The sequence below is a fragment of the Neofelis nebulosa genome, chromosome 11 (assembly GCF_028018385.1).
Source record: "Neofelis nebulosa isolate mNeoNeb1 chromosome 11, mNeoNeb1.pri, whole genome shotgun sequence".
Lineage (NCBI taxonomy): Eukaryota > Metazoa > Chordata > Mammalia > Carnivora > Felidae > Neofelis > Neofelis nebulosa.
In genome coordinates this window covers 73,137,623-73,391,363 of record NC_080792.1, presented here as the reverse complement: position 1 = coordinate 73,391,363, position 253,741 = coordinate 73,137,623, and the positions used below count along the sequence as shown (strand labels likewise).

General features: G+C 46.6%; 5 protein-coding genes, 2 long non-coding RNA genes and 1 other non-coding gene across 14 annotated transcripts in view; 3 read left to right on the top strand and 5 right to left on the bottom strand.

Moving 5' to 3' along the window:
• Positions 1-15,840: 15,840 nt before the first annotated feature.
• Positions 15,841-194,149, bottom strand: OSBP2 (oxysterol binding protein 2). 5 transcript variants are annotated; one of them, XM_058690831.1, is made up of 14 exons: positions 193,458-194,149; positions 159,414-159,622; positions 47,410-47,666; positions 34,312-34,504; positions 33,569-33,686; positions 31,272-31,323; positions 30,872-31,018; positions 29,525-29,770; positions 26,645-26,765; positions 26,256-26,359; positions 26,088-26,183; positions 25,822-26,006; positions 16,285-16,511; positions 15,841-16,061 (listed from the first exon to the last, which is right to left on the bottom strand). In XM_058690831.1, exons 1-14 carry the CDS (start codon positions 194,132-194,134, stop codon positions 15,919-15,921), a joined length of 2,775 nt encoding a protein of 924 aa, XP_058546814.1. In that variant the 5' UTR covers positions 194,135-194,149; the 3' UTR covers positions 15,841-15,918. The 5 variants fall into 5 exon arrangements, with proteins under 5 accessions (XP_058546814.1, XP_058546817.1, XP_058546816.1 ...); XM_058690834.1 differs by lacking the exons at positions 159,414-159,622; positions 193,458-194,149 and adding exons at positions 97,029-97,125; positions 103,608-103,954; XM_058690833.1 differs by lacking the exons at positions 159,414-159,622; positions 193,458-194,149 and adding an exon at positions 102,673-102,748.
• Positions 193,167-201,845, top strand: LOC131489084 (uncharacterized). 2 transcript variants are annotated; one of them, XR_009250391.1, is made up of 3 exons: positions 193,167-193,516; positions 199,980-200,063; positions 201,714-201,845. It is a non-coding gene; the product is annotated as an uncharacterized LOC131489084 (long non-coding RNA). The 2 variants fall into 2 exon arrangements; XR_009250390.1 differs by lacking the exon at positions 193,167-193,516 and adding an exon at positions 194,284-194,579.
• A 7,889-nt stretch (positions 201,846-209,734) lies between these two features.
• C11H5orf52 (chromosome 11 C5orf52 homolog) lies at positions 209,735-216,002 on the bottom strand. The gene is made up of 3 exons (XM_058690841.1): positions 215,618-216,002; positions 213,372-213,480; positions 209,735-210,054 (listed from the first exon to the last, which is right to left on the bottom strand). The coding sequence occupies exons 1-3, from the start codon at positions 215,881-215,883 to the stop codon at positions 209,857-209,859; spliced, it is 573 nt and encodes a 190-aa protein (XP_058546824.1). The 5' UTR covers positions 215,884-216,002; the 3' UTR covers positions 209,735-209,856.
• Positions 216,003-216,084: 82 nt separating this feature from the next.
• On the top strand, positions 216,085-221,887 carry DUSP18 (dual specificity phosphatase 18). The gene is made up of 2 exons (XM_058690842.1): positions 216,085-216,410; positions 219,095-221,887. Exon 2 carries the CDS (start codon positions 219,164-219,166, stop codon positions 219,728-219,730), a length of 567 nt encoding a protein of 188 aa, XP_058546825.1. The 5' UTR covers positions 216,085-216,410; positions 219,095-219,163; the 3' UTR covers positions 219,731-221,887.
• Positions 220,730-230,127, bottom strand: LOC131489085 (uncharacterized). Its single transcript, XR_009250392.1, has 2 exons — positions 229,589-230,127; positions 220,730-220,806 (listed from the first exon to the last, which is right to left on the bottom strand). It is a non-coding gene; the product is annotated as an uncharacterized LOC131489085 (long non-coding RNA).
• A 4,280-nt stretch (positions 230,128-234,407) lies between these two features.
• Positions 234,408-241,356, bottom strand: SLC35E4 (solute carrier family 35 member E4). Its single transcript, XM_058690840.1, has 2 exons — positions 239,582-241,356; positions 234,408-235,367 (listed from the first exon to the last, which is right to left on the bottom strand). The coding sequence occupies exons 1-2, from the start codon at positions 240,198-240,200 to the stop codon at positions 234,934-234,936; spliced, it is 1,053 nt and encodes a 350-aa protein (XP_058546823.1). The 5' UTR covers positions 240,201-241,356; the 3' UTR covers positions 234,408-234,933.
• Positions 241,357-245,434: 4,078 nt separating this feature from the next.
• TCN2 (transcobalamin 2) overlaps positions 245,435-253,741 on the bottom strand; it is a 15,830-nt gene continuing 7,523 nt past the window's right edge. For both annotated transcript variants that reach the window (XM_058690838.1, XM_058690839.1), the window contains exons 6-11: positions 252,872-253,033; positions 251,628-251,800; positions 251,304-251,490; positions 250,276-250,441; positions 248,400-248,515; positions 245,435-246,021 (exon numbers count right to left, since the gene is read on the bottom strand). In XM_058690838.1, the coding sequence (XP_058546821.1) occupies positions 245,960-246,021; positions 248,400-248,515; positions 250,276-250,441; positions 251,304-251,490; positions 251,628-251,800; positions 252,872-253,033 (866 nt within the window). In that variant the 3' untranslated portion in view covers positions 245,435-245,959. The remainder of the gene's footprint in view (positions 246,022-248,399; positions 248,516-250,275; positions 250,442-251,303; positions 251,491-251,627; positions 251,801-252,871; positions 253,034-253,741) is intronic.
• On the top strand, positions 247,590-247,662 carry TRNAK-CUU (transfer RNA lysine (anticodon CUU)). Its single transcript has one exon. It is a non-coding gene; the product is annotated as a tRNA-Lys (tRNA).

Genomic DNA, 253,741 nt, shown 5'->3' with positions numbered 1-253,741 from the left:
GCATTGTCCAGACAGCTTGGGGAAGAAAGAGCCTCCCATTCACCCTCCCCATCTACCACTCAAGTTCTCCCTGTGGCAGTGATTTCTTCAGTGAGCTGTGGACAGTGACATATTCCACTGCAAAAATTTGAGTCCAGGTTGAGTAGTAGACAGATCTGACTCTGGTGGGTTGCACACTGAATGAACGTTTGAATTCCAAAGGATTCTTTTTGAGAAAGCCCCTTGTGACAGAACCCCTGGTGCTGATTTGGTGGTGACCTCCATCTGTGGGTTTGGCAGAGTCCGGAGAAAGCATGCTGCCTTAGATGGTGCTGGCTAATCTGGAGAACCTGCTGCTGCTGCTTTTACTGTTTTTCCCTGTACCTGGCCCCACCAGTCCCTGCTCTGGGCCAGACAGGAGAGGGGGTCACTGAGGCACAGGGACTCCAGAGGCAGCTCTTCAGGAAACACACCATGCCTTCCCTCCCTTCTAGTCAGGGCCTCACACAGCTATGTCCCTCAGGCAACTTCTCAGGGTCAAAGACAAAGGCAAGAGTTGCTGAGTTTCTCTTTAGTGGTCATTGGAAAAATTTTGGTATGATTTCCTCCAACTCTCTTCTGTCCTCTCTTTATCTGGGGACTTTGTGTTTTCTAGAGGCACGAGAACTATGACTTGGTACCACTGGTCTGTGATTCAAACCTTTCTTGGTGTGTTTCTGGCATCTACCTATCCCAAGTCAACAGTGGCCCACATGCCGCTCTGTGGAGTCTGCAGAAAACTGGGAGGCACTGGTGAGGGAAGTCTTTACCCATTTGTGTGTGGGTCCAGAAGCACCTGCAACTTGTGGGTTTGAGGCTTCCCCAAACCACATCCCTGGGGGGAGGGTTATTTAGGGAAATACCACTCAGAACCTGGCCTCTTCTTCTGGAAGATTCTCTGAGTCTTAGGGTTTGTTCAGCTGGTGATTCCTCTCCCATCCAGTTCTCTCTCATCATCCCAGGCAGCATGTGGTTCATTTTTGTCCCCAAACCTACTGTTTTAATCTAAAAGGAAGTTGGTTCTGCATTTTTACCATAGGATAATAGATAATACCCAAGTTTTTTTATTTATACACCTGTAATCAAAATGCAATACTATAAAACTTGGTGAGACTCCTGAACTCAGTCTGTTTTCTTCTCTTAGTAAAGTTCAGCACCTTATTTCCTCTTCATTCTTTCTGCTACTATGGCTTTAAACTGTCTTCACATTCTTCCTCATCACCATCTTCCTTTTTCTGTCTTCACCCTCCTTAACATCCACAGAAACAGAAATGCTGAATTTTTTAAACATTTTAGCATGAAATTCTTGATGTATGCACTTTGCTTTTTTTTTTTTTTTTTTTTTTAATTTTAGTACAAGCAGGGGAGAGGGGCAGAGGGAAAGTGAGAAAGGATCAAGCAGACACAGGACTCGATCCCATGACCCTGTGATCGTGACCTGAGCCAAAATCTAGAGTTGGATACGCAAGCTGCTCGACTGACTAAGCCACCCAGGCACACCCCACCCCCTCCACATCCACTTTGGTGTTTATATCCAATCACAGCTGTACTGAATGCAGCCTGTTTCCCAGACGGAGCTCCTGTCATTCTGGGTGGGAAGATAAAATGCAGTGTCTCTCCCCTTTTCTGTCATGGGACCTGCTTGGGATTGTCTGAGGACTTGGGAGGAGGGTGTGGTCTGGATGGTCTGTGGCAGGAAAAGTCCATAGCACACAGCTGCAAAAAGGTGAATGTACAGCATCACTGTTTTTAAGGAATGGGAGCAATGGGGACTTTGTTTTTTTAAGTGACACATGCATACAGTAAAACTTCAAATAGTACAAAAATTTCAAACAGTACAAAATGCTACACTATGAAAAGCAAGGCTCCCTTTCACTCTTGATCCCTGAAAAGAATATTCATGCTGAGCATACAAATATACATCCACTCTGTTCTGTTTCTGCATGTTTCCCACTCAGTGTATCTTGGAACCTGTTTCAGAATAGCCATATGGGTCTTTTTTCTTTAGAACAACCTCATAGCACTTCATTGTCTTGGATGTACTGTCATTTAAGAGTCTTCTACTTACAAACATTTGGGTTAACATTTATGGAAAATGCTATGATGTGTGTGTGTTCATTAATTCAGATCTGTATGTATGCATGGTAAATTCCAAAGAGAAGTGGCTGTGTCAAATGGTAGATATTAATATTAAAAATATTAAGGTACAGTCCAGAAAAACTCCCAGTTTTAACTCCTACCAACAGTGTATTCCCCACCCACCCTGCCTATACTTATCAGTATGCAGTCTCTTGCATCCTGTACTAATGTGAAAGGTGAAAAGTGAGGTATTTTTGAATTGATTTGAACTAATTTAAGGTTGAGCATCTTCATTGGTCAGTTGAGTCTCTGATGCAGGGCTGTAGTTCTGAATCTGGGTTAGGGACTCTACAAAAGAGCTTACAAAAAAAGATGAAAAACCAAGGAGTGAAGTCCTCAGGAAAAGGTTCACCTTGTATGATCCCTTCACACCCTAAGTATCCCATGGATTTAGGATTAAAACCCCCCACTTTAGGATCAATACCATATTACCTACTAACAGTATATTACTAGGTCAGGACAAGGGTTTGATATGTTTGTTTACTCAAGGAAGGCATGAGTTAATAGCTTGAGAAAAACTGTTTTATATCTGAGTAATATTTTTTGGCTGTTCTTGTTGGGTCCAGTTCCCCATGTCTACATGACCACTTTTCAGATGTGGTTCAAGCAGTGGTAGCCAAGAGTTCATAGCTCTAAGGGTCAATTAGTGATAAGACTGATAAAGCTCAAATTTCTTTGCCATTTACACACTCTATGTACTCTTGTATTCTGCAAGTCTTGACTGGAGTGGGCAGTGCTTCTTCAGTACTTGTCCCTGTTGGAAGGTGGTTCTCTAGCTGGGCCAGACTGTAAGAGACCTGTTGCTGGGTGGTCACCAAGGTGCCTGAAACATCCCTCACAATTCCACTGGAGGGTTCTGGCCTTTTTTGGAGATGGAAGCTTTCTTTGGATGATCACATTGCTTTTGTTTCCCTGAATGGGTCAATGGCCAGCTTGGTTATGAGAGGCAAGAGCTCCAAGGAACATGCTTTCTCTGCTGCCCTGTTTGAGGCTGCAGACTATTCTCTGCCTGTTCTCAGCACAAATAGGGTCACCTTCCAGTGAGCAAGAAAAAGACTGGGCAGAGGAAGGGCCTGGCAAGGCACATCTCACTCAGCAATGAGCCAAAATACTGGTCAGTCTGTGGCCTTTTTCATCTGGAAAGTTGGCAATGTGCCAGGCCTAATTAGGGCTCCTGGTGGAACATGTAGAAATTCTACCAGCTCACAAGGCCTGAGACAAACCACTGCCCATCCTGGCTTATTTAGCCTCAAGGCTAGTTCTCTACCTGAAAGTTATTCAGAGGCACATTATACATAGCCACTTATCTGGTGCTGGTCTGACAAGTTAGAATAGGGGTCCAAAGCCCTTGTTGCCCTGACCCCGAGTTTTTGTGTCCAAGATTCACTGGTCCCTACCTGCTACCTACCTCTAGGCATTCCACTGCTTACTCAGTGCCCCTAACCCATAGCTATTCTCATGGCCTAAACCATTTGGCCTGTTTCAGTATATCCTAATGGTGAGGAGGGGCAGGGCTTCCATCCAGCCTCCTTTGGGCCTGCCCTTCAGGTTTCGTATGGTATGTTCTGGCGCTCTGATATTCTGGGTAGCTGCCAGCCAAGGCCTCACACCACTGGGGCAAACTTAGACCACTTGATAGATGGGTCTGACAGACCTATCCTTTCCCCTTTGCTCTTTGGACTCGGCTGAGATGCTTCCATGAGACTTGGTGGGTCCACCTCCTTTCCAAGAAAGCTGTGACCAGCTCTAATCCACCACTTTAAATTTACTTTCCTTCCCTTTACATTTATGTTTTCCTGTAGTGAAGCTCTGGGCTCTCACTCCCCTCCCTAATGCCCCCATTTAAGACAGTCTGCCACTAACCGGGTTTGGGGCCCTGCGGTGGGAAGAGAACCCCTATTTGTTAGAAGGGAAAGCGTTTTTTCCTCTAAATCCTCTATCACAATACAACATGGGCTGGAGAGCAGGCTGCAGAACTGGCTGCAAATTCTTAACCTTGTCCAGAAGACGCGGCCGGGACCCAGCCGCAGTCCCAAACAAGCGCCGGCCTTCCAACCCGCCAACGATTGTGGTCCGTTGAGGGCGCCCCTACGCCTGTTCTCCAGACCCTCGAGGCTGGCACATAACAGCGCCTGCGTGATGCAGCTGTCCAGCACGTGCGGCTGCCCCCCCCCCCCCCCCCCCCCCCCCCCCCCGTGCACCCGTCTGAGACAAAAGGAGCCTGCCTATGGGTTGGAGCCCGGAGGCGCTCGGTGGGGGGCGGGGGGCGTGGAGGAAGCGTTGTGACCTTACGCAGATGTTCGAGGCTGGTCTCAGGGTCGAGATGTGGGGACCTCGCGGCACCACCGCAAGTATCCAAACTGGGGGCAAACAGGGTGGGAGGTATCGTTCGCAGGGGTTTCATATCCTAGGGCATGGGGGAAAGGCCTTGGGGATCCAATGGCCTGCCCACAACCCAAGAAGAAAAGTGGTTATTTAATTTATTTTTTTAAATTCTGGCACCTGCATATTAAGCCCGAGAGTAGATAAAAAAATTTTCCCTGGTTGTTTCTTTAACTTTTTAAAGCCACTGCAGAAAGCATTTTTTGCATAGATGACTTTGTGGTGTGGTGGTTTTATATCTGCAAGACGGAGGACCTGGAAAGGAAGCTGCATGTTTTACGTCTTAAAATAGCCATTTCCAGGTAATTTTCCTTGAAGGTCCAGCCTACTTGCCAGCCTGTTGGCCTCTCCGAGGACCTGAGACTTCTTGCACTTCACAACCTTGGCCCATTTTCTACTGGTTTGTCTTAGCTTGGTAGAAGACTGTTACTTGGAAGGTAAACATTTTTAGGTTTTGGGGTTTCCTATCATGCTTAGGAAAACCTTTCCTCTTCCCTCCATCGCCATCCCTCAAACGTTCTCTTACTCTTTGTTGAAATACTAAAAAAATTTTTTTTGTCAATGGATACATTTTAGTTTAAGCAGTAAGGCAAGAGTCAAGCTTTGCTTCTTTTTCCAAATGGAAATTCACTATGCTCGCCCCATTAAGTGAACCATCTTGGTCATTATTTATATTCCACTACTAGATGGGCTTGAGATGCCCCTTAGACATGTCAGTGAAGACATCCTGTTGGACAGGTGGTTCTGGTGTGAGAGGTGAGGTCCTAGCTGAAACTAGAATTTTGAGCATCATCAACATCTAGATGGATCAGTCTCCCCCCACCCCCCAACCTTTTAAAAAGACTTTTTTCCGGCTATTCTTAGAATTCATTCTGTTAAGTGAAATTTAAAATCATGTTACCCAATTTTTCCCATCCTTGCCAAAGAAAAAGTTCCATTGGGATTTAAATTATAACTTTATTAAATTTAGATGTAAGTTACGAGAAGGTTGACATTTTTATGACCTTAATTAAATATCCCCAGAGGATAAAAACTGGTTTTTCATTTGTTTGACTCTTTAAATTTTTTTTAACGTTTATTTATTTTTGAGACAGAGAGAGAGCATGAACAGGGGAGGAGCAGAGAGAGAGGGAGACACAGAATCAGAAGCAGGCTCCAGGCTCTGGGCCATCAGCCCAGAGCCCGACGCGGGGCTCGAACTCACGGACCATGAGATCGTGACCTGAGCTGAAGTCGGACGCTTAAACGACTGAGCCACCCAGGCGCCCCTGTTTGACTCTTTAGATCCTACGATAAGATTTTATAATTTCTTCATACAAGTTCTGTAACTTTCTCATTTTTCTAAGCATTTTATAACTGTATTTATCAGTATTGTGAATGGGTTATTTTTTCCATCTCTATTCCTGAGTATTAATATAGAGAAGACCAAACAACTTATTTTCTATGTTATGAACTCTGGCAGTTTTAAAAATAAACTGTGTGCGTTTTTTTTCTTTTTAATAGATGTAAGGTGCAAATTTGCCAGTGTGTCTGTCAGTTTAATTGCCATTTTGCTTTGGCTAGAACCTCTGACGCAATGAAACAGTGTTGAATAATTATCTGGGTCTTGTTTCTGATGGGATGGAAATCTACATTAGGGTTGAACAGAATATATATTGGCTGTTGGTTTTGGTGAATGGCCTTTAAAATGTGGAAAGAATTTCCATCTTGTTTTAACTTGGGGCTTCAGTGGTGGAGCCGTGGCTGCCAGTCTTACCTGAGTGGAGCACCAGGGGGCACTAGTTACATAGACTGCAATGTGGGTTAGGAGCACACAACTGTCAGGCACACAACCTGGACTGTATGTTTTTTGTGTCTCTCCCCCCCCCCCCCTTTAAGCTGCTATTTTAATAATTATTTTTATTAGACACTGAGTAGCTACAAAAGAATATTGTATTTATAAAATGTTTATATGGTAAGAATATGCAGTGTACACCTATCATCTTGTTTTTTAAAAAATACTTTTTTAATGTTTATTTTTTATTTTATTTTTTTTTTTTTAATTTTTTTTTTTAATGTTTTTTATTTATTTTTGGGACAGACAGAGACAGAGCATGAGCGGGGGAGGGGCAGAGAGAGAGGGAGACACAGAATCGGAAACAGGCTCCAGGCTCCGAGCCATCAGCCCAGAGCCCGACGCGGGGCTCGAACTCACGGACCGCGAGATCGTGACCTGGCTGAAGTCGGACGCTTAACCGACTGCGCCACCCAGGCGCCCCTTTAATGTTTATTTTTGAGAGACAGAGTGTGAGTGGGGATGGGCAGAGAGAGAGAGGGGGGAGACACAGAATCTGAATAAGTCTTCAGGCTCTGAGCTGTCAGCACAGAGCCTCATGCAGGGTTTGAATCTATGAACTGTGAGATCATGACCTGAGCTAAAGTCAGACCCTTAACCAACTGAGCCACCCAGGTACCCCTCTGTCTAACTTATTTTAATAAATCCTTCCCTAGAGGCACCTTGGTGGTTCAGTTGGTTAAGTGTCTGACTCTTGATTTTGGCTCAGGTCATGATCTCACACTGATAGCACAGAGCCTGCTTGGGATTTTCTCTCTCCCTCCCTCTCTGCCTCTCCCCTGGTCATGATCTCTCTCAAAATAAATAAATAAACATTGAGAAAAAAAAATCTTGAAGTCATGAAGATACTATTTTATATTATAGAGGCTTTATAGTTTTGTCTTTCACATAGAGATCTTTAATCCACCTGGAATTGATTTTTGTTTTTGTTTTGTTTTAATTTTTTTTTTTAACATTTATTCATTTTTGAGAGACAGAGAGAGACAGAGTGTGAGCGGGGTAGGGGGAGAGAGAGAGGGAGACACAGAATCCGAATCGGGCGCCAGGCTCTGAGCTGTCAGCACAGGGCCTGATGCGGGGCTCAAACTCATGAGCTGTGAGATCATGACCTGAGCCGAAGTCAGATACCCAACCGACTGAGCCACCCAGGCGCCCCTGGAATTGATTTTTGTATATGGTCTGAGGTAGAGCTCTAATTCCTTCCTTCTTCCTGATTGTCCCTACATCCTTTAATGAAAAGTCTTATCTTTCTCCATTAAACTGCAGTGCTACCTCTCTTATATATCAAATGTTTAGATATGTATAAATCTGTTTCTGGATTTTTATTGTTACATTTGTCTCTTGTTTTTTCTATGCCAGTACCACACTGATTTAATTATTATCATTTTACAGTAAGTTTTTATATTTAGTATAGCCAGTTCTACCACTTTTTATGCTTCAAGAGTGTCTTGACTATTCTTGGCCCTTTGTATTTCCATATAAATTTTAGAATTACTTAGTTAAACTCCATTAGAAAACCTGTAGGGGTTTCATTGGAATTGATTGTATGTGATCAGTTTGAGAAAAATTGATATCTTTTTAAGTCTTCCAAACCATGAAGATGGCATTGGTGTCCATTAATTTAGATCCTCCTTTCTTTATATCTCTCAAGAAAGTATTATAATTTTCCCTTTAAAAGGTCTTATATTTCCTTGATTAGATATATCCTAGATATCTGTTGGGTTTTGATGCTACTGTAAATGATATTTTTAAAACTTCATTTGCTGATGGTTTGTTGCTAGCATATAAAAATGTAACTTATTTTCATGTTATTCTAATTTATCTTTAGATTCTTTTGAGTTTTCTATTACATATCATCTGTGAGCAATGATAATTTTGTCAATTCTCACATTTCATATATTTTTCTTGCCTTATTGCATTGGCTAGGGCTGCCAGTACAATGTTGAATGTAAAGGGTAAAAGCAGGTATTTTTTTGTTCTCTATCTCACAGGCAAAGCTGTTTTTTTGTTTTTGTTTTTGTTTTGTTAGATACCATTCATCAGATTAAGGAAGTTTCCCTCTATTTCTATTTTAAAGTTTTTTTTTTCCTTTTAAATATCATGGATGTATGTTGGATTCTATAAAGTGTTTTCTGCATCTATTGAGATGACCATGTCGTGTTCTCCTTTACTTTGTTAATGTGGTGAATTATATTTATTACTTTTTCATAGGGTAAACTAACCTTGCATTTCTGGAATAATGATTGTAAGTTTTCTATATTTCTAGACTTGTATATTGTTTTGAATTATAGATCATGTGACACTAGTTTGTAATTTTCCTCTATCCTACTGTCCTTGTTAGGTTTTGGTGACCAGATTATGCTAGTCTCAAGAAATGAGTTGGGGACTATTTCCTCTACTTTTGGGATAGTTTCTGTAAAGCTGGTTATTCCTAGGTCAGCTGTGTGTGGAGAATTTTGTGTATATATGTGAGAGGAGCTTTTTTTTTTTTAACTGATTTAACTTTTTTTTAATGATTGTAATACTACTCAGGTTTTTCTAATTTTTGAGTCATTTTTAAGTTGTATTTTTCTAGAACCTTATCTCAGTTTTTAAAGTTACTGTTATTTGTAGCATATTTATGTATTCTTTTTATTTCAAATATTGTTTTTTGGGGTTCATCCATTTCCTCTCTCCTTCCTTCCCTTTCTCTGTCTTCCTTATCAGTAAAGTCTTGTCCATTTTAGTTTTTCAAAGAATCAACCTTAGCTTAAATGGTCCTCTCTGTTTGTTTTTTCTTTAATTTCTGATATTTATTTCCTTTGAGTTTGTCTTAATGTTCATTTTCTTAGATTGGATGGTTAGCTCATCATTTTTAGTCTTCTTTTACAACATGAGCTTTTAATGCTCTAAGTTTTTCTCTAAGTACTGCTTTACCTCTATCCTAAGTTTTGATATGTGGCATTTTAATGTTTAACTATTTTGTAATTTCTATTGTTTTCTTCTTTGGTCCACCAGTTATTTAAAAGTGTATTTCTTTTTTTTTTTTTTAATTTTTTTAAATGTTTATTTTTGAGACATAGAGAGACAGAGCATGAACGGGGGAGGGTCAGAGAGAGAGAGGGAGACACAGAATCTGAAACAGGCTCCAGGCTCTGAGCCATCAGCACAGAGCCTGACGCGGGGCCCGAACTCACGAACCGTGAGATCATGACCTGAGCCAAAGTCGGACGCTTAACCAACTGAGCCACCCAGGTGCCCCTAAAAGTGTATTTCTTAATGCTCAAGAGTTTGGTCTGAGAATGTGGTCTGTATATTAGTCTTTTGAAATTTGCTGAGGCATTATGACTGGCCCAAATATGTGGTTAATATTAATAAATGTTCCATGTGCACTTTAAAACTATATATTCTGCTGTTATGTGTAATACCCCATGTGTGCCCATTACACCAAGTTTGTGAATTGTGTTGTTGGAAACCTTGCTGATATGCTATGTCTGTCTGAGCTCTCACTACGTGGAGAGATATGTTAAAAAATCTTCCATTATGATTGTGGATTTATCTATTTCTCCTTGTGATTGTGTCCATTTATCTTGAGATGTTATTAGGTGTATAGGAGTTTTAGAACTTTATGAATTCTACCTTTTATCATTATAAAGTGACCTTTTTATTTCTAGGAGTTGACATACAGAAATACATTTTTGCCTTAAAGCCTATCTTGTCTGTATATTTATGTTTTTAGTGTATTCTTGTAAATAGCATATGGCCAGATTTTTAAATTCCAGATATTTTTGTTCTTACTTGAAGATTTAATTTACTTAAATTTTGTGTATTATTGTTGCATTGATAATTGACTTATGTTTGTCTTATTTTTAAATTTTTATTCCACCTTATCTTCATTCCTTTTTCTTCTTTCTTCTTGCCTTTAGATTGAAAAAATTTCCCCCCACATACAATGTTCTCCTTTGTTTCATAAATGTTATTCTTCCTTTAGCCATTACTTTGTATATTTCACATAATAGTTAACTCATCAAAGTCTACTCAAGACTCTCAGTATTGTTTTAATAAGTTTTTATTAAAAGATTTATTTTCCTTTGGTTCCTGAAAGATATTTTCACTGGGAATACTGACATTATCCCCTCTACTTTGGAGATCTCACTTTGTCTTCTTTTTTTGTTTTTTAGAGTTTATTTATTTTGAGAGAGTGCGTGTAAGTGGGGGAAGGGCAGAGAGAGGAAGAGAGAGAATCCCAAACCACACTGACAGTGCAGAGCCCAATGTGGGGCTCAAACTCATGAACCGTGAGACTGTGACCTGAGCCTAAGTCAGATGCTTAACTGACTGAGCCACCGAGGTGCCCCACTTTGTCTTCTTAACTAGGAAGTCAGCTCTACGTCTGATTGGTGATCCTTGAAGGTAATTACCACTGCCCACCCCAAATCTGGCTGCTTTTAAGATTTTGTTAAGAGTCTTGCAATTTCACTATATTATACTTAGCTGTGAATGTTTTTTTATTTACCTGACTAGGATGTGTTGAGATTAACTCTGTATGTTGGTGTTTCTCATGATTTCTTGGAAATTTTTTAGGCATTCACTCTTTAAAGATCGCTTCTGCTCCATTTTGATTAGCGACATATGGGACCTTCTCACTTTATTCTCCATGTCTCTTTTATATTTTTCACTTCTTTGTGTCTTTACGTTGCATTCTGAATACTTTTTTAAAAAAATATTTGGGAGAGAGCACGCATGTGGAAGTGGGGAGGGGGCAGAGAGAGAATACCAAGCAGGCTCTGTGCTGTCAGCTCAGAGTTGGATGCAGGGCTCCAACTCACGAACAGTGAGATCATGACCTGAGCTGCAATCAAGAGTTGGGCGCTCAACCGACTGAGCCACCCAGGCACCCCAGCATTCTGAATACTTTCTTTAGGTCTTACTTCCATGTCAGTAATATGCTCTTCAGTAGTGTAATCTGTTATAAAATTATTTTCAGTGAATTTTTTTCAATTTCTGGAAATTCCTTAGTTTATTTTTAAAAAACTTGAAATGTTTATTCATTTTTTGAGAGAGAGAGAGAGGCTGAGCGTGAGTGGGGGAGGGGCAGAGAAAGAGGGAAACAGAATCCGAAGCAGGCTCCAGGCTCTGAGCTGTCAGCACAGAGCCCGACGTGGGGCTCTAACTCACTAACCTCAAGATCATGACCTAAGCTGAAGTCAGATGCTTAACCAACTGAGGCCACCACAGGTGCCCCTGTAAGTTCCTTTTTTTAAAAAATACCCTTCATTTTTAGGAATGAGAATTCTAGAAACCTATTTCTAGAAATATATTACACATGCTTATTTTATATTGTGTCTGATAATTTCACTACATGGAGGAGTTTTATGTCTTAGTCTGCTGTTATTTCTGCTGTCCTGTGCTCACATGCCCACTTGTGTGCTGTTTCCTTGTGTCTTTAGAGATGTCACATTGTTAGCTATTCATTTTCCTTGCAACTTCCCATGTGAGATTCCATAAGGTCTGGAATGAAGGGGAGAGCCTCCAGAGAGGCTTTCTTTGCTTCTCTTGTGGGACTGGGGACATTGCCATTTTGAGACCATGTTATATTCTCTGCTAGATGTTTTATTTGACCATCTGGGTAGTATATATTTGGGCTATAAAACCAAACCAAGTGAGGCCGTGCTCCTGATTACAAATTCTTAGGGGATTCTTTTCTGCTCTGCGTAGGACTGATCTTGTATTTGATTTTCCTGTATTTGATTTTGGATTCATCATTATATTGAAGGTATAGACCTTTGGGAGTCCAGCTTTACAGCAGACACCTCCTATTAGATACCCTACCTTGGAAGGGGCATTTGAGGCAGTGAAAACTTAGGCTCACTGGGTACCGTACGTGGCTCTGAGGGAAAAACAGACTTCAGAGTTCTTTCCATGTTTCTACAGTCACTTAATATTTGGCCCAAGTATTCCTTATATTCTTTCCAACTCATGGATGCTTTTAGGGTATTTTAAAGTGTTATCTAGCATGCCTAGTTTTACATAAGGGAAGGTTATCCAGGTACCTAGTCTACCATATTGGCAGAAAGATAAGTCCTCCTTGAACTGGTTGATGTAATGAGTGATTTACAATGAGACGCTTCCAACACTGACCCATTCTTGCATTTCTGTGGTAAACCTAACTTGGGCATGGGATTACCAACTGAGGTATCAGTCTTTTGTATGTGGCTGGATTCTATTTGCTCTTTGGGCTTTTGAAAATTCTATTCTTAAAGTGAGATTGAAATATATATTCTATTTTCAAAAATATTTATTTCAAGATAGAGCATGAGTTGGGGAGGGGCAGAGAGAGGGAGATAGAGAATCCCAAGCAGGCTCCATGCTCAGCGCGGAGCCCAATGCAGGGCTTGCATGACTGTGCTGAGCCCCAGCCCAGGGGATAAGGGAACCTCAGGCCTCCTCCCCCACAGTCTGTCAGGAGCAAAGATTTGGACTCTGGAGTTTGTGGGAGGAGTTTCCTGGGACCTGAGGTTCAACTCTTCCCCGTTGCATCTCTGAGGGCCCCTTACAATTTGACACTGCAGTCACACTTCCCAGTGGCCCCAGGGAGTGTCCCCCTGAGCCTTTGCTCTGGTTGGGGCTTCTGGCCTGGAATTAATTCGACACTTATTTACTGAGCATCTCCTATATGCCAGGCACAGGGGATGCTACAGTGTATAAGACATGATTCCTACTCTCGTGAAGCTCACAGTCCACTGGGGGTGGGGGGTGGGGGAGAGAGTCAACAAATGAGTAAAATACATGGTATTACACATGGTGCCAGAATGCAGTGGAGAAAAATGCAATTCTTTTGGTAGCTTTCTAGCATGTTTGGGTATCTGCAGGTCAAGTCCACATCCCCTACCTTCTTCTTAAGAATTGCTCTACTATTTTTTGTTCAATTACTCTCTCATGCAAATTTCACAATCCACTTGTCAAGTGTCTGAAAAATATTGGTAGGATTTTGATTTGGATCATGTTGGATTTGTAGATTTGGAAGAACCCACATAACTGAGTTGGCCACCTATGAAGATGGTGTTTTTTCCCTTTAACTCAGGTCTTATTACTCAGTAAAAATTTAAAGTTGTATCTATAAAGGTCTTTTGTATCTTTTTGTCAGATGTATTATGAGGCCCCTTATGGCCTTTGTTGCAGAATCTTTTCTATGACATTTTCAACTCAGTGATGGCTAGTGGATAGACTACTGAGTGTAGGCAGAACTTGTGTGATCTGGTCAGAGCAGTTTCTAGAACATCAACCTGATGTCACTCCTTGTTCAGAGCTCTGTCTGGCTTCACTCTAGGCTCTTCCTTTACTTTGCCTAAGTGGACTGGCTTCTGTCACCTCTGGGCCTTGCCCATGCAGCCTATCTTCTCCCCTGGCAGACCTGCTTCCACTGCCCTCCCCCATCTCGGGGTTCAGGTTCACACTGGGGTTGTCTCACCGCCTTGCATCTTCTAGCCAGTGAGAGCTGCAGGACTCACCAGTGCCTGCCTCCTCACAGATGGGAAAGCAAGGCTTGGGTAAGGAAGGAGTTGTGCAGGGCCAGCCTTGGATCCCACAGTGCTGGGGTTTCAGGGCAGGCAGTTGGAGCCTGGCTCTGATGCCCCTGTGGTGCCCTGCCCCACCACATTCTCTCACCTGGAAGCACTGGCAGTGGGAGGCCCCCACCACAGTGGGCCAGACCAAGCCGTTCTTGGCCAGTCCTGGGAGCTAGTAATCCGAGTTGCTTGGCAACCTGGGACAACAGAAGCAGTCCAGGTCATGGTTGTCCAGTAACCTTAGAATTCACCAAGGTGGGTGTTACCTCAAAGAGAAGAGTGTGGCAGGTGCCATGGCTTGGCTCTAGACAGTCCCAGGCAAAGCTGTGACCCCTCTCCTAGGTGCTGTCTCAGCCCTCCGCAGCTTACCTGGCCCTGACCCTACCAGGTCTTCCACCCCCTTCTCACCCCCACCCCCTCATTTAGACTAGCTTCCCATTGCTGGGCTCAGTGCTGAGCAGAATAAAGCCTGGGGGCTCCTCCCCCATGCTGCCATACAGGTGGTCACCTGTTCTGTGCATCAGCCCCAATCCACCCAGTCACAGACTCAGGGACAAGGCCTTGGAAGACTCCAAATCCAAGGTTTTTATTACCGGTCAGAAGGTGCTCCCTCACAAACAGTGTGGAGAAGAGGTACATTGCACAGCTCTGCTGTGGGCGTGGTGGGGCCACCCTGCCCGCCCTGCCTCTTGAGTGGGTACCCTAAGGCATTTCACATGTTGGTGTTTTCACTTTTTTTATTTTATAAAAACAAATGCAGTCCTGGAATATACAGAAAAAACCCTGTGATGAATTTTCAGGACCAAACTGAAGTGGGAGGGTTTGGAATGGGGGTTCTGAGGGGCTGGATAATGGCCACTGTGGCCCAGTACCCCCCTACCATTGGCAGGAGCCCTTGGAAGGGGGTCTGAGGAGAGGGTAGGACACAGCTGACAGGAGAGCCAAACTCAGACAGGGGTGCCCTGTCTTCATCATTTTTTAACTTCCACATACCATAGAAATTTAAGCAAAATAGCTATTTTTTATATATTCATATATCATATATATATAAATCAGGCAAATAAAGAGTTCAGGGGGTGCGGAGATGGGCACCCCGGAGGTGCCTGAGGCTGAGGCAGGACACTGGGCCTCTGGTGCCTGGGGGCACCAGCCCAGGCTGAGCCAAGTGTTTGTTCTTATTGCTGATTTGGGGCCTGGTTCTGGGGTGGGGAGCACCTGCAGGCCCTGCCCCCAGCCCTTCCTGACCTCTCTGGGGCTGGGGAGCAGCCCCCGCATGGCCAAAGCTAGGCAAGGGGCTGTTACCCTCAAATCTATCTGGGGACCCTTGGGCATCCCCTCCCCCACAGTGGGTGCTGCTGTAGCTCTGGAGACAACTGACTTGTGCTCTCCTGGGCCAGGTGGCCCTTCCAGTTCCCTTCTCTCTGGAGTCCTGTGCTCCTGGTGACCCTGCTATGTTGAGCTACAAAATGCTCCCTGCTCAAAGGGGTCTAGCTTCCTGATGTCTTAAAAAGAAGGGGCTCTTGCCAGGACACATTTGTGGCAAGAAAGCACACTTAGAAAGTTGTCTGCTAAGTGCTGTACTAAAAATATTTACTAAACATCTTGGCTGGAAAGAAAATGGAGATCGTTTTTTCTAAAAAAGTCAAAAGTGGCTCCCCAGTGGGGGACAGTGCCTCCCTTGGTGGGGCTGGTGACTGGGGCAGCCCAGGGCCCAGGCCAGCCTGCCTGAGTTGTGGTAACTGGGAGCTGGGGTCCCAGTGGGACCCAAGTCCAAAATGATGGGGCTTGGGTGACCCAGGGCACCTTGGGGCTGGAGAGAATGCAGATCAGCACTTGCTCCTTCCAAGGTGGAAGCCCCAAAAAAGTGTTAAAAAAAAAAAAAAAAAAAGGAAAGGGAAAAGGTGTAAGGGGGAGGGCCACTGAGTACTAAATTGAGTGTATTAAAGAAAAGGTGGACCAGGCTGTACAGGCGCCTGTATTTGCAGGAGGGGATGGAGCTCAGAAGATGTTGGGACACATGTGCCAGTCCTGCCTCTCCTTGGCCTCCCAGTAGCCGCCCTTGTACATGCAGGCCGTCTCCCCGGTCAGTGGATCCAGCCTCTTCTCGAACCACAGCGGCACGTACACATCGGCTTCCTTCTCTGCTGGGCAGGCACAGTGGGCGTGCGGGTGGGCGGTGGTGTACTCCCAGGCTCTCTCCCACCCTTCCCCCCACGCCATCTCCCCCGCCCCTAGGACCCTGCTGCCTTCCACCCTGTCCCTGCGGTACCCCTTCCCTCCCTCCCCCACCCCATCCCTTTCTTGTGGGAACCCGCTCCCCATACCCAGGGTACCTTCTCTCCCCGCCTCCCCGCCCAGCCTCACCTTCCTCCGTGCCACAGCCCCGTGAGCAGGCCTCCAGCCGCCGGCGCCGCGACACGCGCTGCTTCTCCTCCAGCCGCTGCTTCTCCGTGTTGGCCTCGTCCCAGTGCCCCTTCTCCATCAGCCGCTGGTCTGGCCGCAGGCGGCTGTCCGTGGGCGCCACGCCCTCCTCGTGCTCGTTGAGGGTCAGGGCCAGCTCCGAGAAGTAGTACATGTTCTCCGCGTTCTCCCTGCGGCGGCACGGCATGGCTGTGTGAGGGCTCCGCACGGCCTCTCCCACCCCGCTGCCCCCAGGGTCCCCGTGTCCACCACCAAGAGGAGATGTCTTTCCTCCTCACACCTTGTGTACTGGCTCCACCGACCCGCATCAGTTTTGCTACCTTCTGCTTCTCTGGGCATTTGCCTATTTCTATCAGTTTTTCAAGTAGATCAGCGTGACGTTGTTTCACCATCCCCTCATTTACTACTGCTTTAATATCTGTGACATGGCGACGTCCTCTTTTGCATTTGTGATGTGGGTTATATATGCCTTCCCTCCATTCCAAACAGTCATGGCAGAGGTTTGTCCGTTCCCTTACTTCATTGGTTGAAGATGAAACTGTTGATTCTATTTTAGGTTTTTCTGCTTTACTGAGTTTGCTTTTATCCTCTCCTGCTTTGTTGGGGTTTATTTTGCTGTTCTTTTTCTAACTTCATGAGATCGTTGCTTATTAGCTCATGATTTTTCAGCTGTTCTTTTTGAGTATACACATTTTAGGTTACGCATTGCACTCCAAGTACTGCATTAGATGAATCTCATGGTTTTTATATGTATTACTTTATCATGCAGTTATATTTTCTAGTATCTAATATCAGTGTATGTTCTTTGATTTGTGGATTAGTTTGGAAGCATATTTCTTGAATTTATAAACATCTGGGTTTTTTTTTAGTCATCTTTATTTCTAGTATAATTGCCATGGAGTCAGACAGTATGCCCGTATAATCTCAGTTCTTTAAAATTTGCTGAAAGGCCCAGTAAATGGCCAGTTTTTGCAGATGCTCCAGGTGTGCCTGAAGAGAATGTGTTTCCTGCAGCTGTTCAGTGTGTTCTACAACTGTCCAGTACATTCTATGGTTCAAACTCTTTTTTTTTTTTTATTTCTAGCCATTACTAAGAGAGGTATATTAAAATGTCATCTCTTGTAGTTAATCCATTGTAAATCAATCCATTTCTCCTTATAGTTCTACCAGCTTTTGCTGTAAATATTTTGAGGCTCTGTTTTTAAGTACAGGATACATTCAAACTTAAAACTCATCTTCCTAGTGAATTGAACCTTTATCATTATGTCCCTTACCTCTTGTCTTACCTTTTGTTTTAAAATCTGTTTTTGTGACATTAATCTAGCTACAGTAGCTTTTGTTTGTTGTATCTATGGACATCTCTTTTTGTATTCTGTTATTCCAGTCTTTCTTTATTTTCTTACTTAGATGTATCTCTTGTAAATCACATATATTTGGATTTTTAAAACTTATCTGAAATCTTACACTCATAATGGGAGTACTTAATGTAATTACTGATATGTTGGATTTAAATGTGTCTTTTTTTTTTTTCTCCTTTTTTGGACCTCAAGTGCACAGCTTTGGATTAAACATGATCCTTGCTACATGACACCCTCTTTTTATTGGTCCTTGCATGGTCTGCTTGTATTAATGCAACTCTGCCACCAGAAAACCCTCTAGACAAAAGGTAGAATCCTGACAAAACCTACATATAATCATATGGAAAACTCATCAATCCATCTCCTTCTCAGGTAGCCATCCACAAGACTCCTGGGTTCATCAGTCCCTTGCCTACCATTGAATGTAATTTTATTGCATCTTTAAATAGTCTTAATTGGGCATGTATGTGTGTACGTGTGTGTTCATTTACATATATGTACATACATACTTGTTTTTAACTGTATAAAAAGAATTCCATGATATATGTAACCTTGTGGGACTTTTTTCCCCTTAATATTACATTGCTAAAATTTATATTGTTGCATGTTTCTGTTGTTTGTTAATTTCAACTACTATGTAATATTCCCTCCTGTGACTAATACCCCAGTTATTCATTCAATAAATCTGGGTTGTTTAAAGTTTTTGCTTTGGAGTAATCTTATGCATGTTTCCTATTGTACATTTGCAGGAATTTCTCTTGTGTATATACCTAGAAGTGGAATTGCTGGGCTATAGAGTCGGTGATGTTCTTCTTTAGGAGGTAAGGCCAACCTGCTTTCCAACATGGTGGCACCAATTCACATTCCCACTAGTGATGCATAAGAAATATTGTGGATCTGTATCATCTTCAACACTTGATACTGTCAGATTTTTTCTTTTTTTTTTTTTTCTAATCAAATGAAGGTAAAATGGTCTCACTGTGGTTTTGATTTGAATTTCCCTAATTACCAACAACGTTGATAACCAGTCCTATGATGACTGGTCATACGTGTTTCTTCTCGAGTGAAATTCTTGCTTGTGACTCGCACTTTTTCTGCTGGATGTTTTTGTCTTATTCATGGGTTAGGTGTTCTTGATTTTTTTAATTATTGTTTTTAATTGTGGTCAAATACTCTTTATGTATTCTCCATACTGATCTTTTGTTGGGTGTTAAGTATTGTGATTCTCTTCTGCAAGTTTATATATTCACTTAAAAAATTTTTTTTAATGTTTATTTATTTTTGAGAGAGAGAGACAGACTGTGAGTGGGAGAGAGGCAAAGAGAGAAGGAGACACAGAATCTGAAGCAGGCTCCAGGCTCTGAGCTGTCAGAACAGAGCCTGACGCAGGGCTTGAACTCATGAGTTGTGAGATCATGGCCTGAGCTGAAGTCAGGATGCCTGACTGAGCCACCCAGGCGGCCCATATATATTCACTTCCTTTAGACTGTCTTTTAACAAGCAAAGTTTCTTTTTTTTTAATTATTTATTTTATTATTTATTTTTAAAAAATTTATATCCAAGTTAGTTAGCATATAGTGCAATGATTTCAGGAGTAGAATCCTGGGATTCATCCCCTACATATAACACCCAGTGCTCACCCCAACAAGTGTCTTCCTTAATGCCTCTTGCCCATTTAGCCCATCCCCCCACCAACAACCCCTCCAGCAACCCTCAGTTTGTTCTCTGTATTTAAGAGTCTCTTATGGTTTGTCCCCCTCCCTGTTTTTATATTATTTTTGCTTCCCTTCCCTTATGTTTATCTATTTTGTATCTTAAATTCCACATATGAGTGAAGTCATATGATATTTGTCTTTTCTCTGACTAATTTCACTTAGCATAATACACTTTAGTTCCATCCACGTTGTTGAAGCAAAATTTAATGAAAAAAATATTTTAATATAGTTGAATGCATAAGTACTGTTCTGTGTCTTAAGATGTATTTCCTTAAGGTCTAAAAGATATTCATCTATATTTTCCCTTAGAGTTTAACCTCTTGCTTAACAGCAAGTTAAGCTTAATACTTTTTGTAAGACCTTTGCCTTGAGTCAATTTGTTATAATGTAAGGGAGAGATTCAGTTAATCTTTTTACATAAGGGTAACCATCTCCCCAACCCCCTTCAGTGAACAGTGCCATCTTTCCACATGATGCCATGTTACTTTTGTTATACACCAAAGATACATACATCCATGGGTCCGTTTCCAGGCTCACTGTTCTATTCCAGTTTCAAAATAAGCCTTGATGTCTAGTAGGGCTAGTCCTTATTTCTCTGTTGTTCTTGTTTAGAAATGTTCTGGCCCTTTATTCTTAAGTATAAATTTAAAAATGATAATATCAAGCAGTGAAAAATCACCATTGCGATTTTGTTTGATCTACTCTTTAGATACTGATGTCTTTGTAATACTAAGTCTTTCTATTTATGAACACTGTATCTTTATCCATTGATTTAGCTCTTTTTTGATATCTCAGTAAAGTTTTATAATTTTCCCTATAGAGATCTTGAATATAAGATTCATTACAAGGTCCTTGATGTTCTCTGATATAATTATATTCTCTTTTTTAAAAAAAATTTTTAATGTTTATTTTTGAGAGAGAGAGAGAGAGAGAGAGAGAGAGCACAAGCAAGGGAGGGGCAGAGAGAGAGGGAGACACAGAATCCAAAGCAGGCTGTAGGCTCTGAGCTGTCATTACAGACCCCGACACGTGGCTCGAACTCACAAACTGTGAGATCATGACCCAAGCTGAAGTTGGATACCCAACCAACTGAGCCACCCAGGTGCCCCTATAATTGTCTTCTCTTAAATTGTATTTTCTAGTTGTTTTCTTTTAGTGTATAGAAATGTAATTGACTTTTGCATATTAACCTTATACTAAGATACCTAAAATGCTTTTTCTGAATCTACTGAGATTGGTTTTTTGTTTTTTGTTTTTTTTTTTGAGAGAGAGAGAGAGAGAGAGAGAGAAAGAGAGAATGAGAATGAGCCCAGGGAGGGGCAGAGGAAGAGGGATAGAGAATATATATATATATATATTTTTTTTCAACGTTTATTTATTTTTGGGACAGAGAGAGACAGAGCATGAACGGGGGAGGGACAGAGAGAGAGGGAGACACAGAATTGGAAACAGGCTCCAGGCTCCGAGCCATCAGCCCAGAGCCCGACGCGGGGCTCGAACTCACGGACCGCGAGATCGTGACCTGGCTGAAGTCGGACGCTTAACCGACTGCGCCACCCAGGCGCCCCAAGAATATATATTTTTTTAATTTTACTTTTCAATGTTTATTTTTGAGAAAGAGAAACACAAAGTGTGAGTGGGGGAGGGGCAGAGAGAGAGGGAGACAGAATCTGAAGCAGGCTCTAGGCTCTGAGCTGTCAGAACAGAGCCTGACATAAAGCATGAACTCATGAACCATTAGATCATGACCTGCCAAAGTCAGACACTTAACCATCTGAGCCACCCAGGCGCCCAAAGAGAGAGAGAGAATCTTAAGCAGGCTCCACACTCAGTGTGGAGGCCGATGTGGGGGTTGATCTCATGACTGTGAGATCATGACCTGAGCCAAAATCAAGAGTCGGACATCTGACCAACTGAGCCACACAGGTGCCCCTTTTTAAAATAAAAAAAACATTTTTTTCTTAATGAGATTTGTTAATGTGATGAATTAATTTATAGATTTTCTAATATAAAATCATCCTTGCATGCCTAGGATTAACCCAACAGGTCTGATTAGTGTTTTCTTTTTTATACACTGTTGGATTGGATTTTTTTTGATGTCTTGTTTTGGAATTTTGCTGATAAATTCATGAGTGAAATAGGGCAGAACTTTAATTTTCTTACTACTCTTCTTGCTTAGTTCAACATCAGTGTTATCCTGGCCTCACAGTATAAGAAAGGGGGAACATTTCTTCTTTTCCTTTGATCTGGAAGACTTTTATACAATACTAGGATAATATAGTTCTGGAAAACTTGGTAGAATTCACCTCCAGAATTATCTGGGCTTTGTGTTTTCCTTGTGGGGATTTTTAAATTACTGCTTCAGTTTCTTTAATTATTATAGGACTACTCATGGCTTTTTATTTCTTCTAGACTCAGTTCTTATTTTTCTAATTTGTGCTTCTGAATTTTAATGATCTCTTTGTACGTTATATGTCTTATTAAAGTCTTTTTTAATATTTATTTCTAGGAGCATCTGGGTGGCTCAGTAGGTTAAGTGTCCAATTTCAACTCAGGTCATGATCGCACAGTTCATGAATTTGAGCTCTGCATCAGGCTCTAGCACTGCGGAGCCCACTTCAGATCCTCTCTCCCCCTCTCTCTCTGCCCCTCCCCTGCTCATGTTCTCTTTCTCAAAAATAAATAAACATTAAAAAATAATATTTCTATACTCTCTCTTGATCAGTCTTGCCAGTAGTTTTCTGTCAGTTTTTCCCCCCAAAGAATCAAATTTTGGCTTTTTAAACTCTATTTTATTTTTTCTATTTCATTAATCTCTGCTCTTATTTAAAAAAAAGTTTAATGTTTATTTTTGAGAGAGAGAGACAGAGTGTGAACAGGGGAGGGTGAGAGAGAGAGGGAGACACAGAATCTGAAGCAGGCTTCAGGCTCTGAGTTGTCAGCACAGAGCCCAACGTGGGGCTCGAACTCGCGAACCGTGAGATCATGACCTGAGCTGAAGTCAGATGCTTAACTGACTGAGCCACCCAGGCACCCCTCTGCTCTTATTTTTAAAGTCTGTTTTCTTCTTTCTTTGGGTTTGTATGTTGAACTTTCTTTAATTTCTTCAATTAGAAACTCAGAAAAGAAAGTCTCAAAATTAATGCACTTACATGCCTATCTAAGGCAATCCATTTCCTTTGAAGCGTTGCCTTTGTTACATCCAGCCAGTTTTGATATCTCTTCATTCTCAATTATAGGTATTTTAGAATTCCCATTCTAATTTATTATTTTACCCACGCATTATTTAGCAGCGTAACAAGTTTTTCCAAACATGTGGAGAGTTTTTCCAAACACTGTGGGGCTTTTTGTCACCTTGTTCATAACTTCTGACTTACCGTCTTATCATAGATGTGGTCTGTACACTACCTATGATTTTGTTGAGTCTTTCTTTAGGGTTCAGTACATGATTGACTTTTGCCTACACTCCATGTCTACTAGGGTAAAAAGTATGTTCTCTGATTGTTGCACCTGCAAGTATGTTGGCATCCTGTGTTGTTTTGATCTCCTGCAGATCCCTGTTGGCTCCCCCACTGCCGACCGATCAACAAATGAGAGGGGTGTATTGAAATCTCTCTGTCTCCCACCACAGTGATGGATTTATCAATTTCTCCCTTTACTATCAATTCATGCTTGTATATTTTTGAAGCTGTTTCATTGCCTGCATAATGGAACTCTTAGATCTTCTTGAAGAACTCAGACTTTTATCATGCAGCAACTCTTCCATCCCTAATAATGTCTTTTTCTTATTAAAGTCTATTTTGTCTGATTTGAAGATAGTTATTGTAGCTTTTTTGGTGAGTGTTTCCATGATATGTCAATCTTTTACTTTCAACCTTTGCACATTTTTGTCTTTGACATCTCTTAGAAGATGCATGTATCTGGATTTTAAAAATCCACTCAATCAGTATTTTGCTTTTTGACTGGTGAGTGTCATCTATTTATATTTGTTATGCTTGGGCCTATTCCCACTGTGTTGATTTACTGTTCTTATTTGTACTTTTTCTTTTTAGTCTTTTCTTACTATTTGAAACATCTTATATTTGTCTCTTCCTTCCAATAAGAACTCAGCATTCCTTCATATCCCTCAGCCTCCTTTTCAACTCTCCTCAAACCCTGTCATGTCAACATTATCTACATCTTAAGTTCTGGATTATTATGGGAATATTTTCTCTTTTTCTTTGGTCTTAGTAATTGTTAAAAAAAAAACCCACAGCTTTTACTTCATGTGTCTCTTGCGGCAACGTCTGGACTTTTTTCTCCCCCTTTTAAAGTACTATGTCTAATACCTTTTTTATTGTGGGTTTTGTGTGGCAAACCTTCTGAGGCTGTTTGCTTGATGACTTTTTTTTTTATGTCGTCATATTTAAGTGATAGCTTGGTTGGTTAAAAATCCTAACTTTTTAATTTTTTCATCTTCATTACCTTGAAAATACTACTCCAAATATTGGTTATTGAAAGATCTGATGTCAGGGCTCCCAGGTGCTCAGTTGGAGAACAGGGTCTAACTATTTCTCTCTCCTTTCCATTTTTCTTTCATTCTTTTCCTTCTGGGATTCCAATTAGACACTATTTTAGTGGTTATTGCAGGAATTACAAATGTAGGAAGTACTTCACATGTGTACTTCACAGAAAGTAATACATGTCTGACTTCAGCTCAGGTCATGATCTCACAGTTTGTGGGTTTGAGTCCCATGTCGAGCTCTGTGCTGACAGCTCAGAGCCTGGAGCCTGTTTTGGATTCTGTGTCTCTCTCTCTCCGCCCTTCCCCTGCTCATGCTCTGTCTCTCTCAAAAAATATTAAAAACATTTTTTTAAAGAAAGATCTGATGTCAGTCTGATTCTTCATCCTTGACTGCAATCTTCTTGTACTCCTCTCTGGGAGCTATGAGAATTTTCTCCTTGGTATTCTTAAATTTCACTATAGTGTGGTCGAGGTGAAAGTTTTTCTTTCTCTCTTCTCTCTGAAACTCTACTAACTCTTCAACCCAAGGTCTCCCATCTCTTTGTTTTTATTCTGGGAAATTTATCTCCACTATTTTACTATTTCTCTCTCCTTTCCATTTTTCTTTCATTCTTTTCCTTCTGGATTCCAAGTAAACATTATTTTAGTGGTTATTGTAGGAATTACAATATACGTACTTCACACAGCCAAAAGTTCACGTGCATCTTGCCCTCCTTGGGTAACACAAAGGCCTTTGAGAAGTTTCCCTCTTCCTACTTATGCGATCACACAGTTGTATTTTTTTGTTTAGATTCTAAACCCCACAAGACATCGCTGTTCTTATTTACTGTTGACTTAGGGTCACATAGTTTTTGTTCTTCATTCATACATCTCAGATCTTCCCTCGGGGATCACTTTCCTTCTGCAGGAGGCATATCCTTTAATACAGGCCTGCTGGTGGCGAAAGGAGTTTCAGTCATAGTCTGAAAGTGCCTATTTCAGTTTCATTTTGTAAAGGTGTTCTTGCTGGGTGTAGGATTCTAGGCTGGCAGGGAGTCTTCCTGCACGTGGAAGATGTTGTTTGACTGTCTTCAAGCTTCCACTATTGCTGAGGAGGACAGAGCTGTCTGTCTGCCCCTCAGAAAGTAATACATGTCTTCTTCAAATCTGGCTGCTTAATATTTCCTCTTTGATTTAGTGTCAACAGTTCCACTGTGTGGATTTGGTGTGGAAAATTCTCTGATGTTTGCTCTTCAGATATGGTCCCTTTCCTTCCAGACTCTAACTAGAAGGCTGTTAGACCCTGCTCTCCAATGTGACAGGCATACAGCTGCCCTGGGGATCTTCCTGACACTCTGCACTCTTACGGGCTCCTGGGCTGCTGGTGATGCTGCTCCAGGGACTCACTCCAGGTCACGAGGTGGTAAGCTTTCTCCGTTAGCTTCTTGTCTTTGCCAGATTGTCTGTCTGAAGTGTTTATTTCTTCTGACCTGGGTTCAGTTGATGGATTCTGTTAAGCCTTCCCAATGGAGTTCTGAAATTCAGTTACTTAATTTTTCCTTTGTAGATTTTCTGTTATGTGCTCTTTGGAATCTGCTGTGCCGCTTTTTATAGTTTTCTATTTCTTGTACTTATTTTCACATTTGGTTTTCATTCCTTGGAGTGTGGGGACTCTGTGCTTATCAGTCTGCTTAAGGTCTCTGCATAGGACTCGCTACCACCCGAGACTGTCACGCTTACTTACAGTTGGGTGTCTGGCTCCCACCCTGGGATGCCAGGCACACAACAAGGTCTCTGCCTCCATGTGGACAGAATCTTTCCAACCCCAGGGCCCGCCGCTCACTTCTTGTCTGGCTGAGCAGGGTCCCCTGCCTCCGTCTCCCCCTCCCTCTCTGCTCTTCGCCAGCCCTGCAGCCCCACTCACGGCAGCGGGTACTTCTTCCACAGCAGCTTGGCCGGCAGTGTCTGGTACACTGTCTTCTGCTTTCCATCCGAGCCGGGGCTGCTGGGGCTGCTTTGCACGATCTTGGCGCACTCCATCTGTTCGTCCCACGAACCTGACAGCACGTAGTGGGCTTTGCCTTGGCTGTCACTCACCACTCCTGTTACCTGTGGACATTGGCACTCTGGCATAGGCCTGCACTTCCCCTGCTCCAGACCCCTGGGACCCTGAGAGGCAGCCTTGCTTACCTTCCGGGCGACCTCTTTGGAGAAGTAGCTGTAGGGCAAGAACTTCAGCTGGCACCGGTCCTTGGTCTTATGGTTCACAATCTCGATATCCCCTGTCTGGTGAGTGAGGGTAGTGGTCAGTGGCCCAACTCCGGGCCACACACCCCCTCCCTGAGGGCACCCCCTGACCTGGTCGATCCAGAGCTTGCCCACGATGATGTTATGCACAGTCGAGGTGCTCTTCCTCCACACGTAGTGATTCCCACTGGCCTGGAATTCTAAGTGGATGGCACCTGGAGGCCAGATACAGGGTCAGAGGTCAGGGCTTGTCATGCTAGGCCCCAGCCAGCCTGCCTGCCCACAGTCCCAGGGTCCTGACAAGTGGAAGCAGTATTCATGTAGACTGGGGACAGGACATAGGCCAGGGAGGCATCCAGGAAGCTTGGGGAGGTGGGGAGCAGACTTGCAGAGAGACTAATGTCACTCCTAGAGGCCCGAGATGACTTCTGGGTTGGCAAAACCCTCCCCCTTATCCAGAATGTCTTTCTGTCCTGGGAGAGCACAGGGCTCTAGCTCACCTAGCGGCATGATGGAGAGGTATTTTCCCCGGAACTTGCTGGAGATGGTGATCTCCTGCCAGAGGCTCCAGCCATGCTTGGAGAACACGTAGTGGGCGGCTGATGGTGGGTGGTGGCTCACCTGAGACCAGACCCACAGGACATGAGTGTCTGCTGGACATGGGCCCAGGCCTGCCCCCCAACCAGCCGGCAGGGACAGCCTGCCCTGTGCTCGGCATGAACGGCTCCATGGCCCTGGGAGCAGGCCTGGCTGCTCCTCTACGGGCCACAAACCCATAGCAGCCGCTGGGAAGGACGGTGCTCTGAGTGGAAAAGCAAGGGTGTGGCAGTGGGACCAGCGTGGGTGGCTGTCCTGGCCTTGCTGTGGTCGAGAGAAGAGGGCTGAGGCATCTCTATGCTGGACTCGGGCTATGAAATGGGGTGATGACAAAGCCTGGCCTCAAGGACGCACCTGTGACAGGCTGTGCCAAGGGCTAGGAAGTGAAGTATGATGCTCTCCCGAAGGCTTCTGTGCCCACTTTCTAGTTAGCCTCCCCACTTGCCTGCAAAGGGGAGCCTCTACCAGTGTGCCATGTTACACAGGAGGCCCAGGCTGGGGAAGCCATTTCAACTGAGGGGCAGAGTTGGACCCAGGCTCCCTCCTGGCCAGCATGCTCCGTCATGGGAGTCCATGTCCGTGTCCTGCCCCGGGGCTGGAGGGCAGTGCAGCCAGCTGTGCACACCCACATGGGGCCCCCAGAACCTCCACCTTCCTCTCACAGACACAAGGGTGCCCCTGATGGCTGTCCCACCTGCCAGGACACCCCCATCAACTTCCCCTTGTTTGTTTTTCCTCATTTCTGTGGCTCCTTTGGTCGCAGGCTGCTTGGGCTCAGCCTCTCCCAGGCTTCTCACTTCCTAGGGCACCTTGTCACTGTATCATGGCCTCAGGCTCCTGCCTCGCAGCTCGGCTGCCCGCTGGACACCTCCACTCAGGTGGCTGTTTGGACTGACCAGAGCTCCTGACATGCCCGCCTGCATCTCTCATCGTCTCCTGTCACTGTAAGTGGCACTCACTTCCTTTCTAGTCTCAGAAGCACAGGCCAAACCTGCCAACCACTCCTTGTTGCCTATAGTTAGGGCCCCACATGCCCTAAAGCCTACCCCACTGGCAAACTCAGGGACGTGACCCCCAAGGGGCTGGCCCTGGAACTCTGTGTCATGGCTTCCTGCAGGCCAATGATAGAGTCTTTTTTTTTTTAATTTAATGTTTATTTTTGAGAGAGAGAGACAGAGAGAGAGAGAGAGAGAGAGAGAGAGAATTAGCAGGGGAGGGGCAGAGAGAGAGGGAGACACAATCTGAAGCAGGCTCCAGGCTCTGAGCTGTCAGCACAGAGCCCGACGTGGGACTTGAACTCACAAACTGCGAGATCATGACCTGAGCCAAAGTCGGGCGCTTAACCAACTGAGCCACCCAGGCACCCCACAATGATCTAGTCTTAACAGCTGCTCACACCAAATTCTCTGGAGTCCTCCCTGGCCCTCTTTCTTGTGTTCCTCCTCTAATTCTTAGCAAATGCATCTAGAATCCATCCCTCCCCCTCACCAGGCCACAGTGGGTGGCACAAAGCCTCTTCGGGCTTCACTCTCTGCTGTACCCAGGGGGACCCCATAAAACAAGTCAGGTGTCATGATTCCTCCACCTGCCACATGGAGTGGAACCAGAGACCTCTGGCTGCCCCCCTGCTTCCTCTCTGACCTGTGTGCCTTTCTCCCTCTGTGCCTCAGCTGGCTTTCTAAAGGAGCCAGAACCATCTGATGTACACAGTCCTATCCCTCCCTCCCCTGTCATGAGAACAGGTGCCCCATCTGCTCACTTCCCAGCAGCCTATATAGCGCCTGGTACACTGTGGGCACTTCGTCAACTCTACTGAGTGAAGAAATGTGTTCACTTAGTAGTTCAGGCCAAGAAAGCTGGGGTCATCCTTGCTGCCTTCCCTTGCCTCCCTCCCTCCCATGCCCTGTCTCCCCACATCCAAAGCATGGGCCAGTCTCCAGGCTCTACTTTCTAAGCATGCCTGTGCTCTGCCTTCCAGCTTCCCCCTGGTGCGGCCACCACAACCGCCTCCCGTAGGGCTACACTGCAGCCAGAATGCGCATTTTGAACTAGCCACCAGACCGTAATCCCAGAACAGTGCTTGGCACACCACTAACATTCAGCAACCCAAGCAGGAAGCTCTATTTTGGGTGCCTTTACACAGCACTTGCCTGTGTCCTCCCAGCACCAGGGAGGGACCAAGAGAACCACCCCATCTTCAGACAAGGGTGCCAAAGGCTGAGGTGCTACTGCTGAGGCTCCCAGACTGCAGGGCCCGGTTTTGGCTCTGCTCTGTGGGGAGAATACACATCTCTGCGGGGAAGGCTTGGAGAAGGGATGGAAGCGAGCTGACCTCTGTCCGCCCCCCCCCCACGCCCAGGACAGGACCCCTGCACCCCAGAAGCTCCTCACACCCCAGACCTGCACCGTCCCTGACCAGGGACCCCACAGGGTGAAGGCTTCTCTCTGCTTGCCACCTTCCCCACTCTAGCCCACCGGGACTCCCTAAGAGCACCCTCGCACATGTCCCTCGACGGCTGCCACATGGCTCCTGGCTGGGAGGGGGAACGTCCTCTTTCCGGCACACCAGCTCTGACTCTGTCCTTACCAAGGTGTCTCTGGGAGGCCTGTTGGGATGGCACGTTCCTGGGCCTGCCCCTGTTGCAGGAGGCCTGCCTTCTGCCTGGACCTTGGTTTGGCCCCGTGGGCACCGGCACATTGGGGTCAGAAGCCGGTCCCATTCGTCTTGCCCTGCCCCCCAGGCCTGGCAGGAGCAGCTCGGGTGGAGTGTGAGTGGGCCTCACCTGCTCGCAGAGGGAGCGCAGGCCCATATCATCGAGGCGGTCCAGCTCAAAAGTCTCCCCCAGCATGGGGTTGAAGGGCTTGGCGATACGGTGCACCGTGGTGGAGTAGGAGGACACGGAGAAGGCGGCCACCAGGCACATCTGCTCCACCGAGCTGGTGCAGTGCACCGCCTTGTCCAGCAGGTGGTGGTACTCCAGGTCCTCTGTCAGCCGCTGGAGCATAGACAGGGGCTCATTAAAGTTGACCTGCGGGCGGGCGGGCGGGCGGGCGGTCAGGCCACTGCTTCCGGCACAGACCTGAGGTGGGCACAGCACCCTTGCCTTCCTCAGATGTTCGCAGACTGCTGCTCAGATGGCACCTTCACAGTGAGGTTCCTCTGATGACCCTGTCTACAGCAGCGGCTCCATGCACTCACCTCCCCAGTGCCTCCTGCCTCGGTTTCCTCCACAGCCTCACCACTTTCTGACCTGCTGTACCTCGTACCCTTCATGATGGTTACTGTCACTCTCCCGTCCTAGAATGTAAACGCCATAAAGGCCAGGGTTTCTGACTTGTTGAGCACTGAGTCATAGAATCAGGTAGTGAGTGAGTGAGTGAATGAATGAACGAATGAACAGATTGTGGGTTTTCCCTCTTATTCTGAGCTATTATGCAAGTGTTCTGTTGAAAGCTCCTGTGGATGCCCCTGCCCTCCAACCTGGCCTCAGACATGGCAGGGTTGCTCACTCCTTGTGATGCTGGGCTGCGACCTTTGGCCAGCCATTGGGCACAGCCAGTCTTCCCTGTGTTCTCTCCTTTCATCCTCCCAAACACTGTTACGTGGGTGCTGTTATTCTCCCCACTTTGCAGATGTGGACACAGAGGCCGGAGATGTAAGGGGTTTGTCCCGGCGCACACAGTGAAACCAAGTCTGGCCCAGAACCCCCAAACTCTTCCTCCTGGAGATGCCATCACAGCCCGGTGGCACGAGGATGGTGTAGGTGCTGGGGACAGATCCCAGCACAGAGGGGGGACTACCCGTCCATACACATGGCCCAATCCTGCCACCCCCTTGTTTATGAGGTCAGGACAGCCAGGACATCGTGAGGCTCTGTCAGGTGCAGAGGCACTCTGGAGGTCCCCACATCACTCCTTAGCTCCTTCCCTCAGAGCCTGAGACCTCTGCTGTTGGGGGATTTTGGCAATGTCCTTGAACACAATTTGATAATTTGTTACATGCTCCTTGGGTATCATCAAGAAAATGACACCCAGCGCCTCTTGCCCTTCACATAGGCCATTACTTTCCATCCACGCAGAGAAGAGAGCCTACCAGGACCCACTGAGGCTGCCCTGCCCCAGCCCCCTACCGGCATGGGGATCTTGGAGAGCTCCCGGCCAATGCAGTTCTTCATGATGCTCCAGAGATTAAGGCTGTAGTTGGGTTTGTCAGGGATGCGGACACGTCTCTTGACTTTGGGGGGGCCCTTGGGCACAAGTGAGGCACCATCTAGCACCTGCCAGAGAGGCAGAATGTGCCTGTCAGTGGAGGCCAGCATGCCCCTTCAGCCCTCCCGCCCTGGCCCTCACTTCTACCCAGTGCGGTTAGAGGACGGAGCTGGCCACTGGCATATGGTTGGCAAAGGGCCAGGCTGGCTCCACCTGAAGCAGGGGGAAGGCAGCCAGGGCACCGAGCCTGCCCCAATGGCCCTGAGCCCAAAGTGCCAGCCTGCCCTCCAGCCACCCTTGGGGTCTCTCCCTCTCACTCACATTGTCTGATGACGTCCAGTCCACTGAGCCTGTGGTTCCACCCTCGGCTTTTCTGCAGGGAACACAAAAGGGGAGGCAAGTTATTTATAAATCCTGAGGCCTCCTGGGGACATGGCCACCTTCTGTGCAGACACCTCCAGTGAGGTGCCAGGGGCAGCCACCCCAAGGCTGCTTCTCCAGTGGGGCATCTCCAGTTTGGGACATTCAGCTGGGCTGAGGGGCCCAGGGCAGCAATTTGGAGGGGCTCCCACCCACTGATGCCCTGTGGAAGCAGCTGCTCAAGCAAAGTCCCGTGAGGTCCCTGTACACAACCCCCTCCTGGAACTGGCTGACCCAGGACCCAGATGACGCTGGGGATGGCTATATCCTCTGGCAGAGCCTCCTAGGGCCCTGTGGGCGCTCTCTGTCACAGACAAGACCCCACTGTGTCCTCACTCTCTGCTGGTCTGATTCCTGCACTAGACTGGGATTCCAGAAGGGCAGGACGTAGATCAGATGCATCCCTGTGTCTGAGTGCTTGTGGAGGGATGGTTGGCCAGAGCAGCAGGGGGCGCTATGGCCAAGGGGCCCAGGCTCTGAGGGAGCCCCAAGGAGGGGTGACCTGGGCCAACTGGGACAGGGGACAGGCACTTGGCAGTCAGGGCCTCAGGGAATGGGAAGGATTTATTGGTCACTGGGGGAAGGGGAAGGGGACCAGGGGCCACCTTGGCAGAGGACCTGCCTGATGCCCAGAGTCCTCTGCCTGATGTCCAGAGTAGCTGCACCACCAGGGAAGGGGCTGGTTTGGGCCTCGGGGCCATGTCGGGAACCTCGGGAGCCAATGAAGAGTGTTGAGTATAGGGGTCACCCTGTTGGTCGAGTGGCAGCAGAGGGGCCTGGGGCTGTTGGCTGAGGTGTGGCAGGTGGCCGGGATGGGGGCAGGAAGGAGGAGGCTGAGCCGAGGCCCCTGGGGACTGCAGGTATGGGAGGGGTGGGTGGGGACCTGGAGGGATCCAAGAGGGTGACATGCTAGGTTATAAAGTGAAAGGAAATTCAGAAAGGCTAAGCCAAGCTAATTTTGAGAGCAAATTTTAAAATACTACTGGAAAATGGAACGTGACTGAGTTGGAAATACAATGTTGATAGGACCAGAAACTCCGGAAGGGGTTAGAGAGATCCGAACAGCTCTTCCCCTGGAAGAAACCAGGACAGGGAGGTGGTGACACATGTTGGTCCACAGATGCAAAAAAAGAAGCAGCCAGGGGTTTTTACCAGCCTCTGTGACCCCTGGACTGGGCTTCAGGGAGTCCATCCATGGAAGGCAGTGTGGGACGTGGCAGGCAGCAGAACAGATTTGGGGAGTAAGGTTGCTAGAAAGCCTGCACTTCCTCATCCACAAGGAGCTGAGTACCCTGCCTGAGGGCACCCTGTGAGTGAGCCCAGGAGACTCCGTGATTCTGATGTGCCCCATGGGGGAAGGTGGCAGTGAGCAGCACAGGCTGTGGTCAGTTAGGTCACCGTTCCAGGACTTGGAGCAGCAGCTCCTCCCCAGGCCATGGGGGTTGGGGGCAGACACTGGTGGGGCTCAGTGGCCTCCTCTCTGGCCCCCAATGCTGCCAGACTCACGAGCCTTCTATTGTTAGGGCCTGAAGCAATGTAATGAGAATAAAAGATCCTAATGAGGGAACTCCTAATTAGAGCAATATCTACGTTCAAGCCCCAGGGTGCTGCCCTTTGACTCGGCCTGCCCACCCACATCTCTGCTTGTCTGGCACCAGCACGATCTGACCCATGGGCACTTCCTGAGGACCCCAGAGTCTGACAACAGCATCCCAGTTACTACTGTGCTCTACTGGGTATTCAGAAACATCCTGAATGAGCAGGTTTTTATGAAAAAATGAAACCAAGGCTTGGAAATAGAAAATAAATGGGACTTCCTGCATCTCTGGTCTGTTCTGGAATGCTGATGTACTGGAGGGAGTGGCTGGGACTGTGTGTAGCTCCAGAGGCAAGAATGAGCAGCCACTGCCTTCTAGGCCCCGGCCCTTGGGTCACAGCCTCAACCCCCACCTCCTCCGGCTGGAACTAGATCCAGCCACTGCCTTGTTCTCCGGCTCCACTTAAAATTAAACCCTGATTCAAACTCTATTTGGGCATTTTGGATCAAAGGAAGAACAGAACAAATCTAACCAAAATATAATTTGGAGCAAGGCTCGAAAGAAAGCCCCGAGTACAGAGGGTAGGAAGAACAAGGCAGGGAAGGCTAACCCTGGGAGAGGCTCCTTCCAGGGACAGCCAGCCCTGCCTGGAGAACCCACCTGTCCTCCTTGGCCTCGGTGATCACGGTGATGAAAGATGTAGAGTCTTCCATGGCATCGAAGTACTCGGTATCTTCATCTTCCTCACTGTCCTCTCCTTTGGGAGTTAAGAGGCTTCCTAGAGACACATGTAAAACCACCGCCTCAGTCTGCAACTCTGGAAACTCAACTGCCTGAGGAAGCCCAGAGCCCAAAGGGTAACTTTCACTTTGGACCCTGCTCCTTGACCCCTCGCCTTGCCCCCTCCCCACTCTGGTCACCTGGTCCCCATTAACCTGGCTGTGGCTGCCCTCCCTCCCCTTCCTGGAATGAGTTTCCCTCTCGGTGCTCTGGCTCAGAGGCCTCCCTACTTCTGGAAGCCTCCCCTGATCTCTCAACATGCCATTCAGTCTGTCTAGGGCCAAGCTTCCCTTTGAAGGACCCCCTTCCTGGGGTACCTGTCACCCCCAGGCCAACCCCAGGGCAGCCCTGCCACAGAGGGCCAGTTGGGCTCACTGGACTCTTATGAGAACTGGAACTTAAACACAGGGAGATAATTGCCCTTTGAGGGTGGCTGTGGGACATACAAAGTCACATAGGCACATCCAAATGTGGGCATGTCAAGGGCTATGTGTATTAGTGGCCTGTGTAAGCAGAGCCGGCTGGCAGAGACGGGAGTAGGCGAAGCACCAGTTGGATGGACAGAGGCTGAGCAGCCTCGGAGCAAGGGACCTAGCCAGGCTGGGTGGCCCTCACCCACTCACCTTCGCTGAAGCTCTTGGTGGGGTTGGTGGCCCGGCCAGGGGCACTGCGGAAGGCCCGTTCAAGACTATTGTGCTGCTTGGCTAGCTGCTCAATGGTCTCTTCCAGGTGGATGCGCTGTTCTTGCTCATACTGTAATGCACGCTGCCATTTCCGGCTGTGTGTCTCTGCTAGTTCCAAGAAGTCCTTGCAGGCCTTGGGAGGGAGGAGTGGCGGTGAGCACAGGGCCTGGGGCAGCGGGCCTGTCCACCCCCACACCCCACCTGCCAGCTGTGGGTCAGCGAGGAAGGCCCTGGGGTGCTCTCACCCCTCCCCCTCCCTTAGTTGGGGTGCTCAGAAACACCTTTGCTGCCCCTTTTAGCTGCCATGGGGACATGGGGACCCTGGCTTTCTCAGAGCCAGCCGGGGGACTGGCATCTGCCCTGGCTGGCGTCCCACAGTCAGGATGCCATCTGAGAACACCAAAGCCGGGTGTGACTGGCGGATGCTGCTGCACCAGCAGCAGCTGGGGAGGCTGGGTTTCCATATGGTTGGGGCCCAAGTTCAGCTGCCACATCCTCACTGTGTGCTGGACCTGAGGTCTGTCACAACCTCTGTCCCCACTAGAGCCCAAGACCTGTGGTGCTCAGGCCAGTCCCCGCCTTTGGCACAGAAGGAAGGAAAGCCACATTCTGCTGTACTTCCTGGTTTGGAGAGGTGAAGACTTGTCTGGCAGAGGAGCTGAGACTGGACCTTTCCCCAAGGTTGCCTTCAAGTCTGTACCACATAACTCTGCTTTTAAGTGAGGTTCCCCCTTCAAACTTGTGGCCTACATTCACATCCAGATTCTTTTCAGCTTCCAAGATTCATAGTGGTTCTACCACACTCTTATGAAGCAGGGGTTGGGCATTCTGCCCCTCTCATCCCAGCAGAGAGGAGGGCGCTGGGCTCAGTTGTCCCTGGAGGGCATTGAGGTCCGAGCCAGCAGCCTCTGGATTTGTCCCTTCTGGACTCCTTCAATGCAGTAGGAAGGGACATATATCCTCAGCCCAACCTGCATCACTGGTCTCTGGCCACCACTCCCCAGTTCTCCCTTCCCACTCTTGTTGCACCAGCCACAGGGCTCCACACACATTACATGCTGTCTGACCCTGAGGGTTAGAGTCACGCTTTTCCGGAGGGACAGAGGTACACAGCCCCTCGTCTGTGACACAGGGACAACGTGGCACTATCTTGAGGGCAGTCGGGAGAAACCATGGAGGTCCCGTGCAGTGACTGGCCAAGTAGCACGCCACAGACACTCTCTCGGGGACACCACAGGCATCAGCACCTGCCTACCGGCTACCCAACTGCTGCTCAGACCTCTCTCACGTCTCCCCCAGGAAAGGCTCCTGTGCCAGCTCAGTCAGGTTCCCCCAGACACTCCTACTCCCACCCCCCAATCTCACGTCTGCAAATTAGCTTCTCTAGTGACTGTGCTGGTTTCTCTTGGTCCCGCAGAACCCCCAAACTCAGCAGCGGCTCCGCACATTTGCTGGGTGAGGGAACACCCTCCTAGGGATGGGTGTCGGGGCCTCTCAGGAGAATGGGGAGGGACAGCGCTTCACCAGAGGGGGCAAGCTCCTGTGGGGAAGGGTCCCAGCCTGGGACCCAGAGGGCTGGCCGCCCAGCAGGCCCCAGCAGGCATCTCACTCCTCAAGCCCACCCCCTTGTGCCTTCCCGTCTCTCATCTCCCCTCCCAGCACCCATGTGGAGTGGGCTGGGCCAGGCTTCCTCCCCATACCCCCTCATCCCCACACACCATTCTAAAGATGTGATGGGGGCCCAAGGGAACCAGCAAAGTATAATGAAAAAGGCTTGTTATCAGGAGTGGGAAGGCCTGGGTTCCTGCACAAGCCACTCTGCTCCTCTGAGCCCGTGTCCTGTGATGCAGAACAGTAATATCGGATAGATCCTGTGCTCTCAGGTTCCCTGTCCAGCTTTGCCCAGGAAAATCCTTGAGGTAGGAGGAGTGGGATCATCCCCAATTAACAAATGAGGAAACTGAGGCTCAGTTTCCAGCAGCTGCCCTGCAAGGCTCTGGGGAGGAGGTGTATTCAGTCCACCTCAGATTCAGGGGCTTCCCCACCCTCCCCAGAATGTTCCCGCCTGGCCATACCTAAGCCACTGTAACCGGCTTCTCCAGAAGGGGCAGGGATTTATACTGGCAGGTGACCTGGCACAGGGTGGGGCGGGAGTTAAATCCTTACAAATTTAACAGGCTCTGGAGACAGTAGAGGCCGCACCCAGGGCAGCCGCAGATCCGGGGCTATTTTGAGTTTGCAAATTAAGGATCTATGAGGTTCCCCCACTGGTGTGGAGCTGCATTCATGGTCTGTCATGCAATTTGGGGATGAGGCCACGCCTGACTGGCCTGCGACTTGGAGCCAAGCTTTCACCACCCAGGGTCCCACAAGGCTTCAGTCCTTGTCCTGGGTCCCTGCTCCTCCCTCACCACTGCAGGCCACATGGCTACCCATGGCTACCCATTCCAAAGGCCAAAGTAGAAGGCACCTCTTTGCTGGGTCTGCACCAGTGAGTATAAGAAGTAGTGGTAGAGGGTGGGGGGCGGAGTATCCCCTGGAGTCCTATGAAATGGGTGGGTAGGGACCCCCCCCACCCCATTCCAAAGATGGTGAAACCGAGGCTCCGAGGTCCCACAGCAGGAGGTAGCAGACCGAGACCCAGAACTCAGGTCCTCACCCCAGAGTTCAGTCCACCCTGAGCCGTTACTCCCTTGAGACTCCTGTCCCACATCCTCCTTGTCTCCCCACAGCCCTAAGCTCAGCCACGGTGCCCAGTCAAGCTAGTCTCAGTTCCTGCCACCTGTTTGCTGATCAAGTAAGGAGTCCTAACACTGCAGGGGTGCCGGCCGACTCTGCCGCTGGCCCTGGCAGCTTGCTAGGCCCTGGCAGCTTGTTAGGCCCTGCTGAGCCGGGTGCACCGTGCATGTCAGAAGGAGGCCCAGTGCTGCTGAAGGAGGAGCACCCTTGTTTCCCTGGGTGGGCATAGGCATGGGGCACACCGCTCCAGGAAAGCCCCTTGCCGGGTCTCCTGTCCCGAGACTGAGGCCCAGGGAGAAGGGGCTGCCCAAGGGACAGGCATGATGGGCCCCAGAGCCATGCTTCCCCCATAGAGCCAGGCCTGCATGTCTTGGGGTGAGGGTACAGAGGCCCAGGCTGTGCCGTACACACGGCCTTTTTATGGGCAAGACACACAATGGGTGCCTCAAGGTTTTCTGGGTTCTTCTCGGTCTGTGGGTGCTCTGCCCCGTGGCATGTTGCCTGTCCCCCTTCCCCAGATTGGCCTGGCAGTGGCACCACGCCCCTTACCTCCACCCTTGCCCTCCACCGGCACCACTCCTTCATACCTGCCACCATCACTCCCCAGTAGCCCTCTACAGTTCCTGTCGCCATCTCTCTGTCACTGGGCTTTGACACTGATGGGCACTTTGATATCATGTAACTGATGGCATTTAAAACAAGCCTGGTAAAAGAGCCACAAACCACAGTATAAAACAGTAGCCAGAGGTCATGGTAACTACCTCCCACAAATCCACGTCGGAGGACTCTATGTGGCCTTTGGGCTTTCTGGCTACAAAAGCAAAGAGGGAGAGATGATCATAGTGCAGAGATGAATTAGACTCCCTAACTCCCACCCCTGATGTTCTGATGTTCACGCACTCGAAATGCTTTAGAAGCTACCATCTTTTCTTCCAAGAGAAAATGGAATGTTTGGTGTATTTTGTGCAATAGCTGACAGCCTCTTACAGACCTGGCCTCCAATCCTCTCCAGACTCACCCCCCGGAGCCCCATCCTTCCCCACTCACATGTGGCCCATCAGACTCCTAGCTCATCTGCAATAAATGAAATGCCCCAGTCACTGTATGGGCTGTGGGGAGTTCATCCACCCCTTCCACCCTGATGTGCCTACCTGGTGTCCATCCTCAACTCCCAAGGTTTCCTCTGCCGCTGCCCACCTTCTCCAGGCCCCATCCCAGCCACGCTGTGGAGGGAGGCAGGGGCTGGCCTGGCCCAGCTGCCCTGGAATGCTGAGCTGGTCTGTGCACTGTGCATTCACTAAGCTGGATTAGGCCTGGGGCCTGCTGGGGGGCCGGCTGGGGGCAGCTTCCAGGGCCCAGGGAGGGGCCTGGCTCACCCACACCCCGAACATGGTCATATTTCCTCTCTGCCACACGACTCTCAGAGAGCTGGGGCCCAGCCTTAAGAGCGGTGCCCTAGGCCACCACGAAGCCCCTTCCCACACTGTACATGCTCTTAAATGATGCAAGAGATGAGGAATGGACAGAACAAGGAGGCTGGCCTCTTGGGCCGTGGTGTCCTCATGGGAAAAATAGAGGGCTGAACCCCAAGACTCCTACAGAGTCCCTGATTCCATGGCCCATTGGGTAATTGCCCTCTGGGTGGAAACAAGGTTCCAGTCTCCAAGCCCTGCCCCTTCCTCCTACCCTCAGGGCTATCGAGAGGGTGCCCAAGATGAAGAGGTGCGGGGTCCTGCAGGCAATGCAGTTCTATCTCTGTGTGGAGGGTGGGGAGCCTGCTGAGCTGCCCCAAAGCAGAGTGAGAACCAAAAAGCCCAGGACAGAAAAGGCAGCCTCCCAAACTGGGGCTAGCTCTGCTCAGCAACAGGCTGGGGAGCCGGTAGACCATTCCTTCCCACGAGGGGCTCTCCCTTCTCAGAAGCCTCGCCTTGGTGAAGGGGGCTGTGAGGCCTGCCCACCTGAGCCGTGTGATCTCCAAGGGGAGCTGCTGCTGGTCCTCCTGACAGGGATCTGGGGGGATGGACGCCGGGTCTCTGAGCTAGAAACCTTTGTCCAGCTGTGGCCAGGAGGAAGGAGGACAAACTCTAATCGCTTTTGTTGTCCCTAATCCTAATCCTGACAACGATCTCACTGCTCCCCAAATATGGGCGGGTGAGCAGGGTGTGGGGTCAGCCAGCCTGGGCCCCATGCCTGTCCTGCCTGTGGCCCCAGGCAGCCCCTCAAGCTCTCAGAAGGGTCTGCAGAGCCGAGACCCTGCTTAAGCCTGGCCCCTGTGCAGTCACTGCCGTCCTAGATATGGGCTTGAGGAAGGAGCCAGGGGACTGCTGGACGCTGGGGCAGGTGGCCCTTGGGCTCATGGAGGAGGTGGGGAGATGGGACAAATGCCCAGAAGTTCTAGGCTGAGTGGGTTCCCTGGGTTGACAGGGGCCAGCTTGGTGACTGGCTCTGTATCTAGCCACCAGCGCACAGCAAATTCTGGTAACCATGGATGCAGGGAGGACAGGAGAAAGGGCCGCATTTCCACCTGCAGCCAGCCAGGACCCGCCAGATGTCTGACTTCCATGTCTGGCCTGCAGGCACCCTCAGGCTTTGGGGCTCCCAGGTATCTGCCCCCCATGCTGCTGGGGCTGAGGCTGCCCACCCACCATCTACCCCACCATACTGGTCCTCACATGGCCAGCATGACTGTAGTCTTGCCTCTAACTGGCCTGTCATCATAAAAGTAGCAAACAGGAGGAAGTCGTGCAGACTCACAGTCTCTCTGAGCCACTCTGCATGTCCAGAAGCTCACACCTGGGGACACACTGAGGTCAACAACATCCCCCCTCCACCCCCGGCCCCCCACCAAGAAGTAGTAGGCTGTCCTCAGTACGCACATCCTAAAGGCAGGTAGGGGAAATGTCGAGGTTCACGCTAGTCCTGCACGGCTCAGAGGCTACTATAGCAGGAGACACACAGCCATCTCAGGCCTCCAAGACCAAGAGTGGGGACCTCTGGAGCCAGGACAGTAGTGTTGGGCTAACCTGGGGCTTGGGGGTAGAGTCCCCCTGGGTCAGGACCAGCCAAAATGCCATGCTGGGTGTTCAGCACTGTCCTGGCCCCTGGAAACCAAGCCTCTCAGCAGGGGCTGGGCCAGCCACCTGCCTGTTCCCGCTCCTCATGCAGCACTCAGAATAGACTGCGCGACTCACACAGGGCCGAGCCCTTCCCAGACACCGAGGGGACGGTTATGGCTTCTCCTTGATGTGGCTCACTCATGGCATTGGGGAGGCAGCTTTTCACTTCAATTCAAACTTTAAAATAGTCCTTTCCACATTCAAAATAGTTTACCCCTTGCACACAGGAACCAGCACCATCTGGCCGCCAGTTTGCCAACCGATTTTAAACAGTTATGGAATCTATTTTTATTCATCTCCCCAGGCCTCAAATGAGCAAGCTGTCAGGAGCAGAATAGTGGTCAGCTGGACAGGAACCTGCCCACGGGCCCCAGAAGGACAAGGGAAGGCAGCTCCCCTCACCGCTGCTCTGTTTGGGTGGGTGCAAGGACCCCTCTGTGGTCTCCAAACAAGGCTGAGAGAAGCCTCAGAGCATTTCCAGCACAAATAGTTCCGATCTGGGACTTTATTTCTGTGGTGCCCCAAATCTGAGTGCTCTGAGTTGCTGCATCTATATCTGCATACATCTCCCACCTGGCCCTACTTGCCCACCTGTCCCCGTCTGCCCCCACCTGTCCCTGCCTGCCCTGCAGTTTGCTCTTACAGCTCCCTTCAACTGGAGTTGGAGGCCCACTCCCTCCCAGTCTGAATGTGCTGAGTGCCTCCCTCCACAGGCTCTCCTGCGTCCCTGCCGTCAGGATCCGCACCGTCATCCTGCTCAGCCAGCTCTCCGGCAGGCAGCAAAGGGTGTCCCTCGTGAGCCTCTTCCTTCCTCAGTAAACTGAGAGCCCCAGAGTGTGCTGTCTCGTCAGGCCCTTTGAGGTAGGCCTGATGGGTAACCATCTTCTGTTGGTCAGTACCACTTCCTGTCCCCATTGGGCACTTTTGGTCTTTGGTCTCCCGTGGGGCTCACCCACTGCCCGGCTCTGCTCACTCACTGGCCGCACAAAACTTGTTTCTGGGAAAGGCCCTCCTGCATCCTACCTGAATCCATGGGACTGACCACTGAGTCCATGTCTAGCATTGTGAGGGTGGAGGTGGGGGTCAGACAGCAAGGGCCACCCATTCCTCTAGTGGCCCATGCTCACACCTTGCAGTTCCCTGAGAGCCCTGATCTCTCCCTTCACATCTGATCTGCTGGCCCTACCGTCAACACACAAAGCAGCCGGGCTAGCCACGCTAGCTCCTCGCTGCCCCCTCCAGTCTAAGCCACCACCCCACCACAGGGGACAACAGGGCCTGCTAAAGGGGCTCTAAGCACCTGCCCCTGCCTTGCCTGTAGCTCATTCTCCAAGCAGCAGGGGGCTCTTGCTAAAACGTGAGTCAGATCATAGTCCTTGGCTGTGGGCTCATTCAGAGTGGAAAGCACAGTGTTCTCCATGAGCGCACAAAGTCTCCTGTGAGTGGCTCTGTCTCCCCAGGCCTCCCCTCCATGATGGCCAGCACTCACCCCGGCCTCCCATTGCTCCAGGACTGCCTGAAAACCCAGAACTGGCTCTTTCCCCACCTCCTTCCAGGTTCCGCTCGGCTCCCCTCCCCTCCAGCCAGTCAGTGCCTGGGACCTCCCACCCCACCCCACCCGCCCATTCTGTTTCCTCTGAAGATCTTTTCGCCTCGGACATGCCCTATCACCTGCATGGTTACATCTCCCCAAGGGGATACAGGTTCTATGAGGCTGGGCTTTGTTTCCTGTGTGCCCAGGGCCTAGACCAGGGCCTGACTGGATCACGGAGGGATCACGGAGGGCCTCTTGTGCCTCAGTGTCCACCAGCAGCTGCACATCGCCCTGTTGCAAAGTGCTCAGTGGGTGCGAGTCAGGCTGACCTGAACTCAGCTCCTAAGGGCCATAGGGTGGTCACGTGGTTGGAGGAGCCAAGTCCTGGGCCCCAACACGAGTCACGAACTCTGAGGAGCTTCTCACAACTCAAGGGTGGGGGCTGTGTCAGGAGCAGTCTGCCTTGCTTGGGGGCAGCTTCCGCACTGCGAGGGCCCGGAGGAGCAGCCAGTAGGGAACAGAGGCTGCCAGCCCACCGAGGGGGCTCAGCACTGGAGGAAGTTGACACCGGCACCTGCCACACAGCCCTCAGTGCCTTCTAATTGGACTGTGGCTGCCACGGCCCAGAAGAGGAGCTGTGAGCTGGTGGCATGAGAAGGTTCCCAGGGCTCAATGGCAGGGAAGTGGGCCGCATGCAAGTCACAGAAGCACCACTTCCCCAGCCAGGCTCTATCGTCTGGGACCTGCAGATAGAGCCTGCTTCCACAGGCCGGGGGAGGGGAAACTGGCACTCGCATCACTCCAGGCTGGCCCCCTGGAGGGTCTCTTCTGCCGGGGGCAGGGGCCATGAGGCTGGAACGCAGGGCTCAAGGGCGACCCATGGGAAGCCCAGGTCACCCAGGAAAGCCCAGGTATGCTGGGCCTGGAGACAGGTGATGCACTTCAGCCCTTGCGCACAGACCCCACAGCCAGCACTGGGGACTGCCCAGGGGCCAATGGCTGTGACTCCAAGTGTTCGTGTAATAGCCAGGCCTGCCACTCTTGGGCAAAATGACTGTTCTGGGCCTTAGGGTGGCACCTGAATAGTACAAATGACGCTGACGACAAGGAAGCCATGATGACACCAACCTCAGTGGCCACTGTGAGGAGCAAAGTACCGGGAAGAAACTGGGGCAGGCTGCCACCTTCCTGGAGACCCGCCCTACAAGCCAGGACACTCTGCTTTACAGCAAAGATAAATTTACAGGAAAAGAGAATGAAACTGGAGTTTATTCTTTTCACTTTATGGAAACTAACACCCAAAGCATGAGCTACTAATATGTATTAATTCAATCATTTTCCACCTTAAACCGTGTGACCAGCTCAATGCTAGTACACCAGGCACATCTTGGTTCCCAAGAGGGATGCTGTACAACAGGTGCACTGAGGTTCAAGACTCCTCCATCTAAGAACCAAAGTCATTTAACAGTGCTGTGAGGCTCCTCTGATGGCAGGCTAATCCAGTTACCCAAACAGTAATCCATGCAGGGGGCTGCTGAGCTGCCTTTGATCAGACTCACAAAATCCCCCACCAGGGAGTTCTGCCAGGAAGACGCCATGCCACCGCGGCTCCTGCATTCTCACTACCTGCTTGCTCTCAGTCATTCGCTGAGGCTCCTGGACTCCGGGCACTGTGCTGGATGGGGAAGGTCCGGGGCTTCTGACAGGGTGCCCAGCCCAGCAGGAGGATGGGCAAGACGCTGCAGCACGAAAGTCCGTCAGATGCTGTGGCCCCACAGACAGATGTGGCCACTATTCACACTTCCCTTCCCTGCCTGTGAGTGACTTTCCTCACATGTACAGGCCCCACTCTGTGGCCACTACATTTGCAGGATGTGCCCTGGCACCCAGGATGTATAATTAGCACCCAAGGGTCACTCTCTTGGTGGGCTGTGGTCAGCTGGGCTTGAGCTCACCTTCCGGCCGACCGTGAACCTCCCCAGCCCTTCGCCAGGCCTTCTACACACTTGGCCTCCAAAAGTGGGCACGTGAGCTGCTATCCCTGCAGCTCCTTGAGAAGGCTGCACCCACATGTGACAGGGTGTCACTATGTGAGTCCTCTGGACTGTGAGCTCTGGGGGTAGGGCGGAGTCCCTGCCTGGTCCAAGCCCTGGGAAGGCTCAGTGGGAAGCTGCTCAGGTCTGGGTTCAATTCCCAACAGGCAGGACTTTCCTAACTGCATGAACCATGTGGTCACGGCTTCACTAGGTGATAAGAAGAGTGGGAGGGGTTGCCCTGAGTTCACTGCTGTGCTGCGGGCCAATCTCTGAGTCCTAGCAACCAAACCACAAGTAGAGGGAGGGAGGCTGGGGCTAAGTATAGCCCTCCTGTGAAAAACACAGTTAGTTATGAATTAATTTCATAAAGCACTGTTCCTATTTCTCTGTGACCAGGCTGGGTCATTTCTCTGCAAGGTGGAGTGACAACGGTGGCATGGGGCAGTGACACATGGTTCTGCCTGCCAAGGGCTGGGTACAGGGCCTACTTTCTGACTGACCTTGTTCAAGTGGGGAAATGGAACAAGAATGGCTTTGTAAATGGTGAACAGCAGGCAAACATGAGATGTTGCTACTTAGAATTTCTTTTCTGACATGACACCCCCTTTGGTTGGAACATCACATATTCGGTGTTCCCACTGGGCTACTGTTGGGGACACAGGTGACTTGAGATCTGGGGGCACAGGGATGCCTGGGTGGCTCAGTCGGTTAAGTGTCCGACTTGGGCTCAGGTCATGATCTCCTGATCTGTGGGTTTGAGCCACACGTCAGGCTCTGGGCTGACAGCTCAGAGCTTGCAGCCTGCTATGGATCCTGTGTCTCCCTCTCTTTCTGCTCCTCCCCCACTCACATTCTGTCTCTATCTCTCTCAAAAATAAACATTAAAAAAAAAAAAAGATCTGGGGGCACAAAGCCTGGTGAGGGGGAGATGTAGAATAACAGGGGAAACTCTGCACAGTGGGCTCAGTGAGGCACAGCAGTGCCCCTAGGTTCCAGGGGGTTCAAGCCAGAGGAATGGCTTTCCTGACAGGAAGCTTGGAAAGTCTTCTGGCCATGGTAACATCCATGTGGGGTTCTGAAGGATGAAAAGGGATCTACCAGGCATCTAAAGGGTGGAGAAATTTCTAGAAGGTACAGCATAGGCAAAGGCACAAAGAGGTGGAACACTGTGATACTGTTCAACCTTCCTGATCCAGAAACTTCCTCTGCATGTCCTGTTCCCTCAAACACTTACAGAAAGGGCCATGCTTGACTCGAGGTGAGTCTCACTGCGCCTGGGAGCAACGGCACAGGAATGGGCTGTGTCACTAACCACAGTTCTTGGGGTCTTAGAAATTGTCCAGGGAGTGCTCTCTCCACCCTGCTAGGAGCTATGCTTGTGATATCAGTACACTTTCCCAAATTTGAAAGAGATTTAATTGTCCCTCTGACTTTTCTCCTGAAGGCTGAACAACTCCAGATTCCTGGCCACTTTGGGGAAAAGTGAAGGCAACACAGCTGATCCCTCTCTATGTGGGAAGGGAATTTAGACATTTGGTGTCTGACAACCGTGTAAACTGCGCTCCCAGAGCTGACTCGGTTCCTGCCAGGTGAGGCAGGAAGCATCAGGAAGGGTCCCCAGTAGAAACACGGGCCTCTGTACGAGCCTGGGCTATTAGCACAGCCTGTTGGGGCCAACGCCACACTTCTGTGTGCACCCCCCACAATGGAGGTAGATGGGAGAGGTCCTCACATCAGCTTCATGCTAGCAGGTGGGCAGAGCCCAGCCAGGAGTATGGCTCTTGGTCACTTGGATCGACTTTCCTGGTGCCAGAACTGCAGTCTTCTGTAATCAACCCTAGGGGCTTGCTTCCCATCAAACAATTCATTATGCACTTATATGGCAAACTTTTTATGGCTTCCTAAATACAGACAAGTCTCTGATGCCTGATAAAAGATTGCTATTAAAGACGCCAGTTGAGAAGTTCATTATCTGGGAAAAGCCAAAACTGCTTGCTCAAGACAAAGCGGCTTCAGTCTCAGGAGGCGGAGAGGCAGAGCCAGGGAAGCCTCACGTGAGGATGGCTTCTAGGATGGACGGGAAATACAAATGTACCATCGTGTCATTAAATGCTTAATATCTGTGCCTGTCACTGGAAGAAGTGCGGTGACCCAGACCCGTAGAGTCTGGGGGCTGTAAGGAGGCCAGCTGGCCGAGAGGGTTAACACAGGAAGATGACAGTATGACCAATGATGGGATTAACCCACAGGGCGGCCTCACGGCTGTGACCCAGCAGCCTCTCAGCAGGCAAGCACCAAATACCCCTGAGTGCTGTGGACAAAGGTCTGCACTTGCTGAGCTCAGGGAGCCAAGCACTGTGGATGCTGTGCCTGGGAAGAGGGGCGCACGTCCTCAGCCCCAGGCCCCAGGGTACAGATTCCTAAGGCTTCCTCCTGCACCAGGGGTGGCTCCAGTGGCAGGGTGGGTGTGGGTGGTGGATGTGGTCTACTCGCCCCGAATGGACTGCCCATTGTCCCAGTGAATCAGGCTCGGGGCAAGTCTCTGATGCCCCAGGGTCTCTTTTGCCCAGGGGTCTTGGCCTGCAGTGGGCTCCAGCCTCCACCTTCCCACCCTGCCCTGGATGTACAGCCTAGTCCCAACTCCTGACCCTGCTCTGGTATGAACCCCTTGACTTGGAGGCTGGATCCCCCATCTGGCGCTTGCTGGGCACCAGTACAGTCCATTGTCTGTGGCCAGCCTGATGGTCTGCCTGAACCACCTTCTCTGGACATGGGCCGCCTTCTCTGAGGTGGCCTCCATTTCTCCACATCTCCCCTTTCTGGTCCCTTTGCCAACATGCCACCCTGGTCCTGATGTGTTCCTCCTGGGGGCCGTCCCTGGGAGGAGGCTATTGCAGTGAGACCTGTGTCTGCATGGGAGAGGCCTAGAAGAGCATACACATCTCAGGGAAAAACTTACCAGGCAGAAGGGAGAAGGTCCCAGAAGCACAGTTAAGCATTATATTCTCTGCCACTATGAAAAGACCCTCCCAGCTCCCAGTCACAGCAATGTGATTTCTAGAAACCCATGGAAAGCAATGACCCCCAAGGCTGTGCCTCTTAATTTACAGACCGTGGCTACTCATTTGGCTACTATCAGGTTGGTATGACCCATGATGGCAGGTTCATCTTTAAGCTCTTCTGGCTAAAGGAACCCCCAATGCCCATCTTCTACCCGCGTACATGCCCCTGTGGTTAGTGGGTCCTGATCCTGTTACATCTGAGTGGTGAACTAGGGGAAAGAGCAGTAGCAGTTGTTGTGGGTCAACGTGGCAGCTGTGTCCCTAATGTGTGGGCAGAGCCACCTGCTCAACTCGGGCCCTGGGCTTCCTCAGCTAGGCCCGAATCACCTGCAAGCCTCGAGATTCCAACCCCCACTCTGGTTTCCATCAGACGATCACAAAGAACACAGGAGGGAGCCAGCTTTGGGAAATGACCTGAAGCCACCAAGAAACGGAGTCCTGGTTTGTCAAGCACCCTGGCCGCCCATTCAGGGACTGTGGTGCTGGTGTCGGGGAGCCGCTTCCCTTCTGGGGAGCCCTGGGCCAAGGCAGTGATGCAAGTGGGCACTTACATTGATCATAGCATTTGAGGTGATGCGGAAGAGGGTGGCCCGTTCGTTCACAACCTTCAGCTTCTCACTGCTCTCGTATGGGATTTTGAGGCTGTCCAGCTCACTCAGCGAGCGCTGGAGGGCGGCACCGTGCTTGGCGATGAGGTCATTGCACGTGCTGAGGTCGTCCAACTTCAAGGAGAGGCTCTTGATGGTGCTGTGTAGCTCGCTCTTGTCAGCTGGAGAGGCAGTCTCGTCGTCTTCGTCCCCAGAGTCATCTGTGGAAGGAAAACGAGTCGCCATGGTTATTAACCAACCAGCACAGCACCAAGGGGCCTACATGGCCTGGGCCCAGGAGGAAGGAGCAGATAGAGCCACTCAAAAGAGTGCACTGGATGGTGCCAGCTCCTGCTCCTGGCCAGCCTTCCAGGGTAGGCACAGGCCCTCCTGAGTCAGGCGGAGGGGATGCAAGGGGAGACCAGCTTGATGGACAAGGCCCGGCCTGCACTTTGGGGGAGAAGGCCTGCAGGCACCCGCCTGCATATGGGGCACCAGTCCCCTAAGCTGCACCTTACAGGCCAGGGTGGACTGTGCTGGGTGGAGAGGTGGGGGCTGTTGTGAGGAGCAGCTCTCGTTGCAGACCAGGGACCCCGGATGAAGGCAGGCTCCTTTCCCTACATCACAGGCTCAGCCTAAACTGACCCACACTTTCCTGCCGGCCTCACTTTGCTCTCTGCCCATGCCCAGCCATGCCCAGCTGCCCCCTGTTGCCTGCGACACTTGAGTGCTCATGCTTGGGGCCTGTGTCTTTACAGCCTGAAACCTCCTCACACCTCCCCTACCTTCTCAGAGGTCTCACCCCTACCCAGCCCCAGCCCAATGCCACCCTATCTTCAAAGCCTGCCTGAAGACCCCCCAGGCCGTACTCCCCTGCCCTGTTTCTGCCCCATGTCATCTTCCCACAGGCCCCACCCAACTCCCCTGCAGTAGCCGGGCCCCTCTCATTTATCAAATGTCTTTCTGTCCAGACGCTGGCTGTAGCATCTCCATGGCCTTGTCAGGCGAGGGACTATACCACCCCCCAGGGACAGACAGGTAGCTGAGGACCAGAGAGGTGAAGTCATGCCCCAGGCCACCCAGCTAGTCTGTCTGCCTTTACAGCTACTTTCTTCATGCCAGGCTGCTGGGGCCTCTGTGAGTGGGCCAGGCTGGTGCCCACTCTCCTCTGTGCCAACCCCTCTCACCTCTCACAAAGCTGCCCAGGTGCCCTTCCTGGGAGTTCGGGGTGCCTTGGAGCCCAGCCCACTGCCAGCCCTGGCTGTGTCCAAAGGGAGGCGGGGCTATGGGGACCCCGAGGGGGTGCACTGCAGTGGGTGGGGTAGGTGGGCAGCTCGCCTGGCCCCCGCTGCTGCTTTAATAGACGGCACAGGACAATAAAGAACCCAGAACCTGTAACTCCCAGGAGTTTCTGAAATGTCTTTCTTCAGAAATAATCAGCACAAAACTTTTTTTTTTTTTGTAAAGGAAATCTGTAACCCAAGATACAAAATTAAAAAAAAAAAAGGAGTATACTGTGACAGAATAGAGTTCTTCCCACGGCAGGCAGGGTGCGTGGGGGTGGCCACGGCTGAGTTACTGCTCTTAGCATGCCCTGAGCTGGTGGCAGTGCCAGGACAGCCAGCAGCGTGGGGCCTGGGTGGGTTGGAGGCTGGGGGTACAGTGTCCACTGCAACCCTGTCCCCACTGGTCATGGGGGCTAGCGGCCAGCATCCAGGCTTGGGGCAGAGAGGGCTCTCCCTCTGCCCACCACAGCCAGCCCAACTACAGCGCAGAAATGACCCAGTGTCAGGAGACCACACGTGCTGGGTCAGTGTCTGGGCCCCTCGCTTGATCAGTGTGAATGCTGAGCCTCATGGTGGTCAGCAGACAGTGAGAAATGAGAAAACGCAGGTTCTGAGACACCAAGCCACCAGTTTAGGGCCCTGCTGTCAAGGGGGCAGAGCTGTTTCTGAATCCAGGTCTGTCTGGCTTAGAGCCTGGTCTCTCAGTTACAATGCAATCTCCTGTCACCTTTCCAGGTTCAACATGTCCAACAACCAGATTGGTCAGCCACCGACCTGTCAGAACAGCTGCAGTTGTACGCTGGGAGGGGTGTGTGGGGACACGCTGGCTGCGGGTCAGCCTGAACGGGACCCTCTGTGCTCTAAGCAAGAACTGATGAGAGGCATGACTAGGCTACCTCTGAGCATCTGTCTGTGTGGTGGGGAGAGGTGGGTAACCACACCTCTACTTAACTCGTTGTTATGCAGTACACCTTAGTAAGCAGCTCTTAGGGTCCAAGTTCAGGTCCAGTGGCCGGGGACATGAGGATGTACTTGTTCTGCTCCCAAGCTGTGAGCTGTGTTGTTCGGGCAGGGATGGGAAGATTCTTGGGTCAGCGGTTACTGACCAGCACAGTGTATTCTATGGGGATGGGCAAGGAGAGTCTCTCCCAGAGGGACAGTGAGATCAGGAGAATGAGGGAGGGAGGGCGGGTGTGTGGGCAGGGCAAGAGGGAGGGAGGGAGTGGGTGAGTGATGGAATGAATGATCTTGGGCTTTTCACGAGGCCCATCCACGATTCTCAGTGGCATGCATGGAGGTAGCAGGTCACGCACACCAGTATAGTGTCTGGAGAGAGGCATGAGCAGCAGGAGTGAGGCACCGAGGAATTGACTGGAGAGGGGGGATGGTAAAGGACCTCTGGCACAGCTAAGGAGCCTGGGCCTTCATCCCTTGGCAAGAGGGAGAGTGTGGGCATTTAAATAGAGGTCCCTGGGAAAGATGAGATGGGTGGTAAGTGGCAGGATGAGCAGACTGAAGGGCCAGAGTAGCCACAGGAGGCCAGGGGTTGGAAAGAACAGGACCCTTGAGCCCAGCCCAGATGTGCTGATGGCAGCACCCACCCAGCACCCACCGAGCCCCAAGGCCATGACCATCTAGTGATGGCCGCACTCCCAGGCAGTGCCCGTCCCCAGCCAGTCCTCTAAGAGGAGCGGGTAGATGTCACTCAGAAGCTGATGTGCGGCCCAGCCTCTCGCTTTCCCACAGGGTCATGGCTGTTCAGACACATTCCTGAGCATAGTGCTGTGAACCCCCACCCAAGCCTGGGTGGAAGCAGAGCTGAACCAGGAAAGGGACTCTGCCTCTAAAATGATGAACCCTGGGGCACCTGGGTGGCTCAGTCGGTTAGGCGTTTGACTTCGGCTCAGGTCATGATCTCACAGTTCATGGGTTTGAGCCCCTACGAGGGGGCTTTGTGCTGATAGCTCAGATTCTGCTTCTTCTTCTGTCTCCCTCTCTCTCTGTCCCTCTCTGTTTGAATTCTGTCCCTTTCTCTCTCAAAAATAAACATTAAAAGAAAATTTTTTTAAATGATGAACCCTGACCATGCTGAGTCCCCAGGTCTCAGTTTGGGGTCAGGGGTCCTTGCAATGAGCAGACTCACACTGGAAAGAGAGATGAAACTCATTATTAGAGATGTAAATAAAACTAATGTGATACTAGTCAAGTTAGAAAAAAGAATGAATGGTGCTGGATTAGCTTAGGCTTTCTGAAGGATAAACTGGCAGATACCCGTCAAGAGTTCTGAAAATGGCTCTTCAGGGGCGCCTGGGTGGCTCAGTCGGTTAAGCGGCCGACTTCAGCTCAGGTCATAATCTCGCGGTCCGTGAGTTCGAGCCCCGCGTCAGGCTCTGGGCTGACAGCTCAGAGCCTGGGGCCTGTTTCAGATTCTGTGTCTCCCTCTCTCTGACCCTCCCCTGTTTATGCTCTGTCTCTGTCTCAAAAAAATAAATAAACATTAAAAAAAAATTTTTGAAAATGGCTCTTCAGCTTCTCCCTTTCAAGTTTTTTTTTTTTTTTTGAGAGACAGAAACAGCAGAGGAGAGACAGGAGGCAGAGAGAGAGAGAGAGAGAAAGAGAGAGAGAGAGAGAGAGAGAGAGAGAGAGAGAGAGAGAGAGAGAAAATCCCAAGCAGCCTCCATGCTGTCAGTGCAGAGTTGGACATGGGGCTTAATTCCATGAACCATGGAAATCATGACCTGAGCTGAGATCAAGGGTTGGACACTTAACCGACTGAGCCACCCAGATGCCCCCCGCTTCTTCCTTTGATAGGGGGACTCTATTGGTGGGGAATTTGGTCCAAAGGAAGGCAAACACTTGTATGCACAAAGTTGTTCAGCCCTATGGCTCTCAAGTTTATGGTCTTGGACTCTCACGCTTTTTATGACCCCACGTATCCCCTCTGTTCAGTCCCCATCTCCACAAAACAGCAAACACGAAACCATCCACAAATGTAAAATCCTATAGAAATTTTGCAGTTTTGTATATTAATACAAGAACAGCAGGAACTGAAATCTAGGGCCAAGTCAAAGCCATGCTCCTGGGCACAGAGGGCCCCCTTGCCTGCCTCAAAGCCCATGTGAAGGCCAGGATTTAGTACGCTGAGCAGTTCTTGGGGGTGGGGGCTGCCAGGTTGTCCTGGGGTGGTATAAAAATGAGGTGGTCAGAGTGAACAGGCATGAATGCTGCTTTGTGTGGCTGTCTTCCTTCTCTGAGCCTTGGGATCCTCGGGTGGACAGCAAAGACACCAACACCCACCTCACAGGTCTGGGATGCAACTGAGTGTCAGGTGGGCCACATCAGGTGGGATTATCCCCAGCAACAGCAGCAGCCACACCGAGGGGATTTCTGTGCATCTGGCCTGGGAAACAAGATGCAACGTTCAGAGAAGCACACCCTGGTTTTCATGTGGTGGCTGAACCCAATGCCCCTCCATGACCTTCTAGAAAATGCTGGTCCTTTAAATGGAGGTCTACCTGAGCACTGGGAGGGTGAAATGTTTTATCAGCCAGGACCCGGTGCCGACCTGGGCTCGGCCCCAGCCGAGTTTCAGTGGAGACTGGGAAGGAGCCAGTGGATCCCTAGCAGGTGGTGTCTCTGCATAAGGCCCAGGGGTTAAGCCAGGAGTGGGGGATTGGGGGTGGGAGAGCTGCACTGCTGAAGTGCTGAGGCAGGGAGGGAGGCCAGCGGGCAAGGATGTGGCCCCAGGCTCAGCTGTGGTGGCACCTTCTAGGGCTTCTCAGGGCCACTGTGGAGAGCATCAGAAAATGTCCTACTTTTCTGGGCCCCTCCTCAGCTGCTGCTTTGTCTCCATTCAGAACAACTGGTAGAGCTTCTGGGGAGGCAGACTCTGGCCCTCAGATAAAGGACAAGTGTCTAACGGTGAGGGTGGCTCAACAGGACAAGAGGAGGTGATGGAGGAGCATGGCTCCCAGCCCTCACTGTCTCCTCCACTCACTTCTCCCGTTTTCTTCACAGTTGCTGTCAGCTGATACAAGCATGGCAAGAGCATTCTGGCAGCCTCTTAGGCTGTCGGATGACACAGGATGGTTGTGGCATGGCCAGGATAAACCCAAGAAGGCAGACTGGTCCACAAACTCCCTCCAGAGCATGGATGCTTTTCCGTTGTGCCCATTGCCTCCAGGCCCATGCCTTTGCTTTCAGATGGGAAAACTGAGGCCCAGAAGGAGAGAGGTGCTTGGTCAAGGTCAGACGCTGGAGCAGCAGCAATGGCAGCTGTAATTTGCTTTGACTGAGCCCCCAGTCTGTCAGATATGGCCTAGACCTTGGGCAGGCTCTTTCCAAGTGGCTAAGGTGCATTTGTTGAGGGCTCAGAGCCTGGGTTTTTGGGCAGATGATCCAGATACCTCTCCCAGGAGGGGAGTACCTGGGGAGCACTGCTGCTATCAGAGCCTCCTCCCCAGGCGGTGGGAGGCTGGCCTCTGATCACATGTCACGCACAAGCTGCTGATATCAGGAGCCCACAGCGCTGAGCGCGGGCACTCAGGTCTGCTGGGGCAGAGTGCTGGGGCTCACTTTTTCTCTCAGCACAGCCTGAGGGTGGGGGAAGATAGGAGAGGACGGGGACTGCCTTTACTGGGCAGCAGGTACGAGCAAAAGGGCCAGTGAAAGGACCCCAAAGTGCACATGGCACCTGCCCTTAGCTTGGTGAGGATCCTTCTGCCCATCCTTCCTGTCAAATCTCTATCCCTTCACGGGGCTCATCTTTCCCCTTCTCTCCGGGACATGCACTGTCATGCTGGCCCTGCAGTGCCCCTCACTGGCTGCCTCCGCCAAGCTCCCTGCAGTCAGTTGCTCTGTTTCACTCATTTGGCTTCTGGCTGGCTCTGCGCCTCGCTGGTGCCCTCCGGAAATGCTGCATGAGTTGCACTCAGACCCAGCTTGGGTCTCAGCAGCTCAGGAAGCAAGGTCTGGAAGAGGCAGCTTCCCGCAGCGATGAAGCAGCTGGATGAGATGGCAGCATCCTATCCTTGCACCCTTAGCACCCTCATTTTACAGGTGAGGAAACTGAGGCTCAGAGCAGGATGGATCCTATGTGAGTGGCAGAGTTGGGGTGTCACGTCCCCCCTGCCCTGTCATGATGGCCATTTTCCACCCCTCAGTGCTGGCCACACTGCGGGGATCTCTGTGCATCTGGCCTGGGAGATAAGCAGTAAGGCCAGGAGAGACACCCTGGCTTCTGGGAGACCATGCACTATCCTCTAGTCCCGGAGCGAGTGCCCACCCTCACCCTGCACAGTGATTTCTCTTTATTGCAGGACTAATGCATCTCATCTTGCCCTGCTGTTCCCAGCCGAGGTCATCTCATGCCCCCTCCGAAACTGTCAGGTTTGCCAGGAGGAGGACAGAGCCAGAGTGTCTGCACTGGGGGGGCCTGAGGACCCTGCCACCCTGTGCCCTCATCTCTGCGAGATGGCTGAGGCTCAGGGCAGGTGGTGTCTGGGCCAAGGCCACCAGAGTCAGGGCAGGAGCCCACATCCCCACACTGCTGGCCTCCAAGGACACAGCTCACAGAGGACAATGACCCCAGGGAACCTAACTTGAGGGGCAGTGATAGGGAGTACAGGAGAGCTGAAGGGGGCAAGATGAGGGCCTCTGGCAGGATGCAGGCAGCATGGGACTTCTGCACGGGCAATGCTCATGCCCCACTTTGCAAAGGACCGGCTTCTCCCCTTCTGTGCCTCCCAGCAGGGCTGCCAGGGCCATCTTGCTGAACTCCCACCTCGCTTCCCCAGGCCTTTGCTCTGTCTGTGTACGGCTGATCCCAGCACGCTAACACTCAGATCAAACCTTCACAGAAAAGCGACTAAGCAGGAATCCTGGTGAGTTGCATTGCCATCTAGAAATATCTAGAGATGTTTCAGAAGTCTGTGGCTTCTGAAACAAGGACGATGGACATGGAAGATGGAGAAGCCGACTCTGCTCTTCATCTTCCCCAGAGAGGGCGCTGGGCCAAAGAGGACCTGCACCTTCTAGCAAAAACAACTTCTCAGTAACTGCTGAGGAGCTTGGCCTGACATTCCTTGGCCAGTGGCACTCCCAAGCCTCCTTCACTAAAGCAACAGAAGCAAATAGCAGCTCCAGACTATGAAACATGAAAGAACAACTGATCTGGCCTCCAAGGCAGACTCAGGACAAGGCACAGGCAGCTCTTGAGACAGCGAGGCCATATAAAACAAATGTTCCAGCCTATTCTCAGACACCACCATTTCCAGAAAAGTACGGATTCCTAAAATACCCATCAGCTTTCACCAGCTACACACCAGAATGAACTTTTTGTTAGAAGAGAATAAATCCACAAAACTCAGGTTACCAGTGTTATAAAGGCAGCAGTCACAACTTCTCTGTCCAACATGGCCAGGCCAGCAGAGTGTGGCAGTGGCCTCCCATCCACAGCAAGCTCTCTGAGTGTATGAGTTTCCAACACTTAGTTGCTATACTAGCTTGGCTAGTGTTCCCTGACCCCCACCCCAAAATTCATGTCCTTCCTGGAACTTCAGAATGTAAAGTTACATTCCAGTTACAGAGGTAATTGGTTAAGATGAGGTCATACTGGAATAGGGTGGGTCCTTAATCTATGACTGATGTCCTTATAAGAGGAGGAGAAAAGACACAGAAATATACATGATAACAGAGACAGAGACCTAGGGGAAGGATGTATTCACAAGCCAAAGATCTATGCCAACTGTTGTCGGCAACACCAGAAGCTGAGAAAAGCCTGGAACAGGTTCTCAGGCCTTTGGAGAGCACGGCTGTGCCAACACCTTGATTTCAGACTTCTGGCATCCAGAATTGTGCAAGAATAAACTTCTGTGGTTTTACGCCACCAGTTTGTGGTGATTTGTGATGGCGACCCTAGGACATGAAAAAGACAGCTTAAAACAACGCTTATTCATTACCTTACAGTTGTTGAGGTCATAAGTTGTAAAATCAAGGTGTTTTAGGGCCCTGATATCAGCCCTAAAATCAGGGCTGAATTCCTCTGGAGGCTCCAGGGGAGACTCTGTTCCTGTGGCTTTTCTGGCTTGTAGAGGCTGCCCCTGTTCCTCGGCCTGTGGCCCCTGCCTCCATCCTCAAAGCCAAGAGAGTAGCATCTCTGCGACTCTCAGACTCCTTCCTCCCTCCTATAAGGATGCTTGTGATTCTACTGGGCCAGGTGGATAATCCAGGAGAGTCTCCCTATCTCAACATTCCTAAATACATCTGCAAAGCCCCTCTGCCATGCACAGGTTCTGGAAACCAGGCCTTGGACATCTTTAGGGGCCACACCAAGTAGCTGTGGCTGAGCTGCACAGCAGGCCACATTCTCACCTGTCCTGCATCATCATGTTTGATTTGCTGCCCTGGGGTGTGGTTCCTGGATGCTCTCTCATTAAATGTGGAGACCTCTACCTGGGCACAGAGGCCTCACAAATTCCTCTGTACCCCCTCAAAGCCCGGCACATATATGGGGCGCCTGGGTGGCGCAGTCGGTTAAGCGTCCGACTTCAGCCAGGTCACGATCTCGTGGTCCATGAGTTCGAGCCCCGCGTCAGGCTCTGGGCTGATGGCTCGGAGCCTGGAGCCTGTTTCCGATTCTGTGTCTCCCTCTCTGTCTGCCCCTCCCCCGTTCATGCTCTGTCTCTCTCTGTCCCAAAAATAAATAAAAAACGTTGAAAAAAAAAAAAAAAAAAAGCCCGGCACATATATCTTCCTAACCCAGGGAGGAGCTGGGTTCTGGGCCAGGCAGTCCTGCTTTGACCCCACGTGCTCTGGGTTAAGTGCGCTCATCCATATGCTTGGGGATATCAATATCTGCTCTGGAAAAGGATTTAAGCAGCCAGTGTGCAACCAGGGCAGAACTGGGAGTTACTGGTCTGTGGCCCACCAAAATCCCTGTCACCCTTATCAGTATAGCTCACTTTTGCACAGAACCAGTCTTGAGTTTACTTCAAATCGTAGAGGCTGGGAGCTACAGGGAGAGAGTCCCTGTATATTGGCTGTGCCCTGGCCCCTGCTCCCCACTCGGGCTCTCCTCAATGCCTTTAATATCCAGCTCTGGCTGAGGAGCCCGCTGGGGACCCGCACCAGGGCTGGGACCCTCATTCACCCTCTATCACTGGGGGGCCTCCTGGGAAGGAATGGGTTGCTATGGAAATAGTGCAGTGGAGCCAGGTAGGCTATTTTTAGAAGTAGAGCTTTTTTTTTTCATCTTTGGAGGAAAATGGATCAGGTTTCTGGGTGGGGAAGCCCTGTCAGGGGCAGCAAACACAAGCTTGGAACTAACAAAAGGCTGTGAAGGCTGGTTTGGAGAGGGCAGGGAGACACGGTGGGGATGCGGGAGTCACAGGCCCTGGGGCCACCCCATATTGTACTACCTCTTGCTTGTTTCTCTGGGAAGCCTGGCTTTGCCCTCACCTGCCCATGAACTCCTTGGGATCAAGGCACGAGATGGCCAGGGGACCCCCCCCCCCTCCCCTCACATGCTATGCTGGAGATATGCTGGAGATGAGGCCCTGGCTGCGAAGGGACCTCAGGACAGGCAAGGCCAAGGCCAGAGGGAGCCAAGCACACACCCCTCCCCCTCTGCACCTGCACCCAGCACTAGACTGGATGAGTTTTATGAGGAGGTGGTGCAGCGATGGGTCCTGACCACATGGAAAGAGGACAGGTCTATGGGGGTGGAGGGACAAGCACAGAGGCCCCAGCAGGGTCCTGGGCAGGGAGGAACATTGAGGAACATTCAGAAGGCTCATCCATCTCTGGGTGCCAAAAAGGCAGGAACTCCCCGGCCCCCATGCTCAGGCCCCAGCTTGGAGCAGCACCTGCCATTGCCCCTCTTTGCTTCTCCTTCCCGGCTCTTCAGCTCACCCTGTACCTCAGGTGGAGACCTCACAGCCTCGGTGTTTTTCCACTTTGGCCCCATTGCCTGGATTTCTTTCCTCCTCTACTCTGTCTGGCAGATGGCTACTTCCCCGAGGCCTAGGACCCACGTTGTCTCAGTGTCTGTGTGTCCTTGCTCGCCCCAGGCTGGCCCCACTGGCCCTGTCCTGGCCTTCCACAGGGAGAGAGACCCTGCCCCTGCCACATGGCTGGAGCCTGCATTAGTGCAGATGGGCCCCACTGCGCCTGGGGGCTGAGACCCAACTTCCCAGCGGCAGCTGCCGGGCACTTACATCACCAGCAGGACTAACCCTGACCCAGTGGTGCCCCCTTGAGCCAGCAACACGGTTAATGGGGACAGGCACTGCTCCCTTTCCTCCCTCAGTGGCCACATCTCCCTGGGGTTCCCAGATGCCCCACCGGGAGGACTTTCATCCCCATCCTGAGCCAGAAGGACTCTGCGCAGGGAGCGCATCCTCGTAGTTTGCAGTCTGGCTGTGCAAAGAGACACCCCACTGCAGGGCCTCTGAGGAGACACAAACAAAGCAGGTATCACTTTCAAGTGAGAACCGCGGGGGCACTGCACTCTTGGCAGAAAACAGCCATTTCCAAGCTGCAATGTTAGCGCCCTGAAAATTCAATTACAGCAGTTTTGGTGGCTTTTCTTTAGATTTCGGGAGGTTTGTTAAGCTGCCGGAATTTGATCGCAGAATCTAATCAGCTGGCTGCTGAGAACAGAAACAGGCCTTGAGGCAGGTCTGCGGGATGTCAAGTGACTTCAGTGGGTCTGAGAATGAACGGCCTGGTTGCTCAGTGACTGCCTGCCCTGAGCTTCCATACGTTGTGTCGCTCCCACATCCAACACAGTACTCGGCAAGAATCACACCCAAAGAGGAAAGGATGGCGTGGAAAGCTAAGGATCATGCCCAAGACCCCAAGGTTCCCAAGAAGTGGAGCTGGAATTGGCAGCATGTACAGAGAGCCTGATGGCACCTCCCACTCCATATCCCTGGAGACGGGGGTCCTGCAGCAGCTTGCCTGCACCCAGCCCTGAGATGAGGCCCATGCCTGCCCTGGAGTGGGCAGGCAGGGAGGCGAGACTTACTGGGGGGGGGGGGGGGGGGGGAGGGGTGGCGCTGTGCCTCTGGTCCCCTGCCCTGGAGGAGACACACCAGCACTCTGCCCCACTCAAGCAAGGGGGGAGAGGGAGGCTAAGAGGTATTTGGGTGCTCCTGAGTGCACAGGGAGCCTCGGACCTCTGACAGAGAAGGGGCTCAGGAGCCCCGGGGTGAGAGTGTTGGGGAGGGGACTTCAGGCTGGGGTAGGGCCCCGAGAGGCCTTTAGGAGGAGGTGGCTGCCTTACAGATGCATATACTATAGAGGGGTGATGCTACAGCGAGAGGAAGGAGCGGGAGCACCAGGCCGGAGCACTGAGTATGAGCACTCCTGACATGCAGTGCATGAGGCAGGTCGGAGGCCTCGGTCCTGGACAGTGAAGCACATGGACCAGGTCACATGTGACAGGGAGCCACCGAGGGCTCATGGGCATGGGAGTGGCTGCCAAGGCACTGCCAGTCCTTCCTGACTGGGGAAGGTCTGCTTTCCCCTAAGTAGGTCCTGTGGGGCATTGGTCCTGTAGGGAGTTCTGCAAAAAAAGGAATCGATGATAGAAAACAAAAAACTTTGGAAAATAGGATGAATGACATCCCTCCCCAAAGGGGGGCAAGTGTGACTCAATGCTTGGAGAAGCTCGGCCTTTAGGGCACTAGAAGGTGGTCAGGATCTGATTGGACGGAAAAATCAGATAATAATAAATAATAAATTGTGAGATCCTAGCAGGCAGATGGAAAACACAAGCCAGAGTACCATCGTCGTCTTGGCCTTTGGTCTGTGACTCATCTCCCCTCCTCTTTCACTGGTGACCAGCACAGGGTGTGTTGAGGGCATCGGGGTCCCAGTGAGACATCTGGGCTCTCTGGCAACTTCCTCTGGAGTGGGGTACAGGGGTGGAACCCTAACTAGGGACAGCTATCAACAAGGCCAAGGGATGGGGGCTGAGGGATGGGCACCCTAGGCTGACATAGAAACTGGGCTTTCCTTCCATTCTGCTGGAGCTGCAAAGAGGCAGAACCCTCATCCCACAAACACATCTGTGGCAGCCAAATCTCTGATCTTCCCAGGAAAAAACACTCACTGGGACCCCTTGGCAGGCTACAGACTCCAGCAAACAGAAGGCTGGCAAAAATCCCCAAGGGCAAAGAAACCCATCTCTTTTCCTCTCACTTGGAGGGGGCTGGGGCACAGGGTCAAAGCCAGGAGCCACAGTGAAGGGTGAAAAATAAGTACACACGACTGACAGGATGCCCACAGAACCTGGTGCCTCCCCTACTCAGCAGAAGGCTGTGATCAGGAGCCACACACACAGTATTCTGAGGATACTGAACAGCTCTGGAAGCAGGGCCCACCTCCTCCAGGGAAATGAATACTGGCACAGAGATGGAACATAAAAATAGAGGTGCATGCTCCAATTATGGCAGCTGCTGTGATGCTGAGGCCAACCTGCCACCCACGGCCTCCTCCGTCCGGCAGAGTGCCTAGCCTACCTTGAGCTTCCACTTCTAGGGGGTGTCCTTGAAGGAATAGGGGTGCTGTTCAGGCTCTAGCACTGCAGGGAGCTGACCCCCCTCCCAGGGCTTCTGGTTCACTTGCCTGCCTTGTCTTGCTTGGTTTGAGTCTCGCCCCAGGGTCCCAAGGTGCAGAAGTGGGTTGCTCCCCGGCCAGCTGGAGGCAGTTGCATGGGGGCTGGGCCCCATGCTACTGCAGCCCCCTCCCCCAGTGTAAGCTTACTGGGGCAAGAAGCTGCAGCTTTCACCTGAACCCTTGGTTAATGGGCATGGGACCAGGGAGAATGATCCTTTAATGGACCACAAGGAACCCCATCTGGGGGTTTTGCTCAGCGCAGACATCTGTCTCAAGGCCAAAGCAAGGGGAACTAAACTCTAAAGCAAGGTCTGGCAACCTACACGTGAGAGAGAACCCACTGATCTGTCCCAGACGGCGCCAGTGCTGTTGAGCAGGTCACTGGAAACTACTAGTTTACATTTTCCTGGCCTGTAGACAGCCACGGCTGCTTATCCTTGGAAACCATCTAATGCCCATGTAACCACACTAAAGAACTTTCCACATGCAGCTGCCTCTAGGCGTCAATGACAAGGAGTGAGCTGAGGCAGGGGGCCCCAGGGTGGGGAGAAGGGTCCCATCACTAGGAGCCATGTCTTCCTGGTTGATCCTCACACACTCAAGCCAGGCACGGAGGAAATGCTAACTAGGAACCCGCTGAATGAATGGATGACACCAGAGACAACGGGTAGAAAAGTGTTTTGCGAGCTGCAGCAGCATGCAGGCATGAGTGGTGGGGAGGATTATGGTGCTCTGGGATTAGGAGAAAGGTCCAGGTTCAGGGTCTTCCTTTATGCTGCCCCTGGCTCTTGAGTTACGGCAGGAATCCAAAGTGAAGTGAATCACAACCCAGGTGAACCTGGAGAAAGGTCCAGGTTCAGGGTCTTCCTTTATGCTGCCCCTGGCTCTTGAGTTACGGCAGGAATCCAAAGTGAAGTGAATCACAACCCAGGTGCCCTGTGACTCACCCTCTTGGCCAGGCCTCACTACACAGTCCTTGCAAAGATCCTCTTTCCCACCCTGCAGACCTTCTCCAGGCACCCTACCCCCTCTTCTGGCTGCAGGGGGGCAGGTGGGGCCCCTGGCCCTGGCGGAACTCTGCAGGGAGGGCGAGGAAGAGACCCAGGGTCCCTGTCAAGGTAGAGTCTCATACCATGTTCCACTTTTTGGCAGAGAGGCAAATCCGTGTCTTAAACGAACAAGGGGATACAGTAGCCCCTCTCATTTAATTGCCTAAGAGATGTTCTCCCCTTTCATGAGTCTAGCAGACCTGGAATTTATTACCACTGTGACCTTGTACAGCTATTTAATATCTTAACCTTCAGTTCTTCATCTGTAAAATGGGTTAATGCCTATAAAGTGGTCAACACAGTGCCACAAATAGCGGCCCTAATTACCTGGCCATAAAAATGATTCACATTTATGGTAGAAAAGCTGAAAAGCTCTGTAGAGAAAAGCATAAAGTAGCAAAGAAACAATCCCCGGCAATTCTTAAGATAACCTCATCTGTCTGTTTGATGCCCGTTGTAACTCCTCCCTGCCTCACTCAAACGTGCTGTGCAGAACAGGGGGCTGCCTCCCTCGTTTCAATTCCATGCCTGCCAAGTGACCAAGAACACCCAAATAAGAGACCTTTCTGGGGCCAGGAGAGCAGGTGGGAACTCTCATCACTTGAAAGGCATGTGTCCCGGGGGCCTGGAACCAGGTTAACATCGTTACCAGCTCCCCACCAGTCTGCGTCCCTGGAGGCAGACCCTGAGCCCCGGCCAGCCAGGCATGCAGAGACTGAGCGAACAGACGTGCCTGCAGAGCTGAGGACCGGGCTGGCAGAGGTGCCACCTAGGGAAGGCCTGTCTCTGATGGCAACACCAGAAAAGTACCCTTGGCAGGATATGTTTAAAGTAAACGGGCTCAGAGTGAGGCTGAGAGAAAGGGGTGGGGGTGGGGATTACTTTTGTGGAGGCTATTTTGGCTCCTCCAAAGCTCCTTTTATTCCTCTCCTAGTTCTGGGTCACTGTCCGTGCAACTGGGAGCCTGGCATGTGCTCTGTATTTGCCAGCATCTGAACATTCTTCCTGAAGGACACCAAGGACAGTGGACAGCCCTCCCTTGTGGGGGCTTTGGGGAAGCCAAAGGTGCCCTTGGGCTGCTAAGCGGGTGTGAGCCCTGACCCAGAACTGATGGGGAGAGGCCGATGTGAGGGTCAGTGAGGCCAAGAAAAGACCTAGAAGACTTTAAGGCCTTTCCAATTGCCAATGTAGTCCTTTGTTTTCTGTTTTCTATGTTCCTATATCATTAGGGAGGGTGCTGGGTGGGCACGTCCTTAGTTTAAGAGTTGGTTTGGACACCAAAAGACTGTGTGACTTTGAGCCAGTCCCTTTCCTTCCCTGGGCCTCAGTGTTTGCTCCTGTAAGAGGAAGGCCCTCTACTGGGCAGACCCCCTCACCTCTGCAGAGATGCCCTGTCAGCTGTGGTTAGATTCACACAGGCGTGCCTTCAACCCTGGGTCAGGGCCAGGGACCCCTCAGCCAGTTGCACTCTGAGGACGATATGACCATGTACACAACGGCTTCCTCTGGACTTGACGATTCAGCAGAATTGCTCATTTATGAAGAAGCCTTGTGAGCCAGGCCAGAGGGCAGGATCCATGGGCACCCCCACCACTGTGAGATGGAGCAGAAAGCTGACTGAGGATACCTGCATCCAGCCAGGCAGGCTGAGCCCAGATCTACCAGCTGGGGATTCTGATCTGGGGCTCAAATCCAGAGTGGGGAGAAGGCGGAAGAGCTGAGGAAAGGTCTGCAGCAAGAAAGACTCGAGGGAATCATTCATCAGCACCCTCTCCCCTCTGCTCTGTGCCTTCCTCCATCAGTCAGTGTGGAAGCAGCTCCCAGGGAGGCTGTGTCCCTGCCCAGGTCCACCATCGCCTCCCTGCCCTGTCCTGTACCCGCACCTGCTGTACTGAGAGTGGGTGGTCACCGCCCACAGTTGAGGGACCCTACCAGCAGGACCAGCACAAACACCACTGCAGGAAGGTGGCTTCCAAGACTTGGCTTGGGGGGAAGCTATCCAAGTTGCTGCTAAAGAGGAAAATCAATCTGAAAATAATGAGGTCTCAGAAAAGTCCACATTCAGGAAGAAAGCTGCTTAACAGGAGCTTGGCCAGAGACAAACCACATGGGATTTAGCCGGCCTTTTCCTCGAGAGGCTGAGAGTGAAGGCCATGAACCCAGGCTCCCCACAGCCCTGACCACCTGCTTGCCCAGCCTCCTTCAGAGAACTGAAGGAGAACTGATTTCTACTGGGCCAGCGAGCTTCATTCTCAGGTTCTTGGCAGTTACATTTCTTGCTGTAAAGTAATAAATTGGTTTTTTATTTACTAAAAGAAATGGAAATTAGAAATTCCTACATGTGTGATCGTATTGGTCAAGAAACTAAAGGTGACTATTCTTAAAAACTAAAGGGAGCTATTTCTAACTGCCAAGTCCTGGTGACTAGGAGGTGGTTCCTAGGCAGGAAATACCACCTCAGGAAACCTTGACGGGGCGGGGGGGGGGGGGGGGATGTTACACAGTGGAAGTGAGAGCTACTGTGGGGCCAGGGGAGGGAAAAATCTGCTGAAGGAGGTAGGAGTGATAGCCTGCTGAGGTAGAGGTGGGGGTGGTGAGAATGGGAGAGGAAAAACCTCATCTCAGAGCACAGCCTGAGAGGAGGGCCACTTGCCCACACTCCAGTTCTGGGGCCCCCACTACTCAGCAGCTGCTCTGAGTCAGCAGGGGGGCTCCTCACAGCCTAAGCAACATCAGGTCCCCAGAGCTTGGTTGGGACCTTCCCCTCAACTGTGGAGCCACTTTGTGCCTAGGCTCTTCTCACATAGGCTGTGGGGCTGAGAGAGAAACACGGACACGCCCAGAGATGCACACACCACGCAGTCTGCGAGGTGTCAGAATATGATCCGGCAAAATCCAAAACCCCACAGCCAGGTGCACTTGAATTACAACCATTCTGCAGAGAGCCAACATCTTCGGGCCAAGTTTCCACACAAGACCCATTTCAGATAGGTTCCATGCTGGCCTAGTGGTGTTCCCCTTACACAGGTCATTCTGTGGCTAAGAATTTTCTGGTGTCCTTGCCCTAGGGCTACCCATGCTAGAAGGGGGAAAGAATGATGGAGCGTGTAGTGGGGGGCCATGAGGCCTTTGGAGGGCTGTGCTGAGGAATATCCAAGGCCATTTAGGACCAGAGGGCCTCGGGGCCTTAGAATGGCCAAGTCCTAAAAAGCCCCTTTTCTGGAGCAGGTGAGCCTGAAGCAGAGGTCCCGGCAACAACGGCAGGGGCCACTGCTTGCTGACAACACAAGTTACTTTATAGTTCCTTAAGCACTCTGCTAGACAGTTTCCCCTGGGCTCACCACACTGCCGTGCTGTGGGCTCCACTTCCGGCCCCCTTAAATGTCAGGAGTGCTGAGAGGTACCATGAGGTAAGGTTCCTGTCCACAGTCATCTGTGAGCAGTTGTGACTCTGAGCCTTAGCTACTGGGGTCCGAAGAAGGGATGTGCCAGGGCAGTGGGCACATAAGCCAGAAGACAAAGAAGAAACAACTTCTTCACAGTTTGAAAGAAGAAAAGACCCTAGAATTATATAGCTCACAAAAACGTCTTTCAAACGTAAAGGCGAAAGAAAGTTAAATAAAATCTGAGAATTTGTGGCTAGTTGACCTGCACTGTAAGAAATGTTAAAGCAAGTTCTTCAAGCTGAGAGAAAATGATACCAAATGGAAACTCAGATCCAGACAAAGGAATGAGGAGTGCTAAAAAGGATAAGTATGTGAGTAAATATAAAAGATTCTGGTTTTATCACTTTTAAGTTTCACTTAGAGATAACTGATTGCACAGAGCAAGAAAAAAGTATATTGTGGGATTTACATCATCTTCAAAAGTAAAACAGGATATAGCAGAGAGGACTGGGGCAATGGAAAAGCATTGTTTTAAGGTTCTTATAGCCGAAACAGTGTATGACCTGAAAGAAGGCTGTGCTACATTAAAGATGTGTGATGTAAACCCTAGAGCAACCTACCAAGGAGAGAGATGTATAGTTATGGGTTAATAAAGGGGGAAAAAATGGAATGCTAAAAATCATACCACAGATGGTAGGCAAAGAGGAAAAAAAAGTGCTTGAAAATAGACGAGACCAAAACATATAGTAAAATGGTAGATTTAAACCCAACCATATCAGTAATTACACTAAATTAAAATGGTCTCAACACTCTAATTAAAAGGTAGAAACTTTATTGGACTGTATAAAAAAACAAAACTCATGATATGCTATCTATAATAAAATCCCTTTAAATTTAAAAGCATAGATAAAATAATCAACCATACGCTTTCTACAAGAAACACACTTTAAATATAAAGATACCAATGGTTTAAAAGAAAAGACTGGAAAAAGAAACACCAGGAAAACAGCAATTATTATAAGACCAACATCCAAAAGAGGCTTGAGGACAGAGATAAAGAGGAAAATTTCATAATGACAACAGATATCAATTCCTCAAGATGATACAAATTCCTGAATCTGCATGCATCTTAGGGCAGAGTTTGAAAGTACGTGAAACAAAACCAGAAATGAACGGAGAAAGGGACAAACCTACAACTACAGTTAGAGATTTCAGTACTACTTTGGTAGGAATTAATAGAAGTACAGAAAGTGAATGAGGATTTAGAGGACATGAATCTTCAAGTATCCTTTATTGGCCAACTTGACCTAATGGATATTTTTAGAACACTATACCTTACAATGGCAGGATACACATTCTTTTCAACAATTCACGAAACATTTCCCAAGTCAGTGCATATGCTGGGCCACAAATCAAATCTTAAATTTAAATTATAGGATGCATGTTCTCTGGTTGCTACAGAATTAGAAAGCAGTAACAAAAAGTATCTGGAAAATACCCAAATACGTGGAAATTAAATCACACATGTCTAAATAACTGATGGGTCAAACAAATAACCACACAGAAAATCAGAAAATATTCTGAAATGACTGATGAAGAAAATGCAACACATTGAATCTGCAGGATGCAGTAAAAGCAGTGCTTGGAGGGAAATGCACAGTTTTAAATGCTTATTGTAGAAAAGAAGAAAGGTTTAAAAGATATATTTATGATAATCTAAGATGATAATAGATCTGTAAGATCTATTTATGATGATCTATTTATGGATGATCTAAGCTTCTACCCTGAGAAACTAGAAAACGAAAAGCAAAATACACTCAAAATTAAGTAGAAGGAATAAAATGGATAACAGCAAAAATCAATGAAATAGAAAACAGAATAACAATGGAAAAATTAAATTAAAAACTTTGAAAAGATTTTCTTTGACATGATCAAGAAATTGAGGGGCGCCTGGGTGGCGCAGTCGGTTAAGCGTCCGACTTCAGCCAGGTCACGATCTCGCGGTCCGTGAGTTCGAGCCCCGCGTCAGGCTCTGGGCCGATGGCTCGGAGCCTGGAGCCTGTTTCCGATTCTGTGTCTCCCTCTCTCTCTGCCCCTCCCCCGTTCATGCTCTGTCTCTCTCTGTCCCAAAAATAAATAAAAAACGTTGAAAAAAGATTTTTTTTTAAAAAAAAGAAATTGATACTCCTCTAGCTAGAACAATCAAGAAAGAAGGAACATGCAAATTACCAATAACAGAAATGAAAGAAGAAACATCACTATAGCTCCTATTGACATTAAAGGGGTATTAAAAGAATATGATGTAAAACGTTATGCCAATAAGTTTGACACCTTTGATGAAACGGAATATTTCTTGAAAGAACAAATTACCAGAAATGACACGAGAAAAAAAAAAAAAAGCCCTTTAGGAAGAAACTGAATTCAAAAACAAAAACCTTTCCTTTAAAGAAAACTCAGGTACAAATGGCCACACTGGTGAATTCTACCAAATATTTAGGGAAGAAATAGTACAATTAGTATACAAACTTTGTCAAAAAATAGAAGAGGGAGAAATAATTCTCATTGATTCTCTCAATGATCTTACGAGGCACTATTACCTCATCTTATGAGGTACCAGTAATATACATACCAAAAGTAGACAAAGACATTATAAGAAAAGAAAACTATAGCCCAAGATCCCTTATGAATATAGAAGCAAAATTCCTTGACAAAATATTAGCTGATAAAATTTGGCTAAAAAGGATAAAACATCATGAACAAGTGGGGTTTATCTTAGGAATGCAAAGTTTAACATTTGAAATTAATACAATTCGTATTAACAGTATAAAGAAAGTATAAAGAATCAACAGAATCAACTCAATAAATATTTTAAAAGTATCTGACAAGGGGCACCTGGGTGGCTCAGTCCGACTTTGGCTCAGGTCATGATCTCACGGTTTGTGAGTTCGAGCCCTGTGTCGGGCTCTGTGCTGACAGCTCGGAGCCTGGAGCCTGCTTTGGATTCTGTGTCTTCTTCTCTCTCTGCCCCTCCCCCACTTGTGCTCTGTCTCTCTCTATCAAAAATAAATAAATGTAATAAAAAAAATTTTTTAAAGTACCTGACAAAACTCAACACCCATTTAAGACAAAAACTCAGAAAAAAAAGGGAGACCTTCTCACCATTACATAAGACATCTATAAAAATCCTACAGTTGTCTTCATACTTAATGATGAAAAGTTGAACTTTTTCCCCTAAGAACAGGAACAAGGCAAATCTGCTCTCACTACTTCTATTCAATATTACACTGGAGGCCCCAGCCAGTACAATAAGGAAATTAAAAAAAAAAATTAAATGCATATAAGTTAGAAAGGAAGAGGTAAAAAGTCTTTTAGGTACAGACAACATGATTACATATACAGGAAATCCTGAGGAACCTAAGAAAAGCCACTAGAACTAACAGGTGAATTTAGCACAGGATAGCAGAATAAAAGGTTACATACAACAATTGTATTTCTATAACACTAGCAACAAACAGCTGGAAAATAAAAATTTAAAAATACTATTTATAGGGGTGCCTGCATCGTTCAGTTGGTTGAGAGTCTGACTCTTGATTTTGGCTCAGCTCATGATCTCAGGGTCATGGGATCAAGCCCCACAACGGGTTCCACGCTGGACTTGTTCTCTCTCCCTCTCCCCTCTCCCCCAGTCTCGTGCGCTTGCTCTCTCTCTAAAATAAAGTTAAAAAAAAAAAACTATAAGAGCATCAAAACCAGGTAAATTTAACAAAATATCTGCAAGAAAACACATAGCTTAGAGAAATTAAAGAAAAATAAACAAATAACATATTCATGAATTAGAAACTTCAATCAGTTCTCCACAAATTGATCTATAGATTGAATACAAACCCAATCAACATCCTAGCAGACTTTTTTGTAGGAACTGACATGCAAATTCTAAAATTTATAGAGAAACACAAGAAAGAACAAGAAATAGCCAAAACCATTTGGGAAAAGAGCAAACCTAGAGGACTGACACTACACGATATCATGAATTACTCTACAGCTATAGTCATCAAGACAGTATAGTATTGGCATCAGTATAGATTTATAATGGAACACAACAGAGTTCAGAAACAGACTTATAAATGTGTGATCAACTGATTTTCAAGTAAAGTGTCAAGGTCAGTCAATGAGAGAAATGCTTTATTAGAAAAAAATGGTGCTTGGGGCGCCTGGGTGGCTCAGTCGGTTAAGCGTCCGACTTCAGCTCAGGTCACGATCTCACGGTCCGTGAGTTCGAGCCCCGCGTCGGGCTCTGGGCTGATGGCTCAGAGCCTGGAGCCTGCTTCCGATTCTGTGTCTCCCTCTCTCTCTGCCCCTCCCCCGTTCATGCTCTGTCTCTGTCTCAAAAATAAAAAACGTTAAAAAAATTAAAAAAAAAAATGGTGCTTGAATAACTGGACATTCACCTGGAGAAAAAAACCAAAACTACTTCACACCATACACAAAATTAACTGAAAGTGGATCTTACACCTAAATGTAAAAGCTAAAACTACAAAACGTGTAGAAGGAAACAAGACTATCTTGAGGAGTCAAAAAATTCTTAGAACACGAAAAGCATTAATCATAAAAGAACTGACAGATCTAGTCAAAATTAAAACCCTGTGCTCCCAGAAAGATATCATTAAAAATGAAAAGGTAAACCCAGAGATTAGAAGAACTTTTTCTAAGTACATATTCCTAAAAAAGAACTTGTATTCAGAATATATAAAGAACTCTTGAAACTTAATAATAAAGCAAACAGCCCCCCTCCCCCACCGCCAACAGATTGCTAAAATATTCAAAAAGGCACTTTATGAAAAAATATATACAAATGACTAATAAGTATGTGAAAAGATGCTCAACATCATTAGTAATTCATGAAAAATAAATTAAACCTATAATGAGGGTGCCTGGGTGGCTCAGTCAGTCGAGCATCCGACTCTTGGTTTTGGCTCAGGTCATGATCCCAGAGTGTGGGATAGAACCCTGCGTTGGGCTCCACAGTGAGCATGGAGCCTGCTTAAGATTTTCTCTCTCTCTCTCTCTCTCTCTCTCTCTCTCTCTCTCTCTCTCTCTCTCCCTCTGCCCCCTTCCCCCACTCATACCATCCCTCTTAAAAAAAACTACAATGAGAAACCACTAAAACCACTAAATGCTCTTAAAAAGACTAACAATAGCGAGTATTGGCATGATGTAGGGTAACTCACATACATTGCTGGTTGATGTAATGTGGTACAAGCATTTGGGAAAATAGACAGTTACTTACAAAGATAAACATACAATATGACCCATAATTCTTCTTGTAGGTATACCCAAGGGAAATAAAAATTTATATCCACAAAATACATGCATTTTAAATGCTCATAGCAGCTTTCTGGCTCATAGCAGCCCCAAAGTGAAAACAACCCAAATGTCCATTAACAGGTGAATACGGGTAATTGTAGTATATTCACACTATGAAAAACCACTCAGCAATAAAAAGGAACAAATTATGTATTCACACAAGAATGAACCCTGAAAACATCATGCTGAATGAAAGAAACCACACATACTATTATTCGATTCCATTATATAAAACTCTAGAACAAATAAAAAGTGATCAGTGTTTGTATGGGGCTAGGTATGAAAGGCACTGACTGCAAAAGGACATGAGGAAACTTTTGGGGATGATAAAAATGTTCTGTATCTTTTTTTTTTTTTTTCTTTTTTGAGTAGGCTCCATGCCAGCACAAAGCCCAGTGCAGGGCTTGACCTCATGACCCTGAGATTAAGACCTGAGTTGAGATCAAGAGTCAGACGCTTGGGGCGCCTGGGTGGCGCAGTCGGTTAAGCGTCCGACTTCAGCCAGGTCACGATCTCGCGGTCCGTGAGTTCGAGCCCCGCGTCAGGCTCTGGGCTGATGGCTCGGAGCCTGGAGCCTGTTTCCGATTCTGTGTCTCCCTCTCTCTCTGCCCCTCCCCCGTTCATGCTCTGTCTCTCTCTGTCCCAAAAATAAATTAAAAAAATGTTGAAAAAAAAAAATTAAAAAAAAAGAGTCAGACGCTCAACCAACTGAGCCACCCAAGTGCCCCCAAAATGTTCTATATCTTATTTGGAGTGGTGGCTATACAGCTGTATACATTTTTTAAAACTTGCAGAATGGTTCAAATCAGTTCATTTGATTGTACTTAATACATCAATAAAGTTGATTTAAAAAGAAAAAAGAGAATAATCACCTACTGATCCAGTTGTAGTAATATATCATACAGATATGCAGTTACATGTGCAGATATGTGACCAAAGACTGATGTATAATAAATGTACATTTCAGCATTGTTTGCAGTAGTAATGAGTCTATAAACATCTTAGATGCCTTTCAGAAGGGATTGGTTATTAAACTATGATACATGCATATAAAAGCATATTGTACAGATGTTAAAGAGAATCTATGAGCTTCTGTGTGATGTGAAAAAATGTTGAAGACATAGTCAATGAAAAAGATCAAGGGGCAGAACAGTATAGTATGATTCAGTTTACTTTTTAAAAGGATATCTATAATACATACATTTTTAAAGAGCACATAAGAAAAACAGTAGATAATACCAATGAAACCAAAATCTAATTCTTTGAAAATATCAATAAAATCTATATACTTCTAGCCAGATTGAGGAAGAATAAAAAAAGTATAACCTATTACTAATACCAGCAATGAAAGAGGGAACATCACTACAGACTTTAAAAGATAATAAGGAAGTACTGTGAATGAGTCTGTGCCCACAGATTCAACAACTTAGATGAAATAAACAAATCCTTGAAATACAAAAATACAGCAAGTTACTCAGTTAAAAAAAACAAACAAACACACGAGCAGTCTATTAAAAAAATTGATTTTATAGTTAAACATCTTTAAGGAAACTCAGGGCTCAGAAGGATCTGCTGATAAATTCTACCAAACACTTAAAGAAATGGTATCAATTCTATACAGAGTCTCAGAAAATTAAAGAGGAGGGAATATCAACCGATTCATTTTATAAGGCCAGAATTACCTGATACCAAAACCAGGCAAGGACATTACAAAGCAAACCTGAAAAACCCTATAGGCCAATATTCCTCATGAACAAAGACACAAAGGTCCTCAAAAAAGTATTAAACAAATATAATCTAGCAATATATAAAAAGGGTAATACATCATGGGATGCTTGGGTGGCTCAGTTGGTTAAGCATCGGACTCTTGATTTCATTCAGGTCACGATCTCATGGTTCGTGAATTTGAGCCTTTGCACTGACAGTGCAGAGCCTGCTTGGGATTCTCTCTTTCCTTCTCTCTCTACCCCTACCTCACTCTCTCTCAAAATAAAGAAATACACTTTTAAAAAAGGGTAATTCATCTTGATTAACTGAAGTTTATCCCAGAAATGCAAACTTGGTTTAACATTCAAATAACAATCAGTGAAAGACAATCTAATTAAAAAATGGGATTTGAAAATAATAAATAAAAAAATAAGTAAGTAAATAAATAAATGGATCTGAACAGCCATATCTCCAAAGAAGATATACAGATAGCCAATAAGTACATGAAAAAAATGCTCGGTGTCAGTCATCAAAAGAAGAAAATAATAAGCGTTGATAAGGATGCAGAAAAACTGGAACTTTCATCCTAATGGGAATATAAAATAGTACAGCTGCTTTAGAAAACAGTTTTTTGGTAGTTATTACACGACTCAGCAATCCTATCTTAGGTATACACCCAAGAAAAACGAAAACATGTGTCTACACGAAAACTTGCACATGAGAATGTTTATTGTACAGTAGTGTTAGTCATAATGTCCAAAAAGTGAAAACAACCAAAATGTCCATCAGCTGATAAGGACTACAGAGAAAGGAACCAGGACAGTGTCGGCACCAAGGTTTAGCTCCAGTGACCCCATTGATCAGATTGCTTCCGTCATTCCTTGAGCTTCACTCCCAACCTGAGTCTGCAAAGAACCACATCACAACCTCAGCCTCTGGCTGACAGCAATGTGAGTGAGCAGCTGGCGCGCAAAGTCTGGCCACAAGCTACGCCTATAAACCAGCACACAGCTGGGTGGCATGGCCCACCTCCTTCAAACAGGGGTGTGGGAGGAACTCCCCTACAAGAGAGGTTTTGGTAGTTTCCTTGCTTTTGCATCACTGCAGGAGCACAAAACCACATCCCTAGCCCCCACCCCCCAACATGAAACAGATAAGGAAGCCAAGGTCCTCTGGAGCTAAGGACAAACTATATACATTGGGACTGGGGTGAAAACTCTGTCTCTTGATCCCCAGCACACTGCACCACTCAAAAATACTGACTGATGACAGCTTGGGAACACAGTAATTCAATTTAGGATCTTTAATCTGTTGAATTGGTTCCTTAATCACATTACTCACTTAACATGTGTTGACTGTTGTGTGCCAGCTACCATGTGGGGTGCTGGGGACACAAGCAGCAGTCCCTAAGGATCACTAAGTCCCCAAGCCTCATTCTCCAGCCAACATCAACCTACTTCTTGGGGTGTCTGGTTCTCTCCTGTCCCAACTGCCCGCTCTGTCTGCTAACCCCAGGTCATCTGTCCTGCTGAATCTTACCTGCTCTAAGGCAGCTCTTCTCTTGACCACAACTGCATCTCTGCCTAGAAAACTGCCCCAAAATATCAAACTGGTGGTAAATATCTTTGGAAAACTTTCCCTGAAATATCTCAAGAAGGAAAGCAGGAGATGATTAAACCTCAAATGAACCAGATCTTGTTACATTTAAATTTTACTTACTTTCCCTTTGCCAGGCAAAGAAGCAGAAAGGGGAAAAGTCTTAAACTTTCAACTGGTAGAGCAACTGTGATTTGTATGTGATTGTTGTTCAGCGATGCAGAGTTCAGAGGCTAAGAGAGTGAGCTGTGATCCTAACTGCCTGAGTCCAAACAAGCCTGGCTCTGTCAGGGATGTAACCTCTCTAGACTCAGTTTTCTCATATGTAAAATGGGAATAAATATAAAATCACCCTGATATGCTACAGGACTTGATCTACAAGATATCAAAATGTATTATAAAGTGCTTAAGACAGCATGGTACTAGTAAAAGGGAAAAGCTGTCCTATGAAGTGAGAGAAGAGTCCCAAAGAGATCCAAGCATATGTGGAACTCTGATAGTTGCCAGAGGTAATCGAGCAGATCAGTGGGGGGAAAAAGAACTGTTCAATAAACAGTACCAGGCCAAGTAATTGACCACATGGGGAAATATGAAATTAACTACACATTTCACATCTTATCCAGAAATCAATTCTGGATGTATTAAGGACTTCATTGTGAAACTTTAAAACTTACAAGGAGAAAATATAGAAAAATATGTTATCTTTAGGTAGAAACCTAAGACTGAATATATCATTAGACTGATAAATTCAACTAAATTAAAATTAAGAGTGTCTCTTGACAGTGTGGTAATGGCATGAGGATATACATATAGATCAATGGGACAGAACTGAGAATCTAGAAACAAATCCTTACATTTATGGCCAATTGATTTTCTTAAAAAAATTTTTTTTAATGTTTATTTATTTTTGAAAGAGAGATTGACAGAATGTGAGTAGGAGAGGGGCAGAGAGAGAGGGAGACACAGAATCTGAAGCAGGCTCCAGGCTCCGAGCTGTTAGCACAGAGCCTGATGAGGGGCTCGAACTCACTAACTGGGAGATCATGACCTGAGCCAAAGTCAGAAGCTCAACCTACTAAGCCACACAGGTGCCCCTATAGCCAATTGATTTTCAATAAGGACGCTAAGACAATTAAGTACAGAAAAAGTAATCTTTTTTAAAAATGCTGGAAAACACCAAAAGAATGAAGTTGGACCCCTACCTCACACCACAGACAAAAACTAACTCAAAATGGATCATCCCCCTAAATGTTAAGGGCTAAAAGTATAAAATACTTTGAAGAAACACAGAAGTTAATCTTCATGAGTTTGGATTAGGCAGTGGATACCTAGATATGACACCAAAAGCACACATGACAAAAGAAAAAAAAATAGATCAATCAGACACTAACAAAATTAAAACTTTTGTGCTACAAATGATACCATCAAGAGAGTGAGAAGACATGAGAGGAAACATCTGCAAATGATACAGCTGATAAAAGACATCCAGAAAATATAAAGAACTCATATAATAAAACTCAAACAGTAGTGCCTGGGTGGCTCAGTCAGTTAAGTATCTGAGTCTTGATTTCAGCTCAGATTATGATCTCATGGTTCATGGGATCAAGCCCCACATTGGGCTATGAGCTGACAGTGAGGAGCCTGCTTGGGATTCTCTCTCTCTACTTCTGCCCCTCTCCCCATGCTCTTGCACTCAAAATAAGTAAATAAACATTAAAAAAAAGTAACTCAAATAAAACATGGACAAAGGTTAGAATAGACATTTCTCCAAAGAAGATATATGAATGACCAACAAGTACATGAAAAAATGCCCAACATTCTTAGTCATTAGGAAAATGAATATCAAAACCACAATGAGATAGCATTTCACACCCACTAGGATGGCAATAATGATAATAATCATAAAATAACAAGTGTTGGCAAAGAAATGGAGAAATTGCAACTCTAATACACTGCTGCCCGTGGTAATGTGAAATGGTACAGTCGTGGTAATGTGAAATGGTACAGTCGCGGCAAAAAACAGTTTGGCAGTGCCTTTAAAAAGTTAAACTGTATAACCCAGCAATACGATAGTATGACCCAGCAATCCCACTCGTGGGCATCTACCCAAGAGAAATGAAGGCACACATCCACACGGAAACTTATACACCAATGTTCACAGCAGCATTACTCATAATGGCCAAAAAGGAGAAATAGTACAAATGCGTATCAACTGATGAATAGATAAAATGAAATGTTGTATAACCGCACAATGAGTCATTACATGGTGACAAAAAGCAGAGAAGTACTGATACATGCTACGACATGGATAAACCTTGAAAACATTATGCTAAATGAAAGAAACCAGACATAAAAATATATGACATTTATATGAAATATCTAGAATAGGCAAACCTATAGAGACAAAAAGTAGGTCAGTGGTTGCTTGGGGTTGGTAGAGGAGGGATGTGGAATGACTGCTATGGTTTCCTTTAGGAGGGACAAAAATATTCTATAATTTAGATTATGGTTGTACACCCTGTGAATACAATAAAAAACACTGAATTATATACTTTATATTAGTGAGTTTGTGGTATATGAATATTCCAATGAAGCTATTTAAACATTAGTGTGTTTAGGGGCGCCTGGGTGGCTCAGTCAGTTAAGCATCAGACTTTTGGTTTCAGCTCAGGTCATGATCTCATGGTTTCGCGAGTTTGAGAGCCCCGCACCAGGCTTTGCGCAGTCGGTACAGAGCCTGCTTGGGATTCTTTCTCTCCCTCTCTCTCTCTCACCCTCCCCTGCTCACACTGTTTCTGTCTCTCTCAAAATAAATAAATAAAAATTAAAATAAAATTAAAAAAATAAGTATGTTTATCAGAAGACATCATAAATAAAATGATACAAAAATACAAACTAAGGGTGCCTTGGTGGCTCAGTAGGTTGAGTGCCCGACTCTTGGCCTCAGCTCAGGTCATGATTTCATGGTTCATGGGATTAAGCCCCACACTGGGCTCTGTTCCTATGGCATGGAGCCTGCTTGAGATTTTTCTCTCTTTTTGTCTCTCTGCTCCTCCCCTGTTCACACATGCTCTCTATATCAAAATGAATGGATAAACATTAAAAAAAATTTTTAAACAAATTAAAAAAAAAACAAACTAAAAGCTTATCGCTGACAAATGGTAGGTATCAAGATCATATAAAGAGCTCCTACAAAAACATAAAAAAAGACGAACTACCAACAGAAAAGTGCATTTCACATAAGATATATATACTCACCAATAAAATGCTTACACTATTCTGATATGAAGGAAATGCCAATTAAGATTATATAGAAATACCATTTAAGGGCCATCAGATTTGCAAGAATACATGTCACAAAACCAAGTGTTAAAGAGAATGGCAATCAAAGGGAACTCACCCATATTTACCCAATGAGAAAGTAAATCAGTACAACCGTTATGAAAAACAATCTGGTATTATTTTTCAAAACTCATCCTTTGTATATCCCATGACTGGAAATGGCTTACCCAGGTAACCCCTTGGCAAACTTTTGTACTTGGAGATGTGTACAGTAATGTTCATAGCAGCAAAGCTCATTACTGCCAAGTATCAGAAACATATCTCATGTCCATCAACAGAGAAAGGGTACATGAATTGTGATATAGTCACACAAAAGAATATTAGAAGCTGTGGAAATGAACAATAGCCACACCCAACAATGTAGATTAATCTTAAAAGCATAATGGTGAAAGAGAAAAAAACAAGTCCTAAAAGATGCATAGAGTCTGATTTTTATTTGAGCTAAAATAAAAAAATAAACAGTATACCTTCCAAACAAAATGATGTTAGAAATAAGACTATATTTTTTAAAAAAAACAATCACATGATAAATACAAAATTTAGGATAGTGGTTCACTGCAGGAAGAAGAAGGAAGGTACAGGGGATAGGGTAAGAGGTAAATGGATATACGCAGGTAAGTGGTAATATCCTAGCTAATTCTTGGGCTAAATTCATTCACAGAATTATTCTATGCTTTGCAGGTGACATTCGTTAAATGCACATCATCTCTCTTTTGAATGTGTCCTCTCATGATGAGCCTAGTGTATACTTTTCTACATTCAGTACCATCCCATGGTATTTTTCCTGTTCAGTCAAGTACTTCTCTAAAAATTTACCAATATTTTAAGCTTCAAAACACATGTCAAACTCAAACGCATCTTCCCACGTTAGGGTTTAACAAAATTAAAATTATTTGTGGTTATCTCTGTGCAATAGAATTACAGGTGCTTTTTCTTTTCTTCTAAGTGCTTTTTCTTTACTAAATTTTCTACACTGAGCATGAATTATCTTTGTAATCTGGAAAAAAAAGTCAAAAATCATTTAAATAGCCAAATGGCAATGATTTGGGACTGCGTCCACTGATCTCACCTAGCAGTGGATGGCTGGCTCCGTGGATTCCCAACTGTGCCAACTGTGTGTTTCCAGGCCTCAGTTTCCTTGTCTGTACCATTAGCGCTAGGTGAATCACCTACAAGATCCCTCTAACTGTGATAGTCATGGATTCTGTGGCTACATGATTTTCCTTCGTATGGGTAACTGAACCCTTCTCAACTTAATGTGTAATTCACATCGATACCTTCCTGATTCAAACTTTGAAAAATATAAAACATGGAAAACAAACAAACGAACAAAATCCACGACTGTAAGGACACATTTCTCATGACAGTAAGAGCTAAATCAAGTCAAGGACCATTTAAGAAAGCTCCAAATTCTATGTAATTCATGGGGAGAATGCAGGAGGCACATTCCAGGAACTGTCCTCCAGGTCCCCTGCAGAATGCCACTACTGAGAACACACACCAGGGTTCACATACTCTCCTTCTTTGGAAACCCATTTGTTCCATTCAGAATGCCACCATGTTTTGGAGCCCCCTCTGAAGTTAACATTCCCCACCTCCACCCCCAGAACCCTGCTGTTTGCAGGGGGAACATGGGGACTGGGATCAGGGAGACAGCTTGGCATTTCCAATTAAGAGCAAGTGCAACTAGCTACTGATTATCAGCAGCTATCTGCAGCCACTTGGATTAGCAACTTGTCTCTACAGAAGCAACAACTCCTCCTAGCCCTGGGCTGGCAAGAAGAGGCTCAGGAGGGGGAAGGCAAGATGGAAGTGGGAAAGGCAAAGGTGAAAGTGCACACAGGAAAAACAGCACAGGATGTTATTAAATATTCAGGGCAGTGAGGTACTTCTTGTTCTGCTTGGCAAAGGTAGGTGAAGATGAGCAGGAGGGACAGCTCTCTATCAGAAAGAGCCACTAGGGGTCAGGGTGAGGTGTAAGTGGGCACAGAAATGGCCACTGAGAAAAAGTCCAGGGCGGGGGAGACCTGGGAGGGTAAACAGCCAATGTCAGTCAAGAGCAGCAGGAGCAGGGCCTCATGTCAGAAGGCCATCCATATCTGGATCTGGAATCTCTGCATCTCAACTAGGCCTTAGGAAAGCTGAAGGGTGGATTCGGTACAGTCAGGCAAACCACTTCCAAACTCTCTCCACTGCCAATTAGATGACTCCAAGGAGTGGACGAATGGGGGCCACCACAGGCATGTGACCTGCACAGTCACACAGGGCCCAAAGTCAGAAGGTCCTCATGCTTGGTTTAATGTTCAGCTGCCTCCCTCTTGAAACTTTTTTTTTTTTTAATGTTTATTTATTTTTGAAAGAGAGAGAGAGACAGAGCATGAGTGGGGGAGGGGCAGAGAGAGACACAGAATCCAAAGCAGGCTCCAGGCTCTGAGCTGTCAGCACAGAGCCCTACGCAGGGCTGGAACCCACAAACCAGGAGATCATGACCTGAGCCCAAGTCGGACGCTTAACTGACTATGCCACCCAGGTGCCCCTCCCTCTTGAAACTCTTAATAATTTTCAAACAAGGGGCCTCACAAGTTAGGCAGAGGATCCTGCTAGGGGATGACAGTTCCAAGGACCATTTCTCAGAACCTCACCCACCAAGCAAAGTGGAGCAGTGCCAGGGTCCCAGGCAGTTCTGTCTGGCTTGGGTTCAAGCCATGTCCAATGTAAACCAACAACACTCATAATGCTACCCTTTGGGTTTCCACACAGGGCAGGAAAAGATGTAGCTGATGAGCCACGGAAGGGTAACCACAAATAATAATGAAATTCGTGGGTAGGAGGAAATTCATCCTTTCTAGTTAGTTAAATGCAAGTTAAAACACTAATAAGGCACAATCTTATGCTTGGCTAAAAAATACTCTCTCAGAATGATGGAAGGCTAGTGCAGGGCAGGGGAAGAGGACAAGATGTCCACACCCAGCCCCGAGAGCATGATGGACCAGAACACTTTGGGCCCAGGGCCATGGAGTTGCCAGAGGGAAGCAATCACTCTCTTTGACTCAGCAACAGTACTCTTGGGAATTTGTCCGGAAAGAGACACCAAAGAAAAATCTTATGTGCCAAAGATGCTCAGGCAGCAGTTTGGCTCTGGTGACAATCTGGGAAGAAATGAAATGTCTAACAGAAGGAAAAGATGTTCCACAGCCATTCAACAGATACTTCTTAAGCCTGTGATAACGTGGGAAAGTGCTTATGATGTACAAGCCATGAGAAAATGGTATTTTTTTTTTTTTGGTATCTCAATGATGTAAAAAGGATGTTTGCATAAAGGAAAAACACTGACTAAAAATAGAGACCTAAAAATAGCGATGTGAGTTATGGAAACACCAGGATCTTGAACATCTGGAATTGTTGCTTTAATGGTAAACAACCCTTAAAAATAATGAATGTGCAGGATGCAGAAGATTGGCCCAGATGAACCCCAGTTTGGCTAAGAATAAAGTCTGTGTGTGTGTCTGTTGGGGGAGGTGAAGAGTGGGTATGGGGGGGGGGATTTCATCACACAGAAAAGCAGCTTCTAAATGGTTAATGAGCCAAGAGTCATGCTCTAGGGGCCCCTCCAAACAAACTGCGCTGCTTCGGATGCAGGCAGAGGGTGGGACCCAGGGGGCTTTGCTGGCTGTCAGTTCTAGCCTCTCAGGGAAAACATCTGTCCATGAACCAGCTCCCACCGATAGCCACAAGGACACTGGGACCACCAGGCCAGGACGCAGAGCGCTGCCCACGTGGGGATCCCCCTTCCTTGAGTCCGTGGCCTCCTTTGACCTACCACACCATCCAACCTGAGTAGCTACTATTTCTGAAGATGTGCGTCAGGTGTCATTATTCAACACACACATCAGAGGAAAACAGGACATAAAAGGAAATTTATCTCTGGCAGCCTGAAGCCCATAACCTCATCTTTATTCATATTGTTCATCTATTTGATCAGATGCTGCTGCTGGTCTGTGCTGACTGGCACTTTACAGGAAAACCAGGCAGCCAGGGAACGACTTGTTTCTGCAGAGGGCAGTGCTGCACGCTGTAGGACACTCACTCATGAGGTCAGAGGAATAAGTACCTACTGCAAACCTCTCAGTCCCCATGAAGACTGACTCAGGCTGCCTCTTTCTCCCGTGGCTTGGAGGCCTCTCTCTCTATTTTGCCGGCTTCCCTGAGGCCTCTGCACATAGCTTCACATGGCATCTCTGAGTCCTTCTCCCACTTTGGCCTATGCCAGGCTCCCTGCAGTCATCTCTCTTGGCATGGCACCTGGACAGCCCTCTCTCTCTTTGCCTAGAGACAACAGAGGTCGTTGTGTAATCCTTGGGGCCAAACACTGCTCTTAGGAAGTGTTGATATTAACAGGGCTGTTGCTTATGGTTGAGCTGGTTGCCCACTGCACAACCATAGGGGGCACCTTTCACAACAGACACTGTAGATTTGTTTTTATTACAACAGCAAATGAAGAAAAAAAGAGCACTGCTCTAACAAAATTAGTATACTACAACAGTTTCAGGTTAAGTGGAAGTAAAAGATCTTGAAGGAGGGGTGCCCTTTTCTAAAGATGGGCACCAAGTGGGCTCACTGCAGCCCTGCACACCAACCTGTGAACAATCAGTGAACCAGCTCCCCAGAGAACACATCACACTCTCCAGGCTCCTTGTAGCCACCAATGGCAACAGAACCCTGGCTGGGGCAGCCCAGGGCCCATTACAGTCTTGTCACCTCCATGCTGCCAGTACCCTCCTCACTGGCATGCTGTTGCTCAAGGGCACAGCCATGAATGCACAAGCAGCTTCTATTCTCTACTGTCCTCCAAGTAGAGGCCACTTCTGTTCATGACCCTCTTTTCCCTCTCAGCCCTCAAATCCAGCACAGCGGTCCACTTGCCACCTAGGGGCTCAGAGTTTACACAGGAAGCCTATTTGCAGACAGGGGCTTCTGCACAGCCAGTCCAGAGCACTGGGGGAAGCCCACTCTGCCCACCTTTCTCCACTCTCCCCCCCTGCCATTAGCTCTCTGTTCTCCCTACCCGAAGGCCTCCCCCTTACACATGGTGATACCCACATGCTCTCCCACGTGCAGCCCTCCTCAGTATCCCCAACATGTCGTTCTCTCTACCTGCGATGCCCCTGCATGCAGCCCATCCAACCCACCCACCTACTTAGCTGCCTGCCCACAGTGGGCCCTCCATGCTGGGCTCCCTGCCTACCTACCTTTCTCATCACTGCCCCCTGGCAGAGCTCATGGACTCCTGAGAGCTTCATGCTGTGTGAATAGGCTCAAATCTTCTCCACAGGGCATGAACTCCTGGGTTCTGAATTTGGCCAGCCAGGGCCATGCTCATCATCCATTCCTTCCCAGGGGAAAAGGGGTGGCAGGAGAGGAACCCATGTAGTGGCTCGGAAGGATGTGGGCAGGGCTCCAGCATGCCCAGCCCCTTTGGGCTAGATTCCTGTCACCTGGCTGTGGATGCTGTGTGTTCCATACAGCTACTGGGACAGTTCTTAGCATAGAGTGAATGACTAACCAGATTTCCTGCTAAAATAGAAAAAGAAAAATTCTACTGTCTTTTCTTACCATTAAAGCTCTTCACTCTGACCCAAAAGCATTGAAACATTTAAAACTTCCCCCTGGCATTTAGCGTTTTCAATAAGGAATCCCCCCCCCCAAATCACCACACTTAGCACTTCCCATGTTCTGCCCCAGAAATTGAGGCCCAGGCCTCACCAATGTGGCCTCTAGCTAGGCCAGGCTTGTTCAGAGTCCAGCAGATTCTTGGTCTATACCATTCCCTTGCTGGCCTTCCCCTGCCCCTTGACCACCCATTCTACTGACACACGATAAATGCTGGCAGAGCATGCAGGCTCTGGGTCCCACTTAAGCCTGTGATCTTGGGAAAGTCTTTTAGCTTCAGTTTCCCCATCCACAGAACGATACAGTACAATGATACAATAATCATCATATTTGCCACTACTGATTAAGCCCCCTTATGTGTGCCAAGGGCTTCACATTCCCTTTCATTTCAAGCTCCACAAAGTAATAGTAATAAGGATGAGCAGCTACCATGTGCCGGGAAGGTGGGGGGAGGGGCCTCTCATACATATTGATCCCCACCTCCCTCCTACAGGTATGCAGACAGAGGCTCCCACCAGGCAACATGCTTGTGAGAGAATGTCCTCCTTCCATGCATCACACCAAGTAATGGTGACCACTCGTGAGGTCAGATGTCCTTCCCAGGGCGGACATAAATGGGGTCAATGCTACTCTAAAGCCTCCTTTAAGCCATACACCACCTGCAGAGCCAGCAGAGCTCACATCCTTTCCTGCCTACCTGTCCTTTTGGATCCAACCCACCAGTGAGGCTCTGCTTTGCCTCTTGCGTGTCAAGGGCCCTGACAGCTCGCTCAAGCCTAACTGAGCACCTGCCTATCCCCACCCCCTACTTGCCCACTCATCCTCATCCTCCAACACGCATCTGGGCACCACCTCCTCCAGGAAGTTCCTTATGATCTCCTACATTTACCTAAGAGCCCCCCTTCCTCACACCTCTGAGCTTCCCTGGTTGTTCCAGGGGAGCCACTTACCATGGTAGGATGAGAAGAGGCAAAGCAGGACAGATTCCACCCCTTGCTCCAATATTTAAACTTATTTGTATTTTCTTTTAGAGAGTGTTTGTGTGTGTGTGTGTGTGTGTGTGTGTGTGTGTGTGTGCAGGGGACAGGGGCAGAGGGAGAGAGAGAAAAGAGAGAGAGAGAGAATCTTAAGCAGGTTCCATGTTCAACACAGAGCCTGATATGAGGCTCAAACCACAACACTGGGATCATGACCTGAGCTGAAATTGAGTTGGATGCCTAACCAATGAGACACCCAGGAGCCTCTATTCCTTCAATCTTGAGTCAGGAGAGTTCCAGTGAACCAGGAGAAACCTGTTTCCCAGAGGGAAAACAGGAGGCTGAGAACCCCGGCTTCAAGGGGAAGACACCAGCCAAGAATGCTCCTGACCACTCAGCCTCAGATGGCCCTTCCCTCCATTCACTTCCATGCTGGTGGGTTGGTTATGGATTAGCAATTTGCAAAGGGCCAAGTACCAGGAGTAGGGGGCACATCACAGACACAGGTGGGAGACACCTTTGGGAGCTTACAGCCTCTGAGGGGGACATGGCTTGTAGTCAAACAACCCGGGTCTGCTACAGGAGGCAGGCCCAGGAGAGGCCTGAGGGGAGAGGTAACCTTTGAGGGGTTTGGGGAAGCTTTAGGAAGAACTAGGATGGGCACAGGGCCTCCAAGGAAGAATCTGATTAACATGTGAGGGATGAGCAAAGGCATTCGGCTGAGTGGGCAGAGCAGAGTGAGGCTGGACTGGGTGGGCTGTGAGGCCAGGCCCAGTGAGGTCAGAGTTGCTAATCTCCAGGCACTGCACTAGGGGGCCATTCAGTACACACACAGAAAATGATTAGCACAGAGAGCTAGTCTTTCACTTTGTGCCTCAGTCCTTCTTCCCAAGGACCTCAGCAGACACCTGGGAGCACAATGCAGGGAAACACAAGATCAGTTGGCAAGCCCCAAAATGAACACAAAAGAACCCCACCTATGACTTTTTGAAGGACACCATACCCAACAGCAATTCTCAGCTGATGTTCCATGGGAAGCATTCTCTGAGAATGGTACCTGTTCTAGGCCTCAAAGATGCAAAAACAAACAACCTTCATCAAAACAACAGGCCCTCAGAACAGTCAAGTACCTGGCACTATATCATACCTACACTCTAGAAGCTGGAGCATGCTTGCCACTGACTCTGTTGGGAGCCTGTGCAAAGATACCTGACTTGCCTGACCCCATAAACTTGCCCTTGATGATGGCTCATGTTGCTACCATTGCCCTGATCCCCTCCTGTTTCCGTGACACATCACCCAGTCTTCGCCAAGCTCAGTTCAGCCTCTCTCCACTGTGCAAGTGCACCCAATCAGAGCTGGGCTCAGAAGATGGAGGCTGGCTCATGGGTACACAGGGGCTCTTTGAGGCCACAAATGGGAAAGTGGCAACCTCAGCAGAGCTGCAGACGGTCCAAGGTCACCTGGCTCTGACCTCTGGTGAGTATTCATGACCAGGGCAAGGGATCCCTATTTTCTGCTCTTTCAGAACTTCAGTTAAGCATCCAACTCTTGGTTTCAGCTCAGGTCATGATCTCACTGTTCTCAGAGTTCACTGCTGGTGGGGAGTTTGCTTAGGATTCTCTCTCTCTGCTCCTCCCCTTCTCTCTCTCTCTCAAAATAAATAAGGTTTTTTTTTTTTAAAAAAGAGAACTTTACATTCCAAAAAGATGCAGAAGTTCTATATACAACTGTCCACATGTGCACACACAAACAAATAAGTGAACGGCCAATGGCTGAATTCAGAGCTTACGAGAGACCCTGAATGGGCATTTCCCCATCTGTGGTTCCTGGCTCTGTTTGAAACACAGGGACACACAGATTGATTGATTGACTAATTAGTAGGTGTGGATATATATTATCTTATTTCAACTTCCCAGCAATCTTGCCAGGTAAGTAGGTTTAATGCCATCTTTTAGACAAGAAAATTGCAGATCAGAAAGGTCAAGAAGCTAGCTGAAGGTCAGGCAAGCACTGGAGGTGTGGTTTGAATAGCCCATTGCCCACTGAGGAGCAGCCTCCCATCAACAGACCCCCCAGGGCTCCTTTTCACAAGCCCAGGTCTGAGGGCAGGACAGACACTAGGCCTTCTCAACCCACTCCTCTCTGTCATTTACAGAGGCAGGAGCATCCCCCCTCCACAGAGGGACAGGGACTTGCCCATGGTCACACAGCCCAGCAGCAGTCAGGAGAAGTACTCAGGCCCCCTGACACCCTGGATCCATGGTGGGAACCCACCCCCACGCAGAGTAATAGCCCATGTGATGAACCTCTACAGGCCCAGATGCCACCCTGCCACCTAAATGATCACTACCTGGATCTCAGCCCCTAGTGCCTAGGGCAGGCTGCTAGCCCAGCTCTCTCTTCAACCTGCACAATTTCACCGGGACCCTTCTCTGAGGGTAGAGGTGTCTGGAATGGCCTCTCATTGCAATACCCTTCAATGTCTCTGAAAGGAGAAGGCCAGTCTCACCTCATTTGCAAGCTGGGGATGAGGGCCCCACCTGTGCCTGTTACACCCACACTTGAGGGGCCAAGAGGCTCCCACCTCCCAGAGCTGACCGCTAACCAGGCCCCCCGCAGGGTCCATCTCTACGCTTCTCATTCCGCTCTTTCTAGCTGGCCAGGTTTGCAAGCATTATCCTGCCTACAGAAATGTTCTGTTTGGTCTTACAGAATGTTTACTCACAGGGCACCAGAGGGACACACTCTGCAGTCTGCCCCCAGGGCATCTGACATTGAGGCTGAATCCTGGCTGCTCTTGACTCACTGGCTCCTGGGGCTCCTCCCACAGCCGAGCAAGCTCCCTTCCAGGTCCTGTTCTAAGCACCATGCCCACCCAACTACAACTTCCACAGCTCCTCATCCTCAGACCTACTGTGGAGAGTGGGACACAAGAGAGGTAAGAAGGAAGGTCTGGCCTGGAGGGGTCTAGCAGTCAAAGAGGTTACTCTTGGGGCGTGTGGGTGGCTCAGTTGGTTAAGTATCCAACTCCTGATTTCAGTTCAGGTCATGATCTCACAGTTTTTGAGTTCAAGCCCCGCATCAGGCTCTGCGCTGACAGTGCGGAGCCTGCTTGGAATTCTCTCTCTCTCCCTCTGCCCCTCCCCCACTCATGCCGTGTGTGTGTGTGTGTGTGTGTGTGTGTGTGTGTGTGTGTACAAAACAAAAGAAGTTACTGTCATCAGTCCTGAGGTACAGCTGCTTTTTAGCTTTCAGACAAAGATGAGCATCCTCACAACCAAGCAGAAAGCAAGTGGATATGAGGCCCAATGCTCCCTGTCAGCAGCCAAATGTTCAAGAGAATGGTGACCAAGAAAATCATCAGCAGGACAATAGAAGAAAAACAGCTTAATACCTAACTGTATATTCTCTTCTTTTTTAAAAAATTAACTCCAAAATTCACCTTCAGAATAAATTCATCCAAAGTGATAACAGGAACATCATTTAAACTTTTCATTAAGAACATAACTGCATTAGAAATGACACTATATCCAAAATAAAAGTTGGAAATCAAAACCAATCTAAAACCAGAAGACATACTTTAGACAAAATTCACTTGGAAGTTTCTGTAAAGGATTCTCAAGATGGAGCCACAGCATCAGCTCCCAGTAAAATAAATTTCAAATGTTTGTAATTACAAACACTCCATGACTTCAGATGGTGTTTTCAGAAGACTCTGCATGATTAAACCTGACTCCAGGGCTGAGGCTTGGAGTCTACAACTTCAAGGATGTCTGCCCTAACCAGGGCTTTATAAAGCTATTAGTGTGACCAGTCAGCAAAATTACAAGGCTCATTACAGATCAGAGGGAGTTAATTTCTAAAAGGAGCTCTTTCTAATAAATTCATGTTAAGTGAATTTAACTGCCTCTGTGTCTTCTAGATCTAGAGAGTCAAAGAACCCTATTTTTTCTTAGAGTTTGAAATTATAACAAACAATACGGTAAATACAGCAAGTTTCACTCGTGCAAAATCTCCAAAAATGCAAGTTTCAAGCATCAGGAACCGCAAGCAGGAGCTTCACCAGTTTGCAAGGCTTTAACCTTAACAACAGCTAATGTCGTCCCCCCCCCCCCCCCCCACCGCAACACTGACAAAGGGCTCCCTGGCTAGCACGCCTGCACACCCCTGGGCTGTTGTTCAAGACACCCCTGGGCTGTCGTTCAAGACCACAAGACCACATTGCCTGCGGGCGGCATCCTCAAAGCTGGTCCTAGCTTAAACCCAGGTGGCCACTTACACGGACTCTCCTGATCTGTCACAGCTTGCTCAAAGGGCAAAGAGAAGTTGGTTGGATCATGCACTGAGCACAGCTGACACCACGGTTAGCCCCAGGACCCCAAGACAAGGCCCTTGGGGGCAAAGCAGCAATTCTACCAGCGCTCCAGGGGCACGCGGGCCCCAAGCCTACTCTGGGGAACTAAGGGTGGGGGGGGTTACACAGGGACCGCCTCTTCCTTATTTCCAGAAAGCTCTGTATTATACTTTGTTTCTTTTGCAGCTGTTAATCAGTCGGACGTGTCTAGAGCCACAACCCTCTCTCCAAAATGCCCCGCGCTTGAAGCAAGTCCGGAGCGCACGCTGGCTAGGTACCGGGACAGGGGTTTCCCGAGGCTCTCCGTGCTCCCCACGCAGCGAGGGAGTGACATCAGAGACTCGAGTGGACTGATCATGGAGCCCGCCCGGCGCCAGGCGGGCGGGCGTGCGCAGGGATCCGAGCCTTTAGGCGGAAGCCGGACAGCACTAACCCTTCTTAAATTTATTCAGGCAGCCGGAGCTGCAGAAGGAGCGCACGGAGGCCGACTCCCAGCAGCCGCGTCCCTTCATCCCCGTGGCGGGGCAGCCTCCGAGTAGCCGGGCGCTACATGGCGCCGGCCCGAGTGCCCCCACAGACGCGCGCACAGCTTGGCGGGCCTCCCGGCGGAGGTGGCGAGTGCTCTCGGTCCCGGCGCCGCGTTACCACAATGCACCACTGCTGCCCGCCCGCCGCCCGGTGCACGAGCCCGTTAACCCCGTCGAGCGGAGTTAGCGGAGTCGAGCGGAGCTTGAGCTGCGGCCTCCCGGTCTCTTCTCCCTGGAGCGGGGGCCCGGCCCGCCCGCCGCCAGGTACCCCGTGCGACCCCGAGGGCATCCAGGTCGGACTCAGGTGTCCGGCGGGCTCCTCAATTAAACGTCACATTTTAATGAGAAAATCCGGCCGAAGGTGCCGCCTCCTGTAGCAGCAGGATTGGCGTTGCTTTATTTCAAAGGGAAAGGTGCCCTTGAGAGCTAAGGGCACATGGGAAATGAGGATGGCCCAGGGCCTGACGGTGATTCCAAGAAATCGGGGTCACCTCTGAGACCTGGTCACCCTCTGATTCCCCTGTGGCGCCCGGTGAGCCTGGTGCACCTGTTTCTGACCACCTGCAGACACCTGTCCACCGTCCTAGAGGAAGGCAACAGGCGGGGCCCAGGGAGCCGGCTACCTTGGCACTGCTACCGCAGGGCTGCAGGCACCTGGGAACAAGAGTCTCTCTTCTCTCCTCAGACCTCTCTGAACACAATTCTCCTGTCCAGCTGCCGACACGAGTTCTCCGTGGGATGTCTGATGGACAACCCAAACCTAACTGTCCAAGTCTGAGCTCCCAATGGCACCCCCAACCTGTGACCTCATCCTTCCCGCAGTCCTCCCCACCTCACCTAGGACACTGCCATTCTTCCAGTTGCTCAGGACGGAAACCTGGAAGTCATCCTTGACTCCTATGTCTCTTAGACCCACCTCCAGTTGGTCAGCACATCCTGACAAGCCATAGTCTTAGAATACAGCCAGGATCTCATCCCTTCTCACCACCCCCACTACTGCCATCCAGGCCAGACACACCATCATCTTCCCTGCGGATTCTTACAGAGCCTCCCAGCAGGTCTCCTGCTTCCACTTTGGTCCCTCACAGCCTACACTGAATACAACAGCCAAAAGAATCTGTTCCAATGTATCTCAGACTCTTGTCACCCTTCCACTCAGTGGTCTCTACATCCCCACAAACATACCTATCCTGTCTCCCTCCCTCTCTCAGCTTTAGCTACACTGACACCTTGGCTTGAACACTCACTGGAAGGCAGTCTAAGCCCAGGCTGGCCGTACTTATTGGCCCTGGCTCCCACCTTACTCTGCCCTGTTTGGATCTTGTTTCCCCCACTGGCCTACAGATTCTGGGCCCTGGGACTGGGTTTCAGCCCTTGTTCCACCCCTGACAAAGCCCTCCTCAACACCACCTCTTCACAGGAGTTCAGTCAAGGGAATTTACCAAATGTAATCTAATGCAACTGAGTCAAGTTTCATCAATTTAAAGGTTTTCAAATATTCAATGAAGCTCCTGTTATAATAAACTCAGGGTAAGCGGTGCCGGGTCAATAATTCCCTTCTGTGCCTTTGAAGCAACTGAGTATTTCTTCCACATAGAGGATCAATCTAGAGCAATTGTGTTAGATTCGCTGGCCCAGGGGATATAAGGCATTTAGCCACTCTGGGCCTTGAATTTTTGGCTACGAAATGAAGAGCATGAGAATAATGCAAATGGCCGCCAGTGGAGGAGTGCTGACTGAATGCCACATGCTGGGCTTCAAGCTTTACCTACATTTCCTGCAGTGCCTCATGGTAATAGCCTTTGGTACAGTCCACCAACATCTTCTTTTACAGATGAGGAAACTAAGACTCTGAGGTAAAGTGACTTGCCTGGGGTCACCAGGCTTGGACCCAACCTGTTCTGGCTGACCTGGGAGGCACACTCTGAACCACATTCTGTGGGGTCCGTTAAGCAGAATATTGCTCCCCAGGCTCCCAGATGCCTCACAAGGAAAAGTGGGGTGAGACTGGAACAGTGCTCTGAGTGCTTTGGGAACCTTTCATGAACACACCAGCTATTTTTAAAAGATTTGCATGTAGAAGAACAATCCAACCCAGGATATTTAACCAGATACTCTGAGTTTCATGGACTCTGGAAGCTGGAAGAATCTTTCAAACTCAGAGCTGTGCCCTCCATCTCAGAGCTGAGGAAGGGGAAGGCACAGGGGCTGAGTACCTGGTGCCTATCCTCACAGTGAGTGGATGCTGGGGTCACCGACCCTGTTTCCTTTGTCCATTTCCCCTTACTTAGAGCTGTATAATGGAGAAGACAGGGAACAAAACACACCCAGGGAGGAAACTAAAACAGCAAAGAGAAATATGAAAGAAAATCATGCAGTCCTACTAAGGCAAACACATATCTTCTCCTTGCTACATAATTGTCTTCTGCTATAAGTGATGTCAAACAATTCTGCTCATGTGAAATACTTTAAAAATCTGCAACCTAGCTTCGCAGGCAGCCAGAACAGCATCTATTTGTCCTTAAAGGAGAAGATACACTAGCCGAAATGTCTTAGTTGACCCAGCAGCGAGAAATCCAAGAGACAGAGCAGGAGATGATGGATGGGTAATTCAGGCCCTGAGGCCTGTCAAAGTTTCCCTCCTGTCCATGTGTGGGTCAGGCTGAACCCCAGTCTGCTCCTGCCCCTCATCTTCATGCGTGCATAGAGGGCAGCTCCTGAACAGCTCCAGGTGGACAGCCACCAACATCTTAAACATGATGTCCTAAAATCAAGTGCACTAACTCTGTAACCTTCCTGAGATCCACTCACCCCAAATACCCTGCACTGACAATCCTGGAGGCAACTTCAACCCTGTCTCTAGGCTGTAATTGACCCTACATCAAGACCAGTTGATTTGGTCACGTCAGAGTTTTTGGCTTCCCCTCATGTCTATGGTGACCACTCCTTTGTCACAGCTCCTCTGGGCTGCTGCTGCTGCAACAGCCCCCCTACAGGCTGACCTCCTCACTTCTACTTGCTACCAGGACATTGTTACACAGGCTCTGTTTCCAATATGTTTCCTCCTTTGCTCAGTAATATGGCAGACACACCCACTCAGCCAAAATTCACACATACATATCTGTGTGTGTTTGTGTGCACATGCATATGTGGGGAAGATAGGTATACTTGTTGTCCATCCCAGTACTGGGGGTAACAGAGAAACTGGTCCCAGGCCTCAAGAGGGGTGGGGGAACATGTGGTAGCACACTGTAAGAACCACGGACACACATCCACACCCTCCAGCCCAGAATAATTAATCCCCTGGGATTCATCACAAGTGAACAGTGGGAAAGGAGCACAAAGTTCTGCATCCAATGCCATTTGTTGCAAAAACCTAGAAGCAACCTAACAATATAACAGCAGGCAAATGTTTATTTCATCAACTTCGCGGAATATCACGGAGCCATTTAGACTTATGTATGTGATGACTCTGCAGAAATAAGAAACTGTGCTTAAAAAGCAAATGCTAAGAGGAAAAAGGCAAATCATGCAATATATTTATAATTGTGTGAAAACTATCCATACATGGAATGTTAATATAGTAGGATCATAGGTGAATCTCCCCCAGCCTGGGCTCCCAGAATGCCCCAAGGTTCTTTCTTTCCCAGGACCTAACTCGTCCTACTGTGGGGGTTCCTACTTACTTGTGTATCTCCCACACCAGGCTGCAAACTCCTTAAGGGCAGAGACTGTGGTCTTTTCTTACTGCTCCCAGCCTCTAGCATGGCCCAGCACATGGTAGGCACACACTGAATGAATGAACACAGGAATAAACAAATAAATCAATTCATTGATAAATCAATCAATGAAAGCAACTTTATCAGGAGCCCTATTTGGCCCAGCCTACACACTCACACACTACCTTCTTGCCTTCCCAAGCTTTCTGTCACCGTCCTTCCCCTCCCAGCAGGTGGCCCCTCATAGATGGCATTTCTGGTGCACACCATCAGGCAGCCCCTTCCCCTCTGCACTTCTGCCCTTGACTGGACCTTGACTAGACCATGCAAAGGTGAGCACAGGCTGAGGAGGTCCCCAAGGGCAGGATCCAATGGCGGCTTCCTGACCTGAGTTGGTCACAGCCCTCCACTGCTGTGGGACTTAGGGACCTTTGGTTCCCCCTCTGGGCCTCAAACTCATCACTAATGAAGGGCTCAGGCCCTCAGGAGAGAGGCGTTGACCTCTGTGTTGTCTGGAGAATCAACCTCTCCAAGGGCCTGCCTAGCATACATGTTCCTTGTGGACGTATCTTAAGAATGAAGTCCTTTAAAACAGCAGTGTTCTAAGAATAGCTGCTCATAGATGCTGACTGCTGTCCTCATTAATAAATGATTCTGCACCAAAGCCAAATAATTAATTTCAGAGCAATTTATGATAATGTGTTGCTAGGCAATTAAAATAAACTTCCAAGGGGGAAAAACTTCAATTTGTTGTTGATTATTTTAGATCAGAAAGATGGAATAGAGGAGAGTGCACTTGGTCAAACTAGCTTAAAAAACGGCAAACACAAGATAGAGTTCACTAGGGACAGTGCCTTAGGCCTGACTCTGCCTGCATGTCCCTTCTACTGCTAGTAACAGCCCCAGAGACCACTTCTCTGGGAGCTGAGTCTAGTGGGCTTTGCTCTGGAGTGAGCCAGGGGCTACTGTATCCCTGCACATGTGTTTGGAAGAAGTGGCCTGCCTGAAGACCAGGTCGCCTAGAGGACCCCGTGGAGAATGAGGGTCAGGTCCCACCAGGCAGTTCTGAGGATGCTTGGCCTCTTTTCAGCCCTTTTTGTTCACAGAAGTGGCTGGCCCCCAGCTGGCCCATTCGATTGCTTATACCACTTATTGACCAAAAGGCCTTTTGCTTGTTGAGGTCTAAATAACACTTTGACCAACAAATCCCTCAAGACATCCAAAGGGCTGGGATTCCCAGGTGATTAGTATCCATTTGTCTAGTCTTCAATTATTTCTTTTTCAAAAAACTTATTTTAAAAAAAAGCAACAACAAAAATGATTGAAAATACAAGTCTATTGCAGAATGTTCCTCCTTCATGGAAAAAAAAAAGTACAAATTAAAGCAGCTCTGAGGTAGGTAGCTTTTTAAGTATATTAAAATGGCCCAAAATGTATTGAATTATTAACACCAAATGCAAATGAGATGGCAGTGAAGCTGGCATGCTCATTCATTGCTGGTGGCATGGAACAACAGTATGCTCATTCCAGAAAGAGATATTACAGCTCATCAAGGTGCTGTGATGATGTTGCCTTTCTCAACTCAGTAATCCGACTCCCGGGAATTTTCCCTCAGGAAATAATTCAAGAGAAGCAAAGAGCATTCAGTACAAAGACATTCATTGCATCATTATCTATAATAGCATAAATGGGGAAACTCAAATGCATAAAAATCAGACGGTAATTCAAAACATTAGAGTACATCAACTCAGTGGAATATTACACAGCCATTAAAATGATCATTATAAAGACAGACTGTTAGTTATAATGTGGGGTGAAAAAGGCAGAGCATAAAGGCCATATTTAATACGATGCCAATGATGTGAAATACAAGGGTATGTGCAGAGTGGGGAAGAGAAGGTAATGTGCAAAAGTCAAAAACAGTTTTGTGAGGGCGTGAGATTACTGGGGAGTTACTCATATTCCAAATATTCTTTATCTTACTGTGGAATCTTTGTCCACAACAACAACAACAATTGAGCAAGCTACATTCAGTCAAATGAATTATTTGAAACCCTTTTCCAAGGGGCCAAAGGAGGTACAGAAGAGTCAGCCAGCCGGGAATAGGTGCCCTACCCTGCTTAGGGAGCATGGAGTATGAGGCAATAGGATGGCAGGGAAACAGGATGGGTGGGACCAATGAACAGGAAGTCATGGCAGTGGAACCAAAGCAGTCCCAGCATCACTCAGGCTGCCCCGGGGAGGCCTGCACTTAGGGTTCAGATGCATGGGTCTGAGCACAGAATTGCAACCTGCTCACCAGGTGACATGAACCAAGTGCAGGAGCCTCTCTGAGCCTCACTTTCCTGATTCTCATCCAGATACAGTGCTCGCTCCCTATTATCGGCTGAATTGTGTCCACCCAACCCAAATTCATATGTGGAAGTTCAAACCCACAGTGCCTCAGAATGTGACTGTATTTGGAGAAAGAGCCTTTAGAGAGGTGACTAAGGTAAAATGAGGTCATATAGGTGGGCCCCTATTCCATATGACTGGTGTTTTTATGCGAAGAGATCAAAGGGCACCTGGGGGGCTTAGTCGGTTAAGCATCTGATTCTTTTTTTTTTTTTTTTGATGTTTATTTATGTTTGAGAGAGACAGAGGGAGAGAGCTTGCTCCGCAAGGAAGCGGAGGAGGGGCAGAGAGAGAAGGAGACACAGAATCCGAAGCAGGCTCCAGGCTCTAAGTTGTCAGCACCGAGCTCAACGTGGGCTCGAGCTCATGGAGCGTGAGATCATGACCTGATCCAAAGATGGATGCTCAACCGACTGAGCCACCCATGTGCCCTAAGCATCTGACTCTTGCTCTTGGCTCAAGTCATGATCTTTCAGTTTGTGAGATTGAGCCCTGAGTTGGGCTCTGCACTGACAGCACAGAGCCTCCTCGAGATTCTCTCTCTCCAACCCCCCCGCCCCTCCCTCACTTACTCTCTCTCTCTCAAAAATAAATAAATAAACTTAAAAAGAAAAGAAAGAAAGAAAATTAAAAAGAAAAAAAAGAAGAGGAGATCAGGACACACACAGACATGTGCAGACCGAGGGATGACCATGTGAGGAGACAACTAGAAAGCAACAACATATAAACCAAGGAGAGAGGCCTCAGAAGAAACCAAACCTGCTGACACCTTGATCTCGGACTTCTACCCTCCAGAGCTGTAAGGAAATACATTTTTGTTGCTTAAGCCAGCCAGTATGTGGTATTTCATGGCAACCGGAACAAAGGAATACACCTCCCTTTGCAGAGCCACAAGGATGACATCACCAGCACGGGGCAGGAACTCAAAAGACATTTGGGAAAAGTGAACCAGGTCTGAGGCAGGGTCTTGGCACCCCGAAAACCACTGCCTCAGACAAGGCCTGTGCTGAAAGACTGGGCCTCAATGTCTATCGGTGAGTTAGTTTAACTGTGAAGTTTAGAATGGCTATGGAGTTCTGCAAGACAGCTTCTGTGATCCTCATGGCAACTGGGATGAGGTTGGGCAGGAGAGACAACACTGTACATAGCTGACAAACTGAAAGTTTAATAAAGTTAAGGGGTTTTATTCAAAGCCAAAGAGCAAAAACAGACCAGAGAAGGGTCACTAATGCAACATCTTAAACCTCCAAGCTCCACTTTTCCACACTACTAAAAAATAAGGCTCTGACTGATTGATCTTACAACACGAAAGCTTAGAAATTCCATAGCACCAAAGCCACCATAAATCAAGTTAAAAGATAAGCAACACAGAAAATACTTGCAAAATACATAATTGACAAAGGAGAAAGAACCATAACTCAGAATGAGCTCCTACAAATCAGCATAAAACCACAAATATCTAAACAGCAAAGTGGCAATAAATATAAATATACAAGTCACAAAATGTGCATGATTGGTCAATAAACAGATAAAAGTAGACTCAATCTCTATCAGTAATAAGAGAAATGCAATGACAACCCACACTGTTGGGACATATAAATTTATGCCCTCTTTTTGGCTGACAATTTGATAGTGTCTGTTGGTATCCATCATGGGTATCCACTGGATATAAATTGGCAATCCTACTGCTAGCAATCCATGCTTTGGAAAAACTTACACACATGCACAAATTTGCATGCACAAGAAGGTCTACTACAGCATTACAGTGAAACTAATAAAATGTAAAGAACCTACTGCCCATCAAGAGAGAGACAATTAGGGGCGCCTGGGTGGCTCAGTCAGTTGAGCATCTGACTTCGGCTCAGGTCATGATCTCACGGTTTATGAGTTCGAGCCCCACATCGGGCTCTGTGCTGACAGCCCAGAGCCTGGAGCCTGCTTCAGATTCGGTGTCTCCTCCTCTCTCTGTCTCTCCCTTCCATGCTCATGCTCTCTGTCTCTCAATAATAAATGTTTAAAAAAGAATTTTTTTTAAAGAGGGAGATGATTAAATACATTATGACACACTTTAGAATTCCATGCAGTTATTTTAAAAATGAGATCGGTCTATATGTACTGACACATAAGGATCTCCAAAATATATCAGTAAGGGAAAAAGCAAGCTGCTTATCAATATGCAAAATACGATCTCATTTATATATATATATAACTATGTGTGTGTGGGTGTGTGTGTGCTTACATGGCTTTGTAAAAGCATGGGAAAAATCTGGAAAAGTATCACTGGTAACCAATGCATGTGTATATTCCTTGGGAAGGAGGTACTGAAAGATGACTACGTTGTATGTTATTTATTCTAGAGTCATTTAAATATTTTACAATTTTGTATTTCCTAATGAATGTTATCGCTCAACAAATTAAAATTGGCAAGAATCAACTCCTGCCTGTGTTGAATTCTGAGACCCTACAAAAGACTCTCTAATGGTGGAAGGTCAGGCATGAAGGGAGGTTCATAATGAGTGAGTTTTGGGAGCAGGAGGGTCCAGAAATCACATCAGAGAAGCCACCACATCAGTGCACACAGACCAACCTGGAAGGCAGCAATCAGAGAGGGGCTGGATCATTTGACGCACCCGTGGCACAATCCCCATGAGGCGGAGGAACAGAGCCGCCCATGGTGACGGGCCCTGCAAAGAACGGACACAGATGCAACCAAGTGTGGGAGGCAAAAGGCTCAGGCACCTGTCATTTGGCCAGGTTGCAGGCCTCACCCTACCCTCAGCCACCAGGCTGTTGGTAGGTGCTCTTGCCTACAGACACCAGTGACCTTGAGAGTAGTGGCTATGGCTCAGGGATGAGGCTCAGGAGGGGCCGCCATGTTGATGTCCAGGCATCCACCTGTGCTCACTTCACCAGGGCTGCTCTGGGTTGCATAGTCCAGAGAGGTGTTAGGAAAAATGTCAGAAAAGGAGAGAGGACGTCGTAGGCAAGTAGAGACTGCAGATACAGGGAAGAAGTGACAGATAAGCTGCTGCTCAAAAGAGTCACCCCTGAATGCAGCAGCCCCATGTGATGCCCTCTCTAGTGCCATTACTGTGGCAGGCATGAGTCACACCAGTGGCCCCTTTTTGAAACACCCTGCTTCCTGCTCCTGTGGCCACACACCCATTGTCCTCCACCCTCCTCTCTCCCTGCTCCCAGGCAAGATTCAGTCCTCACTCCCATGTTCTTCCCACTTCATGCTGGGTGGGGCCCAAATGATGGTGTCCATGCCCACGACTCATTGTCCTGTCTCCCTGTTCATGTTTCCCCATCTGTACCATCACTATGGTCCTCCCCTTCAAGCCCCAGATATCCATGGCTACCTGGATGACACCCACACTCAACCTGTCCCCACTGAGCCCAGTATCTTGCCTCTGCTCCCTCAGGACAACCTTTCCCTCTCCAGAGAATTCTTTCTGCCCCCAGGTACCAGGCTGGAGACTTGAGGGTCAGCTCCTATGTTCTCTCCCTCATCTTGGGCCCCTACATGCAATGCATCCCAAGTCCTGAGGACGTTAACTTCAAAATAGCTTCCAAATTCATACCCTCTTCTCCCCCTCGGGTGAGTAAGCCACCCCCAGCTCACTTTCAAGGTCTCAGATTCTACATTTACCCCTTCTGATCCATCTTTCAAGCTGCCATGGAGACAATTTACTGAAAATACACCATCCACTCTGTCACTTCCCTTCCATGGGTCCTCGATACCCACAGAAGCAAGTTCAAGTTCAAACTCCTTGGCAAACCACAGCCAAACAGGAGGTAAGCCTTGTGGGCCTCAGCACTCCTTACTCCTTAGCTTCACCCCTGCTCCTCCCTCCCTTGCCTTTACTCACCTGGCTGAGATGCCCTGCCTTTCCCTCCCTTGGCTGGCTCCTGTCATCTCTGGATACTGAGTGTGGGCCCCTCCCTAAGGAGCCTTACTTGACAGCTGCCACCCCAGAGAGGGATGGAAAGCTATCTGGAGAGGGTCCTTCCTCAGGGTTCTCCTCACACCTTTGCTCATCACAAGCTGTACTCATCACACTGACTCATAAGGATCTTGTCTGTCCCCCTGCAAATAAATAGTGCCTTGAGGTCCGGGAAGGGGGCATACTCTCTGTATTAGCTTCCTAGGGCCACCACATACTAGGTGGCTTCAAACAGCAGAAATTTAGTCTCTCACAATTCTGGAGGCTAGAAGTCCACCATCAAGGTATTGGTAGGGTCATGCTCCCTCTGAAGGTTGTAGGGAAGGATCTCTCCTTGCCTCTTTTAGTTTCTGGTGGCCTGGGGTGTTCTTTGGCCTGTGGAGGCATAAATCCAATCTCTGCTTCCATCTTCACATGGACTTCCCCTCTGTGTATGTGTCTGAGTCCAAATTTCCCTCTTTTTAGAAGGACATCAGTCATATTGGATTCAGGACCATACTCGTGACCTCATCTTAACTTGATTACATCTGTGAAGACCCTATTTCCAGTCACATTCACAGGTACTGAAGGGGTAGGTCTTCAATATATCTTTGGGGAGGGGGACACACTATAATCCATAGCCCTTACTTTGGTATCACTATTGCCAAGAACTGTTAATGGATGGCTGAGCCAGTGTGCTCTGGGTCTAGACAGGGGAGGAACAGTCAGATGAAGAAGGCATCTTGAAGTTGGACTTGGAGGAGATGGGAGGGAAGAAGCATGTCCAGGTGGAAGGAGGAAAACTGCATGGGAGAGGAGGGAGAGCTGGGCTGCATGAGAAGCCTTGGCTCTGTGCTTTGTTGTGCAGGGAGCTGGGCCAGTCTGCAGAAAGGCTTTCAGGCTGGGCTGAAGCATCTGCCCTGGTACTGTGGAAGCAGTAGGCAGCCATCAGGAAAGCAGTGACAAGAGCAGAATAAGTGTTCCTGAAAGATTAATCTTCCTGAGGCATAGAGGGGCAAGTCTAAAAGGAGCCCTCCCAATGCAGGGAGTTACCAATAATGAGGAACTAAACCAGGGCAGTGGCAGCGGGGCAAGGAGAGAATCCAGAGAAAATTGGTTGGGAGAATGGACAGGGCATGACCTCAGGCAGCAAGGAGAGGAAGAGGCTGAAGCTTGAAGGGGTTCAGTGGCCAGTGACTGAAAACAGCAGCCCAGGGAGAGCACTGTGCCTGCAGAAGCAGCAATCAGTTTAGCCTCATGAAATACCATTCAATTTAAAAAGCAAGCTCATGGGTACACTCATTAAGTAATCACTGAAGCAGGGCATGTGTGCAAAACAGCTGTTAAGAGTCCACACACTTTGTAAATAACTCAAGTTTATGGGAAACAAACACGTCTTTTTATATCAATGCCTGGTACCCTGGCTGTTAGCAGCATGCATTTTGGAAGAAAGGTCTCAAGCCAAGGGAACTAGAAATTCAACTGAATAACCTTTAAATTACCTCATCACCTTGGGCAATGGAAATCAATGCAGTCTGCAAAGGGCTACCATGTGCCAGCAGAGGCCAGATGGAGCTGGTTCTCAGGCAGGGGATCCAGGGGCAGAGGGAGCTGTCCACCATGGGGGCATCTCTGGGATCAGCAGAGGTCCTGGGACTTCGGAGGCCCTTTCTGAGAGAGCTACCAGCAACACCCCGGACTTACCAGAGAGGCATTGCTGAGGCACAGCATTAGGAGAGGCTCTTGCCTTGGGGAATAGAATAAAGACCCTTCTCTCCACTCCCCCCACCTTCATGGATGATTCATTCCCTCTCTGGGCCTCAGGCACTTCATATCACCGGAGGATAGCCTCATTGATTTGCAAGGGCTCTTCTACCTTCCAGCTCTGCTTACGGCTGTGGCTACCACCCCTGTTGCCTGATCACAAGCCTCATCCCAGGTGGGGATGAGAAGATCTGGCAAACCTGAAAGGGAAGGACTCAGACACTAACTCCTCCAAGTTGTGATTCTGTACCGCTGATCCTAACCCCTGCTTTTTCTTCTTCCTCTGGCCACCCAGCGATGGGTGCTATCACCTCAGTGTGAGAAGGATGTACTGTGAGCCTGGAGATCAAGGCGACTCTGGGTGTGTTGCTCCCCTTTTCTGTGCCACCAGCTCATCTGTGAGGCCCTCTCCTCATGCTGGAGAGGTGGGTGCCACGGTCAGACCTTGGGCACCTATGATCTAACATCTGAGAATGTCTCCTCATTCACATGATAGGGATGGTAATAGTTTTATTTCACAGGGTTGTTATGAGGATTGAGTTACTATAGAAAAGTCTGGCCAGTGTTTGCTGCTAGTACCACAGGGTCTGGGGGACATAAGCAGGACGAGAAGACATGCATTATTGGAGGAACAGCAGCAGCCTCTCCCCACAAGAAAGCATCCCCTGCCACAAGTCCTTTCCTGGAAGGGGTTTCTCTGAACAGAGACCCCTCATGGCCTTTGACATTTAGGCTCCCTTCTTCCTGGAGGGAACCCTCCCCTTGTCTCCTTTTGCCCAAGCTCCACTGCTGGTCAGCCAAGGTCCCTGGATGACAGCAGACCCAAGTACAGTCCCCACCTTGGGAACACTACCTCCAGCAGGACCAGGCTACCCCAAAGCAAACTACTGAGTCCTTTAATGGCCCTCACAGTTTCAGTATAAACATCAATGTGTGGGGATTTTTGTCTCAATATGCTCAGATTCTTCTAATAAGTGGTGATGGTAGGCCATGGCAAGAGATTTCAAGGATAACATTGAGCCCCTACAATCCTGTGCTGTTTACATACTAGGCAGCTGTTACTTTCTCTATTTTTCATATGATAAAACCGAGGCTCAGAGAGGCTCAACCACAGGATGTAGTTAGTAAGAGGTAAAATGGGAATTTTGAGGTCGCTCAATCTACAAAGCGAGGCCTTTTTTCACCTCCTTTACACAACACAGCTGTGACCACCATCTCAAACAACAAGATGAACTGTACTCACCAAAATGAAATTTGTTCAATTGCCATATATTCATTACTATATCATGTTCTGTTGCTGTATATATCTTTATTTCCTGCCTTGGCCTTGAGAAATCCAGTCAGAAAAGTTCTGTTCATGTTTTCCATGCACATTTTATAATTTTACATAGATGCTGGCTTGCATGTGATAAAACCAAGTGCAGGACTTCTGAACAGAGACTGTGAGCTGGATCCAGGACTGTGTAGCATCTAGACAACCGTCAAATGTTATCTTCCTCAGTTACAGAGGAGAACTTGAGCCCACCTTAATTATTGAGGAGGTTTTAAGTTGCTCAGATTGTGAATAAAAATAGGTAGCCTGATGGCATTACAGGCAGAGAGCATGCTAAATATATGCATACACACCCCAACTTGATCTAGTTACAGAAAACTTTGGGCCTATAAATGTATTTTCAAAATAAACAACATGCAAAGCTCAAATATATTGTTTTCCCAAAGCAAAAGCAATGGCTTGCTGCTTGGCCAGCCTGCCATTATGCATTTTGGACTTGATATTTTTATGAACGAAGTCAGCAAGGATCTCAAAGTACACTTATGAGTCAGTCATCCTTCCTGACAACTATTCTCTAAAGAGGTTTACTCATCTGGCCAAAATACAAAGTGTTGACATGGTAGGTAAAAACTTAACTACTGTAAACAAAAATGCTTTTGGGTGGGAAAAAAGTGGTGAAGAATAATGTAAATCAAGTACATGATAGACATGCAGTTATTATACTTTCTCCGGTATGACTTTTCCTCTCTTCAGAACACTGGCCAGAGATAAATGGTACCCGGTACCGAATGGTACCCAGTAATGCTACCACGTCCTTGGCATACATTTCCATCAGCACTGCAGCACCATTGCAGCTCACACTGACCCTAAAACCAGCACATCACCTCATACATCTTCTCTACCTCTCCTTCATTTCATTAGCACCATCATCAGGCATCCGATGATCCAAGGAAGTTGCCCACCAGAGTCATTTCTGATGCACATAGCTTAGGCTAGACAGTCAAAACAAAACAAAGACCCCAGCCCTCCAGCATGAGCCTGTTGAGATTCAGAGGCTTCATTTACAGCCACCTGGTTACAATAAGCACTTTACAAGGCTTGGCATCTAGACTTCTTCAGGGCCCTGGAGGACAGTCCCTCCAACTCCACCCCTCCTTCCTTCCACCCCTTCACCTCCCCAACACACCAAAAGTCCTTTGTCGAGGCAGTAGAGCCCCCCAACAGCCCACCCATCAGGTTCTAGGAGTCAAGAGGTCTATCTGTCTGACCTTGCCAGGTGATGGAGATGGGAACCGAATGCTGGTGGGATCGAAGGCAGAGGTGACCCATCAAGTTTAAACACATCTCCCCCTTCAGTGGATGGCTCAAGGCAGGAGGGGGGGCAGCTTTAAGGGCCGAGGAAGCTCAAGGCTCCTGGCTGGGTAGTTGCCCAGCCTGACCCCAAACTGCTTACTCAGAGGCACAGGCTGGCTGGAGAAGGGCTTTTCCTGTGACAGGCACCACTGGAGTTTAAAATCCCCTTTGCGTGCTGGGAACACACACACACACACACACACACACACACACACACACACACACACAGTAGCAGGAAGTGCCTGCCCAGTATCCACTCCAAAGCTCTTCTGCCTGAGTCCAGCTCACTTACAACAGCCAGGTGCACTGAAGTGACCCTTGCCCTTGAAGCTCTGGTAATGGCAGCTCAGGTGCCTAAGGAGACTGGAGGAAGGCAGGGAAAGGGCTTTACCTCTTGATTGAAGCCCCTGGGGAAGGCTCAAGCCTACCTTCCCTGCTAAAAGATGGCTGGCCTCTGTGTGGGCTATATTCCAGTGGCTGGTCTACACGGGGCCAATCCCCTGCACTGAAAGGGGAGAGTATCATCCCTGTGACACCAACCTGGGCAAACATCCCTTCTCAGTATCATATAGTGGGCTGCACCCAGGGTGGTGAAGGGGACATGCTTAGTGACTGCCCTTAGACTTCTAGCTAAACCCTTTGTCCCCTGGCTTGTGAGGGCAGAGGGGCCTGCCCTCTATCCCAGGACTGAGTAAGTGCCAGGGCAGAGATCTGATCCCTCAGTCCTGTAGGCTGCTCAAGATGAGGGCTAGAAGAAATTTACAATAGGTAAGGAAAATTTAAAAGCCCAAGAGATCCCATGCCTCAAGGACCCGCCTGCCCCATGCTTGCTCCGCTCGCCCCAACTCACCCCAGGAAGGGGCTCCCGGGTGTGGAAGTGGGTCTGGCCCCGAGGCTGTGGGGGCTCTTGCAGCTGCCGCCGCCGCCGCCGCCTTCCCGCCGCCGCGCTCTCAGTCCATCTCGGTGCAGTGCCGGCTGCCACCGCCGCGCCAAGCCCGGGAGAAGGACGGCGGTCCCCGGATTGGGTGTGTGCTACCCGGCGGCCCCGGGCCCGCCTCCCCGCCGCGGCCGCCCCTTCAGCACCGCGGATAGCGGCCAGCCCAAGCGCTCTGAGTGCAGCCCAGCCAAGAGGTGCCCTGCGCCCGGCTCCGTACGCCCGCCAGTCAGCCTGAGCGCGGCAGGGGCGCGGCGAGCCGCGTCTTCATTCCTCCAGCCTCCTTCCCACCCGCCTGAGGTGGCCGCCTCTCCCTCAGGGCCCCGCTCCAAGAGCGAAGGGCGCCGCGAGGCCACCAGACAGTCCGCGGAGGACGGGACGCGCCTCCTCCAGCCCGGTCTGGGGCAGGGACTAGCGCTCTCCTCCCGCTCAGCGGGCTAGACAAAGGCGAGCTCTCGGTGTCTGGATGCCAACGGGCGGCGGAAAGCTCAGCTCAGCCTCTTAAAATGCGGGAGCATGGCCCGGAACCCGACCCGACCCTAAGGGCGCTATCGCGGCTCAATCGAGGCCAAAGAAGGCTGGCCCTTCGCCTGAGTCCAGTGGGGGAGGGGCCCTTGGCTCAAGCCCTCATTTCTCCACTGTCATATGCCCCGAGGTTGTAAGGAGTTAACCAGTTAGAGTGTCTTGGGAACTAGGGGAGGGTGAGCCGTTGGGGTTCCATCCCCATCTGGAATCCAATTCCCTCCTCCACATCCTTGGTGCCAGAGCGTCAATCAACCAACAGATGGGACTGCTGGAGCCTGGTGACATCACGCAGAACGCTTCCACGTTTTTCATTTCTGTTCAAATCCCTCCTACTCCTCCTTGCCCCCTGCCAGGAAAGTTCCCAACTGAGAGCAGGGGCCCTAGTTCTGAGAGCCTCTGCCACAGATCAGAAACATGACCTGGGCCACCCTTACCTCTGCCCTCAGTGAGCGTCAGCTTCTCCTCTTGGCTTGTGGGGGTGGAGCAACCTTTGGTTCCAAGTCTGAGATAACTCAGCTTGTCTATCTGGCCAGGAAGAAAGAATCCACAGCGTGGACAGCCACCCCCAGCCCTGTCCACTTCATGGCCCCTCTCAGGCCTTTATAGAGTACAAGGTGAGGGGGCCCTTCTTTCCAATCAGTGAGACTGGCAACTCTTATCTAATTCTTTCTAAAGCAACCACAACTTTTATGCCTCATTAATTCAAATCCAAAGACATATTCATTTTTGCCATTTGGTTGAGTCCCCAGTTTAAAGGGGAAAACCAATGAAATGAGTTCAAGTCGAGGTTAATAAATGCTATCCAAGTAGGCATGAGGCACTCTGCTCAAACATTCACAGATCAAGGCTGCTACACAAAGAGCCCAGAGCTGAAACCTTCAGGAAGAGCACAGCAGGAACAGGACTGAACATTTGCCATCCAGGAAATGTGGCAAGGGGCTGGGGAGAGTCAGGTGGGGGAAAGAGGGGCAGGGACTCCTTTAGTTTCCACATCAAGGAAGAATCACAATCCACATGTGGTGCCTTAAAAAAGAAACAAAACCACTACCTGTACCTTTTAACATCTTTTTTTTCCTCCTTTGAAAATTACTTCCAAGAGGGTTTTTTTGTTTTTGTTTTGTTTTGTTTTGTTTTGTTTGTAGCATACCATCAAAATCCAAAGACAAAAAACAAGTCAGGTTCCAGGGCACAGGTTATGTGGGCTTTCTGCTGCACTGGTCACAGGCATCAGATGGGGGAATGGGGTGCCCATCTACCTCCCAAACATCCAACATTTGCCCAGTGGACATGTTGACTAATAGGAGGAAAATCTCAAGTCTTTCTTTGTTCATTTCCTCATTTGGAATTTAATTTCTTGAGGATTTTGTGACAAAGGATTCCTTCAATTTAACTCTTTTAATTGTTTAACTTATGGCACATTCAGCAATCACCAGCATGTCTGCATCCTTACGTTCCAGGAGATCAGAGAGGGACCCAGTGAAGCCCATTTCCACGGACACACATACCACTAGCACAAAACCTACAATTTCTACTGACACAAGAGGCTCACAGATACACTGAAGACCATGAAATGTTCACGATTTGGAGCAACAGAAACAATCTAAGCCACACAACAAGATTTTAAATTTCAGTTCAGTTATTCAGTTATTCTCTAGGTTCTGGAAAAGCCAAAAAACTGGAATACATTCCAATGATTCTTAACCACAAAGGCAGGAAGACACATCTGCCCAAGGCCCCATTCCTCCCTCTGCCTCAGGGCTCAAACCCTGCTCTTTGACCTCACTACAAAATCTCTTCTTTGTGGGCAGACTATGCCTGCCACTCCTGCTGACAACTACCAGTGTGGCTGGTAAATCCCAACCAAATCCATTCTTCCCAGCCCAGCTATACTTTGCTCCCTCTGCTATGCCCTGAAAACATGAGCATGTCCTTGGATTGTCCCCTCCTCCCCCCTTACAACCAGCCTGTCTCAGGTTTCACCAGTGCTTTCTCAGCCCACTCTTTCCTTCTCACCCAACTAGGGACCTGGACCTAGCCTTCTTCCTCTCCCTTGTCCACCATAGCCACCTCTTCCCTGTCCCCTCTCTTAACCTCCTCTCTGGCCATATGACTCTTCTTAAGATACCTAGGACAGGTACCTGTCTCTACCTCTGTTACAAGCCTAAAATGCTACCATCCCACTACTAACCATGCAAGGTTCAACTTCCAAGCCTAACCCTCTGGATCCTAGGCAGACATACCTTTTGTATTCCATTTCCCAGGCCGCCCTAGTGACAGTTCTGCTCCCTGGCCATGATGTCTCAGGTCTTTGCCTCATGACCCTGACCATCCCTTGCCAACTCTGAGAATCTGCTCCACTATCCCTTACCTGACATCCAAGTTCCTATCCACCCACTGGAGCTCCAAAGCTCTCCAGAAGTGCTCCCAAGTGCTGCTGTGGCCAATGCTGGGACTGGTGCTGGCAGTGCTTAGCATCCTGAGGCATGGCTCCTCATCTTGGCCTCCAGTTACACTTCCTTGAGTTTTTAGAGTACTCCCTGCCAGTACCATGCAGTACCAGACACTTAATCATTCCAACCATCTATATGACTACCTACCTGTCCCATGCCCAGGCATCTTACCTCTCCGGAAAGTCAATAAGAGTTCTTGCCTTCTGTTTTTATGGCGGCCTGTCGCTTCCTAGCAAAGTGTTCATAGCACTATTGAGAGGTCCTCAATAGTTCTTGAATGAGCAAACTCAGCATGGGTAATACCAAGAAAAGGATAATTTTAAATCTATTTTTGAATTTTATCTAATTCATAGTTTCTTTGTCTTTCCTCACTCCCAGGCCACATCCTGCCAAGCTGAGCTTGGGATGGCAGGCAGGGGAGAAAGAGGTTCTAGGTTGCCAGAGAATCACAGAACAAGTTCCTTGCCAGTGGGTGATAAAGACAAGACTGATAAGGCATTCTGTGTTATGTTATTGCATAGCTGTATTTGGGACTCTTCAAGTAACTCTGTAAACCAAACGACAGGGCAAATTGGAGCTCACTGACAGGCTGGGGAACAGATATTCTCACCATAGCAATACCTGAAAAACATAGCTGTTGCCAGTGACTGCTCCATAGGAGTGGTGAGGGGCTGGACAAACAACAATTCATTTTCTGAAGAGTGGAAACTGTATTCACTGCTTCTATCAAAGTAGTAACTGACAGTACTCTAGGAACAAAGCAAACTGGCAACCAGCTATAAAAAAGCATCAGATGTGAAATCAGGCCAGGGACAGACTCCTAGCTCTGCCATACACTAGCTAGGAAACCCAGGGCAAGTCAGTTTTGCACGTTGGGCTTCAGTTTCCTTGTCTGTAGTAAGAAGGCATTGGATTAACTAATTCTGGCAGTCTCTTTTACCTCTAAAAATTCAATAGGTCTTCAGAAATAAACCCTTATATGTATAGTCAAAGGGTTTTTTTTTGCTTTGTTTTGTTTTTTTTAGTCAGAGCCTTTTTGTCAAGGGTGCCAAGACCATGCAGTAGAGAAAGGACAGTCTTTTCAACAAATAGTGCTGGGAAAACTGCATGTCCACATGCAAAAGAATGAAATTGAACCGCACCTAACACTATGTACAAAAATTAACTCAAATGAATCAAAGACCTAAATGTAAGATCTAACAGTAAGACTCTTAGAAGAAAATATAGGACAAAAACTTCAAAACATTAGATTTGGCAATGACTTCTTAGATATGACACCAAAGGCACAGGAAGCAGAAGAAAAAATAAACAAATTTAAAAACTTCTGTGCATCTAAGGATACTATCAACCGAGTAAAAAGCCAATCCACAGAATGGGAGAAAATATTTGCAAATTCTATCTGATATAGGGTTAATAACCAGAATATATAAAGAACTCCTAAAACTGAGCAACAAAAACCCCACCTGATTCAAAAATGGGCAAAGGACTTGAATAGACGTTTCTCCAAAGAAGATATACAAATGGGCAATAAACACATGAAAAGATGCTCAACATCACCAGTCATTAGAGGAATGCAAATCTAAAACCATAATGAGATATCACCTCACATCTATTAGAATGGCTAATATTAAAAAAAGACAAAACAGGGGTGCCTGGTGGCTCAGCCGGTTAAGCGTCCGACTTCTGCTCAGGTCACAATGTCATGGTTTGTAGGTTTGAGCCCTGCATCCAGCTCTGCACTGACAGCTCAGAGCCTGGAGCCTGCTTCGGATTCTGTGTCTCCCTCTCTCTCTGTCCCTTCCCTGCTTATGTTCTCTCTCAAAAATAAAAAAAAAAAAACATTGAAAAAACAAAACAACAAGTATTGGTGAGGATGTGGAGAAATTGGGAACCATGTGCACTGTTAGTGGGAATATAAAATGGTGCAGATTATGGAAAACAGCATCATGGGTTCCTCAAAAAATTAAAAATAGAATTATCATATGGTCAAGGAATCCTACATCTGAGTACATACCCAAAAGAACTGAAAGCAGGGTTTTAAAAAGCTATTTCTACACCCATGTTCATTCATAGCAGCATTATTTATAATAGCCAAAAGATGGAAGCAACCCAAGTCTCCACTGATAGATGAAAGAAATAAAATGTGATATATACATATAGCATAATATTATTCAGCCTTGAAAAGGAAGGAAATTCTGACACATGCTACAACATGAATGAAACTTGAAGATGTTATGCTAAGTGAAATAAGCCAGTAACAAAAAGAAAAATACTTTACGATTCCACTTATATGACATATCCAGAGTAGTGAAATTCATAGATACAGAAAGTAGAATGTTGTCACGGGGGGGGGGGGGGGGGAGGGGACTCAGATGGGGGGGGACAGATTTATTGTTTCTTGGGTATAGCATTTCAGTTTTGCAAGATAAGAGTTCTGAAACAAATGGCAGTGATGGTTGAACAATATGACTATTTAATACCAATGAACTGCACACTTAAAAATGGTTAAAACTGAGGCACCTGGGTGGCTCAGTTGATTAAGCATTTGACTCTTTGATTTCGGCTGAGGTTATGATCTCACAGTCGTGAGATGAAGCCCCGTGTTGGACTCTGTGGTGAGCAAGGAAACTGCTTAAGATTCTCCTCTCTCTCTCCCTCTGCCCCTCCCCTCCTTGCACTCTCTCTCAGAAAAAAAAAAAAAAAAAGGTTAAAATTTCAGGGGTGCATGGGTGGTCCAGTCAGTGGAGCATCCAACTCTTGATCTCAGAGTCATGTGTTCAAGCCCCATGTTGGGTGTGAAGCTTACTTTAAAAAATGTTTGGGGCGCCTGAGTGGCTCAGTTGGTTGAGCGTCTGACTTCAGCTCAGGTCATGATCTCACGGTTTGTGGGTTCAAGCCCCACATCAGGCTCTGTGCTGACAGCTCAGAGCCTGGAGTCTGCTTTGGATTCTGTGTCTCCCTCTCTCTATGCCCCTTCCCACTTGTGCTCTGCCTGTGTCTCTCTCTCTCTCAAAAATAAACATTAAAAAAAATTAAAAATAAATAAAAAATAAAAAAATAAAAAATGTTAAAATTTCAAATATGTGACATATTATAAAATATTATTAATATTAAAAAAATCTTATCTGAAGTATATATATTTATAGTGTGGAAGAGAATTTTTTAAAACATTGAGTATTTAGTTAAGCTTAATATTAGTTATTTCCCCTGTAAATACATTTTTAATGTTTAAAACAAATAAATTCAACCCTGAATACCATCCTTGTAGTTTTGACTGACCAAGGGGCTCTCAGTTAGGTGGATCCAAGCCCAAGAAATCAGATTTCCCTCAGCAGTTGCCAAGCAGCCACATCTACATATACTGGGGGCTCTGTGTCTTCATAGAGTCTGGTAAACTCTCAAAGACTTAATGTTCTCCCTGCATGAAGCCCACGGACAGTTAGGGAAACCTAAGAAAATATTACCAAAAAGAAATGTAAACCTTCAAATATGCAGATGGCTGAAATGTCAAGAGCCAGTAAGAAGAGCCACTTGGCATATCTAGTGTGTCCTAAGCAGCTTGATTGGCAAGAAGGTAACTTCAGAAAAACTATGATTAATAATTTTTAAAAAAATACAAAATGGATACATAGATGTAGCATTTCAATAGAACTGGAAATCTATAAAAGTAATCAGATAGACATTCCAGAATTTAAAAATACAATATCTGAAATTAAGAATTCATTGCATTGGTTTCACAACAGAATGGGTAAAGTAGAAAGCAGGATTAATGAACTCAAAGTCTGGTTAATTATAAATATCCAGAGAGAAAAAAAGATGGAAAAGACAGAACAGAACATAAAGGTCACATGGGCAATCATCAAAAGGTCTAACATACGTGTAATCTGAGTCCCACAGAGAGACAGATAGAGAATAAGTCAGAAGCAGTCATGGAGTCGTGCCTCCTTGGTGGCTCAGTGGGTTAAGCAACCAAGTTGATCTCAGCTCAGGTCTTGATCTCAGGGTTATGAGTTCAAGCCCCATGTTGGGGTCCATGCTGTGAGTGGAGCCTACTAAAGAAAAAAGAAAAGAAAAGAAAAGAAAAGAAAAGAAAAGAAAAGAAAAGAAAAGAAAAGAAAAGAAAAAGCAGCCAAAAGAAAAGAAAAAGCAGTCATGGAAGAAATAATACCATGAATTTTCCCAAATCTGGTTAGTCCACAGATTCAAGATGCTCAGTGAGCCTTAAGAAGGAGAACTATAAGTCAAACCCTATTTAGGCACATTACTAGCCAGTCCTAAAAATCAACAGAGGGGAAAAAAATAAACTTAAAAGCAGCTGGAGAAAAAAGAGATACATTATTTCAAAGGAGCAATAAGACTATTGTCTTTTCAATATAAAATAGAGAAGAAAGAAGACAATGGGATCTTTAAAGCTTAAAAAAGGAGGGAAAGAAGGAAGGGAGGGAGGAAAGGTAGGAGGATGGACTGCTAATCTAGAATTCTATACCCAGGGAAAAGATCCTTCAAAAATTAAGGTGAAAAAGAGATATTTTAAGGCAAAATAAAAAACAAGAAGCAAAGAGTTGCACTGCTAGTAGATACGCATCACAAGAAATATTAAAGTTCTTTGCACAGAAGGAAAATGGTTCCAGACATAAGAAAAGTAATGCAGAAAGGGATAAAGAACATCAGAATTGGGGGGCACCTCGGTTGCTCAGTCAGTTGAGCATCCGATTTTGGGTCAGGTCATGGTCTCATGGTTCGTGAGTTAAGGCCCCACGTCAGGCTCTGAGTTGACAGCTTGGAGCCTGGAGCCGGCTTCAGAGTCTGTGTCTCCCTCTCTCTCTGCTCCTCCCCTGCTTACACCCACACACACTGTCTCTCAAAAATAAACAAACATTTAAAAAAATAAAAATAAAATAAAAGAACATCAGAATTGGTTTTTTTAAATTTTTTAAAGAAATATTTGTTTATTTTTGAGAGAGAGACACAGAGCATGAGTGAGGGAGGGGCAGAGAAAGAGGGAGACACAGAATCTGAAGCAGGCTCCAGGCTCTGAGCTGTCAGCACAGATCCTGATGTGGACCTTGAACTCACAAACCATGAGATCACAACCTGAGCTGAAGTTGGACACTTAAGCAACTGAGCCACACAGGCGCCCCCAGAATTGACTTTTTAAATGTAGCTAAATATAAGTAAATATTGCAAAATAACAACAATTATAGTGATCTGTGGAATTTATAACATACAAGTGAATGCATATAAAAACAAAAAGAAGAACAAGAAGAGATAAATGGAATTTAACTTGTGAAGTTCTTAAATTGGGAAGTGGTAAAATTACTAATTTAAAGTAGACTCTGATATATCAAAGATTCACATTATAGCCTCTTTTATTAAAAGAATAAGAGAAAGGGGGCATTAGGCATCCAACTCTTGATTTGGGTTCAGGTCATGATATCATGGTCATGAGATTGAGCCCAGCATTGAGCTCCAAGTTGGGCATGGAGCCTGCTTAAGATTCTCTCTCCCTCGGGGTACCTGGGTGGCTCAGTCGGTTGAGCGTCTGACTTTGGCTCAGGTCATGATCTCACAGTTCATGGGTTTGAGCCCCATATTGGGCTCCATGCTGACAGTGTGGAGCCTGCTTGGGATTCTCTCTCTCTCTCTCTCTCTCTCTCTCTCTCTGCCTCTCCCCCCTCAAAGTAAATAAACTTAAAAAAAAAAAAAGATTCTCTCTCCCTCTCCCTCTGCTCCTCTCCTGTTCACACTCTCATAAATAAATAAATAAATAAATAAATAAATAAATAAATAAATAAATAGAAGGTATAACTAAGAATGAATAGAGAAGAGAATAAAATCACCAAAAAATGCTTGATTAATAATAAACAATGAAAGAGAAGGAACATTAATGTTGTAGCATGTATCGGAATTTCCTTTCTTTTCATGGCTGAATAAAATTCCATTGTATGGATAGATCACATTTTGTGTACCCAATTATTGTCAACGGACACTTGGGCTACTTCCACCTTTCAGCTATTGTGAATAATGCTTCTAAGAATATGAATATTTGTACAACCCAAATCACATTTTAAATCAACCTTTTAGCTGAAACACAACCTTAATCACTTGTACTTTCAGTGTTCAGACAATGTAGTAGACAGTATGAAGCAGAGAACCTGAAGTCAGATAGACCTGGATTCAAAGTCAGTCTCCGCCACTTGCTGAGTGACTGTAACAAGTTTCTTGGAGAGTTACACATAATGTATGTGAAAATGCCAGGCACACAGCAGGCACACATGGTAGCAATTATTCATGTTATGCTCATGAGGTCAGAGCACCCTTCTGATGTCAGGTGGGCTGGGGAATGTCCCAGACTCTGGGTCCTCAAAGTACTGATAGAGAAGATGCCTGAGGCTTATGATTTTCATATTGTTTGTTTTTTCCCCAACAGGCAAAAAGACAAAACAAAACTTCTAACAGCTGCCAATCAACTTTTATCCTATAAAACATGTTGTCAACCAATGAGAATTTGCCAAAGTGTACTTTACATTGTGCTTAAAAATATTGTTTCTCTTCATCTGACTTTAACTGCCATGTGCCGGTGGCAAACCCAGATTATGAATGATTCATGCACAGACACAATGACTAATTAAACCCAATAGAGACTATTCATTAAAAAATAGAAATGCAAACTTTTACCCAAGGGTTTGCAAGTAAATGTCTGCAGGAAGCATTTGAGGAAGGTTTATAACCTCAGCTTCTTCAGTAAACAACACTGCAGATGGTGGATGAAAAGAATACTTGCATGCATAAACAATTTCTTATCATGCAAACCATGGTGACCAAAGTTTTTGTATACAGTTCCTAAATACTTAGGAGCTGTTTTGTTAAATGCTTATGTATACAGTTCCTAAATACTTAGGAGCTGTTTTGTTAAATGCTTATGGATGTTTTAATCATGAGCCTTTTGACTTTATTTCTATATTTTGGTGATGTCTATCTATGTACCCATTGATTAGGGGATAGGGTAGGCGGCTAGCTGGTATCTTAATAAAACTATTTACTGCCAAGGCTCATGAAATCCCCACTGGCCTGGACCCAGCCCTGGGACATCACTGTGACCCTCTCAGTCTTGCTGCTCTCTGCTAGCTAAGGCATCTGCCAGGCCACACTTTGTTTTTCTCTATCCACAAAGTGAAATTATGATTGACAACATATTTCACAAGACTGTGGCACAGATATGGTAAAGAGATAGGACTGTTAATATCTGGGAACCTGGAAAAGGGCAGTGTTTGAAACGGGGATCATGTTGCTCTTGACTGTCAAAGACCTTCCAAGCAATGGAACTTAAAAACCAATGAAACAGATCCTATTCCCCCTGGTTTCAGGGCAGCCATATGATACAATGAGGCAAATACAGAGATAATAGAAGAAACATCCCTTAACTGATTTTTAAATTGTTGATCCAAGAGCTTATCAGTCTTGAAATGACCCTTAACCACATTTGCCAGTGGATCCTTAGCAAGTTACCACATCTCAAACAATTTAACATATAAAGTATTCCCCCACCTTTCTTTCTCTCTTCTCTTCCTCCCTTCCGCTCCCCCTCCCTCCCTCTGTCTCTCAAATACAGTTTGCTACATCCCTTAGGGGTTGTTGTTTGCATGTCTTAAGAGTCTTGCTGAAAGATTTCCTGAGAGCCATAGGCATACTGGTTATGAGAGCGATCAGCAGTAGAAACTGTGCTCTGTTTGTGTGCTCTATAAGACGTGTACACAACCTTTCTCTCTTCTCTCTTCTTTCTCTCTCAACCAGCCCTCAAAGTGATATCTACTTGATAGCTCAAGACTAATGTGGAGCTTCTGGCTTTGTCCTCTTTCCTATCTCCCTCCAAATCCATGATGGATTGTGTGTGTGTGTGTGTGTGTGTGTGTGTGTGTGTGTGTGTAAATTAGATATGCAGCCAAAACTCCTACAAATGGGTGATGCAGTTTCAAGTTGTCAAATCTTTTCTATCCCTTCTCTCCCTTTCTCCCTAAAAAAGGGGTCAAACAGAAGTGCCACATATTTTCATGGGGCAAGGTCTTTCTAGAACCTGGGAGTATATGGAGGCAGATGGTGACACTTGAAAGGATAGAGACAATAAGCTCTGCGAGTCATCCAGCCAACCACTGCTTCCAGCCCAAGGGTCACACGCAGTCAGTCACGGCAACAAACTACAAGTCCACCAAGCCCAGGGGCCTGTGCCCTCCTTCTGAAGCCCAGTCACCTTGTAGCATGGAGACAGAGTCACCCCCCTCCCCCACTACCCTCCTTCTGATGACAGCCATTGTCACATAGAGAGAGATGAACAAGAAACAACATGTGTTCTGAGATTCACATCCCTCCTACCCCCAAATAACATGGCACAACATGAAATTAAGCTGTGTTCTAAATGGAAGCAGAGTTTCCACCAGAAGAGGAGGCAAAGCTGCTACACAGAAAGACTCTCAAGGGCAGACTCTGTTCTTAGAGAAAAGTTCATCCTGCCTTGTGCTTTTGGGGTTAAAACTGAATGAAGTCTGTCTACCTTCTGGTCATTAGTGCTGCCTTCCAAAAGGCTGCATTCAAACCATCTCCAATCAAACCACTTCTTTCTCTTTAGGGTGACTTGGACTTGAGAGCCTCCAGTGGACTTTGGAGCCTTAGTCAATGCTTCTCCTATGTGGTGAGCCCCAAGAGGGCACTGGGTTGTCCTGGGGCTCTTTTGATTTTTTTTTCTGATTTTGGTGTGCTCTGTAAGTTGATTTTTCTCTCTGAGAGTATCTGAACCGAGTTGGTGAGTTAATGGAAGGGAGACCTTGTTCCTCGTGTTAGCTACTAGATCCTGGAATTGGTTGGAAGATGTGCACTCTGGAAAGATGAGCCAGATAATTTATAAGAGGAAACAGATTTCACTGGCCTGAAATCCTGGTGTTTGAATGCACAGAGGATGCAGTCTCCACCTGCTGGCCTGTCTCAGGGCCTCCCTCTCTGGTCAGGACTGGATTTCTTCCAGAGCCCCTCCCCACAACCTCCAGCATGCATCTCAGAGATGGAAGAATAAACCTTCCAAGATCCTCCATCTAAGCTTAAAAATAGCACAGTTCTTTCCAAGAGGGTGCAACAACCAAAAGCTGAAGCTTCACCAGTCAATACCAGGAGCAGACATTTCACGTTCATTTTTCCTTTATGGCACAGTCTCTGAGATGGCCAACAGATAGTGCAGGCATACAGAGCAACGGCCTCATGACAAGTCATTTTGGCCCTTTCATGGTATTGCATGTAGATTTTCCCAAAGCTATTAAAAATTAATTATCACTCCCAAAGAAACCCTGAATCAAAAGTCAATATTTACAACTTACTAATTAACACGGTCTTTGGCATGAGAGACTTATTACGCTGGAGCCATGGTGCTAATCTAATTTTACATGAAAGGAGACGTGTAAATGCAGGAGCTCTGCAAGTCTGAGCCACAGCAAAATCATTTTATGCTCCTCTTTGAATCTGTCAGATTAAATCATACCAGAGGCCTTGGCTGGTTTGCCAGTCACCCCAGAGCACATTCAGCCTTCTGACTGAGGGCCCCAAGTGAAAGGGGAATAATGTGGCTAGAAGGTCAGGGCCTGGCTCTGAGCACACCATCCACCACCAGCTCTCCATGCTGCAGGGGGCTGGGTTTTCTCCACTGAAGGCTTCTCCTTGAAGGAAGATCTCCCAAGGGAACTGGGTGGGATTCTGCATCCAGTGCCTCAGCAGCAATCTCACAGGGATCGACATGGCACTAGGGAAATAGTAGATAAGAGGGGATGGTATCACTCCCTTCCCCTCCCCTTTCCCACTCAGCAGGACATTTCACAGCTGATCAAACTGTCCCCCCTACCAGCATCATTGCTGTCACTTGTATTGGTGCCATACAGGCCAGGCACAGTGTTGATACTTTACACATCCTTACAACAGCCTGATTCTTCAAATAATGGAACTGGGGCTCAGGAAGATTGGGGGTTGGGTTAGATCATTTGTCCCAGGTCATGTGGCTGGAAAGTGACACAGCTGAGATCCCAATGTGGTTGGGTTCTGGTACTGAAGACACCATAAGGAACAAACAGGACACAGAGCTTGGCTCTGCCCCATGAAGCTCTCAACTCTCAGTGCTTCTCTCCTCCCCCACTGCCAGTGCACCCTGTCCCCAGTCCTGCCTCGCTCTCACACACTGTTCACCCCACAGCCAGAGGAGCAAAGCTGAGAGAGCCAGGTTCCGGAATAGCATGTTTCTTACAGACTCAGCCCTTCTTGGGATCCAGTGGGGAGTCTGGCTGGGAAGGCCTTTCATGATCCATGATCTGGCCCCTCCAGCCTCATGTTGGGACATCCCCACCCCATCCCAGCCTTCCCTGCTTGGGCCACTCTCAAACTATCTATAGCTCTCAGTCATGTTCCTCTTCACCTCCAGACTCACTTTCACTTGTATTCCCCATACTTTACCAGGTCAATTCCTCCTTGACCTTTAGGCCTCAGCTTACACATCACTTCCTTAGGCAGCCTTCTCTGACCCTCCAAACTGGGCTAGGTGCCCTCTCCAGGTTTTAGCCTTATATGCCATCCACTGTGATTTTCTGTTGTCTGTTTCCTCATGGCAGGCAGCAAGGTCCCTGGCAGCAATGACTGGTTTTGTTTTCCATTAAATCCTCATCTCCTAGCACTGTCTAGCACAGAGAGGTGCACAGTAAATATTTATCATGTACCGACTTAAAATATACTAACTTCTATAAAATTTAGCAAGGAAGCAAGTTTTCTAACTCAGAAATATTAAGCACTGCTTTAGATATAAGAGTAAAATTATTCAAAGAACAAAACATGGCCTACACATTACATGGGTAGAAAGGAAAAATTATCTACGATTAAGATGCAACCCCAAACAAAATCCCAAGGGGATACTTTAAATAAAACATATACTGATTCTAAAATTGATACAGAAGGGGGAAATCCCAATACATTTTTGAAATTAAAGTACAGTGTGGGAGGATTTATCTGACCAGCTGTCAAGCTACAGGGACTTTACTGTGGGATATAGGCAGAAGGAATGATAAAGAGATCAATGAAGAGTAGTATTCAAATGCAGAATAAATTCTCCTGGGAAAAAGGAGATACACTTTTGGAACACATAAAATTAGATGCCTACCTCATATCTTGCATAAAAACAAATTCCAGAGGCTATAACTTAAAACATACTCATTAATGGTCTCTCTTTTCCCAAGTGATTTGAATGTCACCTATATCACTAAGTGAATTCCCATAAATACATAAATCTATTTCTGGAGATGACATTCTGGTTTTAAGAATGAAAAACAAGGATTACCACCTACAGCATTTTATTTTTTTTTAAGTTTTTTTTTTTTTTTTTTGAGAGAGAGAGAGAGAGGGAGAGAGGGAGACAGAGAATGAGTCGGGGAGGGGCAGAAAGAAAGGGAGAGAGAGAATCCCAAGCAGGTTCCGTGCTCTCAGCACAGAGCCTGACATGGGGCTTGAACTCACAAACTGTAAGATCATGACCTGAGTCAAAATCAAGAGTTGATGCTTAACCAGCTGAGCCACCCAGGTGCCCTCACCTATAGCATTTTAGTAAGTAACCACAGACATGGCTCTGTGAGACTACTCACTCAGGAGAGGACTGTGGATGCTTAATGCCCACCTCTGAAAATGCTGTCCCCTGCTTCTGAAGCCTCTTCATGGGAGGAAATAGTCATTCTGCAGATACACGCTGAAGACAACTTTCAATTAACGCAGTCCTAAGTAATTACAGTGAACATTTCTGAGACCCACGCTCTCCCCTCCATCACCTGCCTGGCTGACCCAAGTAGGTGTGGCTCTGGGAAGCTTCCAGGGTTCATGGGCAATGTTGGTAAGGTACACCAAGTAGAGAGAAAAGGCACATTTTTCATCAAGGTGCCACAGTTTTTCTATTTCCAAAAGACTCTCCATGAATTGCATTCTTATGCAAACATTTACAAAGGCAAAGATTTTATATGATCAGTCAGATTTGGGGAACAACACTGTTAGGAGTGTTATGGGGTTGTTTATTTACCTTTAGATAGACATATGCTCTCTGAACAGGCCTCCTGTTCTGAGATGTGATATTTCATGTCCCAGGGGAATGAAAACAGATAGAACCTGTGTCTGCAGTAAGCTGCCTTCACTAATTCCCCCAGGGCACCAACGAAGAGGGCAGTATGTGCACAGGTCTCCTACTTCTTGAAGCATAAAAAACAAAAACAAAAAACAAATTAAAAATATATATATAAGACACTATAATTCCTGACAAAACATATAATCATTTTTTTAAAGGCAAAATGATTGCTCATCAAGAAAGCCTGTGCTCAACATTTCTTTAGGTTGTCCTGGGATGGTAGACTCAGTGTCCTCCAGCCTGGCCCCTCCCACACTTCTGGCAGGCATTTAAATAGTACATCTGCTTTGGAAGACAGTTTGGCAGTTGCTTAGTTAAACATGTATCCACTACCCTATAGCCTAGCCATTGCAATCTAGGTGTTTACCCAAGAGAAAAGAAAGCATATGTCCATACAAAGATTTGGACATGAACGTTCATGGCAGCTCTATCTGTGACAGTTAAAACCTAGAAAAAAACCAAATGTCTACATCAACAGGCAATGGCAGACATTCTGTCCAACAATGGAATACTGCTTGGCAATGAAAAGGGAAAAACTAGTGATATATACCACAACACGAATGGATTTCAAAATAGTTATGCTGGGGTGAAAGAAGACAAATAGAGCATATACTGTACAATTCTATTTGTATACAATTCTAGAAAATGCAAACTAACCTGTTGTGGCAGAAAGCATAAGTGGTTATCTGGGGAGGTAGGAAGGGCTGAAGAAGAATTACAGAAGGGCATGGGAAGACATTGGAGGTGACGAATATGGCCATTATCTTGATTGTGGTGATGGTTTTGTGGGTGCATATGTATGTCAAAACTTATCAAATTAGGCACTTTAAATATAGGCAGTTTATTTCATGTCAATTATACCTCAGTAAGGATTTTTTAAGTTAGTTTAGAGAGAGAGAGAGAGAGAGCATGAGCATAAGCAAAGGAGAGGGGCAGATGGGGAGCAGGGGGAGAGAGACAGAATCTTAAGAGAATCTTATGCTCAGCATAGATCCTGATGCAGGGCTTGATCCCACAATCCTGGGATCATGACCTGAGCCAAAATCAAGAGTTGGGCACGACTAACTGAGCTACTCAAGCCCTCCAGTAAAGATTGCTTTAAAGACATATATTGAAGACCAAAATAAGTGGCTGTCCATCAAAGACCCCTGTGCTCCCCATGTCCTCCAGCTGGGACAGTGGCTGCAAGCCAGCAGGAACATAAGGCCTGGCACCTTCATGTTGTTGGACATCTCACGGCAGTTTCCCTGTCCACTGGGACTGCCAGCCCCAACTTCCCCTGCTGGGCAGGAACTCCTCCCTAGTCAGCCCATACAAAGCCAGTGCATAGTCCATCATCCACGCAGTGCCACCATTCACGTTCCCCGGGGAATCCTCCCCCCAACTGGCTAGGACCTTTGTAGGAGGCAGAGGTGTTCTGACATAATTCAATTTGTGACCATAGATCACCTTCTCAAGATGCTTTTAGGCAGGACACCAGCACCATAGCTAATAAAAATCCAACTCACATGCTTTATTTCCCTCTCCCTGAGGTTCAGCGTAGTAAAACTGCTATTCCAAGAAAGCAAGAGAGTACCTGGACTTTTAGGAATCTGCATTAATTCTTTCAAGCCTGCAGAGCTCCATGGCCATCTACTGGGCAAATGTCCCTACCAAATAATAAACAAAATCATCCTTACTTGTTCCTGTCCTTCACTATGTTCTCATCCAGGGGATGCAACAAGGCCTAGCTTTGAAGCTGCAAAAGTCTGTGTTTGGATTTTGGTGCCACCATGCATTCACTGGATATTTCCTGAGCATCTCCTATGGCAGGCCCCGCACTCAGCACTCTTCTTGAAGTAGATAGTCTAGTTGCGCAGCCAGATGTCGATCAAAGCATCATTACTTCCTAACAGTGACTTCCAAAAAGGCACTGAGCTCCTCCTCTGTAAACAGGGAAAATGTTCTCTCCCTCTCAGTGGGATTACTTGACTCATGGAGATGGTGCCCCAGACATGCCCTGCACAGAACCCAGAACTGCCTATGGTCAGTCTTAGGACCTAGGTGCAGGGAAAGGACATCCCTTAATGGGTCTCCTTCCCTCCAAGCAGCCCAAGATCAGAAGGCTTCAACCCACTTCAGGGGCATTTTTCACAAAGAAACATGAAGAGTCAGTGTGTCTCTGGGGAGTGCAGGCTCCAAAGGAGATGTGGAGAGGTAGATGATAGATTTCCTGGCCGAGAGATCCCCAGGCTCCACACTGGCCTCTCCACACCCACAACTCAAGTTGAGGCCTGAGCCAAGGGACAGATGACTCAGAGTGTGGCAGGAACCACAGAGGTAACCAAATGCAGGAATGGCTGCCTTTGGGGGGAGGATGATTTTTAATATTAAAGTAAAATTAATACATGGCATTTACTTTTGGGTTGCTTGGAATGAGTACATGAAGCCTAAGGAATGGGAAGGTGATTTGACAGAAGTTAGATTCACAAATGCCAAAGAGATTCAGTGAAAATGGTGTAATGGTATCTTAATGGTCAGGGTGCCCTACAGCGGAATGTGGAAAGTGCCAGAACTACAGCCCAGTGGCATCTTATAAGCGTCGGTTTGTTACACAGAGTAGGGGCTGAGTAAAGCTCACTGATGACATTTGCAGCTGCTTTTCCACTCACCGGTGCCCAAATTTGTCCCCAGGAACTGCTGCAAGGATGATCACTTCACTGTGTTTGAGAAGAGATGGATCACTATGGCATACTTACTGCAAAAGCATTGGCATGGGCATGCAAGAAATGATACTGGGTGACTCGTGGTTTTCAGATAACTGCACCCTTCAGTTCACCCAGGGCTGTGAGCCCCTTAAGGGCTGAATGCTCAGCCTGAATAATCATTCAATTCAAGCACCTGTGTTTGGTTTTAAATAGACTACAAATAGATTAAAATTTTTGCTTCATGTTGAATGAAAATCTGACTGGCACACATGAAATACTCCTCTGAAAGGAAAACTGACAAACAAAGGAATATTGAAGAGCAAGAAGATAGCCTGAGGAGTGGGGATGAGCTGGATTTCTGTGTAGGGAGGAGCTGGGAGCAAACGTGAGGGAGAGAGAACAAGCTAAGGTCAGTGCCACCAGGGATAGGCCAGGGCGGGTGGCAAGAACCAGGGAAAAGAATACCCAACCACCAAAGGGGCCACGGTCCTTCTGCCTCAAGTCTGTTCCTGCCGCTCAAGCACAAGACTGAACCCCTCCTTTGTTCCCTTGGCTCTATTTCAAATTCATTCTGGAAAGGAGCTGGGGATACTTAAAGGAAAAAGAAAGGTGCTTCCTTTCTATCTGGAGCTTTCCCAGGGAAGGACAGGATATGTGTTGCTGTCAACCAGAGTCACTTCTGTCCAGCCACTGCAGCAACAAGTGCATCTAGGAGGTGCAGGGGGCCAAGGTGGTTAAGACAGAAAAGCATCAGTTTCCTGAGTAAGCTGAAGCCCAGCTGAAGTACAGAAGCAGGCCAGGTGGCAGTGCTTCCTGGGATCACCTTTTGGAAGCTTTGTCAAATGTCTGTGGAATGCCACTCGGTGCCGGGCAGTGGGCACAGGGAGTAAGTAGAAGGTGGTGCTGGCCCTCAAAGAACCCACAAGCCAGATGTCCAAGCTGTTAGGGTTATGCACAGTCCCCCAATAAAAGAAGATTGACCAGTCGCCCCCAATTTATGAACAGTTATTTGTAAATTATAAACATGTTGTACTATTTGACTTAACCCTTTATGCTCTAGTACCCTCCTGCAGGGCACTCATCCCCTTCTTGAAAACAACTGGGCTGGAGGGCAGTGGAATCAAGAACCACAGTACCGTTTGCACCCCCTCCCCAACACAACTTTTCCTAGGAAAGCATCACAGGAGAGGACAGCTGTATGCATGGACATTATATTCATAACAGGCCATAACTGGAAGCTGCTCGGTGTCCAGTCGAAGGACAGCAGGGTGAGAAAACTAGGGCTAGAAGCAAGCATAAAAAGTGATCAGCCAAGGCCGCAGAACAGCCTGGAATACTAATGCTGTGAAGCCGAGTGAAATGAGAATGTGTTGGTCACCACAACTTCAGCTGTGTGGGGGTAGGAGTGGAGGGTGGGATATGAGTGGGGTCCCAAAGGCATGGCCATGGCTGGAATCATGGCATTACTTTCATTTCTTCTTTCCATTGTCCTTTAATGCCACTACAATGTCTTTAATAGCACAGGAGGTCGTTTACATGAATGGCAGAGGTTGTTTTTTCTCACTAGTTCTCTCTTCCTCTCCTCTTCTGAAAAAGTATCGATTTCCTACCACCAGCTTCCTACTTCCTCCCTCACCTCCCCGAGCTTCCAGACTGATGAGCCAGCCCAGCTCCACTAATGGGGCCTCTGTCTTCCTGCACTTCGAGGCTGTGGCCATCACTCTCCCCGACAGCTCCATGCCCTCTTTCGGCTCAAGGTCCTGTGGGCTGTCACAGTGGACACCACACCACAGCATTTTTCTCCTGCATTTGGTTATCAATCAATGGCCTTGAGCTGCTGTGGCATCTAAGAGACCCTTCGCCCAGTGTGACAGAGCATTTCTATACAAATAGGAAGTAGTGGGACTTTTACATGAGCTGTGGCAAAGGATTAACACACAGACGTTTCCAGGGAGTACTTTCTCTTAACCAACACATCCATTTTCTGCTAAGGACAGTGTAAACTGGAAGCTTTATGAGGGATAACTTGGCAATGGAATCAAAATGGAAAACACACACCTGATCAAGTAATTTCTTTTCTAAGAATTAACCCTTCAGAAATAATCACACTAATGCCAAAAAAAAAAAAAAAAAAAAAGAAAAGAAAAAGAAAGAACAGAAATGTTTGTGCCAGTACTTTTTTTTGATAATAAGGAAACATTGCAAACAGCCTAAATGGCTAAAAAGTATTTAATTAAATTATGCTATATCCATTCAGTGGAATTTATGCACCATTTAAAATTATGTTATAATTAGATATTTAAACAGGTGATATTAGAGAATTGTCATTTCAGGTGTATTAGTGGTCCTGAATTTACACTTTTACAAGAGTCCTTGTTTTTTAGAGATACACAGTAAGCTGTTTACAGATGGGGCTTTAAAAAAAATAATAGGTGGGAAAGAAGATTAAAGGAGATGGGGGAAATAGGGAGTGACTGTTTAATGGGTATGGGGTTTCTTTCAGGGGTAATGAAAATGTTTGGCACAAAAACAGACACTCAGATCAATGGAACAGAATAGAGAACCCAGAAATGGGCCCACAAATGTATGGCCAACTAATTTTTGACAAAGCAGTAAAGAATATCCAATGGAATAAAGACAGTCTCTTCAGCAAGTGGTGCTGGGAAAACTGGACAGCGACATGCAGAAGAATGAACCTAGACCACTTTCTTACACCATACACAAAAATAAACTCAAAATGGATGAAAGACCTCAATGAAAGACAGGAAGCCATCAAAATCCTTGAGGAGAAAGCAGGCAAAAACCTCTTTGATCTTGGTTGCAGTAATCTCTTACTCAACACGTCTCCAGAGGCAATGGAAACAAAAGCAAAAATGAACTATTGGGACCTCATCAAAATAAAAAGCTTCTGCACAGCAAAGGAAACAATTGGCAAAACTAAAAGGCAACCGATGGAATGGGAGAAGATATTTGCAAATGACATATCGATAAAGGGTTAGTATCCAAAATCCATAAAGAACTTATCAAACACAACACCCAAAATACAAATAATCCAGTGAAGAAATGAGCAAAAGACATGAATAGACACTTCTCCAAAGAAGACATCCAGATGGCCAACCAACACATGAAAAAATGCTCACCATCACTCATCATCAGGGAAATACAAATCAAAACCACAATGAGATACCACCTCACACCTGTCAGAATGGCTAACATGAACAACTCAGGCAACAACAGATGTTAGTGAGGATGTGGGGAAAGAGGATCTCTTTTGCACTGCTGGTGGGAATGCAAACTGGTACAGCCACTCTGGAAAACAGGATGGAGGTTCTTCAAAAAATTAAAAATAGAACTATCCTATGACCCAGCAATTGCACTACTAGGTATTTATCCAAGGGATACAATACAGGTATGCTGTTTATAAGGGGCACATGCACCCCAATGTTTATAGCAGCACTATCAACAATAGCCAAAGTATGGAAAGAGCCCAAATGTCCATCGATGGATGAATGGATAAAGAAGATGTGGAATATATATACAATGGAGTATTACTCGGCAATCAAAAAGAATGAAATCTTGCCATTTGCAACTATGTGGATGGAACTAGAAGGTATTATGCTAAACAAAATTAGTCACTCAGAAAAGACAAATATATGACTTAACTCTATGAGGATTTTAAGACTCAGAACAGATGAGCACAAGGGAAGGGAAGCAAAAATAATATAAAAAAAAGGGAGGGGTAGGGGCGCCTGGGTGGTTCAGTCGGTTAAGCGTCCGACTTCAGCTCAGGTCATGATCTCACAGTCTGTGAGTTCGAGCCCCACGTCAGGCTCTGTGCTGACAGCTCAGAGCCTGGAGCCTGTTTTGGATTCTGTGTCTCCCTCTCTCTGACCCTCCCCCATTCATGCTCTGTCTCTCTCTGTCTCAAAAATAAATAAATGTTAAAAATTAAAAAAAAAAAGGGAAGGGGACAAAACATAAGAGATTCTTAAATATGGAGAACAGAGGGTTACTGGAGGGCTGTGGGGGGGAGGCTAAATGGGTAAGGGGCATTAAGGAATCTTCTCCTGAAATCATTGTTGCACTATATGCTAACTTGGATGTAAATTTAAAAAATAAAATAAAATACAATAAAATATTTTAAAAAAAAGAAAAAGTGCTTTGGAACTAGATAGAGGTAATGGTTGCATGGCACTGTAAATGTGCTAAATATCATTAATGGTGAATTTTATGTTATGTGTATTTACCACAATAAAAAATAGTAATAGGGAGTACAGAACATGGGGTGAGATAAGATTGGCTGTAATTGATAATTGTTCAAAAGTGAGTGATAAGAACATTGGGCTATATGTGTGCATTTATATACATTTATGTAACTTTCTAGGAAGTTTATGCAATAAGTGATGCCGTAGATGTATATTTATTAGCATGGGATGTCCACAACATGCTGAGTTTAGGGACTCAATTACAAAACTGAATACTGGGAATTTCCCCCAATGATGTGAAATTATATACCTAGATCTAAATGCACATATATGCATAAATAAAATGTTTGTGGGGTGCCTGGGTGGCTCTGTCAGTTAAACATCCGACTCTTGATTTCGACTCAGGTCATGATCTCACAGTTTGTGAGTTCAAGCCCCACACCAGGCTTCTTGCTGACAGCATGGAGCATGGTTGGATAGATCTCCCCCTCTCTCTGCCCTTCTCCCATGCGTGCGCGCGCGCTCTCTCTCTCTCTCTCTCTCAAATAAATAAATAAACCTAAAAAATAAATAAAATGTTTGTAATTCTGTTCAGTAAAGAACATTTCAATTTCACAGCGATCATTTCTGGGTTAGTAGATTTGAGATTTTTCTCCCTTTTATCTATTTTTTCAGTATGGTTTACTCTTTTTCCACCGGTATTTTTTATAAAAAAAATAAAGCTTTTTTTCTTAAAAGGCAGAAATGCACTTCTAGAATCCTGATGGAATGGTCCTGGATAATGGCACATTCCTAACAAAAGACACCTGGAACCTGGCACTTACTCCACCAATGACAATGGCTGTCTATGATGACCATCACCCCATGGAGGGGCAGAGGAGGGCCCAACTTTATTGTTGAACACCTCTGCCAATGACAACCCCAAAGGTGACCCCCAGGCACTCTTTCTTGACCATATTCCTCCAGACTCATAGCCACCCTGTGAAGTCAGCTGGGCCAGGACCAAGGCTGTCCCTATTTCAGAGATGATGATGCTGAAGCCAGTGCCCACATACCACAGCTGAGAAACTGAGGCCAGATCCAGCCACATATGGACTCTTCCTTCTCCCAGGAATGATTCCTCATTAGTGGTTAGGACCCTGCTGCTGGGGGCTGAGGCCAGCCGCCTACCCAGGAGGTAAAGACCACTATACATTGATCTTGCATAAAGAAGCAAAACCCTAACACATGTAGTATTGCTCACAGCCAAGTGTTTCCAGCCCCTACTGCATTTCTTGTGAACAGCACCCACTGGAGGGCTAAATACGGTGACCACTGTTGGTGACTTAGCAACTGCCCATTCCTAAGGACACTGATGCTCCCTTGCGGTCTCTCTAGATTAGCTGCCTGGAGTTACCGTGAAGTCCCTCCTGATCTCCCACATTCCCGGTAATGCCCTTCAGAAGGACATGCTCTTCAAACTCGGCTCTGTGAGGATCCCCCTGCAACTTATCCGAATGGCCTGAAGGCTCCACACCCAGAAAGTATGAATGAAAGGAACCACTGTGTCTGGTCAAAGCACTGGACACCCTCTTCTACATTCATTCTTTCATCTATTCTTCCTCCCTCCATCCCTTGCTTTATCCACCCAACAAATAGTTGCTGCATGTCTACTCTGAGATGGGAGAGGCCTAGGCACCAGGATTATCAGGGAAGTCAGACATTAAACAGATAAGCACACAAGTGTATAATAACCACAGTGTGGTGAGCTCTACGAAGGAGAGGCACCAGGGGCTGGGAGAGCACCCGCTGCAGGTGGGAAGCAGCTGGGCTGGGCTGGGCTGGGCTGGAAGGTGTCCTACAGAAGAACACTCGTGACATAACAGCCATTCTGTATGTGCGTGACACTGCACAGTGTGTGGGGCTCACACCAGCTGTCTAACTGCCTAGGGGCTCTCGTTTCCCTTCTACAGACAGGAACCTGAGTTCCAGAGAGACAAAGGCAACAGAGGACAGCATTCAGCTGAGGAGAGGGAAAATCAGACCTTACCATGGCATCAAAGCCAGGCCTAACCAGTCACAGGCTTCCCCGGAGCCAGCAGGAGGTGCTAATATGATGGTGGGGCTCTAGGGCTTCTGTGGCCAGGCCCTGAAGGTGACTCTTCTGGCAGAGCTCACAAGACAGCTATGAATAGGAGCTCTCTGCAAAGGCAGAGCTGCCTCATCAATGACAAGATGTCTCATGGGCCAGTCTGGGCTCCCTACTTCTGGTATTTAACAGAGATGAGGAAAGACGGGTTCATTGTAGCTGCAACTCTTCCAAAGCAGGCATGGCACCATGACTCAAGAGCCTAATTAAAATGAAAATCCCATTCCTCAAGAGAGGCCGCCTCATCTCTGAACAATCAAGTGTTTCCGATTGCCTTCTGCAGAAAAATGTAAGTTAAGGTATGCTAGCAGGAGAGGAAAACCCACCACTCAGTCATCTAAAAGCAGAACTCGCCCACCAGGATCTCAGCTTGCAGTCTCTATCCTGGCCCTGCACGAACCCACTAAGAGGATTTCTTCTCTTTCTATAGAAGGCTGCGTCCCAGGCTGCAGGAGCTGCCAACTCCTGCCGGGGCAGCCAGAGGTAGCCCACATTCAGCCTGGCTCTCAGGGCTTGTGGCTGCCTGTTGGGTCAGCTTCACTCTTCCCTGCTCCCATCTGGACTAACACAGCCTACAAGCATGCAGCACTGTGCACACCAAACATCTGAGTGCTGGACAGAATGTTCTTTCTGCATCCAGGCATTAGGGGTACAGCTTTTGTTCTTTTGTTCTTTCCATGAGAGAAGAAAGGACCCCTAATGTGGGGGCCCCTGGAGAGCAATGCCAGCTAAACAGGCAAGAGCAAACCCAGACCAAGGCCTGTGAAGCCTTCCAGGGAGGTGGGGAACAGGGAGATCATGAAAATGGCCAGGCCCTGCCCCCTGTCCAGCCCTTGCCACCCTCAGGCTCAGCCTTGGTTTCAAAGCTAATGCTGACCTCGGGTGACAGCTCTGGACCAATGGTTCTTAACCCTTTTGCAGTAGAATCTACTTTTCAAATAGATGTCCTTCACCAGACACCACCAGAACAAGGGAAGCTACTTAGGCTGACAGAGTGGGAAGAGGCCAGCCCAGAGCCCCCCAACACTGGCCCAAGGTGCAGGAATTATGCCAAGGCCCTGGGCTGCCAGGGCCACTGTGCCCAGGTGTGCCACACGTGGACCGTGCTGCTGAGAGCCAGTCTCCATTGAGCCCAGCTCTTTCCATGCTCACAAGGCCCTCCCTGACAACTCAGCCACTTTTGAGGAGGCTCCAGAAGTTTCCATGACTCCTGCCTCTGCTTCCAGGGGACTTGTCTTGCCCCCCAATGATTCTCTTCCACAATTCATGGTTATCGCACCCACCTGTTGGCCTGGCCTCCCTTCAGAGCCGGGTGTGAGCTCACTGAGGCTCCTGGATCTGGGCTGGATATGGGCAAGGGGCAGCCACAGAACATGTAGAACCCATACAGCTGCTGTCTACCCTCTTGTTCTTTTTCCTGCTCCTGCTCCTGCTCCTGCTCCTGGTGGGGACAGTGAGGAGCCACTGGATAGAGGCTGGAGATGGTCAGGGTAGGGTCTACAGAAGACGTCATATCTCAGAAGGATTTCAGAGGGGGCAGGATTTCTCCCTCACTAAACACATTCAGGTCGCCCTCAGGTATGACCCTGTCCCCTCTAGCCACACCTGATGGGACCAGGACTGGGTACCTGCTCCAAGCTGCTCTGGGGCCTCTCACCCAAAAATTTGAAACTGGGGCACAGAGACAGCAGCACAAAGCTGGGCACAGCCAGGGCAGGGCAGGCCCACTGGCAGAACAAGGTTATAGGAGGAACACAGAAGCCCACCTGCACAGGGGAAGAAAACAGAGGGGACACCAGAAAAGAGCCAGAAATGGGACAGTCAGAAGCAGCAGCTGCCGACACATTCGGTCCCTCTAGGATACACTCTGGGCATAACTCCCTACTTTTCCTTAGGATAGTTTGAGTGGGTTTTAATTCTCTGCCACTGACCCTGAATAGAAAATCATGACAAAATAATTTTTTTTAATGTATGTTTATTTTTGAGAGAGAGATAGAGTGTGAGCAGGGGAGGGGCAGAGAGAGAGGGAGACACAGAATCTGAAGCAGGCTCCAGGCTCCGAGCTTTCAGCACAGAGCCAGATGCTTGAACTCACAAGCTGTGCGATCATGACCTGAGCCAAAGTCGGACACTCAACCGACTGAGCCACCCAGGCTCCCCGACAGAATAATAATTAAAAAATAGTAAACAGGTCCCTGTCTACAAAGGTGCTTCCAGTGCAGTTAGGAGACATCCCCACATGCACGAGACCATCACACACAGATCTGTTGCCAACTGGGGATATGGGCTGAAGAGCCAAGGAAAGCGGGTGGTAGTAATGACTGACATTGATCAACTGTACCACATGGTCCCCTCTCACCTAGAGTTGTTTTGTATTCTTTTATTATTGTTGTTCTTGTTATTTATCCTCATAACCATCTTGTGATACAGATATTATTCTTCCCTTTGAGAGGCAGGGAAATTGAGGCTTTGAAGGTCTCATCCAAAGTCACAAAGTGACTCAGAGCAAAGCCAGGATTCCAAATTTTGCACCCCTTTTACTTATCCACACCCCTTCACAACACCATGCAATTGAGACTCAACAACTTCCTGGGAGTCCAGCAGAGCCCAGCCTTCCACATCTATATCCCAGAGTTCCTAGCCTTGACCTTTCAAAGTTTATCTCCAAATCAAATCTCAAACTGGCAAAGTAAGGTGCAGAAGGAACCCAGGAAGATGTCCCAGACAATGTCTTGGGCTTACGTCACATGTCCTGACCTGGCCCCCTGAGCCCTCTGCCTTGGGAGCTAGTGACATAGTGAGCTGACAACCTCACCTGTGTCCAAGCTTGGCACTCATGCCCACAGATACACAAGCAGGTTAATATCTAGATGGTAACAAAATATAAGCCTATGAATCTGATAATTACAAAGGAAAGTGCTATTATGTCCTTCAGTTACAAAGAAAGCAATTAGTAATCAAGGTAATTCCCTGGGCAGGAAAACAACGCTTAAAACCATCTTAATGGTAAGACTGTATCAAATGTAGACAGTGACTGTTTTGTCTACTTTTTAGTCAAATGACTATGACCTACTAACCCTCTTATGACGACCACCTCCCAATGCAAACACATTTCAGAATTCCTAGTTTCTGCTGAAGTAAGAGGGGCATCTTTAGGCTGGCTCCTGGGTTTAGGAGGCAGGCAGAGGGTCTTAAAGGAAGAGCTGGAAGTCAGAACAGACGCAGCCTATCATCCTCACTGTGAAAATCCAACTCAATTTCTCTGAGGACTGAACATCAATCTCTTTAAATTCTGCACATACGTTCAAACTCGCCGGTGACCCATTTACCCTGAGCCTCTTTCAGCTAGCACTGATTTATATGAGTCCCTCGGGGGTAAGCTGCTGCCATCTGTGTGGGTCACAGGGTCACATCTAAATCCAAATTGTCAACACCCCCTACAGAACAAATACCATCACGTTGCTAAGTTCCCTTCTGGTGCCTCTTGCCCTTGTTACTTGAGAACTGACTCTAGCTCATGACCTGCTCTTTACCTTGCAGGGCCTCCTGGCAAGGCCAAACCAACAGGAGTCTCCATCCTTCCATGACCTTCTGAGCCATGCCACGCCCTACTTCTTTATGAAGGGCCAGAATTTTCTCCCAGCTGAGGGATGCTAACTTCCTCTTTGGTTTTTTCAGACTCTGAATAAAGCCCTGCCTTCTCTGCTGGAAGTACAGGTGTGCCCCCCTTTCTCAGTCACTGCATTCCTATTTCTAATTCCTTTCTACCCTCTTGAGCACCAGTGAGAGCACTGGTTCCCTTAAATAAACCTCATTCCAAAGCACTGTTAATTTTTTAGATGTGATAACTGTATTTGGGTTATGTTAAATTTTAAAGAATGAGTCCTTACTCTTTTAAAGGTGCATCCTGGAGCACATGGATGGCTCAGCCAGTTGAGTGTCCAACTTCGGTTCAGGTCATGATCTCACAGTTCATGAGTTCAAGTCCACATCAGGCTCTCTGCTGTCAGTGTGGAGCCTGCTTTGGATCCTCTGTCCCCCTCTCTCTCTGCCCCTCCTCCACTTGTGCTCTCTCAAAAATAAAATAAAATAAGATAAAATAAAATAAAATAAAGGTACATCTGAAATATTGACAAATGGAATGACATAATGTCTGCAATTGGCTTCAAAATGACACAGGATAAGGGAAGAGGATGGAGGTAGAGACAAGGTTGAAGGACAGGTGTGTGGGTTCCTGAGACTCTTCTGTCCACTTCTCTTTATGTGTTAAATTTTCCATAACAACAAAAAGGTTTTACAAAATCCCCTCCCTGGGATCTTACAGCATCCTTGAGTCCAACTGTCCCACCTGAGCTTTTCTCTGCATCCTTTTCAATTGGCGCATTTTTACTGAGCAACTACTACACTCAAGGTATTGCTAAAGCTGCAGCATAAAATTGATTGGCCCTGCCAATGAGCCCTCAGGATGTTGTCCTGTCCTGCAGAGTCCTGTCCTTTGTTTTAACAAAGTCTCCAAAGCTTCATTTCTCCAACTGGGACTGATTTTTCTCTCCTCCAAGCCAAGGTGGACAGTCAGGGCCTCCCCTTCCCTGGCCACATGGAATGGAGTGAGCCCAGCTTCCTGTCCTGGCATCACTAAGGGGATACCAACTCCTGTTCTTCCCTCACTCCAACTGAATGAGGTGGCCCAGGTGTGGGGCAGGGCAGAGAAGAGTTTCAGAGAAAGAGAGGCTGACTCATCCACATTTTGGAGGGTTTGGGTGAGGTCAACCACTCTGTTTAGCAACTTGTGGACAAAGGACCAAGGGCCAGGACATGTCCTGCCTCCCTTCAGGACCAGAAGCATAGAGAGAAGTACTGAAACCACTAGAGGCTCAATGCATGGACATAGGACACAGCCTTGTCCAAAGAGCTCCAAACCAGAAACCAACTTCCTTTCCAAACTAGGCACAGATATGTTGATTTGTTAAGAAGTCTGTGCAGCATTCTCAGGGAAGTCTGAACTCACAGCCAAAGTGGGGAAGGAATTTCCACCATGAGCTGTTGACCTATCAACATGCAATTTGCTGCCCTCCCTCCCAGGTAATGTTAAATGTTTCTCCTGGGGCCACCATAGAAATGGAAGCCAGTCCCATCAGTCAGTAACACCCTTCACTACCATCAACTTCAATAACCAATAATTCACACCCATATTCCCATTCTCTCAGTTCAGTAAGGACCAGGAAGAGAATCTGATGAGTAAAGGGTATAGCACTCCCAATATAGATACAATCTCTCTTCTCAGGTAGAAAAAAGGCTGCACCTATGCCTGGAAAACAGGGGCCAAGAATTTGGATACGAATGCACCTGGTGATCACCTTACCCTGTCTCTTTTGCCTCTCTATATCCACTGCATTAAATAAAAATGTGGGTAAAACAGAACTAAATCCCCATTCAATGGAAACCAGGAAATTTGGAAATGGAGGAATCAAGCCAGCTGTGGCAAACAATGCAGGGAGTCTGAACAGATGATATTTCTTTCTTTTTTTTTTTTAACATTTATTTATTTTTGAGACAGAGAGAATCAGAGTGGGAGCAGGGGAGGCTCAGAGAGAGAGGAAGACACAGAATCCAAAGCATGCTCCAGGCTCTGAGCTATCAGCCTGACGCAGGGCTCAAAACAATGAACCATGAGATCATGAGCTGAGCCAAAGTTAGATGCTTAACTGACTGAGACACCAAGGTGCCCCTGAACAGGTGACATTTCTTAACATGAGCATTGTGTGGAACACTTATTAAAAATGGGGATTCCAGAAAAACACAGGGGTTCCCAGGCACCACATGACCATGACATAAGAATCTTGGTGGTCCTCCCCTAAGACTTTTAACATGCTCATCCCAGGGTACTTTATGCCCACCTACCAAAGTTAAAGAGAAGTTACTCAGGTTGTGTGTGTGTGTGTGTGTGTGTGTGTGTGTGTGTGTGTGTGTTGTTTAATCAATGCCAGTCAATATTTTACTAACTTAATAAGCTCACAAGAGACCTCATTACACCTTCTGGCCAACTAGGCAGGTAGGGATCTTCCTCTTTGGGACTGAGGGATCTGAGAGCTAATAACTTGAACGTGACTGCATTTTCCCTTTGTGCTAAAAAGGGCACAGCCCTGTCCCCACCCAATCTCTAGGGATTGAAGATGGAGGCAGTGGCCACAGAAGAACCCACCATGGCTCAGTACTTGCAGGCATTCTCCAAACATTATAGGACAACTCCTTGCAACAAGACACCCTGCATTTGAGGAAGTCATTCCTTCAAATGGAAAGAGAAGAGTGTTGAGCAGTCCAGGAAGAGACCACCATTTCTCCAGGCCACTTGCATCCCAGCACACAAAGGCAGCAGGTTTTCCAGGAACTATTTACAGAGCCAGAACAAACCCACGTTCCCCAGGAATTTATTTCCACCTCTGGAGACCAGGGCAAACAGGGACAGAAAGAAAGCCTTTGAAGTCCTATCTTTTAGAGGATTTTCATTTTGGAGCAATTGGATGGCAGACTGCCCAGATACTCTTTAGGGTCAACCCCTAGGGCCAGCAGCCACCCATACCCCCCTCACCCCCTTGCTCAAATGCCAGCCTTGGTTGCTCTACAGGCAGAATCTGGGATGCCTGGGATAATTCCAAGCACTGGGCTGTGATGTCAGAATAGGGCTATGACATCAATGTGTAGATAGGCCAGTCTGGGGAAGCTGGGTACAAGAGAGGGAGCCCCTGAGGGGCTGGACTAGCCCCCTAGAAGTAAGGGCAAGGGAGAGAGGTGGCTGGCTCTGTGGTCACTTATTGTTTCTCTCAGAGCCACACTGGGAGGCAGACCTGCAGATCTTCTAAAAATGATTCACAAGTACTGAGAGGTAAAGTGCAAGCATGCTTGCCCATGCTTCCTTAGACAGCAACTTAGGAGCAGAGAAAGTGAACAACCATCCTCTAGCTCCCCCCTGCGTCAAGTGAAAAAATACTCTCTATTTTCTGACTGGGAGGTTCAACTTTGGACCCCACCCAGGGAGTCAGGAGCACAGCTCCCAAATGGGTTGAATATCATGGTCTCCCAGGATATAGTTAAATGCAGAGACATAAAATGCAAGACAATCCTTACATTTGAATTCCAGATACACAATAAATAAATTTTAGTATATGCCCCAACTATTGCACAGGACATACTTATATTAAAACATTATTTGTGAGGCATCTGGGTGGCTTAGTCGGTTAAGCATCCGACTTCGGCTCAGGTCATGATCTTGCAGTTTGTGGGCTCAAGCCCCACATCGGGCTCTGTGCTGACAGCTCAGAGCCTGGAGTCTGCTTTAGATTCTGTCTCTCTCTCTCTCTCTCTCTCTCTGACCCTCCCCTGCTCACACTCTTTCTCAAAAATAAACAAACATTTTTTAAAAACACCATTATTTGCTGTGTATCTGAAGTTCAGATTAAACTAGGTGATCTGTATTTTATCTGCTAAATTTGGCACTCCTACCTAAGGAGATTTTTTTTTTTTAATGCAGGTACCCTCCCCCCACCCTGCTCAGGACTGTTCTCATTCATTCAGATTTATCAGGGCAGGGAGGCCTGGGAACCTGTATTCTTTTAAAGCTGCCAAGATGGCTATTATCAGTAACTACAGCTAATTGTTCTTGGGCATTTGCCAAGCCAAGTGCTAAGTTCTTTCCATGCATTACCTAATAAGTTAGTCCTCACAGCACCTCTAAGGGGTGGTTCTATTATTAAGTCCATTTGACAAAGGAGAGTGAGGCAAAAGACAGCAAGCAACTTGCCTAAGGTCACACAGCTGGTAAGTAAGGTAGGTAGCCATGGTTTGAGCCCAGGGAGGCTGGCTCCCAGGGACTTAGAAATCTTTGAACTGGAAGGACCCTGGGAGGCACATAATAGAAGCCTCCAGTGAACTGACAAATGGGGAATCTGAGGCTCTGGGAAGCCCATATTCATATTAACCGCTAACTACTGTGTACACGGGGCTAAGCCAAGTTGCAGAGAGCAAGCATCTGGCCCCAGCAGGAGGCTGGCTCAGGGAAAGTTTCCAGAATGGTCTCTCCTTGAAGAAGAAGCAGATTTAAAGGGAAGCAAGGTGTGGGAAAAGGGCTGGGTGCTAGGGAAAAGGGTTTTGCAGGTAAGAGGTTCAGCATGCCTGGCAACAAGCAGTGTGCTGATGAAGAGAGGGGAAGCTGGGCAGGTCTGGAGGGCAGGGGAGAGCCAAAGAAGGAATACAAATCAAAATTGCATTTTGTTTCAAATTAGCCTGCAGCAAATTTTACTTTTTCGTCATACAGTTTTATGCATTTTAACACATGTGTAGATTCATTAAAACACCTCCACAACTAGGACATAGAGTAGTTCCATCACCCTCAAAACACTCCCTCATCCTGTAACTTTGTATCACACCCTCCCTCCACCCCTCACCATGGCAATCACTGATCTGTCCTTCATCTCTACAGTTTTTACCTTTTCCAGAATGTTATATAAATGGAGTCATACAACTTTTTGAGAATGGCTTCTTTCACTTGGCATAATGCCTTTGAGATTCATCCAAGTTGTTGCATGTCTGGGTAACTCATTCATTGTTATTGCTGAGTGGTACTCCATTATGTTGTGGACCTGAGTTTGTTCAGTCATTTACCCATTGAAAGACATTTGGGTAGTTTCCTGTACTTTGCCATTAAAACCAATGCTGTTCTGTATGCAGGCTGTTGAGTGAACCTAAGTTTCCATTTCTCTAGGATAAATATGCAGGGGTGTGACTGCTGGGTCATATGGTAATTGCATGTTTAGCATTGTAAGAAACTGCCAAACTATTTTCCAGGGTAGCTGTACCATCCAATATTCCCACCAGCAATGTATACGACAGATCCTTGCCAGCATTTGGTATCATCACTATTTTTTATTTTAGCTCATGTAATAAGTATGCAGTCATATATTATAATGTTCTTAATTTGCATTTCTCTAATAGCTAATGATAATAATCACCTTTTCATGTATTTATTTGTCAACTTTATCTTCTCTTCAGTGAAATATCCGTTCATGTTTTTTTTCCCATTTATAGTTAGATTGTCTTTTTATTGTTGACTTTTTAGATTTCTTTATATATTCTAGATACTAGTCCTCTGTTGGACAAGTAGTTTGCAAATATTTTCTCCCAGTCTGTACTTTGTCTTTCTATCCTTTTGATAGGGTCTTTTGCAATGCAAAAGTTTTCCAATTTGAATTCCAATTTATTAAGGTTTTCTTTTATGGAGTGTGCTTCTCATGTCTTAGACACGATCTCATCTCTGAGAACTCTTCATCTATCCCTACATCCCAAAGATATCCTATGTCTTTGAAAGTTTTATAGTTTTACATTTAAAACTATGCTCCATTTTGGATTAATTTCTGTATACTATATGGTGCTTCGGTTGAGGTTTATTTTTTTTGCCTATGGATGTCCAGTGACTCCAGCATAATTTGTTGAGAAGACTATTTTGCCTGCATGAAATTTCTTTAGTATCTCTGTCAAAAAATCAGTTTGGTGTATTTGTGTTTATTTCTGCTTTTTTTTTATTCTGTTAGTTTGTCTATAGGTCTCTGTTTCTCCACCAACATCATATTGTCTTGATCGTTCTAGCTATATAGTAAAGTCTTAGCATTGGGTAAAGAGATTTCTTCCAGTATATTTTAATTCAAAATGTTTTTTGATTTTTTGATGTTTATTTATTTTTTTAACTTGTTTTATTTTTTATTTTTTAAAATTTACATCCAAATTAGTTAGCATATGGTGCAACGATGATTTCAGGAGTAGATTCCTTAGTGTCCCTTACCCAGTTAGCCCATCCCCCCTCCCACAACCCCTCCCGTAACCCTCAGTTTGTTCTCCATATTTATGAGTCTCTTCTGTTTTGCCCCCCCCGTTTTTATATTATTTTTGTTTCCCTTCCCTTATGTTCATCTGTTTTGTCTCTTAAAGTCCTCATATGAGTGAAGTCATATGATTTTTGTCTTTCTCTGACTAATTTCAGTTAGCATTAATACCCTCCAGTTCCATCCACGTAGTTGCAAATGGCATGATTTCATTCTTTTTGATTGCCAAGTAATACTCCATTGTATGTATATATAGCACATCTTCTTTATCCATTCATCCATCGATGGACATTTGGGCTTTTTCCATACTTTGGCTATTGTTGCTAGGGCTGCTATAAACATGGGGGTGCATGTGTCCCTTCGAAACAGCACACCTGTATCCCTTGGATAAATGCCTAGTAGTGCAATTGCTGGGTTGTAGGGTAGTTCTATTTTTAGTTTTTTGAAGAACATCCATACTGTTTTCCAGAGTGGCTGCACCAGCTTGCATTCCCACCAACAATGCAAAAGAGATCCTCCTTCTCTGCATCCTCACCAACATCTGTTGTTGCATGAGTTGATAACATTAGCCATTCTGACAGGTGTGTAAGGTAATATCTCATTGTGGTTTTGATTTGTATTTCCCTGATGATGAGTGATGTTGACCATTTTTTCATGTGTTGGTTGGCCATCTGGATGTCTTCTTTGGAGATTTTTTTCAAAATGGTTTTAGCTGCTCTAGTTCCTTTGTGTTTCCATATAAAATTTAGAGTAAGTTAAAAAAATATCTTGCTAGGATTTTGATAGAAATTGTTTTAAACACATAGATCAATTTAGGGAAAACTCACATCTTTACTATGTTGAGTCTCCCAGTCCATGGATATGGTATGTCTTTCCATTTCTTCAGATATTTGATTTCTTTTCATAAGCATTTTGCAATTTTTAGCAAACAGATCCTGTACAAGTTTTGTTAGATTTATACTTAAGTATTTCATTCTGAGGAAATAATAAGTGGTATGGTGTTGGTTTTTTTAAGTTTAAGAGAGAGAGAGACAGACAGACAGAACGAGCAGGAGAGGGGCAGAGAGAGAGGGAAAGAGAGAATCCCAAGCAGGCTCTTCACTGTCAGCTTGCAGCCGGACCCAGGGCCTGAACTCATGAACCATGAGATCATGACCTGAGCTGAAACCAAGAATCAGACAGTTAACCGACTGAGCCACCCAGGTGCCCCAATGGTATTGTGTTTTAAATTTCTGTTCCCATATGTTCTTTGCCAATATATAGGTATATGATTGATTTTTGTTTTTTGATCTTATATCCTACAACTTTCTTGAACTCACTTATTAGTTCTATGCACTTTGGGGAGTTATTTAGGTTTTTACTGTTGAGTTTTAAAATTCTTAACATAGTTTGGATACAAGTCTTATATTGAATATATGATTTGCTAGTCTATAGCTTAACTTTTTTGGTCTCTTTGCAGTGTCTTTTGCAGAGTAAAAGTTTTACATTCTTGATATATATCAACATATCAATTTTTTTCTTTTATGGATTATGCTTTTGATGTCATGTTTAAGAGATCATATTTAAGAACTTATTGCTTAATCTTAAGTCACAAAAGTTTTCTCCTATGTTTTCTTCTAAAAGTGTTATAGTTTTGTGTTTTATATTTTGAGTTAACCTTTATATGAGTAAGGCTTAGATCAAGATACTTTTTTAACATATAAATGTCTAATTGTTCCAACATTACTTGTTGAAAAGATTATCCTTTCTCAGTTGAATACTGCTTTTGTAACTTTGTCAAAATCCTACTGCCCTTATTTGTGTAGGTCCACTTTTGGACTATTCTGTTCCATTAATATACGTGTCTCTTTGCCAACACAACACTATCTTCATTACAGTTCTTTATAGTAAGTCTTAAAATTGGGAAATTAATCCAACCTTATCCTTTTCAAAATTGTTTTAGCTTCTCTAGTTCATTTGTCTTCCCATATAAATTTATAATAATCTTGTCTACAATGAAAAAAAATCTTGCTGGGATTTTTATTGGAATGGCATTAAATCTATTGATCAATTTGGGGAGGACTGACATCTTTGTCAGTCTGTTGAATCTTCTGATCCATGAGCATTGTATGTCTCTCCATTTATTTTGGTCTTTTATCTGCATTTTATAGTTTTTGGTACACAGATACTATATGTTTTGCAATATTTATACCTAAGTATTTCATGGGGGCACATTATAAATTTTAAAAATTTGGTTTCCAAAGGCTCACTGCTAGTACACAGAAATATATTGGGGCACCTCGGTGGCTCAGTCGGTTGAGTGTCCCAACTTTGTCTCAGGTCATGATCTCATGGTTTGTGGGTTCGAGCCCTATATTAGGCTCTGTGTTGACAGCTCAGAGACTGGAGCCTGCTTTGGATTCTGTGTGTCTCTCTCTCCCCATCCCTGCTCACACTCTGCCTCTCTCTCAAAAATAAATAAAACATTTAAAAAATTAAAAAAAAAGAAATACAATTGACCTTTGTGTATTGATCCTGTATTCCATAGCTTTGCTAAACTCACTTATTCTAAGAGTATTTTTGTAGATTTCTTAGGATCTTCTATATAGCTATCTTGTCATTTGCAAATAGGGGTAAGTTTTTGTTTCTTCCTTTCTAATCTGAATGTCTTTGATTTTTTTTTCTTGCTTTATTATACTGGCTAGGACTTCTAGTATGAAGATGAATACGAGTTATGAGGATAGACATCCCTGCCTTGTTAATGATCCTAGGAGTCTTTCACCATTAAGTACAATGTAGGTTTTTTAAAGTTGCTCTTAATCAGGTGGAAGAATTCCTTCACTTGGAGCAATTCCCAGTTTGCTGAATGTTTTTACCATGAATGATACTGAATTTTTTCAAGTGCTTTTTCTGAATCAATAGACATGATCATGTAGTCTTTATTCGGACCATTAAGATGGTGATTACATCGATTGATTTTCAAATACTGAATCCATATTGCACAGCTAGTATGAATCCCACTCAATCATTGTGTATTATTCTACTTATATATTGCTATATTAAAATTACTAATAGTTTGTTGAGGACTTTATCATCTGTGTTCATGAGAAATATTGGTCTGAGGTTTCCTTGTACTATCTTTGTCCAGTTTGATATCAGGGTAATGCTGTCCTCATAAAATGAGGACAGATTAATGCAAATGGTGTTATTCCTTTTTCAAATGTTTGATAGAACTCGCCAATGAAATCACCTGGGCCTGAAGATCTCTTTTTTTTTTCCTCAATGTTTATTTATTTTTGAGAGACAGAGAGAGACAGAGCATGATCGGGAAGGGGCAGAGGGGAGAGGAATACACAGAATCCGAAGCAGGCTCCAGATTCTGAGCTTTCAGAACAGAGCCTGATGCGGGGCTCAAACTCATGAACTGCGAGATCATGACCTGAGCTGAAGTCAGACACTTAACCAACTGAGCCACACAGGTGCCCCTTGATTTCTTTTTTTTTTTTCTTTTAAGCTTTTAAACTATGAATGCAATTTTTTTAATACTTAAAGGATTATTCAGATTATGTACTTGATCTTGGGTACATTCTGGAGTTTATGATTTTTGAAGAACCAGTTTATTTCATCTAAGTTGTCAGAATTGTGGGCAGAGTTACTTGTAGTATTCCTTTATTATTCTGTTATGTCTGCTAATTGCTTCTTTCATTCCCAATGTTGATACTTTGATATTTTCATTTTAGTAGGCAATTGACCTAGTTGGGCTCAAACCATAAGTTCTAATCAAACTCCTCCTGGTGATGGTTTCATTGTCAATTCCCCTTTCCATACCTTTGTAGTGCAGTGAATCGCTCCCTCATATATGCCATCCAGTGGCCACTGGGACCTTGGTATTCACGTGGGTTTTAGGTCAGTTCTCAAAGTATGCAATTTAGGATCTGAATCATGCATGTGCAGCTTGGATGTGAACCTAGAAGTTCATAAACAACTTTATGGGGTCACTTTACCAAGTTCCTCTCTGTAATATCTTGGTGTTTCCCAGTTCCCAAGGGCTCTCTCTTTCTGTCCTCTGGCCCACAACTGGGGCTTAATTTACTTATCTCCCCTGCCCATTTCCCATAACTGCACCCACATCTGGGGCCAAGTGGATGGGAGGAGAAAGAGAAGACTGCAACAGGTCCTCACTCACCCTCTTGGGACCATAGCCCTTTCTACTGGAGAGGAGAGTTCCCCTCAGAGCTTGAGGGGCCTGCAGCTCCTGCTGCCACCATCACTGCCAGGAGAACTTTCCTGTTACTTGGGTCTGAACAAGAGGGCTTGTCCTGGAGCTCTCTCTGTCTGCTTACTCAGCGGTCTCCCCTGAGTCCAGACTGGAAAATACTGGAAGGAAAAAAGTTATAAATTCACCACCTGTTCAGTGTTAATTCAAATTATGGTCTTCTCCAATCTGCTTGTGGCTATTTAATATCTAGGGTGCTTAAACAGCTCCCCCACGCATTCTGTCCAGGTTTTCTAGCTGCACAAAGTGAAGTATTCTCATTTCATCCTACTCAGAACTGGAATTGGGCTGAACTGAATTTTAGAAGACTTACTCTGGCTGTTGGAGTCTCTCGAGTCCACAGTCTGGGAACCCAGGTGGCCGAACCAAGGTAGAGGCCATACAGGTGAAGGACAGCAGGCAGATACAAAACTGTTCAGGGCTGGTGCTCACAGGATCTCATGACAGCTGAATTTGAGAGGTGAAGGAGGGCAGGAGTAAACAGGACACTCAGGTTTACTACTTGGCCAACTTCCAGATCTGGAAGATAACCTAAGACTACGATGAGGGCAGTTTCAAGGCAGTGGGCAGTGGGTCAGGTGGGGCAGTGGGAAGAAGCCAGGAGAGGAGTTGAGGCTACAGGAGAGAAAGAACAGCAGTGTAACCAGGTCCCTTTGGAGTCACACAGGGGTGCATGCAGGGAGGTTGCTAAGTCTGACGGCAGAGAGCTGAGGTGGTCCGGAAGGTGGGCTTTTTGGTTCTATGGAATGAGAAGGAGGCAAGGTCTTTTTCTGGAGTGTAGTGAGGATATGTAGAGTGGCAAGGACTTCAAGAGTCACTAGAAGATAGGGAAGGAGGCTGTCAGGGGAGCCCCTAGAAGGGCTGGCACTAATAAAGGCCCAGGAGAAGCCCTGGGTCTGAGGGTGTGCTATCTATATGGTTGGGAGGGATTGACCCTAAAGCTTGACTGTGTGGCATGTGTACCTTGGCTCAGCAAAGGGGCCCTACTAATACTGCCTGAAGGCAGAATGTGCAGTACTGAAGGGTCATCACCAAAAGAGCAACAGCCTCACTGCTGTCAACTGAACAGCTACCACACTCAAGCTGCTGAGCTGAGCAGTTTGTGATATGATTTAATTTATTCCTCTTGACAACTGTAAGCGGTCTTTATCAATAGACATGCTTTGAGGGTAAGGAAGCAGAGTCACAAAGTGGTCAAGCAACACTGCCAAAGTGACCCAGCTAGCAAGTGGCACAGCCAGGATTCAAGCCCAGGGTTATCCATTCCTGGGCTGCCACACGGTTAGGCAGAGGATACGTGGGTGTGACAGAAGCTAGACAACCAGGTGAGGGAGGAAGACCCTTCCAAGGAGGAACTGAGAGATAGATACTGGGCCAGGCTAAGCAAGGGAGAAAAAAGGAAGAAGGCAGCTGCAGGAGGAGGAGCCAGGGTCTAGAAGGGAACTGGGAGGGTAGCTACTATGGCAACCAGAAAAGGGCCAGCCTCTGACTTCAAATTACTGAGCCAGAGCCCCAGGGTCCAGAGGTAGTTGTGTCGGGGAGGCGGAAATCTGAAGATGAAAGAGTGTGCCAATCAGAGGGCAAGGCCCAGGAGCTTGAGGACAAGCTCCACATCCAAGCTCCCTGTTGGACCTGAGGGCTGAGATGGTGGAAAGCAATCCCAGCAGGGGCACCAAGATGCCAGGATTTGGATGAATGACGGCCTTGGGGAGGTGAATGCTGGAGATGGGCATGACCCTGGTCCTAGTCCCCAGCCCCTCTCAGACCTAGGGGGCTGCCTAGATGTAAGTTCATTTTCCTGATTGTGTTCTTCTCCCTGGAGGTACCACATCTGATGAACCCACAGGGACCTTTTTAAAAAGATGAGTGATTGAGGGGCGACTGGGTGACTCAGTCGGTTAAGCGTCTGACTTCGGCTTAGGTCATGATCTCACGGTTTGTGAGTTCGAGCCCCATATCAGGCTCTGTGCTGACAGCTCACAGCTCGCAGCTTGGAGCCTGGAGCCTGCTCCCAATTCTGTGTCTCCTTCTCTCTCTGTCCCTCCCCCACTTGTTCTCTGTCTCTATCAAAAATAAATAAATGTAAAAAAAAAAATAAAAAAATAAAAAGATGAGTGATGGAGCAAAGGCGCATGTGCAAGCCAGCCCTAGCAGGCCCAGCACAACCTCAGAAGATCCAGCCACTAGATGGCAGCTGTAAACATCAGATAAAGCCTTCCATAGTCAAAGGACACCTGCATTTAGAAGCTACTAAAAGAGCGGATCATCCAGTCCTGGGGTTGCCTGATTCCACATCAGAATATCAAGAAGACTCCATGCCCTTCCTTACACAGATTCTTCTAGCAACACACAAGAAAAGGCTTGTGAATCTGAGATGAAGGAAAGACTCTCCTGAAACACTGGTGAGCTCTGCTCTTTCTGGTGACATGGGCTCTGCCCATCTCCAGCCCGGCCAGAAGGTCCCCTGATCAGCTGCCCAGGACATCACCTGAGGCCCCAGCCACCAGCCTCCTAGAGCTCCATGTGCTCACTCTTCCCAGGCTCCCCTCATCTGGCATGCTGCCTGAGGCGGGAAGCCTGACCATTCAATAGCTGCAGCCTATGCAGGCGTAGATGTTGTCTTGAGGATTCCACGGCAACTGGGCAGAGGCCCACAGGAGTACACAAGCAGGATGATCCCAGATTGGGGTTTGGCAGGTGGATATGCTGAAAGGTCAAGAGGCCAACAAGGGCCTGGCAAGGAAGGGGCTTCATGGGAGACCCATGGGAAAGGCTGCACAGCGGGAAGGGTGGGTGGACAGAAGAAGGCAGGGGGGTCAAAGGACAAGGGTCTTCGGGAGCTTGAAGACAGATGTGGGGACGATCAGTAATGGGGACAGCAAGATATGGTCAGCAATGACAAAACAATGGAAGACTTGTGAGGGGTAGGGGGAGAGGGGACAGTCCTAAGAGATGGCCAAAGATGATGCTAGAACTTGTAACCTTCAGTGAAGTTGCAGGAGATAAGGGTGAGCAGCAGGAGCCCTGCATGCAGAGCAGCTCCACGTAAAAGAGTCAGGCACTTCTGGGGCAGGCCACCACCTGACACAGGCTTCCCTGAAGCTGAAAAAGAGCCTCCAAGAAAGAACAAAGGACAGGGGGAGGGGAGCAGGGTATGTCACAGGGTGCGGTGTAAGTGAGGGGCACAGAGAGAAGGCTAGGGAGGGAAGAGCCCTCCAGCACAAAGGAGAAACAGAGGACAGTGGCTGAGGATAGCAGGGACAGGTGGGTTCATTTCTTCCTAAGAAGCAGTAAGGACAATAAATAAGGAAAAGAGAATTCCATTTAAACAAGCCAATAAGTTTTGTTGGTTGTTTCCTTTGCTGTGCAGAAGCTTTTTATCTTTATAAGGTCCCAGTGGTTCATTTTTGCTTTTAATTCCCTTGCCTTTGGGGACGTGTCAAGTAAGAAATTGCTACAGCTGAGGTCAGAGAGGTCTTTTCCTGCTTTCTCCTCTAGGGTTTTGATGGTTTCCTATCTCATCTTCAGGTCCTTTATCCATTTTGAGTTTATTTTTGTGAATGGTGTGAGAAAGTGGTCTAGTTTCAATCTTCTGCATGTTGCTGTCCAGTTCTCCCAGCACCATTTGTTAAAGAGACTGTCTTTTTTCCATTGGATATTCTTTCCTGCTTTGTCAAAGATTAGTTGGCCATATGTTTATGGGTCTAGTTCTGGGGTTTCTATTCTATTCCATTGGTCTATGTGTCTGTTTTTGTGCCAATACCATGCTGTCTTGATGATTACAGCTTTGTAGTAGAGGCTAAAGTCTGGGATTGTGATACCTCCTGCTTTGGTCTTCTTCTTCAAAATTACTTTGGCTATTCAGGGCCTTTTGTGGTTCCATATGAATTTTAGGATTGCTTGTTCTAGTTTCGAGAAGAATGCTGGTGCAATTTTGATTGGGATTGCATTGAATGTGTAGATAGCTTTGGAAGCGTCTGCACAGCAAAGGAAACAACCAACAAAACTAAAAGGCAACCAATGGAATGGGAAAAGATATTTGCAAATGACATATCAGACAAAGGGTTAGTATCCAAAATCTATAAAGAGCTCACCAAACTCCACACCCAAAAAACAAATAAGCCAGTAAAGAAATGGGCAGAAAACATGAATAGACACTTCTCTAAAGAAGACATCCGGATGGCCAACAGGCACATGAAAAGATGCTCAACGTCGCTCCTCATCAGGGAAATACAAATCAAAACCACACTCAGATATCACCTCACGCCAGTCAGAGTGGCCAAAATGAACAAATCAGGAGACTATAGATGCTGGAGAGGATGTGGAGAAACGGGAACCCTCCTGCACTGTTGGTGGGAATGCAAACTGGTGCAGCCACTCTGGAAAACAGTGTGGAGGTTCCTCAAAAAGTTAAAAATAGATCTACCCTATGACCCAGGAATAGCACTGCTAGGAATTTACCCAAGGGATACAGAAGTTACTGATGCATAGGGGCACTTGTACCCCAATGTTTATAGCAGTACTCTCAACAATAGCCAAATTATGGAAAGAGCCTAAATGTCCATCAACTGATGAATGGATAAAGAAATTGTGGTTTATATACACAATGGAGTACTACGTGGCAATGAGAAAGAATGAAATATGGCCCTTTGTAGCAATGTGGATGGAACTGGAGAGTGTGATGCTAAGTGAAATAAGTCATACAGAGAAAGACAGATACCATATGGTTTCACTCTTATGCGGATCTTGAGAAACTTAACAGAAACCATTGGGGGAGGGGAAGAAAAAAAAAAAAGAGGTTAGAGTGGGAGAGAGCCAAAGCATAAGAGACTCTTAAAAACTGAGAACAAACTGAGGGTTGATGGGGGGTGGGAGGGAGGGGAGGGTGGGTGATGGGTATTGAGGAGGGCACCTTTTGGGATGAGCACTGGGTGTTGTATGGAAACCAATTTGACAATAAATTTCATATGTTGACTAAATAGATAGATAGATAGATAGATAAATAAATAAATAAATAAATAAATAAATAAATAAATAAAACAAGCCAATAAAAACAAGGTAGTTGCCTGGGCGCCTGGGTGGCTTATTCAGTTAAGCATCTGACTCTTGATCTTGGCTTAGTTCATGATCTCGCAGTTTGTGGGATCGAGCCCTGCACCAGCATAGATGCTGCTTAGGATTCTCTCTCTGCCCCTCTCCCTCTCTCTGCCCCTCTCCCTCTTGTGCTCTCTCTCTCAAAATAAATAAATAAACTTAAAAATAATTTTTTAAAAACCAAGGTAGTTGCCAAAATGAGCACTGCCCTCGACAGAGATTTTGCGAGGCATCACCATCGCATGGACATGGAGGACTGTAACAGCATCTCTGGGTCCTGTGGATGAGATGCCACAGTAGCTGCATGCCACCAGGGCAGGCAATCCCAGCCCTAGAAAGAACTGGTCCTGTAGGGTCTTGGCCTTCTGACCTCATCCCTTGAGGCATTTTTAGAAGTTACAGTCAGCCTTGGGGCCCGGCTGCCTATAGCACAGCAGGCCAAAGGGACCGGGTATAGCAGCCAGAAGGCCAGGACCCAATGGGAAAGCAAAGGCTGGAGAGAAGTGAACCATGTGGCCTAGAGTCAGCGAGGGGCAGGGCTCAGAGTACACCATCAGGATGGACCCCACATCCATGCCTGCTGTTGCTCTCAGTTCAAGTGTCCTCCTGACGGTGGCCCTGTCCTGTAATCCTTCCTTCCACTGTTCCCTTGTGAAAGGCTCCTCAACCTGCCCTATCTGATAGGGGGGCTCAGCTTGCCTCTCTCATCCCATATCCTCTGTCCCCTCCTTTGGGAGTACTGGCCTAGGCTGGGCTGCCACTTAATCCAATGCCAGCTCCCTTTTCCCACAATGGGTTCTGGGGCATGTATCCCTGTGTCCTTGGCCTCCTTCTCACTCTGCCTTCAGGCATAGCTCATCTCAACCTCCAATGGGTCAGGGACACCATGGCTGCCTACTCTCAACCCCAGTCAGAGAGCTCCTCCAAGGCTGGGTCCAAGCCTGTGCCTGCTCATCTCTGACTTCCCCACACGTGGCCCAGCCCCCAGTATAAGAGCCTTCACTAAGCAAAAAGGAAGAAATCTAACATTGATTGGAGAAAAGACCATTGGATTTTAGGGCATTTGACAGGACATGATGCTTCAGTGCTTCCAAATCCTTATGATAATTTGAAACATGTGTAAGTAATTTGCAGGCAAATAGGACCTTGCCCAGGAAAAGCCCAATGATAGCTGTTAGCCAAACCCTTTTTCAAAGGGGTCCAAATAAAGGAAGTATTCAAATCTTCTGATACAAGGTCCCTGGGCAAAAAGTTCATTCTGCTGTATGGGGGATTCTGCCACTGACCAAAGGTGCTCAGGCCTCCTGGGACGGGCACGTGGCTTCTGTGCTCTGGCTGCTGAACCAGTCAGTCCTCCTGGCTAAACTCTCCCTTCAGGAGCCCTGTGCACACAGCCAGATGGAGGCCCTAGCCCCAGATATTCCCAAGCCCACCCCTACCAGACTGTTCTCAAACCTCCCCTTGGTGACTTCCAGGCTGAGGGACGATGCAGCCCAAATGCATGCCGTGTCCCCAGCCACAGAGAACCCCCACAGTCCCTGAACACATCCTCTCCTCTGCTCCAGACATTCCCACTGCCTGGATAGTCTTCCTTCTTCCCTTCTCTCCTCACCTCCATCTCCATATTTCAAGCTCTTCTCTGTCCCTCAAAACCCAGCTCAGGTCTCAGCTCCTACAAGTAACCTTCCCTGACTTTGTTCCCCTCTCCCACCCATCCCAGTGGTGACAGCCTCCTACCTTACACTGTGCTAACTCACCTGCAAATTACTCTAACCTCCATGGGAACTGTCACGCCTCGTTCATAAAGTTTGAGTTCATGTAGGACTGTGCCATTTGAATGACATCCATTCCCTCTGAAATGTTAATATACAAGAGCACATACTGTGCAGAGGTCTATTAAGGGTTATTTTTTATATAATAAAAATTATTGTGGCCTGGAAATAGGTGGTTCCCTCCTTTTGCCCATTTTAATCTTTTTTTTTTTTTTTTAAGTAGGCTCCATGCCCAGCATGGGGCTTGAACTTACAACTCTGAAATTGAGAGGTGCGTGCTCTACTGACTGAACCAGCCAGGTGCCCCCAACTTTTGCTCATTTTAGACAACTGGCAGGTTAAAGCTAGAAATATAAAACTGGAAGAATATTCCAATATACCAATATACTCAAGAATACAATATTCCAATATACTCAAGAATATTTACAAAGATAGCAAATAAAAATATAGATTAATATTTTAAAAAACTGGAAGAGCTCAAAAGGCCAAGTTTCAGGTGCCCAAGAGATCAGTTACTTCTACAGAGAGCAGGGGAAGATATGCACAGCTGAGGGGTGGGCTCCAGGAGTGTGTCCAGGTCCTGGGCTCTGCAGAAGGTCCACAGCTAGGGCAGGGCTGGCAGGGGAAGAGCCACTGTCACAGCACCCAGACTCCTGACTGACACAGACACTCCTTTAGGAGGTGCAGGCATACCCCAAAGGTGATCATGACTCGTCCCTCTGCATCCACCAGTGACATGTCCCCACCCAGAGGGGAGGGCAGCTGCCTTCTCAGAGATGCAGCCCCCTGGGGCTGCTGTGCCACATTTCATGCTGTTGGAGGTAGGTCATTTTAAGACAGTGAAAGAATATTTTTCCCCTTCCCTTTTCAAACACCCTGGGGTGCTTGACCTTCTGCGGTTGATTCTGTCATATCACTTACTACCAGCTGTGGGCAGGATGATTTATGAGTGCTGGGGCACACTCCCCAACAACAGTGCTGGGATGAGTGGAATTACTAGCACCCATAGCAGTACACACCTCCCATGTGTTATCACATAATCCTCCTGGCAACTGAGCAGGAGTGCCGAAGATGAGGAATCTGGAACTCAGAAATATTCACTGGTTTGACCAAGGCCCCAGGGCTGGATGGGAGCTCACAGAAAAGCCTTGCCAACCATCCATTTTATAGATAGAGTGAGGTCCCAAGGGACACAGTGACTTGCCCAAGGTCAGATCTGACCCTCCTTGACTCAGCACCCTGTCCATAGTACCACAGAACATTCTACCAAATTTGGAAAGTGAATGGCAAAAGAAACACAAAGTAGCCCAGAAAGACAACCTTGGAGTCATGAAGTACCCTTGGGACCCCCAGCCCCAGCCCAGCTCTGTGCTGGAACCTCCCATCATGTCCCCTACCAACACTTTCCCTTTTGTAGTCCACTGATTTGTTTCCCAGACTAAGCAGAAATCGGTCTCACCCCTTTTTCCACTGATTCTGCTTATGTCTTCCAGTGCCACAAAAACAAAGGCAAAAACAGAAACACAGATCTGCATCCTTATTCACATTCTCTGACCCTTCAAAATTTCAATATGAGTAGGCTCTACCTGGCCTTCCCTTCTCCAGATTAAACGTCATCAGTTCCTTCATCTGTTCTAGTGGTGACAGGTATAGAGAAACCACAACACCCCAATCCTCCTCTCCAAGGACGATTCTAGCATGGACAAGGGTGTCCTGGCTGCTCTGCACACTGGCCCCACAACAGATCCTCCAGTGCCAAGCCCAGTGGTGGGCCCTGAGGTCACCATGGAAACAAGATACACAGGATCTCTCTGCCCTGGAGGAACTAAGGTTTTATGAAAAGGATGGATAATAAGTAAATAAACAAGTCAGTCAACTAATAATGAAAAATTGCAGTGGAGAAAATAACAAGGATTCTGTCATGAAGCTGTCCTAAGAAGGGAACAACTTAAAACACTCTTAAGTGTTATTAAGCTGAGACCTGAAGGATGAAAGCCAGGCAGGCCAAGAGTAGGAGCCGGAGTGTTCTAGGCAGAGAAGGCCAACGAGTACAAAGGTCCTGAGGCAGGAGCTGAGTATAGTGAGGAGGGAGACAGGCGGGGAAGGAGGCCATAGACTGTCATACAGCATAAGGAGCTCAGATTTTACCCTAAGAGCACTGACAAGCCACCTGAGATTACTGTGTGTGTGTGGTAAAATATACATAACATTTAACATTTTAAACATTTTACATATATAATTCAGTGATATTTAGTACATTCACAATGTTGTGCAACCATCACAACATTTTCACTACCCAAAAAGAAATCCTGTACCCACTAAGCAGACACTTCTCAACCTCTTTTCCCAGTTCCTGGCAACCACTACTCTGCTTTCTGTCTCTCTGGACTTGCCTATTGTGGACATTTCATGTGAACAGAATCATAAAACATATGGCCTTCTGTATATGTCTTCTTAACGTGTGTTCAAGGTTCATCCATGTCATAGCATGCATTAGTACTTCATCCCTTTTCCTTGCTCAGTAATATTCCACTGAATGGACATAGCACACTTATTCATTCATTCATCTGATGATGGACATTTGGGCTATATTCACCTTTTGGCTCTTGTGGATAGTGATGCTATTAACATTCATGTACAAGTTTTTGTTTGAAAACATGTTTTCAGTTCTTTTTTGCTTGAAAACGTGTTTTCAGTTCTTTCAGTGTTCAGTTCTTTCCACTGAATGGAGTGGAAGTGCTAGGATCATAGAGGTAATTATGCTTAACTCAGTGAGAAAGCACTAGAACATTTTCCATAGTAGCTGCACTATTTTACATTCCTACTGGCAATGTTATGAGGGTTCCTATCTTCCATATCCCTGTCAATGCTTACTTTCCATTGTTTTGTTGCTGGGTTTTTGTTTTTGTTTTGATAATAGCCATCCTAATAGGTGTGAAGTGGTATTTCCTGATTCAGATTTTCATTTTCTTAATGACTAACAATGTTGATTATCTTTTCATGTGTTTATTGGCCATTTGTGTCTTCTTTGAGGAAATGTCTATTCAAGTACTCTGCCCACTAATATTCTGGATACTAGCCTCATCAAAAACATGTCTTGCAAATATTCTCTCCCATTCTGTGAGTTGTCTTTTCCCTTTCTTAATAAATGTCCTTAGATGCACAAAAGTTTTAAATTTTGATAAAGTGTAATTTATGTATTTTTTTTTTGTCTTTGGCTGCCTGTGCTTTTGGTGTTATATCTAAACAACCACTGCCAAACCCAAGGTCATGAAAATTTACTCCTTTTTCTTCCTTCGGGTATTATGGTTTTGGCCCTTATATTTAGGTCTTTGATGCATTTGAGTTAAGTCTTTGTATATGGAGTGAGGTAGGAGTCTAACTTCATTCTTTTACATGTGGACATCCAGCCATCTCAGCACCTTTGTTGAAGAGACTATCCTTTCTCCATTGAATGACCTTGGTACCCTTGCTGAAAATCCATTGATCATAGATGTATAGTTTATTTCTAGACTCTTAATTTTATTTCATTCATCTGTATGTCTGTCCTTAGGTCAGTACCATACTGTTTTGATTTATAGTAAACTAGCTTTATAGTAAGTTTTGAAATTGAAAAGAGTTCTCTTAACTTTGTCTTCCTTTCCAAGATTGTTTTGGCTACTTTGGGTTCCCTGGAATGTTTTTTTCTACCTCTAAGAAAAAAGGTCATTGTAATTTTGATATGGATTATACTGAATCTATACATTGCTTTGGGTTGTATTGTTGTCTTAGTAATATTAAGTCTTCCAATCCATGAACACAGATGTCTTTCCATTTATTTAGGTTTTCATTAATTTCTTTCAGTAATTTTTTTAATTTAAAAATTTTTTAAGTTTTCAGTGAAATTTCATATTCTTGGTTAAATTTACTCTTCAGAATTTATTTGTGATGATACTTAAAGGAAATTGTTTTCTTAATCTCTTTTTTTTGGATTGTTCATTGTGGGTATATAGAAATATAAGTGATATTTGTTGATCTTGTGCCCTGCAGCTTTGCTGGATTTGTTTATTAGCTCTCATAGGGTTTTTTTGTGGATTCTTTGGCATTTTCTATATGTAGAATTGTATCATCTATGTGCCAATAGAAAGTTTTACTTCTTCCTTTCCAATTTTTCCTTTTGTTTCCTTTTCTTGTCTAGAACTTCAAGTACAATGTTAAATAGCCATGGTGAAAATGGGGATCCTTGTCTTGTTCCTGATCTTAGGGGAAAACTTCAGTTTTTTACCATTGAATATGATGCCAGCTGTGGGTTTTTCATAAATGGCCTTCATCATATTTGATGTTTTTATCAAGAAAGGGTGTTAGATTTTGTCAAATCCTTTTTCTGCATCAATTGAGATGATCACATAAGTGAGGATTTTTTCCTTCAATCAGTGAAGTATACTATATTGATTGGTTTCTTATGTTGAACTGCCCTTGTAACTCCTGGGATTAATCCCACATGGTCATGGTGTATAATCCTTTTGATATGCTGTTGGATTTTGTTTGCCAGTGTTGTGTTGAGAAGTTGAGGGGTTGAGATGTTGAATCTATATTCATAAGGGATAATGGTCTATAGTTTTCCTTTCTTGTGATGCCTTTGTTTGGCTTTGGTATAGGGGCAGACTCACAGAATAAGTTAGAAAGTGTTTCCCTCCCCTTAATTTTTTTGGAAGAGTTTGAGAAAGACTGGTATTAATTCTTCTTTAAGTGTTTAGTAGTGGGGCGCCTGGGTGGCTCAGTCAGTTAAGCGTCTGACTTTGGCTCAGGTCATGATCTCACGGTCCGTGGGTTCGAGCCCCGCATCGGGCTCTGTGCTGACAGCTTAGAGCCTGGAGCCTGCTTCCGATTCTGTGTCTCCCTCTCTCTGACCCTCCCCTGTTCATGCTCTGTCTCTCTCTGTCTCAAAAATAAATAAATGTTAAAAAAAAAATGTTTAGTAGAATTCATCAGTGAAACCATCTAGTCCTGGGCTTTTCTTTGTTGGGAGACTTTTGAGGACTGATTCAATCTCTTATTACAGAACTGCTAAGATTTTCTATTTCTTCTTTAGTTGGTTTAGTAACTTGTGTGTTTCTAGGAATTTGTCCATTTCATCTATGTAGTCTAATTTATTGGTGTACAATTGTTCATAGTATTGTTTTATAATCCCTTTTATTTCTGTAATGTCAGCAGTAATGTCCTCACTTTCATTTCTGATTTTAGTAATTTGAGTCTTCTATTTTTCCTAGTCAGTCTAGTGGAAGGTTTGTCAACTTTGTTGATCACCTTAAAGAAGCAACTTTTAGTTTCATTGATTTTTTTTATTATTTTTCTATTCTCTATTTCATTTATCTCAACTCTGATATTTGTTGTTTCCTTCCTTCTACTAGTTTTGGGTTTAGTTTGGTCTTCCTTAAAATGTAAGATGTAAAGCTTGATTACTGATTTGAGATTTTCTGTCTTTTTTAATGTATATTTTATAGCTATAAATTTCCCTCTGAGTACTGCTTTTGCTGTATCCCATAAATTATGGTATTTTGTGTTTTCATTTTCATGCTTCTCAAAGTATTTTTTTAATTTCCCTTGTGATTTCATTTTTGAATCAAGGGTTGTTCAAGAGTGTGTTATTTAATATCTACATGTTTTTTAATTTTCTTCTGTAATTGATTTCTAGTTTCATTTCACTGTGGTTAGAAAAGATACTTTGTATGATTTCAATCTTCTTAAACTTATTGAGACTTGTTTTGTGGCTTAACATTTAGTGTATCATGGAGAACTTTCTACATGCACTTGAGAAGAGTATGTGTGTCCCACTGTTGTTGGGTGAGTGTTCTGTATATGTTTAAGTGTAGTTGGTTTATAGCACTCAAGAGGTGTAAGTAATGCAGTGATATGATCAGATTCCCACTTTTTAACATGTCATTTTGCCTGTTGTTTGGGGAACTGACTGAAAGCAGGAAGACAGTGAGGAGGTTTTCAGACATTCAGGTAAGAGGGGATGGTGCCTGGACTGGGGTTGTGAGGGGTGGCAGAAAAGCTAGAGAGTAGGCTTCCTGATGGATGAGAGATAGTCCATAGCCTAGGAAGGGACAGATAGGCCTTGGGATGACCTGAAGGGGGTCCATCTGGAGCACCATCTATGCCCTTGACCCAGCTGGTAGCTATGAGCCAGGGTCAAGGAGAACCACACTAGGCTGTCTTCCCTTATTTGGGGTTACCTGAATCTGACCCCATGTGAAAAGTTGCAAACCACAACTCTTTAACATCAGCCTGAGAACTGTGGGAGAAAGATATTGCCTTGCAGAGATGCCACCACAAGAACTCTTTTTCAAGAAATAATCAGGTAACCCCAACCTTTTTATAAAAGCACAGTACCTTTTTGAAGTCTTCACCTTCACATGCGTTAGTTCATTTATGTTTCAAAACACCAAAAGGAGAGGAATCCTACCATTTCTCATTAACACATAGCAAGTGCTACCTTGAATTGTACCTGAATGTTTGCCCTATGTTCCTACCCAGGAGGCTAACCCGTTGAGAACACAAGACATGTGCTATGTCTCCAGCCCCTGACCATGCCTAAGGGGTATGAAACGAAGGAAGGTGAGCCTGAGGCAACTCCCTCAGGGGTCTCAACCCTCTTAGAGGAAGTCCAGGCTTAGAAATTACTAGCACTTCCCAGCTGAGTTAACAAGTACTTCCACCCCAGGTGCAGAAGAAACTCTGTCCATTGGCTGTCCCAGGAAAATTGTTCCAGAATGATGAATCCAATAAATACTACCTGCTACGTTATTTTCAGAAGGTTCCTAGAATATGATTCAATTATTTTTTTCTTTTTTTTTTTAATACGAAGTTTATTCATCAAATTGGTTTCCATACAACACCCAGTGCTCATCCCAACAGGTGCCCTCCTCAATACCCATCACCCACTTTCCTCTCCCTCCCACCCCACATCAACCCTCAGTTTATTCTGTTTTTAAGAGTCTCTTATGGTTTGCCTCCCTCCCTCTGTAAATTTTCCCCCCTTCCCCTCCCCCATGGTCTTCCGTTAAGTTTCTCAGGATCCACATAAGAGTGAAAACATATGGTATCTGTCTTTCTCTGTATGACTTATTTCACTTAGCATTAGAACTCTCCAGTTCCACCCACGTTGCTACAAAAGGCCATATTTCATTCTTTCTCATTGCCAAGTAGTATTCCATTGTATATATAAACCACAACTTCTTCATCCATTCATCAGTTGATGGACATTTAGGCTCTTTCCATAATTTGGCTATTGTTGAAAGTGCTGCTATAAACATTGGGGTACAAGTGCCCCTATGCATCAGCACTCTTGTATCCCTTGGGTAAATTCCTAGAAGTGCTATTGCTGGATCATAGGGTAGGTCTATTTTTAATTTTTTGAGGAACCTCCACACTGTTTTCCAGAGCGGCTGCACCAGTTTGCATTCCCACCAACAGTGCAAGAGAGTTCCTATTTCTCCACATCCTCTCCGGCATCTATAGTCTCCTGATTTGTTCATTTTAGCCACTCTGACTGACATGAGGTGATATCTCAGTGTGGTTTTCATTTGTATTTCCCTGATGAGGAGTGACATTGAGCATCTTTTCATGTGCCTGTTGGCCATCTGGATGTCTTCTTTAGAGAAGTGTCTATTCATGTCTTCTGCCCATTTCTTCACTAGATTATTTTTTTTTCAGGTGTGGAGTTTGGTGAGTTCTTTATAGATTTTGGAAACTAGCCCTTTGTCCAATATGTCATTTGCATATATCATTTCCCATTCCATCAGTTGCCTTTTAGTTTTGCTCATTGTTTCCTTTGCAGTGCAGAAGCTTTTTATCTTCATGAGGTCCCAATAGTTCATTTTTGCTTTTAATTCCCTTGCCTTTGGAGATGTGTCAAGTAAGAAATTGCTGCGGCTGAGGTCAGAGAGGTTTTTTCCTGCTTTCTCCTCTACGGTTTTGATGGTTTCCTGTCTCACATTCAGGTCCTTCATCCATTTTGAGTTTATTTTTTTGAATGGTGTAAGAAAGTGGTCTAGTTTCATTCCTCTGCATGTTGCTGTCCAGTTATCCCAGCACCATTTGTTAAAGAGACTGTCTTTTTTTCCATTGGATATTCTTTCCTGCTTTGTCAAAGATTAGTTGGCCATACTTTTGTGGGTCCAGTTCTGGAGTCTCTATTCTATTCCATTGGTCTATCTGTCTGTTTTTGTGCCAATGCCATGCTGTCTTGATGATTACAGCTTTGTAGTAGAGGCTAAAGTCTGGGATTGTGATGCCTCCTGCTTTGGTCTTCTTCTTCAATATTACTTTGGCTATTTGGGGTCTTTTGTGGTTCCGTACAAGTTTTAGGATTGCTTGTTCTAGCTTCAAGAAGAATGCTGGTGCAATTTTGATTGGGATTGCATTGAATATGTAGATTGCTTTGGGTAGTGTTGACATTTTAACAATATTTATTCTTCCAATCCATGAGCACGGAATGTTTTTCCATTTCTTCGTATCTTCTTCAATTTCCTTCATAAGCTTTCTATAGTTTTCAGCATACAGATCCTTTACATCTTGGGTTAGATTTATTCCTAGGTATTTTATGATTCTTGGTGCAATTGTGAATGGGATCAGTTTCTTTATTTGTCTTTCTGCTGCTTCATTATTACTGTATAAGAATGCAACTGATTTCTGTACATTAATTTTGTATCCTGCAACTTTGCTGAATTTATGAAACAATCATTTTAATTATTTCATTTTATTTTACTCATGAGAAGCTAGAAAGAGGAAACTCATTCTTCCATGACCATCAGTGCTCCTACACTTAGCCAATGGGTGTCTTGAGCCATGTCATCCACACCACCAGCCACACCACCCACCATGTCATCCACCACAGTGGCTTTCCATAGACCTCCAAACAGAAAGCACAGGTCCTACTGGGGGTCCCAGCACAGCCCATGCCTGAAATGGCTCCAAAACCCTCCTTCACTGAGAAATGGAGTGGTATCTTGGGGATCCTGTGTCAAATTCAGCATCACTGTTGACACACCAGACTCACATGAGTGATGATCCCAAGGAAAAATCACCGGGGGTAAGGGGGAATCCATGCTCCAGATATGTGAGACCAAAAGAGAAGGTCAGAATGATATTAAACGACCACCAATGTGCACTGAGAAGCTAGTGCTGGGGGAGACCCCAATACAATAGACCAGGTATGGGGCATGGTGACTGACATTACCAGTCCCTCTCATCCTGTTTTGTGCTAGAGCTCCTTCCATAGGACTCAATGTCTCCCCAACCAGCCTGTGAGATAATCCTGGAGCGGAGAGGCTGTGATTTGTTCTCACATGGAGCCCTGCCTTCCTAAAAGAACCCCACATAGGTCTGAGAAAACACACGCCATTTTGCTTTAACTTCAGAAGAGTTACAGCTTCCCAATATCTCCTCCCCGAGTGTGTGTGGACCTAGTTTTCACCCATCAGAAACATTTGCTATCACTCTGGGTGGACACGGCTATGGGAGGCAGACATTCTCACACACTGCTACAGTCATCTGATATTACAACCCCTATGGAAGTTAGCTTGACAATCTCTCAGAATTACAAAGGCACACTGCTATTAACCCAGCAACCCTACTTTCTAGAATGTATACTTTATACTTTTACAAATGTGAAACAAAATGCAAGATTACTCATTGCAGTGCAGCATGTCATAGCAAAATAAACAACCTAAATGTTCATCAACAGGTTTTGGGTTAAATAAACTATGATACGTTCATACAACAAAGTACTATACTGCTGTAAAAACAAGAAGGAAGCTTTTTATGTACTTATAGGGAAGAAATTCCAAGATACATTGCTAAGTGGAAAGAAAGGAAGGTGGAAGACTGCATTTATTTTAAAATAAGTACCAATTTTAATAAATATGTAAAAGACACAAGGTAGCTCTGGTTGCCTCTGGGAGGGATAATAGGGTGGTTGGCTGGGAACAAGAGTCAAGGGCAGGTGTCACTGCATGTGCTTTTGAAACTTCTGGTTTATGAATCACATAAAGACATGACATATTAAAAAATAAATGCATGTATTAAACAATTAAATGTCTTGCTCAGGATATCTGAGCTTGTCTACCACCTCAGCAAAGACAACAGCTCTGGCTAAATAGCTTTCAATCTCCATAATGGGCCTGGGAAAAAGTCTGGCCCACGGCACAGGTACATGATCCTGGACTCCCACCTCTGCTGCTGCTTCTGGATCTCACTCACTGCAGCATCTGAAGGTTCTGTTAAAATCTAGGAACCATACTTGCCCAAAGAAAGATACACACAGCCCTCCTCATCACAAATATTTCTATCCCAAGACCTGTCCACCCAACCTTGACCACCTAAGCATCTCATTGCTGAGGACACACAGAGCTGAATGGGAAGGGTAAACACATATCCCAACCTTCCAGGGTTGGTCTGGACTAGCCTGGGTCTCCTGGTCACCACCACCCCCCAAACACTTTCAAGTCCCACTCTCTCTGGATCCATGACACTGCATGTATACCCGCTCACCAAGTGCTCACTACCTGAGTGGCTGCTCATCATGCAGACAGCCTTGGCCTTGGCCAGCTCCAGGGCGGTGATCCACTGCTGCCGCTCTACCTCCGAGCTGGCCTTGAGGTGGTAGGTCCTTGCCCCACTGGTCAGCACGATACTGCAAGAGTCCTCCGTGTCAAAGTGCGCGGTGGACAAGTTGATGGTGCCACGACAGGTGTGGGCCATTTCACCCTGATTTCTGTAGGATGCAAGAGAAGGTATGGGGTGAGGCTCCCAAACTCAATACCTCTAGACTGCTCAAGGCAAATCCTCAGAACCTCAGACCCTTAGAACTGAGAGAGTCCCTGGAGTCAGAGCAGGGAGATAATGTCTGATGGGATTGACTGGTAGGGGCTTGGCTGAGGGGCGCTCAGTGGGGAGATAGCAAAGGGAGGAGGGCCCGCATTAGTGCCAACTGCAGGGCATGCTGGCTGTGGGTTAAGCCCTTGCAGACATGAGGAAATGGAGAAGGGTGACTGTCTAGAGACCTGTGAGGCAGCATAGACCACTAACTCCAACCCAGCCTCCTTCCACTAAGTCTCAGAACCACAGAGCTGGAGCAGGATGGCAAATACCACTGAAACTGAGATTAGAGACCCAGAACCCCAGAGGGTGGATTTGGAGGCACACCCTGCCAGGAGTGACCTAGGAACAGAGATCCACAGAGCAAGGATGCCACCACACTCTTCTGGCCCCACAACAAATGGGAAGAAGGCAATGGCGGGACTAACACAGTGCTGCCTCATGACGGACATGACCTTATAACCTTTGCTGGTTATAAGATTATGGAGCTAATGGTACCAAAGTAAGGGGAAATGGAAGTGACTGAAGTGCAGGCCATTTCCAACTGTGACCAATGTCTAAAAACAGATCCAACCATCATGACTGGATCTACCTAACTTAGTCCTTCACATACTTAAAGGAAATTTGGAACCATCACAACATACCAAATCTCTTTTCACAGAGAGTATTGGAAAAGGAAGAGCAATTGGTGGTCAGCATGTAACACAGCCAGTGGCAGAAGCTCATTTGGCAAATTCTGCTGCCCTTTGACGTCCTCATGTTATTTTCTTGATTCTTCTACCAGTTCTAAAGCCAAATGACTTGACACTCAACAAGACATTCAGCTTTTATGTGAACAGCTTATGCCTTTTCCAATTCCCTCCTGCTTTGGCTACATTCCTTAGAGAAGATGACATAGTTTATACTTGAGGAAAAGTCCCGCTCCTAGGTGCTGACATGTTCTACTTGAAGAAAACTTCTAATTAACAAAACTGGCAAAGATGAGCATACCTGTTGGAAGCCTGCCCTTTTTGATTCAAGGACTTTTTGGCTAGAGGCTGTTCAGGTGTTAAACAATACAGTAACTAACCAAAAAGGCCACTATGGCTCAGCTCAAAAAGAAGGCAGGGAGGTGGTGACCATTCTAGGCAGGGGGAACAGAAAGGGCAAAGAACATAAGGGAAGGTGAACTTTACAGGTTTCAAAAAAGAAGAAAAGTTTCCGTGTAGTAAGAGCATTGAGAACAACAGAGTGAATGAGAAAAAGGTGAAGCTAGAAAATTACATAGGGGCCAGATGCAATACCTTGCGGGTTATGTTAGGATTTAGACTTTTATCTCAAAATTAAAACAGTGGGCCTCCTAGGCCTAATGTTAGGAAAGAAGCAGAGGTGGCCAGGAGTTACAGAAATTCCTATGGAAAATGGGGAATAGAAGTACCTGGTATGAGATGGGATATGGAAGCCAGGCCACTGTGTGGTATCAGAGTGGGATGGAAGTTATCCAGTGGCTATTGTATTGGATTACAACCCATCAACTAAAATAAATACCCCTGAGTTCATGCTGATATAAGCAAATAGTTGAAGGGATAAATAAATGGGGGAGAAGGGACAGATCTTCTTTAATAAAAGTAGATGTGATCACAGATATAGAAACTCACTAAATGCAATGTAGGATTCTAGATTGGATTACAAGATAGAAAAAGACATTAGAGAAAAACTTGTGAAATATGAATAAAGTTGGAGGTTTAGTTAATAGTATCATATCATGTTAATTTTCTGGTTTTGATAATTGTACTTTGCTGAGATAAGATATTAACATTAGGGGAAGCTAGATGATGGATACTGGAACTTTTCTATAAGACTCCTCCTCCTCTTCTTCCTCCTCCTCCTCTTCCTTCTCCTCCTTTTCCTTCTCCTCCTCCTTCTCTTCCTTCCTTCCTTCCTTCCTTCCTTCCTTCCTTCCTTCCTTCCTTCCTTCCTTCTTCCTTCTTCTTTCTTCTTCTTCCTTCTCCTCCTCCTCTTTCTTCTTTGTAGATCACCAGTTTATTTTAAAAGTACACAACACAGGAATAGCCAGATGGAAGAGATAAGTAGGAAAAGAGTGTAGAGTTTCCATGCTCTCTGAGCATGCCACTGTCCCCATATCTCCACATGTTCACCATGAAAACTCTGGAAACTCTCCAAACCACAGTACAAGTTATTTCAAAATTAAAAATAAAAATTTTAATGCTGCCATCACACTCTTCCCAGAGTCATAGCTGAAATGAAGTCTGGTGGCCAGAACCTGAACTCACTTGCTGTCAGGCTCAGTGACAGGGTGGGTGGGATATATTCCCAATGTTACTGAAGAACAGAAGCCCTAAGTCCCTATTATAAGGCCTAGCTCTGGACTGGGCTCTCCAGAGTGAGGTGCAGGAACTTTGAAAATCACTAGAGGGTTACCTGTGTGTTCTCAGTCAGTTGAGCATCTGACTTTGGCTCAGGCCATGATCTTACAGTTTGTGAGTTTGAGCCCCACATTGGGCTCACTGATGTCAACATGGAGCCCTCTTCAGATCCTCTGTTCCCCTCTTTCTCCAACCTTCCCCAGTAAATAAACATTTAAATAAATAAATAAATAAATAAATAAATAAATAAACAAACAAAACTTAAGATTTTTTTGTAAGGTTTATTCATTTTTGAGAGACAGAGCATGAGCAGGGGAGGGGTGGAGAGAGAAGGAGACACAGATTCTGAAGCAGGCCCCAGGCTCTGAGCTGTCAGCACAGAGCCTGACCTGGGGCTCAAACCATCAGCCACAAGATCATGACTTGAGCCAAAGTCAGATGCTTAATGAACTGAGCCAACCAGGTGCCCCTTAAGTAAAATATTTTTAAAAATCACTAGACAAAAAGTAAAGTTGTGGGTAAGGGTCAGGGAGGGAGAGAGAAACTCCCCACTCAAGACAAACTGGAAACCAAACTTTAAAATCAATGAAGAAAATCAATGCTAACAAAGAAGCCAACAAAGTCAAATGCTCAGCAGATGAATCACTTCAGACAAAATGGATGTATCAGAACAATATTTTAAAAATGAATGTAAATAGGTTTAATATTCTAAAGATGAAGGAATAATATCAATAAAAGAGAAATAATTTGTGAAACAAAGCTGGTAAAAATGAAACAAGAACAAGTAGACATGAAAAAGTAACAGGGAATTTCAGAAAATGAAAATATAAGCAGATAAGCTTTACCAGTCACCCAGCATCCACATCTAAATTTAACCTTAACTCTTTGTAACTAGAGTTACTTTTCATTAAAAGATTTGAGGGGGAGATTGATTTTTCGTTTTATTTTTCTGCATTATTGGAAGAAATTATGTAGCAAAACATGGGAATTTAGGAATTAAAGGTCCATTAAAATCATCAAGGTCCAATATATTTACTTGTCTTGGAATTTAACTCTGTTCTTTTTTCTTTCGTTTAGATGTTTTGTGGTCAATCCATTTTCCACTAGTAGCCAAAGTGATATTTTTTGTCCTGTTACTCAGTTTTTAAGATTTCAATGCCTTCAAAGTAAGTCACAAAAGGGTCCAAAATTCAGAGTCATATCATAAAATTCAGGTTGTTTTTTGGGAGTGGTGCACCTACCCATGTTGTATATAAATTTTTGTTTCTCCCATTGTAAGTTCTGGCTGAGGTAACTTCTCCTATGAGAGTCAACCTTCCAGGGCCACCCAACAGTCCAGATGGTGGAAAGGTTAAAGTCCCACTCATGGCACACTGTGGACTTGGGTCTGCAAGCTGCAGTGGCAATTCCTATCCTACCCACCCTGGAAGGAAAGCTTTGGAGGTGTGCAACAACCCAGAACCGTCTATTCTCATTGAGCCCTAGGCATATTTAGTGCCTCAAGACAAACCAGGCCATGTGATAGGGTTTGCCAGTTATATGAGAGCTCATATCCAGCACACATGATCAAGTATCTTCTGCCAGTTTTTAAAAGAATATGTTTTGTGGCATTACTTTACATTCAGTGAATGTTTTAAGTATTTAGAACAAGTAGAGACAAAATATGGAACACCTGTAGTAAACTTAACTGTAAGAGAGGCTACCATAACTAACATTCTTCTAAGTGAGTCACACTGACTCTCAACCAAATAATATTCAGCTGTTCTGATGGCCAGTGTCCTTGCCAGAGATAAGAATATGACATCAGCTATCAGAACTTGGAAGCCCGTAATGGTTTATATAGGACTTCCTAAGCACTAACTGAGCTGTAATAGTTAATGTAGCATTTTGGCTAGTGACTACCCACCTGTATTGGATATAAACCTTGTGCACCAGCTCAGAGACCCCTTACCACCTCCTTTATTATCTCTTGGTACCCCATGTGGCTTGGGACACTCCTCCATTTATGAGCTTGGAAGGATGCTGAATCTCAGAGTGTGGGATCTGGCTTCTTGAGTGGCCATCAAGAGGCTAGATTTTTGCAATCCACTAGTTTAGAAAGGTTTTCACCTCACAGGCTGAACAATGACCAGTGGGAAGTGGGAAATAGATGGGAAGCAGGCAGATAAATACTCCTCATTCTTGCCTCAGTGGACCTCTCCAAAGTATGCTTTATGTTTGAAAACCTTTTGGAGAAGTCCATGAGCCCAGAGAACAAGTAGCTCCTATGACCCTTGCAGTCTGCTGTGAGGTCATAGCCAACCTATTAAAGTATTGCATCATTTTGTATCTTTCCCTTACCTTTACCTTTTTGCCTCCACATCACCAATGCTCGTCTCGCTGAGTGTCCAACCTGTCAGCAGGAGGGACTGACACAACCTTCAAGGCATAACCCACTCTTTGGGAAGAATAAGACATCCATCAACTAGATCAAACCGCTTTCACCTTGGTGGGGCAGGGGGAGGGGAGACTGAGCAATTTGTCCTTACTGGAATCCATGTGTTTTCTGGTAATAGGGTTGCCTCCAGTAGCCCTATAGTCCATAGTTATCAAATCCTCATATGCCTGCCTGGATTCTCATAGGACACAGCCTCAGATTAAGTCACTCACTTCAACTAAGGAAGTGAACCAATAACTCCTGATTGGAGTTCGCCTATCTTACTGTGAACCCTGCTGCCACTCAGGAGCAGCCAACCTGACAGAAGAATGGAATGGCCTAGTGAAGGCTCAGCTGGGGCACCTACTGGGGAGATGTCTATGGGCTTGAGCATCAATCCCCCAGGATGAAGTATATGCCCTGAACTGACAACTGATATCTGGATGACCTGTATAATTACAGAAGATGGGTCCAGGAGTGGCCCTGTTCACTGTTACACATAGTGACCCCTAGCAGAGTCTATGCTTCTCATCAGCTGGGCTAAGCTGGGTTAGAGGTTCTACTTCCAGGGAAAGGGGAAACACAACACAATAAGGCTTCCATTAAATCGGAAGCTGATGCTACCCCCTGGCCACTTTCTGCTCCTCCTGACAGTGACCAACAGACCAAGAAGGGAGTGACAATACTACTGGGTCGCTAATACCAACTTCCATGAAGATTTAGGTTAGTGGTACATATGGGGATGGGAGAGGAATGTCTGGAATAGAGCTGAAGGGATTCCCCCAGAGACTCTCTTAATACTTTTAAAGGGGTGCCTGGGTGGCGCAGTCGGTTAAGCGTCCGACTTCAGCCAGGTCACGATCTCACGGTCCGTGAGTTCGAGCCCCGCGTCAGGCTCTGGGCTGATGGCTCGGAGCCTGGAGCCTGTTTCCGATTCTGTGTCTCCCTCTCTCTCTGCCCCTCCCCCGTTCATGCTCTGTCTCTCTCTGTCCCAAAAATAAATAAAAAACGTTGAAAAAAAAATTAAAAAAAAAATACTTTTATGTCTGGTAATGGTTATTAATGGGCAAGGCAACAAGGAACTCAAACCCCTCAGGACAAATGTCACAGACCAGCCAAAGTGCTAGCAGAGAATGAAGAGGATCTAGAATGGGTGGGGGTGGGGGGGGAGGAAGATGATGAATATCAATTACAGCATTGGGACCAGACATAGCAGCAGCAAATGAACTTGTTTCATAGCCTTCTTACTTCAGTTTTCCGGGCAACCTCAGTTAGCCACCAGGAAGGGGACTCTGTCATTGATTGGACTTGCACCTCCAAGGAAGGGGTAAAGATGTCTTCATTCTCTCAAGAGAATGGATGTCCCCACATCGTAGTAGGAAAGCTGACACCATGGGAGGGCACAAGAGGACCTGAGTAGCGCAAGGTGTGAAGCATATTGGACACAAACCTTGTGCACCTTCTCAGATTCCCTCGACCACCTCCTTCTCTGTCTCTCTCGGTCGGTACCTCAGCCTTGCCCAATTGTCCTTCCGCTTCTGGACTTTCATGAAATGCCACAGTGGGAGACAGGAGGTGGAAGCAAAGGGGGCAGATAAATTCCACCTCCATTCTTCCTTCTGCAGACTTCTCAGAGGTGTGTTTTCTCCTTGCATATCTTCTGGAGAAGTCCATGTGCCAGACCTGCTGTGTCTCTCTCCAGCTCACTGTGATGGGACATCCATCCTTCCACTTCCTGTTTCTGCCTCACCACCTTGGGACCGCATCTCTCAAACAGAGTGTCAGCCCTTTTATCCTTGCCTTGGCTCTGTTGTCTAGAGGACCTTCATAAAAATTGTCCATAGGCAGGAAGAAAATTGATAAGCAACAAGTTTGAATCCAGACAGACAGAAAGACAAAATCTACTAATTTGGAGCAAAGCACTTATCCTTGTGTGTGACTTTCATTCAATTGCTAGCTCAAGCTGAGTCTGATTCACCCGGCAAATTCCACTCTAATCTTCCAAATCCAAATTCAGCAAGTACTTCCTATGGGCTACTATATAAAGGAATTGTGCTAGAAACTGGAGAGAGGGTAAATATAAAGAAAAATGAAACACATTTTCGGGCCTCAAAGAACATTCCATCTTGTGAAAGAGACAGACCTGTAAATGGTAAACTGCTATTTAATAGGCAGGGGAAAATAAACTCAAAATAAAAGGAGCATTTACTTTATGAAAATTCATTGAGTTGTGTCCTTATAATTTACCTACTTTTCTGCATGTATGTTACACACATACAGTATGTTGTATGCTACATACATAGCCATTGTTAATAAACAGTTTGCTTTAAAAACAAACTCAAAATGGAAGGATAAGTCGCCAGTGGTGGGAGCTCAGGAGACAGAATGACACTTTCCTTTCCAGATGGATCAAGGAGGTACATACACTGGAGCAGAATTTCAAACAATGAGGGGACTCTGCCCAGGCAAAGGCTAGGAGGAGGACCAGGCCAACCCAGAGCAGCGATGTGGAGGCATGTGGCTCTGGGAAAGCCCAGGGATCTAGGACAGCCAAAGGAGAGGGTCTACACATGGCCAGGCTTGACGATGAGTATTGAGTTAAACTGTGCCCCCCAGGAAGATATTGTGAAGTCCTAACCCCTAGTACCTGCAAATATGACCTTATTAGGAAATATGGTCTTTGAAGATATAATCAAGTTAAGATGAGGTCATTAGGGTGGGCCCTAATCCAGTATGACTGGTGTCCTTATAAGAAGAAGAGAGAGAGACAGAGGCACAGAGGGCAGTAGAGATGGGAATGATGTATCTACAAGCCAAGGAGCACCAAGGATTACTGGCAAACATCAGAAGCTAGCCAGGCCTGGAAGAGAACCTCCCCTACAGCCTTCAGAGAGAGTACAGTGCTGCTAGCCCTTTGATTTTAGACTTCTAGCCTCTGGAAATGTGAGGCAGTAAATTTCTGCTGTCTTTAGCCACCCAGTTTATGGTGTTTTATTACTGCATCCCTAGGACACTAAACATGATGGCTGAACAGATGAGTGCAGGAAGGGCCCTTTGGAAGTTCCCATACAGCTGAGCTGGTTTATGTCTACATATCGATCATGGGACTGCATTTCAACCCCCACCCCCACCCCCAATCTCCACTGAGAACACTCAGTCACCACAGCACCCATATGGCTCTTTTTACCCTAGAACAGCCCTGCCCCCAAACCACCCATCGCAGCTCAGAGCTTTCCCCTTTTCCTATACCATTGAGGTTGGAGCACCCAAAATGACCCGCAGCAAAGATTCCAAGGATTCAGGTTCCATCAATGACATGACACGTATTAACTGCAGAAGCAAGTTAGGATGGAACTGAGCAGGAGAAAAGTTATTCATTGTGGTGGCAGGAACTGTGACAGAGGGAGCAGGATTTTGTTGCCATCGGCTTCCTGATTCCGTGGCTCCCTGCAGCATCAGCCGCCAACCAGCAGAGCTAGTGAGAGTCTGGGGACCCTCAATATTCCTGACTTTCAGCTTCCAGCTGCTTTTCCAGCCCTCCCAGCAACTAGGAAGCTACCTCACCCATGGCAGCATAGCCTTTCAGCTAACACTAGCCAGACTCATTTCTGGTATGTGCAGCTGAGTCCTGGCCAAGGCACCTTCCCAGAGGCTACAACATCTCAGAATGAATATCCAAGACTGCAAATAAGGTTTGATGTGTGCTGTTTGGGATCTCTAGCAACCAAGGCACCCATAGGCTCATCCCATGCATTTGCAAAGATTTTAAAATCTGGATCCAGAGATGCAAAATGTATAGCCAACAACCCAATTTAAAAATAGGCAAAAGAGGGGCACCTGGGTGGCTTAGTCAGTTAAGCATCTGACTTTGGCTCAGGTCATGATCTCGCGGTTCATGGGTTCAAGCCCCACGTCGAGCTCTGGGCTGACAGCTCAGAGCCTGGAGCCTGCTTTGGATTCTGTGTCTCCCCCTCTCTGCCCCTCCCCTGCTTGTATTCTCCCTCTCTCTCAAAAATAAATAAACATTAAATAAAAATAAAAATAGGCAAAGGATTTGAACAGATACTTCACAAAAGAGGATCTTTGAATAACTAATGAACATATGAAAAAGGGCTCAACCTCATCAGTAATTAGTAAACATACATGTGCACCATGATCTAGCAATTCCACTCCTATGGACCTCCCCTTTAGGGATATATGCATGTGGTTACCAAAGACATGTGCTGGAGTGTCTGCAGCATTCTTCTTAAAAGCCCCAAACTGCAACAACCCACATGTCCATCCATACTAGAATCGATAAGCAAATGGTGGCTTATCCAATTCATGGCTTATCCAATTGGTAGAGTATTATACAGAAATGAGAATAAATCCATAAGAACCACACAAACGGCCTGGAAGAACCTCAAATATAATGTTGAGCAGAAGTCAGACACAAAGAAAACGTATTGTGTGAGTCTACTTAGACAAAGCACAGTTACAGGCAAACCTAAGCTCTGGGGTGAGAAGTCAAGGTAGCAGTTACCCTTGAGGAGCAATGAGTGGAGGGGAGACAAGGGGAGGCTCCTGGGGTTGGGGGGAGCTGGTCATGTTTTATTTCTTTAGCAGGGTCAACGGCTATCTAATGTGTTCATTTGGGGAACATCTCCTGAGCTGTATATATATTTACCACTTGTCTCTATGCATATCAAACCTCATTAAAATGGCATTTAAAAAGAACAGAGATGCAGGGAATCCTTTCCTGGCAGTGGAGGCAGCAACAACTGGTTCTCTAGGGCAGCAGAAGTAGCAAAGCCTAGGGAGCATCAACATCCAGTGCCCAGGTGGCAATGTCCTCTCCAGGATAGTTTTGTGACATGATTTTGGTCATAGACCTGGCTACTAGCCTTCTTGTTCTCACCTCCCCCCCTCTGAGACCTCTGTCCTCCTACCTTTCCAGGAATCCTGTCTGTGAGTTCCTGAAGATCCTTCCAGTAAATACATCTTTTTTTTTTTCCTTAAAATATCCAGAGCTGGGTTTCTGTTGTTCTGCTAGGACAGGTGGACAGCGGCCCCAGAAGGGATGTCAGAAGGCAGAGAAGACAGTGAAGAAGGTCGTACAAAAGACACATGCAGGAGAAACAGATTTCGGTTCTTTTATCTCTCAGGTCATGGGGATGCTGTTAGGATCCTTCCAGATCTAAGTAACAAAGCTCAGCTTATTCATTCTAACTACCACATCCTGAGGACTTACCTTAGAGGTGTCTCACATGGAGTAGCCACTTAAGATGTGATAGGAAAGGCAGGAATGACCTCCCTGTTCCAGAGGCAGAGGCTGAGGCTGAAGCTTGGCTAAGTGGGCAGCTCATTGCAGGTTCCAAAGGGGACCAAGCCAGTCTCACCCATTCACCTGCAGCCCTGTCTCTTACCCAGAGGGGTGCATGGACTTGTCCCCAGGCTTCATTTCTACTCTTAAAAGTCATCAAAGCTGGTTAGGGGCACCTGGGTGGCTCAGTTGGTTAAGTACCCAACTCTTGATTTTACCTCAGGTCATAATCTCATGGTTCATGGGATCAAGCCCCTCATCAGGTAAACATTAAGAAAAAAAGTCATCAAAGCTGGTTAAATGGTGCCATCCAGAAAATGCTCAGTATGGCAACTGTCAGAAGTGGCCAAACAGAAGCATTTACTGTGCAGATGAGATTGTCACCATGAGACCTGACACCGTTTCACTTTGCTTCTGGCCTCATTCTTTTCCATTTAGAGCTTCCCTCGAGAAATGCTCAAAAAATGCTGCTGCAAATTCTACAGGAAGGACATTTCCAATGTAATTTTTTTTCAATAAAAAAGGAGACTTGGGAGCCATTCTCCTGTATCTGAAATTCACATTGCTGCATGTTTACACAAATGGAGGATGACAGATGGTGATTTACAAAGGCCAGTACAGGGGCGCCTGGGTGGCTCAGTCGGTTAAGCGTCCGACTTCAGCTCAGGTCACGATCTCACGGTCCGTGAGTTCGAGCCCCGCGTCGGGCTCTGGGCTGATGGCTCGGAGCCTGGAGCCTGTTTCCGATTCTGTGTCTCCCTCTCTCTCTGCCCCTCCCCCGTTCATGCTCTGTCTCTCTCTGTCTCAAAAATAAATAAAACGTTAAAAAAAAAAAAACAACAAAGGCCAGTACACTTATCAATACAACTTACATCTAGGTAGTACCTCACTTTCTTGAGAGGCTAGAAAACAGGATTCCTTCAATCCTCGCAAGAACCCATAAAGTAGGCAAAGCAGACATTGATTTGTTTAGCAAATATTTATCAAGTATATTCTAAATGGCAGGCCCCTGCAGGAGGGAATTAGCCTCATTTTATAGCCAAGAAAGGGGAGGAGGCCAGGAAAAGGTGACTCATGTTTCCCTGTCCATAAAACTGGTAAACAATAAGGGGTACCTGGGTGGCTCAGTCAGTTAAGCATCTGCCTCTTGGTTTCAGCTCAGGTCATGATCTCACAGTATGTGAGTTCATGCCCCACACCAGGCTCTTTGCTGACAGAGTGGAGCCTGCTTGGGATTCTCTCTCCCTCTCTCTCTGTCCCTCCCCTGTTTGCTTGCTCTCTCTCTCAAAATAAATAAGCAAACTTAAAAAAAAAATTTTAACTGTAAACCAATAAATCCAGGCTGGAACTGAGTTTCTCTGCCACCAGCACAGGGCTCTGTCCATGCAGAATACTGGGGTATCCATCCAGAAAAATGTTTTGCTTTACCTGTCATTGTTTCTATTTGCCACTTGCAAGTGAGAACACACTTGTGGCCTATCCTGTCCCTGCCCAGGTCAGAGCTAACACGTGGTGAGAGCTCAGGGATGGTGGGCAAGCTGAGTGAATTAATACAGGAGTGTTACACAAGCAAAGGAATAAACCCAGGGAGATGACCCAGTCCTGGAACCACCCAAAGTCCTGTCAAACTCACATTCTTAAGGTAGAACAGTAGGGTAACACCCTACCCTTGAACATCACTCACTGAAAAACCACTAGACCCTTTTTGTGGTTCCACCAAAATGTTAGAATACCATGTACTAGCCACATATAAGGTGGTTCCTAAGAATATTAAGTGAAAATCCTGTCACAGAATATTAAGCAAATACTTTACATCTCAAATTTAGACTAAAATGTCTCATCAGGTAGAAAATGGATAAACATGCCGCTTTTGCTGCCAATGCAATAACAACAAACCACAATATTTTCCCAAGTTACTGCACTTTTAAAGTGTGATGTTGGTCAGGCAAAAGCCTGACCCCTGGACTTCACCAAGCAGAATTCCAAGTCCTCTCCAGCATGCCTCCTCAATCTCTCTCAAATCCACCCCCTTCACTGAAGCTGTCCCTCTCAGCCCTGCACTGGGCCATGGTCATCTCTCACCAGGACATACCCACAGCTCCTCCATCAGCCTCTGCCTTGCCCCTGAAAGTCCACTCGTGCTACATTTTTCTAAAACTTCAGTCTGAGTCTGTCAATATGCTGCTTTAAACCTTCAACTAATCTCCTCTTTCTTTTCTTTTTTTTTCTTTTTTCTTTTCTTTTCTTTTCTTTTCTTTTCTTTTCTTTTCTTTTCTTTTCTTTTCTTTCCTCCGCCACCTCCTGCTGCTGCTGCTGCTGCTGCTGCTTCTCCTCCTCCTCCTCCTTCTCCTCTTCCTCCTCCTTCTTCTTTTTTTTTTTTTGTGTGTGTTTTTGTTGTTTTTTTTTAGAGAGAGTGATAGAGGGAGAGAGAGAATGCTAAGCAGGCTCCATATCCACACCCAGCACGGAGCCCCATGTAGAGCTTGATTCCAAAATGCTGAGATCATGAACTGAGCTGAAATCAGGAGTAAGACACTCAACCAACTGAGCCACCCAGGAGGCCCTAATATCCTCTTTCTTCAGGACAAATTCCTTGCTCCTGAATAAGACTTACCAGCTCTTCCTGAGCTAGAGTAAAGTGCCACAACATTTTTCAAGGGCTGAAAGTAAAGAACTGTCAACTCAGACTCCAGTGAAAATATCCTCCAAGAATGATGGAAAGGTAAGGCGATTCTCAGATGAAGGAAAACAAACATTCTTTTAGACCAGCAGACCTACCCTAAAAGAATGGCAAGAGAAAGATTCTCTAGAAATAAAGGAAATGATAAAAGAAGGAATCTTAGAACATCAAAGAGGAAAAAAGAACATGATAAACAAAAATATGGATTAAGACAATAGATATTTCTTCTCTTGAGTTTTTAAACTATGTTTGATGGCTAAAGCAAAAATTAAAACACTGTATGATGTGATTCTACATATATATAGAGGAAAATGTAAGACTACACTATCCTATTAATAGGGGAAGGTAAAGGAACTTACAGGGAAGTAAAGTTTCTATACTTCATTGAAACTAATTAAATGGCATCAACAGATGTGATACATTATATATATATAAATATTATATATATATAATATATTTATATTAAATATATTTATTTATATATATTATTTATATATATTAAATATAAAATAAAATAAAATAAAATAAAATAAAATAAAATAAAATAAAATAAAAAAAAAAAAATATATATATATATATAATGTGTGGAGGAACCACTAAAAAAGTTATCCAAAGATATATACTCAAAAACACTTTAGAATTATTAAATATAGTTACCATATGATCCAGCACTTCCAAGAGAAATATAACCAAGAGAAATGAAAACATACGTCCACACAAAAACCTGTACACAAACTTTTATAATAGCATTACACATAAATGGTGGAAATAACCCAGATATCCATCAGTAGATGAATGGACACAAAAAATGGTATGTTATACAGTGAAATTATATTCACACAATGGAATATTATTTAGCTATAAAAAGGAACAAAGAACTGATATATGCTACAGCTTGGATGAACCTTGAACATAGTGCTAAGTGAAAGAAGCCAGTCACAAAAGTCCATGCATTGTATGATTCCATCTGTATAAAAGTCCACAAAAGGGAAATACATAGAGACAGAAAGTATATGAGTGGTTGCTTAGGACTGGGGGGAGATTCAGGGGTGGAGAGATGGATAAGGGAGTGATAGCTAAATGGTATGGGGTTTCTTTGGGAGGTAATGAAAATGTTCAAAACTTGACTATGATAGTTGCACATATTGGTGAATATATTAAAAATTATTAAGTTGTAGACTTTAAATTCATGGTATATGAATCATATCTCAAAGATTAGAACAAGAATAACAACTGCAATACATCAAAAGGCACCAAGTCAAGAAGTTCATAATGATGCTTAAAAAATAAGTCATTAGTGACCCTGGAGAGATGCTAGAGGTCCAACTCATTTGTCTGATAACTGGTGAATAAAGGAAATCATGGTGCATTTTTCCTACTGTTTCCATAGTAACTAAACTATTGGGTAACCAAATGGTTAGATGAGGGGAAGTTTCTCTTTATAGAATTATTTTCACTAATAACTACAAAAGGAATGATAGAATATTATCATTTTGCAACCTGTACTAAACTAATGGGTCTAGGAATTTGTCCTCAATGACTGCTGGTGTGTATGTGTGTATGTATGTGTGTGTGTGAGAAAGAGAGGGAAGAACTAGACAACACGTGTCCCCTTTTAATATATCTATGAATCATTTTGCCAATATAATTGAAACTTATTCTGCATTTCTATTCATCAGTTTACAGTAAATAAAGGAGATAGAACGGTATCATAAACAGCATTATGGAGATGAAATCAGCAAAATCCAGTCTGTAGGAAACTACAGAACAAATGACCTATTTTTTTTCAACCAATAAATTGCAAGAGAAAAATAAAGAGATGGGGAGAACCTATAAATCACAAGAGACTGGGGAACTCCTTCTCCTTTCCCAGGCTGTGCTCAGCCATGAGCATCAGGGCAGCCAGGCCCTAAGGCAGAGAGGTTTGGCTGGTATAACCAGCAATATCAGCAATACCAAGGTCAAGAAAATTCATCCAATATGACTGGGTGTGGAGGAACAGAGGAGATTTGTTCAGCATGGCTGGAAGAGTAGTTTTATATAGGAAACTGAGCAAATAAGTAAATATATTAAGGATAGTGGGAGCCAGAGCTCTTATTGTTAGATTCTGAAGTTGGAAATATGGAAGGGGAACATGAGGAAAAAAACTATCTCTATCCACATAGAAAGCCTAGAAGTAGTGATGTCCCAATGACAATAAGTACACCCAGCACTCAGAATTTGGCTTCTAGATACCACTTTCTACTAAAAGGAACCAGGGCTCATCAGAGAAACACACAGTCCAGTACAAGATAAACCAGGGACATTTTGTTGTGCCAAAAGTAAGGAAATGTCCAGAGTGATAGGAAATGTCAAAAGGACACAGGAGCAAAAGACTCCTCCTATCCAAAGCTGGGACAATTTGAGTATCAGTATAAATGAGAGTTACTGATAATAACTCACTGGATGAGACAGAAATCCATGAGGTCATATTGATAAAAACAGATGAGCAGACAAATAAATAAAAATCTCCTCTTTATAGTACAACACCTTCTAATAAATATGCAAAGAATGGTTATAAGAAAAACCACCAACTGGCAACCATCAAAATGATAACTTATTTGATTTGGCCAAGAATAACCAAAGTGTACTAAAAACCAGGGGATGTGTTAAAGAACAGGGTTTTACCTAGCTTCAAAGTGTCTCCCCATAAAAATACATTCTAATTCTGGGGTGCCTGGGTAGCTCAGTCAGCTGAACTTCTGACTCTTGATTTTGGCTCAGGTCATGATCCCACGGTCATGGGATTGAGCCCCATGTCAGGCTCCATGCTGGCCATGGAATCTGTTTAAGATTCACTCTCTCTCCCCCTCTGTGCCTCTCCCTGCTCACATGCTCTCTCTCTCTCCAAAAATATAATACATCTTTTAAAAATACATTTTAATTTAATTCTAATTAATTACACATTATTATATCAATTATATTCTCATTTCATTCTAACTAATCATCCCAATTAACTACACTATAATTTAATTCTAATAAATTACTTATTGATTCTAATTGTTTATAATTCCAATTATTTATTAATTCTAATTAATTAGTTCTTAGTTCTGATTAATTACTTATTAATCAATAATTATAAGTTAGCTTTACAGTAGAGAAATCTGGCAAACACCATCCTAACCAAATGATAAAAGTTACATCACTAGTAGTAGGACAATCAACATCATGTGCCTCTTGATATGGTGCACTGTGAAGGACACAGTAGTGTATCCTGTGGTGTTCCAAAACAAACGCAGGCCCTAAATCTAAACATAAGGGAACACTGGGCAATTCCAAATTGAGGCACATTCTACAAGGTAACTGGCATATATTTATCAAAAATGTTCATGTCATGAAAGACAAGAAAAAATGGAGGAACTATTCCACACTGAAACTCAAGTGACAAGACAAGACAACCAAATGCAATCGATGATCCTGGACTGGCTCTTGTACCACAAAGGACATTATTGGGACAAATGGCAAAATCTGGATGGGGTCCATGGATTAGATGGTAGCATTGTATCAACGTTTACACTGTGAGTATAGGAGAATGCCCTTATATTAAGGAATACACATTGAAGTATTAAGTGATAATAGGTATCATGTCTGGAACTTACTTTTAAATGCTTAAGAAATATTATATATAAATATAACATAGAAAATGATAAGATAAATGGAGTATAGCAACAATTGGGGGTCCTCAGGGATGAGTACATAGGAGTTCTCTGTGCTATTCTTGAAACTTCCTGCTAAGTTTGAAATTTTTTCAAAACAAAAAATTTATTTAAAAAATCTGGTGAGAAATATCAACAATTGCAATAAATGGACCTTATTTGGATCCTGATTTCTAGAAACTGTAAAAAATGTTTTTAAGTCAATGGGGAAATTTTAATATTGACTGAATATTTGATAACATTAAGGAATCATTGTTAAACGTTTGGGCTTGTTAATGCCATTTTGATTACGTTTTTTTTAAAAACCTGCTATCTCTATAGAGAAACTGAAATATTTGCAAATATTTATTATTAAAATTATTTTTAATGTTTATTTATTTATTTTTGATAGAGAGAATGCACACGCTTTGGGGAGGGACAGAAAGGGAGGGGGGAAAGAAGATCAGAAGCAGGCTCTGTCTGTGCTGACAGCAGAGAGGCCAATGTTTGAACTCACAAACCTGTGAGATCATGACCTGAGCCAAGATCAAGAGTTGGATACTTAACCAACTGAGCCACCCAGGCGCCCCTCTTTATTTATTTTTAAGCAAATTCTACACCCAACATGGGACCCCTTATTAAAGTTATTTTTAATTTAAATCATTTTTAACTTAAATCATTTTTTTTTAATTTTTTTTTTTTAATGTTTATTTTTGAGACAGAGAGAGACAGAGCATGAACGGGGGAGGGCCAGAGAGAGGGGGAGACACAGAATCCGAAGCAGGCTCCAGGCTCTGAGCTGTCAGCACAGAGCCCGACGCGGGGCTCGAACTCACGGACTATGAGATCATGACCTGAGCTGAAGTCGGATGCTTAACCGACTGAGCCACCCAGGCGCCCCATAAATCATTTTTAAACTTAGTCATTAAAATTGGATTAAAGGTATCTTGGATCTGCTTCAAATTAAGTGAGGGTGCGGAGACCATAGACTGATCCAAAAGTAAGACTTGCTCACATTGAGTGATGGGGACACGGGGCTCATCATACCAACATCTCTACTTGTATGTGTTTGAAATTCCCCATAGTAAAAAATAAAATCCATTTGAAATCCATTGCATTGGGTGCCTGGGTGGCTCAGTCGGTTAAGCATCCAACTTCAGCTCAGGTCATGATCTCACAGTTCGTGAGTTCGAGTCCTGTGTCAGGCTCTGTACTGACAGCTCAGAGCCTGGAGCCTGGTTTGGATTCTGTGTCTCCCTCTCTCTCACTGCCCTTCTTCTGCTCATGCTCTCTTTCTCTCTCTTTCTCTCTCTCTCTCTCTCTCTCTCTCTCTCTTAAAAATAAACATTAAAGGGGCGCCTGGGTGGCGCAGTCGGTTAAGCGTCCGACTTCAGCCAGGTCACGATCTCGCGGTCCGTGAGTTCGAGCCCCGCGTCAGGCTCTGGGCTGATGGCTCGGAGCCTGGAGCCTGTTTCCGATTCTGTGTCTCCCTCTCTCTCTGCCCCTCCCCCGTTCATGCTCTGTCTCTCTCTGTCCCAAAAATAAATAAAAAACGTTGAAAAAAAAATTAAAAAAAATAAATAAATAAACATTAAAAAATTTTTTTTAGTTAAAAAAAAAAAGCGATCCATTGCATTTTAAATTCTTCCCTGTGTCGGGGCACCTGGTGGCCCAGTCGGTTAAGTGTCCGACTTTGGCTCACGTCATGATCTCGCAGTTGTGAGTTAAAGCCCCATGTCAGGCTCTGTGCTGACAGCTCGGAGCCTGGAGCCTGCTTCGGATTCTGCATCTCCCTCTCTCTCTGTTCCTCCCCTACTCTCACTCTGTCTCTCTCTCTCTCTCTCTCTCAAAAATAAATAAAGATTAAAAAAAAATTTAAATTCTTCCCCGTGTGTAATGGCAACCAACAGCAGTGCTGAACTGTTTTTTTAAAGGATTTTTTAAAATTTATTTAATTACTTACTTATTTTTAAAGTTTACTTATTTATTCTGAGAAAGAGGAGAGAGAGCATGTGCAGGGGAGGGACAGAAAGGGAGAAAGAGAATCCCAAGCAGGCTCTAGGCTGACAGTGCATAGCCCAATGCAGGGCTTGAACTCATGAACCCATGAGATCATGACCTGAGCCAAGATCAAGTCAGATGCTTAACTGACTGAGCCACCCAGGCATCCCTATTTATTTATTTTTAAGTAAACTCTACACCCAACATGGGGCTTGAACTCACAGCCCTGAGATCAGTCATATGCTCCACCAACTGAGGCAGCCAGGCACCCCTGGGCTGAACTACTTTAATGATGAAGGGGACCTCTTGAGTCCCAGTGAGCCTGGCACAGGAATGAGGCTGTGCACTGAGTGTCTCAGGAGGAGATAAAAGATGACAGGTCCCCAGGGCAAAGGGATGGATCTATTTCAAGACCTAGTCATGGGTACAGAACAATTCAGGATAGTTGAACAGATTTGTTTTTTTAAATCATCGCACAATCTCTGTAGCTGCAGCCACAATCTACAGAATGTTCTAGCAACCTAGATTCTTCCTTTTACAAGTGATCTGTTAGCTTAAAATTTCAGCAACACTAAACATATCCCCCTACCAAATACTACCTAAACAAAGAAGGTTCTAAAAAAGAAAATCAGCTAGCAAGCTAAGCAAAAGACTAGAACACTACAAATTAGAAGTCAATTAAGGAAACAGATTGAATTTTAACACACCAAAACCAATTACAAATTTAAATGCACAGATTACAATATAAACTTACAGATCTGATGGTGAGACACATAATTTATTCAGGAATTCTATTCCTTCCTTTCATGGCCTCCAGTATTATGAACACTGATATTAATATTAGATGGAATAATCTTATGTGAAAGTGACTCCCACTGAGCTGCCAGCAGAAATGGCAGCTAAACTCCAATCAAAACATGACAGCAGCCTGCAAAACTGAAGGTCTCACACCACAGGCAGCCACAGATTTCCCAAACAGAGACTGTGTTTAAAACAACTCTCACCCCCACTTGTCATGTTCACTGTTTCATTCAGTCAGTGTGGCAGGCCAGGCAGTAGGTTCAGACCATTGAAAAAAACAGCACAGGTCCAGGCCTCCATGGGGTGGTGGCTCTCCTGGGCCCCCAGAGAATCCAACAAGAGTGAATGACCTTCTGTCTCTCCTCCACCATTTGGACTGAATGAGGGAAGGGCCCTGTCAGCAGAGAGGGGTCTTCCTACGAACACGTTTCTGAACTCCAGAAGGATAGTACACAGCATGGCTACACCCAAAAGAGCCCTCAAATATGTCTTCTCCATCCTCTGGCAAATCTAGCCCTGCTTTCCTTGATTGTACATGTTAAACAGGAGTGTGAGGTTAAACAGGAGGTTTTCACTAGTTAAGCATTTACTACTAGCAAAATCCTTACATTCAAAACATCTCTTTCACTTATGAAAGAGTTTACCAAGTACTTCCTCATGGTTTGTTTTGAACAGTCAAGTTGGGCTGTTTATAGATCACAAAAGTGGGGGCCACAGAGGTTTGGAGACTTTCTCCCACATTGGCAGGGACGATTGTGTAACTAACAGGGTACTGTGGAAATTACATAGTCAAAAAGGTCAAAAAGGCTTTAAAAATTGTGATTTCTGCTTGCTCTCTCTTGGATCAGTCTCTCTGGAAAAAGCCAGCTGCCATGCTGTGAGGACACTCAAATAGCTCTTTGGAGAGGTCCAAAGAAAGAGGCACCGAGGCCAGCATCACTTTGCAAGGCACATGAGTGAGCCATCTTGAAAGTGGAGCCTCCAGCCCCAGTCAAGCCTTCAAGTGAGTGCAGCTCTCATGAGACATCCCAAGCCAGAATCACCCCAACTAACCGCCCACTCAGGAATTCTAGACCCACAGAAACTGTGAGATAATGTTAATTGTTTTAAGCACTAAATTTTAGGATGATTTGTTATGCAGCAAGAAAGAATACACAGGAACACAGAGCCAGCATCTCTGAGGATGAAGAATATGGCTACATGGAATGGATAAGTCCATCCCTGTGGGACAGAGAAACATTCCATTGAGCATGGATGTTGCCTGGAAACCCATCTCAGCTCAACAGAGGGAGAACTTTCTAACAGTCCAAGTTATCTAAGGAATACCAGCTTGTCTTGGGAGATAGGTCTGTTCTCTGTCACCACAGAGGTTTGCTCAGAGGCTGGTGCTGATGGGGCAGATATGCCATAGGAAGAAGTCAATGAACAGAGAGATGGTTAGATTGGATGACTTTTTTTTTCATTTTTTTTCAACGTTTTTTTTTTTTTTTTTTAATTTATTTTGGGGACAGAGAGAGACAGAGCTGAACAGGGGAGGGGCAGAGAGAGAGGGAGACACAGAATCGGAAACAGGCTCCAGGCTCCGAGCCATCGGCCCAGAGCCCGACGCGGGGCTCGAACTCACGGACCGCGAGATCGTGACCTGGCTGAAGTCGGACGCTCAACCGACTGCGCCACCCAGGCGCCCCGATTGGATGACTTTTAAGTTCCTTTCCTACCAAAGATTCTTCCACTGCCACACCATGCAGGGACCTGGAGAACCTTGCTCACCAGCTTCCTAGGCACCAATGACATGCCCGTACAATGTGTGTCTGGCTAACAGTTTCTAAAAACTGATTCTTTCTGGGAGGAAGCAGACAACACATGATCTACTGGTCCTGCCTTCAAACAGCTGTACATGCACATGAGTGGCATATTGCCACCAAGTACAATCTAGGGCTGACAGGGGAAGGGAGGCAGGAGGGCTTCAGCCCGAAGTCATTAATGTCTAAAAGGTTGCAAAGGCAGGGCACATTGTGAGGCACTCAGGTAAATGCAAGTGACAGAGAAAACACTATGGAAATCTGCTCAGGGGTTAAGAATGCCCTAATCACATATCCTGAAGGCAATGACTCAGTAAACTGGCAGGCAAAATAAATTCAAACTTAGAACTGCAGGACTCAGAAGGAAATTACTTCTGTGCCTGCATCTGGCAAAATAATTTCATTTTCTAAAAATGGAAAATTCAAGGAAAATGTCTTTTTTTATGTTTGTTTGTTTGTTTGTCTGTTTGTTTGTTTGTTTATTTATTTATTTATTTATTTAGAGACAGAGAGAGACAGAGCATGAGCAGGGGAGGGGCAGAGAGAGAGAGGGAGTTACAGAATCCGAAGCAGGATCCAGGCTCTGAGCTGTCAGCACAGCAGGGCTCAAACTCACCAGCCGTGAGATCATGACCTGAGCTGAAGTCGGACGCTTAACCGACTGAGCCACCCAGGTGCCCCAAGGAAGGTGTCTTTCTTGTCACAGCATGTGAACAATGTAGCAAAAGGTGGTACCCTCCCACACTCAGCCTGCTTGCAAGTCTCCCCAAACTGGGAACAGGAACACACCATTAGCCCATCTGTGGCTCAGTAAAACCAGCCCCAGCTCCAGCTGCCTGGACTCTGATCTCTAAGCCACTAAGTCAATAGACATTTCCATGCCATGCCCAGATCATCTTTGATATTTCATATCTCTTCCAACTTCTTTTTTTTTTTTTTTTTTTTTTTGGGACAGAGAGAGACATAGCATGAACGGGGGAGGGGCAGAGAGAGAGGGAGACACAGAATCGGAAACAGGCTCCAGGCTCCGAGCCATCAGCCCAGAGCCTGACGCGGGGCTCAAACTCACGGACCGCGAGATCGTGACCTGGCTGAAGTCGGACGCTTAACCGACTGCGCCACCCAGGCGCCCCGCTTCCAACTTCTTTTAATCAGCTCCCCATCAAATTCTCAGGAAGCTGGGGCTAAAAGGAACCCCATAGGTCTCCCAGTCCAGCCCCTTTATTTTACAGATGATTAATGGAATCATTGGAAGGAAGGTTAGAGGCTGGGATAGACTGAAGTATTTTCCCCAATTCCTAATGTCCTTCATGAATTACAATTACATGTCCACACCCTTTGTCATTGGACTTTGGAGGATCACTCACTACAGTGGGGAGTGGGTCCCCACTGGCCCCACTGATATTGGAAGAGTCCATATGCCTTGATTCAGCCAACAGAATGTGGACCAGAGTAAAGGTGTGCGGGCTCGAGCCAGGGTGCTTCCTTTCCTGCTCGGCCTCCTACACTTGTACCATCATGGGGAGAAGACTGACTCTGCTAGCCTACTTGTTCAAAGCAGAGGAGTGTCCCAGGTGCTGCTGCTGGAGGCAGAGCTGCCCCAGCCATCTGCAGATATGCAAACAAGAATAAACCCCCCTTGCTTTAAACTTCTGAATTTTGGGGTGATTTATTTTGGGGCTGCCTGATCCAGGAGTACAAGTGAGATGAGGACCCAGTTCTAACTCTCATCTACCCTCTCCCCTGTTAAGAATACACATGGGCGCCTGGGTGGCTCAGTCGGTTAAGCATCTGACTTTGGCTCAGGTCATGATCTCACAGTTTGTGAGTTCAAGCCCCGCATCAGGCTCTGTGCTGACAGCTCAGAGCCTAAAGCCTGCTTTGTGGATTTTGTCTCCTGCTCTCTCTGCCTCTCCCCTGCTCGTACTCTGTCTCTCTCTCAAAAATAAATAAAACATTTTTTAAAAATTAAAAAAAAAAAAAGAGTACACAGAGCCCACTGTCACTGTGGTGTGACAGTAGAGGAAGAAACCAGAAGATGATCTTGGAGAGGCAGAGACGAGGCTGGTCCTAAGAACAAGCAGTGGTTGTATGTATTTGGGATGCTTAGAAGATGAAAAAGGAGTCTCTTGCGCCAAAATGCAGATACCTGTCAGCAATCTTTGTCAGCAACCCAACTGAGTGCTTTTGATTTCAACCCACTTTCTCTTATGCTATCACAATCATTTTTTTTTTTTGCAAGTGGGGGGCTTAGTAGCTGGTTACAGCAACCTAGAGATATGGGAAGGGAACTTAGATGTCTGTTTTCTTGGATAAACTTCCCACAGTCCCAGACAACGGAGCTGCAGGTGGACCCTGAAATGGCACAATGTCCTATCCAATAAGTATACATGTTTTCCAAATAGGTTTGATTTTCATCCTTGCATATATAGTGCCAAGGGTACTAAGACCACTCAATGGGGAAAGGACATCTTCAGCCAATGGTTCTAGGAAAACTGAATGTCTACATGCAAAAGAATGAAATTGGAGCCTTGACTGACTCCAGGGTTGGGACAAGACAAGTGCAAGAAGAGCCTGGAACATGTTTTCAAGCTAGACACAGGAAACTCTTAATCCCATCAGAGTCCTATCCAAAGGACTCCAGAACCAACTGAAGAGGCCCCCCTGAGGGCAAAGACAAGGCAGGACAATAGAAACATCATTAAGTGCAATACAACAGTGGGTCGACACACGGCAAACATGTTTGTATCCATGAGATGATAGTGGTTTTGAGAAAACAAACCAGATTGGTCACCATTAGAAGATAAGAACCAACTCATGATTTTGAAATCTTGTGATTAAAGGGAAGAACACATTACCTCCTGGATCAAGTTTCTAGATCCATCTGCTGAATTAAAGAACTACAGAGGACACAGGAACTTGTTAACTGACACGAAGAGAATGCAATCAGCAAAACCCAGACTGTGTGAAATTCTATGGGTGGACCTCATTTTGGTCCTTGTACAAACAAATGTATCAAAAAACCATTCACAACATTTGAGACAATTAAAACTGTGGACACTGGATATTTGGTGATATTAAGGAATTATTATTATTTTTAGTGTAACAATGGTATTGCAGATAAGTTCTTAAAAATCCTTATCCTTTAGAGAGATATACTGAAACATTTACAGGTGAAATGTGATATTTGTGATTCACTTTGAAATGGTATTGGCAGGAGACTGAGATGAAATAAGATTGGCCAGAAACTTAGTAATTGCTAAAACTGGGTAATGGGTGCACGGGGGGTTATTATACTATTGTCTACTAATGCATATGTTTAAACTTCTTCACCAAAGTTTTATTTATTTTTTTAATGTTTACTCATTTATTTTGAGAGAGAGAGAGAGAGAGTACACAAGCAGGGCAGGGGCAGAGAAAGAGGGAGAGAATCCCAAGCAGGCTCTGCACTGTCAGCACAGAGCCTGACATGGGTCTCTATCCCATCAACCATGAGATCATGACCTGAGCCAAAATCAAGAGTCCAACACTTAACTCACTGAGTCATCCAGACACCCCCCTCCAAAGAATTAAAAAAATTTTTTTAATGTTTTATTTATTCTTGAGAGAGAGAGAGAGAGAGAGAGAGCACGAGCAGAGGAGGGGCAGAGTGAGAGAGGGACACAGAATCTGAAGCAGGCTCCAGGCTCTGAGCTGTCAGCACAGAGCCCAGCCTGGGGCTTGAACTCACAAGCCATGAGATCATGACCTGAACGGAAGTCAGATGCTTTACTGACTGAGCCACCCAGGCGCCCCGATTAAATACAAATGAGTACAATGAATTCTCAATAATGTCACATATCCTTGGTTCACAATAAGCCTCAGGAAAGGAGCGAAAATCTGAGCGATGTATAGCCTCTGTGGTCACTCCATTTCTCCTGGCAATTCAGTGATGTCCCCTGGGCTATTGCAATAGCATGTTGAGTCGTTATAGCATGTAAAAAAAATAAATAAATAAAATTACAAAAGGTCTTCTATTAAAAAAAAAAAAAAAGACTTCACAGGAATTTGAGACTCTACTAAGTAGAAGACACTATGCCCAGAACCCCAGGGAACACTACAGTGAGAAAACACACCCCCAGGCTATGGAGGGGAGGAGCCAGGTATTAATCTTATAGAGGGAGATAAACCAAAATCCTGCTAATAGGGGTGCACAGTCAAATGATATAATACGAAACAAAAGAGCGTCAGAGGAAGAATGGTTCTGCCAGCCCAGCTCGTCACAGGGGAATCCAGGCAGGTTCATCCTGAGATGACTTGGAATTAAGACTGTCAGTTAGGATGTCTATAGCAATGAAGAGGGGATGAAGGGATGGCCAGTATAGAGATTTGAATAGGATACTGAAGGTCATGTGGTTTGCAGAGGGGAAATAAGGCAAATTAGATAGAAGAAGGGTCAAGGCCAGGGGATTGAGAGAGAGGGAGGGGGAGAAAGGGAAGGGGCACTCAGCTGGGAAGGACAATGAATGGTGAGCCCAGGAAAGTCACACACTATATTTCAGGAAGACAGTACCTACTGCTGCTTCAGAACAACACAATCTGGCAGTTTTCTATGCAAGCTCAGCAATGCCATATGCCCTCTTCTTGGTTTAGGCAATGGCCCAGCAAAGCAGATCAAATGGTATGAGTCAAGATTGTTAAATCAGCCTTCAATGCGCAGAGCTGTGGCTGAGCATGTGATGAGGTGTCAAGAGGAATGAAGCTTAGTGATCAGAACTCTTAAAAACGGAAACAGACGCAGGAAGTAGTCCCATATAAAAGAAAAAAAAAAACATACAACACCCAGCATGACCCTGAAACTCACTGACAGTTTGCTTCATGTGTATGATTATGAAAGGAGCCTCTTAAAGCCACATCTCTGTGTGGTGACACCTGGTATGTGTGATTCACCACACATCAAGCTGCCAATTTCAATTTTGTTCGGGGTGTTTCTTACCATCTCCTACTCCTTGTATGTGAGTTTACAGTATAGTGTACTTCTTTCCCCCTAGGACAAGCAGACATTGATCCTAGTTAAGGAACCTCACACCCTTTTCACAGACCTGTCTTTCTTTGCTGACATAGTCTATGAACTATACCCCAGAAGACTACAGAGGCATGAAAGCTGCATGCTTGGATACCCAACTTCCTGGGAGCTCCCCCACAACACTGTGTCTGAACTGCTGGCCTTTTACTTAATGGCCAAGATGGGTATGGATTCCCCTCCTCCCCTTCCTCCTCCACCCAGTGGTCTGATTGTGGTATGCATGTCTATCTCCCACACTGCCTTATAGATCATTGGCCCTCAATAAAAGATACAACCAGAGCTGGTGTATGCTTACTGTCGCAAATATTCCAGACTGCTCATCAGGCCCCAATCTTGGATTAACAGACCCTTCCCGAAGAAGGCACAAGGGTCAGTAGCAGCTGAAGAACTCACACCAGACATTCCATCAAAGGCACAAAAGTACTTGCAGAGGAAGGAAGTCCATGTAGCAAGTGTACCCTAGACATATGCAAAATCCAAGTCACCAAAGGGTCTTGGGGAAGGTCTAGATTACAAAAGTGTCTTTGAAACGATAAAGGGACAACCAAGTGACCAGAGCTCCATAGAGAAGGCCCTCAGACATACAGAGCAGCAGGCCACACCCATACCCTGCACGACTGGCACATGCTTTCTCCAATAGAAAATAAGAAGCCACTCTGCCACTCAAAGCCAAAGGTAAGCACTTACTCTCCTTGAACCAGAGCAAGTGTTGGCCCTTACCCCTGCCTGACATCACTGAAGTCTGCAAGGAGGAAGGAAGTCAGAGCTGTGCAGAAAAGAATTAACACGGCTGGCCTGAGACCATTTATCCTTTGAAAGGCCTGCACCTGAGATTTGCCCTTGGCCGGCATCTGGGAACCTGGATTTGGGGAAGGCTCCCCCCATTCACTAACTGCTAAAGGTGGCTCACTGTGCCTAAACTACTTGTACAAAACTGTGGTCTCTGCTGAATACCTTCTTTCCTTCTGGGAGTCTGGACTTTGGGTATATGCCAGACAGAGGGTACCCATGTGGTCAACCCCCAGTAAAAACCATGGCCACTGAGTCTCTAATGAGTTTCTCTGGCTGGCAACATTTCACATGTCATTGCTGGAGGAATTGAGCATGTTCTGTGTGACTCCACTGGGAAAGGACTCTCAGAAGCTTGCACCTGGTTTCCCCAGACTTCGCCTCATGCCCCCTCCTTCCTCTTGCTGATGGTGCTTTGCCCCCTTTCACTGTAATAAAGCATAGCTGTAAGCACAAATAGATGCTGAGTTGTAGGAGTCCTCCTAGCTCCTTATGTAACCTGGAGTTAGTCGACACAAGACCACACTAGGGGTCTCCCCAATGTGAGGTGGTGGAGTTCGTGAGCTGTCCCTGGTGCTGTCCATGAGCTCCTACTTTTTGTTCCAAATAATAGAACAGCACTCCTGGTCTGCACTCCTCACTGAAACCATAAGCTGGAAATCCCTCTGATATCTGTGGAGAATCCCACAGATGTGAGGGCCTATTACCTGATTGGTTCTAACATTTTGGGGTGGGAGCCTCACCTCTGATTCATGGCCTGCTTCCCACAGGGTCTTACACATGGAGCGTGTGCAAAGCAAACCTTCTGGTGAACATGAAACTAGTTTTGAAGGAGCGATAAAATCACAAAAAGCCCTTTTAATAGCTTTATCTTTGCTCCCCATTCCTCCAACTTTATGAAGTGACAAATCGTCTTAGGTATATAGAGACCATATGCACAAACACTTGTAACCCTATGGGAATACAAATGAGGAACACAGAAGAGGTTACTGTTTCATTGAAAAGCCTATTTCAACACATTCAAATCTGTCAACATAATACATCCAGATAATCTCTATTTTATGACTGTAGCTTTTCTGGCACACCAGGCTTAAGCCAGTAATCTCCCACTTATCATCCAAATCTCCTTCCAGCAAACAAGTTTTTAAAACTGAAAACAAATTAAGAAAATCCAAGTTTGGCACTAACATACTTGGCTTTCTGAAATCTCATAAAATTGCTGGCAGTTCTCATTCATTCACTTACTCATCCATTCAGATTAACCAAGCTACTGAGAACATACCAGCAGCAAAGCACCCTGCTAGGCTCTATGCAGAATACAAAGATGCTGCACTTGGCCATGATGTTCCTTTGCTGCAAAGCTATCTGCAGAGATGCCTACAGGCACACTGTGTGTATGTGGCACCCAGAGAAGGAAGACATGGCCCTTGGATCAGTCAGGGGCCACTGTGGGCATTTCAAACAGGAGAAAACCAATGCAGGGATGTATGAACACAAGGGATGGAACTGTTGAAAAAGAATCCTGGAGAAGACAAGGCAACTCCAGGGCCACTGGGTGGGGATGAGCTGTCCAGAGCAGAATTTGGAAGCTGGGACACCAGTGAAGCAGAAGGCAGACCTGAACCACAATGTGGCACTAGGAATGGAGAGGAGGGACTAGAGGAGAAAGACAGGCAGAGCTCACAATTCCATCTGATGTCAGAATAGGGAGGGAGGAGGCAGCAAGCATGACTCAGAGGTTTGCAGCTATTCATAGAAAGAAAAGTTAGCAGGAGGAGCAGGCTTGGTGGGGAAAATTACAATTCGTGTCACCAGACCTTGCTAAGAATGTTGGTGTGTACCGTGCTTCTCCAAAATATGCTACCAGTCCACTCACGACCTTTTTGCCACACCCTTATGCTAAATGTGAAGAAAATAGACTTCAAACAAATGTGGACACATTAGCAACCAACACATTTCTTCTCAGCTTCCTAACGGTCTCATGGTATGAAACACTGAATGATATTTTCAAGCCGAATCCAATGTGGTAAGGCCACCATCTTCTAGGGTAGAGACCCCAGTGGCTTAACCTGCAGACCTGCACTCTTAACTTCACGTTTTTCAGGGACATTTTGCAACTTTCCCATATCTGTCCTATGAGTATTACCTAAAGTGACACTGAGGACACTACTATTTCCTGGCACCCAGTCTCTGTGATAGTGGCTTTTGAGAGATGGTCTCGCTGGAAGAATGAGTGCATGATCCATCCTAGAGGCAAAGATGTCTTAGTGTGCCATCTTCTCTCACCTGGCCACAACCCCACAATGGGCCCAGCTCACCAAATGTTCAATGGTCTTCCTCACCAAAAGGATTTCAAATTTTACTCTCACTTGACTGAAGCCTTCTTTCCTACAGACCCAGACTAATTTCTTTGAGGCCTCCCTTGCTAACTGTCTTAGCCATGCCTACCTGCACAGATCAGCCTGAACAACAAATAAATTAAAACAAATGCTCCTGTTTCAAATCATTTCCTGGGAAACAAATGTCATTTATAGTGTCACTGAATAGGCAACTGGTATAAACAAAGCTGAATTTTGCTTAACCACATCAATTTTGTCATTAATGTCGATAAAGCAATATGCGTGAAATGGTCTTTCCCTAAGGACTTGCTGAAGATGATACCTTTGAAAATTCCACATCATTTATGAATTCTTCCTTAATGTCATGTAATCACATGTTCTCTGTGAGATGAGAGAACTAGGGATACATGGGAACCAACAACCAAAAGAAGAAAAAAAAAAAAAAACTGAGCGCAAACCATATTCTCTTTGTATCCAAACAGATATGTGATTAAGAATGCCAGCAATAGAGGGGCACCTGTGTGACTCAGTCAGTTAAGCTTCCAACTCTGAATTTTGGCTCAGGTCATGATTTCACAGTTTGTCAGTCCGAGCCCCACATCTCCACTGTCAGTGCAAAGCCTGCTTGGGAGTCTCTCTCTCTCTCTCTCTCTCTCTCTCTCTCTCTCTCACTGCCCCTCCCCTGCTTGTGCTCTCTCTCTCTTTCAAAATAAATAAATAAATAAATAAACTTAAAAAAAAAAAGAATGCTAGCAATGGAATAAGAACCGTAACTCCTGTATTTATTTATATTCCTAGCACATTGTTGGAAAGAAGTAAATACCTGCCAACAATTCCTGATACTTCCCAGAAATTGTTTTTACACGTGACAATATTTAGAGTATTTTCTTAATCCTGATAACATGACTGTTACTAAGCCCAGCTGTTGGCACTATGTACTTTCTCTCACTATGTACCTAGAATAAGCTTAAGTGATCAAATGAGCTTCTCAAGCAAAATCCAGGACAGAAGTACCTGAAGAAGTCACACTTAATAGAGAAATTCTAATCCAAACCTCCACTAACTTTCCATTAAGGTAAAAATAATGAGGAATTCAGGCCAAAATGACAAGATACCATAGTATGCCTATTTGATTGGTAAAAATCAATGCTGATGATACCAAGTGTTGCAAAGAATACAAATCCACAAAATCTATTAACTGCCGGTGGGAGTCTAAATTGATACAACCGCTTTGGCCAACAGTTTGGGCATTATATAAGGGGAATTTTCACATTCCTACAACCTGGCAATTTCACCCAAGAGAAACCCCTGCATGTGTACTAGAATTATCATGGTCACCCATCAACAGGAAAATGCATAAATGAAAGTGGCACACTCACATCCTGGACTGTTATACAGCAGTCAAAATGAGTCCCCCCTCTCCAAATCATATATTGTACAATACTCTTTTTATCAAGTTAAAAATGGCTGAAATGAAAAATATGGGGCTTTTAAACTGTACATAAAGGAGATAAAACTAAATAAGAAGGAAAGAAAGAGGATAGTGAGCAAAATTTGGGATGGTGGCTACCCTGGAGGGAGGGAGGCTGGAGGATGGGATTAGGAGAGAGAGGCCAAGAAATGTGTGCCCACATTTTCTCTGAAGACATTTCTCCAAACACCAGGCTTCACTTAGTTAAAAAATAATAATAAAATAAAATCAGAGTGGTCTTTCCAAAAGGGAAGCTTGTGAGAGAAATGGCTCTGATTCCTTCTCCACCCGGGCGCATCAGCCCAACAGGTTAAACCTGGCTCTACCTGGCCCCTAAGGAAGAGAGATCATGAGCAAAAATTCTCTCACCCTGTCTTCAGTCCACAAGCTTGTACCTTGCCTCTCTTCCAGCCACACACACTTAGAGAACTACTGAGAGCCGGGGTTCCAGGGAGGGTGAGGAGAGAACACACATGAGCAGGCACAGACAGAGCCCTGGGTAACCCACCCCACTGCTGTCAGCACCGTGAGCAACAGGCCTACAGGGCACTCAATCCTTGACCACAGCAGGCAGGATGGCAGGATTCAGATCAGAAGCAGAGACAGGAGAGCGGTGTGGTGTCAAACATCTGAACTGCTGAGAAGCATGAGGAGGGCCAGACCAAAGGGTATTCCAGAGGGCAGAACAGAAGTGCCAGGAAGAAGTGGCAATTTTGGCTCCGCTTCAGAAGGGCCTTTTCTGTACTTGGAGACTTACCCATCTCCAGTGGCACCACGTACAAGTGGGCACCTCTGGGTAAGCCACTGAAGTTTGGTCATTTGGCTTCAGTTTCTCTTCCTATAAAATGGGAATGAGGACATATTCATGGAAAGGCTCACATGGGACTAAATGATGGCACAGGGCTGTACAAATGTCAGGAATCATTCACTCCACCCAGACAAGTCAAATAACAATTCTGCCCATCTTGGAATCTAGAAATGTCCAAAAGCAAAACTACAGAGCCAGACTATGCAAGGACACACACAAGAAACTTGTTCCCTCCCCCTCCACCCCACAAACCAGTATCTGTCCCCACAACCTTATCAGCAAGCAATAAGAATTTTTCTTGTTACCCAAAGAATCTGCACATTTAAGATAACCTTGAAATGTCAACTGTCTACACACAGTTATTTTTAAGAAAAGAAAATGGGACATCTTTGCCCTTTCAACTAGAATAAAACAAAACAAAAGTGAATGCAATCAGGTTTTACTTCCACTAGAACTGGGGGACCCCATATTCATAAACATTACCTTGATCCCTATAGGTTAGTAATACCTGGTAAATACAGATGATTCAACAATGCTAACTCAGAGATGCGTGGGCATCCGGACACACATCTGGGACAGGCACAGACCATGGAGTACTAAAGGCCCAGGTCAGAATCTCTCTCCATTGCCTATTGGGCCAGTGACTCCTGACAAGCTACATCCTCCTGTCAAACCTCAGAACCCCTCATTTGTACAACAGTGTGGTGGTGAGGACGATGTGAATGTAATGTAAAACAGTGCGGTCTATAGCTAACAATGACATTTATAGCAAATCACTGATGATCCCTATCATTGCATGTCTTGGTGAAGTGTTTATACACCTGACAGAGAATGGTAAGTGGGATAAAACACCATTTGGAAAAGGGTCTCTTTTCATTTGGTTGCCTAACTCTAAGAACACTGTTCTGTGTGATCTGGATGGCACAGCTGAGTGAGCTTAGGGGCACCAAGACATCACATGAGAAAAGCACATGAAAAGTGTCAGCTTTCTCCCTTTTCAGGAATTAACAACAGTGATCCCCATTTTGGAGTGGGAGCCATCACTTAAGTCCAGTGGAGCTCTTGAATTCTCAGGGGCATCATAGACTGAAACATCCTCTAGAAGCTGTGTCCCAAGAAAGCTGGAGAAGGTCATATAAATCCTATAGTGAGTGACCTGAAGGCATACTGCTTGGCCAAGTGAAGTGACCAAGGTGACCTGAGTTTCAGCAAACAGCAAGGCAGGGCCCTCATGTTTGCAATGACAATGGAGCAGTTCTTCTCAAACCGTGGTCCAGAGCAGCAGCATCTGGGAACTTGGGAGAAATGCCAAATCTCAGGTCCTCCTAGACTCACTGCCTCAGAAACACAGCAGAAGGGCAAGTACTTTGTGGCCCTTCTGGGAATTCTGCTGCTGGCTCAGGTTTGAGGACCAATGGCATAGAGTGATCTAAGACCTCGATGTTGAAACTAACCATCCCCAGGAAATACACTAAGGCAATAGCCAGTAAGAAAGGAGAGAAAGCCTTCAGTATCTTTCCCCCTTTCATCCATTTCAGTGGGCAGTGTTAGCTATCTCACTACCCGACTTCAATTTTGAAACCCATGCTGCTTGAAACCCAGCAGGACACTTCTGGTTCCCCACAGAACGCTAAGATGGGCCCTTAAAATGCAGACACTGTATCTGACGCATCTGTGAGTCTGCTGTGCCCCTCCCAAGGCCTGGCAACCAGGGGTGTCAGGAAAAGTAGGAAATAAACTAAATGACCAACTAAGGGGGGAACAAACAGTCCTTCCCATAGTGGGTCCCAAGGACTGAACAAGGTGACTGTCCCCCTCAGTCCTTAACACAATGATCTTAGCTCCTGAACCAGAATCAAAGACTTTGGGGGAACTGACTCTGATTGGCTGCCTGAGGTTCCACAGTTACCAAGACCAGAGGGGCCTGGAGGCCCCAGAACACTCTCTCCCTCCATGTCCCCACTCACTCCTTTAACCCAAGCTTGTCAGAGGTCCTGTCAGAGGAGGTGGAGGTGAGGGGCGGGAGGCTCCCCCATTAGAGGTCAGAGCCCCCAGCCTTTAGAGGTTGGCCAGAGATATTATTTCTCCTGCTAGGGGCTTGTTCCCAAACATCCCTAGGCTAGTGGCAGTGTCCTCCAACCCTAGACGCCCTCTGTCATCATCACTGTAGCATCACCACCCTCCAACGTCAGATGCCCCAACTTGGCACATTCCTACCTGTAGTAAGACAGCAGGCCGTTGCTGAGCACGAACCAGCGCCGCTGGTAGCCTTTCAGGTAATTGGTCCACTTGAGCAGCCAGCCCTTGAAGCTGTCCAGAGGCAGTAAAGCCATGGGCGCAGTGGAGGTCGTGCCAGTCCCTGACACTGGAACCCCAAGAGGCGTCCTCGCCTGTCCAGGCCGCCCAAGGGGTAGCGGCTTTGACGCCGGCAGCGACCCGGGCTCGGGTTTGGTCCAGGGCACGCTCCCGGCTACTGGCCCGAGTGCCGGTAACTGCTCTGGCGAGGTCTTGGGAAAGGGTCCAGCCCCTACACTTGAGCCCAACTCTTGCCAGGGCCCTGACCCCCGCCCCAATCCCAGCAGCAGTTCCGTTCCCGGTCTGGACTCTGGCCTTGGGTCGGACGTCTTCTCAGACGCAGGCTCCAGTCTTGGCACCGGCTCAGAAACTGGCTCCGAAACCTGTTGTGACACAGGGTGCCGCTCAGGCTTCGGCACTGGCTGGGGCTGAGGCTTGGGCTGGGGCTTGGGCTCCGGCCCGGGGCCAGGCGTGGAAGCGCTCATGCTCGGCGCCGCCGTGTGGCAGGACAGGCAGGGGACAACCGTGAACAGCGACGAGAGTCCGCGGGAGCGGCCGCCACAGCCGCCGCCTCGGCACAGAGCGGCCGCTTTCCCCATAGAGCCCGCCGACCGGAGCGCGGCCGAGTCGCGGGGAGGGGGAAGCGGGAGGCGGAGGCCGGGGGCGGGGCCGGGGGCGCCGTCACGAGCGCGCGGCACGGGGCGGGGGCACGCGCAGGTCCCCTCGCGGCCCCGTGCGCCCCGCGCTGCCTGCGCCAGCTGACTGTTGTCCTCCCCGCGCTCAGCGGGCAGACTTGGACCCTTGTCCTTCTCTCGCGTCGCCAGCGCCTGGCTCAGGTTTGGCCCTGGGAAGGCTCTCTGGAAACACCTGTGGCGCTAGAGCTTGGCGACGGGCGACGCGGAAGGGACCGCGCGCTTCAGGCCACCATCCCTGCCTGCGCCCCAACCCGTGCCAGGCGCTGGGGGAACAATGATGAATGCGGAGCCCGCCGGCTTCCAGCGCAGCTCTGCCTGCCGCGCCCAGCGCCGGCGTTCCCTGTCAGGGGTGGGTTCGCTCCCCAAAACCCAGGAAAGCGGGGGTGGGGCGGTGCGGAGAGCAGGTGGTGCCCTGCTCTAAAACCGTGAAATGCGCCCGAAGCACCGGGACCCAGCCGGATGATGCTAAAAGCTGAGGAGGACACCCACCGCCCCCAACGGGAGCCATTACCTATCTGTGGGTCCTTACCACCACCACCACCACCCCCCCACCCCGCCCCGACTAGCCGACGATCTGTCTCAATGGCCGAAGCCACTGCCGCCTCCGCCTCCTGAACAAGCTGGCCTCTAGTTCAAGGCCAGCAGGGCACTTCGCTGCAAGTGGCGACATAGTTCAGGCTCTCTAAAGAATAGAGAGTTTTTGTAAACTGAGCGTTTTAAGTATATATATAAAGGAACATCTAAAAGCAGAGTTCTTAACTTGGACCTCCTGGATATCCTGGGTAATCTTGGCTGGCTGGCTGTGAAGCTTCTGCCATAGGCTGCAGAGTTTTATGTATCTGTGCGTTTTTCTAGGGAGATGGACCACGGTTTTCATGAGATTCCTAAAGGAGTCTGTGATACCAGAAAAGTTAAATATCACTGATTTTTTAATGTTTATTAATTTTTGAGAGAGCACACGGGGGCGTGCTCTCTTAATCTATTAAGTATTAGTATTAATATTACATATATTATTATATTATATATTGTATAATATTAATCTATTTAATTAATCTAGTAATAAAATAATAAATTTTATTAATTTTTGGTGGGGGTGGGGCAGAGAGAGGGAGAGAGAGAATCCAAGCAGGCTCTGCACTGTTAGCGGAGCCTGACCTCACCAATGGTAAGATCATGACCTGAGTTGGATGCTTAACCGAATGAACCACCCAGGCGCCCCTAAATAATACTGATTTTTTTTAATTTTTAATGTTTATGTTTGAGAGAGAAAGAGAGAGACAGAGTGCAAGCAAGGGAGGGGCAGAGAGAGAGAGAGAGGGAGACACAGAATCTGAAGCAGGCTCCAAGCTCAGAACTGTCAGCACAGAGCCCAATGTGGGGCTAGAACTCACAAACTGTGAGATCATGACCTGAGCCAAAGCCAGATGCTTAATGGACTGAGCCACCCAAGTGCCCCAATAATACTGATATTAAAGGGAAAGGTTCATGGCTACCACAAATAATGGGAAATACAAATGGAAATGTTAGATTTGGAACTCCTACCCAGACCCTTCCATCTCTAGACCTCTGTGCAGGCTCCCCTCTGTTCATCCTAATGTGTCTTACCTTCCCTTTGCCTAGTTCTTTCTTGATCTTTGCTTGTGATAAGACTGCCTGTGCAGGGACCATCCTCCTGCATGAAGTGATAGACTGAGCAGAGCAAGTTGGAAAGTCCCAGAAATGGGTGGTGTAGGCACTGCCCAAACAGAACTCCTTGCCATCTTTGCTGGTGACTCTGGGACTGGCCCTTGAACAGTGATCTTACCTGCAGATTTTTGTGGGCTCTGGAGTGCAGACACCTGCTTCTCTTGATGTATCAGCTAAATACAAAGATGGCCCTCAAACTTCAGTGTGTGGAGTCAAGGAAAAGTGGTTGCCTCTGAGAACTGGGCAATTGGGGAATGGAGCTGCCCCTCCCCTGTTTGCTTTTTTCATTTATATCCTTTGAACCTTTTGAATGTTTTAACTGTGTGTGTTTCACATATTCAAAAAATAATAATTGTTTCAGCTCATCCCAAGGAAGCTTATTAGAAATTCAGTTTTCCATCCCCATCTCCCTGGGATTCTGAGTCAGTAGATCTGGGATGGAATCCAAGAGTGTGCATTTTAATGAACTCCCCAGGGGTTTCTGAAGTGGGTGGATCATTGACCACACTTTGATGGACAGTGATGTGGAGGGAAATCTTGGGCTTTGTGCGTCAGATCCACTACAGAAATCCCAGCCCAGCCACTACCTAGCTATGGGAACTTCAGCCACCTCACTTAGCTTCCTCTTGCTCATCTGTAAAATGAGGATAATAATCCCTACCTCACTGGCTGAGAGTAATAAAATCATGTCTGTAAAGCACATTTGGCATAGTAGGTGTTTAGTAAGTATTTTCTAGCTATTTAACTAGAGGGTGCTCTGTGAAATGTATTAAACAGAAGCCAGAGCAGGAAGAGATGAGACCAAGGTTAATAAGCTTGGAAAATAGCCACAACGATAGGAAAAGCTCAGTGCCTGCTATGTATGTGCCAGATGTGTTTGCAACCCCAAGGAAGGAAGCCAACTATTAAAAGTTTAATGATCTGTTTTGACTACTTCAATAAATGGATGATAGGATCTAAGTCACCCGCCAGAGTGAGTGAAGAAGGTGTCACAGAAAGGGCAAGGTTTGGGGGGTGGGGCGCCTGGGTGGCTCAGTCGGTTAAGCATCTGACTTTGGCTCAAGTCATGATCTCACCGTTCATGGGTTCGAGCCCCATATCGGGTTCTATGCTGACAGCTCAGAGCCTGGAGCCTGCTTCAGATTCTGTGTCTCCTTCTCTGCTCCTCCCCCACTCGCCCTCTGTCTCTCAAAAATGAATAAACATTAAATTTTTTAAAAAAAAAAGAAAGGGGGGCGCCTGGGTGGCGCAGTTGGTTAAGCGTCCGACTTCAGCCAGATCACGATCTCGCGGTCCGTGAGTTCGAGCCCCGCGTCAAGCTCTGGGCTGATGGCTCGGAGCCTGGAGCCTGTTTCCGATTCTGTGTCTCCCTCTCTCTCTGACCCTCCCCCGTTCATGCTCTGTCTCTATCTGTCCCAAAAATAAATAAAAAACGTTGAAAAAAAAATAAAAAATAAATAAATCACATTCATTAAAAAAAAAAAAAAGGGGGCGCCTGGGTGGCGCAGTTGGTTAAGCGTCCGACTTCAGCCAGGTCACGATCTCGCGGTCCGTGAGTTCGAGCCCCGCATCAGGCTCTGGGCTGATGGCTCGGAGCCTGGAGCCTGTTTCCGATTCTGTGTCTCCCTCTCTCTCTCTGCCCCTCCCCCGTTCATGCTCTGTCTCTCTCTGTCCCAAAAATAAATTAAAAACGTTGAAAAAAAAAATTTTTTTTAAATAAAAAATAAAAAAAAAAGAAAGGTCAAGGCTTGCACTGAGTCAGAGGGGCAGGAAGTGGAAGGGCATTTAAGACAAAGGAATCAGTGTGCACAAAGTCCCAAATCAGGAGAGAAGACCTGGTCTGGGAAATGACAAAGAGCTCAGCATATTTGAAAAAGCTGGAAAGGAGATGAAACAGGGAGCTAAGCTAGATGGGCACCATACAATCAGGAATACCCTATATCGTACAGAAAGTGGGCCTCCTGGGCACTGGGGTCTCCTGGGAGATTTTTTTTACATTTAAAGTGCCAGATTCCACCTAATGGAGAAATGGCTGTCTCCAAGTCTGGGGCAGGAAATATGCGAGATGAGCCTGCCTGAGATATTTTGTCATGCCAGAAAGTAAAGAGGCTAGTCAAGACCACTGTGTGTCAAAAGGACTCAGATGCCATCTTTAAAGGGACTCCCACAGGCCAAAGACAGGACAACTTGAGCATCCAAAAGAATAATGATTACAATGGGTCAAAACACCAAATATATAAAGATCCAGAAGTTAGCCCCACAAGTTCCTAAAGTTACAAAAAAAAAACAAAAACAAAAACTTATAGGTTGCTTTTGGTGACCAGCACCAATTCATTTTTCTGAAAACTGAAAATAAAGAGAAAGAATTAAGTCTGTATCCTTCCTTTCTTATACAAACCCTATCTCATAGTGACCAAAGAGTTTATGAGGGAAAAATCTTTACAGAGGTATTAGCTACTGAATGCAGAAGGAATAATAAAATTAGTGGCGCCTAGGTGGCTCAATCGGTTAAGTGTCCGACTTCAGCTCAGGTCATGATCTCATGGTTCATGGGTTCGAGCCCCACGTTGGGCTCTATGCTGACAGCTCACAGCCTGGAGCCTGCTTTGGATTCTGTGTCTCCCTCTCTCTCTGGCCCTCCTCTGTTCATGCTCTGTCTCTCAAAAATAAATGTTTAAAAAATAAAATTTAGAAGAAAACATCATCTTTTGGCAACCCCAAATGAAATAATGGATCCAGGCAATGATCATCAAAGCTTCCTAGTGATGGGGTATATGGGCAACTTCATAAAGACTGATCAGGCTGTTGTCAGCTGAATCTACAGATCGATCTCACATCACTGAAAGTGAAACCACAGGATATTATGTGCTTCTGGATATGACCCAGTAGGAAACTCATAGCACCACCTATGAAGTATTTTTACTTCTCCCTCCTTTTCCCTCCAAAAGAAACCTCTAAACCTGAAACTAATCAAGCTTCTGGCTTGATCAATACAAAAGAAATGCAGAGGACAGAGGAACATGCTAAATGACCCAAGGAGTCAATCAGTCAAATTCATAAAATAGGAAAATCTAATCAGCAAAACTAAAGGGCAACCGATGGAATGGGAGAAGATATTTGCAAATGACATATCAGATAAAGGGTTAGTATCCAAAATCTATGAAGAACTTATCAAACTCAACACCCAAAAACCAAATAATCTAGTGAAGAAATGGGAAAAAGACATGAATAGACACTTTTCCAAAGAAGACATCCAGATGGCCAACAGACACATGAAAAAAAATGCTCAACATCACTCATCATCAAGGAAATGCAAATTAAAACCATAAAATAAGAAAATCTATATTCAAATGACCTATTCAATAAATACATGGCCTAGGAAAAACGATGGAAAAAGGAAAATGTTATCAATTTTAAAGACTTAAGAGACATATCAACCAGATGCAGTATGTGAACCTTGTTTGGGTCTTGATTCAAACAAACCAACTGTAAAAAATATATTTCCGGACCAGTCGGGTAATATTGAACAAAGAGTGGGTTTTAAGAAATATTAAGAAATTGTTAATTTTGCTATATGTGTTATAATGGTATTGTGATTTTTTAAAAGGATTTATCTATAGAGATACATTCTGATGTATTTATGAGTGAAATTATATGATATTTGGATTTAATTTAAAATAATACAGTTTTAGGGGCACCTGATTGGCTCAGCCAATTAAGCATCCCAACTTCCCTTAGGTCATGATCTCATAGTCCGTGAGTTCAAGCCCCATGATGGGTTCTGTGCTGACAACTTGGAGCCTGGAGCCTACTTCGGATTCTGTGTCTCCCTCTCTTTCTGCCCCTCCCCTGCTTGCACTCTGTCTCTCTCTTTCTCTGTGCGTCTCTCTCTCAAAGATAAATAAACATTTAAAAAATTACAAAAAATAATAATAATACAGCTTTAAAAAGAATGAGGTGGGTGGGGAGCAGATGAAAAAAGAATGGCCAGATGTTGACAGTGTTGAAGTTGGGTGATGAGTACACAGGCATACATTATATTGTTTTCTCTGTTTTTGTGTAGGTTTGAAAATTACCACGAAACTGCTTTTGTTTTACAAATGTTGGGCCTTTTACAGAACTCACCTCCTACCTTTCCAACAACTCTGTAAGTTCCTATTATGTTTACATAATAGGAAATTGAGGTTCACAGAGCTAAAGGCCTGCCCCCAGTCACACCATGGGCAAAAGGGAAGCCAAGATTCAAACAGAAGGTTTTCTATCCACAAAGCCTGTCCACCTGTGCCAGAATAGAGATTCCAGACACCTGCCTCCCACCCCCAAAAGAAGCCTTCACTGACTGTCCCTGAGGACCTTAGGAACAGGAAAATCCTAAGAGTGACAGTCAGTGAAGGCCCTTGTGAGCTGAAAGACCCTGGGATAGCTGATCCAACCTCATGCAACAGAGCTGGCCACAGCCACCACTTACCCCTGAGGTCAGCTCAAGGTCACATTGCTAACTGGATAAGAACTAGGCCTTTCAGTTCCCATTGGTCTTCGTTCAAAATCCAGACAGATTCTCCTATAGGCTTGTAGGCACAGATGTTGACAGTAGTTTGTGCCTCATTTTCCCCAGGAAAGGATATGCATGAGCTGAGAGGGAGGCAGGACGGCAGGTAGCTAAGAGCACAAGTTTGGAAGGAAGGCCTCTGTTCAAATCCCAGGTTAACCACTTTCTGGCTGTATGGCCATTAGTGAGTACCTCGTAAAATGAGTTGGTGTGGGTTTCTTCTGCTATTACACAATTAGGTCTGTTGTACCTCTGGCCCTTTTGCTAAATGAGAATACCTGGCTGGAAGCCCTGTGTGAGGGAGAATCACAGATAGCAGAGTCAGGAGGCCTCTATTCTGTGGTGCCAACATCCACACTGCAAGCTCTAGGTGACTAGTAAAAAAAATTTTTTTTAATATTTTATCATTTTTTTTGAGAGCAAATATGAGCAGTCAGTGTGTGTGTGTGTGTGTGTGTGTGTGTGTGTGTGTGTGTGTGTTGAAAGAGAAAATCCTAAGCAGGCTCCACACTGTCAGTGCAGAGCCAGATGTGGGGTTCAATCCCATGGACTGGGAGATCATGACCTAAGCCGAAATTAAAAGTCGGATGCTTAACCGACTGAGCCAACCAGGAGCCCCTGACCTCAGATATTTAATTCAATTTCTTTAGAGAAGAGCCATACTGTTTTCTGCCTGGGAGAAATGTTACCTGCACTTTGGAAACTTGAGTATAGAGAAGGGTAGGACAGTAGGTTGGAGCGGTTATCCAACCCCCCCTCCATTCCCATCCACCCCAGGTTGTGTATGAGTTTATTATATACTGAGTAGATACAAAACAATATTATAAACTATGTGTAGGGCATACAAATAACAGTACAAGTGACACCCATGAGATTACTAACTAGCTTAAGGAATAAAATGTCCTATTTTAGTTCCCTTTTCTCCCTCCTCCCTTCTTCCATAACCTGTTGACTTTGAGCCCAAAGCCTCCATGGATTTTTTCAAGCCAACTGACTCCTGTCTCCTCTTTAGTTGGCTAAGAGAATATTCTCGACTGCTACTTCCACCTGATACATTCATCAAGAGCTCTCATCCTCTTCCACAATTCAAGCACCTGTTGAAATTTCTCATTCATCAGTTATCCATCTTTAAAACTGAAACGCCCCAACATGGCCTTACCAAGCCCCTTTAACTGTTTTCTTTATCTCCGACAGAATTTGTCACCTTCTAAATGATTTCTTTGGTTTATTTATGTCTCCTCTTATTAGAATATAAGCTCCAGGATGTCAGAAATTTTTATCAGATTTATTTCACTGCTCTGCCATCAAGGCCTAGAAGAAGACTCTTCATATAATATGACTTCAATGAATACCTGTTAAATAAAGTCTTCTTTCTAGTTCTCTTGGCTGTTGAGTGTTTAGTACTTTTAGAATTTACTATACTTCTATTTCACTGGAGTCTCAAGAAAGATGGGAGCCCAACATGGGTGCTACTGGTGCCTCCTGAACTAGAAGTCTCAAAGTCAGTGGTTCTTAATGTGTGTGTGTGGGGGGGGGGGGGGAGGGATTGTGGACTCTTATAAGATTTTGATGAAACCTACAGAATCTATAAATCAGCATTTACATCTAAAATTTTACATATAGTTTATGAAGACCATGATCTTCATCTTAAGGACCTGTGATCTTAGAACATTTCTGGAAAGATGCATAGAAACTGTTAACTTGGTTGTCCCAGAGAGGAGGAAGTGGGAAGTTCTCATTTCATTATGTACCCTGTACATTTCAATTTTGTATAAAGTGTAAGTTTAAAGTTGTAGAAACTAGTTAAATATTTTAAAGGAACCTATGTTCTGGCACTTAGGGGTGATCACAAACTCACATGTCTTCAGGGGCCAGGGAGGTAAACGCACTTGGCCAATGGTGGTGGTTGGGGCTGTTGCTAATCAGAACTTGGATATCCCACTCAAAGTGCTTAACTTTCACAGCACGGAAAACATGGTGTTTATCAAACTCGATATCCCCACTGTCCGCCCTGAGAGGACTATTGGTTAGCAACCTCTGTTTTGCCCTCTGCTTAGAGTGATAGAAATCCTAGGTTGTGTTTGAAAACCTTTCTGGGTAGTCAAAGAATCCTCAGTGCTAGGGTATGCAGAATCTCTGAAGCGGTAGAAGGAAAAAGAAAATAGAAAACCTCTTGGAAATGACCTGGGAGCTCCAGAGAAAATGGTGGTGCATGACACAAATTTCACAAAAGGGTAGCCAAGTCTCCCTTTTGCCTATTTGTCCAACCCCTGCCTAGTGGGACCTCCCAGTCCCATTAGAGAACAAAGGGAGGATGGTAGACAATGACAACACCAGGTATGAGAGACAGATGGGGTGGGTCTAGGTCCAGGAAGGAGAGCTAACCTCAGGGCAGGCTTCATGAAGGTGGACCAGGAGTCAGGCCCTGAAGGGTCTGGGCTGAATATCAAGTGGAGAGGTGGGAGGGCTGTATTCCTAGCAGAGTAAACAGTAGGATCAAAGGTTCCAGGTAGAAAATCAAGAGGCCTCTTTGGAGAAGAGAATTCATGAGGTTTGGCTCATGGGAAGAAACACAGGAAATAAGCTTGGAAAGCTAGGTTCCACAGGATGAGGTGCTCCTGGTCCTCTAATTTACATTTGGAATGAAGCTAAGGAACTGTTTTTTCCCCTGTGACCACTTCATCCTGCAGAGCCTGTGTACTTGGCCCCATAGAACTACCAGAGGAAGGCTTGGTTGGGGTCCCCCAGTGACTGACCACTGCTCCATGACCAGGTTCCCCCAGGTAGTCATTGACTTACAGAGGCTCTGAGGCCCTGAATGGGTTATAGATGTATCTCAGTCCATCCTCTTCCTCCTGAGCAATTAACTAGAATTCAGGGAAGAGAGAAGTCCATCAAGACCCAGAGATGGGATGTATGTTGCCCAGAGTCTCAGAGCAAATTGGGGGGCTCACTCTCCTCTTTTTTTCTCTGGCTGTCTCTTAAAAATACTTATTTATTTATTTATTTTGAGAGAGAGAGAAAGAGAGAAAGCATGTGCACAAGCAGGGGAGGGGCAGAGAGAAAGGGAGAGAATCCCAAGCAGGCTCCTCACCGTCAACATGCTGCCTGACACGGGGCTCGATCCCACAAACGATGAGATCATGACCTGAGCTTAACCAACTGAGCCACCTAGGCACCCCGCACCAGGCTGCCTCTTGAGGTTTACATGTCAACTCCAAGTACATCTCAACAATCGCCACCACAATCCTCTTCATATTTACCCCATGAGGTGCCAGGCCTCATATCATGTTCCTGATGTGAGCATTAGCTCACTGAGTTCTAAGAACAAGCCTATAATGTAGATACCACAATTATTCCCATTATCAGATGAGGAACTAAAGCTCCAATGGGGGGGGGGGGGGTGGAGGGTAAAATAGCTTTCTCCTGAGAGATAGAGCTGAGATTCCGACTCAGAGTCATGCAACTACAGAGCCCATGTACATCAGATGAATGAAACCTCACTGTGGCAGTGAAGAGTGAGGACACATGAATCCTCAAGGCTTGTGGGCAGCATTTCCAGTGGCTAAAGGGTTGAACAGGGCAAGCGCAGCCCCAATAGTTCTTCCTGTAGAACCCAAAGGAGGTACCAGCCACCAACAGCCAGGATTTTCATCTGATTCATTTTCCCCCACTAGGGACTATTCAAATGTAACCTCCATGAGGGCAAAGGATTTGAGCCAGCCAGCAGCTGAGAGATCTAATGTGAATAATGGAGGGCAGGAGGGCATGTGCACTTGAATGACAGTGACTTGGTGACAGAACCTTTAAAATGCTCCCAGATGAGCAGAGTGGCTAAAGTAATCTCATTAGGAATTATTCTGCCAAGTGATAAATAACATTAGTAAAGCAAAGTTCAGCCTGAATTATCATTTGGGATAAACCTGGATTAGCTAAGAGCAGGAGTTTCTCCCATCCATTCAAATGCAGTTATTTATGGGGCATTATGTGTGCAAAGCCCTTTGCCACATCTCAGGAGCTGAGAACTGGAAGGAAGTGCAGGTATCAGCCACCAGGTTGCAGGTGGGAAAGCTAAAGCCCAGAGAAAGTTTACTTGAGAAGGTAGGGAGCCCCAGGCCTGCTTCTAGCTCTGCCTCCTCAGCCCTCACAGCTGGGCAGAATTCCAGTCATCAGCTGGACCAGGCTCTGTACTACAATACCCAAAGTAACACTTCTCAATTCAACAAGGGGCTGGACTGGGATAGGTCCCCACCTCTCTGTGCTATGGGTCCCCAGGAATTGAATGACTTGGCCTCCCTCCCTGACCCCAGCACACAAGCTCCTGCCTTCCAGCAGATCCTGACTGAGCTCACAACTGTCTGCTGACCCCTTGTGGTCACTGTGGGATCTGTCCTGGCCCAGTAGCCTGGGCCTTGGTTGCTCCTCTGGGACATTCTGGCCTAGTAACCTCACTTCTCAAGGCACTTTCCCACCACTTACCTTGTGGGGTCCTCCCTACAATCCCAGGAGGCTAGGAGAGCCAGGATCCCCACTCCCACTTTACAAATGAGTGGCAGCATCCTGCAATCCAGTCCTAAATCCACCATGAATTCCTTACTTAACCTTGACAAATCAGTTCCCCTCTCCCTGCCTCACTTACCCACCAGTAAAATAAGAGAAGTGACCAGCACCAGGCAGCCCTAAGGTTTTTTGAGCCCCACAAACTCCCAGAGTGGAGAGGTGACTTGCCCACCCAAGGTCAGAGTGAAGCCAGGCAGAAGCACTCCCAGCTGGCAGGCCACCCCACTTCTCCCCACTGATCAGGAAAACTGAGAGGCATCACAGCAAACAAGAAAATGAGTTCTTCCACCTTTGTGTTCTGATTATGTGCTGAAGGGCCACATGGATAGTTGAGTGGATGGATGGATGGATGGAGGAATGGATGGATGGATGGATGGATGGATGGATGGATGGACGGACAGACGGACTACTGGGGTGGATATGTAAGAATTCTGGGTTCACTCTGAGCTGTAGCTGTAGCAGCCAGCTGCCTCCCCCTGCTCCCTGACAAGCTGTGGCTATAATTCTAGCTGTCTAGCCCCTTGGCAGCCCACATTCCCCTGCTGGGGTTCCAAAGCCACTGCCCCTGTCTGACAGCCTGGAGCTGGGACCCGCCATGAGGGGATTGAGTCTTCATTTAAGACTTCCACCCCGCCGTGTCACTGACCACCGTGGCCAACAGCAGTAGCCAGGAAGAAAGTCAGGGGCCAAGGCCATGAATAGGCCTACAACATGGGTATCCCTCACAGAGCAATTTCTGCAGCCAACAATGGCTGGAATTGGGTTCGGTGCTGACAGTGAGGCTAAGGATCACCAGAGTGACTGGATGGTATGGAAAGAGTGTGCCCTATGCATTTCATGGGCTGGATCAAACCTACTGACTCTGAGCAAGTTTCTTAGCCTCTCTGTGCCTTGGTTTTCTCACCTGTGAAATGGGCATCATACCTGACAACTATTGTGAGGATTGAATGAGGTAAAATATGAAATGCCTTGCATGAAACAGGTGCTCAGTAAATAGAAGCTCCCTCCTTTTGTTCCAGGTCATGGAGAAATTCTGGAAGGAAAACAAGGTCCACTGTGCACCCAGTACATTTTATACACTGGGAATTTTTTCCAAGTACTCTAAAGTAGTGACATGCATGTGGTGACAGAGGAGGAGGGAAGGAAATGTATTTTCAGCAAGAATTAAAGGTGTGCTGAAACAGACTCCATCCCTTTCAGAGAGATTATATTCATCTGTGCCCTGCCCTCAGCATAGCTCCTCAGACACAAAAGATATCCCACAGAGATTTCCTGAGGGTGAAACTGGGAACATGTCTTCACAGCTAGTGGGCAGTAGGTGGGACTCCTGTGCCCTACTTCATCTCGCTCATCTCTATCTCCCTAGCCCAGCCTAACTCTCCTTAAACAGACTATCCATCCCAGGATCACTGACAAGGTCTTCTTAGCCACCTGGCAGAAGGCAGACCTGGGCTTTAGTCCAGCTGCTATTACAGCTGAGGCTCCTGCGACACCATCTGTGAAATCATGCTCCAGAAGGCTCTAGGTCCCAGGCCCTCCACTTTCAACTAGAGTAATAAAGATGGGGAACTTAACACATGGTGGTTAGGAGATGGTCTTCAGAGTGAGACAGGCTTAGGGTAGCTTTTGTCACTTATTAGGTGCCCAACCTTAGACAGGATTCTTACTCTCTGAGCCTTCTCACCTATAAAATGGGGCTAATAAAATTACCCACTTTGTCATTGGGAGGATTCAATGACTCATTTTTGAAAAGAGCCGAGCCTTGTGCCTGGCACATGAGTGCTAAATAAATGTTAATATGGCAAAAGTCTTGATTACCATAATGGGCTTCCAGGCAAAATTTCATTTGAACTAATAGTTTCACACGTGTGCATGCATGTATGTGTATCCACTGAACTAAAGAATCTCTAAACCTCCTTAACTTCAAGATTCTATTTATTGAACAATATCATCCCATCCAACACCCCTCCATTCTTTCCTTGCTGATTTTTCTTCTCTTTAAACTTCTTTTTCCCACCCAACAATTAAGTGGAGTCTCCAGAATTCTACCACGTCTTGTTCCCTGCTTAAATGCAACATCCCGGTTTTTTTTAATAAAAAAAAAAAATTTTAACGTTTATTTATTTCTGAGAGAGAGGGAGACAGAGTGCAAATGGGAGAAGGGCAGAGACAGAGGGAGACACAGAATCTGAAGCAGGCTCCAGGCTCTGAGCTGTCAGCAGAGAGCCCAATGCAGGGCTCGAACTCACGGACCTCGAGATCATCACCTAAGCCAAAGTAGGACGCTTAACTGAGCCACCCAGGCACCCCTTTTTAATTTTTTTTTTAACATTTATTTATTTTTGAGAGATAGAGAGAGACAAAGCATGAGTGGGGGAGGGTCAGAGAGAAAGGTAGACACAGAATCCAAAGCAGGCTCCAGGCTCCGAGCTGTCACCACAGAGCCCAACAAGGGGCTCCAACCCACAAACTGTGAGATCATGACCTGAGCCGAAGTTGGACGTCCAACCGACTGAGCCACCGAGGTGCCACAACATTCCCTGGTTTTTAATGTGAAAATGGGAAGACTAAGTCCACACAATCAGAGGTGAAGTAGTGACCTATAACATGACTCATTAGGTTGACATCTCAGCTCCACCACCTGCTCCACTCCCAAGGATCCCCCAATCCTTCCAGCCACAGCAAGAGGATGCAAAGACCCTCAGCCAAGGCCAGCCATCCAGGGGAGAAGGGTGCATGTGGCTGGAGGCTAGACTGGGGTAAGGCTCAGAGAGAATGCATTAAATGAGATCCAGGAAGCAGGGAGACCCCGGGGACAGTTTGGAGAAAGAGGGGCTGGGGCTTCTCTGTGTGTCCTGTAAAGACTCCAGGATCCCCAGAGCCTTTCCCCTTTCCTGGTACATCAGCTGATGGTCAAGGGAAAATATTTGTGGAAAGGAAACAAATACACCAAATTTAGGAAAGACACCAAAGCGCTAACAGTGGTTGATCTAACAGAAGAGGTCTTTGGCAAATGTGGTCATATTGCTTGTATGATAAAATTTAAACATTGAAAATATTAAAATAAAATTTAAATATTGAAAATCAATTATTCTAATCAGTTGTGATCAGCCAAGGAAACAGATAAGAGTCTGGGAAAAGACTGCTTTTACCCCTACTGAAAAGCAGCACACTCCAGTTCTCAAAGGAAGACCATAAAGGAGGAAAAGAAAAACATGATGAACATCTCCCCCTCCCCCTCCATCTGCAGGCTACCTGGGCTGGGGATTCCTGGAGATTCAGCCTAGAGGAAGGTCTGCTGCCAGGCAGCAAGACTGGAGAGGGCATGGTGAGGACAGGATGAGGACGAGTGAGGAGGACTTCCCCAGGAAGACTTCCGAAAGCCACTGAGAGTACTGATGTCCTTACCTAGCAGGTGTTGTGATGCAGAATGACCACTCCATGGCAGTCAGGAAACCTGCTTCTAGTTCTCTGCCATTAACTTGCTGCATGACCTTGGGCATATCAGGTCACCTCTCTGGCCTCAGTTTCCTCATCTGGAAAATGAGGGGACTTGGTTAACTTAAAAAATATATATATCCTAGGCCCTTGCTCTATGCACTGTGCTAAAGCTATAATACAAAGAGGAACCAGTCATTTATTAAAAAAAACAAAAAAACAAAAAAACACCAAGTGGCTACTCCATTTACTAGGCATTGTGGTTACAGATGAGTAAGTCAGGGTTCCTGCCATTAAGACATTCACAATCTGGTTAGGGAGACAGTGAGCAAACAAGAAATGGCCAACCACATACTCAGTGCAGACAGAGGTGTGGGCACAGGAAGGAGTGGCCTTTTCCACTGGGGCCAGGTGGGTCAAGTGTCACAAAAGAAGCCTGGACTGAATCTTGGAGGATCCTTCGTCCCTGCTCTCGAAGTCCGTACCATCTAATTGGGGTTAGGACAAATGCCCAAACAGCTACCACATAAGGCAGAATGAAGCCACTCTGGGTAATTCAAGTTCAGAGGGGAGAAGAAACCCATGTGACAAAGGCAGGGTGGGAGAAGGGTCAGGCAGGAGGCAGAGGAGGTCAGAAACATTTTGTAGGAAATGGCATTGAGATAAACTTAGAAAGATGAAGAGTTTTCTGACAGCCCTGGGGGGCTGAAGGAGTGTTCTGGATAAGGGGCCTGTGCATGTAAAGGCACAATGTGAGGACTGTCAAGAGTGTAGTCGGAACAGCAGGCAGGCCAGGAAGTGAGAACTGGCAAGGCTGGAAGCCAACGGGACCCATCATGATAAGAGCCATCAGCAGGCCCCAGGCCAACCACACCACACACCACATCCTCACACCAGTTCTTGGAGGTTCTAGCCCACTCTTTCAGATAGGAAAACAGAGGCTCAGAGAGGTTACAAAGTCACACAGCTGAGGGATAGCAGATATAGCCCTTAACCTAGGTCTGTCCAATGCCCCACCTTGACCCCCTTACCACTAGGCAGCGACACTATTGAATCCTTCCCATCTAAGGTACTACTGTCCCAGGACACCTGGCCTAGCATTTCACTTCAGACACATGGGTACCAGAGGTCGATCTTTGCCTTAACCATGGAAACCAGCTTGATTCAGCCTCCTCCCAGTTAGGCAGCTACGGGACCTTCAGGATCACCTTTACCAGAACAGATGGGATGGGTAGGGGAAGGAATATTACAGTGGCTGAGGGTTTTGGTGCTCCACTGTCCGCTGATCTTAGTTTATTATGGTTCTGTGATGGTGTAGGCTGGCTAGTTTCTACGTCTCCTCCTCCTGTAGTCTAGTGTCATCATGGTTCAGGGGCAGATTATTCTGCCTTGACTAGGGTGGCTGGCTTTTCCTGTGAGGATGGAGGTTGAACTGGACCTTGCATACTTGGATGCTATCCAGGTACTGCTGGATGTTCATGGATTCCCGTCTCCAGCACCCCAGCTTTCTGAGCTGGTCGGTCATGAACTTTTTCTTCAGATGGTCATACGAGTGGCTCATCTTTCTCTTGGTCTTGTCTGAAGCTCTTATCTGACAAAAAACAGAGGCGACGTTAGGATGAAGAGGCTACTTCACAGAAAGAGAAATGCTCATGCTGCTGATATGGGGGTGGAAAAGGTGCCAGACGGACCCAAAATTCCATAAATATATTGACTCATAGGGAACCTCAGTTTCCCTATTTGTAAAATGTGGGCATTGAGCTAGATTACCCCTAAAGTACCTCCAACAGTCTGCAGCCCAGGGGCCTGATTTTGACCTCAACATCTCTATTTGAAAACTGGTCAGAAAGAGGTGCGGGTGGGGAGGGTGGAGGAAAAGACCATCTTGTTCCTCCTCCTCCTCAAATCCTATCACCCCGTCCCTATGATTCATTCAGTGCTTACCACATACTGTCTGCGACATCCTCTGTATCACACTGAACTCTACTTATTTCGTCTATCATATCATTTCTGTCCTGTCCCCAACAAGACTAGAAGCTCTGGGAAGGCACATTCTCTATCTTACTCACTCATGTACTTATTCCAATGAGCTAGCTGTGAAGAGGATACTAACAAAAATCAACCACAGGTCTTCATAACAACTACAACATAGTCAGGAAGGTGGGGCACATGCCCAAATATTTCTAAGTGAGGCACAGAGTGCCATATCCCTAAAAGTACAGAGTTCAAAGAAGGGAGATATCAAGAAAAGGCTCCTGTAAGAGTGACATATAAATTGGGGTTGGGTTTTGAATGATGGGGAAGTGTTGGGCGTGTGAAATAAGAATCAGGTGGGAGGTGATCTTGGGGTTGACATTTTCACAAACTCTCCCAGGGACTCTAAAAACGGATGCTGTCTCAAAACCCAGCACAATATAAGCAAAGGAAAACTCCATAAAGGCCAGTCAGTGTTGCCATGATTATGTGACAAAGGGAGTTAAAGAACCTAAGTGGATCTTGGGAACAAGGGATAAAGAGGGAGGGTGGGTGATTTCTCTTCGTGTGCTCAGATTATTCCCAAGACACAAGGCCTTTGCTTTCTTGTCAAGGTCCTGAGAAATCAGTGGCTAGTCAAAGCTGCCTCTTTTCCTAATGTGCCTCTTTTCCTTTCTGTGGGGAAGACTGCCATGCTGGGCCCTTAGCAAGTCACCAGGTCTACAAATAAGGAGAAGATAGTCTTTGTCCTTAAGGGAAGATGTCCCATACCGTGGTCAGTCAGACCCAGGTTTGCAATTCTACAATGATGCACTGTATGATCTTAATGAATTTACTCCATCTCTCTGAGCCTCAATTTCCTGAACTAGTAAGTAGGTTAATAATACATAATGGACACTGAGTATCTAAAATACATAAGGGCTTGATATAGCTTTAAAAGGAGAACTTCTGGATGGCTTGGAGGGTGTTTGGCACAGCCCTCTGGTACATATAAAGCACCTCAGGAGAGTCTCCAGTTACAGTATCTCAGGGATCCTCAACCCATTTGCCAGAGGTATAACATCCCCTCCCCCACTGGTTATAGGAATTGACCCCCAATCCATCCTGGGCCAATCAGAATAGCTCATACCCGCTGGCCACACTGACCGGGGCAACAATGGACCAGTGACACACCCTGGGCCAATAGGAGTCCTTCTCCAGGAATTGTCTAATGTGAGCAACAGTGGAAACGCTCCATTTCCTTTCTAGGCTACAGGCCAAGGTTTCCTGAGGCCATGCTCCCCAGGGATAGCCAGCCAACATGCAAAAAGACACAGGAAAGAGATGAAAAGGGAAAATGGAAGATACATCCAATGGTATTGGAGCTCCTGGCTCCTCTCATCCCAAACATTGGTGATCCTGCCCTACCTATCCTTGATTATGTAAACACATTGTTCTCCATTTACTTGTACTAGTTCAAGTTCAGTTTGAGTCACCTGCAACCAAAAGGATCCTAATAGATCCTAGTTTACAAATGAGAAAGAGTCCTACAGGAAATGTGATTCCCCAAGCTCACACAAAGCTGGCTTGCCCATTGCCAAGTCCACCCTCTTTCCACTAAACTGTGCCATTAAAGTTTAGCAGAAGGAGAAACACCCAGACCCCTGCTCTTCTTTTGGCCTCTAAGACCTTTAAGAGGATTTAGCATCATCTCCCGAGCCTCTTCTACTCTTTTTTTTTAAATTTTTTTTTTTCAACATTTTTTATTTATTTTTGGGACAGAGAGAGACAGAGCATGAACGGGGGAGGGGCAGAGAGAGAGGGAGACACAGAATCGGAAACAGGCTCCAGGCTCCGAGCCATCAGCCCAGAGCCTGACGCGGGGCTCGAACTCACGGACCGCGAGATCGTGACCTGGCTGAAGTCGGACGCTTAACCGACTGCGCCACCCAGGCGCCCCTCTTCTACTCTTTTTAATGTCAGAATCTCATAGGCCCATCCAGATTTGGGCCTGGAATGTTGGAGAGAAGTCAGTAGAGTCAAGAAGGGGGCAGCAACTCAACTCTGGGCTGCCTGCTCTGCTTGAAGAAATGAGTACATTCTCATAGTCCATTGTGTTCACCAGCCTCTTCCTAGTGCCCAACACAGTGCCTATCCCAAAAAGCCCCTAATGATATATTTAATGAATTAATTGAGCCTGTGTGGTGAAAACACTGTTTTCTCTCCCATTCTTCTGTGGGCTTTTGGGTAAGCAGGTCTAACCCTACTTAAAAGCAAAAAAAAAGGGGGTGAGCTTCAGTTCTCCTCCAGAAAACAGGGGGAATCTCTGAGGGAAAAAACAGACCTAATAGGGGCGCCTGGGTGGCGCAGTCGGTTAAGCGTCCGACTTCAGCCAGGTCACGATCTCGCGGTCCGTGAGTTCGAGCCCCGAGTCAGGCTCTGGGCTGATGGCTCGGAGCCTGGAGCCTGTTTCTGATTCTGTGTCTCCCTCTCTCTCTGCCCCTCCCCCGTTCATGCTCTGTCTCTCTCTGTCCCAAAAATAAATAAGAAACGTTGAAAAAAAAAAAAAAAAAAACAGACCTAATAGTGTTGATGCCACTTCAAACTCTAAGACCCAAAATTTCTTTCTACAGGATATAGTAGAATCCACTTATGGATTCCCTAAATAGAGAAATAACATGATTGGAGGGGGGGAAATGCCACAAGAGCCAAGAAACATAGAATCCTCTCCCTAGCTCCTGCAGCCCAAGAATAGCTAGGACATCTGGGGTAAATCAGTAACCCTGAATCTCAGTTGCCTCCTCTGTAAAATGGGACTAGCTTTAAAGCACCTTGATGGCCCCCTATCACCTCTGAGATCTGTAATCTGCACCCCCCAAGGCTACTGGGGAGAGTGAAGTGAACACGGGTCAAGTCACTAATACCCTCTAAGCCAAAAGCTTTTGATGACTTTACCTCCATCTCATAGACTCGTTGTGCACTGAGGTTGTCACGAATAATCACCCGGGGTAAGTTGCTCTTGGGTAAAAAATTTTTCACTGCTGCTTCACTGGAATTCATTAAGCTGGAAATGGAAGGGAAAAGTGGTGCAGGGTGAGATGGCTGGGGCCATATGGCAGGTCTAGGACAGGGACTGATTTGCTGGGGTCCTAGGGGAATGACTAAGGCTTCTCCAGGATATTCTTAGGAGAGACACAACTCTGTCATAATTGTCAGAGGAGCAAAGGAGTAGGCCTAGGCTACTCCTCTTGCAGAAAATGCACTAAAGGGTTATTTCCTGGATGTTGAAAGGAAAAGCCATCCTGAGAAGGATGTAGAAAGGCCCAGAGCAGTCCACAAGAAAAGTGTGAACAGGACTCAGAACTGTCCTCAGAAGCAGCCATCTTAAGGAGAAAATGTAGGATGAGATGGAAGGTGGGGGTCTTAGTGGAAAGGAGCAAAATTTGTATGATAAGGGTCAGAGGGAGGTGAGGAGGGGAGCATTTGCTCCAGAGCCTAGGTCTAAGAAAGACTGGAAGGGGGAGGGATCAGGGGAAGCAGGGAAAAAGAGAGGTTTGGAGGTTAGGCTGGTTAATAGGGAAATTCTAAGGGAAGAAGGTTTGGAAAAAGTCTAGAAAAGTGAGGGAAGTCTGTGGTGGAGAAAGGTTTGAGAAAACTCTCTGAGATGAGAAATAAAGATGGGATGGGAGGGAGGCGGGTGGGGTGGGGAGGGGAACAGAATGGAGCCAAGTGCTCCAGGTGAAACTAGAGATAAAAATTTGGCCAAAATGAAGAATTTTGGTCAAAAATGGATATGCCAAGTTTTCACTTTTTGATAATTTGGTTGCACCATGAAATGGTTTTGCAAATATGTACCTTTAAGTGTTTTTGCCTGTTTCAAAATAATTCTTCATATTTTGTTTCTAAATTTTCTTTCTAAAATTTGTAAATTTTACAAGTAAATGTACAATAGGGAAGCAATTGAATAAATCATAATTAGGTCATGCAATAAAATACTATGCAGCCATGAATAAAACAGACATCCATGGTGTATTAGAGGAGGGGGGAGAAGATAGGTAACACAAGAGTGAACTTTGTTGTGACAAAATTTTCCCCTAAAAGATGTATCACTATGTTGTGGTACATATATATGAATGGATCTGGAAAAATATACACGGTGGTTGTATGTGGCCATACATTTTGCTTGTTTGTCTGGTCTGGTTTTCCTGTAAGTGTATATTACTTTGATAGGACAAAAAGGGCAATTTTTAAAGGTTAAAACATTTTGAAGGATTAAAAAATGTTTTTCTAGTTTACTTTCAGCCAATTTCAAACTATCGTTTTATGAATGTTTTTACATTTTCAGACTAGTATAAACAAATGTCCCCAGTCCCGCATTTACATTTTTCTGACAGCAAAGGCATGAAATGAAAAAGGCTCACATACAAAAAGATGCTCACATACGAAAGTCTCCTAATTCCTATTTAAAAAAAAAAAAAAGACCAAAAATATTTAAAGATAATATAAAACACTCTTCACCCACTCAGTGGTGCACCAAATTTACCAATACTTCCTGGGAAAATTTAAAAAGGGGGGGCGGGGGCAGTGACTGTACATATCCCCTTTCAAGTAATAAGTGGTCATTTTGAACCAAATTGCTTTCCAACCCAAGGCCTTTGTGGGAGCCTAGAGGATGCTGCCAGGGTTGTGGAATGGACGGGAAGGAGGGGAAGTTGGAGTCTGTGGGGACTGGAGCTGAGCTGAGGGGCTTTGCCAGGACTACTGGGGAACAGAGAGGCTGAGGACAGGGATGTCAGAGGCCTGAGGGGGCCTGGGACTTGCTAGGCTCTAAGGAAATTCAAGGCTGGCCCAAAGGGCGCTGGGGACCCTAGCGCCACGTGATGTCAAGCTTGGGTGACTGAAGGGCCCGGGAGATTTGGAAGACATGTGGGTGGGAGATGGAGATTCCAACTTCTCCTGGGAGTCTGGGCTGAGGGCGTTTGGGCTCCCGGGGATGCGAGGAGCTGGACTGGGAAGGAGCTGGGGGGCTCGCACCTGCGAGAAATCCAGACTCTCTTGTAGTTTCACGAAGTGCCAGGCTCTGAGGGGCTCGGGGCGAGCCGGGGGGGGGGGGGGGGGGGGGGAGTCCCAAGGGCCGCTGTGGGAGCAGGGATCTGAGAGATTTCCAGGTCTGAGCAAAGCCCTGGGCACCTGGGCCGCACCTGAAGAGCACCGGCAGCTGCGCTGTCCGCGGCCGCAGGAAGCAGATCTGCGGGTGGGTCCCTACGTTGATTTCGGGGTGAGTGCCGAGCCTATCGCGCTGGAAGGTCCAGGCCGGGGTGGTGCCGGAACTGGTGGTGGCCTGAGCGGCGGTCGAATAACCCAAAGGCGAGCCCAGGTTCCATGTGACCGAGGGCCTGGGTTGCTGGGCAGCCGCGTCTACCACACTGGAGAACGACTCAGAAATGGTAACCAGATGATAAGCCATGCTCGGAGGGCGCGGGCGGACACAGAGTGAGTTCCAGGGCACACACGTTGCGCAAACCCATGAGCGTTGCCCGGGGGACTAGGTGGGACCTGGAGGCGGGACGTGTGCCGGGAGCCCCGGAGGCTGCGGACGCGGCAGGATTGTCCCTCGGCGGCCGCCGTGCTGCGCCGGGCGCGTTGCCGTGGAAACGAGCTGGGCGAGACTCAGCGGGCTGCGGAGAGTGTGGCAGATCCTACCTCTCCGCTAAAACTGATGTGGCCCGGGCGTGATCGAGGGGCGGGTAACCTGGCGAGGGCGGGCGGGACAGCTCCAGAGAGCGGAGAGGAGGCCGGGGTTTCTCCGAAGACCCGGCCCTGAGGATCCCTCACCTCGAGGAAGGACCATCGCTATGGAAACCAGAGCGTGGGGCGGCCCGGGATTGTGGCTCCCGGATGGTGGTGACCGGTCTTCTCTCTCCCCGAGACACTCGCCCACTTCGGGCGAGGTTGCTTCCTGAACGAACCTGCTCTCTCGCCCACGAGAGAAAGGTAAGATTATGGGGGGTCTTAACACCCAACAGGCGAAAGAGCCTATTCCAACATTAACTCCCCCAGGAAACCTATGTGACTCACTCCTGGAAGGGGCTATTTGCTATTGTCAACCCGTGGACCTCGTTCCATGCTTTTAACCCAGTATTAATGAACGCCCCGCGGTGTTTGCCGACTTTTCTCGCCCATAATGAGACCAGAAAGATCAGCTTTAGGACCTTGCTTCGTGACCCTAGATAGATCCTTTTCTCCTATCTCACTTTCCCCGTGTGTATAATGGAGATACTAACTCCAGACACCAGCCTGTTATGTTGGTTTGAAGACGGAACCAGATGAGGGAAGCCAAAGGCTTTGTAGGCTATAAAACGGTGAAATTAATCTCCACCACCCTCCCCTTCATGCTGAATATTTTTCAAATCTTTGTGTCATTTCTTGAGGCAATCATTGCGACTCCCTCACCCCCAGCCTGAAATAAATCCTTTTACTCTTCACTCCCATAATCCCCTGCATTTCAACGTCCTTAACAGCAGCTAGTTACCATAGCTTACTCTGTGCCAGGCCCTGTGTTAAACACTTTACCTAGGTTACCTCATTTCATCCTCAGAAGATCCTTGTAAGATAGGCACTATTTTCCCTGTTTTCCAGCTCTGTTGTGCTTATTATTGTCTATTTAATGTCTTCTGTCTCTCTTACTGGACTTTTTGCTCTGTGAGAGGAAGAGCCATGACTTTCTTTTACACTTGATTTCCCTGGCACCTAATACAGACCCTGATAAATATTTCTTGACTAGCATGAAAATGTCTCCTCCCATCACTACCCTCACCTTCAAGAGAAGTGTCTTCTCTGCAATCTTTTTGTCACTGTGATCAATAGCATCCTCTATACCTGTTGCCCACTGGGCACTAATTTTGGGGACCCTCAGTCCACTTTTCTCTGGATTTTCGGGCGATAAAGATCCTTCATTTTGGGTAATGGACATCCCATAGCATTTAGGCTTTCAACTGAGTTTTGAGGGGATTTTTCTCTGCCCCCACATGACCTTTACAACAAACACCCCATCTGCCATTCCTGAGGTGAGCCTCATGCTTTGGGGCATTGGCTGGTAGGATTTGCCTATGTAGCCTTTGGCCATCCTCTCCAGCAGCTTAGGAATCATTCTTACTTCTACTAAGCTCTTCGCCCAAATTCTAGAACAAAAAAAAGCCAGGGAACTCATCTTTTCCAGAAGATCTCTCAGAAGGCAGAGTTGTGGCTGTTAGAGTCATTCCTTCATTTAACAAATATTTATCAAGCACCTACTTTTAGGGACACAGAACTTAGCATTAGTGATATGGTAGAAGTAAAGATAGTTACAGTGAATCTCAATAGAACTCACAGACAAATCAAGGCAAAACCCCATCTTCAGGAAATGGTAGGAAGAACACCACTTAGGGCTTAGAAAGCCTGGAGCAGGGACTTGATCAAATGTGGGAGAGGGGTATGGTTCCAGGAGGTTTCCCTCAGGAAGTGACCCTTGACTAAGATCCCAAGTCCTCTGCTGAATGGAATAGATCAGGATCTGATAGGCTTGTAGGGAAAGAGGGTTCTGGGCTGAGAAAGCAGCAAAGGCCCTGGGCCAGAGAGAACCAGGTGTCCATAAGGCACTGCTAATGGCTCAGCCTAGCTAAGGCCCTTCAGGATGTAGGAAAAGCTAATAAGAGGCTAGAGATGGGCAGGAGCCAGACCACAAATGGCCTTGACAGCCAAGCCAAGGGGCTCTATCTCATCCTGACAGTGGGCATCCAGTGAAATATATTAAGCAGGGGAACAGAACTTCTGCTCCTCATTTGTCTATGCCTGATGAAGGCTGCTATTTGGCCTTGAGCAGTGTGCTTTAAATATGAATACTCCTATTTCAGTGGAACATGTGAAAATGTGCTATTTTTTTACAGCTATGTTCAAGACTAGGAGAGTGAAGGGCCAGGGATTTCTTAGGAGAAAGCAGGGTTATGCCCCTCCATGGGGTGCATGCCACAGCCCTGCTGCACGCAGCATCATGCTGGTGTAGCTTGTCTACCTGAGGCCCCTCTGCTTCTCTGCACTTGCTCCTGGGAGCTGCTATATAGTGTGCCTTATGCTGGCTTCCAGGAAGCTTTCAGCCACCCTCTTCCCCAGGCATTCCTTAGAGGCAAGGTGTAGGAACTTGGTTAGTGATGTAGTACTCTGTGATTTACATCACTTTTACAGGGGCACATCTGGTCTCTTCAAAGGGATAGTTCTTGAAGGGGGGAAGCTGAGACCCTACGTCCTCTTATACCACTAGTGACTCCCAGCACAGTAGGCTCTGGTACCATATCACTGGTTCAGAGTCTCATGATTTAAGCATAAAGTCAGAAGAGAAGGAAAGCTGTGTGAGTAGTTCCCACTTAGAGGGAGAAGAGGGCCGTGTGAACCTAGGTAGAGAGGCCAGGCCACATCTGATGGACACCAGTCAGCCTACCCAGCTAGAGACATGGAACCCTCAAGGGAGGCCTTGAGTTCCAGACTTGAAGATAAGTTCTCTGGCTAATTCTGCTGTGATGGCCAGAAGACCACCTTGGGGATTCTGCTGTAGATCCATCCATCCATTTCCCAGGAATCCCCTGCAGTTCGCTTTCTGGCCCAGCTGGGCTCCTGCTCTCTAAACACTCTCTCCCTCCTTGCAGTTTCCCATGGCACAGCCTAGCAGAAAGATGCAGCCTTTGTGCCTCACTGGCCGCTGACCCACTGGCCTGATGACAGCACCCCCGTGTACCTTTCCGGTTCAGTTCCGGCAGCCATCAGTCAGCGGCCTCTCACAGATCACCAGCAGCCTATACATCAGCAATGGGGTGGCTGCCAACAACAAGCTCATGCTCTCCAGCAACCGGATCACCACGGTCATCAATGTCTCGGTAGAAGTGGTAAACACTTTATACGAGGACATCCAGTATGTACAGGTGCCGGTGGCTGACACACCCATCTCACGTCTCTGTGACTTCTTTGACCCCATTGCTGACCACATCCACAGTGTGGAGATGAAGCAGGGCCGCACACTGCTGCACTGTGCTGCTGGCGTGAGCCGCTCAGCTGCCCTCTGCCTTGCATACCTCATGAAGTACCATGCCATGTCCCTGCTGGACGCCCACACGTGGACCAAGTCATGCCGGCCCATCATCCGGCCCAACAATGGCTTTTGGGAGCAGCTCATCCACTATGAGTTCCAGCTCTTTGGCAAGAACTCCGTGCACATGGTCAGCTCCCCTATGGGAGTAATCCCTGACATCTACGAGAAGGAGGTCCATTTGATGATTCCACTGTGAGCCATCTCACCAGCCTCTGTGCCCAGGTCAAAGGTGCAGATCTGCTGTTGACCGAGATCTGAACTTAAACGTTCTACTGTTGTTACAGAAAAAACAGATGATGCCTTTTATAAGGATCAGAAAAAAAAGGAAAGGTGCTGTAGTTTTTAACTTTATTATCCATATCTTCAAAGATTAAATTCACTAACTGTACGATGGTGCAGGTAAGTTTCCTACCCTGTGAGTGACAGGTCATGGCTGCTGGCCAGATGGGAGAGAGAGGCAAGCGCCCAGGTCAAATGGACCAGTGCCTAAAGCATATGGCAAGCTTGGAAGCCTGCTGCCCTCCCGCAGACCGACCAACCCACAAAGGAGTCAGCCACCATTCCACTTCACTCTTTCAAACCCAAAGCCAGAGCCTTAAGCATCATGGCGCCTCCTGTGCCACTCACAGTCAGTGCCAAACTACTAGATAAGTGGCCTTCAGGTGGTGCTCTGGGAGCCCTGGGGACCCAGGCCAAGCCTGCTTCTACCTTCAGCCACAGGGACCCAACTCTGGTTTTCTGGATTGGATTTACACATGACATAGTTTTCAAAGAAAGCATTCCATTGTATAAAACTAAAAAAAAAAATTTTTTTTAGGGCTATTGTAGGTGGCAAGGTCTCAAAGTACCCATGGCAGTCCCCTGCCGGCCTTTGATGGTGGCATTAGTTTCCTTCTTAGAGGCACACGTGGAGAGCAGGCCTGACATCAGGCTTCAGGGGTTCCTCTCACAGGTCTTGATTTGGAAGGCCAGAGCTGCCGACTGGAACCTAGCCTTATCACCTCCTCCCTATATGATTTGGGACCTCTTGGAGCCTCAGCTTTCTCATCTGTCCAAGCAATTACAGCCCTTTTCTCCCAGCGTTGTCATGAAGATTCAGCAATTCCTTAACTTGGTGCCTGACACATGGTCAGGGCTTATGGTAGCAACTCTAGGCATGAATGATGCTTTGGCCCTGCTGGTCCTGGTTATCGCAGTCATCCTCACAATGGCATTTCCCCTATCTTTGCACAACCCTTTACTGTTTACAAAATGTTCTTCCAAAAAGTCCTCCTGTGTGGAAAAAAAAAAAATGGTTTAAGTCCCTTCACACCCTACTTTAGAAGAGGCCTAGCTTCTTAGCCTTTTCAGAGTTCCCATTGCATTTAATCCATGCATGCCCTGGGGGTCCTAAAGCAAGGGGCACTCTTCCAGATTCCCCAGAAAGGCCTTGTTTAGATTGCTGACCACTAAAGCCAGTGCCCTGGTCTGGCTAACCACCTGGGTCTATGAGGGCACATGACAAAGGGACAAATGAGTGCGCCTAACCTATAGACCCTGAAATCCAAGATGGTTCAAACCTCCCAAGGACCTGAGGATCTGACTCAAGACCAGCAATTCTAATCCAGAGGTTTTCAAATCAACAATATAGGAGACAAAAGCACAACTTCTCTGTGGGTCGAGTCCAGTGGAAGCCAAATGCCTTCTACCCCACCCCCACTTCCATGACAGGCATGCCCAAGGGTACAATTTTAGAGTGTGGGGGAGAAGGAAAATCACTGCTGTAGACTGACTTCTCATTTTATAGGCGAATAAACAGACCCCCAAACACCAGGGCTGGTGTGGCAGAGCCCCCACAAAGCAGACTTTCTGGAAGAAACCCAAGTGGAAAATTTCTTCTATAGCCTTCTTAAAAAGAAATTGATTGGGACATGTTTTATCTTCATTTTTAAAAAAACTTTGAATTAATATACCATAAAATTAACTTTTTTGTATGTACAGTTCTGTTTTAACACATTTGTGTAACTACCTCTGCAGTTAGAACACAGCAGTTCCATCACCCAAAAAATTATCTGATGCCACCTCTTTGTTGTCAAACCTTTGCTCCACTCAAGCCTCTGGCACACACCAATCTGTTCTCCATTCCTGAAGATTTGCCTTTTCTAGAATGTCACATCCATAGCATCATAGAGGATGTAATCTCTGGAGACTGGCTTCTTTAGTATGTCTTTGAGATTCATTCAGGTTGTTTTTTATAGCTAAGTAGTGTTCCAATGTGCAGATGTACCACAGTTTGTTTTTTAACGTTCACCCATTGAAGGATATTTGGGTTGTTTCCAGTTTGGGGTGATTTTGAATAAAACTGCTACAAACATTTGTGTATAGGTTTTTATGTCAACATAAGTTTTCATTTATCTAGGGTATATGCCAAGAGTGGGATTGATCAGTTATATGTTAAAGGTTATATTTAACTTCATAAAATAACTACCAGACTTCCAGAGTCTGCAGACTTCCAGAGTGGCTGCATACCGTTTTGTGTTCCACTATGAGAGATCCACTTCCTCACTAGGATTTGGTATTGCCAATACTTTTTATTTTAGCCATTCTGATAGATGTGTGGTATTAGCTCAATTTGCATATTCCTAATGGTTCATGATGGTGAGCATCTTTTTGTGTACTTAATTGCCTTCCACCTGCCTTCTTTGGTGAAATGTCTATTCAGCTCTTTTGCCCATTTTAAAATTGGACTGTTTTCTCACTCCTAAGGGTTGGGAATTCTTTATATATTCTGGATACAAGTCATTTGTCAGATATAGATTTGTAAATATTTTTCCCAGTCTGACTTGTCTTTGCATCTCTCTTAGAAATGTCTTTTGCAGAACAAAAGTCTTTCATTTTGATGAAGGGCTACTTGCCAATTTTTCCTTTTATAGATTGTTGTTTTGGTGTCATGTCTAAGAGTTCTTTGCCTAGCCCCAGAGCACAAAGCTTTTCTCCAATATTAAAGATTGGGGGGTTAAATTTTTCACTTATTTTTATTATCCTTTGGTATAAGGTGTGAGGTTTAGTTTGAGGTTCATATTTTTTTTTCATATAGATGTCTAATGGTTTCAACTACATTTGTTGAAGACTGTCTTTATTGGTTGCATTTGCTCCTTTGTTTAGGTCTATTTTGGATTCTTTATTCTGTGTAATATATGTATCTTTCTCTTCACCTGTACCATAACTGTCTTGATTACTGTGGCTTTATAGTAAGTTTTAAAGTCTGATAGTATGAGTCCTCCAATTTTTCTTCTTTAAAAAAAATTGTTTGGGTTATTTTGGTTTCTTTGCCTTTCATATGAATTTTAGAACCAACTTGTCTGTATCAACAACAACAAAAATAAACTACTGGGATTTCAATTGAAAATGTGTTAAATCTATTGGCCAATTTGGGGGAGAATTGCCATCTTTACTCTGTTGAATCTTCTGATCCATGAATATAGTATATCTTTCCATTTAGTTAGTCTTTGATGTCTTCCATCAGTGTTTCGTGGTTTTTCAGCATACAAATCTTATAGATTTTACTGTATTTATACCTAAGTATTTCACAGAGAGAGGGAATTGTAAAAAAAAAAAAAAATTTTTTTAATGTTGGTTTCCAATTGTTCATTGTTGGTACCATATAGAAATACAATTGATTTCTGTGTGTTGACCTTGTATCCTATGACTTTTCTTTTTTTTTTTTTTTTTTTTTTTTCAACGTTTTTTATTTATTTTTGGGACAGAGAGAGACATAGCATGAACGGGGGAGGGGCAGAGAGAGAGGGAGACACAGAATCGGAAACAGGCTCCAGGCTCCGAGCCATCAGCCCAGAGCCCGACGCGGGGCTCGAACTCACGGACCGCGAGATCGTGACCTGGCTGAAGTCGGATGCTTAACCGACTGCGCCACCCAGGCGCCCCTATCCTATGACTTTTCTAAGAACATTTTTGTAGATTCCTTGGCAATCTGCATGTAGACAATCATGTAATATTCAAACAGAAATAGTTTTATTTCTTCCTTTCCAATCTGAATGTCTTTATTACTACACTGGCTACAACTTCCAGTATGATGATGAATATGGGATGAAAATAGACATTCTTGCTTTGTTCCTGATCTTAGAAAATGTTCAATCTTTTACCACTAATTATGATGTTAACTATAGGTTTTTGTAGTTAAGGAAACCCTTTATTAAGGTCAGGAAGTTAGGGATGAGTAGGAAAGTATTTTCTCTTCTATTTACTGAAAGAGATGTATGAATTGGTGTTATTTCTTTAAATGTTTGATAGAATTCACCAGGGAAACTGTCTGGACCTAGAGATGTCTTTTTCAGAAGTATTTAACAATGAATTCAATTCTTTTAATAGTTAGAAGGTTGTTCAAGTTATCTCATCTTGGGTGAGTTTTGGTAGTTTGAGTTTGGTGAGTTTTGAATTTTGAGGAATAGCTCCATTTCATTGAAATTGTCAAATCTATGGATGTAGACTTATGTGTGGTATTCCTTATTAGCTTTATTATCTGCAGGGTCCACAGAGATATCACCTTTTCATTCTTTGTGCTGATAATTTGTCTTCTCTCTTTATTTCTTTATTAGTCTGGCTACAGGTTTATCAACTTTCAGAGTCTTTTTAAAGAACCACCTACCAGGGCACCTGGGTGGCTTAGCCGGTTAAGCATCCGGCTTCAGCTCAGGTCATGATCTCGAAATCTGTGAGTTCGAACCTGTGTTGGGCTCTGTGCTGACAGCTTAGAGTCTGGAGCCTGCTTTGGATTCTGTGTCTCCCTTTCTCTCTCTCCCCCTTCTTCACTCGTTCTCTTTCTCTCTCTCTCTCTGTCTCAAAAGTAAATAAACATTAAAAGAAATAAAGAACTACCTATCTTGTTTTTTATTTTCTCTATTGTTCTTCCCTTTTCTACTTCTTTTTTTTTATTTTTTATTTACATTTACTTATTTATTTTTGAGAGACAGAGAGAGACAGAGCACAAGCGAGGGATGGGCAGAGAGAGAAGGAGACACAGAATCTGAAGCAGGCGCCAGGCTCCGAGCTGTCAGCACAGAGCCGGACGTGGGGCTTGAACTCACAAACCATGAGATCATGACCTGAGCTGAAGTCAGATGCTCAACCAACTGAGTCACCCAGGTGCCCCAATCCCCTTTTCTATTTCTTGATTTCTGTTCTTTATTATTTCTACAATTCTGCTTGTGTCAAATTTATTTTGTTCTTTTTTCTAATTTCATAAAGTAGAAACTTAGATTATTGATTTCAGGCCTGCATCCCATAAATTTTAATATGCTGCATTTTCATTTTGTTCATTTCAGAATATTTTCTAATTTCTCTTGAAATGTCCTCCTTTACCCATGTATTATTTAGAAGTGTATAGTTTTAATTTGTAAGTATTTGAAAATTTTACAACCATCTCTCTGTTATTGGTTTCTATTTAATTCCATCATGATGAAACATCATAAGAGGACATCATAAGTCGTATGCTTTCATTTCTTTTAAATTTGTCGGGGTTCCTGCGTGGCTCAGTGGGTTAAGTGTCCAACTTCGGCTCAGTTCATGATCTCTCAGTCTGTGAGTTCAAGCCCCACATTGGGCTCTGTGCTGACAGCTCAGAGCCTGGAGCCTGTTTCCGATTCTGTCTCCCTCTTGCTCTCTGCCCCTCCCCCGCTCATGCTCTGTCTCTCTTGCTTTCAAAACTAAATTTTAAAAAAACATAAACTTTTTTTTAATTTGTCAATGTTTACTTTATCATGTAAGATGTGGTCTATCATGGTGAATGCTTTATGTGCACTTGAGGAAAAAAGAAGGTTATTTTCAATAGAGTGGTCAATAAATGTAAATTTATTGATTGAAATTTATTGATTGATGGTGATGGTGGTGTCAGTTCTTTTACACTCATCCTGATTTTGTTTACTTATTCTACTAATTACCGAGAAAAGAGTGTTGAGATATTTATCTGAAGTTGTATATTTGTCTACACCTCCTTTCAATTCTATTAATTTTTGTTTCATGTATTTTGAAGCTTTGTTGTTAGGTACATACATATTTAGGATTGTTATGTCTTCATGGTGAATTGACCCTTTTTCAATATGCAATGTCTCTTTATCCTTCTTAATTTTTTGAAGTCTACTTTGTCTGATATTAATATAGCCACTCCAGCTTTGTTTTGAGTAGTATTTGCATACTTTTACATCCTTTTACTTTGAACCTACTATATCATTATATTGAAAATGGGTTTTTTTGAGACACAATATGGTTGCGTTTTGTTTTTACACATCCAATAGGTCTTTAAATTGGTGTGTTTAGACCAAAATTATCAATATTTGGATTTAGGTCTACCATTTTGTTTTCCATTCGCCCTCTTTTCTATTTGTTTCCCTTTTCCTGCTCTCTTTTGGATTATTGAATACTTTTAAAGTATTCCATTTTAATTTTATATAGTTTTCTTAGAGGTTACACTAGAGAATATACATACTTGACTTTTCAGAATCTATTTAGAATTAATATCTTAATCACTTCCATTTGATGTTCAGTGGATAATGTATTAGTTTTCTCTTGCTGCTGGAACAAATTGCCACAAACTCAGTGGCTTAAAACAATACCTATCAATATTTCACAATTTCTGTAGGTCAGAAGTCACGTTGGGCTTGACTGAATCCTTTGCGTAGGGTCTCACAAGGCCAAAATCAAGATATTTCATAAGGCTGAAATTACATGCATTTTGTTGTTGTTGTTTTGTTTTGTCTTGTTTTTACTGGAGGCACTGAGGAAGGATTCTGCTTCCAAGTTTATTGAAGTTGTTGACTGAATTCAGTTTCTTGTAGTTGTAGCACAAAAGACCCATTTCCTTACTAACTGTCAGGTGGGGGCTGGTCTTTTCTCCTGGAAGCTGCCCACATTCCTTCAAAGGCTTTCCAGCAGGTTGAGTCCCTCTCACACTTTGAATACTGTGACTTTTCCCTCTGTTGCATCACTCTAAATCTGGCCAGAGAAAATTCTCTGCTTTTAAGGATTCATGTGATTAGATTAGGCCTGCCCAACATTCCAGATAATATTCATATTATTTTTAATGTTTTCATTTATTTTTTATTTTTGAGAGAGAGAGAGAGTATGAGTGAAGGAGAGGGGGCAGAGAGAGAGGGAGACACAGAATCCAAAGCAAGCTCCAGGCTCTAAGCTGTAAGCACAGAGCCCAACACAGGGCTTGAATTTGTGAACCTCTGGATTATGACCTGAGCCGAACTCAGAAGCTTAACCGACTGGGCCAGCCAGGCACCCCAGGTAATCCTCATTTTAAAGTCCATAAGCTCAATTAGATCTAAATGTTCCTTTTGGCATATAAAGTAACATTCACTGTTTCCAGAAAACTGGGCAGGACATCTTTGAGAGGGGTGGGCATTTCACCCACCACGGTTAATTTCTATTGATCTATCTTCAAGTTTACAGACTTTCCTCTATCATCTCCATTCTGCTACTAAGGCCATCCAGTATATTTTCTAATTTTGATGAATATAATTTCTTAGTTTAAAACTTTCTATTTAGTTTTTTTCTATAGCTTCTATTTTTCTGCTAAGTTTTTTCATTTCTAAAGTCTTTTTCCAATAATTCCGTCCAGGTCATCTCAGTGTTCAGACTTTCTTCGTTCTTTCTACATAGAGTAATTTTGGATTGTATCCTGAACGTTTTGAATACTATGTTATGAGGCTGTAGGTCTTAGTTAAATCCTATGGAAAATGGTGAGCTTTTGTTTTAAGAGGCAGTTGCCCCATTGAGGTTCAGTTCTGATCTGCCTCCTATGGACTGTTAAAAACAACACTACAAACACAAAGCACAAAATGGAGTCATTTATGCTGAGCCCCATGTCACCAAACTGAGACTTTATTTAATTACAGTTTTGGCTCTACCAGAAATGGAATATTAAACCAGTCAATCAGAAGTTGCCTGATCAGTACTAGTTAGGTAATCTGCCTGATAAATCCCTGCCATCCCCTAAAGAAAAATTACCTTGCAATAACCCACCCACTGTTTTGCCTAAAATAACTTTCTTGTACCTGCTCCTTTCTGTTTAAAAATGTCTTTCATTTTGTACAATTCCTTGGAGTTCCTTTCTTTCTGCTAGATTGGATGCTGCCAGATTCATGAATTGTTGAATAAAGCCAGTAAGATCTTTAAAATCTACTCATTTGAAGTTTGTGTTTTAAAAGAGCCATTGTTCCAACGTCATTTCAATTTTCAAAACTTTTGCAATGTAGTTTAGATCTGTCCTAAGTTTGTGCCACTCAGGGGCCAGTCTGAAATCTGGGTAGTCTACCTAGTTTAGTTCTGGAAGTCATTGGAATACTGTTTAGAGTCAGATCCATGCATGGAGCCTACCAGTTCATATGGAACTTTATGGGATCTATTTCTCAAGCTCTCTCTTCTCCACGATCTCTGCCACACTTATGAGTTTTCAAGACCACCCATTCCCTGTTCCTCCAGCTAGAAATCAGGGCCTTTTGGTCTGTCTGCTCTGCAACATACATTCTGTGACTGGGTCTGCTCTGGGGCCAAGCAACAGGATGAAGAGATAAAAGGTAATGAGAATTCCTCCCCCTGCCCCTCCCTTCCTCCCTCCATACACACTTTTCTTATGGCGACAGTTCTTTTGGTCAGAGAGCAGGATTCCCCTCAGAGTTTGGTGTGCTTTCCCAGCTGCCACTGCCACTGCTGCTGCCCTGAGTTCTAACTTAAGTATGAGGCTTGCCTGGGGATAGGGCAAAAGAAGAGAAAAGTCGGGGTGGGGGGGGAGGATTTCCCTTACTTTGTCCTAAAGGGGCCCTCCTTTCTACTCCTCAGACCAGGAGGATGGCTTCTCTTGGACTGTTTTCTTCCACATCCAGTGCACAGGTCCAGGAGTCATGCTGCCTCTGAGACCAGGCCAGGAGGTACAGGAACAAAAAACAAAACAGGAAGCTCACCGCCAGATTGTTAATACTCAAGATCTGATTCCCTTTCCCAAACCACCTGCTACACTTTCATTTTCAGAGTCCTCAGAGAGCTGCTCCATTCTGTCCAGTGTTTTTAGTTGCATTTGGGGGAAGGACAGATGATGCTTACTCTATCTTACTCAGAACTGGAACCCTAAGAAATTTATTTTTAAAAATATGTGCCCATTTGCAGAAAAAGGAAAACAAATATAGTCCACCTACAATACTATCTTCAGGCAATAACGAAGTCAGCATTTTAGTGTACTGGTATATTTCCTTCTATGCATTTTTTTTGTAGTTGGAGAAATATAATTTTGGATCTTCCTTTTGAAAATAATCTTTTTAATTTTCAGAATTGGTTGTGGTAGGACCAGGATTTCACATCCTAAGTGGAGGAGGTTGAGATCAAGGGCTCTTGGGAGGGTTCAAGTCCTTTTCCCAAAAAGTTCGCTTCATTCCTTCAGACTCAGGAGAGTAGCCCTTTACTCAAACAACATAGGAAAAGTAGGTCATGTTGGAGCTTTGACATAGTCCTGTAATAGGAGAAAATGAAGTGATCCTCACAGCCCAACATCCTGGCCTGGAGCAGGGATTCCAGGTCTCTGTGAGATTTTATGAACCTTTAACTTTCCCACTTTATTTTTTTTTTAAGCTTATTTATTTATTTTGAGAGAGACAGGGACTGTGAGAGTGGGGGAGGGGCAGAGAGAGAGGGAGAGAGAGAGAATCCCAAGCAGGCTCTACACTGCCAGCACAGAGTCTGATTCAGGGCTCAAACTCATGAACCTGTAAAATCATGACCTGAGCCAAAACCAAGAGTTAGACACTTAGCAAACTGAGCCACCCAGGTGCCCCTAACTTTCCCACCTTAAAAGTCCAGAATTACTTTCTTTCTTTATGATGAATTAAAGAATTAATGTGGTTTAAGAAGTTTCTGTGAAATTCATAATACCCTGTCAGATAAATAGTGACATGATAGTGGCCCTGGTGATTTCCCTGAACAACATGTGTTAAGATGGTGATCCTATTACAAACCCCAAGGACAGTTAGCTCTCGACCCTGAAGCACACAACCCTGCTTACCTATCTCTGGGATGTTACATCCAAATGCCCTAAGAATCCTTCAAACTCCACCTCTGGATTTAGGATCTATATCACGTAACAAGCTTGAAAGAGAATCAAAAGATGGATTTTCATCCTGCTTTGTGAGTTCAGGCAGACCCTGGAATTTTTCTGGAATTCTGCCCGCTCTGTAAAATGTGAGTGACAATGGCATCTATGGTGATTCTAAGAATGTGTCCCACAGACCTCCAATAACAGAAAGAAAAACTGACCAAGGGCAGGCTGAAATCCATCACCATGTTTATGCTGAGGCTTGATTTCCCTAAAACTCCTTCTAGTCAGTTCCTGAGTACAGCAGAGATGTACTCGGTAAGGCAGACCCGGTCCTAGGACACGTGGGACTCTCCTGGTTGGCTTCTTTGGCTCAAGGACTCTGATGGCCCTGCCGAACCTTCCTTAGACTGCAGCATGGTCAGGAACGTTTCTCCCCAACCATGCTCCCCTCTCTCCTCCACTCAGAGTCTGATTTAAATCATGATCTGACAACTCTCCCAGCCTCCCCAGCTTCCTTCCCATTTTCTCTCACAAACATTTGCCCTCATAAAACCCTTGTACTTTTCATTCCACCTTGGTGTCTCCTTCTCAGAGGACCCAGAGTAATACACCATCCTACCCACCTCTCAGTTTCCAAGAGACACCCAAAAGCAGAAAGCTCTCAACACATGTAACAGCCTCTTGCCACAAATCTTTTTAGACTTTCCCTTGACAAAACATTTGTAATTCTTTCCCCCTGAAGACAAAAATGTTTTGTTGACTGAGCTGGGGGATACCTGGCTGGTAGCTTCTATGACAGACACTCCCTGTCAACCTGGGCCAGACCCTGCATACCTCCATAACTTCACACCCTGGCTCTGTTCTCAGAGCACAGTGGGGAGCAGGATATGGCAGAATCCAAAAACTTAGGAGGTGAAATCCCAGCCCTGCTGTTCATTCTTTGCATAAGATTTTTGCTATGGTCTGAATGTTTGTGTCCGCACGCCCCACTCAATTCATATGTTGAAAACTTAATGCCCAAGATGATGGTATTAGGAGGCAGGGTCTTTGGGAGGTGTTGGGGTCATGAGAGTGTACCCATCATAAATGAGATTAGTGCCCTTATAAAAGAGGCCCTAGAGAGCCAGCTAGCCCCATCTGCCTTGTAAGGATACAACAAAGTGACCCAGAAAGAGGCCCCTCACCGACCATGCTGGCACCCAGGTCTCAGACCTCCAGTCTCCAAAACTCTAAGAAATTTCTGTTGTTTATTTCTTACAGTTTTGGAGCCTGTGGAATTTTGTTATAGCAGCCTGAACAGACTAAGATAATCATCTTGGTTCTTCCTCCTCTTTGGGCTTTAGTTTCCTCATATATTTGACAAGGACTGAATTAGATCTGTGGTTTTCAAACAGGGTTCCTGGGAAATTTAGCAGCAATGCCTCAGGGGTAAAAGGTTTCCTGGTTCATCTAAGGCCACTCAGCTTTCATTTGCTCTCCCACTCCAGCATAGTATGCAGGGACAAGTGTTCTTCCACCAAAGAAAGTTTATGTACAAAGAGAAATGGCCTAGTCCAGGCAGCAGGTGCTACCCAGTTGGGATGCTTGGCAGTACTTAGAGAAGGAAGGAGGGGCACATGAGGGTTGTGGCTGTCAGGAGCAGGCAGTAGGAGGTCTAGATACTGGAAGGTTCCATCAGGCACCGGGAGCAGATCTGGCCTCATATAATTGGAAGAAATCAGAGGGAGGGAGCTTGGAGATATCAGAGCATCCAGGGCTTCAAATAGACCAAGGAGTCTGCAAGTGGGGAGCAGAGAAAGCAGCCTCCAGCCCTCATTGAGCAAACATTTGCCAAGTGACCATGGTGGGCAGGATCATATAGTATTTTAACAGGGAGGATGCAGAGGTATGGTTGACAAGATCCACCTGGAGCAGGAGGCTCCCAGACTAATTCCCCATGGCCCCAAGCTGTGTCCTCCTCAATCACTCACACAGCCAACATTCACTAATGTGGTAGCCAGCCTGAAATGACCTCAAAGATCCTCTACTCTTGGCATTCATGCCCTAATGGTAGTCAAGGTGGGATGGCAAATACTGAATGGAGTTGACCTAAGCTAGCAGAGAAATAACAGTATTAGAATTAAATAATAAATGAAGTATTAGAGAAATGAGTGTGACTTTTGAGATTGAGTCAAGAAGGACATTGTAGCTTTTTGCTCTCTTTATCACTCACTCTGATGGAAACCAACTACCATGTCATGAGGACACTCAAGATGCCTTGTGGAGAGGCCCATGTGGCAAGGAACTGAGGCCTCCTGCAGCCATGTGAATGACCCATCTTGGAAGTGGACCCTCCAGCCCCAGCCAAACTTGCATATGACCACAGCCCTGGCCGACATCCAGAATTATTCCACTAAGCCACTGCCAAATACCTGATGCACAGAAACTGTGAAATAATTCATATGTGCTGCTTTAAGCCATAATGTCTAGGGATAATTTGTTACCCCAAACGTATACAATTTATGGTACTCTGTGCTGTGCCCAAAACACTGTTCTCATTGTCATCTGAACCACTACAATACCTCTTCCCTGGTCTTTCTACCTCCTGTCAATTTCCCCTCCACATAGGATCCAGACTGTACTAAAGGGCCATTATCAGGAAATGCTTATTGAACATCATGGCTCTTACCTGCTCAAAACCTCTCATGGCTCTCCATCACATTTTGTGTTATTTCCAGGACGTATTGGCAACTGAGCAGGAGCAGTGAGATGGTGGAGTTTCTGGCATCCCAGAGCTGATTTTGGAGCAGAGCAGGGATCGAGAAGAGTCCTTGTTTGCACTGGCCCCCTGGAATGACAATCCAAGGGCCCCCTGGGGAGGCCGGGAGGGGCCTCCTGGCAGCTGGGGCTAAGACAAGGCAGCAGCTTTGTTCTGAATCCACAATGGCAGGATGCCCAGCACAGACCCAGCTTCCCTGGCTTCCTCCAAAGCAGGGCAAGGGGGCGGGAGCTAGGGCATCCACCCCGCTGTGCTCCAAAAGCACTCTCTGGGGGCTCTCAGTGTGCAGTGGAAGGCTGGGTGGGAGGGGGATGGCTAGTGTGAAAAGCCTTGGGAAGGAACTGTGAAGTGTCTGTGTGAGTTAGTCTGCTAACATTTCTTAAGGCCTATTAAGTTTCAGGCACTATTGCTAAGCACTTCCTACACATTAGCCCACTGCAGCCTCCTGGAGCTAGACAGGGTTGGGTTCTACTGCTGCCCCCACTTAACACACAGAGGCACAGGCGAAGGCCTTTTTCCCGGGTCACGCAGCTTAGACACACCAGGGCTGGGGTTTGAACCCAAGTCTGACCCCTAGTATTCTCTTCCACCTACTCTATCCATGCCAGGTATTGGTACTGGGGAGACAGCCATGAGCAGGACAGCTGTCTTGGCCCTCCCAGAGCCCCTCCTGGTGAAGAGAGGTGATAAACTAGTTCTGAGAGTGGGATGTGCTCAACGCCCCACCTGAAGTACAGGGAGCTGGGCTGACCTTTAGCTGTGGCTCTCAACTCAGCTTGGCATGGGGCAGGGCAGCAGTGCAGTTAGGAAAGAGTTTCCCAAGGAAGGGGACATCTGTTCTCCTGGGTACAGACATTGAGGTGTGGAGAGGCAGAGTGACTTGCCCGGGGCAATCATCTAGTAAGAAGCAGAGCCTAGAGGGGCAGGGGCCCTTGGTGGGGATCACATCCCACTAAGCCTTTCCTACCAGTTATTCTGGCAATCCTCACTACCCACTCCTAATGAAATGACTCTGTGATGCCAAGAGAGACCAAAACAGGTCACACTATGAGAAAGGGTTTTCTGATGGGGGGGGGGGGGGTGTGTGCTTTAAACATGACCTTGAGGGTATCTCCTCAATGCGGGATGGTCCTGAGTCTGGTGACAAGCCAGCCCCCCGCCAACCACAGCTCCAATTCCCCCCTGCCCTATCCCCACAACCACCAAGGGCTGGCTTTGATCTGCCGGATTTGGGGATGGGGGTGGGATAGGCTCACTCTTCAGCCAAGCATTCCATGAGGACCCAGGAGCCAGGGCAAGGGTGCTACAGGGAGGATCTTGCTATGGCTGTGGGCTCTCTTGAATGGGGGAAGGGTCCTGGGTACCAGTGAGGTTCTGCCGAACCAAAGATATCTAATCTGTCCTCTCTGGCCAAGCCTCAGAGCGGAGGCTGGAAATGCCCAGGCTGCACAGGGACTGGGCTGGGCCGGTGGCATCTCTGAGTCACAGGCAGGGTGGGTAGTGAGTGACTCAGCCTGGGTCCACTTCCCCTCCACAAGGCCAGCAGGGTGGAGGCCAGGGCCAGGAAACCCTGTGCCTGTCCTTCCCAGGCCAGGTGCCTGAAGGAAGTCAGTGAGGATGGAAGGTAGAGCCCAAGGAGAGGAGAAGTGAGACAGGAGCCTGGTGAGGCCACAGGGGCCAGACCCCGGGGATCTTAGGGTCTGGGGCAGGAAGTTCTGACTTTGTCCCAGAAGCAGTATAGAGCCCCAGAAGGTGTGTGTTTTAGAAAGATCCCTCTGGGGCTATGTGGAAGGTGGAGTGGAGGTGCCAGAGCAGAGCAGGGAGGAAGCTACTGCCACCATCCAGAATATGAGCAATGGTGGCCTGGCCAGTGGAGGGACTTTAGAGAAGGGGGCTAGGTTGGGGACCCAGACAGGCTATGACAGGTGAGGAAGGATGTCCCCGTTTCTGGGTGGGTGGCTGGTCGCCAGCAGGCCCAGAGCTCTCCCTGTATTTCCTTGGCTGTAACCCTGAGCAATGACACAGGTATACAAGCAAAAATAGTTTATTTAAGGATGGAAGACCCAAAATTGGGGGGCCCAGGGGTGAGGCTACAGCAGCTGCCTGGAATTGGCATAGATGACCCCAATCCCCAGGGGATCCCAGCAACAAAGAAACCCTTCCCTGGGCCTCCTAGCTGCCTCCCCCACTTCCTGGAGGAAGGATTGTGCAATCGCCAAGAATCATCATCGTCGTCATCAGAACGTGGTGACGTTTTCCAAATTTTTGGAGTAGTAGTTGATGCTAATCATAATAATCAGTCCGACAAGCACAGTGACTGTGCCAGGTCTGGACCCACCATCCAGTGGTGAGTGAGGTCTGTGATGAGAGGCAGGCAGGGACAGGAGGTGGGTGTCTGGGAATCCCCATGCCAGCTTCCAAGGTGGCCTTTCCAGAAGGCCCCTCTCTCTCCCATGGCCCCAGTAGCTGCCTGCTCTCCACTTTTCCCATGGCCACTGGCCGAGGTTGGATTTAGGCTGGGGCTGTTCCAGGAGCCCACATATTCCCCTAGATGTCATAGACCCTTGCCAGTCTGGTCCCTCCGCCAGAGGCCACGGCGGGCAGCCCAGGAGGCCACGAACTCACAATTGTGGTAAAGGAACATTCCTGAAAGGGTGAGTGCAATGCCCACATAGCTGAGGGCGCTGAGGCGGCTGCCAAACAGGAGCCGGGACAGGATGAGGTTGCCCACGACAGTGAGGTTGCCCAGGACATGGACGGTGAGGGCAGAGGTGAGAGCCAGCAGGGAGAAGCTGGCCAAGTTGTAGAGCACGGACAGGAGGCAGCTGATCAGGATGCAGGCCCAGAGGTGGGAGTTGGTGGGAGCGGGCGGCGGTGCCACACCAGCCTCCAGCACCAGGGCCGCGCCCGCCAGCAGGCAGAAGCTGGGCAGCGAGGTGGCATACAGCAGGGTCACCGCGTCCAGCCTCTCCTCCTGCAGTAGGGCACCTGCAACCAGGACAGCAGCCATCAGCAATCGGAGGCAGACAACCCCCACTTGGCTAATCCGGCATGGCCTCCGGGGCCCATCACTCTGGAAGCCTGCCTCAATCCCTCGGGCAGAATCAGTGGCTCCTGCTCCATAACATGACGGACAAGAACCCAGTCACACCACCTGGGTTGTGACCTGTATCCACTCCTTACCAGCTGTGACCTCGTACTTAACCTCTGTATCACCTGCAAAGTTCGGTGATAACCACACCTAATACGCAACATTGTTGTAAAGATTAAAATAGATAACATTTATAAAGCCTTTGTAAGGTAAATGCTCAGTAAATGTAAAAAGATATGATCAATAGACATGAAGCATGGCTCTAAAAATAATCTTCAGGGGCTCCACAGGCCCTGGAGAAAAACATCCGAGGTTCTTAACCTGCTCAGAAGGTCCTGTGCCAAGGGACACCGACCCACCTTTCTTGGCCTTAGTCCTTACCACACCCACTACCCCACACCACAGCTCCCACCACCAAAGCAGGGACAGACCAGTAGAAGGTCCCAGCTCCGCCACTGACTAGCCAAAAAAAAAAAAAAAAAAAAGGAGTGTTACAATAATGAATTGTTTGAGTCAAATGGTGGGTTCATTCATTGCTTCATTCACTTATGACCCCTGGGATGACTAAGAACAACAAGAAAGTCATTGTTTGCACTTGGCTGTCACTCACTGTTTATAACTGATCACTAAGGCTTGTCAAGATGAATCCAGGCCTAAGAGGAAACCTTTTAGTTTTGCAGAGGAGAGGATCCTACCAGCTTGCATACGTGTGATCGTCTGCCTGCGTGTGTGTCTGTGTGTGCACATATGTGTTATTGCCCAGCTGGTTCGCAAAGGAAGCAGTGCCCATCACCAAAGTCAGACACTGCTTCGGTGAAATGATAGTATTTGCACGGGCAATGATGTTTTGGGGCCTCCTCCAAGCTTTAGTGGAGAGAGATGAGTAACTGATGGAGGCCCCCTCCCAGGGCTCTTGGAGCCTCTGTGCATTTTCTGACACGCGGTTTCCAAAGAGCTACAGGGGTGCTTACTCATAGGCTAGAAGAGGAAAACTGTATTTCTCTCTCTCGATTTCATTTTGATGTTTTGGCTTTGTTCTCTAGGCAACAGTTCCTCCAGCGTTTCTAGAAATGAACAGATAATTGAAATGTCTCCTGCTCATTCACTCCAAATTTAGCACCATTACAAGCAGTGTGTGGCTTGTACGTTTAAGGTCCAATCATTGGAAGGTGTTTAGGGTTTCAGGTGAACTTCACCTCTGTGAGGCAGCCAGGGAGGAAAGTCCTAACCTCCCCCCACCATCCCCAGCCCCTTGTGCCTATTCTACATCCCACCCAGCCCTCTGCCTCCCTTCCCTGCAGCCCAGGGGAAAAAAGCAGTGATCCTCCACCACAGGCCACTCACCCCACCCAAGCCCCCCCAAATGCCAGCCTCTCATCCTGCCTCCTTGATGACCCCTCCCCTGTTAGCCCCACCAAACCCTCTATCTCAACCTCTCCTTCTCTAAAGGCATTTTTGTTTCAGCATCTGAACATACCCAGGCTTCTGCCACATTCAGACAAACATGTCCTCTAGACCCTCTGTTCCACTGCCTGCTGGCTTATCCCATTTTTGTTCCTTCACTTGCTGTGTGACATCACACAAGTCACTCTGTGTCTCGTCTCCTCATGTGTGCCTGGGGAAGGTGACAACAGCCCCCTCACTGGAATGTGTGAGATGCTGAGCTTAGGGACTGGTGCCCAGCAGCAACTGCTCACTATGACAGCTGTCATGATCCCCCACAGAGCTCCTGCTGGCTGACACCTGTGCCCTGGCAAGGTCTGCTTCCCACTCCCAGAATGCCCTCCTGCATAGAGTTGGGCACAGTGGGGGCACATAGTGAGGGCTCAGCAAGTGTTCACTACTACTATGATCTTATTTTTATCATCATTGCATGCATCCTCCCCCAGGTAGCCTCCCCTGGTCTCCCCAGGAGGAAGAAACCGCCCCTGACCACACCTGTGCCCACCTTGGCTCTAGAACTTTTCTCTTGCCATAGTAATCTGTTTCTGAGTGCATCTCCCCACCAGCCGGAGAGCTCAGGCAGGGATCAGGTCAGGTTGCTCTCTGATGCAGGTGGGTACAGCTAAAAGCAAGTTCAGCAAGCTGCCCCCCCACTTTCCAGTCTTTTTGTGAGTGTAGACCCCCTGGGCCTGCAACTGGCCCAGGTCGGAAGGAAGCTACTGGCCCTGCCTGTGGCTGCCTGGATGCTCCTCTTCCTGGACTTTCATGCCTACTGCCATGGAGTCTGCTCTCAGGAAAGGAGCTGATATCTGTCATTTACACTCTAGTCTGAATCTGGAACCCCTGGAAGTAGACACCTCCTCTTGTCCAAAACCCAACTCATTTCCTGGCTCCAGTCTGTTTCTCCCCATCCCACCTCTGTTGGTGAGGCCTCCTGCCTCCCAAGGGCCCTCCTTAACACTCTAGGCCATGTAGCCTGACCAGCCTGCCAATTATTCTGTCAGAGCCATTACAACACCACCACCTAAGGAGTACTTGCCCTGTTCCAGGCCTCAGGCCAGGTGTTGGGGACAAGGAGATGCCCAAAACCAGTCCATGCCCACTCAGAGCTCCTGTCTGGGGGGACACAGACAGGTAACCAAGTGGCTACAATACAGGACATTCAGAGTTGTGATAGAGGAAGTAGAAGGTGCTGTGGGAGCCTGGAGGAAGCACCCAACCAAGCCACCTCAAGGGCCAGGCAGTTGACACTTGAGAGAGAAGGCTGGCAGCAGCCAAGAAGCAGCCCAATGCCAGGCACCTGCTGTTCCGTGCCCGTGTGCCTGTGGCCTGGGCAAGAAGCACTGGCCTCAGCAGGCATGGCATGGGCCTGGAAGCTGGGGTCTTCCCAGGTAAGGTGGGGGGGCAAGAGGTCAGGTTTCCCATTGCGACTCCTGCCCAGAGCTCAGGCCCGAGCTTAGTCACCAGCTCTCATGTAACTGGGAGGGCAAAAATAGAACTGAGCTTTGGCCATGCCTCAGGGCCCAGTATGGGGACAAGGCCTCTGAGTGCTGGCTCTGAAGATGCCAGGGCAGGGGCTGAGCTCTAACTTCAACTTTCTCTTGCCTTCAGGCTGCCCCAAACCCCAGCCTAGCACCCTTGGAGCCCCCTCTTCCTTCTCCCAGGCTTGGGTCACAGATCTCAGAGCTGGAAGGGAGAGAGAGCAAGAGACCCCTGGGACTCCCAACAACTCCAACCCTCCTCCACTGAACAGATAAGGAGACTGAGGCCCAGATAAGACCCAGATCTGCTGAAGGCTGACCAACAAGTATGAACAAGGGTGTGGCTAGAACCCAGGCCTCCTACCCCAAATGGGCACCTTGCCTTCCCCAGCCTCTCCCTTCAGTTGAGGAAGAGAGAGAGTGAGGACTGTGACTTGATGCCCCTTGATAAGCCACAGGAAGGCGTCCTCCACCATCAGACACAGTGATTTGGCAGGGTCTAGGCCTGGAGCCTCCACTTCACCTTCTCCCAGAGCCCCCTGGCTCCTTTCCTCAGAGGTGAGGTGACCCGGGGCACCTCTAGGTCTCAGTTCCATGGGCTATAAAACAGGGATGAAGGTGGTGGTTGCCATGACAATTCAAGGTCAACACCCAGCATGGGGCCTGTTACACTGCAGCTCCCACTAAATATCACCTCACCTCCCAGATCCCGGCTCAAGATCTTGCCCTCTTTCTCTCTCCCAGGCCCCCACTATCAGATTCCCCTCTGGGTCCACAGCCTTATACCACATCACTTGGACAGCATGGAGTCTGACTGCCTGGGTTCAGATCTTGTCTCTGCTGCTCACTGGCCACATGACCCAGGACAAGTCTCTCTACCTGTCAGTGGGAACAATACTGTGCCTCCCTTAATCAGGGCAGTATGGAGATCCAAAGAGATAAAGGGCTTGAAAAAACACGAGACACAGATCAACGGCAACTATTATTAAATATCAGTTGGGGTCTAGAGCCTAAGTTTGGGGCCTGGAATTCACTGAGCTGTTGGCCCTTTCTGAGTCTCAGTTTCTGCCTCTTCCAAAGTCATGAACCTCAGTTTCTTCATCTGGAAAATGGGATAACAGCCAGGCCCCTCCCAGGATGACCCAGGCCACACAACCACCCCAGTCCCCACCTCCTCAACCACTCACTCTGCTGAATGGACTTGAGGCCACGGAGGCAGGTAGCAGCCAGCAGGAAGCCACAGCCAGCAGGAGGTGTCCGGAGCTCACCAGCCAAGCTGCAGGCAGCCCCCAGGCAGAGTGGGCCCATGGCAGCAAATTGTAGCGGGTGGTGGCGACGGCCGAGCAGCAGCGCTGACAGGGCCAGTGTGATCAGTGGTGTAGTAGTGGTGGCCAGTTGTGCCAGGTCTAGGGGCACAGCGCTCAGGCCCACGTTGCCACAGGCCATCGAGGTGCCGAAGGTGAAGCTAAGCAGCAGCACTTGGCGGCGGGTGCGGATGGGCATGGGGCGCTGTGCCCCCCAGCGGCATGCCAATGCTGCTGCCAGCATGTGCAGTGCTGAGAGCAGGAGGGGCCGCCCGAAGCCATGCACAGTGAAGATCCACTTGTTGAGGCTCGACATGCTGGCTCCTGCCAGCAGCCACACCAGCGCTGCCACTGCCACCCTGACCCGGCCAGGCCGACCAAGGGCCTGGGGAGTGTCGGGGGGCCACTCGGGGGACCCAGCCGCCCGAGCACCACTGGCCACTGCCACTGCCTCCGCTGAGGTCATCCTGCCGTCATGGTGCTCCAGTGGGCAGCGACACATCCGTACCAGTGGGTCTGGGGCAGAAGGACAGCTCCCCAGTGACCAGCTCTGGGCCACCAGAGAGTCCCACTCTGGGCCAGGCCTGATCCCAAGTTCCTCGGGTCCTGGGCCCAGTCTCAGACAGGTTAAGGCACTGCTTCTTGTGCCAGGCCTGTGCCAGCCAAGGTCCAGGAGCTATGCTGTATTCCTGGCTCGGGCAGGACAGAACCCAGGTCGTAGCTGCTGGGATGCCAGGCTCTCTGGTGCTCCAACCTGGCCTAGTAAGCTGCAGGCACCTCTGCTCAGTCCTAGGTGAAGTCTCCACTCTTCTTCCCGCTTTTAATCCCACTCCACAATTAGATGGAACCCTCGTTCCTTTTTCTCTTTGGTCCAGACCCCGCGACCTAATGCTTGTTCAGGCCGGGCCCAGGCCTGGCAGGGGCGATCCGGGCACACGCTCCCGGTGGTGCCCGGTGGTCGCGGCTCGCTCCCTCCGCCAGTGCGCCCAGGCCCTGCGGCTGGCTGACACACCGGCCCGCGCTCAGGCTGGTGCCAGGCGACGAGCTCGGCTCGGTTAGGCTGCGGCAAGGCCTGTATTTTAGCCCCGGCTCCGGCTCCAGCTCCTGGCGGCTCCGGCTCCCGGCGGCTCGGGCTGCGGCTGCGGCTGCGGCTCCGGCTCCGGCTCCGGCAGCACCTCCCGCCAGCCTTCAGCCAGAGCCGGCGCGGCGGGCGAGGCCCCGCGCTCTAGACCCCGCCTCCACTGCCGCCGCCCGCGCCCCACCCGGAAAGTTGGGGGGAGCCCCCAGCACCGCCCCTGGCCAGGCACCGCCCCCGGAGCCGGGAGGGCGGTCTCGCTCCGCCCCCACGCCGCCTGCTCACAGCCCCTCCTCCATCCTCCAAGAAGTCCTCCCCTCAGCCGAGCCCCCCAGCTGGAGTGTTCAGGCTGCCTGTTCCTTACTCCTCCCACCAGTGCGGGATCAGACCCCTTCACACCCAGCGCCAAGGCAACCCCCATAGAGACCAACACGAGGCGGGGACAATAGGGTGCCTTTCTCAGGGATCTCAATAAAATCCCCCAGCCTCACAGGAGACTGCACCTTCAAGGACCCCCACCCAGGAACCCCCATTCCAGGACCAGTCTCGGGGCCACACGATCTCTGGCTACAGTTACTCCGTGGGACCTCGGCATCCAGATGAGTTGGACCACCGGCCCCTTAGGCCCCTCCATAGCCCCTCCCTACTCTCAGCACCTCCTCCCTCTCCCAGCCCAGGGCCGGCCCCTTCTAGGCAGGCGCACGGAAACTGAATCACCAAGGCCACCGACATTTGTGGAAGCGGGGTGCCAGCCAGCATCTATCCCTAGCCAACAGCCCCTGTCCCGTCCCCTGGGCACTCAGAACTGACTCATAGCTGGACTTTCTGGGGTCCACCCTCTGCCCCCTAACAGGACAAAGAGCCCTGGGTGGGCTGGGAGCCAGAGCAGCAGCCACTAAGCCCTTGCCCCTGTTTCGGTCTCCGTTTTCCCATCTGAACAACGGATGCTCTCTGAGCTCAGAGTTGGGTAAACAACGCACCCCAGAACAGAACAAGCTGTTTCGGATTCCAGGCTCGACTCTGAGCTCTGAAGTGTGCGCCAAGAACCAAGGTGGAATGAATGCCTGGAGCAGGTAGGTGCCCACTGCCAACTGTGAGCCTCTTTCCAGACGTCCGGCTTCCTTTCCTGCGGAAGCTCCTGCCCACTGGAACACGCTCAGCCTTGGCCTGCTGTCTGTCTGACAAGCAAGTCCTGATGACCGCAGCCTGTTCTGAGGAACAAGATCTCAAAGGGGAACCACTTAGCTCGGTCCGCTGCGCCCCGCCGTGGTCAGACCGCGGGATGACAGCAAGCGTCCCCCAAGCCCCATCACAATCACGGGGCAAGGATTAGTACCGTGTCCTCCCCCGACGCTTGTCCCCAGCTTCACTGGAGGCCTGCTGAATCATACGGTTTCTGGTGGGCCCAGGACTCTGCATTTTTACACTTGCCTCTGGTGATTCTGATGCCTGCTGGAGCCTGCAAATAGCTGCTTAATAGCCCAAATTGTAGGGTAAGGGATTTCTAGGTCAAGGACTAAAATAAGGGAGTATTTGGACAGGGTTTCTCTAGGAAGGGTTGTGGGAGAGAAACTGAGCCAGCCAAGGGGGCAACCTCCCTCCTTCCATATTTCCTGAAGAAGAGGAATCAGTGCCGCCTAAGAGTTATATTCTTTTTGAGATTCTGTCAGTTTTCCAGTGTTTCCTTTAATTAAAAACATAATAATGATGATTTTAAAGATAGTAAATACCCTGACCTTCTCAGAGCTGAGCTCCCAGGGAGTGGTAAACAGTGTTTACAACTCCTCCAAGACCGCCACAAAGCAGCTCACCTCCTACCTGCCCTGCCTGGTAAGGGATGGGCTATGAGTAATGAAGATTAGTCAAGATAAGGCCTGAGTGGGCCATGGCAGGATAGAGAGAGCTGCCCCTGTTGTGGTGGGAGGCGAGGCAGAAGCTGAGAGCACAGCCCAAAGCAGGGGTTGTGCAGCCTGAGTGCTGGTGAGGGCATTCAGATTAGTTTTGCCTGGGTCCAGAGCCCCAGTTTTTTAACCTGCCTTGACTTGTAGGCAGCAAGATTCTCTATAGAATATTTCCTTGTGCAAAAATGGGAGCAGGGGGCTCCTTCCATATCCCTGGGGTCCACCCAAAAGCCCAGAGCAGCCTCTCCTTGCCCACAGACTCCCAAATCCCTTAGATCCAAGTTCTGCCCATGGGGGGCCCAGGGTACTACGGGAAGCAGGTAATTCAGGGAGGGACTCTGGGTGGCACCAGGAGCAGGAGAACCCATTTCTAGCAACTGTGCTACAGAGGCTGTGGGAAAGACCTCTCCTCTGGTCACTGCATGTCCCTAGATAAATCACTGCTAGGGCCTCAGTTTCCCCATCTGTGATATGATTATGATAGGAGAAGACAGGATTCAGTAGGCAGAGAGGAAAAGATTAGGGCCTGAGGTCCCTGTGTGGGGAAAAACACCTATTTTGGAACAATGCCGGGAGTGTCCAGGTTCCTCTGAAGAGTGTAACAGGCCCCAGCTACTCCACCTCAGGTTTCCCTTCTGGAATTTGACAAAAGACCTAAGTATGGCCATTGACCATCCCTCACCACCAATCAGGAATGGACAAGCCAGCACCTAGAACTATCAAGCCAAAAAAGGTAGAACTTGGAAAGGAACAAGGGGGAAAGGAAGGGGGAGGGCTGACCAGAACCTTATAAAACAGGGACCCTTGCCTTATAGTCCTCGGGCGTTCACTTTTGAATGTCTCTTCTCTGTAAAGAGAGCTTTCCTATTCTTCTTCCTTTCTAATCTTATATTCTAATAAACTTTTGCCAGCTGTTCATTTTGTGTCCACCTCTTCATTCTTCAAAGCAGTGAGACAACGAATCCTGGGTATTGTGGTAAAAAAATCCTGCAACATGATGAGCTGATAAGCATGAACATGCTATGTAAACCCAGGCACCATCACATAGCTGTGAAAGAGGGGAAGTGGTTTGTCTGGAGGTCTACAGATCTAAGTTAAGGCTAAATACAAACCTGGTCCCCAATCCCCAGGGAGGGCCTCTGTTTATCTCTGTTTATCTCTTACGGTGGGGCCCTGCACCAGACATGATTGTGCTCTCACACACACCCCTTCTCAGGGGACAAGTAGATTGTGCCAGACTAGACACCTAGCCCAGAATCCACAGGTGGGCTGGGCTGGGCAGACCCCTCTCCAGGCTATGGGACATGGGCTGAGAAAATGAGAGGGGGCTGGGAAATTGAACTGGAAAGTGACAAAGTCACTGCTGGGGCCACATTCAGAAGAAGCCGACTGAGGAGGAAGATACAGAGAGTAGGGAGCATTAGCAGAGCTGAAGGAACGTTGAGCCCCAACTTCTGTTTCTCTACCACCCTTGGCTGCCCCTGAGTTGGTGAGCTGGGTTTTTTCAGCAAATAGCCTTTGATTTGAGCAGGACTGAGTAGTCCCTGCTCCTCAGAGCCAAACACATCCTTGACTACAATAATCCCTTTGGAAGGGGTAGATCACACCTAGTACATATGCCCTTGAAAGCCTGTGCAGGGGGCTCTCCCTAGCCTGGCCTGAGACCTGCCACTGCAAGCTGGTGAGGAGGCAGCAGGGTGGTACAGTGGCAAGTGCCCGAGGGCTGGCATCAATGGCTCTGACACCTCCAGGCTATGTGACCTAAGGCAAGCCTCAGGCCTCTCTGAGTCTCCACCCTTCTTTGTCAGGATTGTAAAACCAAGGAGCACGGAGCAGGTTCTGAAGCCTCTGAGAAGTGCTCCTGATGGTGACTAAGGTGGGGCAAGGGAACAAGCGCTCTGGGGTTCTGGGCACATACATTTCACCTTCAAAGCAGGCTGCATATCTTCATTTGGCTTTCTGGTACTTTGACGTTTGTTTCAATATAAGAATTTTTAAATCGCCTACTTCCCCTTCCAATCCAGATGCTAAATATTTGAAACTGGAGCCCTAGGAAGAGGCATATATGTAATATGCAGGTTTGATAACTTTGTAGCGCTGTAAAACTTGACATGCTGTCTATCAGAAAGCCCCTCTGAGACAAGCTCCCTTCCTAACCTCGGTGAGGTGGGGCATGTGGGGTGCCTCCTTGGCCTGAACCCCACTTCCTGAGGTTCCCGAGGTCAGCTCGGGGTTCAGGGCCCTCCCACTAACAGGCAAGGTTCTGGGGCCTGGCTGCTGGGGCCTGGGGTGGTACCCTGACTGTGTGTTGGGCAAAGCAGAAGCGAGAGCCCAAGCTCTAGGGTCCTGGGCCTCAGGTTGCCTTTGGATTCTGCCATATAGTCATAACAACCATGGGAACCCCCAACTTTCAGTGTTTGAGTGGAAGAGCCAGGAAGCCACCCCAGGCCAGGTCTGTCTCCTAAGGCACGTCCCCTGCCTGACATTGTGGGTGAGTCGCATGTCCTCTTTGAGTACCAATTTCCTTAACTGTAAGGCAGAGATGGAAACAAAAATATCCACAACCTCAGAGTCATGCAAGAAAGTGTCTAGCAAGTACATGCTCCCTAAACAGCAATCACCTTTGCTACGGCCTGCATCACTCCCCCAGTACCCAGGAGAAGGCTCACCCACCTTCCTTTGCTCCCCTGCAGGTACCTCTTCCTTCTGTGTTCCAGCCCCCGGCACTCACTCGCCAACTTGAGGCATCAGGACGCTGGGGCAGGTGCACAAACACTTTAATCATTTCATAGGCAGGGTTTGAGCGTCTCTGCAGAGCCCCCACCAGCTACTATGCCACAGCAAGCACTGGGGCCACCGCCATGAAGGTGGAGTTGAGAGCTGGGATCAGGGCTGTAGCCCCTGGGCCACAGAGGTCTCCTTGCAGGGCTTCAATCCCAGAGGGGCAGTCCTCATAGCACCAGTAGCCAGTGACTTCTCCTCCTTGTGTTGAGGAGTCGGAGATGCTTTATACCCTACAGACCATGAATGGCCTTCAAAGGATGCCTGTGTGGCCAGACTGGGCCAGACTGGAGCAGACAGCCCTCCCAGGGAAAGCGCTTGGTTAACTGATCCAGGGTGGATGATAGCTTAGGACCTTCGCAAGGGTGGTAGCTGGAATGATCCAGGGGACCCTATCCAAGTGCACATGAGGTAGCAGCAGGGTTGGGCTGTTACAGCGATGTCTGGAGGGAAGGCGGAAGCCCAGGGAGTGGGCAAGGCTGCTGGGGTGAGTGAGCGCAGAAGTTACCAGGTAGCCAGCCTCAGCTCAATGGTTTCTCCATCCTTGGGGGTGTATTCAGCAATACCTGCAGAAACAGATTGAGCAGGGGGGTTAACAGGGAAGAGAATCCTATCCCCAACCTCTTCTTATGGACAAGCACCCTGAGGCCAGGGTCTATAAGATCCACTCAGGGCTTGGTGGTGGGAAAGTGGGAACTATCCAGAGCCAGTCTGGAAACTGAAATTAGCTGTAACCTCGGGTCCCTAAGGCCCACAGGCTTATTTTAAAGTGGGGGAGCCCCCCGCCAGGGGAGTATACAGGACAGCATTCTGGATAACTAACACAGGGTGAAAGGAGCCAGAGACTCCTTGACAACACCTGGTGGGCAGGGTCACTGTCTTCATAGTCCCCTGTGGGGCCAATGGGAAGAGGGACTTGCTCAGTGTGGTCTGAAGGAAGAACCAAGACCATGAGTGAAGTCTCCTTCAGGGCCAGCCTCTGATCACTAGAGACAAACCAGGCTCCAGCATGATACCTGGGTTCAAGCCCCAGCTCTTCACTCATCAGCGGTATGACTTTGAGCAAGTTATTTAACCTCTGTGAGTGCTAGTTTTCCCATCTCTGAAATGGGGACAATAATGGTATCAACAACCAGGTATTCCCTTTTCCCCATGAGAGGGGGTTCAAGCTGGACTGGAGGGCTAGGGGGTGAGAGATAGAGGATACATGGCCCACATCTGCCTCATGATTGAGTTGTCCCAGGCTACCCTCCCTGCACCACCCCCTTCCTTCCCCACAGCCCAGCCTCAGTAATTAGAGGCCAGATCTGGGGTCTCCATATGCCACATCTTTGTTTTATTACTCAATCTTCTCAGAAGCCAGGCAGAGAAAGAGAATGCTTTTTCTTGGACTCCTTCAGAAAGTCCCACATTCTGGAAAGCACTTAGCTCAATTCCTGGCACATGACAGGTGCCCAACAGAAGCTCCAGGTAGCAAGAGCAGGGACAGATGACCCTTAAGAGTCTGCCTGGTGACTGGGGGCTGATGCACAAGGATGCTCATGACAGCTTGAGGTGTAAGAGTTACAACTGGAGACACCCCAAATATCTAGCAGAAATCAAGAAGCTGCAGCCTATCCATCTCACTCCATGCCCCACCGCAGCACCCAGTGCCAGGGCAGGCCCTGACTGGCCTAAACCAGGTGTGTGGCAATCCTTGCTCTCCAGCCAATGGTGAGTGCAGAACCTGAACCAGCTCCTAGCAACAGGGATGGGTCCAGGAATGTACCTGTGTCCCAATTCCACCTTTGTCTGCTGGGGGCAAACAAAGTTCTAAAAGGGAGCAGCTCTGGGAAGACATAAGAAGGGTGTGGAAGCCAACAGAGAAAGGAGTATGGAGTCACAGGGGAGCAGGGCTGGAGACCAGGTTACACCAGCCCTGAAGTCCTCACTCCAAGACACTCTGGACTTGGGTCACAACAACCCAATGGATGGCATACAGTGGAAGCTAGTTTGCATCATGTTTCCTGTTACTTGCAGCTCAAAGCATCCTCGTGAGTGATATATTCTACGTGGCTGTTACAAAGGAAGGGGGAAATATACATACAGCAACACAGAAAGATGTCTACAATACATTAAGAATGAAAAAAGGGGCGCCTGGGTGGCTCAGTTGGTAGAGCATGTGACTCTTGATCTCAGGGTCATGAGTTCAAGTCCCACGCTGGGCACAGAGCTTACTTTAAAATAAACAAACAAACAAATAAATAAAATGTTTAAAAAAAAGAACAAAAATTAAAAAAAATAAGTTGCAAAACAATATACAGGGCTCTGCCATGCAGTATGCTAGCACTAGCCACATGCAGCTATTCAGTGTTTGAAATCAGTACAGAAAAAGCATGCAAAATGTCACTAATAATTTTACATTGATTATAACTTGGAATGATAATATTTTGGATATATTTGGTTAAATAAGATACATTATTAATATTAGTGTCACCAACTAGAAAATTTAGAATTACACATGTGCCTTGCATTTTACTTCTGTTGGACAGTATTGCTACAGAGCATGGCTCCATTTTTATGAAAAAATAAACTTATGTATTTAAAAAATTAGGTATAAAAAAATACACCAACAGTTAAAAACAAGAAATAAAAAGCAAAAACAAAAATAAACAAAGAAAAGAAAAAAGAAAATATATCAATAATTAAAAGAAGTTATTTCCGGGTAGCAAATTATAGGTGATTTTAGCTTTCTTCTTTTTTGCCTGATTTCCTAGAGTTGCCACAGTAACTTACATAAAAATTCTTAAGCATTCAGTTAAATAACGTACAAGCAACCTTGAGCATCAGTGATTATCTGAGGCTGAGGCCCAGAAAGATTCAGAGGAAAGCTGAGGTGTGCTGGCCTCACTGCAACAAGACTGGATGGGGGAGATGTCCAGAGGTAGCTGGCCACCAGACCTACCCTGTAGCAGTGGGGTGTCAGGGGCTCGGAGGAGCTGCCAGAACTCACGTTCCCCAGCTTCTTTTCCCATCACAGAGGTCAGGAAGGGGCCTGACAAGGTGTTCTGCGTTCCATACCTACCAAAGGGACAAAGAGAGGGAGAAGTGACTTTTGCTTCCACTGACCCAACAGCAGGAGCAGAACTGCCCCCACCAAGAAAGTCCTGGCCTCTCCCTTAGGGCCAGAGTCCTTCCCAGGCCATAGGCCTCACCTCCATGCCTCCTCTGCAGCCCCCTGACACTGCCCACCCAGGGGACTTCACCCCCTCTGCATTGACCAGGACCATGGCCTACAGGAAGGGACGCCTATTATATTAACAACTCAGCAGCTGCCCCCTCTCTGGGAGCTGATGTTGCAGGGGTGACGGTCAGAAGATGCCAGCCCCATATATAAGATGCCAATGCCCAATGAGAGAGGGTGAAGCCAGCATGCGGATAAAAGCAGGAACATGCGAGATGGAGACACCTGGTGGTGGCATTGGGTCTCTGGTTCTGGAAATTTTATGACTCAGTGGCACTCCCCTCTTCTTGTGGCAAGATTGCTCAGTCTTCTCTCTGATTCTACACACCCCATGCTTCCCGTTACCAGAGAGAGTTGGAGTTAGATTTCTGACCTTTGCAACCAAGAGACTCCTTATTCACACCACCCCCACCCTGAGCTCCTGGTCTCCAACTCTGTGTTTCTCCAAACCATGTGGATGCTGCTGCCAAAGGGATCCTCTTAAATCCATAGGCCATGTTCTTCCTCTCCCCAAAAGGCTTATCAACGTTTCTGTCTTAGAGAGGGAGGGTTTTTACAGTCTTAAGAAACAGAAAACCACTCATGGTGACTTAGTCAAAGGGAAAGTGTTATTTGAGGGGGTGTCATGGAGCAGTCCCCATTGCCCTGTCATTCCCTAACTCTATGGGTCCGTGTGGCTGCTTGGAGCACGTCTCTCTGTTTCTCTCTCCTCTCTTTCTTTCAGGAATCTCTCTGCAGTCCAGCTTTCCCTGCCATGCATTCATGTGCCGTCAGACATGGCCTTCCTGCCTGGCCTCTGCACCCAGTTCAGACACCTACTTCCACTAACAGAATTGCTTCTCTGATTAATATCCCTGATGTCTTCTCAGAGGCTTTGGAATTCTGAATTAAAACATTAAGTTCTTTTTTTTTTTTTTTTTTTTTTTTTTCATTTTGATGACATTTTACAGACAGGAAGGCCAGCAGGTTCTGGGTAATCTCAATGCCTGCTGGACTGTGGCCTGCCAAAGGTGCTCGGTGCGTGTGGCCGTCTGGGACTGTGTTGGCTCCCAGCAGTATTGCTGTATGAGCTGCAGGCTACCAGGAAGAGAACTGAGGTGGGCTTAGTAGGTAACTCATCACAGGGAGTAGACCAAGCCCATCTGACAATAAAAATTCTTATTCTTATGAAAGCTAACATGTATTGAGCTTACTAAGTGTGGGACCCTGCATATATAATAAGCATGTTCCATGTCTTCTTTGTGCACTAATTCCTGGACTATTTGCATGGGCCCCGTGAGGAGCAGGGCACAGCTGGTGTCTTCAATGGCTCATTGCAAATAACGGGTTCTGGGCCGGTAGCTGGGGAGTGGAGGAGCTGGGATTCCAGTGTGGGTGCTCTGCCTCCAGAGCATGTTTTCATAGCTATGGCACAAGGCTGGCCCATGGCTGTCTGTTTCCACTGCAGCGTGAGCCATCAGGGGTGGAGAAGGTGGAAGCAGAGCCTGGGCCGGCACCTCTCTTGAGGGAACATTCTCTTCCATCCTCGTCCCATCCAAGTTCTGTTTCAGGGATGTGGGGTCAGGAGGGGGTGAGGGCTGGGAGGTGGGGGTCTCACATGAATCCTCTGAGCTTCTGGGCCTTCTTAAGGACATCTTCCAAGGAGGACCCAGCAGGGACAGAGATGGAGTTTATGTATGGTGGCGAGACACTGGGGACGTTCAGCACGACACTGATGACCTCTTGGGTCGGTGAAGGGGTCTCCACAACTGGTTTCAACATGACTATGTCAGGGAGAGAGGAAGGGGCAGTTGGTGTGAGGGCAAGAAGCCAGGTGTTGGTCTTCCTCTCTTCCCTCGAAGACACTGTGGCTCGTCAGAACCCCTTCCTGCCCCTTGGTCCCATCTCAGCCAGCACCACCAGCTGCCATCCCAGCCTCCCCTGTCCCTTAGCCCCCCAGTCCCCCAGCTGCCCAAAGTTGGGCCCCTCACTGGTTTTTCTGCCTCCAGTATCCCCCTTCCCATATAGCACCCCACATAGCACCCCAGAGGGCTCTTTCTAGAACATGCATTTATTCATATGACTCCCCTGTTACCTCCGAAGGTCTCCCCTCTTCATTTTCCTGCCTGTAAGCCCAGCTGATTCTCCCAGACCCTACTCTCTAGTAAGACCTTCCCCAAAATTTCAGTCTTTTCCACCTCGGTGCCTTTGTTCTTGCTGCCTCCTCTCTCCTCTGCCCTTGCTACTTTCTTCCTCCACTAGCAGATCCCACTCTCCAACTCAAGTCCTTCTCCCACATGAAGCCCTGATTCAAGCTGCTAATTGGAACTCATTACGATGTATCAGAGCTACCCAAAATGTGTCTCTCCCATTCATTCATTCAAACATTTCTATACCGGGCATCATGCAAGGGGCTGCAGATTCATGGCCCACCCAGAGCTTTCTATTTGGTATCTCTCTCCTCATACTGTGGCTTTCTAGAAGCTGTGACTGCATCTTAGCTGACAGTATGTCCCACGTGCACCCCCAAACCCCCGTTGACTCAGCAAATCAGGACTAAGCAACTTCCCTTCCCTGACACATGCAGACTTCAGGAAGGGCCCTGCAGACTGAAAAGAACAGGGCTCCCCTGAAAGGCCTAGCTACCTCTTGGTGCCTCACAGTCTGGGGAGATGAGATCCACATAGCTCTTGCCATTCAGGACAGGCAGCAGCTGGGAAATCATGAGAGCATTCTGGAAGGCCCCATCCTGCACACTGGCCAACAGAGCAGCCCTTGCCTCAAGGCACGCTGTGCCCAGCTCCACCCCAGGCATGGAGGACTTCATCAGTAACTGGTGACAGAACGGGGAAGAGAAGGAGGAGGTGAGGTGGGTCAGCTGGCATGGAGGGGGCAGGTCTTCCAGCCTCTGACCAGGCCACCTCCCACCAAACACCAGGGTGGGCTATGGCCCCAAGCTCTCCTTCCTACCTGTAGTGCCAGAGGGGTGCTGTAGACATTTCCAAAGTAGCCCTCAGGGGTCTGGGCCTTTAGGATCTTCTCTCGTATGTTCTCAATGGCCCGGGTGATCTGGTGTTTCCGATTGGGGTTGAGGTTGGAGTGCTCTAGACAGGTGAAGGCCAAGCCTGCCATGGCCACTGTGTCTGCAAGGGACAGAGCCAATTTGGGTCAGACCAGGCAGGGCCCTGGAGCAATAGGTGACCACCCAAGGCCTCGAAGAAGGGCCATAATCAGATCAGCAGTTTAGAAAGTTTTCACCAGCTAAAGGGAACAACTCAGTCCAGTGTGCCTAGAGTTTGCTCAGTTTGGCCCCTGTAAGTCCAGAGTCCTGGAAGCCCCTTAGTTCCAGGCAAATGGGGATGATAAGTCACCCTACCCCTGTCTATTATTTAAGGGTTAGAGGTTAGGGAGAGAACCTGGAGGAGAGAGATCCAAGAGGACTTTATCTTACACCACTCATTCCCAAACCTGCCTGCCCTTTGAAATCACCAGGGAAGTCTGGAACTCACTGATAGCTGGGTCTACCTCCAGCTAGATTTAATCGGTCCAGGGAGCTGCCTGGGCCCCAAGGTGATTACTGTGTCCACAGTGGTTTTTCTACAAGCCTCGGGCAGAGAAAGCTTCCTACTGCCTTCTTTCTGGGGCACCTCCTTGCCCTCCCAACCTACTCCATCCTACCCCCACCCTATGCGAGGCACATACACTCACCCACAGAATGCCAGAACTGAAAGAGACCCTGAATCACAGTGACAAGAAAGGGCACTGGAAGCCCAAGGTCACATAGTGAGGTAGCAGTTCCAAAATCCACGTCTCAGGCTTCCAAGCTCATATAATGACAAGATCATAACTATGTATCCAGAACTTCTCTGTGCCAAGCACCAATCTAAGTCCTTTATTTATAAGGCATCTTCTGTCAAGATACTGCTGGGAGGTTATTTTACAGGACAGGCTGAACCATAAAGGCCAGCTGGCTTGCCCAGGGTGTCCTACAATCAGTGTGTGTGACAGAGCAGGGGTCAGGATCTCAGTTCAGCTCCAACACTGGCTCACAACCACTGTACCACACTCAAGAGTCCTCACCATTTCACTCCTAAGGGACTCATGAGGAGGGGCCCCAAGGAAAGGTGATCTTGGGCCAAGGGGTAGAGGCCCTCAGTTGGGGCTGGGGACTGGAGGAGTGCCAGCCTGGCTTTAGCAGGGTCTAGCCCACTCACCCACAGAGAGGTGGCCCTGGTGGAGATGCTGTTCATGTTCCACGGCATACAGGAGCTTTCCCACCACACTGTCATGGAGCCGCTTCTGGTGAACACACAGGGCCAGGATGCCCAGGCCATACTGATAGTAGCTGGTGTGGGGCTGGCCCTTGTTATTGTGTCCTGGGAGGGAGAAAACCATGGGGCAGGGGCTTCATACCAGGCCTGAGGGGTTGCCTCTCTGTCCACTCCCAGCAACCAGCCCAGCCGGCACACAGGACCCCCTTGCCTATGCTTCCTGACACCCTCCTTTGGGTCGCGAGATCCTTCATTCCTTCATTCCCTCAATCCGTTCTTGCTGAAGATCCACTACGTGTCAGGTGCTGTGCTCAGAGTGATGACCAAGCCGGTGGTGACCGGCCAGGCACAGCACAGCCAGGGTCTCCAACAGTAACACAACCTGTACTCATGACAGCATGATTAGTACTGAAATGTGGACCGAAGTCTCTGGGGCCATATGGTAGAGGTCTTTAACTAGCTGGGGAGTCAGAGCAGGATTCTCTAAGACAGTGATGCTGGGATGGTGGGTGGGGGGGAGCTAAGGTGGAGCAGGAGTAAGCTAGAAGGGGAGGGAAATCTTCTAGATAGAGAAAACATATATTAAGACCTTGATCTGCAAGCTGAGAGATCAGTGTGGCCAGAGCCAGAGGGGCAGGTGAGTGGGTGAGCCAGAGAATGGGAGAGTAGGTCTTAGAAAGGAGAAGAAGGGCAGACAGACTGGGCTTGAGGTGCTGTGGACACAGCAGTGGGCAGCCTGTGCAGGGTTTGAGCAGGGCTAATAACATCAGATTTATATTTAAAATGCTTGCTCTGGCTGTCATGTGCCAGGCC

Bases quoted from the DNA above. Each gene is read 5' to 3' on its own strand.
- SLC35E4 (XM_058690840.1), bottom strand. From the start codon at position 240,200: ATGTGTCGCTGCCCACTGGAGCACCATGACGGCAGGATGACCTCAGCG. The intron at 235,368-239,581 runs GTGAGTGGTTGA...TCCTGGTTGCAG, and splicing joins CCTCAAGTCCATTCAGCAGA to GTGCCCTACTGCAGGAGGAG.
- C11H5orf52 (XM_058690841.1), bottom strand. From the start codon at position 215,883: ATGGCTTATCATCTGGTTACCATTTCTGAGTCGTTCTCCAGTGTGGTA. The intron at 213,481-215,617 runs GTGCGGCCCAGG...TTCCATTTCCAG, and splicing joins CAGCTGCCGGTGCTCTTCAG to CTTAATGAATTCCAGTGAAG. The intron at 210,055-213,371 runs GTAAAGTCATCA...GTTTTTTGTCAG, and splicing joins AACGAGTCTATGAGATGGAG to ATAAGAGCTTCAGACAAGAC.
- DUSP18 (XM_058690842.1), top strand. From the start codon at position 219,164: ATGACAGCACCCCCGTGTACCTTTCCGGTTCAGTTCCGGCAGCCATCA.
- OSBP2 (XM_058690831.1), bottom strand. From the start codon at position 194,134: ATGGGGAAAGCGGCCGCTCTGTGCCGAGGCGGCGGCTGTGGCGGCCGC. The intron at 159,623-193,457 runs GTAGGAATGTGC...TGCATCCTACAG, and splicing joins GGCCTGCTGTCTTACTACAG to AAATCAGGGTGAAATGGCCC. The intron at 26,360-26,644 runs GTGAGCTAGAGC...TCTGGCCTCCAG, and splicing joins CCTCTCCATCATGCCGCTAG to GTGCCATCCACTTAGAATTC.